Source organism: Odocoileus virginianus, chromosome 6 (assembly GCF_023699985.2).
Source record: "Odocoileus virginianus isolate 20LAN1187 ecotype Illinois chromosome 6, Ovbor_1.2, whole genome shotgun sequence".
In the NCBI taxonomy this organism is placed as follows: domain Eukaryota; kingdom Metazoa; phylum Chordata; class Mammalia; order Artiodactyla; family Cervidae; genus Odocoileus; species Odocoileus virginianus.
This window is the reverse complement of record NC_069679.1, coordinates 4,491,783-4,735,575: the sequence shown is the minus strand read 5'-3', so window position 1 is coordinate 4,735,575 and position 243,793 is coordinate 4,491,783. Positions and strand designations below refer to the sequence as shown.

At 44.3% G+C, this 243,793-nt stretch overlaps 2 protein-coding genes, 1 long non-coding RNA gene and 1 pseudogene across 4 annotated transcripts; 1 reads left to right on the top strand and 3 right to left on the bottom strand.

Moving 5' to 3' along the window:
* Positions 1 to 1,156: 1,156 nt before the first annotated feature.
* LOC139035550 (uncharacterized) lies at positions 1,157 to 35,737 on the bottom strand. The gene is made up of 2 exons (XR_011488131.1): positions 29,001 to 35,737; positions 1,157 to 2,217 (listed from the first exon to the last, which is right to left on the bottom strand). It is a non-coding gene; the product is annotated as an uncharacterized lncRNA (long non-coding RNA).
* Positions 35,738 to 35,865: 128 nt separating this feature from the next.
* Positions 35,866 to 137,914, top strand: SERINC5 (serine incorporator 5). The gene is made up of 12 exons (XM_020870008.2): positions 35,866 to 36,056; positions 86,151 to 86,312; positions 107,504 to 107,682; positions 108,155 to 108,237; positions 109,730 to 109,823; positions 116,794 to 117,005; positions 118,539 to 118,634; positions 121,011 to 121,137; positions 127,352 to 127,418; positions 130,495 to 130,534; positions 131,184 to 131,328; positions 133,386 to 137,914. The coding sequence occupies exons 1-12, from the start codon at positions 36,030 to 36,032 to the stop codon at positions 133,531 to 133,533; spliced, it is 1,380 nt and encodes a 459-aa protein (XP_020725667.2). The 5' UTR covers positions 35,866 to 36,029; the 3' UTR covers positions 133,534 to 137,914.
* LOC110122508 (peptidyl-prolyl cis-trans isomerase A pseudogene) lies at positions 59,051 to 59,644 on the bottom strand (annotated as a pseudogene).
* A 48,531-nt stretch (positions 137,915 to 186,445) lies between the features above and the next one.
* Positions 186,446 to 238,606, bottom strand: THBS4 (thrombospondin 4). 2 transcript variants are annotated; one of them, XM_070468613.1, is made up of 22 exons: positions 238,492 to 238,606; positions 228,764 to 228,967; positions 214,254 to 214,501; positions 211,877 to 211,985; positions 211,426 to 211,508; positions 211,029 to 211,080; positions 210,605 to 210,807; positions 208,825 to 208,962; positions 206,523 to 206,591; positions 203,866 to 204,018; positions 200,805 to 200,909; positions 200,122 to 200,229; positions 199,648 to 199,807; positions 198,114 to 198,232; positions 197,184 to 197,236; positions 194,409 to 194,602; positions 193,346 to 193,524; positions 191,165 to 191,213; positions 190,871 to 191,067; positions 190,103 to 190,275; positions 187,222 to 187,361; positions 186,446 to 186,670 (listed from the first exon to the last, which is right to left on the bottom strand). In XM_070468613.1, exons 2-22 carry the CDS (start codon positions 228,780 to 228,782, stop codon positions 186,609 to 186,611), a joined length of 2,613 nt encoding a protein of 870 aa, XP_070324714.1. In that variant the 5' UTR covers positions 228,783 to 228,967; positions 238,492 to 238,606; the 3' UTR covers positions 186,446 to 186,608. The 2 variants fall into 2 exon arrangements, with proteins under 2 accessions (XP_070324714.1, XP_070324713.1); XM_070468612.1 differs by lacking the exon at positions 238,492 to 238,606 and adding an exon at positions 237,884 to 237,991.
* Positions 238,607 to 243,793: the final 5,187 nt, after the last annotated feature.

Genomic DNA, 243,793 nt, shown 5'->3' with positions numbered 1-243,793 from the left:
GACTTAACACACACACACACACACACACACACACACACACAGGTGAAGGATATAGCTTACTTAACAGGTTGGTCTTCTGAAAAGAAGGAAACTTAATTATCAGTGCAGACTAGATCAGGAACAGTTAAAGGAGACAAGGACTCAAAAGGCAAAAGAGAAAAAGAAAACTATTTTTTAATTTCACTGCAACACTTATAAACACTTAATATTCACAAAGACTGCTGGGCTCTAAATGGGTGCCTTAAAAAATGCTGCTGGCACTTTAAAAACTTCCATGGGTAACTAACTGAAAATAAATAAAAACTGGGCAGAAGAAAATTTCCACAGTCAACTCCACATGCACTAGTAGTCACAATCAAAGCCCATGAAAATGTGCTGCACATCAGGAATTGTTAGAGACATGCAAATCAAAACCACAGCGAGGGAACACTGCACCTGTTTGGAAGGCCAGCCTTGGTCTACAAAGGTAAATGGTGGAGAAGACATGGAGGAAAGAGAACGCATATGGTGCTGATGAGGTATAAATGCTAAGAATCACTGTTGAGAGGAGTATGGGACTGCTTTTAATTTTTAGTCAAGCTGAGCTTCCCTGATAGCTCAGTTGGTAAAGAATCCACGTGCAGGAGACCCTGGTTCAACTCCTGGGTCGGGAAGATCCCCTGGAGAAGGGATAGGCTATGCACACCAGTATTTTTGGGCTTCCCTTGTGGCTCAGCTGGTAAAGAAGCCACCTGCAAATGCGGGAGACCTGGGTTCAATCCCTGGGTTGGGAAGATCCCTTGGAGAAGGGAAAGATTACCCACTCCAGTATTCTGGCCTGGAGAATTCCATAGACTGTATAGTCCATGGGGGTCGCAGAGTCAGACACAAGTGAGCAACTTTCACTTTCACCAAGACAAACACGGATTCCAGCCCAGGTCACAAGAGGACTTAAAACATGTCCTGCTCAGCATTCCCCCATTGTCAGCACCAACAAGGGCAGAAGGTGCCTGAACAGCGGCCCTGCCTGAAGCCGGCAGACAGCCTAGGTGAGGGACACAAAATCAGTCACGTCTCTTCATCGTCAGGTGGTTAACGAGGCTCCCTCCTCATAGCAAAGGGCTCCTTAACTCCAAATTCATTTTGCACAGAGAAGAGGAAAGAATCAGACATAAGCTATAAACTAAATCAAGTATCTTTATTTTTAAATATAAAATATAAAAAGTGAAGGATAAAAGCAGCAAAAATCATACTTTAAGTGAATAAATTATAAACTAAATCAACTATATATTCTGACATATTAAAAAAGAGGAGGAAGATGGAAGCAACACAAATTTCTATAAGTGACTAAGTGGGTACCACTCAAGTTCTAGTCTACTCCACCGCTAGACTCGGCTGCACACACCATCTGGGAACCAGAGTTGCTCTTTCCATCACACCAGGGGGAGGCTTCTTTGTCACCGGGGCACGGACAGAACACAAGTCTGTGCCTTCAGGCACCTCTTCTGCCAGGCTCCAAGCAGAAGAATCCACTTGATTTGTGTGCTTCATCTTTTCCTGCAGGTTAATGGTGGTAAGATGAGGCAAAGGAAGCGCCTAGAACTTGGGCACCTCCCCTTTCTGCAGTTGTTTTATTTTCTTCTCTTTCTGTAAGTGACTTTTTTGAATCAAAAGAGAAAGGGTGTATTTCCACAGTTCTCCTCACTGGGATTTTGGGCTTCAAAGGTATTCCACCAAGGGACAGTTATTGAGCTCTTATCACTACTGACTGCTCCTCATCCTCATCTTCTTGGGTAGGTTTTGGGGTTCTCTTCTTCCGAACAAAGGCAGGAGTCCTGGGGACAGTGAGTGGAATTTCTTTCTTCTCAGGAACACCCACAACATCTAACAAGATGCGAAAAGGGCAAGGCTTCACATAAATTTCAAGTGTTTATCCTCCAATACACTCTGCTTCTCGCTGTTTGATTCTTTTCTCCGTTTCAAAATCAAAGCCAATAGGCACGGTGGGTGGCTGGCTTCTCTGGCAGTTTCTTAGGGAGAATGTCCCCACTGTAAAGAATTCCAGAATCCAGTTTCCGTGCTTTTAATATGTAGAGCCCTGCTTCTACAGGATTACATTTCTTAGATTTTGCATTTATTTCCAACACCTCCACCACGTCTTGCTGCATTTTTTTTTTCTCTTCTCTGACTCTTACTTCTCAGTACTTTTTAGGATCTTTTGTATATGGGAAAAAGAACCTGAAAAAGAATAGATACGCGTTTATGCACGACTGAATTAAGTTCCTCTACACCTTACACAAACACTGTTATTGCCATGCTCTCCGGGAAACAAACTCACTCAGAGGGACAATGCAGATAGTGGAGTGCAGTTTATTACACCGGCGGGCCCAAGGCAGAGTCTCCTCTTAGCCAAGGACCCTGACCAGCATTTGTGAAAATCTTTTATACCCCATGTGTACGTGTCCAAACCCACCAGCCCAAATCCCTTGAGACTTACATAAACAAAGGTAGGGTAAATACAACTACAATAACCCCATCATTCACGTGTTATGTGTTCAAACAGTCAATAATCAATAAGCCCGCAGTTACATTCCAAACAGTTAATAATCAATAAGCTTGTGGTCACGTTCCAACCAGTTAATAATCGATAAGCCTGTGATTACATCCCGATAGATATGGAAAAAATTTATGACCTGTCCGGAGACAGGGGTGATTACGGTATGTTTCCTCTTAGGCAATGAGTAACCTGGATGTGATCTTCAAGATTCCCCTGTCTGGAGGGGGTCTTATCCTTCCGTATCGTTCCCGCAGGCACTAAAGCAGAGAGTTCAGAGTCCACTGGAGAGGCAACCAAGCACAGTCAGCACAGATAGGCCTGAGATGGAGTCCTGGCCCTATGAATTCCTTCTTCAACACAACATCGGAAATCAACTTTTTTATTCCAATATAAGATCAAAATGAAATTGCACAGAAAGAAAGAAGAAAGGGGCATGAAAAAATGCTGCTGGCACTTTTCATGACAACAACGTGTAAAGCTGTGCTGATGGGTACTTAATATTCAGAAGGCCCATGGGTTTGTGAGTAAACAACACCTGCCTTCAGGGACTGTTCTAGGAGTGTTCGTCAAAACACAGGGCAACGTTCAAAAGCCAATTGCTAGATGTTTCACTCATACCCTTTAAAAAAACAAATCACAGAATATGATGTTAACCTTGCTAAATATTAGAGACATCCAAATCAAAACTACAATGAGGTATCACCTCACACTGGTCAGAATAGCCAACGTCAAACACTCGACAAAGAACCAAGGCAGAAGAGGGTGTGGAGAAACGAGAACCCTCCTCCATCGATGCTGGAATGCCAACTGGGAACAGCCACGATGCAGACAGTGTGCATGCCTGCTAGGGCATTCCAGTCGTGTCTGACTCTTTTTGACCTTATGGACTGTAACCCGCCAGGCTCCTCTGTCCATGGGATTCTCCAGGCAAGAAACACCGGAGTGGGTTGCCTCCAGGGGATCTTCCCCACCCAGGGATCGAACCCACGTCTGTTTACTGTGTTGGCAAGTGGGTTCTTTACCACTAGCGTCACCTGGGAAGCCCATGGAAACAGCGTGGAGCTTCCTTAAACAATGAAAATGGGAACGAAATTACAATATTCTTGTTGACTTAAAAAATATTCACAACCTAAAAGTTGAGAGTTATGTTTTATTCAGTGGGAATTTTTAGGACTTCAAGCTAAGGAGACACCATCTCAAGCAACCCTGAGAGAACTGCTCCTGGGAGGGGAGGGGAGGAGCCAGCTTACACAGAGATTTGTAACAAAGGGAAGGTAGTCTGAATATCAGAAGATTACTGTTAAAGAAAACCAGACATCTTGAGTCAAGGAATTTAGTGCTTTTCTGTGTATGGGAAGATGCAAGAGTCAGGGCTCACTGAAATCATTCCTTTCATATGCACCTCACCTATTTGGGCCAGCATCCTGTTTCACATCCTGAACTTCCTTTCCTCAGGGCTCACCTTAGGGAGTGTCTGCAGTCTGATGCCTGCTAAAGAGCAGATATTCTTCTCGTTCCTGAGTTCCTGAGGTCTCACCGGCTCATACTGGAGAGTTGCAATTGCTGCTGTATATTGCCACCCTGCTTATTTAACTTATATGCAGAGTACATCATGAGAAACGCTGGGCTGGATGAAGCACAAGCTGGAATCAAGATTGCCGGGAGAAATATCAGTAACCTCAGATATGCAGATGACATCACCCTTATGGCAGAGAGTGAAGAAGAGCTAAAGAACCTCTTGGTCAAAGTGAAAGAGGAGAGGGGGAAAGTTGGCTTAAAGCTCAACATTCAGAAAACTAAGATCATGGTATCTGGTCCCATCACTTCATGGCAAATAGATGGGGAAACAGTGGAAACAGTCACTGACTTTATTTTGGGGGGCTCCAAAATCACTGCAGGTGGTGATTGCAGCCATGAAATTAAAACGCTTACTCCTTGGAAGGAAAGTTATGACCAACCTAGACAGCATATTAAAAAGCAGAGACATTACTTTGTCAAGAAAGGTCCGTCTAGTCAAGGCTATGGTTTTTCCAGTGGTCATGTATGGATGTGAGAGTTGGACTATAAAGAAAGCTGAGTGCAGAAGAATTGATGCTTTTGGACTTTGGTGTTGGAGAAGACTCTTGAGAGTCCCTTGGACTGCAAGCAGATCCGACCAGCCCATCCTAAAGGAGATCCGGCCTGGGTGTTCATTGGAAGGACTGATGTTGAAGCTGAAACTCCAATACTTTGGCCACCTGATGCAAAGGGCTGACTCATTGGAAAAGACCCTGATGCTGGGAAAGATTGAGGACAGGAGGAGAAGGGGATGACAGAGGATGAGATGGTTGGATGGCATCACCTACTTGATGGACATGAGTTTGAGCAAGCTCTGGGAGATAGTGATGGACAGGGAAGCCTGGTGTGCTGCAGTCCATGGGGTCGAAGTGAGTCAGACGTGACTGAGTGACTGAACTGAACTGAACTGAATCAGCTCTGAATATTCACAAGGCAGGCAGGGCTGGAAAGGACACCTGCCCTCAAGTGAAGTCCTTGGGGTAAATCACAAAAAAATGAATTTAAAACAGGGTTGACGTTCAAGAAGCCAATTTCAACAGGCAAACTGTACTCACACTGTATAGGATCAAAAAGCACATGGAAACGTAGTCCACATGACTAATTATCAAATCAACGCAAATCAAAGCAACCCTGAGGAATCACCTCACCGTGGTCAGAATGGCCACCGTCAGAAAGACCCACACAGAATAAACGCTGCAGAGTTCAGAGACAAAAGGGGATCTTCCTTCTTTCTTGGTGGGGGTGTAAATGGGCGCAGCCACGGTAGAAAACAGCACGGAGGTTCCTTAAAAAACTCAACACACAGGAACCATATGATCCCACTCCTGGGTTGAGATACAGAGAAAATCATAATTTGAAATGACTCGTGCACCCCTATATTCAGAGAAGCACTGTTTATTAGAGCCGAGATGGAGAATCAACAAACATGGCCAGAGACCAAAAATGGAAGGCTGAATGAGACAGCTAGACACTAGAATACTCCTCACTCTCACTCTTAAAATAGAATTAAATAATGCCATTGGCAGCAGCAAAGATGGACCAAGACATTACCATGTGCAGTGAAGTAAATCAGAGAGAGAGAGAAATATCATCAGATATCACCTACAGGAGGAATCTATCAATTTATACCAATGAACTACTGTACAAAACAGAAAAAGACTTACAAACTTTGAAAACCAACTTACAATTACCAAAAAAAAAAAAAAAAAAATTAGGGAGAAGGGTAAAGTAAGACTTTTGCATTATCACATACACACGTATATATATCCAATAGATACTCATAAAGAACATAGTGAGTTGCACAGAGAACCCTACTGAACACACTGTTCAGAGCAAGAATAGATATACATCTAGATACATTCAAATCAGGTTCCTGGACACCTAAAACAGCATAGTAGAAATCTGCACTATTCCAATATATAATAAAGAAAGTCAATACCAAAGAATGTTCAAACTACCATACAATTGCACTCATTTCATTGCAAGGTAATGCTCAAAATCCTTCAAGTTATCCTTCAACAGGATGTGAACAGTGAAATTCAAGATGTTCAAGCTGGATTTAGAAAAGGCAGAGGAACCAGAGATCAAATTGCCAACATCCACTAGATCGTAGAAAAAGAAAGGGAATTTCAGAAAAACATCTAGTTCTGCTTCACTGATTACACTAAAGCCTTTGACTGTGTTCAGTTCAGTTCAGTCGCTCAGTCGTGTCCAACTCTTTGCGACCCCATGAGCTGCAGCATGCCAGGCCTCCCTGTCCATCAACAACTCCTGGAGCCTACCCAAACTCATGTTCATTGAGTTGGTGATGCCATTCAACCACCTCATCCTCTGTCGTCCCCCTTTCCTCCTGCCCTCAATCTTTCCCAGCATCAGGATCTTTTCCAATGAGTCAACTCTTCGCATCAGGTAGACAAAGTATTGGAGTTTCAGCTTCAACATCAGTCCTTCCAATGAACACCCAGGACTGATCTCCTTTAGGATGGGCTGGTTGGCTCTCCTTGCAGTCCAAGGGATTCTCAAGAGTCTTCTCCAACACCAAAGTCCAAAAGCATCAATTCTTCTGTGCTCAGTTTTCTTTATAGTCCAACTCTCACATCCATACATGACCACTGGAAAAACCATAGCCTTGACTAGACGGACCTTTCTTGACAAAGTAATGTCTCTGCTTTTTAATATGCTGTCTAGGTTGGTCAGAACTTTCCTTCCAAGCAGTAAGCATTTTAATTTCATGGCTGCAATCACCACCTGCAGTGATTTTGAAGCCCCCCCAAAATAAAGTCAGTGACTGTTTCCACTGTTTCCCCATCTATTTTCCATGAAGGCTTGAGAGTCCCTTGGACTGCAAGGAGATCCAACCAGTCCATCCTAAAGGAGATCAGTCCTGGGTGTTCATTGGAAGGACTGATGCTGAAGCTGAAACTCCAGTACTTTGGCCACCTGATGTGAAGAGCTGACTCATTGGAAAAGACCCTGCTGCTGGGAAAGATTGAGGGCAGGAGGAGAAGGGGACAACAGAGGATAAGATGGTTGGATGGCATCACCGACTCAATGGACATGAGTTTGGGTAGGCTCTGGGAGTTGGTGATGGACAGGGAAGCCTGGCGTGCTGCGGTTCATGGGGTCGCAAAGAGTCGGACATGACTGAGTGACTGAACTGAACTGAACTGAGCTGATGGGACCGGATGCCATGATCTTAGTTTTCTGAATGTTGAACTTTAAGCCAACTTTTTCACTCTCCTTTTTCACCTTCATCAAGAGGCTCTTTAGTTTTTCTTCACTTTCTGCCATAAGGGTGGTGTCATTTGAATATCTGAGGTTACTGATATTTCTCCCGGCAATCTTGATTCCAGTTTGTGCTTCATCCAGCCCAGCATTTCTCATGATGCACTCTGCATATAAGTTAAATAAACAGGGTGACAATATACAGCCTTGACGTACTCCTTTTCCTATTTGGAACCAGTCTGTTGTTCCATATCCAGTTCTAACTGTTGCTTCCTGACCTGCATACAGATTTCTCAAGAGGCAGGTCAGGTGGTCTGGTTTTCCCATCTCTTTAAGAATTTTCCACAGTTTGTTGTGATCCACACAGTCAAAGGCTTTGGTGTAGTCAGTAAAGCAGAAGTAGATGTTTTTCTGGAACTCTCTTGCTTTTCAATGACCCAATGGATATTGGCAATTTGTGCCGGGAGCCAACACACGAAATCCCACCCATGACAAGGTCATGAGGAGAAGACCTGACGGGCGAGGTGGATCAGGTTTTCAGGGATTCCGAAAAGCTGCCCCCGGCGCTCACCTTAAAGATGATATCTGTTTTTCTGATGCTTGCTTCAATAGACTACTCCCTAATTTTTGTGATACAGGCAGAAGGCCTTCCCTGATCTCTTTTCAAATAAGAATCAATTTAGGACTTCAATCAATAAGTTTTTTGGGTGGTGGTATTTTATGAGATTATCCAGGGTGAAAGGAGTGTTTTAATTTAAACTCCTTTGCTGGTATTTTAGTTTGTTTGGCAAATGAGTTTATGCCCTTGGTGCTAATATGCATGATTGCTTATATTATTTTAATTAGCATAAAGAACCTGATCATATAAAGGCCCTAATAGATACAGAGCCCTTTGGGGGGTGAAGGAGCCCTATTAGAAAATATAAGAAAAAACTATTATAAAAGTGGTTATTGGCTTAACGTTTGCTTGCTGTGTTTTTGCTTTTAGTGTGCTAAGGCTGTGCTATGGAAACCATTGTTAATATAGTTGTAGATCTAGAAAAATAAGAGCTTAGCCCTAGTGTTGTAACAATGAAATAGTTGTTAATTATTAGCCAGGAGTGCTAGGCAGACGCTGCCTCATTAAAGCCGCAGAGTCTGTATGGGGTAAACTTTTAGATAAATTTAACTGACAACTTTTGCAGAAGAATTGATGTTGGTATTAACAGGGTCATATTTTTACTATGTTGTGACATGGTGTACTGTTGCCCTATGAGACTGTAACTCTTCTGTTAAGATCACCACAGAAACAGAAAACAGGTTTACATTCACCTGACTTACATAAAATGTTAATAAGCCCCAAGGCCAAAAGATAATGTGTAAAGATTTATTATAGAAACAAAATGCAGAAAGCATCTTGTTCTTCCATAAGGACAAACTGATGTAATGTAAACTAACCCTGTATAAACATGAGTAAGCATCTTGTATCTTGGATACATTCTGAGTGAGGGTATATAAACTGTTGTCAAAAAATAAAAGACAGACTTGGCCCTATCAAGACTGATCTTATGTGTCTTCTATCTCTCGCCAAAGCCGTTCATCCTGAGGGTACCCCCTGGATCCTGCCGAGGCTGGACACCAGCAAATTTGATCTCTGGTTCCTCTGTCTTTTCTTAATCCAGCTTGAACACCTGGAAGTTCATGGTTCATGTACTATTGAAGCCTGGCTTGGAGAATTTTGAGCATTACTTTACTAGCGTGTGAGATGAGTGCAATTGTGTGGTAGTTTGAACATTCTTTAACAATGCCTTTCTTTGGGATTGGAACAAAAACTGGCCTTTTCCAGTCCTGTGGCCACGGCTGAGTTTTCCAAATTTGCTGGCATATTGAATGCAGCACTTTAGCATCATCATCTTTTAGGATTTGAAATAGCCCAACTGGAATTCCATCACCTCCACTAGCTTTGTTCATAGTGATGCTTTCTAAGGCCCACTTGACTTTGCATTCCAGGACGTCTGGCTCTAGGTGAGTGATCACACCATCGTGGTCATGAAAATCTTTTTTGTATAGTTCTTCTGGGTATTCTTGCCACCTCTTCTTAGTATCTTCTGCTTCTGTTAGGTCCATACCATTTCTGTCCTTTATCAAACCCATCTTTACATGAAATGTTCTCTTGGTATCTCTAATTTTCTTGAAGAGATCTCTAGTCTTTCCCATTCTATCATTTTCCTCTATCTCTTTGCATTAATCACTGATGAAGGCTTTCTATCTCTCCTAGGTATTCTTTGAAACTCTGCATTCAAATGGGTATATCTTTCCTTTTCTCCTTTGCCTTTAGCTTCTCTTCTTTTCTCAGTTATTTGTAAGGCTTCCTCAGACAACCATTTTGTCTTTTTGCATTTCTTTTTCTTAGGGATAGTCTTGATCACTGCCTCCCATAGAATGTCATGAACTTCTGTCCACAGTTCTTCAGGTACTCTATCAACCTTTGAATCTATTTTGAACAGTACAAAAAGGCAAAAAGATATGACACTGAAAGATGAACTCCCCAGGTCGGTACTTGCCCAATATGCTACTGGAGAGGCATGGAGTAATAACTCCAGAAAGAATGAAAAGATGGAGCCCAAGTGAAAACAACACCCAGATGTGTATGTGACTGGTGATGGTAGTAAAATCTGATGCTGTAAAGAATAATAATGCATAGGAACCTAGAATGTTAGGTCTACGAATCAAGGCAAATTGAAAGTGGTCAAACAGGAGATGGCAAGAGTGAACATCAACATTTTGGGAATCAGTGAACTCAAATGGACTGGAATGGTTAAATTTAATTCAGATGACCACTATATCTACTATTGGGCAAGAATCCCTTAGAAGAAATGGAGTAGCCCCCATAATCAACAAAAGAGTCCAAAGTGCAGTGCTTGGGTGCAATCTCCAAAACAACAAAATGATCTCTGTTCATTTCCAAGGCAAACCATTCAATATCACAGTAATCCAAGTCTATGCCCCAAACAGTAATGCTGAAGAAGCTGAAGTTGAATGGTTCTATGAAGACCTACAAGAACTTCTAGAACTAACACCCAAGAAAGATGTCCTTTTCATCATAGGGGACTTGAATGCAAAAGTAGGAAGTCAAGAGATACTTGGAGTAACAGGCAAGTTTGGCTTTGGAGAACAAAATGAATCAGGGCAAAGGCTAACAAACTTTTGCCAAGAAAAAGCCCTGCTCATAGCAAACACCCTCTTCCATCAACACAAGAGATGAATCCACACATGGACATCACCAGATGTTCAATACTGAAATAAAATTGATTATATTTTTTGCAGCCAAAGAATGAGAAGCTCTATACAGTCAGCAAAAACAGTACTGGAATATGACTGTGGCTCAGATCATGAACTCCTATATGAAACATGCATATTTATTGAAGAAGAGAAAATAAACCTCAACAGTCAATAATGAGTTAATGTTGAAATTTACTGAGGGAATAAGCTCTGTAAAGGGGCACAGGATCAGACAAGCTTTGTTGGGGTTGGGTGCCAAGCAGAAGGTCAAATCAGTGGCAGGAGCTAGGACACAAAATCCAGAGGATGCACAACTCTCTAAATAGGCCTCCATCAATGTCTTTAGAGCTAGAGTGTTTTCCAGCCAAATCAAGACAAGGAGTTCATGACCAGGTTATAATCTATGTTAGAGAGTATGGGGATCCATCTTGTGCCTGCTATTTTGATAAGCACAGCTTCAGCAATATAGTATACATCCTGCTCTCTCTCATTTTCTTTTTCCCTCTCACTCTTAGACTCTTGCTCTGTGTTCACTAAATAATTTGCAATAAGGTATACTAACTACTTCAGTTGCCCTTTGTTTTCAAAGTCAATCACTACCCTGCTGGCCTTTCAGGTAAATAGGACTTACCTAAAACACTTAGCAAAGCATTAAGATTTACATAGTTAGAGGAGAATCAGGCTTGTCCTCTATCAGTTGTAAAATTTCTATTGTTTGTAAGCATGATATTAAAAGATGTTTGCTCTTTGGAAGAAAAGCCATGACAAACCTAGATAGCATATTAAAAAGCAGAGAGATTACTTTGCAAGCAGAGGTCCATATAGTCAAACTATGGTTTTTCCAGTAGTCATGTATGGAGTGAGAGTTGGACCATAAAGAAGGCAGAATGCCAAAGAATTGATGCTTTTGAACTGTGGTACTGGAGAAGACTGTTGAGAGTCCCTTGGATTGTAAGGAAATCAAACCAGTCAATCCTAAAAGAAATAAATTCTGAAAATTCATTGGAAGAACTGATGCTAAAGCTGAAACTCCAATACTTTGGCCATCTGATGCGAAGAACTGACTCATTGGAAAAGACCCTGATGCTGGGAAAGAGTGAAGGTGGGAGGAGAAGGGGATGACAGAGGATGACGTGGATGGATGGCATCCCCAACTCGATGGACATGAGTTTGAGCAAGCTCTGGGAGATGGTGAAGGACAGGGAATCCTGGTGAGCCCCATGGGGTCACAAAGTGTCAGACGTGGCTGAGCTACTGAACAGCAACAATAAAGCATGAGAGGCTATTCTCAATGTGCAAGGGTGAGAGCGGATTTCTTCCTATGGTTTAGCAGTTATTTCAATAAAATACTTAAGCATTGTTTCAGGAATAGTGAAGAAACAAATGTTGACCAATATTCACTTGTCCCTTTAAAATGCACCCATAAAAATTTGAATCATCAGCCATTCTGACTGATTCTGAACCAGGTGGAACGATCTTATGCCCTAGCATAACTATTCTCATTTCCGGGGATAAGTGGGCATAGGTAATCCCCCCAAACCATAGCTTTTGCTCTCAACGAAAGATTATCATCAAGAAAATATAATTATCAACAGATCAGATGTCTTACTTCTGTTAGAATATGTAACATAGTGGGAGCTATTCAGGAAGTCTTACAAGGACCAAACAAATTTAATTGGCTTTGCTGAATGCCATCTTGCTTTTTTATTTCTTCTTTCTCCCTTTCTCCTCTCCTTTCCTCCCTTCTCCTTTCTTCAGACATTCATACTGAGCACACTTGTTTCTAAGCTTACTTTAAAACTGAAGCATAGTTGATTTCCAAAGCTGTGTTAGTTTTCAGATGTATAGCAAAGTGATTCAGTTTTGCATACATATATATCTGTATCTTTTTTCAGATTTTCCTCTTAGAGGTTATTACAAAATATTGAGTATAGGTCCCCATACTACATAATAGGTCTTTGTTGATTATCTATTTTATATATGGCAGTATATATATATGTTAATCCCAAACTCCTAACTTTTTCCCCCTCCTTCCCCTTTGGTAAAACTGTTTGTTTTCCATGTCTGTGGAGCCATATCTGTTTTGTATATATTAATTTGTATAATTTTATTAGATTCCACATATAAGTGCTGTCATATGATATTTATATTTTTCTGTCTGGTTTACTTCACTTAGCATGAAAATAGGTCCATCCATGCTGCTGCCAGTGGCATTATTTCATTCATTTTGATGGCCAGTAACACTCATTGCATATATATATATATATATATATATATATATATATATGGGCTTCCTTGGTGGCTCAGACTGTAAAGAAGCTGCCTGCAGAGAAAGAGACCCAGGTTTGATCAATGGGTCAGGAAGATGCCCTGGAGAAGGAAATGGCAACCCACTCCAATACTCTTGCCTGGAAAATTCCATGGACAGAGCAGCGTGGCAGGCTACAGGGTCATGGGATCTCAAGGAGTCACTCACGGCCAAGTAACTTCACTTCTCAAGAATCAGACTGCTTGCCCCTTCTTGCTGCGAGGTCATCTGACAGTATGTTTCGCCTGATCAGGGTAAACACAGGCATGGCCATCCACATTCCCAGAACACTCTCCACCGATATTTTTGTTCAGAATCGGTGCACTGTGTGTATGCTACGAGTGTTTTTACACAGCTCTAAATGAGGAGGGAAAAGTGTTATCTTCAAGCTGGAAATCCAGGCAGTAAGGAAAATCACTATATTCTTCCTGTGAAAGCAGGATTGTTGCAGCGCTCCTTGCCACTTCTTAGTGGGAAGTCATCACCCAGGCACTTTCATCAAATTCAGCTGAGAACAGGTGTGCAAGTCAGCACCCACAGAACACTCCCCACTGAACTTGTTAATCAGCAAATGGTGCAATCTGTCCTTGGGCTCCCTTACACAGCTTTCTAACTACAGGGACATTTGCTTTTCTTAACACGGGATTTAGAGCCTAATTGTAGAAGCAGCATTTCTTAGTGCAGCTGCAATTCCTTGCCGCTGGATCATTTCCAGTGGAATGTAAACTCCTTTGGTAACAAAACTAGATGGCGCTCAGCACTCTCAGACACACAGCCTGTTTCCTCATGGGCAGTCCCAGTATGACCTCAGTATGGGTTCATAAGGCTCGGAAATACAAGGAAACATACTGGTTGTGACTTTGGAAATTAGGGGCTCTGTGCAAACCTGGGGTTCTCACATCTTAAAATCTAGACAGTTGCTGATTGACAGATTCCTGAAAAACACTCTTTTTTGCCTTCATTCATCAAAGGAACATAGATTTCACAGCATTCTGTTTGCTGAGAGCAACAGACTGCTCAGAAACCCTTGCCTGGAAGTCATTTTTAAGTAAAAATTTCCCCTCACATGTGTTACAGTAGGGAAGGCTCCCACACTTACAGGGAAAAGCAAGAAAACATCAAAATGTCTCTTCCATCAATTTTTCTCTGTCGGAAGGATCCAATGGTCCCAGGTCTCTCTGGAAAATTCTTGGATACTGCAGGGACACATACTGAGTGTGAACCTGCATACTGGACCTTCTTGGCAAAATTAGCATTTTCTTTCTGTTGGCTCTAAAAAGGTGCCGCCTAGCAGTTACCTAAAAATCCATCCAATTGCTATTTTCTTACTTGTGACAGCAATATCTTTGGTCAACCTTTAGAGATTTGTGAAGCAGAAGACGGCTTGCGACTCCTAGCCGCTGGCCCATTTCCAGTGGAATGTCAACTAATCTAGGTAACAAGAGTACGGCACCGCACTCTCAGACACAATCCTGCAGCCTGTTTCCTCATGGCCAGTCCCGGTATGACCTAGGAATGCGTTTACAAGGATCGGAAAGCGCAGGGAAACATACTGCCTTGACCCTGGAAATTAGGGCCTCTGGGCAAACCTGGAGTTCTCACATCTTAGAATCTAGACAGTTGCTGATAGATAGATGCCTGAAAAGTGCTATTTTCTTGCCTTTTATTCTTTGAAGGAATGTACGTTTCCCAGCATTCTGTTTGCTGAGAGTAACACTCCTTGCAAATCCTTGCTTGGAGCTCATTTTTAAGTAACAATTTCCCCTCACAGGTGTCATAGTAGGGAAGGATCGCATAACTATAGGTAGAAACAAACAAAGAAAAAAACCCATGTTTCATCAATTTTTCTCTGTAGGAGAGCTCTAGTGAGCGTAAGTCTGTCTGGAAAATTCTTGGATAGTGCTTGGACACATGCTCAGTGTGAACCTGGATTCTGGACCTTGTTGGCAAATTAGAATTTTCTCTCTGCTGGCCCTAAAAGGTTGTGGGCTAGCAGCTGCCTAATAATCCATTCAATTGATGTTTTCCTACTTATGACATCACTAGGTTTGGTCAAACCTTTGGGACTTCTGAAGCAAGCAGGCAGCTTGCAACTCCTTGAGGCAGGATTATTTCCATTAGAATGTCAACTAACCACTTACCATCATTTCCTCTGGGACATTCTCATCGTTCTCATTACAACCTTTCTCGTTTAGGATGATAAGCTTGCCTGCGCTGAGTTCCTCTAGCTGCATATCTAGAGGCTTTAGAACAGCAGCAGGGCCAACATTCCCACAAGCAGTGATTTCTCCTACAGCTCCATCTGTGTTCGTCTCACTTCTAGCTTTATTGCTTTCATTTCTCCTGTGCACTTTCATCTCTACTGGCCAAATCTGGTTATCCACTTTGTAAAACATCACATGGTTAACCAGGAGACAGCACAACGATGTGCTCTGCCCTCTGAGGGAACTAACAGATGGGCGGTGACCAATCCCTAGCAGGATTTGAGAGAAGTAAGGTGAATACTGGTCCCTGATCTTGCAGCACATGTGTTACATAGGGACGGATCTGCGGACCTAACTACTTACAACTAATATACCATAGTAACTGAAACTTGAACTGCGCTGTTAGGGAACTGGTTTATTTAACTAAGTCAATGTCAGTGAAATTGATGGGCCTGGGAATTATATGAATTCGAGGACTGCCGATACACTGCTTGTTTACATTGATCCAGTCAGGCTTGAAGCTGGCTGGCTGCTGAGTAAATAAATGATTACATTGGGCCTGCCTAAATAATCCAGGATAATCTCCCATCTCCAAGTCAGCTGATTAGCAGCTTTAACACTACCTGCAAACTTAATTCCCCTTTGCTATTTAACCTCATATATTCTCAGGATCCTGGGATTTGGCCGTAGACATCTCTGAAGGGCCATTACTCTGCTGACAGTAACTCTCGACTCAGTAGGATTAAGGCCCCTACCTTCCCTTTAACTCCCTCAAAACTCCCATCTTCTAATTTCTCTCACTTTGACATCCCCAAGCTTCCTGTCATTTATATACTGTTTTGTACCCATAATTAAACCATTTGTATTACATTCATGGATTCATTCTAAAATCTGAAAAAATCAGTAACTTACTTAATTTTACTATATCATTCGAGGCTCAAAGTAATTTTCCCCTCAGAATTTTGAAGGTGTTGCTCCATTGTGTTACTAACATCCAGTGTTTCAAATGAGATGTCTGATGCTAATCTGATTTTATCTGGGGGAGTAGGGGTAGGAGGAACTCTGTTCCCAAGTATTCTATCCACAGGAGGTTGGGTAGGGGTGATGATGGGTATTACTTACTATTTAAGAATCTCTGTTAATACTCCTGCTTTTTTGCGGAGTTTCACCCTGGCCCTCTCCTGTCTCTAGAGGGCCTCTCCATGGTCCTTTTGTTGGACTAGGTCCCTCCCTGGGAGCATTTCCCTGACTTGTGGCTTCTATTTTAAGTAGCAGCTTCCCCACCCAGCCTTATGCACCACCATTTTCCTCTTCCAGTTTTCTATTTTTCAGAAACTGTCCATATCTGTCATCTACCCTCATTTGCTTTAATGTAAGGAACTTGTTCCTGTTATGCCTTTGAAAGTGAAAGTGTTAGTAGTTCAGTTGTGTCCGACTCTTTGTGATCCCCTGGGCTGTAGCCAGCCAGGCCCCTTTGTCCATGGAATTCTCCAGGCAAGTATATTGGAGTGGGTAACCATTCCCTTCTCCAGAGGATCTTCCTGACCCAGGGATCAAGCCTGGGTCTCCTGCATTGCAGGCAGACTCTTAAAGATCTGAGCCACCAGGGAACTATCATTTTAAATGAATGAATGTAAGATCCCTATCTTATACCACTAAAATAACTCAAAATTAAAGACATAAATATAAGATCTGAAATCATAAAACTCCTAGAAGAAAACATAGGGAAAAAGCTCCTTGACTTTGGTCTTGACAATGGTTTCTTGGATATGACACTTAAAGCACAAACAACAAAGGCAAACAAATGAACAAACAAAAAAAGTGGGGCTATATTAAACTAAAAAGCTCTGCATAATTTTAAGTCAACAAAACCTATGGACAGGAAGAAAATATTTGCAAAGCACACATCTAATAAGGGGTTAGTATCTGAAATATGCAAGCAACCCAAATTCAATAGTAAAAAAATCAATCTGATTAAAAATTGGGCAATGGACTGGAATAGGTACAGGTACAAGAAAACAAATGTGCTGATCATCAGGGAACTGCAAATTGAAACTACAATGAGATATCCCACCATACTTGTTATGAAGGCGACAATAGATAAGACAAGCAAGACAAATGCTTGCAAGGATGTGGAGAAAAGAGAACCCAAGAACACTGTTAGTGAGAATGTAAATTGTACAATCACTGTGGAAAACATTATGGTGGTTCCTCAAAAAATTAAAAATAGATCTACCATATGATTCAGCAATTCTACTTCTCAGTATATATCTGAAAGAAGTGAAATCACTATCTGGAAGAGACACCAGTGCACCTTCATATTCATTGCAGCATTATTTACAATAGTAGAGGCATGGAAAAACTCTGAGTGCGTATCAATGAATGAATGGATAACAGAGCTGTGAGATATATAATAGAATATTATTCAGGCATAAAAAGAAATCCTGCCATTTCTGACAACATGAATGGAACTTGAGAGTGTTATACTATGTGAAATAATCTGACAGAAGAAGACAAATTATGCATGATCTCACTTATAAGTGGAATCCAATAAAAGTGAATTTACAGAAAAAATAAATGTAGATATTGAGAAAAATGGGTGATAAATGCTATCATTAAATCTGCCATTTTTAACCCCAAACCTCTTCCCTTGTGTTTTAAAATTCTTTCACCAGAATGGAAATATAAGACAAGCCTCATCATATGAGCTATCCTCATCCTGAGGTGCCCTGGTAACCCCTTGTCCTGATTTGGGCATAAGAGCTCAAAATGGGACATGATGGGGTTCCCTTGCCCCTGCCTCCCATCACCTAAGAGCTTGTAGTTCTTGGCTCACTCACTTCCCTGAAACCCAGGGACTCCAGCGTTAACTATGGTAAAACTGAATCCCAAGAGTTCATATCTTAACAATTTGATTCTATTAATCTGAACTAACAGCTATTCAAAGGCCTGTCTGCCCTCTGTGTAACTCCCTGTAAAACTCCTGTGTGTTTCCTGTATAGTAACCCTGTACAGTTCCCTGTATAACTGACTCATAGATAACTCTGATTAGGTGGTCAATGGGAAAATGTTCCTTGCCATATCAGTAAATACATGATGTTGCAGCCATCAAGACATCACATTATAGGCCCCCAAAGTGAGCCCCGAGGGAACTCAGGATAGAAAGAGAATGCCTGCCATCTAGCAGTCAACTGCTGCAGTCACCCTGATGGTGCGCCTTGCGGAGACTCAGGATGAGAAAGTACGGGATACTGGCCCCAGACAGCTGAGGAGTGATTTCAGTGAGCCCAGACTCTTGCATCTTCCCATACATAGAGAAGTACTAAATGTCTTAACCAGATACCTGGTTTTCTATAATTAAGAGTAATCTTTTTGCTATTCTGACTTCCTGGTCTTTGTTGCAAAAATATTTGCATATCCTAGCTCCTCCCTTACCTTTTCAGCGTAGTCCCTTAGAGCTATCTGAGAGACTGTGTCCCAGGCTTAAGTCCTCCACTTTGTCTGCCAAGTAAAACATAATTTTCAACTTTCAAGCTGTGCATTTTTTTTTTCAGTCAGCAAGGTAAGATATTGTGTCCTCTTGGAGATTTCCATGGAGCAGGGCTTGAGGAAAGATGCTAACAGGCATTACCTATTGACCAGGGTCCAGGCTGATCGCCCCCTGCATCTGGTTACAGTGGACATACAGGGGGGATCAGCATAAATTTGGCATTCTTAGAGACATAAAAGCCGAAAGACTTTACATTTACTGGTATTTCTTTCTCCTAAGCCCTGAACGTCACACCTACTCTTAGGGTAGAAGCTAAAACATTCTACTCTGTCTAATCCTTTTCCAAAAGTCTCTGTGTTCCAGAGGAACTTAAAAGAAATAGCAGCAGGAAATCTAGTACTTCTAAAAGGGAAATCTCCCCAGGTTATCTCAGGATGAAAGTATGAAGTCATTACTGTTAACTTGTCAGGGGCTGGAAGGTGAATCTGGAGACTATGCACAGCACAGGCCCTTCACAAATTGGTATCTAAGGTTTTCCTTGGGGACGATTTTTTTTTTTAATTAACTTATTTATCATTTTTTGGCTGTGGTGGGTCTTCGTTACTGCACACAGGCGTTCTGTAGCTGTGGGACCACCACAACTAGAACCGGGGGCTACCGTTCATGGAGGTGTGCAGGCTTCTCATTGCAGTGGCTTCTTCTGTTGCAGAGCACAGGCTCTACGTATGTGAGCTTCAGTAGTTTCAGCTCTTGGGCTCAGCAGCTGTGGGACAGAGGTGTGCTCAGAGGCAAATTGGATTGTCCCAGACCAGGGAAAGAATCGGGGTCGCCTGCATTGCAAGGCAGATTCTTAACCATCGGACCACCAGGAAGTGCCCTTGGGGGCGATTTCAGTCGAGACTTTTCTCTGCTGCTTGGGCAGTCCTCTGCTTTCCTCCTCCTCTTGTCTCTACCTCCACACCTTTAAGTCTACAGCGTGGCCTTAACTCTGCATTTTTTACTAAGTGCCCTTACACTCCAGCAGAGAAACTAGACAGAACAAATCACTGGTGCCTGTTCCCTTCCTCAGTTACCTGTGACTCAAGCCATGTGCCCCATCTTGGATTTTATACTTTGAGGGGTGGGTCAGAAACGACTGTGCCTAAGGTTCCACTGATTTCTCCAAATGATGTAGTCCAATTATGGACCGGGAGCCCCCTGCTTTTAAATAAAGTGAAGGAACAGGAGTGTTTAGTCTTGTTTTCAGTGCTGGAATCAGCATAGGAAAAAAAAAAAAACACAGAGAAAAATATAAAAAATTGTTGACTCATGATGTCAATTCAATAAATGCATCCTTTCTCCCCCCGCTTAAAGCACCTGTGTTTTTTGTTTGTTTGTTTTGTTTTTTAACTTTTCATTTGGGTTTCAGAGTTATTAACTTTCATTGTTGGGGCCAGTGTGAGGCAAGAAGGAGAGACTCCATCTTGAAGCCTGTCATCCGTCTTTAAGGCAGGATGCAAACGGGGCCTGAACCCTGCCCAAGGGTGAGGAGACCACTGCTAATGAAAACCAGGTCTCCTGGAGACTTCTCTCCCTACCGATGGCAAATGGAGACTGTAGCTGAGGCCAGGTTGCTCCTGTTAGATTAGCCATGGAGACATTCCCCCCTTGATGTATAATCATTGTTCTCCCCCTTCAACCTTAATTGCTTGTCCTCCTATCACCTACTTGTTGTAAAACTCAATCACATACAACAAAGAGGTTGCTATCATGTAACCAGTCACCTAGCTGGGGTGGGGGGGTGGGTAAAAAACCAGGCCTCTCAGAAACATCAGGGTCCTTGTTGGGAACTGATTCCCCTTGGACCCGCTGGCGTAATAAACTGTACTCCACTGTCTTGAGTGTCCTCTGAGGTGTGTTTTGCGACTCCGGATTCCACAACATTTCTGGTATGTTGGCTGGGAAGCCCCCGGAGATACAGGCCCATTGAGCCTCTGCCTGCAGCTCGCGGGGATGAGAGCCTCTGGGAGGGGAAGGCGCCTCCCTCTGTGGATCGGCTCTTGTTTTAGCGATTTGTCCTTCCAGGTGGACTTCACAACTCTTGTCGACAGAAGGGAAGCGTGCAGATAGATTCCACTGTAACAGTGGAAGAAGGGGCCTGAGCAACCCCTTGGGGCTGGGTGAGTGTTTGGCGGCTGTGTCCTCGTAGGCGTGGTAGGGAATTGTTTACTGAAGTAAGTGGTACTCTGTTAACTAAGCCTGTACTGGTTGTTTGTCAACAAATCTTTTGGTTCCCAAGGGACTGTCCCCTTTCCCGAGACACCCCCCGTTTTCCTTAGGGACTCTGGGATACCCCAAAGCATTGTTTGGGGTCGGATTGGGAACTGGGGCTTTGGACGCACGTTTGCCTGCACCAACCAGTGATAAGACGGTCTTGGATTTAGCAAGGATCAGACTTGTGCAGAGAAGAGTATGTGGAAGCCTTAGTTGATTGGATCTGGCTGGCTACCGAGAGAAGAGCACAGAGGTAATACAGAAGGAAAGTAAGATGGGTAGTGGAGAACCCAAGCCGATCGTTCTTGGATGCATGATTAAAAACTTCAGAAAGGGCTTTGGAGGAGACTATGGTGGAAAGCTAACCCAGAATAAGCTTAGAAGCTTTTGTGAGATAGACTGGCCATCCTTTGGGGTAGGACGGCCCTCAGAGGGAACCCTAAAATTGGACAAAGTTCGGGCTGTGTACTCTGTGGTAACCAGGTAGCCAGGCCACCCACATCAGTTTCCATACCTTGACTCATGGCTACTAATTGCACAAAACCCACCCCTCAGGCCCGGGTACGTTAACTTGACAAATGAGAAAGCAAGATTTTGCTGGCGCAGGCAGAACCCAGGTAAGAAAAGTCGAAAAAAAGAATATATCAAGATCCAGAGGAAGAGGGGCTTCCATTTCCTCCACCACACTGGGAACACATGCAGACTCCCAGAGCAGGAGGAGAAAGTAGGAAGACAGAGAGATTTTCCTCCCCCACCTCCCCCGGTACAGGTAGCTCCTTTCCCTCCTGCTGCACCACCGAGTACGATGGGAGAAACTGTGCCAGCATTATACCCCCCTCCCTGGTTCAGAGGAAGGAAAAAGGGAGAGCCGAGTGTTCAGAGACGGATGAGGTCTACAAAGAAGTCTCAAGAGAGAGAGGTTTTGCAGATGCCTCTTAGGGAAGTCCAGGCAGCACCGCAGGTGGGGTCAGTTCAGCTCATTTCAGCTGCTCAGTCGTGTCTGACTCTTTGCGACGCCACGAACTGCAGCACGCCAGGCCTCCCTGTCCATCACCAACTCCCAGAGTTTACTCAAATTCATGTCCATGGAGTCGGTGATGCCAGCAAACCATCTCATCCTCTGTTGTCCCCTTTTCCTCCCGCCTTCTATCTTTCCCAGCATCAGGGTCTTTTCAAATGAGTCAGTTCTTCACATAAGGTGGCTAAAGTATTGGAGTTTCAGCTTCAGCATCAGTCCTTCCAGCGAATATTCAGGACTGATTTCCTTTAGGATGGACTGGTTGGATCTCCTTGCAGTCCAAGGGATTCTCAAGAGTCTCCTCCAATACCACAGTTCAAGAGCATCAACTCTTCAGCACTCAGCTTTCTCTATAGTCCAACTCTCACATCCATACATGACCACTGGAAAAACCACGGCCTTGACTAGACAGACCTTTGTTGGCAAAGTAATGTCTCTGCTTTTTAATATGCTGTCTAGGTTAGTCATAACTTTTCTTCCAAGGAGCAAGCATCTTTTAATTTCATGGCTGCAGTCACCATCTGCAGTGACTTTGGAGCCCCCCCAAAATAAAGTCTGCCACTGTTTCCACTGTTTCCCCATCTATTTGCCATGAAGTGATGGGACCAGATACCATGATCATAGCTTTCCGAATGTTGAGTTTTAAGGTGGGGTCAGATTGGCACATTCATCCTGGCCCCACTGCTCTTTACTACCAGCCATTCTCCATATATAAGGAAAGGGGACTATTAACTGCAACTGACAGAGAGATAAAAAACAAAGAGGAAATTTCGCTGCTGTTGGAAGCACCGTGGGAGCCCGCTGCAGCGGCAGTAATGCACTGTAGAGGCTGCCAGAGGGTGGACACACCTCAGGTGGAAGGGAGCTGTCTGGCCGACCGAAGGGCAAAAAGCACCGCCAGGACAACATAGCAGCCAAACTTATGGTGATGCCTGTGGTGTCGAGCCTACTAACCACCCAGGTGGCCCCAGTCTATGATGAGGATAAAACCACCTGGGCACGAACTGAGCAAGATTTCAGCTTGGTACTTTGTCATACCATGTCTAATAGCCGTTTGTGTGCACCCCAATGTTCATCGCAGCACTGTTTATAATAGCCAGGACATGGAAGCAACCTAGGTGCCCATCAGAAGACGAATGGATGAGGAAGCTGTGGTACATATACACCATGGAATATTACTCAGCCATTAAAAAGAATTCATTTGAATCAGTTCTAATGAGATGGATGAAACTGGAACCCATTATACAGAGCAAAGTAAGCCAGAAAGATAAAGACCATTACAGTATACTAACACATATATATGGAATTTAGAAAGATGATAACGATAACCCTATATGCAAAACAGAAAAAGAGACTCAGATGTATAGAACAGACTTGTGGACCCTGGGAGAAGGCGAGGGTGGGATGTTTCAAGAGAACAGCATCGAAACATGTATATTATCTAGGGTGAAACAGATCACCAGCCCAGGTTGGGTGCATGAGACAAATGCTCGGGCCTGGTGCACTGGGAAGACCCAGAGGGATCGGGTGGAGAGGGAGGTGGGAGGGGGGACTGGGATGGGGAGTACATGTAAATCCATGGCTAATTCATATCAATGTATAACAAAAACTACTGTAATGATGTAAAGTAATTAGCCTCCAACTAATAAAAATAAATGGAAAAAAATTTATAGCCGTTTGTGCAGATGCAAGCCGCGCATGTGTAACCTGTGCCAAGAATAAGGGGACGCTCCTTTTAAACATCTAGAAGTGGACTTCACTGAGGTAAAGCCATGCCGAGGACACAAATATCTGCTGGTGATGGTATGTACTTTTACGGGATGGGTAGAAGCTTACCCCACCAAGACTGAAAAAGCAAAGAAGTGGCCCGATTCTTGCTGAGACACATTATTCCTAGGTTTGGGTTCCCTCTGAGTGTTGAATCAGATAATGGGCCTGCATTTGTGGCTGAATTACTCCAACTGGTCTGCAAAGCAGTAAATATTAAATGGAAACTACATGCAGCGTATAGGCCACAAAGGTCAGGAACAGTTGAGAGAATGAACCTTACCATCAGGGCGACTTTGGCAAAATGGCTGCAAGAAACTGGTGCCCCCTGGATGGACATGCTGCCCTTGGTGTTAATGAGGATCAGGATGACCCCCTGGTCCCACGGGTATTCCCCCTATGAGATAATGTTCGGGAGGCCTTCTCCACTTATTCGGGAAGTAAAGGGAAATTTATTACCAAGAGGAGGGATGAGGTGTCACTGAAACTGGAACAGTTGGGGGAGGAAATCCATGGTATCAGCCCTTATGTTCAAGAAAGGATTCCACTTTCCTTAGATACTACTACACACCCATACTCACCAGGAGATTTAGCAAAGGATTGGAAACAGCAGACGCTATCCCCCACCTGGAGAGGGCCGTACACTATTGTACTAACCACTCCCACTGCAGTTAAAGTTGCAGGCATCACTCCCTGGACTCACCACACTTGGCTCAAGACAGCAGTGGAGGGAAAGGGATACTGAACCGCCCACACTAACCCAGGGGAACCCCTGAAGACCCGACTCATCTTCCATCGACGACCACAGACCCAGGATGGAGCTGCTACAGATGACTCTGCTATTCCTTTTCAGAATGACAACCCTACTGGGACTGCAAACTCGGGATGAAGTGTTCCTGTCCTGGGCCCAGTTGTATGCAAACTTCCATAACACCTCTAACTGTTGTGTTTGTGGGGCCATGCCTTTGTCAGTGACCGATGGACTTCCTTGGTGGGTGTCTCCCTTTCACAGAGGGGACTTTAGCCCACTCTGTTCCTCTTTTGAGACAATAACGGGAAACATTTCTTTCTTTGGTAACTCACAACCTGTCGCTTCTTTCTTGGTGTAAACTGGACTCTAATCAGATTGATCAAGGCCATGGGATGACATTTAAAGTAAATGCAAGCTTTCCAGAAGTAGCAAAAGCCTACACTTTTTACTTAAAAAATTAAAAAAGATAAAAACTCTATGGCCAGTAAAAAGGGCCAATCCATCTGGTACTTTGAACAATTTTACCAGATATGGGATAAATATATTTGAACGACTCCAGAAAAAGGCCAACCTATTGTCCCTGCCCCTATCTGTTGGGAGCAAAGGGAACAAAAGATTGGATTTGGTGACTGTCCCATGGATCCAAAAGAATGAAAATATGTGGTATATTTGTCCTCTGAGCAATGCGAACAAACATAAGAGGTCACTTATCGCCCAGATTTACCAGCTTGCTGGCCTGGCTCAGACTGGAAGTGCAACCCTGGGATCTGGTGGGTGGCCCCAAATGGCACCCAATGACTGTATGGATAGAACTTAGGGCCTTGGCTTCCAGTCGGTTGTGTTGGCTGCTACACTTTAGGATTTGCCTTTGCTCGTGGAAGTATTAAGCCATCCTTACAACAAGCCCCAGTAAATTTGCCTTATTTACATGCAGTGGGCAAGGTCTGTATTTCAATGGTATGATTACATAGCTGCCTTGTTTGTACCGTCTATAGAAACAACAGATATTATGATTAAAGTAGAAGCTCTAACTTCATGAAACAGGCCCTCCTGGACAACACAAAGGCAATCCAAGTTTTAAATGAAGAACAAATACAAATGAGAAAGACAGTGATTCAAAATTTGATGACTTTTGACATACTTGGGCTTCACTGGTGGCTCAGAGGTTAAAGTGTCTGCCTGCAATGCGGGAGACCTCGGTTCAATCCCTGGGTAGGGAAGATCCCCTGGAGAAGGAAAAGGCAACCCACTCCAGTATTCCTGCCTGGAGAACCCCATGGACGGAGGAGCCTGGTGGGCTACAGTCCATGGGGTTGCAAAGGGTGGGACATGACTGAGCGACTTAACTTTGTAACTTTCACTTTCTTTGACATACTTATAGCCATCCAAGGAGGGACCTCTGCTATAATTAAAGTTAAATGTTGTGTATATATCTCTGATTTATCTGGCAATGTATCAGCTGCTCTAGACAAGATGAAAAACCAGGTAAAAGCTATGTCAAACGATAATCCTCCTTTTTGGATGCTGGTATTTTCTTGGATCAAAGGTGATTGGTGGAAAAAGCTTTTTGTAATTATTTTGTTAATCATTGTATTACTAATTTGGGGGCCTTGTATTCTCCAGTGTATACCTTGATGTGTAGCCTCCAGACTGACAGCCCAGCCGCAGTTACATAGTCCCCGTGTACAGTGCCGACCCATGACTGGTGCCCATCGTTAAAGATAAGATGGGCATCAAGAGGGGGTAATGTTGGGGCCAGTGTGAGGCAAGCAGGAGAGACTCCATCTTGAAGCCTGTCATCCGTCTTAAAGGCAGGATGTAAACGGGGCCTGAGCCCCACCCAAGAGTGAGGAAACCATTGCTAATAAAAACCAGGTCTCCTGGAGACTTTCGTCCCTACCGATGGCAAATGGAGACTGTAGTTGAGGTCAGGCTGCCCCGTTAGATTAACCATGAAATATCCCGCCTTGATGTATAATCATTGTTCTCCCCCTTCAACCTTAATTGCTTGTCCTCCTATCACCTACTTGTAAAACTCAGTCATACACAACAAAGAGGTTGCTAACGTGTAACCAGTCATGTAGTGGGGAGTATAAAACCAGGCCTCTCAGAAACATCAGGGTCCTTGCTGGGAACGGATTCCCCTTGGACCTGCTGGCGAAATAAACTGTACTCCACTGTCTGCAGTGTCCTCCGAGGTGTGTTTTGCGGCTCCGGATTCCACAACAATAATAAGATTGAATAGTGATTTTATAATGATTATTTGCCTGATTTACCCGAATATTTATTTCTAAGAGAAGAAATTGGAAACTTTCAAAAATCTACTCAAACCCTGCTACATATTTTAATTAGGAAGGCAAAGCCTCTCTATACTCTTCCACTGAATTTTCTTAATGTAACTCAAATCTGAGTATACATTACACATCTCAGAGACGGTGGGCTAGGGTGGGGAACATATACATATTATATGTGAAGAATACACATACATATTTGTCAAGTTAAAAAATCGTCACAACCTAAAAGTTCAGAGTCATGTTTTACTAGGTGGGCATTTTTAGGACTTCAAGCCTGGAACACCAGCATCTCAAGGAATCCTGAGAGAACTGTTCTGGGGAGGTGTGGGGAGGGGCCAGGTTATACACAAGTTTTGAAAACAAAGGGCCGGTAGCCTGAACGTCAAAAGACTGTTATTAATTAAGGAAAACCAGACATCTCAAGTTAAGGCATTTAGTGCTTTTCTGTGTATGGGAAGATGCCGAGAGTCTGGGCGCACTGAAACCTTCCCTCTCGTGTGCATCTCACCTACCTGGGGCCAGTGTCCTGTGTTTTTTCACATCCAGAGCTCCCTTTAGGGACTGGGAGTCCTGTTGGCTGCCAGTTACCATGTATGTTTCTCCTCCCAGAGTGCCCGTTGGGCTCAGGGGCTCATCGCTAATGACTATGACATCCCTATTTACTGAAAAGGCAGGAATACTCCGTTTCTCAGAGTTTTTCCACTGATAGGAAGACTGGGCCCTTAGTCCAAGGGAACTTTGAAAACATTTATTTGTTCCCAGAAGGGTTGAGCAACGCTGAGAAGTCTGTTGAACAATGCTCTGCCCTCTTCATTAACTTGGAATTTGTTTTCCCTGGGGTGTTACACAGCGGTATTTTCCTTTGTATTATTTATACTCGAAGGGCTCATCAAGCAAATTAATAATGTGACATGGACTAAAGGTAAAAATCTTTAAAATACCGAGGGAAAACTTTTAAAGCACCCATTTGAGGCTTGAAAATAATCATTAGTTTTCTTTTTTTTTTTTCCATTTATTTTTATTAGTTGGAGGCTAATTACTTTACAACATTGCAGTGGTTTTTGTCATACATTGAAATGAATTAGCCATGGTTTTACATGTATTCCCCATCCCGGTCCCCCCTCCCACCTCCCTCTCCACCCGATTCCTCTGGGTCTTCCCAGTGCACCAGGCCCAAGCACTTGTCTCATGCATCCAACCTGGGCTGGTGATCTGTTTCACCCTAGATATACATGTTTCGATGCTGTTCTCTTGAAACATCCCACCCTCGCCTTCTCCCACAGAGTCCACAAGTCTGTTCTATACATCTGAGTCTCTTTTTCTTTTTTTGCATATAGGGTTTATTTTCATTATAATCATTAGTTTTCTCTAGGCACAAAATAACAGGATGATTACAAAAGATTTCCTCAGTTTCCCAAACCATCTACCCTAAAAATCTTGACCAGGTAATATATGGTTAGCTTATTTGTTGTCATTACCTGAATTTGGAAAAATAAAACCACTTTTCTTTAAAAATTCCTCTAAACGGGAATTAGTGGAGAGATTAATAAAGACAATGATTTTAAGGTGTTAAGGCAAACAGGAGGAGAAACTGGGGGCTCCAGTGACCTCAGAAGCTGCAGCTTCAGTGGCCTGGAAGGACAGAAGCCCCACCAGAGAGGGTTCAGGAGAGTGAAGCACCAAACTCTGTTTTCTAGAAGTTTTAAGACAAAGAAAAGAGCAATGGGTGGTACTGGGTTAAAATGAGGTTGCTTGTTGTTTAAGAAAAATCTGACTATGTTTGTAGCTTGAGAATGATTCAATAGAAAGGAAAGACTTAAAATGCTTGAAAGAGAGAAAACTGAGGAGACAGGAAGTAATAGAACTAAAGGTGGGATGAGGGTACAATGGAGTGATTAGAGTTAAAAAAAAAAGCTGAATAATTTTTATTTTAAGTTGGGCAGGTCAAGGAAGGTCAATACAGGGTTAAGGAAAGTCGGTGGGTGGGGGGTTTGGAGTCCTAAGGCTGCTAATGTGCTCACCAAAGCGAGGGAATAAACCAAGAAAGAGGACTCCAGAAGGCCAGACGTCCACGAAGAGAGCGGCAAGGTCAAGTGACTAAATTGTTAGGTAGTCAGTGTAGGGTTGAGAGCCTCAAGCTTTTTCTAATTTCAACTTAATTTCAACTTATTCCCTCACATAGATGTTTCGCTCCATTAGCCCAAAGCTCCAGTTTCTTGGCATTCAGAGGAATGCCTCGCTGGTCTGGAGGGTCATAAAACTTTCAGACCCAGGACAAGACAATCTTTAACTGCTGTCTAGTATATCAAGGAAAAGAACTGCAGGTGAATCATTACCTTTTGAACATGCATCTGGTTCCCAAATAATGGTCTGGGGTCTTGAGACAGGGTTGAGGGATGGCGTCTCAATGTCTCGGAAACTGAGAAACCGTGAACCAAAAGAAAGCCATAAAAATGACAACATTCAATTGCAACATTCAGACTGATTGGTCAGAAATGACATATATTAAAGTCACAAACCAACCAAAAGTATACAGATCAATACTAGTAAAGATATAAGAACTGCTGTTATCTCCTCCTTTTTGGGTCTCTTCACCCCCTCTCAGGGTCTATGCTGAGAAGTTTATATCTCTATCCTTTAAAATAAACTTTGCCTGTGTGTTTGCGAGTTTGAAGAATTCATTCTTTGGCTCCATGAACAGAACTTGGTTTTCACATCTCAAGGGTAATGCCAGGAGGGCAATGTCAGTAGCAGCCTGGAGGGGTCCAGGTTGCAATAGTTTGGAGAGCTCTCAGGGAAAGAAAGGGCTCTTGGAGAAAACGGAATTGATAGATTACCTGATATTGTTGATTATCTGGGAGAAAAGAACTATGACAGATCAGATGGGCAGATGGAAAAAAGTCAAGATTAGGTACCAAGAAAAGCAGGTAAGTCAAACATACCTTCAGACATCTAATACATGCTGGATGCTATTGAAGTACTTTAATATGTATACTTTTATTAATCCTCCTCATTTAAAGAGGAAGAAACTGAAGGACAGGGAGATGAAATCAGTTGCTTAAAACCACAGATCTAATAAGTGACAAAAGCAAAGGTCTAATCCCAAGGTCTGGCTCCCGAGTCTCTAACTGTAACCACTAGAATATACTGCCTCTCCAGGGAAGGAGAATGAGAATGAAAAATAGAAAGAGACAAGAAAGAAATGCTATCATTATACACTCTGTGGCTATGCAATGAATAATTTTTACTAGCCATAACTACATATTAATTTCCTATTAATTTATAAAATTATGTGAAATTAAATTAATTTCATTAATTATTTTATGAAAAATGTGATGTGATTAGATTGTCAAGATAGCAGATAGAAGTGCTCAATGGGCTAAGCTTTCAGCCTACATGCAACATAAAAGATAATACATAACAAATATAGTCAACAGGTCAGGAAATAAAAGCATAAAATATTATTTAAAAATATGGAGTTGGGACTTCCCTGGCAGCATAATGGTTAAGACACTGCTTCCACTGCAAAGGGCATGGGTTCAATCCTGGTGGGGAAACTGAGATTCCACATGCTGTGCAGTGTGGAAAAAAAAAAAAATAAATGTTTAAAAAATATGGAGGTAATAAGGAAAAATCGCTTGAATAATTGAAAGTGATCACCTCTGGGGAGGGGACTGAAAGGAAGGATGTGAGAGAGATGCTACTTCTTTTTATTTTATATTTTATAATATTTTCAACATTTAAAAAACATTGTATAGAAATCCCCTGGCAGTTCAGTGGTTAGTGCTTCACACTCTCACTGCTGAGGGCCTGGGTTTGATCCCTTATGGGGGAACTAAAACCCCACAAGCCAAGTGGTGTGGCAAAAAAACACAAACAAACAAAAACCATTGTACCTATTTTAATTTAATAGAAATGAAGGAGAATGCAATCACCATAAGGACTGAGGTGGGGACACTATAGCACTTGGGATTACTTTTTGCCTGAGTTGCAAAATTTATAGCTTTTTCTAAATGAATACTTCCTTGTTTACCTGTAACTGAAATTAATTAAACTTTCACTATCAGATTGAGGTCCTGCGAGCTTTATAAGTGAAGACTGGAGACATTTCTTCTTTTATATTTAAATACCAACAGAATGCATTACTAGGTTTTCTTTACAAAGTTGAGAAAATTTTAGGGAATTAGAATAATTAATTTTGTTGGCTTTTAAGCCATTCTTGAACTGGAAATTAAAATTTATAATGAAGTTTTCTAAAATCAAAAGTTAAAAAACAGCAAGTGCATGACTATTTTTTTCTTTAATAACATATGTATATCAATATTGTTTTCAGTTCAGTGAGTGTTTTTATACTCAACATTGCCTTCTCCTTCCTAAAAGGAAAAAAAATAACAAAAAAACCCTTCAAATTCACAAGGAGAAAAAAGCAAATTATAAGCTTGTTATTTATAGTATGTTATACATATATGCATGTATAATTAAACTGCATAAAAGGAGCTAATTTAGTTAATTTAAGAACATTTTTGTGGGGGGAATATTTCAAATGGTCTGCCAAGAGCTAGTTTTATTAAAACAGGCCTTTTATTGCTTATTCCTGAGAAAATCCACATCAAACGGGACAGACTGTAAAATTACCTACATGTTAAGAACACTGTACAACTCTCTTTCTTGAAAAGGCCTGCAGAGTACTTAAAATAAAATTAAGGTGCCACTGTTTTCTGTCATGTCTGCTGACATTACCTCTATTCTTTTTGACTGACAACAGATGCAAAGGATGTTACCAGCCAGACCATAAATAGTAACTGCAAAACCCTCAGAACCAGGAAAGGAGGTCAGACTTGGCATGAAGAAATAAAGAGTTGCCAGCCAGTCCATTTCTCCAGATATCAAGCCATTAGCCACTGTCCCCCACCAACAGTGCACCCAGAAGGGACTTCAGGATGGAGAAAGCCAAGAAGCATTCTGCATCTTACCCCAAAGATAGTTAAGATGCATCTCTAAGGTAAAACATCCTGGCCCCTATATAATTAAGAAGCATATCTATGAAAAAATTTCAAGAATCCCAGATTCTTACATCTTCCCATTCATAGAAAAGTATTAAAATAATTACCTTGAGATTAGTAGTTAGCTTTTTATGTTTGATCATGTGTTTCTCCCCCAGCTAAAAATTTATTATTTATTTATTATTTACATTTATCTTGGCTTTCCCCTTATTTCTCTGAAGCCAATTTCTCAATTTGGTGTTATCTGAGAGGCCATCTCCTGGGCTGTGATTCACAGGAAGGTCCCTGAATACAACTGAATTCACTTTACATTGTATATTTTTCTTTCAGTTGACAGTAGCCATATTCCTTTGAGATCTTCCAGCACAGAGGAAGAATCAGCCTGCATAGATTATGTAACATTTTTAAACTGGTTTAGTAATACCAGTCATGTCCAACTATTTGCAACCTCATGGACTGTAGCTGGACAGGCTCCTCTGTTTATGGGATTTCCCAAAGAAGAATACTGGAGTTGATTGCCATTTCCTGCTCCAGGGGATCTTCCCTACCAAGGGATTGAACCCTCGTCTCTTGCGTCTCCTGCATTGGCAGGTGGATTCTTTATCAATTTAATTTAATTTAATGCATGGTTAGTCCCCATTTTGCAGATGATAAAACTGAGGCTCTGAGGTCATCCAGCCAGTTTTTGGTGAAGCTAAACTTTACAACTTTATAACTTCAGAAGCTCAGGCTTCCAGTATATTTTTCAGGTACCTTGGGCACAGTCTACAAATTCTCTGGTCATTAAATTGTGTTGTCTCTTTGCCAGCTGATGTTAATATCATCATAGAATCCTTCCAAGTTGACACAGATTAAAAAAAAAAAAAAAAGCTGAGGATTCAAGAGGCCTGGATCTACTACCAGCTCTGCCTGTAACCCAGGGGTGTGCTCCAGTTTCCCTAAAAGGTGAGGAGACTTCATAGCCCCAGCAGGTTCAAACTGAAGTAGATTTCACACCTTCCCCTCCCCACAAGCTGCCTGGCTCTTCCCAGGGGAACAGAAACTCCTGGTACCCAAGTAGTCTCCCAGGGTGAGAAGTGGGGCAATGTTAAAAAAAAGAAGTGGGGCCAGAATGACCATCCCAAACAACAGTGAACCTAACTAGACAGTCTCAGTAAGATCCTTGGCTTCTGATGAGTCATAGACAGCCACCAAGCAGGTGGCTGCACCGGTCTGATGCTGTTGAGGCTGTTTTTTGTTGTTGTTGTTTTAAATTACTATTTAAAAAATTTTAGGTGGAGCCATTTCTCATTACTTTCCATGGCTCTGAGTAGGGTCTGCTCCATTATTTCTCTTCCTCTAAATGCTGGCACCTGAGATTCTAGGAGATTCTGTTACTGACCACCACCCTTGGACCCTTTTAATCAACAGAAATTGATAAGGAGCCAGAGGAGAAGTTCAGGCAAGAAACTCCAGCCCCAATCAGCTTCAGCCCAATAAAGGCTGAGAAACATCAACAACCTCAGATATGCAGATGATACCGCTCTAATGGCAGAAAGCAAAGAGGAACTAAAGAGCCTCTTGATGAGGGTGAAGGAGAAGAGTGAAAGAGCTGCCTTAAAACTAAATATTAAAAAAAAAAAACAACTAAGTACATGGGTTTTGGCTCCATTACTTCATGGCAAATAAAGGGGGAAAAGGTAGAAGTAGTGACATATTTCCTCTTCTTGGACTCTATTTTAGAGTCACTGCGGATAGTGACTGCAGCCATGAAATCAGAAGATGTTTGCTTCTTAGAAGAAAAGCTAAGACAAACCTAGAGAGTGTGTTGAAAAGCAGAGACATTACTCTGCCCACCAAGGTCCGTATAATCAAGGCTCTGGTCTTCCCAGTGGCCATGTATGGTTGGGAGAGCTGGACCGTAAAGGAGGCAGAGCACCAAAGAATTGATGCCTTTCAACTGTGGTGCTGGAGAAGACTCCTCAAAGTCCCTTGGAGGTCAAACCAGTTAATCTTAAAGGAAATCAACCCTGAATATTCATTGAAAACACTGATGCTGGAGCTGAAGCTCCAGTATTTTGGTCATCTGATGCGAACAGCTGACTCATTGGAAAAGTCCCCCATGCTGGGAAAGTTTAAGGGTAGAAGGAGAAAAGGGCGTGAGAGGATGAGACAGATGGATGGCATCACCAATCCAATGGACACGAACTTGGGCAAACTTTGGGAGATGGTGAGGGACAGGGGTCCTGGCGTGCTGCAGTCCATGGGGTCGCAAAGAATCAGACGTGGCTGGGTGACTGAACAACAACAGTTGCGTCACCAGGGAATAAAAGCAAGAAACCGGTACGCTTGCGAGCTCTTGGAGGGAAGCTGCATGGGTCCTTGACTGGTGTAACAGTAGGGATGGATGAGTGGGTGTGGCAAAAGGTGTACTTTATTACCGGATTCCCAGGTGGCACTAGTGGTAAAGAACCCGCCTGCCAATGCAGGGGATGTAAGAGATATGGGTTCAATCCCTGGATTGGGAAGATCCTCTGGCAAAGGGCATGGCGCCCCACTCCAGTGTTCTCGCCTGGAGAATCCCATGGACAGAGTTTGGTGGGCTACAGTCCATAGGGGTGCACAGGGCCGGACAGGCCTGAAGCGACTGAGCACGCACACAGGTACCTTACCATGTCTGTCTTTGGTGGTGCAGTGTACAGGGATCATGCATAGCACCCTGCTTGTCTTTGGTGGTGCAGTGTACAGGGATCATGCGTAGCATCCTGCTTTAGCTCCTGGCACCTCAAAAACTTGTAGTCTGTGGCTTTTTTGTACCCTCTTGCTCAAGGTTATCTCAGCTGTGCAGTTATTTTTAAGTCACTTCTAATTTCTTTGTATCCTACTGCTCAAGAAGGTTGTCCACGTGCAAGCACTCTGGAAGCCTCTCTCAATTCTAGAAGAGTCTGTGCTGCTCATAATCCAAGCATTGGTTCCCATGGACTTTTCTCTTAGTTTCCATCTCCTCAACTGCCAACAGACACTACTTTGCTAAAGGCGAAGGTCGAATTCGTGTCATGCCCCAGGGGATCAGACACGTGCATTCCAGTCCCTGTATTGCTTTTTCAGCTTTACTGTTAAACTTTGGGCAAGTTATTTAAACTGTCTGAGCTTCAGTCGCCCCATTTCTAAAATATAGAGAATAATCTTTATTTTAAGGAATAAAAGGAATCTGGCGCAAAGTTTGCACTAACAGAAATTCCTCTTCTTGGGGAAGTGGCCATGAGGAGAGCAGATTTATGTAGGGAGAACTCTTTCTGCATGTAACAAATATCCGTGCTCATTGGCATCCGACTCTTTGTGACCCCATGGGCTGGAGCCCTCCAGGCTGCTTTATTCATGGGGTTTTTCCCAGGCAAGAATACTGGAGTGGGTTGCCATTTCCTCCTCCAGGGGGTCTTCCTTCACCCAGGGACTGAACCGACGCCCCCCGTGTCTCCTACATTAGCAGGTGGATTCATTACCTCTGAACCACCTGGGAAGCCAGAGAGGAAGGAGGCATGCAAACTAAGTCCCTGGGCTAGGGTGCGCTCTCCTGCGAGTGGTGGAGAGACCGGAAAACACGGAAGCACATAAAGCGTTCTCCCTGGATCCCTTAAGGTGCCATGGTAACGTGCCAAGACAGCTAAGTGACAAGGGATTCGTAGCTTGGGCAGAGGGAATCTTACCAAAGTTTGAGAAATTTTCTTGGGAGATGAAAAAGATAAAGCGACTTCTGCAACAGGGGTCCCGGGCATACACCAGTTCGGCGCGAGGCCGAGCATAGACTAGCACCCGGCCATCCCTACCTCGCCGGTTCAGTGCAGGGCACTCGGAATCGCTCATTAAAGGCTCCGAGCTTTATTGGAGTCAGCAACCAGCTCTTCCACCGGAGCCGCGGACTAGGGGCGCTGCTCCCTGCAGGGCCGGAGACAGAGAGTGGCCAGGCCGGCGCAGGAGCGCGCTAGTGCCGGGCCAGCCTGTCGGCGGTCGGACTTCACAGTCCAGCGCAGCACCAAGAAGTGATGACAACTGCCTGCTGCCTGACGCCAGCGGAAGTGCGAGCCCGGGCAGAGCCGGTTCGGAAGCGGGGCCGCGGGAAGGGGCGGGAACAGGGAGGGGCTGAGGGCGGTGGCGGCCTGACGGGGCGGGGCCTGGGGCTGCTGGGCGGGGCCTGCAGCGGAGGGGCGGGGCTTCGCGGCGGCTGTTTTCACCCAGGCCTAGGTCCCCCAAGCTCAGCTGGGGCTGCGCGGCGTGGCGGCGTGAGCGGTCCGCGGACTGACGCTTGAGGCCGGAGCTAGCCAGGAGTGCCGGAGGAAAGCTGCGAGCGGGCGAGCGCGCGGGTGGTGGTGGTCGGCCGCCGCTATGTCAGCACGGTGCTGTGCGGGCCAGGTGAGCAGAGGGAGGCGGATCGGTGGAGACCTGGCCAGGAGCCCGAGGCACCACGGGGTTCCCCGGGTGTGTGCCCCGGCTCCGCCGCCGAAAGTGGGGCGAGTGACCCCGCGCCGCCTGGGTGAGTGCCCCGGGCCGGAGCGCGGCGCTCAGCTGTCGGGGAGACCCTTTGCCTCGGCGGGCGGACCAGAGGCACACGGGGGCAGCTCGAGAGGCGACCCCGAGGTCTTCTAGTTGGGCGTTAGGTAGGAACTTGGCTTAGGGCGGGGCAGGCAGGGTTCGGGCGGAAGGTGCCAAATGTTTCTGGAGCGTGTCGCGTACTCCCTAGGGTACGAGTGTGTGGGGCCGAGCTCCGTAGGCCAGCGGGCTCTGCCAGCCCCGTGAACCCAGGAGAAGACGTGGGTTTGGGCAACCACTCCTCTCCCATGCCCTGAACGAAACTCGGCTCGTTTGGCCCAGGCGGATTGCGCTTGACATCTCCCAAGGCTCCAGAGCTCTGGCTCTGTTCATCCGAGAACAGAGAAGCCTGCTTCCCAAACCGCAGGGCTCAGGTCTGGACGCAGGGAAGAGTCAGCCCTGCTTGTTGAATTTCCCGACCCAACCCTGGCTGGACACGAACGCGCCGCCTGGGTAGGAACCTTGAGCCTTCTCATCCCCCTTTCAGCTGTGAACTTGCCCGAGCCTGTTTGTAACTCTCGCCTATTAAACTCTCGAGATCTTAAAACACCTGTGCTCGCTTGGGATCGGCTTCTACCGTTTGGCAGTGAGTCAGGGCAGAATTGGTAGTAGGTTTCAACCTTTAACGCTGCTTTCATTCCTTCTTGCAGAGTTAGGAAGAAGTAGGTAAAGCCTGCCAGACGTTGCGCTCCCACCTTCCCAGGCTTGTTGATTATCAGCATTTCCTTACAGAGTTTTAATGGTTCGTTTTTTCCGGTGAGTCTAGCCCGGCTGTCGCTGCTTGCTGGTACGTTCAGCCTTGCGACAATCAGGCCAGCCCGTAAGCGATGCAGGGGTTAAGCTGTGGGTGTCTGTATAGCCGCCGATTAGACTGGTAGATAATCCGACCTCTTTCCATGGCCCTGTGAAGTTATCGCTTGGTTTTTGAGGTCTAATACTGTCCTTGGCATGCATTCAAGCTGGTCTTTTCAGAGATGAGGAAATTGAGGTTTTTAACTTAAAGTGGAATGACTTGCCGTCAGTCAGGCACAGCGACAAGAGAGGGTACTTAACGCCTCTCAGGGCTCTGGAGACCAAAGTGGACCTCAGAAGGCGGCTTTCAGAATATTCCAGATCTCGAGAAGGCTTTGCAAATCGTTCATTGTGGTTGTTTTGAGGGAGTTCCGTTTTAACGTGACTAGGTTACGGGTATCGAGGTACCTGTCCTCCAGTCGCTTGAAAGCCCCTTGAGGCTTTCTGTGGCTCCCAGTGGGTAATTTAGAGCTCAGAAAATTATTGCCAGTACTCAAGTGGGTCTTGTAAAAGAATTATTGGTATGGTTGATATTTTGGCAGGGTTTTATGACTTGTTTCTAAAATCCCCCTCTCAGGACTTTGGAAAGAACCAAATCCTGGCTGTTCATCACAGGGAAGTTAACTTCTGCTTTCTTGGGACTACTTGAGGCTTCACTGTGGTGGGTCTCAATGCTGGGAGGCGGATGATGACGATATTATTTCATATGAATGAAACTGTGAAGTTTACATTAAAACACACACAGCATCGTCAGAAAGTATCTAAGTCTAGACATCCTTAAACTTTTTTGAGCACATGTGTATTATTATTTTTACTTACATCACTTCTGACATCAATGTACGGACTCCCCTCTCCCCTACTCCATACCAATCAGTTCCCCAACTCCCCGGATAATAACTGGATGTACAACAATACAGTTTAATTCTGACATTACCTGGATGTCAGATATCCCCCAGGCTAGGGGCCTAATCCCACAACACCACCCTCCTCCCTGTCTGGCTCCCCACACACTTCAGCTGCCAATATCAAGTCTTCTGGGCCTCCCATCCCCAAGTAGAAGACCAAATAAATATTCCTGATTATATCACAATATCACAGCACCTACTGTGTGTCGAGAGCTGGAGATAAGGCAGTGAGCCAGACAGACATCATCTCTGCCCTCAGTGACTGGTCCTGCTGGGGCAGGGACAGGGTGGCGTTATATAAGCGTTGGAGCAATGAAACAATAATATACTGTAATCAGTAAACAATACTGATACTGTAACAGGTCCTGGTGGGCAAAGCGGCTTCTGTAGGGTTCTTGGGGAAGTCTGCTGAGAAGATGCCCTTGGAATTGAGACTGATGGAGAGGCACCCATGTGAGGGTCTGGGTAGCGAGCCTTCCAGGCTGTTCGAGGAACAGTGAGGTGTTGGAAGAGTCCAGGAGGCTGGAGTGTCGTAGGTGAGGTAAGGAGGCAGGTGGGGCCAGGTGGGGCCGATCACCGATGGAGTTTGGGTCTTATTTCTCTTACAGGGAAAGGTGGTTGGGGGATTTTGAGCAGGTGAGAACTGTGGCTTGATTTACACTTAGAAGATGATTTTGGGCACCATGAAGAGTTGAATGTGTCAGGGACTAGTGTGGAGGTGAGAGTAGTCAGAACCTTTCATTCAATGATGCTTTTAAACCGCCTCCTCCTGGCTGTGAGCAGTGTTCTAGGCTTCTGCAGTGAGCCAGAATCCTTCCTGGTGGAGCTTGAATCCTGGCAGTCTGCTGTTACTGTAGGCCAAGGAGAGAGTGCACTCCCTTAATTTAGGGTGTAGTAGTGCTGACGGTGGGATGGTATTGGCTTCTGGGCATATTTCAGAGGTAGAGCTGGACTTTTGCATGGGTTAGAAGTGGGATATGGAAATAAGAGATTCTGTTTGTGACCCGGGCAACTGAATAGATGATAGTGCCTCACTGAGTTGAGGAAGAAGGATATTTGGCAAGGAAAACCCATTGTTTTCTTCTGTCTTTGCTACATTTGAAATGCCTATTAGAGTTAAATAGAGATGACCAGTCATCAGTTGGATTTTTAAGTTGGGAGAAGTTTGAGGTTGGAGATAGAAATTCGGGGGACCTTAACTGAAACAATGTGTAACCCAGAAAATAGCCTTTGACTCAGGTCTGGGTTTGAATTGGGAAATTTGGACACTGAGGGCTGGTGTGACTGTGCGTATTATTTACCCTCAGCTTACCTCAGCTGTTGAATGGGTATGATAATATCTCCCAGGGTTATTGGGAGGATTACATGCAATAATGTCTCTAGTACAGGATTTGGTACAGAGTAAGGGACCCCACAGATCTTGGTGGCCACTACCCAGTTGCACCTGGACTGTTTCCAGGTCATTTTATTTTTGCTTTGACTCTGATACACTTAGGTTTTGCTTGGGCTGTTGGCTTCTAGTGTGTTAGTTGTTCCGTCGTGTCTGACTCTGTGACTCCATGGACGGTAGCCCGCCAGGCTCCTCTTCCATGGAATTCTCCAGGCAAGAATACTGGAGTGGGTAGCCATTCTCTTTTCCAGGGGACCTTCTTGACCCAGGGATCAAACCCATGTCTCCTGCATTGTAGGCAGATTCTTTACCATCTGAGCCACCAGGGAAATCCCAGTGGATGCTAATGGAAGCAGAAATCACAGGAGGGTGGTCACTCTACACCTTTTTTCTGGGTACCCAGCCCTGTGCTAAGGCCTCTGGTCAGTGAACAAAGTGCATCCTTGCTGTCTTGGAACTTAAGGGGTAGTTGGGGCTGGAAGCGTGAGGTAGGCTCACTACTGAAAAATGACAAGACGCCCTTTCAGAGGTGAAATATGTAGTTGGAAAATCTAGGTAACCGCTATCAGGGCAATTTGAGAGTAAGGCTTGGCAGGTTTTACTCCAGGCAAGTATAAGCATTAATGATAATAGTAACAATAGCGGAAGCTTATTTCATGTCCACAAGTGTGCTGTTTTTACCTACATTATATCACTCACGCTTCGCAGGAACCCTGTGGGGTCCAGGAACGTCCTTTTGCAGGTGAGGCAACTGAAGTGCAAGACATGGATTAGCTTGACTGATGTTTACGTGGTGGTGGAGCCAGGCCTTCAACACTGTTCCACCTGACTCCAGTCGGACCTTTTAACTGGGAGATTGCTATTCCTTATTATTCTAAATACAATATGAATAAATCATGAGGAACTGCTGCAGATTGTTGTTGCTCATAATGGCCCTAATAGCTCAGTTGGTAAAGAGCTATAATGCTTCCCTGATAGCTCAGTTGATAAAAAAATCCACCTGCAATGTGAGAGAGCCCAGTTCAATTCCTGGGTCAGGAAGATCTGCTGGAGAAGGGATAGGCTACCCACTCCAGTATTCTTGGGCTTCCGTTGTGGTTTAGCTGGTTTCTTTAATCTGCCTGCAGTGTGGGAGACCTGGGTTCGATCCCTGGGTTGGGAAGATCCCCTAGAGAAGGGAAAGGCTACCCACTCCAGTATTCTGGCCTGGAGAATTCCATGGACTGTATAGTCCATGGGGTCTCAAAGAGTCGGACACGATTGAGCCACTTTCACTTTCATAGTGACCCTAAGGCAGTGTTAAATACATCGGTATGTGGCTATCTTGGTAGTTATTGGCAATTGTCAAGAGTTTGGCGAGGTTTAGCTGCTTTCTCACAGTGGTCCAGGTTATAAAGACAGTAAGTCTCAGACCACATTCTGCCACCAGTGCAGATAGTTTTCAGCAGGCAGGCACAGAACAGGTACACAGCCTGACCTGTGGCTTCTCAAAGTTGCAGCTCTTTGTCCTTCTTGGTGAACCAACATGCAGCTTGCATGTTCACCTGTGGCAGATGTGATAACCTTCTCGAAGGAAGAACTTGCCCAGTACTGCCGAAGCATAGGACCTCTTGGATAGATCAAACCCATGGTGCCCCTCTCAGGCAGAAGACTCACTTTGTCCTTGTAACCAGTTCATATAAGGGCAGGAATGCCAAAGTATTTCCAGCCAGATCATATTACTTGATTCCTGAGATTTTCCCCAACAAATTCTGTTTCTAACGTCTGTTAATTGTCAAAAGTCAAGCAGGGACTCCCCATTGTCAAAGATAAATAAAGTTGGACGTTAGTTAAAGCAATGAAAACAGATTTTATTTAGCAATCACTCATTGATGCAAAGAGTTGAGCTGCATTCTGATTTACAGGTGCCTGGACCTTTTAAAGGGAGGAGTGAGTGGGGGCCCAAGCAGAATTAGGAAAGTGAGACGTATTTGTTCATATGGGTGGGGGGATGAGGCCAGCAGGGTCTCCTAGCTAGCAAGTTAGATTCCACCGAGACTGGGAGATAGGCCCTATCTTTCCAGAGGACTACATTTTAAAGGAAAGGAGTTTGAGTCCTTGAGAAAGACATTCCACATTTGTTAGGAAGTGTGTCTGCCTCTTCCTATCCGCAGGAGCAGAGGAAGGACTCACAATTGTATAATGCTCTTAAGAAAGGGAAGTCAGGGCTTATCTTAACTGTATATATAAATTTCTTTTCCCAGCCCTGAACCTTTCTGCACAAGGACTCAGAAGGCAGCTGGGTCATCCCAGGCAATGCAGCCTTAGGCGGCTAGAAGGCCTGTTAAAGTTTGCTCAAGGTCTTCATGCAGGGGTTTGGGCAGAGTTGCTGTGTATTGAGAGTTTTTACAGTTTTCACCACTTCTCATCATTCCGCTGGTTAACAAAACCTGGGGTCATGGGAGTTAGAGGTAATGAAGTCCCCGCAGGAGGTTTTAGAGGGTGGCCTCTGATAAGGGTTAACTGGAATTGGTCGATCTTCCTTATCAGGGCATCTTTTCACCTCTGGATTGTAGCTTAAAACAGATGAGCATACACACAATCAATCCAAGAAGACTTCTTTAAAGAGTAAATTATGTACCAGATAAAGGTACTGATTTCCCTGAGGTGTCTCTCCTTTTTCTCTGTAAAACCCAAATCTCTGCATTTAAGTCCAAGCTCAAGAAACCTTTCCCTCAGAAACGACCTTTCCCTTACTTTTCGAGTTCCCTCAGAACTTGCACCCAGAACCTGTCCATACCACCTAGAACATGGTCGTCTGACACTCTGGAGTTGTTCCCTGGTTACTGCGTGGGTACACTTCCTCTCCCCTCCTAGACCGAGCGTGTGCTGCAGACTAGCTGAACCCTCTGTTGTGTGTTTTTGGTCACACAACTCTCTTTCTCTACAGCTGTTTGTTTACAGTGATCGGAAATGTTAGGTCCACATTATATCACGTGTTGCTTCCACACTTGGAAGGGATCCAAGTGCAAAAGTTCATGCTTTTCACAACTGATGCTCTTTTGAACAGTGAGGGGTATTTATGAAGTACATATCCTCACACAGAGAGAACTGTATTTGATATTTTGACTCAGATTTAACATATAATTTTACTTTGCAGAGTTGGGATTAAATTGTAGGTACTATGTTTGATTTCAACTCTTTGCTGAATTACGGGGTGACCAAGGCAGTTTTTTAAATGCACCAGCCACTCATTTGCAGCCACGCTTTTTATGCTTATACCCGGAAAATAGTGTAGTAGTCCTCTACATTCAACTATGGAAATTTTTCCAAAAGTATTAAGTAAATGTACATATGTGAAAGTCAGCCAATAGGCTTATGTATTAATAGAAGTGTGTATGTATGGGTGTTTCAATTCCTAAAAGACTAAAAATAATGAAGAAAATCCCAATTTTGCCCTTTTTAGATAGCATTGACAATATGGTGCAACCATTTTCTTCCTCTTTTTTTTTTTTTTAAATAGTCTTTGTTGAATTTGTTGTCATATTGCTTCTGTTGTGTATGTTTTGGTTTTTTTGGCTACAGCGAGGCATGTGGGATGTTAGCTCCCTGACTAGGGATCGAACCTGCACCCCTTGCATTGGAAGGTGAAGTCTTAACCACTGGACCGCCAGGAAAGCCCCCTGGTTCAGCCATTTTTAACATCATCTTTAACTTTGGTCTTTTTCTTAACAGCTGCTTATGCAGATACCATCTGTCTAGATGGTGTTTGGATCCCTGTTTTCTTGCTGTGTGAAGGATTCTGTTTTAGTTGCATTAAGTTTGAGTGCTGTGCTTATCACTAGTGTTGGCAGTTTTTTTCTATTCATTTCATAAAATGCAGTCCAGATGCAGTAAAAAGGCTATATAGTTGCTCTACCTTACTGAGAAAGGTGGTGATTTGACTGAAGTTAAACTGTTGCTAATACAGAAAGAGTGGTTTGGAGATGTCTCTGTGTAGTTAGCCAAGTTCAAGTTGTTGGAAAGAAGTCTGTCACTGACCTTAAACAGTAAAGAGAGAAGATTACTGTTGTAGGTGGAAAGTCAGCGTGAAAGTTGCTCACTCAGATTTGTTTTCTTGGGCAGCTTTAATAGAGCTGACCTGGCGAGCTGACAAATGGCTTAGGGCTGAGGCAAGCTGAGTGGGCTTACTTTGCTGGGATCGGGCTGATCTTTTGGGAGTAGAAGGCAGCCTCCAAATCATCTCCCTGCTAATGAGGTAAAGGGAAAAACATCTTGCCCAGTGCTTGCTTCCCACCTCTGTTTTCTCTGTCAATATCACCTGTAAATTTCCCAAAGATATATAGTATCTGCAAGTGTGTTAAATGTGAGACTCACAAGCTTTTCAGTTTCCCAGGTGTTTTCATGTAAGTCACCATGTAGAAACCTTAGAAAGGACAGAACAATAAGGAAGGCACCGTCTACTTGTATTTGAGAGCAGGACAAGTGATATGTGGCCTGTTCATCTATGATAATTTGACATTAAAAAGGAAGTCCTTGTATAATGTGGTATGTCTGCAGAGCTAGCCATTGGACACAGCTCCATTTTATCCTTTGACTAAGCTGCTTTCTGTGTCTTTAATTATAATGGCAATTATAGATAAAGATCTTGTTTTCTTTCCTTGTCCTAAGTCAAGCAGCATTGTAAGTGAATTGTCATTACATATTGCTGCTGTTAGTTGGATTTATGGCTGAGATTGGGTGCTGAGAGCAATGTGAATCAAGTACTCATCTAAAACACCTTGATTGTCCTTAACGATCAGGTTTTTCAGGTAGTCCAAAGTGAACATTTGCAGCCCTCATTAAAATGAATGTTACAACACTTCCAGTGGGGACATCCTCTTATTTTCTAGTTAGTGTTTTAAAGATTTTAGAACATAACCTGGAAGTCAGTGTAATGTGTATACAGGAGATTCAAACAGTGGATTGTTTTGATTACACAAAACATCTGTTTGAATTATGAAGAAAACAAGACTTTTGGCTTTTCTTGTGTAGTTTGCCTTGTGAGGTTAAAGTTCAGCTGATATTTAAAGAAAGCAGCTGTTATGGAAAAACTTAGGGTAGGTTTTTATCACAGAATAAACTTTGAAACAATTTGTGGGTTTGAAGTAAGGTTACAGTATATAGTGATTAGACAGCATGTTCCCCCTCATGAAAACTGTCTAGTCAAGACAAAAGTAGGAAAAACGCATACACACAACCCCTTAAATCTTATTTTTGCAAAGATAACTAGAAAAGATGGAAAATCAGCCTAATGTTTGTTTAAGTATCATTTTTTTATAAACTGGCCAACTGCTCTTTGAAACAAAGCCCGTGAGGTCTTTATGAGATTTATTTTCCAGTGCTTTGTATATCAGTAATTTAACCGAGGGCTGAGTCGCCTGATGTTCTGATCCTTAGTGTGTGTGGCTCACCAAAACTGGGGAAGAGTTCATTCTTTTGTTCCTGTCTCCCTGCTCACTGAACTCCCCCAGTGTCGCTCTCAGAAATAATGTCATTATTTTGTAACCATAGTAATGAAACTGTTCCCTATAATAAGATAGTCTGTTATCATGAATTTTCTTCAGCTTTCATAGCATTATTCCTACGAATCCTAGGACATTGTTGACTTATTCCATTTGCTATTTTTCCCTTTTAAATAAAGGCTAACAACCCCTAAAGCTATATGTCAATTGATAAATGTTCATTGGGTACCTAGCATAATGTAAATCAGTGGACTGCCGTTCATGCTTAGGAGCAACTGGTGAATTGATGCTGGATGAACTTGAGTATAAGATTCCTTCTGCACATCTGATAGAGGTTTGTGTACCTCACCTGTTTTCTTTTATGCTCGGGAAAGGGAAGGCAGCAATCAGGGGGATGCGGGAGATGAGCCTACCCAGGGGAGCACGTGGAAAGCTGGGTCCCTGAGAATGGGCACTGGGGGTTCCATGTGGCCCTGTGGTCACATACATATGTCTGTGTATGTTCTAAACACTTTTCCTAGAAGAGGATCCTTAGCATTTCTCAGCTTCTCAAAATCATCTTCTGACCTGGGAAAACCCCAATATAGCCTGAGATTGGAAAGACCAGCCCTGAAGAGGCTTGGGTACTTCCTCTTTCCAAATTGCAGGATGCTGAAGCTTATTTACTGTACGTTTTCCAGTAAGCTGCCAAAATTTAATGTAGAGGTGACTCCCATCCCTTTGATTTTTCTCTGCTTCCTTCTCCCTCTACTCTTTTCCCCTGGCTCCTCTGTTTTTGTTTTTCTTGTTTGTGTATTGAATCTAATCTACAGGGATTTTATTCTTCTTTGGAAAATTCTGGGGAGGCATGTCTAGTTCTGGAGAGATCCAGATTGGGCTGTTTGTATGATGATTGATGAGGTAAACTGTGAAATTGGAAATTTTTGGAAGAGACTTTGAAAGGCATCCCTTTTAATTCCCCATTGAAGCTTAGAGATCTTTTAAAAATGCCTCTGCCAAGTTACATCTGGGGTGTTTGAACCTCTCCAGTGTTGGGGGGCTCACTACTGTTCCCAGTTTTTAAGTTTTCTGAGCCTTGGTTTCTTTGTTCATCAAATGGGGGAAATTTGTGTGTTCTGTATCCCTTATATGATTGTAGAAAGGGATGAAAACAAGTCAATATTAAACTGTCATCTGTAAACTGGTGATGCAGGTGTGTGAGGGTTCAGTGCAGAAAACTGAGACCACTCTGAGTAATTTAAGCAGAAGAGGATTTAATGTAGGTAATTAGCTGCTTAAGAAATAAAAGAACTAGAGGAGCAAGAGTCAGGGGGCCACCCTTTGAACTCTTGGCTTTAAGAGCACACAACTGCAGCAGTAATCCAAAAGCCTGGACACCCAGGCTGCTGCCATCACCATGACTGCCTCTCGACACCCGCACAGAGGGTGGCTTAACAGCGGAGCCCCATGTCTGTCTATTGCAACTGCCTGTCCTGTCCTAGAATCTTGCCTGCAACAGGCCTTGCAACAGGGGGTGGCCCCCACCATATTTTCATCTTCCGAATATTGTGAGTGTTGCTAATTGTCAGGTCCTGAGCAGCAAAGGAGTCCGCGAAAAGTTTCATATTCCAGATTCTTCAATACTGGAAGACCCATAGGAGAAGGTGGGAATGGAGATGGAATGAGATAACTATCCATGTGGAGCATAAGCTCGGAAGAACTAGTGTAGTAACTACCCCCGTGTGCTCTGCGCTAACCGCATCATGGCTTGACCGAATGGCAGCCGCTCAAGTAGGGCCAGAGGGTTAAGGGGGTTGATTTAGAGGCAGGAAGGTGAAACATGTGTCATGTAAACTGGTTTTCCTCCCCTAGCCTCTTCGTTGCCTGCTAATTTTCCCATGTAGTCAGCTTGTTGATCCTTCTACCTAAGTATAGTCCCAATCATGCCATCCCTTGCTGATTTTTCAACCCCATTGGGGTTAATATAATGGATTTTCTAAATGCAAGTCTTTGATAGGACTCTGTTAGTGGTTTGTATCATATTCCAAATAACATTCCTGATATTAGTAATTTGTGTTCTTTTTTCTTTTAGTGCCTCCAAGAGTTTATCAGTTTGATCAATGTTGTAAAAGAAACTTTTTAAATTGTTGTTTTCTGTTTCATTGATTTCTGCTCTTTATTTCCCTCTTTTTACTTACTTTGAGCTTAATCTGTTATTATTTATTTTAGGTTATTTTATTGACTATTTTAAGATAATTAGATCCTTATTTTAAATCTTTTTTTCCTCTAAAATGAGTATTTAAAGTCATTTTATGTCCCACACATTTGGATATGCTATATTTTCATTATCATTCAATTCAAAATATTTTCTCATTTCCCCTGTGATTTCTACTTTGATCTCTGAGTTATTTGGAAGTGTGTTGTTATTTTACAAATATTTGAGAATTTTCCAGAAGTATTTTTGCTGTTGATTTCTAGTTTACTCCTGTGGTGGGCTTCCCTGATAGCTCAGTTGCTAAAGAATCTGCCTGCAATGCAGGAGACCCCGGTTTGATCCCTGGGTTGGGAAGATCCCCTGGAGAAGGGAAAGGCTACCCACTCCCGTATTCTTGGGCTTCTCTTGTGGCTTAGCTGGCAAAGAACCCACCTGAAGTGTGGGAGACCTGGGTTTGATCCCTGGGTTAGGAAGATCCCCTGGTGAAGGGAAAGGCTACCCACTCCAGTATTCTGGCCTGGAGAATTCCATGGACTGTATAGTCCATGGGGTTGCAAAGTCGGACCTGAGCGACTTTCACTTTCTTACTCTTGTGATCAGGGAACATACTCTGTATGTATTTTTCTTTTTAATATCACAGAGTGTGATACATCTTGGCGAATGTTCTATGTGCTTTTGAAAAGAACTTATTTTCTACAGTTATTGAATATGGGGTTCAGGTTGGTTGGTATAGTGCTGTGTTCATCATCTTATCTTACTGAGAAAGGGGCTCATTCTGTCAATTACCGGGAGAAGGGTGTTACATTTTTTTAAACATGATTGTATTTTTGTCTCTTTCTCCCATTAGTTATGTCAGTTTTTGTTTAATATATTTTGAAACTCTTTTAGGTATATATACACATTTGGGATTGATATGTCTCCTTAAGGAATTGATCCTTTTGTAAAATGATCCTTTTTATCTCTGGTAATGCTCTTTATCTTCAAGTCTTTGATGACCATACTACTCCCGCTCCCTTTTTAAATCACATTTTTTTTTAATTTATTTTTTTTTGGTCGTGCTGGATCTTTGCTGCTGCGTGGGCTTTTCTGTAGTTGTGCCTAGCAGGGGCTTCTCTCTAGTTGCACGCTTCTCTTGTTGCGGAGCATGGCCTCTAGAGCACAGGCTCAGGAGTTGCGGCTCATGTGCTTAGTTGCTTCCACAGCATATGGGATCATCCCAGACCAGGGATGGAACCTATGTCTCCTGCATTGGCAGGTAGATTCTTTACCGCTGAGCCTCTAGGGAAGCCCCAGGCTACCCTTTTAACTCATTTGTGTTCTATATTTTAAAATGTGTCTCATAAACAAATGTAGTTGGGACTTGTTTTTTGATCCATTCTGACAGTCTGTACCTTTTAATTGGGTGTTTCAATCATTTACATTTATATAATTATTCATGCTTGAACTTCAGGCTATATATTGGTGGTTGTTTCCATTTCCGCTTCTTTGTTCTTCATTACCTTTTTAGGGGGAGGTAGGGTGGACATTAGGGTTTTCCTGGTGGCTCAGAGGTTAAAGCACCTGCCTGCAATACAGGAGACCTGGGTTCAATCCCTGGGTTGGGAAGATCCCCTGGAGAAGGAAATGGCAACCCACTCCAGTACTCTTGCCTGGAAAATCCCATGGATGGAGAAGCCTGGTAGGCTACGGTCCATGTGGTCGCAAAGAGTCAGACACGACTGAGCGACTTCACTTCAGGGTGGACCTTAAATTTTTTTCAGTATTCTATTTTCTTTATGGCCTTACATTATTTTATTATTTTTTGAAGTTTTTTAGGCTGTACCTTACAGACATGTGACATCCCTAGCCATGAGATCAAACCCGTGCCCCACTATGGTGAAAGTGTGGAGTCCTACCCACTGGACCACCAGAGAATCCCCTTTTATTGCCTTTTCCTTAAAACGCTGCAAAGATCATCATATGTAATACTTTAAAGGATGAGAGTGGGTCAGTTTGCTAGCCTCTAATTCAATTTTTTAAGCAAATGATGAATTAACTGTATTTTCTGCTTTATAAAAGTAATATATAGTTATCATAGAAAATTTGGGAAATACAGAAGAGTACAAGGAAGAAAATGAGTATCATTTATATTCCCACAGAGAACAAACCCTGATAGTTTTTTGTTTTATTTCATTCTAGTATTAAAAAAAAAAGTAAATTAGACTGGGAGTTTCCTGGCTGTTCAGTGGTTAGGGCTCTGCACTCTCACTGTTGAGGGTCTGGGTTCCACCCCTGGTTGGGGAACTACAGATACCACAAACTGCATGGCTAAAAGCTAACTAAATAAATAAAAGAGACAAGATAAATTAGACTAGACTATGCTTTGTGTACTGTTTTATATCCTATTTTCAAACATTATGGACATTTCCACATATGGTAATAATGAGAACATTTTACATCACATTTCATTGATTATGTTGACATTTATTTCACGAATTATCCTTTAGTAAATGTTCAGTATATTAAAAAAATCTTCTTTGTTTTTAGCTACATACCTCTTACTTTAGCATAGAGCCGTGGAAATAGTCCTTCCATAGTACAACATGAATATGCATTCCTAAAAATCACACTCTGCAAAATGGAACGGTAAAAACCACAGGTCTTGTGGGGAAGCTGGGGTTGGGGCACAGCAGCGAATGTTTTGTCAGTGACACATTAAGAATGATATTACAGTTTCACAAATGTTAAATGTTTAAGAGATATATAAATACTATGAAAATTTGGCACTTGATCTTGAAAAGGACCTGAAATTTGCTTGTGGAAGCAGGTGTTGGAAAAGTTGCAGCTTGTGAGTTGTTATGAAGTGGTGGCTGGAGGGTTATCTGAAGTTGGATAGGAAGTTGTAATACCAGATGTGCTTCAGAGTGACTCATCACACACGCCGAGCGGAGGGGTGTGCATCTCATGGTTTCTGTGCAGCTCAGCTGCTGGGCATGGTGTTCTGGGTTAGTGTATGTTTCTCACAAACAAAACTGCACATCCTGTTATGCTCACATTGTTCCTTAACAAGGCAGGAAAAGAAAAAGTTTTCCTTGACCCTCTTAGGGTCTCTTGGCTGGATCTGAAAATTAAATTAACAAGGACAGATTATCACGTGAAAGGCGTACACATTTATTTTATATACAAATTTTGTGTGACTTGGGAGCCCTTATAGGGCTTTCCTGATAGCTCAGTTGGTAAAGAATCCGCCTGCAATGCCAGAGACCCCGGTTCAATTCCTGGTTTGGGAAGGTCGCTAGAGAAGGGATAGACTACCCACTCCAGTATTCTTGGGCTTCTCTTGTGGCTTAGCTGGTAAAGAATGTGCCTGCAATGCAGGAGATCTGGGTTTGATCCCTGGGTTGGGAAGATCCCCTGGAGCAGGGAAAGGCTACCCACTCCAGTATTCTGGCCTAGAGAATTCTATACAGTCCATGGGGTCACAGAGAGTCGGTCATGACTGAGCAACTTTCACTTGGGAGCCCTCATAAGGAAATGAAGATCTCAGAAATAGTGAGACCTACTTTTATATTAGATTGAACCAGGAGAGGCAGTTGTGGAAAAATGACTCAGCTGTGTGGGGAGGTAAAAGGAAGATAAAAATTATTTTAACAAGGTCTCTTTGTAGAGAATTCTATCTGTCTCAGCTTCTTGTTCTTGATGAGAATGTCTTCCTCCTGGTACAGGGAGGGTGTTTCTTGTGTAGGAAGTACATCTCCTCCTTTCAGGAAGAAACATGAAGGTCAGAGTGCCCTCCTTGCACCTGCTCTTTCTCGTGAATCTTAACTCAGAATAATCAGTATGCCAAACTGATCTGGGGGGAGATGCTCTGAACTCCTTCCATATTAATCCTGGTAGAACAAATCTCTATTTTCAGGGCAAGTATAGCAGAACCAAGTATGAAATGCATAGCTCAGAAGCCCTGGATGTGGCAGACCTCCTTCAGGAAGGCCGACCAATTCACATGCCTGTTAGCAGCCTGAGGGAGGAGCTGGCCCCCCGGCTCTCTTTGGACCAACTCCCAGAAAACTGGTGCTGGAAGGGTCTGCTGCTCCTCCTACCCGATTGTGCTCAGATTTCTTGTGCTGTCGTAAGCGGACAACTCTAGAGACGGGAACTTCCTCTCTTCGGAAACAGCTCTGCTTCATTTTAGGGAGCTCTGGTCCAATTCCTCTTCCTGCCAGCCTCCCCAGGCTGAAATGACCCGCTGGCCCAGATCATGGAGAGAGTTGCCGTGGTTTTGTAGAACAGAAGAGTCAGCACTGAAGGCGGCGACGGGCCCTGGTTCCCGGGCGTGGAGGACCGCAGTTGGGTATATGCAGTGCTCCTGGTTATGGAAATCCTCACTGTCCACCCAAACGTTAAACTGAAAATGGGGACATGCTGACAAAGGGGAATTGTACCTCTGGGTATGAGCAGTTTCCGTCAGAAGCCAAATTACTGGAACTTCTGGCATACCCAAATCATTTTTAAGGGTAATGGGCAGGCAATTTGAGATTAGAACCATCCTGGGGAGTTTTGGGTTGCCAGCAAGCCAGAGGAAGTCTCACTGCTGACTGTGAGATTCTGATTGGAGTAATGCCCATCCCTCCTTTGGGAGGTTACCATTCTCAGACACCTTTCGTACTCTGAGTATCTGGTCACTTACACAGTCACCTTCTGGACTTAGATGATCCTTAGGAATCAAAGGAGAGACAGGCCCAGAGCTCAGATCCTCTTCCAACTGCACACAGCTCTTCAGCACGCAGCAGGGGCTGCCGCCGTGGCCTTGCTCAGCCCAGTGCCTTGTACACCGGGTAAATGATGAGAGAGAGAATGGGTGGGTATTGGGCTTTTTTGCTGTCTTTGCAGAGCAGTTCAATGAAGAGCGCTTCCCTTGTGGCTCAACTGGTAAAGAATCCATCTGCAATGCAGGAGACCTGGGTTTGACCCCTTGGTTGGGAAGATCCTCTGGAGAAGGGAAAGGCTACCCACTCTAGTATTCTGACCTGGAGAATTCCATAGACTGTATGGTCCATGGGGTCACAAAGAGTCGAACACAACGGAGCGACTTTCACTTTCCAATGAAGAGTTCCTGGATATAGATTGTTTTTAATTTATTAATTGATTTTATTATTTATTTTTGGCTGTGCTGGGTCTTTGGTGGCGCACGGGCTTTTCTCTAGCTGTGGCAGGCGGGGGCTGCTCTCTCGCTGTGGTGCACCGGACTTCTCAGCGTGGCGGCTTCTCCATCGTGGGGCACAGGCTCGAGGGTGCATGGACGGCAGTAGCTGCCGCAGATGGGCTCAGGAGTCGTGGCACACAGGCTTAGTTGCTCTGTGGCATGTGGGATCTCCCTGGACCAGGGACTGAACCCATGGCCTCTGCATTGACAGGTGGATTCTTTACCACTGAGCCACCAGGGAGGCCCATGGATACAGATTTTAAATATAATCTTATAGCTGACGTTGCACTTTTCTCCCCCACTGCATTTTGCTGCAGTAAAATCAGTTTAAACCTTTTGTCCCCTCTCTTCTCTTAAACTCCCAAGCAGTCATTTGAGTTATTTTTCCATGAAGTTCGGCTCTGTGGATCATGTGCTTTAACAGAAAGCAGTTTTAAGAATGTACTTTCTTATTTCTTACTAAGCCATATAGTTTGTGAAAGTTGCAGGTTGCTGAGTAAGGGGTATTATGCTATTTAGATTGAGCTGGTTAACCAACAAGGCCCTCTATGCAAATTGTTATACCCAGCAGTGGCTTCTGGCTGCAGGCTTTGAAAAGCGTGAAGCAGTAAATTATTTCCTTATGATGGGGTGGGAGGGGGCGGGGAGCAGAGGGATGTGGGTTGTCATGGGATTGTATTTTCTTGGAAGCCAGAGGCCCAGCAGAGCTAAGGCTCTGACTTCACTTTCCTGCTGTGGCGTGGCAGAAAGGAAGCAGGGTGCCGAGTGCTGGAAGGGGATGTTTCTCCCATCCGCCCTTCATTGTGAGACCAGCCATATTTCCAGGTTTTAGATGCCCCACTTCTCCTCCTCCCAGCACTGTCCTGCCATTCCCCCTTCCCAGTCTTTCTAAGACTGAGAGTAGTATAGATGCTTGAGTTACTATAAGCAAAATCGGGAGCTCCTCATCAAAAACAGTTATCAATTCTATAAGGCAATTATTGGAAGAGTTGAAGAAAAACCTGTGAATGATTGAGTTGCACCTTTTGGGAGGAATGATCTTAACTAGTGGGTCCTAGGGGCAGTGCTGTTTGTATTTTGGGTGAAGCAGTTCTTTCTCTTGAGGGAGTCCTGAGCTGGTGTTTATTAATAGTATGCCTGGTAACATGCAGTGTCTAAGCTGAGCCAGTCAGATGTCAATAACACTCAACAGTCTATGTAAAAACACTGCCGCCCCCTTTATTAACAACAACCCACGAAGCCACAGAAGGGTGGGATGGTGCTGCCCAGATAAGAACCATTCAGTGCTTTGACCTTGATCATTTTTTCGTATAGTTTAAAACTGCAGCATGGGCTGGCTCCTCCTTCCTGCAGTGCATATGCAGATAGAAGAAGGGCACAGCAATGTAGATAATTCGACCATCACACCACCTTGGCTCCCGTAATATGTGTTCAAAACTTGACATACACATGGCAGGTTGTATTTTGAGCATAGTTTACTTTAAATGTTGCTTGGAAGTATTGTATGAAAGTTGAGTGTTTAAGCTAGTTAGATAAAGTGTGTTTGATAGGAGAAGGAAAAGCATGTTTTATGGTGAGAGGGTTCATTTAGACATTTTTCCAGTGTGCATTTAGTTGCTTTTTTGTGTAGATAGTCCAGAGGCTGTACAGTTGAGTAGTTAAGAGCCAGTTCTGGTGATTGGCAGCCTGAGTCCAAGGAGACAGGAAACTGAGATTAGTTTGGTTCCACAACAGTTGGTAAAGGATGTAATTTATTTTTATCTGCCCCCACCCACAGTTTCCATATGTAAATGAGGCTTTTCTTAACTAAAATGTACTGAGGTGAATAGAACTAGGAAAAAAAAGTGTGCCACTCATAAAAGTGGATGCCAAGATTATAGTTAAGCTGTCAAATCAGTCTTTGTCAGAGTGCTGCAGCAGGCTGTGGGTTACTAGGAAGTATTGAAAGGGCTCTTTTTGGTACAAGAAAATTGTTAGAGGAAGGGGAGCTCCATTGCTAAGAATCAGCCATTTCCAAACTGTGCAGTCTCAAGAAAACTCAGTGTTGAAAGATCCATGAAACACTTAATGTAAACTTGACAAAGCGTTTGACAGCTGACCAATATTTTAAGAATCACAGGGAACAATTTCAGCTCCAAAGTGCTGGGAATTTGCCCTTGGGGACGCTTTATTCCTGTTTAAATTAACAGGTGTTCAAAAAACCTCATGGTTTTATTTTTATTCTTAAAGTGGAATTGGAGCAGTGCCCAAGCGTTTACTTCTCTGGTGAGCAGAAATATCCAACCTTTTAAAATTATTTGAGGTTTCCTTTTTTCTTTTTTGGGGGGGATACTTGCTTTATTGTTGTTTTTTAGTCTCTCAGTCATGTCCGAATCTTTGCAACCCCATGGACTGTAGCCCGCCAGGGTTCCTCTGTCCATGGGATTTCACAGGCAAGAATACTGGAGTGGGTTGCCATTTCCTCCTCCAGGAGATCTCCCCAACCCAGCGACTGAACCCACATCTCCTGCCTTGGCAGGCGGATTATTTACCACTGAGCCACCAGGGAAGTTCAAATACTTTCTTATTTGCCTAAATATGACTATATTAGATTATTTTTTATTTAAAGAAATTCCTTATAAAAATTAAAAAAAATAATTTTGAGATGTAGTTCACATATATAGCTCATCCATTTAAAATGTTAAAAATTCAGTGTTTTTTAGTATATTCACAGTTTTATAGCCATCACTACAGCCTAATATTAGGACATTTTTATCACCTCTGTGATCATTAACAGTTGTTTCCAGTTTCTGCTCAGACCTCTTCAGAGCCCTGACAACCACTAATTCACTTGCTGATTCGAACGATTTACCTCTCCTGGATATTGTATGTGAATGGAACTGTAAACTTTTACGTGACTTTTATGACAGGTTTCTTTCACTTAACTTGTTTTCCAGATTCATCTGAGCAGTAGTATGTGTCAATACTTCATTCCTTTCTATGCAGTATACTACATTTTACTCACCTATTTTTTCAGTTGGTAGCTGTTTAGATTGTTTCCACTTTATGGCTGTTTCAAATAAGTAGTTTTCCAAAGAGGCTGCTATATCTTATATTCCCACCAGCAGTGTATGTGGGTTCTAATTTATCCATATCCTCACCAACACTTTTTCCTCTTTTTTAAAAAATTTGGATTCTATTCATTCTAGTGTGTGAAGTGTTATCTTATTAGGTTTTGATTTCCCTAATAACTGATGCTGTTGAGCATCTTTTCAGGTGCTTATTGTCCATTCATATTCTTCTTTGGAGAAATGTCGATTCAAATCCTTTATGGTGCTCAATTGCTCAGTCATGTCTGACTCTTTGTAGCTCCACGAACTATAGCCCGCCAGGCTCCTCTGTCCATGGAATTTTCCAGACAAGATGAGTGCAGTGGGATGCCATTCACTTTCCAGGGGGTCTTCCCATCCCAGTGATTGAACTGGGTTCTTTGCTCATTTCTAAATTGGTTTTTTTAAATTTAAGAGTTCTTTTTATATTCTAGATACCAGCTCTATAAGACGTGTGATTTGCATGTGTTTCCTCTCATTCTGTGAGTTATCTTTTCACTTTCTTAATGGTATCACTTGCAGCTTAAAAGTTTTTGATTTTGATGTAGTCTAATGTATCTTTTTTTCTTTTCTTGCTTATGCTCTCTTCTTTCCTCTAAAAAAGCTTTGCCCAACCCAAGGTTATGAAGATCTAGTCCTGTGTTTTCTTCTAAGAGTTTCATAGTTTTAGCTCACAGGTTTAGGTCTTTGGTCCACTTTTCGAGTTCATTTTTTTTGTGTATGGTATAATGAAGAGGTCCAACTTTATTCTTTTGCATTTGGATATCCAGTTCTAGCACCACTTATTGAAAATATTGTTTTTTTCCAACCTAAGTGTCCATCAACAGATAAAGAGATAAGATGTACAACAACACAGATAGACCTTGAAGCATTATGTTAAGTAAGTTAGAAGCAGAAGGCAAATATTGCATGGTATCACTTATACTTGGAATCTAAATAAAATGTCAAACTCACAAAAACAATAGAAAAGTAGTTGCTAGGGGTTGGGGGAAATAAGCAAATGTTGGTTATAGGGTACAGACTTTCAGCTACAAGGTGAATAAGACCTGAGGATCTAATATTAATATATAACATGGTGACTATAGTTGATAACACTCTTATATAACACTATTATATAATTGAAATTTGCTAAGAGAGGAGAACTGAAATGTTCTCACACACAAAAAGATAAATATGTGAGGCAATGGATGTGGTAATTAATTAGATGGACAGAATCCTTTCAATGTATATCACAATGTGCATTTTAAGTATCTTTACAGTTTTGTCAAGTTTATCACAATAAAGCTGAAAAAAAGAAAAGAGTGTCTTTTTCCTTCGTGAATTAACTCAGCCCACTTGGCAGAAATTAATTAACCATAAATTTGGTTTATTTTTAGGTTCTCAGTTCTGTTTTTGAAATTGACCCTATGTTGGAGCAATTACTCATCTGGGGTTTGGACACAGTGGGACTGTTGATCAGTGGGCTGGAGGTTGCAGTTTGGGGACTGATGACCAGTCATTCTTAGAGAGTTGACTCATTTCTTCATGTGATCATGAGATTAAGTATTTACAGAGGTCTAATTATAAGTTACACAGAGTTGTAGTAGATGTTGTTGGAGGCATGAGTGATGGTTTTGTTTGTACAAATCACAAAGTATAAATATTGTGGCAGTAGAAACTGGAGTCATCCCTATATCACAGTTAAACTGTGCTCCTGAGTCATGGAGTTGTCTAGACTGACTGAAGTACCCTTCCTTGCTCTATGAAGCACTAGCCAGTTCTTCATGTAATATTGCCATTTATTAAGCAATAGCTTAATTGGAAAATAAATTTTGATTGGATTTTTCAAAACAATTATTGTTTTTAAAAGTGCCAGTTCCTCTTTTTTCTTTTCCACGTTTAGTGTGGTGAGGCAGTTAAGAGTGCTGACTTTAAATCACACCTGCTTTTAGGGCCCGTCCTCACCCTTAATAAGCTATGAACATGGGCAGCTTATTTCCTTGAGCTAAGCTTCTCATTGCTATGGCGGGAGTAGTAACAAAAGTAAGTGTCTCACAGGCTGGGAGAAGTCCACGTGTGAGAGAGTCCATCCTAGCATTGGGACATGAATGCTGCAGAAGTGGGAGCAGTTCCCTTTGTTGTTGTTTGTTGTTTAGGTAGTTATGAAACGTGCCCTCCCACCCTTCACCAAACACCTTGAGGGATACTGAAATGCAAGGGGGAATAACTTTTTGGTTAGATGTGAGGTTTGGGTGATGGCACTGAGGATGCTGAAGTTGCAAGTTACTGGAGCAGGTTGAGATGCCAAGAAGAGAACCTTACGTTCCCTGTCCTCTGGTCCCTTGTGCAGTGGGAAGGGAGCTGGCAGCCAGGAAAATCTTCCTAAGCATCAGCTCCAGGTTTGAGTTGGAGGATATGAGATGCCAGCTACTTTCTCCAACTAGGTTGAGATCCCAGTCCTATAAGCCTCTGAGCTTCCTTTTTGAGGGCAAGAAGAATAATGTTGGTACCTACAATAATGTTGTTCTAAGTGTTTTACTACATTTTCTGTCCTATGGTGTTGGAACTACTATTATTTCTATTTTGTAGATGAAGTGATGGAGGTGCAGAGATGTTAAGTGACCTTGTATTAGATGGAATGAGCATTTAGTACAAGCTAATGTTGAACACTTTTATATGCCAGGAATGTGGGCTGAGGACTTGGGTCTCATGTCATTCTTACAGATGTCATCATTATTGCTTTGATATGGAGTAATAAGTCTGCATTATTCCACCAGCCAAGAGATTCCTACCTACATTAGGGAGCAAGTTTCTGAACTTTGTTTACTTTTACCCTTGCCTAGTGTTCACTTAAACTATGAATGTTTAATGTGGTGAGTTCAAATTCTTGTTTGTTTATATTGATCACTTTTCAGTTATTTGATAACTTCAAAGGTTAGTCAGAAAACTATTTTGTTTCATGCAGTCTCTGAAGAGATGACCCCTAGTAATTAAATTAGAAGCAAATTTTTTCTTCTATGTATGTGAAGTATTGAGGTTGTATTTTGAAGGAGAGAGGGTCTTCTGAACTTACGAAATTTGCTTTAAATCTAATTTTTGTTTTCTATCTTTTGCTTTTGTATCTTGTTGTGTAATTCATTTGGAAGAGTTTTTTTTTTTTTATTAGAAAGCGTGGGAGGTATTCTAATGTCAACAGCAGGAAAAATGTGAATCATGGAACAGTTTAGAAATGGACATTTTGTGCAGAATCATTGATTGAGTATGCAGGCAACTTAATTTTTTTTTTTTTTAACTTAATGTAATTGTTGAAAGAAGATGGCTAATGATAAAAGGTTTGGATTTTAGTTCAGATTTTAGGCTTGCTGCAAGTGCTGAATTCAGTTTCATTCTATTTTATGCTTAGTGTCTGTTTTTAAAACTAGAGTCCAAAATAATTGATAGAAAATTTTAAACATCAACCCTCTCTGTAGAATATCATTGTATCGTGACTGCGTCTCAGCACTCTTGATGGCCACTCCATCTTACAGATGGCACCACAAAGGTTTGGGTTTGAGTGTTAGGACCTGGCTGGTTGAGTTCACATCTCAGCACCTCTAGTTGCAGCCAGGAAGCCATCGAGAGGACCCAAGACACGGAGGCTGCTAATGGACTCTTCCCACAGTGCTGCTTCATACCATGTGAACTCCCGCGAGGACAACGAGCGTCGCAACTTCCCTTGAACTTGATCTGGTTTTTGTTTGGAATGTTACTGAGTTTCTCCAGTCATTTGGACAACCTTGGTGGATTTATTTATTTTTTGGACAGATAATTGTTTAGTTTTTATTTCATAATCATAAATTTAACTTTGCAGTCCAGCTAAACTTGGAGGGAGATAAGGAAAATATGGAACCCAAAGAACTGTAGCGAGAGCACAAAGATTATGGGATATTTCGAGCATATGGGGGTGAAGGGGTGCTCTCCTGGGCTACAGAAGGAATGGTCTGGTGGCTAAGTAAAACACAAGTCAAATTTATTAGATTTGTCCACAGTCAGCAATGGTGATCTTCTTGCTGGTCTTGCCATTTCTGGACCCAAAGCGCTCCATGGCTTCCGCAATATTCATGCCCTCCTTCACCTTGCCGAAGACGACATGCTTGCCATCCAACCACTCAGTCTTGGCAGTGCAGATGAAAAACTGGGAACCGTTTGTGTTGGGGCCAGCATTTGCCATGGACAAGATGCCAGGACCTTTATGCTTCAGGATGAAATTCTCATCATCAAATTTCTCACCATAGATGGACTTACCACCAGTACCATTATGGCGTGTGAAGTCACCACCCTGGCACATAAATCCCAGAATTATTCTGTGAAAGCAGGAGCCTTTATAACCAAATCCTTTCTCCCCAGTGCTCAGAGCACGAAAGTTCTCTGCTGCCTTTGGAACTTTGTCTGCAAACAGCTCAAAAGAGACGCGGCCCAAGGGCTCGCCGTCGACAGCGATGTCGAAGAAGACGGTGGGGTTGACCGTGGCTAGACAGCAAGGAAGGCTCCGGGGTGGCGGCGTCTGCAAGGCCACCTTGGTGGATTTAAAGCAGACAAGATGGGAGCTAACAATTCCAGCCTCACTCCTTTGAACTGTATCCTGAAAAACTGGGATAGACTTGATCCCCAGAGCTTAAAGAAGACACCCCCTGATCTTCCTAGGGATACTGCATGGCCATGACAGTTTAAAACAGCAACAGGAGAATCTAGTAAGGATTTCATAGAGCCTGAGAGACTTTTAACTGCTATATATTGTCCTAAAGAAGTAGCTGTCATGCATTGCAAAGGGCACAACAGGGACTGGAGTAAAGTAGCCAAGGGTAATCAGTGGGCTGACTGTCAACCGGAAAGGCAGCGCTTTATGAAACCCTTTCACTACAGACACCTTTGATCTGGACAGGTCCTATGAAACAGGAAAAACCACAACATACTGAGAAAGAATTAGAAAGATATGAGAAAAGAGGAGCAAAGATTACTGATAAAGGATGGTTAGAGTTTGAGGACATGGACCACAAACCTTGTCTAACTCAATGAAACTATGAGCCATGCCATGTAGGGCCACCCAAGATGGACATGTCATGGTGGAGAGTTCTGACAAAACATGGTCCACTGGAGTAGGGAATGGCAAACCACTTCAGTATTCTTGCCTTGAGAACCCCATGAACAGTATGAAAAGGCAAAAAGATAGGACACTGAAAGATGAACTCCCAGGTTGGTAGGTGCCCAATATGATATTGGAGATCAGTGGAGAAATAACTCCAGAAAGAATGAAGAGATGGAGCCAAAGCAAAAACACCACCCAGTTGTGGATGTGACTGGTGACGAAAGTAAAGTCTGATGCTGTAAAGAGCAATATTGCATAGGAACCTGGAATGTTAGCTCCATGAATCAGGGCAAATTGAAAGTGGTCAAACAGGAGATGGCAAGAGTGAATATCAATATTTTAGGACTCAGCGAACTAAAATGGACTGGAATGATTGAATTTAATTCAGATGACCTTTATATCTCCTACTGTGGGCAAGAACCCTTAGAAGAAATGGAGTAGCCATCATAAGCAACAAGAGAATCTGAAATGCAGTACTCGGATGCAATCTCAAAAATGACAGAATGATCTCTATTCTTTTCCAAGGCAAACCATTCAATATCACAGTAATCCAAGTCTATGCCCCAAACAGTAATGCTGAAGAAGCTGAAGTTGAATGGTTTTATGAAGACCTACAAGACCTTCTAGAACTAACACCCCAAAAAGATGTCCTTTTCATTATAGGGGACTGGAATGCAAAAGTAGGAAGTCAAGAAATACATGGAATAACAGGCTAATTTGGCCTTGAAGTACAGAATGAAGCAGGGCAAAGGCTAATAGAGTTTTGCCAAGAGAACACACTGGTCATAGCAAACACCCTCTTCCAACAACACAAGAGAAAACTCTGCACATGAACACCACCAGATAGTCAGTAGTGAAATCAAATTGACTATATTCTTTGCAGCCAAAGATGGAGAAGCTCTATATAGTTGGCAAAAACAAGACCAGGAGCTAACTGTGGCTCAGATCATGAACTCCTTATTGCCAAATTCAGACTTAAATTGAAGAAAGTAGGGAAAACCACTGACCATTCAGATATGACTTAAATCAAATCCCTTATGATTATACAGTGGAAGTGACAAATAGACTCAAGGAATTAGATCTGATAGAGTACCTGAAGAACTATGGACGGAGATTTGTGACATTGTACAGGAGGCAATGATCAAGATCAAGAAGGCAAAATGGTTGTCTGAGGAGGCCTTACAAATAGCTGTGAAAAGAAGAGAAGCAAAAGGCAAAGGAGAAAAGGAAAGATATTCCCATTTGAATGCAGAGTTCCAAAGAATACCTATGAGAGATAAGAAAGCCTTCCTCTGTGATCAATGCAAAGAAATAGAGGAAAACAATAGAATGGGAAAGACTAGAGATGTCTTCAAGAAAATTAGAGATAACAAGGGAACATTTCATGCAAAGATGGGCACAATAAAAGACAGAAATGGTATGGACCTAACAGAAGCAGAAGATATTAAGAAGAGGTGGCAAGAATACACAGAAGAACTATACAAAAAAGATCTTCACGACCCAGATAATCCCAATAGTGTGATCACTCACCTAGAGCCAGACATCCTGGAATGTGAAGTCAAGTGGGCCTTAGGAAGCATCACTGTGAACAAAGCTAGAGGAGGTGATAGAATTCCAGTTGAGCTATTTCAAATCCTGAAAGATGATGCTGTGAAAGTGCTGCACTCAATATGCCAGCAAATTTGGAAAACTCAGCAGTGGCCATGGGACTGGAAAAGGCCACTTTTCATTCTAATCCCAAAGAAAGGCAATGCCAAAGAATGCTCAAACTACTGCACAATTGCACTCATCTCAGGCACTAGTAAATAATGCTCAAAATTCTCCAACCCAGGCTTCAACAGTACGTGAACCATGAACTTCCAGATGTCCAAGCTGGATTTAGAAAAGGCAGAGGAACCAGAGATCAAATTGCCAACATCCGTTGGATCATCAAAAAAGCAGGAGAGTTCCAGAAAAACATCTATTTCTGCTTTATTGACTACGCCATAACCTTTGACTGTGTGGATCACAAGAAACAGTGGAAAATTCTTAAAGAGATGGGAATACCAGACCACCTTACCTGCCTCCTGAAAAAACCTGTATGCAGGTCAGGAAGCAACAGATAGAACTGGACATGGAACAACAGTTTGTCAAGGCTGTATATTGTCACCCTGCTTATTTAACTTATATGCAGAGTACATCATGAGAAATGCTGAGCTGGATGAGCACAAGCTGGAATCAAGGTTGCTGGGAAAAATATCAGTAACCTCAGATATGCAGATGACACCCCCCTTATGGCAGAAAGTGAAGAAGAATTAAAGAGCCTTTCGATGAAAGTGAAAGAGGAGAGTGAAAGAGTTGGCTTAAAACTCAGCATTCAAAAAACTAAGATCATGGCATCTGGTCCCATCACTTCATGGCAAACAGATGGGGAAACAATGGAAACAGTGACAGACTTTATTTTCTTGGGCTCCAAAATCACTGCAGATGGTAACTGCAGCCATGAAATTAAAAGACGCTTGCTCCTTGGAAGAGAAGTTATGACCAACCTAGACAGCATATTAAAAAGCAGAGACATTACTTTGCCATGAAGGTCCGTCTAGTCTAGGATATGGTTTTTTCAGTAGTCATGTATGGATGTGAGAGTTGGAATATAAAGAAAGCTGAGTGCCGAAGAATTGATTTTTTTGACTTGTGGTGTTGGAGGAGACTCTTGAGAGTCCCATGGACTGCAAGGAGATCCAACCAATCCACCCTAAAGGAAATAAGTCCTGAATATTCATTGGAAGGACTGATGCTGAAGCTGAAACTCCAATACTTTGGCCACCTGATGCAAAGGGCTGACTCATTGGAAAAGACCCTGATACCAGTAAAGGTTGAAGGGGGTGACAGAGGAGGAGATGGTTAGATGGCATCACCAACTCAATGGACATGGGTTTGAGTGGACTCTGGGAATTGGTGATGGACAGGGAGGCCTGGCGTGCTGTAGCCCATGAGGTTACAAAGAGTTGGACTTGACTGAGCAACTGAACTAACTAACTCAGCACCTCCTGATGTGTGCTCCATCTTACTGATGGTGCCATAAAGTTTGGGTTTGAGTGTTAGGACCTGGCTGGTTGAGTTCACATCTCAGGACCTCTTGATGCCCACTCTGTCTTACAGGTGGTACCATAAAGGTTTGGGTTTCACTGTTAGGACCTGGCTGGTTGAGTTCAGTTCTCGGGACCTTTGGAAAGTTGCTTCACTTCTGCTGACCTGTTTTTTCATTTGTGAAAGAGAGAAAAACTGGAATCAACATTTTTTTTTTAACGTTTTCTCTTTCCATCACTCATTCAAAGTCAGGATAGTTTCTAAATTTTTTTCTGATTCTTAATGTAGTACATTTTCATGCCAAAAGGTTCGGTAGTACTTTCTCATTTGTGAAAAGATGGCAAAAATACCATTGAAAAACTGGTAAATTGTATCGGCATCACAGGATTTGAGGAAGAAATGAATCTATGTTAAGAATTTAGGACCTCACCTGGCACCTACAATACACAATACGATTTTCTACTATAAAAAAAAATTATTACTACCGCTGCCACAACTTACAAGAAAAGTAAACAATACCAACTGCTTTTAGAATGAAGAGGTGTGTGCCCGTCCCCCAGGCAAATGTCCACTGTCTGCTTCATCTGAACAGCTGCCCAGACCCCCAGTGCACTTTATTAGAAGCCCACCTACCCTCTTCTGAACCAGGGCCTCAGGACAGGGTGGCAGGGTTTGTCACGACGCCTTGGTTTGGGGACAGGGCGTCTCGATGGCATCGGACCACACAGAACTCTCCCAACACGTGCAACCCCCCCGGCCCCAACCTGAACTTCCTGTTCTTAAAATACATCTGTAAAAGGAACCACAGCCATACATGAGGGAGCTCATGAATCATGTTTCCCTATCAAAATATCACAGAAATGAAAATGTTCTCATACAAGGCCCTCCTCCCCCACCCCAACCTTCACCTTCATATTTTTCATCCATCAGAGCACTGACTGTGCCAGCAAGTAGGGCAGAAGGGAATCCGAGGGCAGTTCTCCCGGGGGGCATTCTTTTTAATGAAAGAAGTCACTCATGTTGGGGGTGATGTGCCCTCTGCCACAGAATGATACTTTGATGCTGGAGACCGTGGCTGTACTTTCATGTAACAGGCCTCTGGTATGGTGCCGAGTGAGGGTTGGTGAGGAAGATGCAGATCTGATGGGCCTAGATCTTGTGTGCATGACGGTGCTTTAGAGGCTCTCTTGATTTTATGTCTCTGTATGGATGCAGGTGGAAGAGGCTTCAAAACAGTGTACTCCAAGTCTCCTGGGGGTGAGGGGATGTGAAAACAGTTTTTGGAATTCTGATGGGCTTTGCAATCAGAGGCTGAGGTTTCCTCATCTATAAAATGGGGATCGTGATATCTCATAGTGCTCTTGAAGATTGAATCAGGGGATTCCTGGTGGTTCTGTGGTTAGGACTGTGCACTGCCACTGCAGGGAGCGTGGGTTCAATTCCTGGTTGGGGAACTAAGATCCCACAGGCCTTGGTACCCCCTCCCCGCAAAAGGTTAAATCAAAAAATGTCTTGAAAACACCTTAGTATAGTGCCTTGATACAGAGGAAATGTTTAAGAAATTGTTTGTAGCTATTATTTATAATGAGTACCTGATGCGAAGAGCTGACTCCTTAGAAAAGACCCTGATGCTGGGAAAGATTGAAGGCAGAAGGAGAAGGGGACGACAGAGGACGAGATGGCTGGATGGCATCACCGATTCAATGGACATGAGTTTGAGCAAGCTCTGGGAGTTGGTGATGGACAGGGAAGCCCAGCGTGCTGCAGTCTATGGGGTCGCAGAATTGAACACGAGTGAGTGACTAAACTAAACTGGGTAGAACGATCTCCCTGGTTGTGTTTAAGACACTCCCAGGTTTCTTTCTTTCTTTTTTTGAAGACACTCATAGCTTTAATTTCCAGTGTTTTAATGGCAGAACTGCATATAATTCTTTGCATTCTTAACTTGTGGAACTTGCTGCAAAGTTTGATGCTTTGAAGTAGGGCTGGGGCTTTGTTCTGTCCCTAGAGTTTAATTTGCTCTTCTTAGGTGCACCTGCGTATGTGCAGACACACACGTGTATGTGTAGGTGCTTGTCACACATGCACACAAACCCACCCTGTGCTTCCAAGGCACTATTGAGGTGGCAAAGCTGCTGTCTTTATCTTTCCTATGTTAAAAGTCTCCTGTCCTTGCACCTTCAGGGTTTTCCTGCTCACTGCTCTCGTCCTTGAGGATGCTGTCTTAGAAGGAACAAGGATGAGTTCAAGGCTTTACGTTCATCTCTGTAGTGGGAATAAAGTTACACTCCATGTTTGCCGCAGAGGATGGTTATCAGGATAGAATGGGAGGAAGTTTCTGAAGGTATGATTAAAATGTTACGCTGATAATTAAACCTTGGTACATTAAATAAAGATGGAGATGGGTGACACCCAACTGAGGCAGAAATCCCAGTTCTTCCACCTGCTAGATATACCTCTATTATTTGATCAACTTTTCCATCTGTAGTAGAGGTTGATGATGACAACAGGGTTATGATGAACATTAAATTCTATAGTGTAAATGAAGAATCTAGTGAGGTATTGTTGTTAGTCGCTAAGTCATATCCGACTCTGCGATCCCATGGACTGCAGCACACCAGGCTTAGGTCTATGTTTTACTTAATAGGTGCTCAATGAATTGTTTTTGTATACACTTGTCAGTAGTTGTTGCTTATGTTAATTTTATTTTTGCTTCTTATCTTACCCTATTTTTTCTAGTTATCCCCAGTTTCTCCCTTGCCTTCTTTGGGAAAACTGGATGTTGGCTAAAATGCCTGGCAGTCAGGCCCTTCTTGCTGTCTAGTTGGTGAGTGGGACACATTTTATCATCAAAGGTTAAATGGATTTCTGTTTGTTCCTGGTAGCTTCTTCTTTTTGTTTTGTTTTTCTTGCTTTGGAATGCTTCAAGTTATTCTAGGAACCAAAGGGTACCAAGAATTTACTCTCTGAGATGAGTTTTAATTTGATTAGAACACTGAATCGCAAACTTGTCCTTGGGGTGAGATACTCTCTGTAAAGCGTGGAGTTTCTTACTGAGCACTATGAGAAAGTTAGTGATATGAACTAGATATGATTATATAGCAGAATGTAATTATTATATGTATGTCCTATAAAATCACAAGCATTTATTCTTGGAAAAGCAAGCTAAATGTCATCTTCTAATTCCTAGCTTTTTATTAATATTTATGATGTGTTCTTTCTGTTTGCCATCTGTCCATATATAATTGAGAGCATGTGGTGAAGGCTTAAGGAAAAATATATGGAATTAAGAAATGAAAATTGAGAAAATAAGGCCATTTGGGGGTATGTTTTAAAATGTAGGTTTAATTGTCTTTTGAGTGTGGTGAAGCCAACAGATCAAGAGATGACTGCCATTGAAAAGATAGTTTGTTATAGGGGTCCCCATGGCATACAGGGCCTCACGGGGAAGCAGCAGGGTCAGGAGGCAAGAGGAGTGAGGGAGTCATGGGCAGGAGTCTTTATTGTGGCTTCCTTGGGAAGGCAGGGCAGGGTGAGCACGTTTAGGGTTGGCTGGTTTGGGTAATGTCAGTGGGCTGTGGGGCATAGAGGAGGTGGTGTCTACGTCCAGTATGTGATGCTGCGATGGTCAGGGCAGAGAAATATTACTTCCTGGAGCCTAAGAGCCAGATAGTAGGGGTGATCTAGAATATGACCCTGGGCTGACTAGTTTACATGTGAAAGGTTTACTTATAGAGGATTTATTTGCTACATCTAGGGATTAGCTAGGGGACTTCCCTGATAGCTCCATTGGTAAAGAATCTGCCTGCAATGTAGGAGACCTGGGTTCGATCCCTGGGTTGGGAAGATCCCCTGGAGGAGGGAAAGGCTACCCACTCCAGTATTGTGGCCTGGAGAGTTCCATGGACTGTATTCCACGGAGTCGCAAAATGGTGGACACAACTGAGCAACTTGCAGTTTCGTTCAGGAATTAGCTAGCCCTGAAAGGAGCAGTCCCTTTTAGGTCAGTTAGGCCCCAGATACCAGAGCAGCAAGAATATAGAAATTAAAAAAAAAAATCCAAAAACTATATTACATTTTGTTCCTACAAGTTAGGGAGAAAACTCCAGTGATTTAATTTCAGTAACAGACCCCTTGGCCCAGCGTGTGACCCAGGAGTGGGAGAAGGAACACAGCCTAAGACTCTGGGGATGGAATAGATGAGGCCACAGTTTCAGGTCTAGCTCCATGTGGCCCAGTTTTGTTCTTATAGAGTAAATGTATGTTCACGGACCACCGTGTCACGAATTCTCAAGTTGTAGACCTTGAACTTGCCTGTGATGGTGAGAAATAATGGCTGCAGACAGTGGGCCAGCAGAATTTTGCCATGCCATGAGAAACGACCTCAGAACAGTGGTCCCTCCCTGGTTGCGGGGTGGGGTGACTCTTCTGCAGGGAGGATGGTACAGCAGGATGCTCGCCATGTCAAAGCAGCGTCTCCGGGCTTACTCCAGAGGGTGAGGTTGGGGCCGTTGTAAATAAAGCGATCCTTGAGACTCATTGTATGGTATTTCTTCCCTTCTGATATTTTTGATTTTGCCAAGGTTGTCTTGTTCGATAACATACCCCAAGGGAATGAATTTTGGAAATAAAATAGCAAGGCATAGCCTATGTGGAAGGTAGCAAATTAAGTGGGCTTTGTACGTTTTTCCTGGGTCAGAAGATTTCTATTCTTTTATTCTTCACCTGTTAAGATTTTGCATACTTTTCTTTTTTAAATCCTTCCTAATGTTGAAAATCTGGAAAAACAGGGACAAGGTAAAGAAGATAAACATGATTTAAAACCACAGCTCCGGTTAATACTTTAGTCTGTTTTCTCTGTCTTTTCCTAGAGATGTGTCCATGAGCATCTTCTCGTATTAAATTATTTAATGACATCTTTTTCAGGGACTGTTCACTTGTCTGTCGCCATCCCCTTGGCATACTGAAACAGTGCTCCATCCCCCTGGAGATGTGTGTTCCCCATCTGCCATTCCTGAAGAGTCCTCCTGAGTGGAGACTGAGGAACTTGCCGTGAGGGGAATGGAATGTCTTCCTTAAACACACGGCCGCGCCTGCCTTTGGCTTGTTCCATATCCACGGAACTGGAGGCCCTGCCGCTGCAGAAGAGAAGCCCTCCCCGGGTTCCCTGAGCTTGGGCACAGCTTTGAAGGAGCCACAAATCACCTGGGGAGCTTATTAAATGCAGGTTCTGAGACCTGACGGGCGCCCAGTGATGCCCACGCTGCGGCCCACACTAGGCACCACGGAGCTCGGGTACCTAGGAATTTGCCAGTCGTGTTCTGCTCTGGGCTAGTCTGTTTGGGGGCCTTCCTGCACTTCCTTTGACTATCCACTGGTCCAGGCTCTTGTCCGTGGTCCTGTGCTCACGCCACACCCCCACCAGACCTGCTTTTCTCCTCACTCCAGCAGCTCTTAGTGTCCCAGGCCTCCCCCTCCCGCCTCTACCACCAAGGCAAGGTCCAGGGAGGTACGCTAAGCGCTTTGACTTCATTGCTGCCCCCATCCTCCCCGCTTCCTGCACGGGTGCTCAGGCCTCCTGCTGGCTGATTGCTCTCTCTCCATAGAGGGTGGGGGCTCCCCACTTCAGAGACTCCATCCCTCAGCCCCTACCACGGCCTCATCCTGCCAACCCCCAAGCTTGGGCTCTCTGAACCAGGCCTTGGATTTCCCTGGTGGGGGGCGGGGGAGGGAGGGGCCAGGCAGACCCAGACTCTTCCCTGGAGCCCTCTGCTCCATCCACCCTCTGTCCACTCCGCCCAGTTGGCTTGAGAAATGCTAGGTTTGACTGAACAAATAACAGTAATTAAGGCCCATTTCCTGAACTGCCCACCCCTTGGGCCTGTTTACCTTGCAGCCCAATAATAGTTCATTGAGTGTGTTTGTCTGCCTAGCTCTGTCGTCCCTCTGTTTGATTAAGGCTGAAGTACTGTTGTTCACAGTCTAGGCCTGATAGAAGGGCTCTATCTCTGTGGTTTTAAGCAGGAGAGGGAATACCACCCCCAACATGATTGACTGCTTTTGTTAAAAAGAATGCCCTCGGGAGAACCACCCTCAGATTCCCCTCTGCCCTACTTGCTGGCACAGTCAGTGCTCTGATGGATGAAAAATATGAAGGTGAAGGTTGGGGTGGGGGAGGAGGGCCTTGTATGAGAACATTTTCATTTCTGTGATATTTTGATAGGAAAACATGATTCATGAGCTCCCTCGTGTGTGGCCGTGGTTCCTTTCGCAGATGTGTTTTAAGAACAGTAACAAGAAGTTTCTCAGGTTGATGCTGGGGGGTTGCATGTGTCGGAGAGTTCTGTGCGGTCCGATGCCGTCGAGACGTCCTGTCCCCGAACCAAAGCGTCCTGACAAACCCTGTCCTGAGGCCCTGGTTCAGAAGAGGGTAGGCGGGCTGCTGATAAAGCGCACTGGGGGTCTGGGCAGCTCTTCAGATGAAGCAGTGGACATTTGCCTGGGGGACGGGCACACACATATGCATTCCTTCCCCTTCAAGCTAGAATTGGGAGGGAGAGAGAAACTTCGAGGAGAGCTGAAAAGAAGGCTTTCTGAAGCTTTGAGGGGCTGAGGAATGGAGAAATTAACTGTGAGAAAGTGTTTTCTCAGCTGTAGGAAAACAGTGAAGCTGTTACTTCAGCTCTGAGAAAGGCTGTGCCACCAGGCCCTTTCATGTGGCCCCAGGATTTCCCACAGAGAGATGACTAAGGGTGACGCTGTAGGAGGGTCCCTGTGAGAACCAGGAGCTGCCATGGGCCTTTGTCTCTCCCCCCGCCCCACCCCTGCCTCTGAGGGCCATCTGGTTGCAGCTCTGGGTTTTCCAAACCAGAGTCCATTTTCTGACATTTCTGTTTTCAGTTTTTTTATTCAGTTATGTGAAAACAGGTTTGAAATGTCACCTTTTATCAGGCATTTGGGAATCCTGAAGAACAGAATTATATGAAATCCTGCTGGAAAATCTAGGACAGGGGGCGTGCGTGAGCTGGTCCTTGCACAGAGCCATTGCAGCTAGTCCCATCTTCAGAGAGCCAGCTTGGCACGGCCATGGGTTGGAGGTGTCTTGAGTAAGTGGCCTCTTCCTTCGATGGGGAGGGAGAGTGGCCAGCAGTTGACTAGGCATGTGGGTTGTGTGGGGGATGCAGGGAGGGACTTACTTGCATTTCAGAGGTGGGGAGTGGGCACATCAGGGGGCCTGGGCACTTGGCAGCCATAGCCTGCAAATTCAAGAGCTTCAGCTTTGTGGCCACCCCAGGGTTTGACTCACCATAAGCCATAAAATGCCATCACTTGAACTATGCTGTGATGGAAACCTTTCACACTGTATTAGACACTTAGACATTTACTGCCTTCCTATTAAGAGTCAACAGACCGTCGTTTACTCAAGGTGCCATGTTTTGCATGTCTGTGAATTGATTGCACTATGGATTCAGAACTGTGGGACCCATGCCTGAGTTATTAGCTCATCCTGCTTCCAGACTGCTGAGTTGTCTCAACTGATGTGTTTTTTGCTGGTCCACTGATGCCCTTCATTAGATTCGTCCTCAGATTTCCAATCAGGAAAATAAGGGGACTGGACTGGATCAGAGGCTTTCAACCTAGCTGCTGTGACATGTCCCAGCTTGAGTAGAATTTTGGGGTTGCTAAGTTTGATATAGATCCCCTAGAGCTTCAGAGGGCAGTGACTGTACTGCTCGCTCTGAGAGTGGTGCCTGCTCACTCAGAAGCACTTGGTAAGCATGTGTTGTATGAATCTGTAAGAACATTTATAGTGTTGTGCATCCATGTTCTGTGCATTGGAGCTGTGGATGGGATTTCATTTGGTGAGAAAGGAGTGCATTGCTAACCCCTTGAAACTGCTGGCCCACCTCAGCTCTGAGGTCATGGCCGCTGGGATTGTTGAAACGAGATCATTTCTGTTCTCCTTCTCAGAGCATATTTGGCTCTGTGGCTTCCATCATTGTGCTTGGCAGGGTCTGGGGTTGGGCTGGAGAAAAGTACTTCTTAGAAAGGACTTGACAGATTCTTCACTGCAGCAATCTCCATAACACAATCAGGCAAATTTTGGGTTTTGTGGTTCATTAACTGCTTGTTGATAAGCTATTATGAAGTAGAACAAGCAGGATTTCCCCCCCACACACCCCCACCTCTCCTTTTGATGAGACTTAAAACTAACTTTTAAAAATGGTTTAAACCTAATGAGCACTTTCCTTCCCATCATCCTACACATTTCCATTTTGAATTTCAAGGTTTTGTTTTCTTATACCATTTATCCCCCCGCTGCTGCTGCTAAGTCGCTTCAGTCGTGTCCGACTCTGTGCGACCCCATAGACGGCAGCCCACCAGGCTCCCCCGTCCCTGGGATTCTCCAAGGCAAGAACGCTGGAGTGGGTTGCCATTTCCTTCTCCAGTGCATGAAAGTGAAAAGTGAAAGTGAAGTCGCTCAGTCGTGTCCGACTCTTAGCGACCCCATGGTCTGCAGCCCACCAGGCTCCTCCATCCATGGGGTTTTCCAGGCACGAGTACTGGAGTGGGGTAGATTGCCTTCTCCAGTTTATCCCCCTAGAACTTGTTGAACTCGTCTTTCACAGCCCTGTTCTGCTGCGGGTATTTTTGGCTTCAGTGGGTGCAGATGAATGTTCTGATTGCCTCCTTTGTTCTTTAGTGGCAATAGAGAGGGCTTGAGCGGGGTGCCTCCACGCACATGAGACCACTTTTTCCCAAGTCAGTGGGATGCTTTCCTGGGCTCACATCTCAGGAATTTTTATTTATAAAAGTATTTACCTTCAACAGGTGCAGTTACCATCCACATTAGAGCAGAAAATGAAAATATTATAAACGAGGTATCATGATTTGCTCGCATCCCCCTCCCATCTTTACCTTTCTCCACATCTCCCTGATGGACTGAGGGGAAGGGGTGTCTCTGAGGAGGAAGGACGTGACTATGATGACATAGATGATACGTATAGGTGGCTTTCTTGGGAAGGGGTACCTTGTGGTACCCTGTGCCAGGGTCTGTGCTAAGAACTTTCCCTGAACTGATTCATTTAATCCTCAAAATAGCCCTGTGAAGGAGGTACTTTTATACCCATTGAACAATGAGGTCATTGAAACGTGGAGAGGTAAATAATTGACTCAAGAGCCCATAACCAGGCTGCAGTGGAGCTTGGGTGTGAACCCAGACAGTCTGGCTCCATTGAGAAGGGGGAGGGCAGTTGTCTGAGGCATTTCTGATTATCTCCACTTGTGTGTGTTGTGGGGTGGAGTGGTTGCTCCTGGCATGTAGTACATAAAGGCCAAGGATGCTGCTGCTATACAACCCATAGCTCACAGGATACCCCCCCACCCCTGCCATGAAGAATTATGTGGCCCCCAATGGTGCTGAGTTTGATAAACTCTTCTCTAGATGATCTGTCTCCCAGGAGAGTTTGTTTTCTATTGAACTGCCACAAAGCAGAGTTTACCTTTTAACTTAAACTTTATAGATTCTCTCCACCAACCTACTAAAATTTATCAATTGTGGTGTTTTTTTAGAAGATACATAAGCGGAGAGTGGTGTCAGGGAATGATTCAAAGAATCCGACTGCTGTCTGAGAGCAGAAAACTTGATTGGCATGCTTTTGGTGCTGAAAATAACACTAACCTTGCGAGAAGGAGACTCCCAACAAGGGGAACGGTTTTGTCCAGATTCACTGTAACCCAAAAGCCAGTGCTGGCTTGGCAGGTGTTGATGGCCTGTCTCTGGCTGTCTCAGATTGGGTCCCAGAGGCTGTGGGGACTCTGTGCTCTTGAAACAAGGACACTGACCCTTGACAGTTTTCATGGGATGCTGTTAAAACCAGCAAATTCTAGAATGTTGAAACCCGTGTCAGAAACCCTTGTCCCAAATTCCTTTCTGACAAGCCTAGAGTCCTGTCCCTATAGTTATGGAAGAGATTGTAAAACCCTTGGAGCTTTAAGGAATTCTCTGAACTCAAAAGAGAAAAACTTAAGAATCTGAAATGAAGGGAAGCACAAGAGCCAATTTCAGGTTCAGGCAAATATACATCTTTTAATTCAACTCCCTGAATTCTTAGTAGCCATTAATTTTTCCCATTTAATTTTTATTTGCTTCATAGTCTACCAAGCAGAGGTTTATTCATAGCAATTGAACTAAAAAATGTTACAAGGGTTAAAGTAATTTTAAGTTGAGGTAAAAAAATTTACCATCTTAACCATATTTAAAGATACAGCCCAGTAGGAATTTTCTACTTTTATGACTCAGTTACAGTGATAGTTAACTCTGTTTTCTACCAATTACATAGCTGAAGTAGATCTCATTTACTCACTGGCTGATTCATTTAGCAAATATTTGAGTGTTTACCACCTGTAAGGTAGAACAGGAATGTCATTTTGTTTTCTTCCAAAACAGAAACTTGAAGTGTTTTTCTAATTATAAGATATGTGCCTTTAAAATGTATTTTTTAAGAAAAGGTATGTGCTTGTTGCAGAGAGTTCAGAAAATATGGAAAAGCATAGTCACTCATCATCCGGCCACTGTTAACTGCTGTTGATGCCCTGGGGTGCCCTTCTAGATCGCTTTTTGTTGCTGTTATGGCGGCTCTATGTCTTGTTATCATTTTACTCCAAGTGCTCTCATGCCTTGTGTTTCTGTGTTATGAACTGTCTTCAGTTAATGCAGTGTGGACATCTTTCCATGGGCTTCCCAGGTGGCTCAGTGACAAAGAATCCGCCTGCCAGTGCAGAAGATGCAAGAGACACGGGTTCGATTCCTGGGTCGGGAAGATCTCCTGGTGTAGGAAGTGTCAACCAACTCCAGTACTCTTGCCTGGGATGGAGAGAACTTGGCGGGCTGCAGTCCACAGGGTCACAAAAAGTTGGACATGACTAGGCTAGCGCGCGCACGTGCATGCACACACACACCTTTCCATGATGGCAATTTTTTTCTGTATAATCAATGGGTACGTTGGATTCAGTAGTATGAATGCACCATAATTTCAGTGATCAGTACTCCTCCCAGTACAGAAAGGAACATCCAGGTTTCCTTTCTTTTAAACAAAATGTTGTGTTAGTGTAAGTTCATGTGCCAAACTCATAGTGAGGCCAGACAAACCAAAACATCAGAGTTTGGAGCAGAGAAAGGTTTATTGCAGGGCCATTCAAGGAGGCGGGTGGTTTATGCCCAAATTCCCTGAAGGGTTCCAGCAAAGCATTTTTTTTTTTTTCCATTTATTTTTATTAGTTGGAGGCTAATTACTTTACATCATTACAGTAGATTTTGTCATACATTGAAATGAATTAGCCATGGATTTACATGTATTCCCCATCCCGGTCCCCCCTCCCACCTCCCTCTCCACCTGATCCCTCTGGGTCTTCCCAGTGCACCAGGCCCGAGCACTTGTCTCATGCACCCAACCTGGGCTGGTGATCTGTTTCACCCTAGATAATATACATGTTTCAATGCTGTTCTCTTGAAACATCCCACCCTCGCCTTCTCCCAGAGTCCACAAGTCTGTTCTATACATCTGAGTCTCTTTTTCTGTTTTGCATATAGGGTTATCGTTACCATCTTTCTAAATTCCATATATATGTGTTAGTATACTGTAATGGTCTTTATCTTTCTGGCTTACTTCACTCTGTATAATGGGCTCCAGTTTCATCCATCTCATTAGAACTGATTCAAATGAATTCTTTTTAATGGCTGAGTAATATTCCATGGTGTCAGCAAAGCGTTTTTAAGGTGATCATCTTGTGCACAGTTCTCTGAATGGCTGATGGTGAGGTGACAGGGTGATGTCATAGGGGTTAACATTATCAAGCCTTAGGCAGCAGTAGGTCCAGGGGCTAGGTGCTCATGGTCATCAAGTAGTTAGTGTCTTCCACTTGGTGGGGTTTTCACATCTGTAAGACAACTCAGGAATGTCCATTAGACAGTGTTATCTAAGCACTTCAGAGAGGAGCAAAAGCAGAGGGTTTAGAGGAAGGTCCCATGGGGCCTATTGCTGCGTTTCCAGGAAGTAACATTGCACAGGAGGTGTGTAGTATTGATATAGTCACCATTAGTTGAGTGAATGAATCCCTTGGTTATTTCCACAGGATTAAGGATAGGGCTTTAAAAATGGGGTAGGACTCGGTGGTGAGGTGGGGGCTTGGTGATGGGAGGGGCTGAGCTGCTTGGGCAGGTCTCTGATAGAGGTCCTCCAGGTCCACTGAAGCCAGAGGTTACCTGGAGAGAGGAGGGGCGCACAAAGGAAGACCGCTTCTTCAGATACTTGCTGAATGCTTTCTGTACCCCTGGGGACAGGAGAGTGGAAGAGCTTCCTCACTTGCCACTTCCTCCCCACACAGCCAGTTTCCCTTCTGTAGGAAACCAAGGTTTCAGGCCAGTGTTTTCTGTTGTGCATCCTCTTTATATACCAGCAGTGAGGGGAGCAGGTTTGCAAAGGGCCTACAGATTCAAATCCTGACTCTGTCATTTGCCAGTTGCATAAGTGGGGGCGATATAACAGCTAGTGATAAAAGTTGTTGTACGTTACAAGGGGCACAGTGTTAGCTCTGGTTAGCTAAAGTTGTTATGGATTAAATAAGCTTTACTAGGTTGCCATACATTCTGTTCCTATTTATTTATTTGTGGCTGCACTGATTCTTTTTTACTGCTGTGCTGCCACTATCTTGAGTTGCAGCAAGTGGCGGCTGCTTTCTGGTGGTGGTGCGCAAGCTTCTCATTGTGGTGGCTCCTCCTGGCTCTAGGCACACAGGCTTCAGTAGTTACAGCAGAAGGGCTCAGTGGTTGTGATGCCTGGGCTTAGTTTCCCAGAAGCAGGTGGGAACTTCCCCGACCAGGGGTTGAACCTGTGTCCCCTGCGTTGACAGGTGGATTCTTCACCACTGTTCCTCCAGGCAAGTCCCTGCGCTATACTCTTTTGAGTGGGAGAGATCCAATAAGCCCTAAACAAACTGACTTATTAACATATACGTAGGATGTGTTGAGTTTTCCAAAACACAGTCATCTTGTGAATTAGCGACTACCTGCCACCTGTATTTCTTATGTAGTAAGATGCTTCTTTATTGAGCTGAGTAGTTGAATGTTCTTACTCTAGCTTTCAAGGCACATCATTCCCACGCAAAGCTACCGGGAACAGGTAGCACATGGCACCATGTTGGCAAGAGTTGCCATTTCCCACTCCCTCTGCCTCCTGGTTGTAGTGAGGGAAAAGGTCTGTGTAAACTCAATGGGAAGATGTTTCTGAGCATAGAGTAAGGAGAATGAGCTGCAGAAGGTTGGTTGTGGAGACCCAGATTTAAATAAATACTGCCGTCAAAGTAGAGTCAGTTCTTCCTTACCTGTGCTGACCGCTGGTGATTCACAGAAAGTCCTGAAACCTCAAAGGAGAAGGAAGGCAAGTGGGCTGTGACATGGCATGAGTAATATATTGTGTGTCGCCAAAAGATGTGGAGATCAAAATTAAAAGAGAGCACAATTTACTTTTATAAAATATTCTGAACCTACCTTTATGTCTCAGGTGTTTTTCTTCTATTTTCTTGGTGTTCCATGCCCCCAGCTTGCACAGGAACACCTGGGTTCTGCTTCCACCAGCTTCAACATCTTCAGTTTTTTAGGAACTTCTACTGCTGCTCCATCCCCTCACTATTTATTAAGGGACAATATAATAATTATTGTAGTTAACAAAAATCTCTGTGAAGTCTTTCCTCAATTCTGCTGCGCTCCTGCATTTCCAAGTCAGGAAAAGGACTGATTGAAGGTCCATGTCAGATTCGAAGCGTTCTTTCCTTTTGAAGTTTGAACTTAGTTTAGATGCACTAAAGCCAACCAGGCTGTCCAGAGCTCTCATGGAATAAGTCTGAATAAATGCTGGGAATCCCTGGTGGTCCAGTGGTTAGGGCTCTGGGCTTCCACTGCAGGGGGCATGGGTTCGATCCCTGATTGGAGAACTAAGATATCTGGCAGGCTGTGAGGTATGTCAAAAGAGAAAAGTGAATGTTTCCTATGTTGCTGAGGGGCTTACAACTCCCCCATACTAAAGCACTGGAACTAAAAATGTGTCCTGAGTTTGGGGTGATTCTTGTAACAGAAGCGTCCTACGCAGCTTGTTTGCCTTCCTAAGAGGAAGGAAGGGAACCCGAGATAATGGGATGCCTGAGCCATGATGATGAACGTGAGTTTTGGCACGGCCTCGGGAGCTGAACATTGCAGACGTAGTATGGAAAGCAGTGCTGCAGGGATGCTCATAGAACCCACGGCTACGCGAAGAGGCTTTGGCTGCTCCACTTTTTAATTTTTCTCTTTCTGATTGTTCTTTCTGCCTTCATGCTTTGGGCTCATTAACCCAGGGTGTTTGCCTCTTGCAGGTCATTTCAATGTCTGTGAGTTTATGGATGGGAGAGGTCAGGTCACCTCTGGCAGGGATGACCAGACTCTGGCAGGGGTGCCTCCATGCCTCTGGCACCTGGTGCTCATTGGTGCTTGCATTTCCCCTGTGGAGTGAGACATTCAGCTTAGAACCCACCTCAGGACTGCCATTGCCAGCTGAGCACGGGATGAAACCTCTTTACCTATCCTCCGCTAGGCTTCTTCAGTGTGCAGATGAGGAAAGCCACGTCCCAGAGCTGCAGAGTTAGAGTCCAGGCCCTCTGTTTGTCAGACCTGTACTCTTCCACCAGTGGGCTTACGCAAGCCCACTGGAATTGTGCAGACCAGACTTGAGGGAAGGAGAAGGCAACTCTTACAGGATACATGTGTGTTTATTTACATGGATTTTATGATTCTGTGGCATCTCTTTTGACTTTCTTCCTGATTTCTTGCTATTTCCAATTGGTGGTGGTGTCAGCAGGGAATTCTAGGTAATATAGGCATTGTGCTTTTTAATTTAACAAAAGAAGAGCCTGGAAGTTACTACCAGTCCTAACTCACGTTTCACTTCTGTGATCATTTCCTCATGTGCCTGGCATCAGTCCTTAGAGGAACTCTCAACCTGTTGACTTAAAAAAAAAAGCACAATGTGAAGAGTTGTGAGTCAAGTACTAGTTAGGGCAAAGTGAGGACTGCATCCCAGGAGAGAGCACCTCAGATAGCTCTGAGAAACTGCTTGAAAGAGGTAGGGGAGAAGGACAGTATATATGTGATTTTGGAAAGGGGGAGTACGTACAATCAAGCACGTTTACTTTTAGGAGGTTTCTACTAGTCTTGTGAAGCTTCTGTTAGTCACAAGAAACGGTCATCACCGTGAAGGATTTTAGTGCTTCTCGAGACATGAGGACATATAAGAATTGGGCTCATAAAATCAGCTCCTGAGAATATGTAACTATCTGAAGACCTGTCCTGCCAGTTTTCCCGGCTCAAAATGCCTCACTTCTGCTCTCCACCCTGAACTCCTTCAAGGGGAGTTGAGGTCAGCCGCTACAGCAGCATGTGATTTAATCCTTGCAGAGGTGGACGGCAAGCAAGCATCCACGGCAAGTGCCAATTTATGGTTGACAAGCCCAAGGCCAGTGGGGAGGACAGGGAGGGAGACTGGTATTTATTACTGCGGGGAGTGTGTGTGTGTGTGTGCGTGCTCCTTAGATAAGAGAGGAAAACTCACACTGGGGGGAAGGCCCAGCTCCAGGAAGCAGCAAGAGGCTGGCTTCTCCTTTCATGTGTACTGTGCTCACCCTCCTCCTTGGACAAAGCACCTTCTATTTAGAAAAGCCTTTACTCTTCATGCTGTGGTTATTTCAAAGGAAGTTAGATATAGGGTGTGAACAGCTCTTTGAAATTTTTTCTTTTTCACTATGTTTGAGGGAGGGGGAGTTCTTCAGAAAGAGAAATCACGCAAGTCAATGCCACATTGCAAATACTTCTATATCAATATCTCAAAGCATAGTTACTTTTCTTAAATAGTGTACTTTCTTTTTTTAACCACAAGGGTGATACACGCACATGGTTAAAAACCCAAACAGGAGAGCAGAACTGTGAGACATAGCTCTCTTACTTTCCTCCCACATCGAGGCCCAGCCTCCTAGGCCCACCCTCCAGCTGACTGATGTTAGTGGTCTTTGTAGCCACACACCCCACTTATAGACATGCATAATCGTAAAGTATCTGGCTCTGCTGACTGTGTTAGTTTACTGTCATAACCAAGTACCACAGACCGGGTGGTGTAAATAAACAACCGACATTTAATTGTTCACAGATCTGGGGCTAGAAGTCCAAGATCACGAGAGGCTTCTCTCCTTGGCTCGTGGATGGCTGACTGCCCCCTGTGGCCTCACATGGTTTTCCTTCTGAGTGTGTCCGTGTCCTAATCTCTTCTTCTTATAAGGACCCCAGTCATACTGGATTCGGGCCCACCCGATGACCTTGTTTCATCTTAACTACCTCTCTCAGGGCCCTCTGTCCAGATAGTCACGTGCAGAGATGCAGGGCATTAGGACTTCAGCACGTGACGAGAGGAATGAGGTTAAGGACACAATTCTTCCCGTAACGCTGCCTTCTTCTTTTAAACTGTGTCCTGTTGTGTGGAGAGTCCATAATTAATTTATTCAGTCCCTGTGCAGCTGGAGAATAAGACTGTTTCTATGCTTTTAATGAGCAAACTTATACTTAAATCTCTCTGCACTTGTGTAATCATACCTGCAGGATGAACTTCTGGAAGAATTGTAAACATGGTCCTCACAAAGGATTGTCTTGGGTCGCTCTTGAATGTATGCTGATTTCTTGAGGAGAAAGATTGTGTGCAGTATCTACAAACTCAAGGCCTGAATAATGAGCTCTCTGTGATACAGTGTGGGCGTGAGAGATTCAGAGTACGGCATGTGACATGTGCCCTTGGCCCTGTGGAGTGGGGTTGTGAGCCCTTTCGTTTGAGGAGTGTTGCTGTTAGGAATTTATCATATGTTATTCATTTAGCATCCGTTTATTGAGCCATTGATGGGCACTGTTTTGTTCATATGTTGTTTGTTTTTCGATACATTTTATTTTTAAGATGTTTGGGGTTCCAGCAAAATGGAAAGGCAGAGACAGAGACTTCAAACATAATCCATTCTTCTTCACACCACCACAGCTCTCCCATTATTCACACCCCCCACTAGAGTGGTACATTCATTACACACACAGCTCTCCCACTATTCCCATCCCCTGCCAGAGTGGTATATTCATTACACACACAACTCTCCCATTATTCACACCCCCCACCAGAGTGGTCCCTTCATTACACACACAGCTCTCCCACTATTCACAACCCCCGCCAGAGTGGTACATTCATTACACACACAGCTCTCCCACTATTCCCATCCCCTGCCAGAGTGGTATATTCATTACACACACAACTCTCCCATTATTCACACCCCCCACCAGAGTGGTCCCTTCATTACACACACAGCTCTCCCACTATTCACAACCCCCGCCAGAGTGGTACATTCATTACACACACAGCTCTCCCACTATTCCCATCCCCTGCCAGAGTGGTATATTCATTACACACACAACTCTCCCATTATTCACACCCCCCACCAGAGTGGTCCCTTCATTACACACACAGCTCTCCCACTATTCACAACCCCCGCCAGAGTGGTACGTTCTGACACACACAGCTCTCCCACTATTCACACCCCTGCCAGAGTGGTACATTCATTACACACACAGCTCTCCCATTATTCACACCCCTGCTGGAGTGGTACATTCATTACACACAAAGCTCTCCCACTATTCCCACCCCCCGCCAGAGTGGTACATTCATCACACACACAGCTCTCCCACTATTCCCACCTCCTGCTAGAGTGATACATTCATTATGTACACCACTCTCCCACTATTCACACCCCCCACTGGAGTGGTACATTCATTACACACACAGCTCTCCCATTATTCACTCCCTCTGCCAGAGTGGTACATTCATTACACACACAGCTCTCCCACTATTCACACCCCTGCCAGAGTGGTATATTCATTATGCACACCACTCTCCCACTATTCACACCCCCCACTGGAGTGGTCCATTCATTACAGACACAGCTCTCCCATTATTCACTCCCTCTGCCAGAGTGGTATATTCATTACACACACAGCTCTTCCATTATTCACACCCCCCACCATGGTGGTATGTTCATTACAACCAGTGATCTATCATCTAAAGTCCACCGTTTATGTTAGGTTTCACTCTGGGTGTTGCACATTCTACCTTTGCTTTTTCTACCTTTTCAGTAGAAAGTTTAGGTCCTTGGGAATCAGGAGTAACAAGACACAGACATTCGTCTCCAAACTTGTGACAGCCCCAGAAGTTAGGCTGGCTAGGAGTTGGTTTCTCCAGTTTTGAAGTTGTAGGTTTGGGGAGTGCCATGTATTCAGGTCAAGAAGTAACAGTTAGAACTGGACATGGAACAACAGACTGGTTCCAATTGGGAAAGGAGTACGTCAAGGCTGTATATTGTCACCCTGCTTATTTAACTTATATGCAGAGTACATCATGTGAAATGCCAGGCTGGGTGAAGCACAAGCTGGAATCAAGAATGCTGGGAGAAATATCTATAACCACAGGTTTGCAGGTGACACCACCCTTAGACAAAAAGTGAAGAGGAACTAAAGAGCCTCTTGAAGGTGAAAAAAGAGAGTGAAAAAGCTGGCTTAAAATTCAACATTCAAAAAATGAAGATCATGGTATCTGGTCCCATCACTTCATGGCAATATGGTGGGGAAACAATGGAAACAGTGACAGACTTTATTTTCATGTGTTTCAAAATCACTGCAGATGGTGATTGCAGCCATGAAATTAAGACATTTGCTCTTTGGAAGAAAAGCTATGACAAACCTAGACAGTGTATTAAAAAGCAGAGACATTACTTTGCCAACAAAGGTCCGTCTAGTCAAAGCTATGGTTTTTCCAGTACTCATGTTTGGATATGAGAGTTGAACCATAAAGAAGTCTGAGCACCGAAGAATTGATGCAGTGCTGGAGAAGACTCTTGAGAATCCCTTGGACTGCAAAGAGATCAAACCAGTCAATTCTAAAGGAAATCAGTTCTGAATATTCATTGGAAGGACTGATGCTGAAGCTACAACACTTTGGCCACGTGATGCGAAGAATGGACTCATTGGAAAAGACCCTGATGCTGGGAAAGATTGAAGGCCGGAGGAGAAGGGGACAACAGAGGACAAGATGGTTGGACTGCATCACCGACTCAATGGACATGAGTTTGAGCAAGCTCTGGGAGAAGGTGAAAGACAAGGAAGCCTGGCATGCTGAAGTCTATGAGGTCACAAAGAGTCAGACATGACTGAGCAACTGAACAACAAATGCCCAGAGTAATAAAGCTGTAAATGTCAGGGAATAAAAGATAAACCCATTTTATAAATTATACTCTTCCAGAAAGAAGGGGTGAGTCAGCAGGGCTGTGAGATTTTCCTTGATGCTAACATAACATTACTTTTATGGATGCTGTTTTGAATTTCCACTTCCATATCAATGATAGCTTAAGATAATGAGACGTAAGAGATGTGGTTTTGTTCTCTGGGTCAAGAAGATCTCCTGGAGGAAGGCATGACAACACACTCCAGTGTTCTTGCATGGAGAGTCCCATGGACAGAGGAGCCCGGCAGACCACAGTCCATGGGGCCGCAAAGAGCCGGACATAACTGAAGTGACTTAGCACACACATGGTACACTTCTACTGTTTGTGATTGGCCTAGTTTTCTTTGATAAATAACTTTTAGGCTAGTAGAGCTCTGCTATTTGATTCTAATATTAGGCATGTGTATGTATATATGAGCACACATCTATATCTGTCTATCTATATGTGTATGTGTATGTGGTGATGGTTTAGTTGCTAAGTCATGTCTGACTCTTTTGTGACCCGATGGACTATAGCCCGCTGGCTGCTCTGTCCATAGGATTTCCCAGGCAAGAATACTGGAGTGGGTTGCCATTTCCTCCTCTAGGGCACCCAGGGATCAAACCCGCATCTCCTGCATTGCAGGTGGATTCTTTATCACTGAGCCACCAGGGAAACTCATATGTATATACGCATAAATACCATATATAGAGTGAAAGTGAAAAATGAGAATTTTGTTGACTTGAGTTGCAAGTTAAGTTTTCTTTGGGGGCAAAATGAGGACTGTGGCCTGGGAGACAGCGTTTCAGATAGCTCTGAGAACCTGCTCTGAGGAGGTGAGGGGGAGCTCGGATATACAGGAGCTTTGCAACAGAGGGCAGGCATTCTGAATATCAGAAGATTACTATCCCAAGAAGTTTGGCACCTTGCTATGTATGGGGAGATGCAAGAGTTGGGTCTCATTGAAATTATTCCTTTGATATATATCTCAGCTATTTGGGGCATGTATCTTGTGTTTTCACATCCTGAGTTTCCATAGAGCTCCTGGCTGACATTGGAGACTGCAATTGCTGATGACTGTCAGATATTTGTTTACTGATATGGCCGGAAATACTTCCATTTTCCAACTAAAAAATTAGGTCTATACAATGATACATGACTTTAAAAATGATAGGATTAAATCAATATGATTTTCTCTTCACTTTTCATAATCATATTCCTCTGTTACTGTTTGTCTTTAAATGATTAATTAGGCTCACAGTATATCTGCATCTGTTCATTTTTCTCTCTGTGGAGATAGTAAGTATAAAGGTTGATTCTGCTGTGGGTAAGTTTTATCATGGTATGTATCACCTGCTTCTAAATATTTCTTTTTCCATGTAGGATAAATATTTGATCACATTTGAATTTGAAATACAGTAAAACTGGTTATCTAAGACCATGGAGCATAAAGAGTTAGCAACCAGCAAATGAGGCAGTTGGGAAGGAATTTGGAAGGCAGAGGAGGAGGGAGGCAGGGCTGGGAGAGGAGCCAGCTAAGCCAGTGGGAGGAGCAGAGAGGGGGCTGCAAGGGAGAGAAAAGAAAAATTGGGGCACGTGAGTGGAAAGGGATCGGGAAATCAAAGACCGAGACTGTGGCTGAGCGAACTGTGGCGGAGGGTGGCCTGTAAGAACACCACAAAGGCAGCGGTGTTAGGGCTCCACTGTGCCATCTGTTAGCTCAGCCCGATAGAGTAGCTGATCTTGCAAAGCAGTGGCCCGGCCTTACGAGGCCAGAAGAGTCTTGAGGAAAGTGGCTTAGAAAACTGCATGTAAGATGGAAAGAGTGCATTAAGAAATTTCAAGTAATGAAATAGTGCAGAATGACAAAGGGCTTAAACAACAACGATTTCCTTAAGTATATTAAATAATTTGGGAAATGTGTATGTTTCCAAGATCTGTCCTAATGATTACAGTCTATTGTCATCTTACACCTATGATCTCTTCTTACCGTAAGTGATGTTTACAGTATAGCCTTCTAATTGATGCTTGTTTTGAAGCCGAGCAAAACTCTGAGCTTCCTGCTAAATCATGATCAAAAGATTGTATTATTAGGTTTTTATATATAGTGTTAAAACACATAGGTTTGGTGGTTATTTGTAGTTTATGGTAATCTCTTTTGTATTTCTCCCTATCTACTAAAGAGCAATTTCTCCCTAAAACCAGGTATGTCTGATTAGGTTATCCAAGAGACCACCAGTACATTAAGTACTGTTACCACCCTTACTCTAATACATGAGGAGTCTGAGTCTTGAAAAGTAAGGAAACTTGCTCAGGGCTCATAGCTAATAGGTTACAGAGCCAGGTCCCAAATCCAGGCTGGCTGAATACTTTGATCTTTTAACAACACTGTTTTCTTGCCTGGTGCTTACTAAAGAATAGTTTCCATTTAGGGCAGTGAAAATACTCTAGTACTATAATGATGGATAGATATCATTGGACATTTATCTAAACCCATTACATTCAGGACACCAAGAATGGACCCTTACGTAAACCATGGACTTGGTGTGATTATGAGGTGCCAGTGCAAGTTCATCCTTGGTAAAATTATTTAAAAAATGTATCATTCTGGTCAATGATATTGATAGTGGGAGAGACTATACATGTGTGGGAATAGGGAGCATGTGGAACATCTCTATGCTTTCCCCTTAATTTTGTTGTAAAACCTAAAACTACTCTTAAAAAAAAACAAACTGAAAAACTCTTCAAGGAAAAAAAAAATTAACACCAGACCCAAACCTGAAAACTTAGTCCCTGTTTTATTTAATATTCTCAAGTCAAATCATGTCCAGTTGCATTGACCAGTAAAGCCCTGTCTAGCCGCACTCTTGAGCCAAATCTCTGATAGGTGCCTGTGTCTTCTGTGCTTCCTGTTTGTGGTAATCGGCCCCCTCCGGCCCCCGCCCCAATCCCCACCATGCCATGCAGTTCGTTCTTTGGCTGTGGATTTTGACAGGGTCTCTCTTGGGCTCAGCTTCTCGGTTTTCCCGCCCTTCCCACTTCACTTGGTTCTTCTAGGTCTCGGCTCCTTGTGCTGTTCCCTGTTGTTTTTGTCTGAGTGATCACAGTGCTTCGGGTGAAGGGTGCCTTTTCTCTTTGGCTATTGGGCATCTCCCAAGCCTCACCGTGTTTATCAAAGACAACGTCAGACCAATCCTGGCCACAGCTTTGTTCACACACTCAGATGTTCACACATGTCCTGTGGGTAGGGCACTTCGGAAGGGTGGTGGCTCACCCGCGGAGGCCTGGGCTCAGCAGGTCTGTAAAGGAGAGGCTCTGAGAAGACGCTCTGTGTTCTTTCCTAGTTGGCCTGCTGCTGTGGGAACGCTGGCTGCTCCTACTGCTGTGGCCCCAAGGTCCGTCAGTCCCGGAGTACCCGCTTCATGTACGCGCTCTACTTCATCCTGGTCGTCATCATCTGCTGCATCATGATGTCCAACACCGTGGCTAACGAGATGCGGGAGCATGTAAGTCAGCCCCTTCCGCTCGGCCCGTCACCGGCGATGGCTGATGAGGCGGTGTGGGAAGTATTCGGTGTAGAACAAGGGGCGCAGCCACCCAGGGTGGTTTGGGGTTACACCTGCTCTTCCTGAACCTTGCTGACGCCTCTTCAACGCTTTCTTTCTAAGCAGGGCAAACCTTTCACCATCTTGATCTTTAGTGGTAGGTCAGATGCCTTCCGATGTCTTAGCTTTGTTGATGGCTGTTCCTGATTAGATGTGTAGTCTTTCCTTGTAGACTTTTGTACTTTTCCCTGGTCCTAAGGATGATGGCCAGTGTCTCCAGTCACAGCTATTATACAAACACTTAACGTGGCCAATGTGGTAAAGCCTAGACCATCCCACAGAAAATGAGGAGTGGGCTAAGGGAGGGTTTTACTTTTCTGGACATGTCACGTGTAGGGTGGGTGTTTCCAGGGGGTGAAGGATGGATTTTCTTCCAGTCATTGCCTGGGCAGTGTCTGCAAAGGTATCCCTGGTACATGATGCTGAGAGGGACACATATAGGACCTGTTTCTGGAATTTGCTCATAATGGGCCTGATGATGGGGGGATGGATTGGGGATTCTGAGGGAGCCCAATAAATAATGCCATCCTTCCCTTCTCAGGTTCTGAATAAATTGACAAAAAAATACTACAATGTCAGCATGTAGATACAAACATCACGTTTATCCCTCCAAAAGCTGGTATAAGGTAGCGTGACTCATATTTGCAAGGAAGTGCGCTTCCTACTACTGATCCCCAAAATGAGTCAGACTTGACCCACCTGGGGACCCCAGCTGAACCAGGGAACTCTTCCTTTGCAGGGGCACATTTGCTGCCGGCGTGTTCTCTGGGGACAGCTCTCCTCGGAGGGAATGGGGGAGAAAAAGGCTGACCAGCCAGACCCCATTTGCCCCACAGACTTAGCGCTTAGCGCTGCATCTTCCAGGAGCCCAGACCCATCTTCCCTTGCCCAGAGTGGCAAGGTCAGACAGTGTCCTGCTGGAGCCATGGAGATGGTGCCATCAGGAGCAGCTCCCAAGGAAGTGTTTGTTCCCTCCAACTTTAGGCTGCAAGTGCAGACTATTTTAAATGTACTCAAGGGCTTCAGAAAAACTATTTTCTTAGAAGTACTTGTTACAGTCTTACCCATTAGCTAAGGTAGGCCCTTGGAAGTTTTCTGTTGGGTAAGGCTCTTATCACTGGGGTTGTATGGTCTGGAATATATTGGAACTAATGTCAAAATTTGTGAAATTTAGATTCTCCTCTGATTGCTTTAAACAACAGATCTCTGCTCAGTAAGGCCCTGCGTTGGGAGCTGTGGGGCCTTCAAAGTTGAGAGAAAAAAAGCTTGTAACTCAGAAGACTGGTATAAAGTCTCCTGAGGCTTAAAACCAGGTAGAAATTGTGCCTTATGAGAGGATGCATGAAGTGCTGTGAAGTTTGGCGGCAGGGAGAGCAAGGGCCAAAGCTGCTTTGTTCGACTACACCAGGTCCTACTGTGTCTCAGTTGTGTTTGCCACTCCTGTCTTCCTCTTACCATGGTTTACTCTTGAATGTTTGTGACAAGAAGTTTGAGAGGAGGAATATTTGAAAGAGTAGATTTAACTCTTAACTTTGATTACTTCAGCTTTTCAGGTAACTTAATGTTCTCTTTTTAAATGAACCAACATTGGTTTAGGGACCCAGCGTGTCCATGGGACTCTTAAGAAACTTTCAGGCTCTGGAGATTAGGTTTTGGATCTCAGATACACGGTCTCCTTAGAGATAAACCCATCAGAAATGTTACTGGAGGTAAAGCTAATTTGGGAATGACAGGACATATTTTAGGATGTGAGTTTAATAATAATAATTTGTAACATTTGATTGTCATCCAAGTAACCTACCTCATGGAACAATCCCCAACAACTCCAGCCAGTATTTATGGTTTCTGGCTGTTTGCAGAGCATTTAGGAAACAGAAGATTTGGTTTTTTGTTTTTTGGTTTTTTTTTAAGAAAAAAAAATGGGGGGGCGGGGAGAAACAGAAGGTGCTGACCAATGTTGCTAGAGAAGCTTCATGAAAGAGGGACTCATGTGATGATAATGAGTATCTCAGTTGCTGATATCTGTTGGGTGATACCATGTGCCAGGTTTTATTTTAAGCATTTTACTTGAATCATTTCAGTTCATCACTGCTGTACTCAGCCTGAGCAATAGGTCCTGCCGCTGGCCCTGCTCTACAGATGAAGAAACCGAGGCTCAGCGTCGCTTACATACCTTGCCCAAGGTCTCTCGCTGCAGGTGGGGGAGTTGGGATTTGAACCTAGGCTGACTGAGTTCTTAGTGACTCGGCTCTGTGGGGAGAACAAGGACAGGCATGTGTAGAAGGACAGGGAGGAGACGTGGGCAGGAATTTCAGGGCTCAGGTGAGGCATTTGGCTATGGTCTCATGGCAAATGGGAAGCCATTATAGATTCTTGAGTTAGGAGGCCGTTGTCATAGAAACAGGCTGGGATACTTAGGGGGGTGAGGGCAGCAGTGATGTGTGTGCAGAGCGGAGGGAGGGAAGGGGCAACCCTCACAGAGGCTCTTGTGAATGTTTCTGTGCCTGCCCCCTGAATGTACTTATTTGAAAATGGTTTGGCTGGGCTTTCTGCATAGGGAATGAGGCTCCTGTGGGTGAAACCAACCTTTTTCCATCTCTGAGGTCTTACAGGGTTGGGCGGCCAGCTGGTCACAAAGTCAGTTTGTTTCTTGGCCTATGGAATAGAGGCTGACTTCATCCTCAGGCCTTGCTGGAGGGCCGGCGCTGAAAGGTCCCCTTGTGGGGACACACACTGGGCTTCGCTGCAGCCCTTGCCTGCTCTTTGCTGGCCCGTGGAGATGTCGGAGGATGTGGGAGAAGGAGGGGAAAGCACGTATCCTTTCCCCAGTCTGGGTGGGAGTGTGTAATTGCTCCTCAGCAGCCTTGCCTTCGTGCGCGGCGGCCAGGGCTCCGTGCAGAGCCTCGCAGGCCTCTGGTGTGAGGGTGAAGGGCACGAGGCAGCGTCTTTTCAGTGGTTTTCAGTTTGCGCCTTGGCTGCAGAACGTGGCGGGTGTTGAAGTCTGAGCAAGAGGGAGCTGCCAGGAGCTGCTGGGCCAGACTTCGTCCTGCCTCTTCTCACTGTTTCTGCAGACCTGTGGAAGTTTTGTAATCGAATCCCACTGACCCTCAAAGTCAGATTCCCGGGGGGTCCTCAGGCCCTTTGCTGGATCCCCAGGTTGGGAAGTCTGCTGTGGGGTCTAGAACTTTTGCAACAGTGCAAGAACTTCTCGGGTATAATTGTTCTCCAGTTTGTGGAGGACCCACCCGGCGACCTCCTCCCCGAGGACGCATGCCACGTGCCGCGCCTCCCAGGAGCGCTGCTGCCCGTGGCCCATCCCTGCGGCAGGCCACTGCTGACCTGAGCCTCTGCAAAAGGCCCTCAGACCCAGGCAGGGCTGGCGCAGCTCTTGCGGGGTCACTGCCCCTTTCCCTGGGTCCTGGTGCACACAGGTTTGGTGTGTGCCCTCCTGGAGTCTCTGGTGGATCTGCAGTTTGATTTTGAACGTCATTGTGCCCCTCCTACCGTCTCGTTGGGGCTTCTCCTTTGTCCTTGGTCGTGCAGTGTTGTTTTGGTGGGTTGCCACATTCTCCTGTCAATGGCTGTTCAGCAGCGAGTTGCGATCTTGGTGTTCTCCCAGGAGAAGATGAGCGCGCGTCCTCCCTTCTCCCCCTCAGGAACCTCCTGTTTCTCATGAGCACTCTGATTCTGCTGTGCTGGTTGACCTGGGGGTGATTTGTCTTCTCCTGTGAGCATTTTTCCCATCTCAAAACATACTATCCATTTTATTGCAAGTCATTGTCGTCAGTAACTGTGTAAATTCACTCAGAAATAGTCTTGAGATATTTGATGCCTGTGGGGGTTAAAAATCCACTATAGAACGGAGGAGAACAACTAGAAAATGGGTGAGAGATGTAAGCCTTCTGCCCAGCACCAGCGAATCAAGATGTAACTTCTGGGTGGAGGGATGCTGACGCTGAGGTTTGGGCATCCTGGGTGTGCGAGGGAAGGCTCTTCTTGTTTCCTGTGGGATAGGAGCTCTGAAGTCTAAGCCAGTGCTGGAGAAGGGAGGACAGGGCATATGTGGCCCTTGGGGCTGCCTCCCTATGAGCTGTGTGCCAGGTCCAGGTAGGAAGAGCCCGCAGGCCCCTGCACTGGAGCATCTCAGATCCGTCTCCTGCATCCTGTGTTCACCTGGTCCCCAGGCTGACTCATTGATGGGGTGGTAGGTGGTGCCTGAGATAGCTGAATCTTTGTGTCTTACTTTTTTTCAGAACCAAAACACATATTCCCTATTGTGGAAGACCAGTGTTTGTGGTGGTGGTGTAGTGTGTGTGGGTTCGCTTGAAATTTAAAATTTGAAGGATCATCACCAGCCCAGGTTGGATGCATGAGACAAGTGCTCGGGCCTGGTGCACTGGGAAGACCCAGAGGGATCGGGTGGAGAGGGAGGTGGGAGGGGGGACCGGGATGGGGAATACATGTAAATCCATGGCTAATTCATTTCAATGTATGACAAAAACCACTGCAATGTTGTAAAGTAATTAGCCTCCAACTAATAAAAATAAATAGAAAAAAAAATAAAATAAAATTTGAAGGATCATACCTTGTATTGAGAGGAGAAGCTACTATGATCTTTGGTTTTGATAGCAGTAGTTTTTTTGGTTCCTTCATTTGTTGTAAAAAGTGTTACGTTTTATAGTCTTACTTGATCTCTTTTGGAAGCATGTTTTGCTTTATATACATGACTTCCTGCTGGTGAGTTTAGGTCATTTTCTTCTGAGTGAGTAGGAATGTGAAATTGCATCCTTCCTATGATTGGATGAAAAGAGCATTTTGGTTCTTTACAGCACAGGATGATAATGTAGGCAGAAAACAAAGGCTGGATGAGATCCCAGAGGTGAGGGGCTGCCTCCTGCTGCAGTTCCTCAGTGTCTTAAAAGCAGCTTCTGAATTCCATTCTTTCCCTGGACTTGATAAAAGCCAGCCCCAGCCCCACCCATTAGCCAGGACCACACCCAGAGATTTCAGGTGCCCCTGGAAACCTCCTAGCCCAGGAATTGTTTGTTGGTTTACAAGCTCTTCTTGTTTGGCCTGCAGATTTTTTTTGTAATATGCAGTTGGCTGCCTTTAGAGGGCCAAGCGTGCTAGTTCACCGTAGGCCCCATCCCTGGATGCTTACCTCTATCCTTACTTCTTGCTTCCCAAGAAAGGCATTTGGATGTGCATCTCCTGAAACAGCTTAAACTCCGCGTGTACAAGTTTCTGAAAAGGCTTGTACGTATCAGAATGGACCCCAGGCTCGTTGCCCAGCCTGATGAGGAGGGAGGTTGCTGAGTGTGCTCAGTGGTCTGTGTGGTTCCGTGCGCACAGGCCCAGGCTGGACCCGAGAAGCCCCTTCCTGCCGTGGCTGGTCTGCCCTTGGCTTGCTGGAACCGGGTGTTTTTATCCAAGCAGCCGTTTAGAAATCATCCTGGTCACTTTGGTCCAGTGGACCCAGTGGACTGCTCAGTCCCAGGACCAGTGTGGGTTGGAAGTGGGACACTGATGGGATCTGAGTCTGGCCCCCTTTGCAGTTACACTCCCAGGTTACAGTCATCACCTCCCCCACCTTAAAAAAATTTTAAGTATATATTCTAATCACAATTTCTACAGTTATTATGAAGTCCAAATTTGCTAGGGAAGGGGGACAGGGATGGATGTTGAGGCTGCCAGCTATGATTTAGGCCCTTGGAATGGAGGTAGCAGGATGGGCTTAAAGGATTTTTCTCTATTTATTCAGAAAATCCAGTCTCTCTCAACACATCCCCTAGAGCTGATGTATAAATTATCTTTGGCCTGTATCTCCCAGTCATTTTCACTGTTCATTAGAAGGAGAAGAAGATGTGTTAATGGGAAATTCTTGTATATTAGCTGTATTAGCATAAGATTATTTGGAAGTAGATGGATGAAAATGAAATAAAGAAGTACTATTTATAGCCAGGCTTGTTCCAAGCCACATCTGTATCTGGTGATTCCCCCCACCCCCGGCAGTGAAGAGGTCACGTCCTGGCCTGATCCTTTCCTGAGGCGGTGCTTTCATTTCTGGCCTTGCTTATTCACATCCTAATGTGTCTGCTGGTTGAGGCACGCCTTTCTCAGGACAGGCCCGGGATCCTGACAGGTGATCCTCCCCACGTTTTCCAGGTCCGGTGCTGACCACACACTTCCCCACAAAGTTCGTAAAGTGCTGGGTTTCCACGTAGCTGTCAGGCAGTTCTGCTTCAGCGCCCGCAGGCTTCCTGATGTCACATACCGGGTCTCATGTTTAGACTCGGATTGTTCTCCTGTCCCCGGCTTCACACGTTTACTTCCCTCAGACTTCTTTCTCTAGATAACTATCCCCATGGGTGACCTGAGGATGTTGTTGGAACTTGTATTTCTCCCAGATGGTACCCCATTTTCAAATTCCGGAGTCCCCACAGACTGTCGAACTCAGGAGCTACTTGCCTCAGAGAAAAACTTAGATTTCAGAATGCTCTCCCAAGTACACCTGTGGTCAGTTCAGTGACGTTTAGCCAGCTTTGGTGGTTCCTAGAGTTGACAGAGCTTTGATCCACTATGTTAGAGATGCTGAAATTCAGTAATGAGCTGTTCTACTTTTTATGTATAACCTGCAACATTAGGAATATGAAAGCATTAGGGACAGTATTGTTTTGGGGAAAACCCTCCTGTTCCCAGTCCCTTGCTAGTCACAGGGGATTTAAAAACAAACAGACAAACATGAAACACAGTTACTAGTTAAAGAATCTAGTTAAAAAGATAATAAATAGGGAGAAAAAAAAAAGGATGCGGCTTCTATTTATGTCTTCTCCCCAGTGAAGAGACAGCAGATACTATGTGGTATTACATGTTATGCAGAGAAAATATTGCCCTCTTTTTACAGTATAATTTGAGTAAAACATTGTTTCACAGTGGCAGAATCTTCCGTTATAATCCTAACCAGTCTCCTCTTTGACAGATGAGAGGGGTGGCCCAGGGCAGTGAGGGGGCTTGCCCAAGGCGTGACGCCAGGTAGCGCTGGACGAGGGCCCGGGACCGCTGGACCCCCGCCAGGGGCACCTCTCTGGCCTGTTCAGCTGGGTCCGGCTGTTGCTGAGACGTTCACCGAAGCAGCAGGAGAAACCTTAGCAAACACCCTTCCTCACGATTCCTGACCTTTCCTTCTGGACTTACGGCGAGGGAGAAGCATTTCCTCTGGAAAACCTGGGCCTCAGCAGCTTCCCCACCAGCCTCCCTCCCTCCTGAGAGCCAGAAGCTGGGCTCCAGGGACGACAGCTAGTCTGAAGTAGAAAATAGGGGCAACCACAAATCTAGTGTTGACTTACACGGTGGCTTTGCGTGTGAAATAGAACCTGCCTTCAAGTTGTGTTTGGTGTGACGACCTTTTCAAGGTAAACAGCAGCAATGAAAAATACTCTGCTTTCGTCACAAACACCATGTAATTTGTCACAGCACAGGATGACAGGTATTCATGCTCAAACTGGAAAGTCTGGCTCTTCGTTTGATTTTGGTCTTTACTGGTTGAATGTTAAGAGAACCTTGTACCTGAGACCTTGCAACAGGTGTTGCTGTAGCGTATTCAAGTTATAGGGAGCAGAACTCTATAGTCTCAGCTGGTATTTTCTGTCTTGTGTTAGAACAAGTGTTGAATTAGTGCCCACCGGCCCACCCCCCCCCCCCCCCCAAAAAAAAGAATTGCTGACCCAGTTATCTGACTCTGGAGTTTTTTTATTTTTTAAAATTCAGCTGAGACAGAATGCTTTTCAAAAGTCCTCCTTCTAAACAGCTGCTGAGTTCGTTGTACTGCTCTTGTTCCTTATGTCTGTCCAGCGGATCAGTGAGCAATTCTGAGGTTAAAGGTTGGTCTGGGCCATTGAACTTCAAGTTCTCTGTAGAATACAGAGGGGGAATTCTCACTGTGGCCTGATCAGAGTTAGCCAGGGCTGTGCCGGCAGTGAGATCCATCTCTTAAATCTCCTGGGTCCCCTCCGCTCTCAGTTGGGTGACTCTGGGGACACATGTTTCCCAACAGTTTTATCTTAGGTCCACATTGCATCTAGACGTAACACCACCTGGAGACGACCATCCCTGTGCCCGCCCTACCGTCCGTCGCCTCTTTCACGGCTCAGGCCCCAGCTTTCCGTACTCAGTGAGTGCAGGGAAGTGACGGTGGGAAGCAGGTTGATTCTGCAGGCAGTGATCTGAACTAATGCGAAACCCTGCTGAGAGCCTTTTTGAGTCTGAACCAAAGACAAAGAGGTTTGACCCTTGTCCAGTCATAATGAGCTTCCCAGAAGCCAGAAAACAAGAAACAATAGTTATTGTCCTTTGTCTGGAGGATCCATTATCCAGAAGCTTTTGGGGAGCATCGGAAGTTAGTAGGATCTCCGTTTCAGGATGCATCTCACTGTGGGCGAGGGACGATAAGATGTGAGAACTGAAGTTTTCCTAACCCTTTTTTCTGTCATCATCAAAAGCGTCTGTTAGGCAACAATCTGTAGAGACCTTGACGCTCTCTACAGATAAACGGGACAGACACAGGCTCACGGCTGGGAACGGCTCTGTTGTGACAACAGTGGCCTCAGATTGCTGCGAGCAGCAAACATAAGTACTGTGAATAGCTGAGTCTTAATAACAGGGTTTAAAAGACTGATTGTGTTACTTGGTTAAACTGTAATCTGAGTTCTTGTTTTTTTAAAAAAAATCTTTTAAGTCACGTAACTGATTCCTTCCTCCGTCCATTCCTTCCTCTTTCCCTTCCTCCCTCCCTTCTTTGCTGCCTACGTGAGTGCCAAGCACTGTCAGGTGCATCGGATGTGGGCGTGAGAACTGGGCCTCCTGATACACTTTCTGTGTGTAAGGCAGGCGCCCCTAGCATCAGGCCACATGTGCACGTGGTTGTTTTTGAAAGTTTAAAGTATCTGAATTCCGTTAGTGATTATTGGAGATGGTGGTGTCAGCTTAGCAGTCCCTTCTTTTGACCTCTTGGGTCACATCAGAACTCAGGAGTGCTTTTTCCCCATCCTTATGTGGGGGAACTAGGAGTCCAGGTGAGGTGGGAGGTTTGTAAAAGGGCTTAGAGTGTTGTTGCCCTCTAAAGCAGGGTTGAGCTTAATCACAAAGAGAGGTTGGGTATTTGCAGGGGTGGGGGGCGGAAGGCGAGGTTGTGGTTTTTAAATTTCAGTGAGGCTGTTTCTACAGTCTTAAAATTAAGTCTAAAATTATATCTCGCAACACGCCGGCTTTCATCAGTGTGGGTTTTATTTTTGGCTCCACAAGTCGTGTTTATATAACAGATGTGAGGGTTCTTTTTTTCTTACTATGTGGGCTTCTGACCCACAGAAAAAAAGCACTGTCCTCCACCACCCCCTCCACAAGGCTTTTTTTTTTTTTTTTTTTGTAGACAGACAAATTAAACCCTTAAGCTGTAGCCCTGAAAATAACATATGGCAGATGAACAATTTAATTCACTTAAAGCACCAAGTTCCATCTGGGGGGCAGCAGGGCATGCTCTGGAGAAGGCAGGACACTCGGGGACGACCACAGCCAATTGATCACAGCCAGCTGAGCTGGTTGCCTGTCTGCTGTTCCTTTGACTGTTGATCTATAGAATAAGTCATCACCAGTTGTCATTTGCCTTTGAGATGCTAATTTACACTTCAGCAGTTAGCACAGCTCCTCAGCTCTACTTCCTGGCCCTGGGCTGGGCAAACCTTTCCTGTAAAGAGCCAGCTAGTAAACATTTCAGTTATGAGGGCCCTGTGGTCCTTAGCAACTACTCAACTTTACAGCCAAAACAAAATACCAGCAAATAAGTGTGGCTGTGTTCCAATAAAACTTTATTTACATGAACAGGAGCTGGCTGGTTCTGACCCACAGACTTTCCTTTGCTTTGCTGGCCCATGGTTGACCTCAGTGGCTCGGTTTGTGTCAGACGCAGTTGTTCTCCCCTTTCCCTAGAGGGGAGACCTAAATGGGCTAAACTTTGTGCTGAGGCTCCTGGAGCTCCTGATTAAGTTGCAGATACCAGGTTGTAGCCACGTTCTAGGTTGACTAGGCAGGAACAGCACAGCTGTAAATTTAGTGAGACACATTTAACAGCATGATGTTTTTACTTGTGATGAATTTACTCATCCTGGCCTTTTGAGATACACAGTAAATCATTCACAGGTTAAAAAAAACTCATCAGCCCTTCTTTCTGTTTAGCCAAACCAAGCATTTTGGTGATTGGGAAGAAGTAGGGAGGGAGAAAATGAGAATGTGGGTACCCCAGTTCTCCTGGGGGCCTCCAGTTCCTGGTCCAGTGTAAAATGAGAAGGATGCTGGGCCAGACATCGAACTGTGTGTGTGATTGGGTTCTTAGCCCTAACAGTGGGGACCAAGTGACCAGGGGCTCTCAGAATCTGGAGGGTGTAGGTTTGGTAGTGTCAACTGGAAAAACATGCACAACCTTTAAGTTGAGTGTTAGGTTTTATTCAGTGGGAATGTTAGGACTCGAGCCCAGGAACAGCATCTCAGGGCAGTCCTGAAAGAGCTGACTCTGAAGAGGCAGGGGAGGAGCCAGGCTATGTACAAGTCTGCAGCAAGGAGGCAGGTAATCTGAATATTGAAAGATTACTCTGTGGCTCAGCTGGTAAAGAATCCGCCTGCAATGTGGGAGACCTGGGTTCGAGCCCTGAGTTGGGAAGACTCCCTGGAGAAGGGAAATGCTACCCACCCCAGGATTCTGGCCTGGAGAATTCCATGGACTGTATAGTCCATGGGGTCGCAAAGAGTCGGACACAACTGAGCGACTTTCACACTTCCAGGTGGCTCAGTGGGTAAATAATCCACCTGCAGTACAGAGACTTGGGAGATGAGGGTTCAATTCCTGGGTCAGGAAGATCCCCTGGAGAAGGACATGACGACCCACTCCAGTATTCTTGCCTAGAAAATCCCATGGACAGAGGACCCTGGTGGCTACAGTCCATGGTAGAGGACTGAAGAGGAGTCTTCAGTCGCAAAGAGGACTGAAGGAACGGAGTAAGCACACACTAAAGAAAAGCCAGATCTGTCACATGAAGAGATTTAGCCATCTTTTACGTATAGGAAGATGCAAGTCTCCGGGTTTGCTGAAATCATTTCTTTCATGTGCATCTAACTATCTGGGGCCAGTCCTGCTTTCTTTATAGTTCACTTCCTAATTCCTGTTTTCTGTAAGGGGTGTCCGATGAGGCCACCTCTCACAGTCCACCAGCTCCTCAGCTTAATGGGGAGGAAGTAGGTGATGTCTTCCAAATAGCTGGCTTTGTTTCAGGCTCAGATATTTGCATTTGAAAGAGACTTGAGTGTAGAGCAGGAAATATTTCATTTCACAGTAGAGTTCCATCTTTTGGAGAACATTAGGTTTCTGTGTCCTACCTAAGGCAAAATCATGGATTGTTGTTGTTCAGTTCCTAAGTCGTGTCTGATTCTTTGTGACTCCATGAACTGCAGCACTCCGGGCTTCCCTGTTCTTCACTACCTCCCAGAGTTTGCTCAAGCTCAGGTCCATTGAGTCAGGGATACCATCCAACCATCTCATCCTGTCGCCCCCTTCTCCTCCTGCCTCCAATCTTTCCCAGCATCAGAGTCTTCTCCAGTGAGTAGGCTCTTCACATCAGGTGGCCAAAGGATTAGAGCTTCAGCTTCAGCCTCAGTCCTTCCAGTGAATATTCAGGGTCAGTTTCCTTTAGGATTGACTGACTAACATGGATAGTCAAAATTAAAACATGAAAATGCTTGAAATATCCGTCAAGTAGAGCACATGTGGCTAGCATTTCTCTAGAAAGTTAGCTCCTTGTTAGCTTGGATTTTTTTAAAAAAATATCTCTTTATTCATTCATTCATTTTTGGCTGTGCTGGGTCTTCATTGCTGTGCTTGGTCTTCCTCCAGTTGCGGAGAGCAAGGGCTGCTCTCGAGTTACAATGCGTGGGCTTCTCATTGCAGTGGCATCTCTGTGGAGCATGGGCTCTAGGGTGCTGGCCCAGTAGTTGTGGTGTGTGTTGCTCCGTGGCATGTGGGGTACTCCCGACCAAACCTGTGTACCCTGCACTGGCAGCGAATTCTTAACCCCTAGACCACCAGGGAAGCCCTAGCTTGGATTTTTAATCCATTTTATTTGCTGCTTGAATCTCCATAACCTAGAAGAGTACCTGTACATAGTAGATATGAATGAGTCAGGGAAGGATCAAGCCCTGTGCTATGATATCTAGGTATATTTACATAACATAGTATGGGATGAAGAGTACACCTGTAAACTCCCATTTCATTGGACTTTCAGTAGCTGTTTACAGAAAACCAAATCACCACGCTATTCCTGTTCAGATGTTCAATGGGAAGTTAGCTGATTTGGCGCTGCTCACGTATGCTATAAGCACATCCTCGCACTGAGAAGCTGTCTGACTAGAAAGCCCTGTTTAGGGCTGCCTGTTTAGACACTTGGTCCTTTTCAAAGAAACCCCAGCATCTGAGTGTTCAAGAGAGAGCTGTCAGTGGGCCTTGTTCGTCTCAGTGGGCCTTGTTCGTCTCAGGGGGCACAGACTCCTCTATGAGACCCTGCATCCTGTGGGACAGAGTGTGGGTCAGTCACTGTGTCTCCCATCTAAAACAAAGTCCAGGCCTCCGCAGCTGCAGCTTATCCCTGGGTTTATGTGTGGATTTGTTTTCTGGACTCAGGGCCCTGGCCCACCCTTTCCCCTTGATTATGGGGGCCGTGCTTGCTGGGAAGCTGGCCCGTAGGAGCAGCAGAGACCCTCCTGGCTCTGAGACGGGGTGGGGAGCTCTGTTGGCTCCTCTCTTCGTCTTGTCTGTTCTCCTGTCACCCATCACCCTAGCGTCTTCAACCCTCCCTGGGGAGAGTTTGTCAGCGTCTGTTAAAATTTAACCTCCTTCATGATCCAGCATTCGTCTTCTGGGTGTCAGTCTTCCTCAACGCCTCTACCTGTGCAGAGAGAGAGGCATGCGATACCCACAATACGGGCACTATCGATTATACCTTGTTCCTGAGGCTGAAAACTCAGAAACAGTGTGAGTGTCTGCCACGAGGCTCACAGAGACCAAATTACGATGGGTCTGGGCTGTGGACTTCTGTAGAGTAGTTTCAGTCAGTTCAGTCGCTCAGTTCGTGTCTTACTCTTCACGACCCTATGAACCGCAGCATGCCAGGCCTCCCTGTCCATCACCAACTCCCGGAGTCCACCCAAACCCATGTCCATTGAGTCAGTGATGCCATCCAACCATCTCATCCTCTGTCGTCCCCTTCTCCTCCTGCCTTCAATCTTTCCCAGCATCAGGGTCTTTTCAAATGAGTCAGCTCTTCGCATCAGGTGGCCAAAGCATTGGAGTTTCAGCTTCAACATCAGTCCTTCCAATGAACACTCAGGACTGATCTACTTTAGGATGGACTGGTTGGATCTCCTTGCAGTCCAAGGGACTCTCAAGAGTCTTCTCCAACACCACAGTTCAAAAGCATCAGTTCTTCAGCGGTGAGCTTTCTTTATAGAACAGTTTGAAAGGTTGCACATAGATTTGTGTGTTGAACATGCAGCAATCTGTGGGACATAATGAGTGGGGAGTAACAGAGCAAAGGGCCTACAAGGAAGTGTGACAGGGGTTCCTTCTGGAAGCAGTCAGGTTAGGGTTGGAGTCGTGATGGTTAGGGGGATTCAGTTACCGGTATCTGTTGTAATTTACATTTTCTTTGACAACAGTAATGTAAATATGTGTTGCCTGTGTGTATGCTCACTTGCTCAGTCATATCTGACTCTTTGCGACCCCATGGACTGTAACCCTCCAAGCTCCTCCGTCGAGGGGATTCTCCAGGCAGGAATACTGGAGTGGTTTGGCATTCTCTTCTCCAGATTGCTTGTATAGTGATAAATAAATATATTTTAGAATGATGCACTTTTAGGTTTGCAGTTAGATTTCTTGAAAGCAGGGGTGAAAGGCCTGTTGGGGTCACTTCCTGCCCAGTGTCCAGCCTGCTGGACTGTCTCTCCTCAGCCTCCAGTCTCTGCTCTGGAGAATATTCGGATTACTGCTCGGAATGACTCTTTGTTGCCAAATCCAATGTTACTTCTGGCATCTCATCAGCTGGTGGTATTTGACACACTCTGCTTCCTGAGAGCTGCTCAGCTTCTCTCTGGCTCTGTATCTTGTCAGTTCCTTTCTTGTTTTTTCCCCCCCTTCTTCCCAGTCCCTGAATGTTGGCATTCCTCAGCTCTCTGGGCTGTTCCCAGCTCTGTCTCCTTCATCCCCTGCTCCTCCACCTGGGTTCCTCTCCTGGTAAATTTGTGTATTCCATTGAGCGCCTCCTTTGCCATCTCTGCTGGTCCCTACCAGTCCTGCTCTCTCGCCATCTGCCCACATTTCCCCCTGATGCTGGCAGCCTGTGCTTAAGTGAACTACTGCCCCTGCACCCTGAAGCCGCCCCTCTGCTGTGCTTCCTATCCACTGCTGGCCCGCCACCCAAACCGCTGCCAAACTAGAAATGGGGACTCTTGGTCCTTGGTCCCTCTGCCTTCCCTCATAGGCCGCACCAGTCAGCACGTAGGACCCGTCTATTCCATGGCCCCGAGCCCCACTGCTGCTGCCTCATTGAAGATTTATGTGAGTCTTCGCTGGGATTAACTCTTATCCCTCCTTCAAGATTAGCCAGTGGTCTTTGTACATTCTGCCTTCATAAACCCTAATTCCCTGGGCAGACTGACGTTAGCTGCTCCCTGTTTCCCTTCTGAGGAGGAGCCCCTCGTGTCCTCATTATTGGTCAGTTCTCTGCAAGCCGTCTTGTTTCAATTGAAAGCTTATTATTTAAAGTTTGTGATTGGAGTTGTTTTCTAACTAACTAATCATATTTGTAGTGGTTTGATCCTGAAACTCCAATACTTTAGCCACCTCATGCGAAGAGCTGACTCATTGGAAAAGACCCTGATGCTGGGAAGGATTGGGGGCAGGAGGAGAAGGGGATGCCAGAGGATGAGATGGTTGGATGGCATCACTGACTCGATGGACATAGGTTTGCGTGGACTCCGGGAGTTGGTGATGGACAGGGAGGCCTGGCGTTCTGTGGTTCATGGGGTCGCAAAGAGTCGGACACGACTGAGTGACTGAATTGAACTGAACTGAACTGATCCTGAAAGGCTCATGGCGGAGGGGGAGCTGTGAACTCTAGCATCGTCTCTGTCTTGCATGCTTCTGAGATTCTGGGGAGTTACTATTGGGGACATTAAGTTCCTGACTGTAGAGGTGACTGGGTCAAATATAACCAGGCTCAGTGGAATTTTAGTTCCCCTTGTAACTTTTAATGAACTTCCCATGTGGCTCAGTGGTAAACAGTCTGCCTGCCAATGCAAGAAATGCAGGAGACACAGGTTTGATCCCTGGGTCAAGAAGATCCCCTTGAGTAGGAAATAGCAACCCACTCCGGTATTCTTGCCTGGGAAATCCATGGACAGAGGAGCCTGGCAGGCTACAGTCCATGAAGGTACAAAGAGTCAGACACGACTGAGCAACTGAGCACCCACATATGACTTTTAATAATGACACGTTGCAAACTTTTCTCTTAAAAAATATTTAGAAATCTGAACAAGAGAGAGGTGAGTCCTGATGGTTACTTTTTTTTTGTTTGGCTGCGCTGCATTACATGTGCGATCTTGGTTCCCTAACCAGGGATGGAACCTGCGCCTCCTGCCTTAGAAGTGCAGAGTCTTAACCACTGGACCACCAGGGAAGTCCCTGGTGGTCACTGTTTTTAAAAATAGGCCCCACAATCCAGAAAGGGCCTCAAAGGTAATAATTTACAGAGAAATGACCCTTGATTGTTAGAAGCTGTCAAGGGGAGGATGGAAGCTGATTTTAGCCTTCCCCGTTTTGCAACTCCTGTCCATGGGTGGGTAACATACATGGGTGGGTCCACTGTCATGGACACTGGAATTTTTCCACAGAGAAAACTAAACTGTCCTAAAAAGTTTACAAATAATTGGAATGTCAGAAAGGGGAGATAGTCTTGGTTCTGAAGTTTATTTCAAGTAAGATACTAAACAGAACCTGTAGATCTAGTTCTTCTAGGTTTTGTGATATCACTCCTGCTCAGCTCTCCCAAAGCTTTCTTTGCAGCTTGGTTTCATTCAATGTCCTAAAAATTTGATATAATGGAAGGTAAGACTCATTAGCTTTGCTAATGTGCCGTTTACTCATCTCTCTAAAATAATGTTATGGGGACATGATGCTCCTTTTCCTCTTCATTTCTGTAAGAACCACTCCCAAATTCTATTCTTTATTTCTAAGCTTGCATCATGTGGGTCCCTGGCCAACTAGACCTATAGGCCTTTCTAACCCTGCCATTATTTCTTCACATTTATTTGCCTGAGACTGAAATTGTTTTAAGGGCATAGCCAGCATCTCCGCTCAGTAGACAAGCCATGGGGATTTTCTAGCTAACATCTCTAGCCTTAATACTTGGATTGATGTTTTGAAATGTCTTCCCTGATTTGGAAGTTCAGATACATGTATTTTTCGAGTGTGACTAGGTCTCTGAAAGGCAAGTAGTGAGTCCTGTTTTTTAGAGCTCAGTTCTTGCACAGGAATACCTTGTCTTATTGCGCTTTACTTTATTGCGTTTCATGGACGCTGCGTTATTTACAAACTGAAGGTTTGCGGGAACCCTGCCTCGAGCAAGTGAATCACCGTGCCACTTTCTGAACGGCATTTGCTCGCTCTGTGTCACACTTGGGTAATTCTTGTGATATTTCAAACTTTTTCATTACTGTTGTTACATGTTCAGTGATCTTTGATGTTATTGCCATGACTCACCAAAGGCTTAGTTGATTGGTATTCTTTAGCAATAAAATATTTTCAAATCTTATATTATCAAATTTTTAAGCACTGCTTTAAAAAAAAACACATAATGCTATTGCACACTTGATAGACTGCAGTATAGTGTAAACTTAACTTTTATGTGCCCTGGGAAACCAAAAAGTCATGTGGCTTGCTTTACTGTGCTGTTTGCTTTGTTGCAGTGGTCTGGAACCGAACCCGCAGTATCTCTGACTTATGCCTACATAGATGTGCTAGGGAAAGGTTCACCTTATTGAAAGTTGCCAGTACGGTTGTTCCTTGGTATCCTTTGGGGGTTGGTCCCAGGACCCTCTTGGATATCAAAATCCACTGATGCTCAAGTCCCTTATATAAAATGGACTTGCATATAACTTAGGCACATCCTCTTAAATACTTTAAATCATTGCTAGATTATTTAAAGTGTCTAATACTATGTAAATAGTTCCAGATACATGGCAAATTCAACTTTTGTGTTTTGATACTTTCTGGGGAAAAAAAAAATTTTTTTTTATTTCTTTTTTTGGTTAGTTAAATCCATAGATGCAGAACTGGCAGTTATACAGAAGTTCAACTGTATCTTTCACTATTAAAACTTTGGTAAAGTGAATAGCGCGTCTACTGAGTTCTAAGATGTTTATCTCCCCTCTTGTTTAAATCAGAATGCATCAGCCAGTCAGGGGTCCAGGTAGTGTGCCTGACTCCCTCCCCATTATTATAAAATAGATGATGACTTAGAATTAAGTACGTTTGCTTAATGGCTGCTATGGATCAAGAACTGTTTACAAGGATTCTTGTAAATGAGTCCTGTTTACAAGGATTCACTGATTTCATTCTCAGAGCAGCTTCACGAGGTGGAAGGCAGTATTATTTCATTGTACAGATAGGGAAACTGAGGCTCAACTAGGGTGAGTAATTTCCCAAAGTTATTAGTGGAGTTAGGGTTGGAAGTCCACATGAGCTCTTTATTCTCACTGATACTTGTGAGTTTGAGCTTGGTTGCTCAGTGGTTGGGAGGATACTCCTTGCCCTCGGGTCTGTACAGAACCAACTACAGATGCAATGTCCCTGGATGCCCAGAGTCAGACATAAGAGGCAACATCCTTAGCAGGCCCGCCCCCTCCATCCCACAGTGTGGAATCTGTGTGTGATCTATGTTTTCTTTTTCTAAAACTGGGATGGAGCTCAGAACAGCAAATATTTAATCAGGGCAAATTCCCGTTACTAAATCCTGCCAGCCTGTTCTACTCGGAGGTTCTTTACCTAAAAATATTCACCACATGCTGAAGGCTAGACGACTTGAGTCACCCACAGAGCATAAGGCAGGTCTTAGTATTTAGAGCAGGGGATTGTTTGCCTACTTTTATTGTGGATGAGATATGCAGTGCCACGTGCTCACACCCTTTGATGAGCCTAAGGGCCTCTGGCGGTAAGTAAGGGTTTGGGGGAGGGGAGTTTGCGGGGGATGACAGGGTAGGTGCTCATGTCTGCTGGCAGGAGCATTCTTGAACTGATCTGAGAAGAGAGAATTGGGTGTGGGTAGGGAGGTGGAGAAGAGCCTGCCTGGGAAAGATGGACTGGGTAGGTTAAAGGAGCGCTGACAGGCATGTGTTATGGCAGGAGTGTGGAGGTGCTGTGCAAAAAGGATTAGCTTTGCTGACAGAGAGAACAGAGAAGGTGGGGGAAGAGTTGAATGGATATTATAGAGCAGTAAATCCCATATGAATAAAACAAATAAGGTGGAGGCATGGTGCCTCCTTTCACAGATTTAAAGCAACATTACCTCCTTATTCCCAGTACCACTCATAGGGTGCAGCTTTTGTTTCCTGCTATAGGCTCTGAAACATTCACTTGTATGGGGTCCCCCATGACTTCAACAGATGAAGATTTTAACCATGTGAATTTGCTCACTCACTGTGAAACAGCTGAAAATTCGGACTCCTTCAGAAAGCCCTTGCTAAGGTCTCTCATGACCTGGTTGGGGTGCATCCTGCATCTTAATCACTGTTTTCAAGCCGTTTACAGACCCACCTTCTCACTGGTGCTTCCAACCCTGTATGTTAAAAACAAACTCCCAGAGCTCTTTTCAGTTCCTAGGGCTTCCCTGGTGGCTTAGAGGGTAAAGTGTCCGCCTGCAATGTGGGAGACCCGGGTTCAATCCCTGAGTCGGGAAGATCCCCTGGAGAAGGGAATGGCAACCCACTCCAGTACTCTTGCCTGGAAAATCCCATGGACGGAGGCGCCTGGGAGGCTGCAGTCCATGGGGTCACAAAGAGTCAGACACGACTGAGCGACTTTCCTTTCCTTTTTTCCTTTAACCCTATTCCCTCTCTACCCTAAATACTTTAAAAAGGCAGAAGAGAACCCTCCCCCATCCTTCAGTCCTGCCAACTATGACTTCTACCCATAGACTTTGTATTTTTTCTGCTACTAGTTGACCTTCTTCGCTGTTATCTGGACTGTTAGCTCAGTGGCCTTCTAATCCTTCTGCCTCAAACTCGTCCCTTTTGTCACATGTTCTTCACTTTGCAGCCAAAGGCATTCCAGTTTAAATAGCTGTTTCCCCTTCCTTACAGTATGGGAGCCAGTCTTCTTGGCATGGCATATACCTGGCCCTTCCCACCAAGATCATGCCTTCTTTTGAGCTTTATCTCTTGCCAAGGAATACTTTTTTAGTATAAGTATGCCCCCCATGCAATATTTAGTCTAAGTATATCCCCAAATATTGTTATATTAAAAATTAGTTGTTATTTATACAACATTTAAATTTAACTGGACAATCTGTGTTTTATCTGGCTTAATATTTTACCTGGCTTAGTCAAAAATAATAGTGATGTCTCTCTTTGTGGATTTATATCTTGCTGTGATCTAAAAACATTGGAGTTACAGGAACTTGCTGACCACAAAATGTTTGGTATTTCTTTATGAAATCTTTTATAGCTATGCATGAAAGTGAAACTATTATAATAGGATCTCAGTAACAATGCATTTTTGCCTAAGACACTAATTTTTTTTTAAAAAATCATATTTAATAGTAATGATTGCAGATCTTTTCTGAGGGAGAGAATACTCAGGAAGGAAGATGAACTTCAATTACATTTAGTCTTCCTTCCATTTATGGAAATCTTTTATTTTAAAACTTATTGAATTTTTATTTTTTTGGCTGCACCAGGTGACTTTTGGGACCTTAGGTCTCGGATAGATATTTTAATAACCTTATTGTTACTGTTTCTTTAGGATCTTTTCTGTAGAAGAAATGAAATTATCATGCTTCAGTTTTACCTTTAGTGTTTTGTCCTATTTTCCCCTGGTTTTAGTTTTTGTTTTGTGAGTAAAGGCTATAATGTGATTTTTCAAATTATTTTCTGTTCTGAAGAGTGTTCAGCTTTCATGTTGGTAAGAAGCAAGTTTCTCTTTTTTTTTTTTAACACTAAATCTTTATTTTCTGACATTAATAGAAATATGCTGCTTGTTCTCATAATGTAAGTTTTTAATTATTCTGATAATGTAAGTGGGTTTTATATAAAACCTTCTAATTATACTGGACTAAACCATTGTTGACATTTATCAGATTAAGGCCCATAAATAAAGAACTCCAGTGGATCAAGTAAAAATCCTATTAACCACCAATTCATAGAAAAATATATTAAATTTAAAAAAAAGATGTGAACTTTACTAGTAATGAGGTCTATGGATATTGAAACAAGATAGTGGTTTTTAGCCCTTAAATGTGGTGCTCAGGCTGGGAATGTGAGCAGTCTCAAGTATTGCTACTGGGATATAAACACAGCCTTTGAAAGAGTGATTTGACTTTATTGCTTGAAATTTTAAAATGTAGCTACTGCCTGACCCACTGATTTCATTTCTAGGTTAGGAGCTTATCCTATGTAAATAATGGCATATGTGCACTTAATCTCTATATTTACACATTTTAAGAAAAAATACCCGTGTATTATAAGTATAATTTTTTAAAATTCTGATGCTGGATTTCAGAATTCATTAGGGGTAAGTGAAGGCTGAGTGGTACATTGTGAGCGCTATATCTCTAAAAAGGATTCAGAGAAAATGAAGGAAAAGGTCTTTGGAAGAGAGACTTTCTTCTCAGTCTTAATTTCTCTCGGTAATTAATTTCACATTGAATTTTGACTTGCAGGCTGAAAGAACCGCACCAACTCTTCCTTACGTGGTTTTAACAAAGACGTTTTCTCTTTTTCTTCAGATCCCTTATTTTGAAGATATCTGTAAAGGCATTAAAGCCGGTGACACCTGTGAGAAGCTGGTGGGGTATTCTGCAGTGTACAGAGTCTGTTTTGGAATGGCCTGTTTCTTCTTCCTATTCTGCCTCCTGACCTTGAACGTCAACAACAGTAAAAGCTGCAGAGCCTACATTCACAACGGGTGAGTCTTCGTGGGGATCGCTCTCCTTTCCCTGAACTCAGAGCAGCATTCCAGGGCATCTCTACTCGTCACACCCTCTGACTGCTTTCCTCTAGTTGAAGTTGTTGACAGTGATTTGAGAAAATTACACTTTTCACCACACAGTGGACTAAGGACTGAATTCCTGTTTGTAACACCTGATGCCACAATGAGCAACGCAGTGGAGATAAGAGCTTATTTCCTGTACCAAGACCTTCCCCCAGGTCATTTCCACCCTGCAACAAAATGTTTTGCACAATCAGAGGCCAAACATTGAGTCTGTCTAATTATGGGAGGAGGCAGTCCCCAGTCACTTAATTTCTTCCCCTCCATTTGAAGTGAACAGAATCACCGATCGACACACTTACCTTCTAAGACTAAGAGGGCTTTTGTCCTTCCTTGAATATCATTTGAATACATTTCCTCTGTGTTTTTTTTCTTTTTTCCCCTCCAGCTTTTGGTTCTTTAAACTTCTGCTGTTGGGAGCCATGTGCTCAGGAGCCTTCTTCATTCCAGATCAGGAGACCTTTCTGAATGGTAGGAATGGAGGGTTGGGGGTATCTATTTATTGTGTTTTTACCCACTTTGTAAAATTGTTCCAAAGCATAGTCCAGGGTGCCTTTGATATTTTAGGTTACTAACTTTCTTGTAGCTTAAAAAAAAACCCTGCCTCACCTGCCCACACCTCATTCATCCTTCTACTTCCTGTCTCCCCTTCAACAACCTCCCACCCCACCCCCATCTCCCCGGATGGGTGACAGAACCTCTAGTTACTCTGCTGGCTGAAGAATTGAAGTTAAGGTTATTGGCCTGAAGGGAAAATGAGGCACTTGGAAAACTTGTTTGAAAACTAGTTTAGCAAGTCAGCAGCGTGAGCAGGGAGACCCTGTTCTTTCTTCCTTGCCCACAAACCCAGGGTTTGTTAGCAGCTTTAAATCTGCTGCAGCGATAGTGGGCTATAGAAAGGCTGTGTCTAAGATATAGCTGCGTCTAAGACAGTGGGGTCCTCTAGGCTATGTCTAAACCTGACTGGTGTGAAACTGTGTAACACTGAATGCTATTCAGTCAATTACATTCAATTCAGTTGTATGTCCTTACTGACGGAATCTACCAGAAATACTTAATATGAAGCATTCAATCATAAGTGAAACAAGGGGCCCTTCTTTATTTCAGCTAGGGAGGGGAAAAATAAAGCCTGCGTTTCAGAGGTTCAAAGAACTGTTCAAACCCAGTGGATTCACCTTCCTAATTAAGATAGTGATAAGTATTCACATTATGAATGAGGAACAGCCATAGGTCCTCAAATAACCACATGCCAGGTCCAGCGAGTTTCTTAGAGTCACACTGCTTTTATGCATTCCTTAAGGAAGTTGTATCCAAGTTGTCTTTTTACCTAAAATACTGGTAACTAGTTTTCTAGTCCCCACAGAGGTCCTTGTGTATATTAGAATAATATACTTAGAATGGATGGGACCTAGCAGTTAGTCCACTAGCTCAGCTCAGTTGGTTTATAGATAACCAGAGATGTGAGGTGCTCATCCAAGGTTTGAGCTGCTTTGTGGCTGAGCTGGAAGTAGAACCCTAGTTTGAACCTCATTTCTTCACTGAACCTTGATGGGTCTCTCCCCAGTAAAATTCAAATCCTTGCTTTTTCTGGCAATATGTGATTTTACTTTTAAATGGGGGGGGGGGGGTTGTTGTTGCTTTTATGAATTAACTACACCTGTTAGGGTATCTGGCATTTATTTATAGCATGGAGGTGAAGCTAGGATGCTGTGGTGCCAGACTGCCTGTGCTCACATCCCAGCCACATCCTTTATGGGCTGCAGGACCTGGTCAGCTTATGTAGACTCTATTTTTCTCATCTGTAAAGTGGGTATAATAGTAGTACCCATCTTGTACAATTGTATGGGAATTCAGTGTGTTAGCAGTACAGGGAGTCTGAGGTAAGAATTAACCACAGTCATTACTTTTTTGAGTTAGACACTTGGGACCGTCATCTCATCTTTCAAACGGTCTTCTTTTGCAGCCTGGCGCTACGTGGGAGCTGTTGGAGGCTTCCTCTTCATAGTCATCCAGCTCCTCTTGCTTGTGGAGTTTGCACATAAATGGAACAAGAACTGGTATGTGCCTTTGCGGAAAGCTTCCACGTGAACGCACTCTCTAGCTCGGAGAAAGTGCCCAGTGTCGACAGAGGCCCTCCCCTGAGTGGGATTGCCAGGGCTTAGCAGCCTGCTTACACCAAAACTGATTTTTGCAGGTTCTCTCCCTTCCCTCTGCTTTTTGAACCTCTTGCTTTACTCCTCTCCCATACTGATTTTCTCTCATTCCTACCTTTCTTTTTCCCACGTCAGTTCTTTTTACTTTTTTCTCCCTTTTTCCCCACACCCTCTCGTTTGGACTCTGAGACTTAGCCATGGGCAACCCCCCTGCTGACGCCTCACAGCCCAGCTCTGTGCTGTGTCACTGGCTAAAAACATTGAGAGAGCTTTATCTTGGGCCCCCATCCTTGGCAGATTAAAAAGAAAAAAGTAGTTTGGAGTGGAAAGTTCACTTTCAGCAGAGACTATTTGATGGACTAGTTCTTTCCTCTTTAAAAATAATTTTGTTGCTTCTCAACTGCCTAAGAGAGGAAGGGTGCCTTCATAGGATTTTTTGTTGTGCTCACTTAGAAAGCCATCCTGACTTTTAAAAATTAGACTCTAAGTGCCTTAAAAATAGGATTCACGTCCCAAGATGTGTGGCAAATGCCAAACTTTTAGTGGCTCCTTTTAATCCTTGCTGAGCTACATTGAGGAAATGACTAGACAAGGGTCTGGCTTCTTCAGTGCTAAGGCCAAGTTGACTCTGTTACTCAGGGCAAAGTTCTATCTGATTTAACTGTTCTGTCTGACTTTATAAAATATGAGTGAAAATAACTGCCTGCTGTATCTAGTAAGGCTCTTGTTATTTTGTAGATTTTTGTAGGCATCATGTTATTTTATACTCTTTTGGGGTAGGGGAAATCTGAAAGTTCTATATGCATGTGAATTTATTTTTTTAATTTTGGATAACATAAAATATACTGTCCACATTCTCTCCAAACACTTTTCATTCTGATTATATTCTGCAGCTTGGTAGTTGTTCTGTTTGGGGTTTGTTTTGTTTTTTAAAGATCAAATCATGAGATGCATGAATGAAAAGATACTGTTAGTCATTTTATTATTTGGTAAATACTAGAGTATGCACCCAAATGCCAATGTTAAAAATGTTTATAGCACATCAGATCATCTTCCAAGTAATACTAGTCGTATTTTGATATTTTCCAAGTCTTAATCAACTAGAAAATGCAGATTTCTAGGTCTGAATTGTGCTCATATGTGAATTTTCTTTTCAGTGTATTCATTTTTGCTTGTGCTGGGTCTTCCCTGCTGCTCAGGCTTTTCTGTAGTTGCGGAGAGCAGGGGCTGCTCTTCATTGTGGTGCCTGGGCTTCTCTCGTTGCAGAGCTCAGGCTCTAGGGAGCACAGGCTCAGTAGTGTGGTGCACGGGCTTTAGTTGTTCTGCGGCATGTGGAATCTTCCCAGACCAGGGATTGAACCCGTGTCCCCTGCACTGGCAGATTCTTATCCACTGTACCACCAGGGAAGTCCAAAATATAAGTTTATTATTGCATGCTGTCCCACATTTTGAGTCATCCCGGATACCTAGTATGTTTGTGGTTTCTACTAGATCTTGTTTTGAGGCTGCAGAGTTTTCCTGAAGATAAGTCTAATGGGTGACTATAGTTTCATGTGACCCTGTTTTCTCAGTTGTACAGAAGAAAGGTGCACAGTAAGTCAGAAATGCATTTTAGTTGATGAAATATCACACTTTCCATTAATTCTTAATATACTTTCACTCTGAATTTTTTGTAAGACAAAATGTAATATGTCACCCCCAATTTTTTCTAAGATTTTCACAAATTTCGAGTTAGGAACTTGGTAGTAAAATATTAATATCTTTGATTCTGAGGGCCTGATTTGCCCATTAAATAGTATGTTCTCTCAAGAATGCTTGTGCTGCTTTATTCTGACTTTTAATGTTTTGATTGATTCTGAAGCCATTTTCTAGGACTGATTATCGATGCCAAGTTTTAACAGGCATTTTGGAAGAGTTTGATCACTTTAAAAACTTTTCAGAAGCCACCTAATAGGAATGGCTTGAGAGTTTTGCAGCAATTGATGTTGCTGGTGTACTGGCTGTGGGGCCAGTATCCCAACAAAATCCCTTTTGTCCACATGCTTGTGGTTTCTTGATCTGCCTAAAATTAAGATTGAGCTAGGAAATGTACAAATATTGTTATTTTTATGTAAATTCATTTAATTTAGCAGTTTTTTTTTTTTTTAATGGAGATTCTTGCTTTCAAGGTTAGTCTAGAAAATATAATACTTGTATCTCTCTTCATGGATGGAACAACCAAAGTTTTTCTTCCCTTTTCTTTTTTCTCCTTTTGTAAAGATCTTGGGAAAGAGATAATCTCAAAGGCGGTAGAAGAGAAAAGGCCATGGGCCTGGATACCAGGCAGCAGATTTTAATGACCCTGACTGTCTGGCTGTTTTACTTGAGGCATGTGTGTGTGTTCAGTTGCTCAATTGTGTCTGACTCTTTGTGATCACGTGGACTATAGCCCACCAGGCTCCTCTGTCCATGGGATTCTCCAGGCAAGAATACTGGAGTGGGTTGCCATTCCCTTTTCCAGGGGAGCTTCCTGACCCAGGGATTGGACCTGGGTCTCCTGCATTGCAGGTGGATTCTTTACCATCTTTGAATTTTAAGGCATATGACTTGACTGGTCTGACCTCAGTTTTTATACCTGTAAAGTGATAAGTTTTGTTCTTTTGTTAAAAGATAAGCTAGGACATTTAACAATGTTTGTGTGAAAATTGATTCAAATTTAGCACTCTCCAATCTAGCAAGTAGAAAGGAGCTCTGAGGAGTTGTACAAAATAAAAGGACTTTTATAGGCAAAAGGGAGCAGAGACAAGGAAGTTACATTAAGCAGAAAAGCAGTTTAGTTATTATGAGGTAACTTTCCTATAGGGGATGGCAGGTCCTACCAGTCAGACTACCTAACTAGTTAACTAGACTGTCTAATTAGTGCTGAATAGCCGATTTCTGATTGGCTGGTTTAAGATTCTGTTTCTGGGAGAGCTGATACTCTGTGGCATTGGTTTGGCGACATGGGGCTTAGCATTAGTGACTTCATTTTAAGTCTTTCATCTTGTTTTTAACACTTTCTAGGCCAATTTTTGTGGTTTGAAGTGTCAGTTCTATATCAAAACTGAAATCACAAAAAACAGATGGTACAGTCAGGTGTTTCTAATGAAGACCCATTTTCTAGACTTTCTAGATTTAAAAATTCACTTTGTTGTTGGCTTTTGTTTTCCCGTAGTGCTCATCCCACGCCTGAGCCCAGCCACCTCTTCTAACCTGATAACCTTCTTGCTTCTGTATCTATGCACTTCATCCTACCATTTGGTCCTTTTCTAATCTTCACCTAAGTGCTTGCATTGACCATTGATTCAAAATTTTTGGAGTGCTAACTCTGTGCCAGGCACCAAGAGTACAGTCATGGCATTATTTGGCGTGTCTACAGAAGTTGTCTCGGGAGGACCAGCAGGGGCTGGAGCAACAGGGAGCGACCACTCAGTCGTCATTGCTGCATCAAGCTGTCCTCTGACAGTTGGCAGTCCTGGCACCGATATTCTTTAAGCACCTGTTGCTTGCCAGGCACTTGACAGTAGGCAGTGAATGCAACTGTGCCCTGCTCTGTGGAGTGTATATTCTCCTAGAGAGGAGACGGGGTAGCTAATAAGTCTAATCAAGCAAATAAGTAATAGGTTCAATGGTGGAGAGTGTGCTGTGGGTGTGAGAGTTGGGGCGAGCAGGGCCGGGAAAGGGTTTCCTTATAAGGTATGAGGGAGATGAAGGAAGTTGGGAAGAGCCTGGGGCAGGGCTGCGCTGGCTTGTCTAAGGAGTGAGGAAACATCCACTGTGGCTGGACCCCAGTGGCGTGAGGGGAAGGCGCAAGAGAGAAAGTCATTCATCAGAGATGGCCCTGTAACAGATCGTGAAAGGTTTCTGGGGTCATCATGGCAGATGGCAGGGCACTAGAGGTACAGAATCTAATGCACATTTTAAGTTAAGAAAAGATGAGAGGAGGTCATAGGTGGAAGTAAGGAGACTAGTGGGAGGTGATCCAGGGGAGGGATGACGTAGCTTGGTGCTAGATGGTAGCAGCAGTCAGATGCTGATAGAGTCTGAAGTGGGAACCAAGGGAGTTTGCTGCTGGAGTTGGCATGATGTTGGGGAGAGGGGAGGAGCAGGGAGTGAAAGACAGTGGCCAAGAGCACCTGCAGTTCTTTATCTACCCCCACCCCCAATGGAATTGCCATATTCTGAGATTGGGAAGATCACAGGAGAGCAGGTTTGGGGATGGAGGTTTGGATACTGGCAAATTAACCTGGACCTCCTAAGATCCACAAGCCAGTTAGACCTCCAAGTGGAGACATTAACAGGGATAATAAGAGCCTGGAGTAGAGGGGAGAGGTTAGGGTTGAAGATTTAACCTTGGGGATCCAAGCAAAATTAGCTGTTAAGAAAGTCCTTCTTACACTAATAAAATAGCCCAAAAGACTGGTGGGGACACAGCTGGATCCCCCACTTACACACTGGTCAGCAGTGTTCACCTTTTTCTTCATAATCCATTTTCTCTCCCTGTCAACAGGTAGCATTTGACTCTTTCCTTTCTCTAAGTCTCACTTTATCTTCATGTGATTTGTGTGCCTTCTCTATTACAATAACTCCACAGTCATCAGACTCCCTGGCTTGGTTTCAGGAGTATGATGGTCATTATCATTTTGGCCTTTCCTCTTTGTTTCCTTTGTCTCTGGCCGCAGTAACTTCTCCATCATTCAAACATTTCAGCTGGGCTCCTTGAACACTTCCCAACTCTGTGAAGACATGAAGCAAGCTGCCTGCTCTCGAAGTTTTGTGAGATGTGGTTACAAAGGGCAGTTGACCCCTAAGGCAGACGAGGTGATTCGGACGACCCCCTGCTGTAGTCCTGTCCTCTTCTTTTAGCATCACCAAGCCTCTTCTTTGTTCTGAACAAGCTCTATAGGTTGTTAAGCCACCACATACTTCTCCCATCCCTTTAATAATGTTTATACAAAATAATATAATCTTTACACCAGTCTCCTCTTCTAGATTCTTTATTATAAATCCCATTAAAAATTTTTCCTCTTTTTTCTGCTAATTTTATTCTTCACTTTTTTTTTTGGAGGAGGTGGCTGTGCTCCAAGGCATGTGGGTTCTTAGTTCTTCAACCAGGAATCAAACCGAGGCCCCTGGCAGTGAGAACACTGAGACCTAACCACTAGACAACCAGGGAATTCCTGCCTTCACTTTGCTTTAATGTCAAGCTCTTCCTTAATCATATCTGGCATTGTTTGGGAGAAGCAGTACTGGTATAGAGTCTTCTTTTCAGTGCAAGGACAAAAGAGATGAGGTCAGCCAGTCTTTCTCTGGGTGAAGTTCAATTACTTCTCTCTCCCTAAAGAGAAGATGGGCATCAGCAGGAGCTGCTGGCAGCACTTGGAGAAAGAGACTGGCACCTCCGGGCTCTGTATTTCTGGGAAAACTCGGAGAGAACTCCAGCACACAGCCCACTTTATAATACTGCCAGAACTTGTCCTGGGGTAGTTGGCATCCAGAATGGGGAAGCTAAAGTCGGTGAATATTCATTTTAGTTACTGAATACACTTGAGTCAAGACTGAAGTTTTTCAGGGTTAAGAAAAAATTCTATGCTTGAGCCAAGAATTTTTTGCATATTCAGCTGTACCTTCTAGTTTTTAGTTGGTAAAACAATTGTTTGCTGTTGTTCATACACTAAGTCATGTCTGACTCTTTGTGACCCTGTAGACTGCAGCACCTTAGGCTCCTTTGTCCTTCACTATCTCCTGAAGTTTGCTCACATTCATGTGCATTGAGCTGATGATTCTGTCTCACCATCTCATCCTCTGCTGCCCCTTTCTCCTGCCCTCAGTCTTTCCCAGCATCACAGTCTTTTCCAATGAGTAGGCCCTTTGAATCACATGGCCAAAGTGTTTGGGCTTCAGCTTCAGTCCTTCCATTGACTGTTCAGGGTTGATTGCCTTCAGAATTCACTGGTTTGATTTCCTTGTGGTCCAAAGAACTCTCAAGAGTCTTCCCTAGCACCATAATTCACAAGCATCAATTCTTCAGCACTCAACCTTCTTTATGGTCTAACTCTCACATCCATACATGACTATTGGAAAAACCATAGCTTTGACTAGATGGACCTTTGTTGGCAAAGAAATGTCTCTGCTTTTGCATATGCTGTCTAGGTTTGTCATTGCTTTCCTTCCAAGGAGCAAGCATCTTTTAATTTCATGGCTGCAGTCGCCATCCACAGTGATTTTGGAGCCCAAGAAGATAAAATCTCTCACTGCTTCCACTTTTTCCCCTTCTGTTTGCCGTGAAGTGATGGCATAGGGTACCATGGTCTTAGTTTCTTGAATGTTGAGTTTCAGGCCAGCTTTTCCACTCTCTCCTGATGAAGAGTCTATTTAGTTCCTCTTTGTTTTCTGCCATTAGAGTGGTATCATCTGCATATTTGAGGTTGTTGATAATTCTCCTGGCAGTCTTGATTCCAGCTTGTGATTCATCCAGCCTGGGCTTTCGCATGATGTACCCTACATAGAAGTTAAACAAGCAGGGTAACAATATACAGCCTTCTCATACTCCTTTCCCAATTTGGAACCAGTCTGTTGTTCCATGTCCAGTTCTGACTGTTGCTTCTTGACCTGCATACAGGTTTCTCAGGAGGCAGGTCAGGTGGTCTGGTATTCCCATCTCTTAAGAATTTACCACAGTTTGTTGTGATCCACAAAAACTGATAAAATAATAGGTCTTCTGAATATCTCCTTACGATGGTCTGGGACCTGACAGCATTAGCTAATAATGCTTGAAGGGTGGTAGATATTGTTGGAGAATCAACTGACCTGTCTTCCCCGCACCCCTCCCTCTTCTCTACTTCTGGAGAAACAGGACTGCAGGCACAGCTACCAACAAGCTGTGGTACGCCTCTCTGTCCCTGGTGACCCTCGTCGCGTACTCCATCACCACGGGAGGTTTGATTTGGATGGCAGTGTTTTATACCCAGAAAGATGGCTGCTTGGAAAATAAAATTCTCCTGGGAGTAAATGGAGGCCTGTGTCTGCTTATGTCAGTGGTATCCATCTCACCTTCTGTCCGAGATCGTAAGCAGTTTTTTTTCCTTCCATACTTCCTTGTTCATATTATAAATGTCTTTGACCCTAATTTTGGAAATTATGGTCAGTTCTTATTTTACCACAGGTGGGTCAGCATAGGAAAGGTGGGATTCCAGTGTCCTCTTCGTTCCCTGCACTGGGCTGAAGGTGATAGTCAATCATGCCTCTGTCAAAGATTTGAGTATAATGAAGTCAATGAATAAGAAGATAGATGTTACAATTGTTAAATAATGTACTACAAGCAGCATTTCAAAGGAAAATGCCTTTAGTGGATATTTAACTCTTCCCTATAATCTTTTTGTAAAATTTGAATGAATGAGAAGGCTCCCAAAGGAGCTGTTTTGGGGCTTATCTTTGACTTAAGACCCCTGTGGACCACAAAAAGTACAGCGTGGTCCCAGAATCAGGAAACAGGAAATCCAGTCCTGGCTCAGCCATCCGCTGGCCCCAGGAGCTGACCTTTCTCAGATCCAAGTCCTTCCTCAGCAAAGCCGATAGAAACCTGTGAGCCTGATCTTGCTCATGGTTGTTTCAAAGCCAAAAGAAATGACTGAAGTTCATTATTGAAATTGAGATTGTTATTACTCACCCAGTTCCTTTATCAGTTAAGGATTTCCTAAAACATTATTACTATTCAGATCAAAATATTCTTTGGGTTAAATTATACCCTTTGAAATAGTTATAATTTGGTTTAGTGCCATTAATTGTTAAAGGTAGTCTCATCCCCATGCCAAAGAGCACCATTGAAAAGGGCCTATTTTTTACCTTTATTGGTCCTTATAATTTGAAAACTAAAATTCTGGACATAAATTTAATCAGAGGGAAGACTAGGTAAAACTAAATCTTTTTATGTCTGTGGATGGTTGAAAATTTCACCAAAAAAAACGATGAATCTCTTTTATTGCATCTTGGTTACTCTTAGCCATCTGAACAGTTTAATTTAAATATTGTAACATAAAAGGCCTTTTCCCAATAAATGCTGAGTCCCATAGCCTCATTCTTTGGCTTGGACCAATTCTAGTATTCCCAAAGGTTTTCTGTCCATTGACAGATAAGAACTCTTCCCTACGGGCATGGATTCTGAGTATCTGATGGCTTTGTGAGTCTGGAATCCAAGTCCTCCCTATAAAACCCATCATTTACCCCCCTAAGCTATGTGATCTCACAAATTAACAGTGGTAAATTTTTTCTGGAGACCTTGTGATTTAAGAACTAATGTTAACGAACCTCAGGGAGACCAGGCAGTATGTTTCAGTACAGCTGTAGTTATTATCAAAATAAGGTGTTGGGCGAGAACTCGTCAGAACTTGGCATCTCTGAAACAGCATTTAGGTTCAGTGTGTGACCCCCTCCCCCCCAAATATTTTAGTGTTATATGAGAAATACATTACGTACCTCTTCTTACCTTCACGTGTGGGGCTCCAAGTTTGAGGGATATTGTTTGGGGCAGACCTTTTTTTTGTGGGGGTGCACATGCTTTCTCACCGTTGATTTATGACATGGTCCCTTGTCGTTCTCCAGGACAGCCACACTCTGGGATACTGCAGTCGGGTCTCATCAGCTGCTATGTCACGTATCTCACGTTCTCAGCCCTCTCGAGCAAACCTGCAGAAGTAGGTAAGCTGGCCTTGTAGGGAGACTGAGCTTGCAGGGTGAATATTGTCATTTGTGGGGTGAGGACCGTGCCTCCTCGAACTATCGTTTAAGTGTCAGAGATGCAATCCATCAAAGTAGAGAGGTGATCTAGACTTCTTCGCTAAATAGTGTCCTCAGCATGGGACATGAACCTGGACCTTCCTTCTCCCGAGTCTTCCTGCTCGGCAGGAAAGACATGAACTCACGGGGGCTCATGAGTTTGCTTGTAAGCCTAATCTGCATGTTCCTGCTCAGAAATAGTCAAATAATCAAGAAATTATCAGAAATATTCATGATATTTCCTTTTGCTCTTTTTATTATTGTTATTGTTTTTTAGATGGTTATTAATTTACTTCAGTGATCATTTCTCTGACTCTAACAGAGAAAGAATGTTGGGGAGTGTTCTGCCACTTCAGTAACTTATATAAAGTGACTTACTTTTCTCTTCCTAGACATCTCACCTTTAAAATAAGAATTTTAATTATTATTTTAAGAAGATAATTAAGATTCCTCTTTTATAGGGTGGTTTTTAAGACTTCAGTTGAGTACGTGTGTATCTGTATACGTACAGTTTCTGGCATGTCAGAGGTGCTATGTAAAGGTTACCTATTATTTTTGTGGAGTAATTGCAGTGGACATTTGAGAACTATCAAACACCATTATAGGTTGTTACTGGATGAGCCCTTGAACTTTCCCAGTGAAGGACCATATTTTCTTGTTTTGATCTCCAAACTCCTTATATTTCATCATTTTTTTTTCACTTTTGTGATATATAGATGTATATATACACGTATACTCATATATACATAATATATATAAATGTGTGTATGTCTGGGTATATTTTATATCAATCAAGTTAAATACATATACTCTTTTTTCTAGAGTAGAAAATTGATGTTTTCCTTTTTTAAATTTAGAAAGTAAATGCAAAGATGTTTTTGAAAATTTTAGCATATACGTGTAGTATGTAGGGTCTTGCCTTTATAGCTATTTATAGTACAATGTGAATATAATTGTAGGTTTTTGTTAAGTATAGTTTATCCTGGGTGTAATTTTTTTAGGAAAAAAAGCTCTATAAATTTGACTTCAAGTTTATTTAAATCTAGTCTATTTAAAACTTTTATGAGTGTTTTGACTATTTACATATTAATCTCTGGCTTTAACTTAATGGGGTTTTTTGGTTACAGTGTTTTTCTTCTCAATGGCCAGTGTCACTTAAATACAGAAAAAAACTTTATTTTTAATTTTGGGTGGTAGTATTTAAATAGCAAAGTTCATATTTTGGTCAGGTTTGTAAAGAAAATTTTCATTGGCCTAAGAATAAAGATTCCTTAAGCCACAGCACACAGTTAAGCTTACAGTTTCAAGTGGGAGTACAAGTAATAATTTTAGTGCAACTTCAAGCCCTTAGAATGTGCATATTTGTAAAATGGTTTGTAGTCTGTTATTTTATGTTTATGTTCCTCATTTTTGGGCAGAGCAAATAGAGCCAGCTTGGGCATTCAGAATTGAAGACTCTGTTAGATAAAAAGTAAACAACTAATGGTGGTAATATGATAGGAATCTTTGTTATATAGCCTCTACAATTTTATAAGATTCTAGCCACTTGAGAAGTTTCCCAGGTTACAGCCTAAAAGATGTCATGACCGTCCTGTTCCTGACAATAGAATGACTTCTTATCTGGGTGGTGGCTGTTGGCCAGACAGCAGTTCCTGCGAGTTCTGTTTGATTGTTGGTTAGTCTCAACATGCCTCCATGTCTCTCCAAGGAAGATAGACATGGAGGATGCTCTCAGTTACCTGTATGCTACCTGCTGCCCAGTCAGCCAATTTATTGTTATCATTTAGTCCCTAAGTTGTATCTGACCCTTTTGTGACCCCATGGACTGTAGCCCACCAGGCTCCTCTGCCCATGGAATCCTGCGGGCAAGAATACTGGAGTGGGTAGCCATTTCCTTCTCCAGGGGATCTTTCCAACCCAGGGATTGAACCTGTGTCTCCTATTGGCAGGCAGATTCTTTGCCAATGAGCCATGAAGGAAGACCCATGAGCCAATACTTTTGACTATTGCTCCAACAGTACTGAAAAAGAACATGACTCTTAGAAACCCCTGGTACCAAAGACCCCTTGAGCACTAAGCTGACACCCAAGGGTCTTACACGGAGAGGCTGCCTAGGTGGAAGAGGGTGCTTTACAGAGCATGATCTAGTCTGAGTTGAGCTGGATGGTAGAGGAAACCTTTCCAGCACTGAGTGTTCACTGTTCTCTACTGCATGAATTTTCCCAGAGTGAATGCATCCCTGAGTCACAGAGGGCTTTTCTAATATGGCAATGATTCCTTTTTTCTTTTGTTCACAAGTCCTAGATGAACACGGGAAGAACGTCACCATCTGTGTGCCTAACTTTGGTCAGGACCTATACAGGGACAAGACCTTGGTTGCTGGTCTGGGTACTGCCATCTTGTGCGTGTGCATCTTGTATTCATGGTAAGTTCTAGAAGTTACCTGAGGCCATCTTTGCAGACTTTAAAAGTACAAAAGGAGAATTTACATAAGTTTTAGCAGTATGAGGCAGTCAAACAAATACCATCTGAGGAAGAGGGGAAATGAAGCCTGAAGTAAGAAGGTGGTATTACAGCATGAAATTCAGCTGTTTGGACTTCATTTTACATAGCTTGTACTTCTTTGGGGGAAATAAAATAAATATATATGGTATGTTGCGATCCTTTAAAAGATGGCTGAGTATTGCTTGCTAAAGCCCTTTTGGAGAGTAAGGGAGCACAAAGTGAGGAAGAGACGGTATGTGCCAGAATGTTTTGGCAACTTTCTACTCCAACAGAAAAAACGTTTGTTCTCTTGTTGATGGAAAGAGTACAAAGTACTCCATACACAGACATTTTGTGCTTGGTCCAGGAAAGACAGGAAACATTTCTTTTATGCTAAAACTCACATTGCTTTTAAGGAGCAAAGTCATTCCTCCAAAAGTAGGTGTGATACATAAGCAGGCTGTGTTTTAGGTGCTTGGGGTGGGGTTTGTTATTTTAAAATCTATATAAAAAAATATCAGAGGGAGAAGAGTAAAGGATAGGAATCATAAGTTTCTTACTCCATTTACATGTTTCACTGATGATCACGCTTTCCCTTGACAGTCACCCTTTCATGTTTAAGTTTTACTCCTGTGTTTTACATTTCAGTATATTTCAGTATCTAAAAATTTCAACCAGTCACAGGCACATTATAGTGATCCTTTGGCCAAAACTGAACTACCCTTGGTGGCTTGTATAAGTAGAATGTGTCTCTGTGCACGCTGGCATTTTCTCTTACAGCTTCTCACACCCCTTCATGCTGTAGAGAGGGACCAACAGACATGGACCTGGACAACAGACATAGGCAGGAGAACTGAGTGTTATGAAGCATGTGTTCACAGTCATGCATCAAGTGTGCAAAGGCATGCAGTGTCGACTCTCAGCCTGTTTGTGACACAGCAGCAGCCTCACCACACAGCAGAAGCGACCGTGGCGAACACTTTCTGGCCTTCTGTTATTATTAATTCCATACGTGTTCACTGATTCAGGCCCACATCAATGCATGTTTTCAGGAAAACAATTAAGGCACCCACATTTTAATCCTGATTCTCAGTCCTTCCTTTCTTAAGTTTTTCCTTCCTGAGTCTATTGTTTTTGGGCTTTGGGGGAGAAATGTCAGCAACATGGCTAATTTTATGATCTGTCACTCACTTTTTTTCCATATTGGCAGGTAAAAAATATTGGTGAGTCCAGCAAGGAGAAAGGTTACTAAACTATAAATGTAGAATATTTCAGTTTTAGAATAAAATGTAGTTGTATTTACATATGAAGAAAAAGTCCCGGAAAGAGATAAACCAAGCTTGTAATGGTGCCAGTATTATGTATATAATTTTTTTGTTTTTTTCTTTAAAAAAAAATGTTTTCTTTTAACATGAGCTATTGCTTCTTTTGTTTGTATTATCAGGGAAAAAAAGCTGTAAATATATTTGATAGACTAAAATCAGGAGTTTTTGTGAGTTGCTGAATGCCTAATCCCACATGATTAAAAATGTTTGCTCCCTTAGATAAAATAGGGCCTAGGTTTGCTATCAGTGGAAAAGATGCAAAAACGCTATTTAATATGGTGATAGAACTGCCACCAGTGGTTTTGTTTTGTGGTGTGTAATTTCCACCCTCTATGTCGCTTTTGAAATTTAGCGGCACCTTAGCAGAGGTTGGCAAGGTCTAGTCTGAGATTCCCAAAAGAACTTTTGAAGCTGACAGCTGCTATGTAAAATCTGTCTAAATGCCAATAGCAAACATTATTGAATGCTGGTAATCAATCTGCAAAACCATAGTGCTCGAAGGATGAGGAGTCAGAAAACAGCAGCCACACCAAGTGGAGCTGAGGAGTAACCAGGCAGCTCCGTGGCGCTGATGCAGCACATGTAGCATGTAGCATGTAGCACATGGCATGAATGTCCCACCTGGTGATGGCAGTTGATTGCTGGGGGTTCAGTGCAGTCTGCACAGTGAGGGGGCCCTGGGTGACTGGTGTTTGCTCTAATTACCCACCGCAGCTCCAGGAGGAGTGGGCTTTGAGAACTTTATACCAAGCAGCCTGGAGTTCAAGGGGGCTTTGAGTGCAGCCCTAGGAGGGCCTTGAAAAGGGGAAGTATGGGAGGTGGTACAACTTGGAGGATTTCAAAGCTTGACTTCCTCGACTCGAAAAGGATTAAGAAGTTGGAAGATGTTACAACAGGAGGCTGCATTGCCTGGGTGAAAACTGTCATTTGAAGATTGCAAGAATGTCTAGATTTCTCGATAGAATCTGTAGGAAGACTAGTGCATTGCAGAGAGAAGAATTCACCCATTTTCTTTCTTTTTTTAAAAAAAATTTATTCTTATTTATTTTTGGTCCTGTTGCTATGAGTGTGCTTTCTCTAGCTGTGGCGAGCGGGAGCTCTTTGCTGTGGAGCTGGGACTTCTCATTGCAGTGGCTTCTCTTGTTCAGAGCACAGGCGCTAGGGTGCACAGGCTTCAGTAGTTGTGGCTCACGGGCTTAACTGCCCCAGCACATGTGGAATCTTCCCCGACCAGGGATTGAATCTGTGCCCCCTGCATTGGCAGACAGATTCCCAACCTTGGACCCGGGAAGTCTGAAATCGCCCATTTCAACAGAAGTCCAAGACTGCTTGAGACTTCGGTAAGATCTTAGAGGCTCACTATGCTATGTTCTCTCCTAGCTGGAGAATCCCCCACCCCGCAGCCCCCACCACAGACACACAGACACTCTCTCTCTCTCTAATGCCTCTTTAGGAGGCTCTCACAATGAACTCCAGTTTTGCTTTTTGGCTTTCTGCCCCAAGTCCTGCTTCTGTGGCACTCACTATGAGGAGGTTTTACTCTTGGCTGTCTTAGCTTGGAAGGAGGGTTCAGCCAAAACCCACACCCTGGCTTTCCAGCTGAGGCCGCCCCTTCCCCTGTACCCAGGCATCATGCTGTAAAGAAATGTCACAGACAGGACCCGTCAGGAGTTCCCTGGTGCTCTCTCTGTATGTCTGTGCCCCTGTGCCCTCGTAGGCTGGCACCTGCCCTGTCCTCCCCTAGCTACTCCTCAAGTCCCTCCTTGGTCTCTAGGTTTTTACTGAAATTGTTAGTCTGTTGGCTTTAAAGTCACGAACTGTCAAATGAGACAGGATTATGGAGTCCATCAAGTTGAGTTCCCTCATGGAGTAGAATTTCCTGGAGGTCCAGTGGTTAGGACTCTGTGCTCTCACTGCCAAGGGCCTGGGGTTCGATTCCTTGTTGGAGAACTAAGATCCCACAAGCTGTGCATCGCCCTCCACTCCACAAAATTCAGTTCCCTCCATGTACTTAGAAGGAAACTGAGATGTGGAGCCTGCTCCTATATGTCTCACCCAGTTACGGAAACCTTGCCTTCCACCTCCTTTGCTGAAGTATTGGGAGAGACATGTTCATAGTCATTTTTCTTTCCCCTGGGATGACTTGGAATCAGGTCTTTTACTTAGGTGGACCAATCAGCTGGGCGACTTACATAGTTGCATTATTAGGAGGCATTTGTGCGATAAAATGTTTCTGGTTATTTTAGTTTTAGCTATACTTAAGAGAAAAGAAAATAAGTATTTTTTCAGCTGTCTAGGAATTTGAGTACAAAATTGGAAAAATTCAGAATCTTTACTAAGGGTCAAACAACTTGCTAGTTCAAATGGGACATTCATAGCAATATGGAAATAATTGGAAGATTATTTGGGAATAATTTGGAAATAATTGCAAGATTAGTAAGATGGCATTGGAGGGACTAATTTAAACTGAGAAGAGTTGGCACATCAAGGAGAGTTACCTATACTGTTGGTGTGGGATGGACCTGCTGCTTTCTTTCTTTTTTTTTTTTAAGAATCGGGGGGGTGTATTTTTGGGAATCCCGTTACTCCGGAACCTGCCAGGTAGAAATCTTCATGTCTCTGCATCAGGGGTTTGTTGAGGGCCTCTTCCTACAAACTCTGGTTTCTCTTTGGAGCTGAGTCTCCAGCTCTGTCTTATACTGGGAAGGTAATTGAACGTGATTACACCAAGGCTGAGAACAGTCACGTGATCTCTCAAGGGCCCTGTAAGTTGGTCAGGGGCAGAATCTGTGGTCTCCAGCAGGAAAGTTTGGACGTGTTGGCTGGAGATTTTCTGCGACCTAGTGGAGTTTGGCCAGTTCCAAAAGCAACTGAAGCAGATGTGGAGGGGCATCTGCATTACAAATCTTTCTTCCAGTGTGCAAGAGCTTCAGGGCTCAACCGAGGCTGGGAGGGCTTGGGGGTAGCGGGAGGTTTGTTTTTCCATCGGCACAGCAATGGGAAGATGCTACTGGCTGTGAGTGAGTGAGGGCTCAGGGTATTAATCAGATAAGGTTACTAGACATTTCTGTGTCCAGTGAAGCTCTGCCCCAACCAAATACTGTCAGGCTCCTCCCACCCCCACAGGAAGCACAGGGTTAAAGTCACTCAGGCCTGAGCCCTGGAAGGGAAGAGGTTATGGATAATCCGGGAATTGTCTTGTGCGGACCAGATGGTGCTAGTAATAGCCAGAGTGCAGACAGTAAGAATTTCTCAGGCTTTTAAAGAGTTTGTAAAAAAAAAAAAACAAACACAACAGTATTTTCTCAGTAATTCTAAGGAGAACGTTTTGTGGATAAAGGCTATGACTGAATAAAGACCTTATTTTGTAGTTACGTTTACTTATAGAAGTCCATATATATGATGAACAGATTATAGGTATTTTTAGAAGTAAGAACAAAAGCTCCCCCCTTTGTGTCCTCCGATGATGAAAGTAAAGTGACAGAGGTGCCAGGACCAAAATCTGGCTTTTCTGAAACCATCTTATTCCCAAGAAGTTAGGAAATGGAATATTTAGTCAAACTCTTATAAAGAATAAACGTCATCTTTCAGATGAAAATTCCAGATATTGATCTCTTCCTGAAGTTAAGTCACATGTGCCCCCATGGAAACGACAGACTGTATTAACTCATAATTCATATGCGCAAAATATAGCACCTTGAGTGCAGGAGCCAGGCATGTGTGTTTCTTGGGCACACAGCCATGGAATTATTTCTGTCATTCCTCAGACCAGGCTCAAGCCAGGACGTGGTAGTGGAGTGGGCCTCTATTAACATCCATCTGCTCAAAGCAGAATTGAAAGTGATGCTGTTGGGCTGAGTGGACCACAGAAGAAACAATGATCTTGCGTCCCAGAGGGCCTTTTTAGGAGGAAAGCTTTTTATTGTTTATTTGCATCTCATTGATCTCTTCTCTCCTTGGGGAAGAGGATGAGAATGAGTCGAGAAGACAGTGTTCCCTTTGTGGTTTATTTGGTTGAAATGAGTCTGGAATTCCTGCCTCTGCACTAACAGCTCCCACTGTCCCACCCTCTCCCCTATCCCTGGAGTGGCAGGAGGAAAGGGATTGTTCTCTGTCTCCCTGAGTTCCCAGTGCTTAGAACAGGGCACACCTTCAGTAAGCGTTTGCTAAATGAATCTGTATGGGTTATTCATGTACACTGTATAGTTACACGTAGAAATGTGCTTAAAATGATCCCCACCCCAGGAAAAAATAAATGCCTTTTTGTACCTCTGTAAGCCAGATTTTACAACATTTTACCTCTCTAGGCAGGAGGAAAGTGTCAGGAAGAATTTTTTTAAATAACATTGATAGCTACAATATACTGAATTTCTAAATAGAAAAACTTGTCTGTCCAAGGCTGATTATCCCAGAAAATTGTGATGACCTTCGCTTTTCATGCCTTTGAGTTCTCTTCTAAGTGAGACTAGTCAAAAGGAGGGGAAAGATAACAGTGAAATTTGAAAAGTTTGTTGGCATTTGAAGGAGGAGAGGCAAAAAACCAAAGTGAAAACCAAAGTAACAAGACCAAAAGACAACTTTTTTTTTTTTTTAAGCTTCTGCTTGCATAAAATGATCTAATGCCATCCATGGAAGAAGACATCGGCTGTTGAGTTAGTCAGCCAGTTTTGGAATAAAGTGGGATATTAAAATAGACAACTTTTATTTAAGCAGAACTGTAGGTTAGAGTGAGCCTCCTTAGAGTCCTGGCCAGGCAGTTCTGCCCTCCTTTGACTTGTTATATGACATGTTACCACACGTTAACTCAGCTGACCTTTCTGTTTGTCTTAGTTTGACATCCACGACAAGATCAAGTTCCGATGCTCTGCAGGGCCGGTACACAGCTCCCGAGCTGGAAGTAAGTTCATTTCCTTTTCTTGGCCCTGCTTCATCCCGGAAGACCCATTTCCCAAGAAGGCTTTTTATGTATTTACTTGCATCTTTAATGGTCTGCATCCCATGATCCCATTTTTCTACTCAGGAAGGAACACGATACCTGTACAGAAAAAGAAATGTCCTCAATATACTATAGGATTAAAATAAAATTTGTTGATTTTTCTCCAACAAATTCAGCCTCTGGTGTGGCATCCAGCCACCTCGCTCCCACCAAAGCCCTGGGTAGCTTGTCAGTCTGCTCTCTGCTTTTCTCCTCTGTCGTAACAGAATGCATGTGGGTGGTTTTAACTTCTGGTCCCTTCCCCTAGTGTGTACCTGCCTGTGTCCTGCATACATGGCACAACTGTGAGGTCAGACGGCGGCTGTTGGAAGGAGAAGGGGAGGGACACCCTGTCCGTGCCCTCCTGGACCCCGTCTGTCTGTGAGCTTATTCCCTGCTGCAGCTCCAGCAGGTGGGCAATTCATGGGGCGAAGAATAGCAAACGGTGAACAGAGGCCTGCCGGTCAGCAGAATATCTTTTTCTTTCTGATGCAAAAGTCCTCTCCTGAGGCCCTCAGTGGAACATCCACTGAGGTCACAAAAGGTCTAATCAGATGGAAGCAGCCAGAAAGAAACTCCGCCCTGACTCCAAGAATGGAAAAAAGAGGCGTTTCCAGGGACGGCTAGGACTTGCTGTGTTCTAACCACTGCATCTGTGATTTCATCTTCAAAGAAACCCAAGGAGGCTCTTATCTCCATTTTCCAGCAGGGTGGGGGACAAACAGAAAAGTTAAGTCCGTTAAACGTGGGATTCACCAGCATGTAAACTATGTACTCTGGCTCGAGTCGGTGCTGTGTTCCCAACCACCGATTGCCCAAGATCCGGATGCTGTCTGCCAGCTCTGCTGCTGACCCTGCCTGACCTCTGACCCCTGGCTGCCTTTCCCTGCCTGGAGGAAGGGCCCTGGGGTCTGTCCAGATCGGGCGCTTTGCTCTGGGCATGGGCCTCCCTCCACCTGACCTGGAGATAGTGGACCGTTATGAGGGGTTGTCAGTCTGCCAGCCGCGTTCCCCGGCTCTTTCTGTCACTCGGAAGAAGGAGCAGACTGTAGTGAGTCTGAATGGGTTGCTGCCTATTCTTCAGAAGAGAATGGCTCTAGAAGGCAGGCGGTCCAGCTCACCGCTGACTGGGTGACCCCTGCTGAGGCTCCACCGCTCTGGCTTCAATATCCCTATTGTGTACTGAGTTAAAGTGCAAAGAACAGCAAGTCTCCGCATTAGATTTAAGAGAATGTTTTTCTTCTCATTCCGAGGAAAGAGCCCCAGAGTTTCCCTCTGAACGGGAGCGCACACAGGATGGAAGTTGGTTCACCAACTCCTTGCATCACATTTCACAGGATAGACCTTTGAAAGAGAGAGTCAGTCATTTCTTGTCGTAACTTAAGCTTCAAAAGAACTGGGACCCCAGCATAACTTGTCTTGGGCCCACTGAATGAATTAATGAATCTTAGACTGTATCCCTTGATCCAAGATTCTGTCAAGACCAGTGCCTCTATGACAAGTTTCCTTGACACAGGAAAGAAAAAGGGCTTGGCTTTGAGGGGTATAAATGGGACAAGGGCTTGGATTCCCACGTCCTTGCCCCCAGCTCTCTGTTCTTTATCATAAAACTATTACCAGCTAAGAGGCGTTGAGTACCCAGCACTTCCTAGACTGTTCTGGTATGTGTTGTTTCTTATTCTGCTTACCAGAGTCTTTCTGGAATCGGTGTAGTAATTTTTCATAAACCAAATTTTTTAAAAATTGCATTTGTTGTTTTGAATAGGTCAGAAACCTGGTACAACGTTTGGAAACAGTCACCCCATGCGTTGCCGTCCCTGGTACCCCTGCTCCCCTCAGGCGGCCAGTTCAGAGCCTGATTCTAGTAGGAATGTAGGTGGACCCTCCTGGTTCCAGATCCCTTAAGTTTTCCCCTTTCTGAGTCTGTCGGCTCCACCATCAAGATTATCACATGCTGTCTGTTTCCCCTTGTGAAGCACAGACCTGGGGGTTCCCACCCACCCAAGTTCCTGGCCCAGCTCTGTCACTAAGCTTGTTTAGTGACTTAAGGCCAGGTCTTCAACCTGGCTGACCCCAGTTTCCCTCACCCGAAAGCAGGATAATGACCTCACTCCCTGGTGCCAAAGAGGATTGCATGGAGCAGCAAGTAGAGCCGAGCGCCAGGAGGGAGCTCCCAGACGGAGGGGACCTTCTCTCATTCACTTCATGCTCCAGGCTGAGTTTTCCAGAAGTGGCCCCAGGGCAGAGCCTGATGTGCAGGATATTTATTAGGGAGGCTTCCCCGGGTGGCTCAGAAGACTGTAAAGAATGTGCCTACAATGCAGGAGACCCGGGTTCAATCCATGGGTCAGGAAGATCCTCTGGAGAAGGGAATGGCAACCCACTCTAGTATTCTTGCCTGGAGAATCCTGGACAGAGGAGCCTGGCAGGCTACAGTCCATGGGGTGTCAGACATGACGGAGCAACTAACACTTTGACTTTTCAGCACATGCGGAGAAGGGAAGGGGAGTTGAAGGGCACTGCAGGCTGGGCAGAGCCTCTGCTCATCCCACAGGGGCTCGGAGCAGATATGACCCATCAGAGCTGTCCCCCAGGGGTTGTGGCCGCACCTTGACACCCCTGCTAGGAGCTCTTATCCTGCGTGGGTTGCCCAGGAAGGGCTTGCTTGAGCGTGGGGCGACTCCCAGCTAGGGCAGAACCTGGAGCTGCCGGGCAGAGGCTGGCGGGGGTTGAGCAGGCACTAGGAAGGCCCCCTGGAAGGGGCTTGGGGTGGCTCACCTCCATGTCCTCGTGTTTCCCATCTCACCAGCCCCCAGACCATCAGGGAAGAACAGACACTTAGTAGAACCTTTCGAAGGGATGAAGTGTGCAGTTCTGGATTTGGGGTGTAGTTCAGATGGGGAAGATTTGGCACATAGGTGGCCTTTAGTTCTTAACCGATGTGGCGCTGGAAAAGCAGAAAGCAAGCCTCCTGACTTGGTTGGTTTTGCCCTCACAGGTAGCCCGGTGTTGCTTTTGCTTCGGCTCTGGGGGAGAGGGTAAGTGGACAACATTCCATCTGGGCCTCCGTGATGCCCTGCAGACCTGTACCATTCGTCTGTAGGCGTTTGGTATTTAGGCACAAATAACTTGAGTGGTAAGAGGAATTCCTTTATTCCAGAGCTGGTTTTTTGTTTATATACTTCACACGTTGTTCCCAAAGGGCCTTTGGGATTTGTGTTGGTATTCTGGCAGATGAGGAAAAGTTGATATTTTTGGCTCGTATTTATAAGTTAAATTACACAGTACATTTTTGAGGAGCAAGAAGTTATATTTTTTTAAAGGAATGCAAATTTGGAAAATTTCTTTCATTCAGCTTACTCTTGAATTGGAGCATTCCAGGGGCTTGAGAACTCTTGCTCTGCTGTTACTTTCTTCTGAGTTTATAATAAGTTTTCTGTGTTTAAGAGCTCTCTTCGGTTAAAATAAATGCACCAGTAGGTAACTCATCCTATTACAGAAGGTTCTGGGTTGAGGTGGGAGCTTGGGGCTTATGGCATAGATGAGATTGCCTGAGGGTACAATTGGTGTTTGACAGCTTTCCTTCTCAACAGCCTCTGGGTTGGAAATTAGCAAGTTTGGCTTTGCGAAAGTGGTAAGCATTCTTGTGTTCACTCATGGAGCTTGTGCTCACTTTGTGATTCACAGACACTGAAGAGAAGCGGAATATGAAAGAGGGCCCACGGGTCATTTATGATGAGAAGAAAAGCACCGTCTACAGCTATGCCTATTTCCACTTCATGTTCTTCTTGGCTTCCCTCTATGTGATGATGACCGTCACCAACTGGTTCAAGTGAGTGGTCCCTCGTCTTAGATGTTTTAGAAGTTGTTTTTTAAAAACATCCTCTTCTTGACAGCCTGGAAATCAGATCTCTCGAAGTCAGTTAACCATTTCTCCAAGACCTGCTGCACTCGTCTTCCCAGAAACAGTCCGAGTTCCTGACAGTCTTTTGGCATACTTTGAACCCTGGAAATTGGTGATGCTTACTGCAGCCTTAAGAAAATAGGAGGTTAATAGCATATGGGCAGTCTATAGGACATAGTAACAGTAATGGAGGAAGAACTTAGAATTACTCTTCTTTTCTACTTTGTCTTTTTTTTTTTTTTTTTACTTTCATTACAAAAGTTTGAAACATCTCAAAAAAAAAAAACCACTAATATGTAAGTATGAAAAGTAGCATGGGCCCTCCACCCCAACTCCATAACCACTGCTAATCATATGATATATTTCCTTTTATTTCTTTTCTGTGCATTTATAAGCCTATATAATTGTTTAAAACATAAATATGATTACACATATTTTCTCCCTTGAGGGTTGGGTTTTTTTTTTTTTTTTTAACATACATAATGTGTCTGACTTTCCTGTTACTACGTGAAGATTCTTTTTGATTCCTTTTGTATCTTTCTTTGATCCAGAGTTTCTGTTGGATTGTAATTTGGTGTACATTAGGATATACCTAAGGTAGACATTAGAATAACTTAGGATATATTTGGGCTTCCCTGATAGCTCAGTTGGTAAAGAATCTTCCTGCAATGCAGGAGGCCCCAGTTCGATTCCTGGGTTGGGAAGATCACTGGAGAAGGGATAGGCTACCCACTCCAGTATTATTGGGCTTCCCTTGTGGCTCAGCTGGTAAAGAATCCGCCTGCAATGTGGGAGACCTGGGTTTGATCCCTGGGTTGGAAAGACCCCCTGAAGAAGGGAAAGGCTACCCACTCCAGTATTCTGGCCTGGAGAATTTATTTAGACTCATTGTACAACAAACATATGAGTGGCTTCTCCGGGCCGCACTGCTGTGAGTGGCAGGGCCTGTATTCTAATGGGGGAGGAGGATAGTGGTCCACATAGTATGTCAGACATTGATGACTACTGGAGAGAAAAATGAGGATGAAGAACAAGGAGTGGGGCGGGGATGGTGGGGGCAGAGGTTGCGAACAGAGGGACGGGGAAGGCTTCCCTGAGGAGATCTTCCCAGACATCCTGAGGGAGAAGAGGGCACTGGAGCCTCTCGTGCTTCCCAGAGATACTTGGGAATTCCTGGAACATTTTGGCTTGGGAAGCTTAAGAAAGGTTGGAGGCAGAAAATAACAGACATCAAGGATGTGTTAAAACTGGAGCCCTCTCTCACTCCTGGTAGGTAAGAATGGTGCAGGCACTTTGCAAAATAGTTCCTCAAAGTGTTGAACACAGAGTTGTTATGTGATCCTGCAACTGTACTCCTAATTATATAGTCCAGAGGAGGAAAAAACACGTCCGTGCAAAAGCTTATACACAAATGTTCATGGCAGCATTGTTCATAATAGCTAAGTGGAAGCAACCAAATGCCCATCAGCTGACAACTGGATAAACAAAAGGTGCTATATCCACACAATGGAATATTCCTCCACGACAGAAAGGAATAAAGTACTGTTACATACTACAGCATGGACACACCCCAAAAGAAATAGGCTGAGAAAAGCCAGTCACAGGAGGCCGCTCGATTCCATGCCTCGTGACATGTCCAGAACGGGCAAAGCCATACAGATAGAAAGTAATTAAGTCATGCCAGGGGCCACATGGAGGAGGAAATGGGAGGGCAACTGAAGGGCGCAGGGTTTCTTTATGGGGTGATGAGCATGTTCTAGAATTGACTGTGGTGGTGGTCCCCCACGTCTATGAATATAATAAAAATCGTGTACTTTAAGTGGGTGTGAATTATATTAATATCTGAATTGAGTTGCTAGGGAAAAAAGAAAGGCTGGTGGGGGCTGCGGGGTGGGAGCAGGGAGGGACACTCTTGGTGGGAAGAGACCTTTTCACCTCCTGTCCTCTTCCTGCTCTGACCACAGCTGGGTCTCTTGTTTCTACAGCTACGAAAGTGCCAACATCGAGACCTTCTTCAGCGGGAGCTGGTCCATCTTTTGGGTTAAGATGGCTTCTTGCTGGATATGTGTTCTCCTGTACCTGGGTACGCTGGTCGCCCCACTCTGTCGACCCTCTCCGCAGTACTCCGTGTGAGGATATGAGCAATCTCCTTGGTTCTGCAGCGGGAAGTGATGCCCTTGAACAAATATCCCAGGAGTCAGGCAGTGACTGGTACTTTGTGACAAGTTGGCATTCCCCTGGCTGGCTTCAGTGGGTCTGAAAACCCTTCGGGGGGGGAAGAAAAATCACTTGATTTGCTTTTTTTACTTCTGAAATTCAAAAAGAAGCTACCAGTTTGCCCCCAAAGAATTCAAAATTTCACCTAAATTGATGCTGAGTGTTTATAGATTTTCTATGTGTTTTACCCCTAAATATTGGGACAGTGGTCAGGCTAGTATTTTCCTTCTACGTGTTTTTTACCAAAACAGAGTTTGGGGAATGACATCTTATCACAGGGATAAAAGCTTACTTTGTGTGGCCTATTACCTATCCCTGAAATAGACATGACAAAATCTGGAGCCCTTCGCCTCCAACAGAAGGCAGACCCCTCAGAAGGCTCCACAGGTCAGCCTGCAGAACTCCTGCTCACGGTCCCCGGGTATTTATTGGCTCCAAGAGGAAGCATCGGCTTTTCACTCCACCCCTGTGCAGTCTCCTCCCAGCCCCGACACGTTTCCCTTTGAAGTTGTGATGCTGGGAATCACAGGCTTCGCTCTGCCCTTCCCAGAGGCGCCCTCATCCCTTCGGGTTCAGCATCTTCCTTATAATGTGAAAAAGCACAATTTGCCATCACGGCCCATGTGATTCCCCCTCCAGACTGTCACCGCCTGATCTGAGTCACGGCCTTAGTAACTCGTTTTGTAACTCAGGTCAGGCGGTGATGGAGTAATTCGACCCTTACTCATGGTGTTGTTCACGTGATGATAGAACAATGTTCGTGTTGTTTTCTTTGCTGTAGTTCTTGTTTGTGGATTGATAGTCATGACACTTTAGGACCTAACCTGGGAAGTTGCTTCTTGACTGAAGCCTGCTGTGCCCCTCTTTTCATTACTGAGGTCAACCAGTTTCTCTTCCACTCGAGGCCTTTGAAACTGTGAAAGCAAAAGGGCTTTTGTTTTCCGGATCTGTAATGTGACCACACCATTAATGTCCCTTATGATTTTGGGGGTAGATTTGCTGAGGTGAGAATCATAGGCAGCACCTCAAACAGGGCTGACCAGGTAAGGCCTCCAATTATACAAGTTGTAGAAGTGACCAGATATACTTAGAAGAAACGGTGGGTGGGGTGGGGAGTTCTTTAATTAAGCCATGAGCAAAAGCCACAGGAATTTCCAAAGTTCATACTCCTAAGGTGACACTTAAGAGAGATTGAGTCTAGGCAGCTGCGTAAGAAGATTTCCGTTTTCAGTGTTGATACTCTCGTCCAGGGAGGAGTTTACACAGTGGAAAGTCCACCGGAGACCCCGGTGGAGACACAGTGGGGGCCCGCCTCTTAGTATTTTATGCAGGATGGAAAGAGTCCTTCAGGCACCTGGGCAGAGAGTCAGAATGAAAAGATTCGGCCTTTACCTTCCGTGCCCTGCTGTGTGCGTTGGGTCCCCCATAAGCTGGGCTCCGGAGTGCCAAATGCTGACCTGGGAGATTAGTCCCACCCTTCATTTCCACTCACTCCTTCTCCCTCCTCTCAAGAAAGTGGGGGAGCTAGGTGGAGGCAAGGGGCATCCAGTGGATGAATTCCTCCAGAAACTTGCCTTAGTTACAGTCTTGGAGATTCACTTTTTAAAGGCACTCGTGTGTGTGTGAGAGAGCCTTGTTTTGTACACTCGATCAAGTTCTTTCTTTCCCCGCCCAAGATCAGGAACTCTTCATACTCGGTCCAGCGATCTTCCGTAGGCACAAAAGGCGTGGTTGCCACGCGTGGCCCACAGTGACGCCCGTGGGGTGGGAGCTCCATGGTCAGACAGGTGGCGGCAGTGGGCTGTGTGGCTCAGCACCCTGGCAGGGGCCCCTGCAGTGGCTGGCGCAGTGACAGGCTCGGGTAAGCGAGATGGCTTTACAAAGATCAAGAGGACAGGCAGGTCAAGAGCTGGTGTGCTGTCAGTGGCTGGTTTTGTTGGGTTTTCTTCCTGCTAGGGTCTAGCATCCAACTCTGTGGCTTTGAGCTGGCCCTTCCTGTGCAGAAAAAAGCTCGGGAGACACAGAGGAAAGGACATTGCCAGTGGCCAGGCTTCCTTCCTTAGCCCCCCTCCCCCGCAGCCAACCCACACTTTCCAGCTGCTTCAGACTTGGTTCGTGCCTGATAATGTTCCTTTCTGAAGGTCGGTCTGACATAAGAAGAGTTACAGTCACTCTTTTATTCTCAGTTGAACATTTAAGCAGTTTTATCCGAATGATCAAGAGCGATGTGGATGTTCTCTGAGGACTAAGGGTGTATAAATAAGATGTTGACTTTAATGATTATAATTGTAGAAAATAATCCTCAGGTGGTAAGTCAACATCCATGGCTTTAAAGAGTCTATGTTTCTGTGCTATTATGTTTTACGAAACTGGAAACACAGTGCCAATTGCTTTGCGTAGCTGTTAAGGATGATGTTCATTTGATAAATTCACTGGTAATGTTTTCAGAACAATAGACTTTGCTTCCTACAACTTTTTATACATGATTTTAAAAGTGCATTCTCAGAAGCTGCTGGTCAGATTCCTTTAGCAATGAGAGCTGAAGATTTTTTAAAACTATGTGTAAGCTTCCTCAGTGCTGTTCATCCGATGTGGAAATTTTTTCACTTCTCATTTTCACGAGTAAATACACATAAATAGAGGAAGGGATTCTTTTGGGAATGTGGCTGTTTATGTCTAGATGTGTCACCTGATTGAAGACCAGAGACTCTCTCACCAAAGGCTTTCGGAAACCCTACTTGGTCCTTACTGGGTTGATTTTTGTTTTTTCTTTTTTGTTTTTAATACTGGTTAGTTAGTTTTGTTTTTGTCCTCACAATTTCTTGGGAAATGGCTTGAAAGAATTGTTTGCCAGAAGTCTTTGGAGCTCCTTTGTAGAGTAGATGGGCTGTGTGCATGCGGGCTGATGGAAGATACTGGGGCTTTGGGATTCTGGTGGCCAGCAAGGGTGCTCCCACACCCCTTTGTTTATTTCCAGTTGCTCAGAGATGCCTTCACTATGGTTGACCTCTGTGCAGTGCTAATTCCCCCCACATTGTCTCCTTCTGCCTTTTTAAGATTATTTGCTTATTTATAATAATTTTGGCCAGAAGTTTACTACCATTGGTGCTTCCTGTTACCCTGCAATGGGAATTCCAGAGCCTGTATGCATTTAAGCTGCCTAGGTCTTTTTCTCCTTTGATTGCCTTTCTAAAGAGCAACTCGTTTCGGCGTACTGCCCCTCTTGAAAATTAAAGGGGGTTTTAGATATAACTGAGAAGGATGTGATCTTGGGCCAAGATCCACATGTCCAGAGAGCACCCTGGGCTCTCCTTCATTGAGGACGGTGCCGATACCCCTGGGTTCATGACGTTCTCTATCGGGTATTCTCCTTGATTTACTAAATCCCTCTGGCTTCATTCTTAACTGTGTTTCCTGCCATCCTTAATATATTTGTAAAGCCTCAGACATTTTAATCCAGTTTTGTATTTTAGGCAGAGATGTGCTCTCTAATATACTTGCTTAGCAGGATACAGATCTTTTGAATTAATGCTAACCATTCTAAAGATTTCTCTGTCTCTCTCTTTTCTCCCTTCCTCAGTAAATCATTTACAGAAGTGTTCATTTTGAGAGGATGAAGTATTTGGCTTTTACCAAAGAGGTTTTCTTTTTTTAAAAGCAAAATCCTTTCAGCAAAAACTTAACTTGGGGAATGGTGGATTAAGAATGCACATGTCCACATCCACTTCCGTAGGTGTTAATCATGTTTATGTGAGTAAAATGTTGGAAAGAACTCTTTAAGGTAATCCTTTGTGGTGAAGGATCCTGGGAAATTCTCTCAGGTAAAGAAAGCTTGCAGCAGATGGGTAATATATGTCTTGAGAGCTATTTATAAGAAATTTAAGGATTGTTTTTTTTTTCCTTTATTAAAGATTTAAGGTTATTTTACTTTGAAAAAAAAAACTACAGAAGTTTTATAATCATAACTTTGTTACTTTTTAAAACAAAACTTGTCTGAAATAGTTAGATACAGCCAAATTATGTGGTTATGTTTTGCTGTTAGAATTTTAAAATGTAGTATGTGTGGTAATCTACTGTTTGAAATTTATAATGGTCTCAGATATGTTTGAGTTTTGGTAACTTTTAAAACTAGTTATTTTTTTGTTTTAAGTCACAAAGGCACCTATGGATTTATAATTGGGGTTTTTTTGAGTGCTAATTTTTCTATAAAGCAGCCGAAGTTGACCAGTCTTTTCCTAGGTAGAAAACTCAAAACTTGTTAACTCTGTACTTTAATAAAATTAAAAATTGAAAACTATGGGTTTTTTTTCTTCTTCTTTCTGTTGAATATATTTATAAATGAAGTCTGCCACGTACCATCTTCCAAAAATGTCTTCAAATGTTAATTCAACCTCTCTCAAGTTTCACAGAGTCTGTTCTGCTTCTAAAAGATACAAACAGGAAAACCCAAGTTTTTTGCCTTCTTCCTTGCTGAAAGCCTCTACAGCTTGCTTGCTTTCTTTCTTTTTTTTTTTACCTTTGCTCTGAAGGGTCTTCACTGCAGCGCTCAGAATCTTTAGTCATGGCATGCAACTCTTAGTTGCTGGACCAAGGATCAAAGCTGGGCCTCCTGCATTGGAGTATGCTATGTGACAATACTCATATTTTGGCAGAAGCCCTCTTATCTAACTAACTGAGATTAGGAGACACTTAAGAGTCTTAGAAATCTTCTGTTTAGCCAGAGGATTTGGCACTTCCTTAAATCTTTGAGATCTTAAAAAGAGGCTTTATCTTGACCTTGAGGCTACATTTTTACTTGTGGCATCTTAGAAATGATAAGTAGTTAATAAAACAGTGTGGTTGGAAGGATGTTTCATTGAGTGTGTTTCAGTGTGTTGTTAAATGAAAAAGATTGTTCAGTGTGATCCAAATCCTGCATGTATGAACTCTTAAAAAAAAAAATTAATTCTGGTGCTTGTTAAAACAGTAAGACTTAGGAATTTCCTGGTGGTCTAGTGGTTAGGACTCAGCATGTTCACTGTGCGGGACGGGGCGGGGAGGTGGCGGGACTTGGGGCAGTGAGGGCGGAGAAATCAACTCAATACAAGGATAAGTGGGGATTGACAGCCAACAAGCAGAGGGGTGAGATGGTTGGATGGTATGACTGACTGATTGGACATGAGTTTGAGCAAGCTCTGGGAGACAGTGAAGGACAGGGTATCCTGGCATGCTGCGATCCATGGGGTTTCAAAGAGTTAGACATGACTGAGCGACTGAACAACAAGAAAGCAGAGGGAGGGGATCCAGTAGATGGAAAATTAAAAGAGGAAACCTCAGGTAGAGAGATTCTTTCTCAAGATAAACAGGCCAAGTGTAGGCAGACAGGGTTGCGGCCCCCAGAGAAAGAACCAGACAGAACTTTAGTAACAGAAGCTGTTTTAGGCCCGAGCTATTTTGTGGTCTAAGCCTGGCCACAGTGCGTGCCCTTTCAGAGGGATAGGTCTCAGTAGCTAATGATATTAAAGGAACAGAAGGAGGTAAGAACTAGTAACTGCCAGGACAAGGAGATAACCTAACTTCATCAAAGACAACATGTCAGTTGTAAGGACTCCCAGTTCTGTTTCAAAAGTCAAGATTAATCCAAAGCACATTCTTGAGTTGTTTTGCAGAATTCAACTCCACAGGAGTCCTCAACCATCAGAGTAACTGGAACCTAAGAGATGATGGGCTTCCCAGGTGGCGCGGTGGTAAAGAATCTGCCTGCCAATGCAGGAGACGCAGAAGAAGCACGTTTGCTCCCTGGGATGAGAAGATCCCCTGGAGTAGGAAATGGCCACCCACTCCAATATTTTTTGCCTGGAAAAGTCCGTGGACAGAGGAGCCTGGTGGGCTGCAGTCCATGGGGTCTCAAAGAGTTGGACACGACTGAAAACAGGATACACACAAGGGATGATGATGATTTTTTCTGATCCTCATGACTCCTACCAACTACAGCCTGGACTCTGTCAATTGTTGCCCCGATTCTGTGCTGTATTCTTTGCTTACACACCTTTGTGAATATGCATGTCCCCTTAGCTTAAAACTTACCAAGTTTTGTTGTTCAGGGAGACGCTGCTTTGGGAAAGATCCCCGGTGTTTTCCTTACTTGCTGCAAGTAATAATAAATCCTTCCTTCTCGCAGTCTTTGGCTTGTTTGTATCTTTTGGCTGTGAAACCCAGCAAGAGCCAAACCCAGTTCCTGGGTAACAAAAGGACTTTACACCAAAGGTGGGGGAAATGAAGAACCTCAGATATCAAGGGTGGTGAGTCTTGCTAAGCCTAAGTTGTGCTGCCCTCACAAGGCAGAATGGATGTGGAAGGCTAAGGTTGAGGTCTGGTCAGGAGGAGAGCTCAGAGGAGCCTGGTTTGGTCAAGGAGACGGACGTGGTCAGAACACACATGTTGTGCTCGCACGCTCGGAGAAGACGCACCCCAAGTGTACACCTATTGTTTTGTCCCCACCCTCCATTTCCTTCATATTTTGGGAACTGTTCGCGTGGTTGTAGCAGGACCAGTCATTTTCTTTCTGTATAATTGTCATAGCTACAGTTAGTTGATTCAGGATTGGACTTTTCATTTAAGTTGGATGATCAGCCTCTCTGGAAATTGGACTTGAAGTGAGGAGTTGGGAAGCTTAAAAGATGTTGTTAGTGTCTGGTTTAGGTATTACGGACACAGGGAGAAAGCCAATTTGTGAGGATCTGGGATTAAAATGGATGTATGAGGGGCAGGTATGAAAGAGGGAAGGGGTGGGACAGAGAAAATGGGTTTCCGGGTTTTCAGGGTGTTCTTAATGTTCCCCACTCAAATCCCATTCTGGAGCCTCTGTTTGAAATAGCAACGATAGCAATTGTTCATTGAACACTTGATGTATGCTTTGTAAAATTCTCATAATGACCCTGTGGAAATTACTGTTCTAATTTTCATTTTAAATTTGGAGGGGGAAGGCAAACTTTTCTTAAAATCCTCCCTACAGTTATTTTTTTAAACAGAGGTGGCCAAATCTTACCTCTTCCCACCCATCTTCCCCATCTCCTTTTCTTTACCATTTTCCATCCCTCAAGGTTTTCCCTTTTAGGTAGTTTTTGCTTTTAATACACAGAACTTCCTCTTGGTTTCTATGTTTACATAGGTATTATATCAGTAAGGAATTGCCTCTGAGTTTTAACAGAGTGAACCTCAGTGTCTTAAACACATGGGATTTTGGTTCAACATCCCAAGGATGTCAGGCCAAAGGTTACTGTGAATTTCTGGCTCTTCTTTTGTGAACTCCAGGGGCTACTTTGCAGATTTATCTTATTTACACTCCAAGCAGAAGACCAAGGAAGAGCTCAGGGCTCCCTGAAGAGAAAAGCACTTTGCACATTTCAGCACAGGAAGCATAAAGGTCTGAAATATCTTGTTATTGCCAGAAAACAGGAAGAATTTTAAAGACCCTCTGATGACAAGCTAAATTATGTCCAGTAATAACTATTACCTAGAAATAAGTCTTGTAATCATTATTGTATGTTTATGTGTGTTTTTCTGCCTTTTAAGGGGAGAAAGTGAGTGAAAAGACTTGAGTTAGAATTACAATATTAATAAAAATTCAAAAGAAGATGCAGGTAATTAAATTTAAAGTCAATGTTTAAATGCTTAAGTTACTAAGTTTATAAGGTTAAACGTTTTAGGTTTCATGTGTTTTAAATGTTTAGCAAGTTTTGTTTATGCTAATGTGAGTCATTGTTGGGTTTTTGAAAGGTTTGAGAAAATCAAATGTATTAAATTGTACTTTGAAATTTCTAAGACTTTTTAAAAAAATATGAACATTTTATCACATCACATTTTTAAGCCAAAGTATTCATCACATTTATAAACCAAATGTATTTATCACATTGATAGGCCAAAGAGATGTTAATCAAAAACAAACATAAAATTAATCAATTTGCAAATAAAATGACATGAGTTTAAAAGGCTTTAAATTATTTTAAAATATATATATACACATAAAATTTAATATATGAAATGGAAGTTGAAACATTTCAGTACATTAAAGCTGTCTTCAAACATAAGAAAAAATTTTCAAACATAAGAAAAATTTAGATTCCTTGGGTGTGTCAGTCAGTATAGGCTAAGATATGCTGTGGTAACAAACAAGTCTGAAAATCTCAGTGTTTACAATGACTAAAGTTCAGTTCTCACTCACAATGCATTTCAATTATGGGCTGTCTGCAGCTGTGGTCCAAGTTTTCTTCTTTCTGAGAGCCAGACTGACTGATACAGCAGCCCCTATTTGGGACATTGCTGATGAAGGTGGCTGAATTCGCAGCTCCAAAATATGCTACTTTGGAAAAAGGCAATTGAGAATATATAAGAAAAGTTCTTTGCCCACCCCTATTTGTCTGAAAGCAGAACATAAATTTAGAAAAGCATCCCTCCTCCCCCCTCTATCTGGAAGGACAAGCATTAATCCCTGGAGAGGACTTTGGGCCCCTATCCGTGGAGAAGACATTGACTTAAACCTGCATGATAAACCTTCTAATTTGCCATGCTTTTCCTGGTCACCTCTTCATCCTTGGCTTGCTCCACACCTTTTCTTTGCCTTTACCTAAAGATGGTATTTAAATCTGAGTTCTAAACTCCTTTGAGAGTTAGTAGTTTTTCCTGTATATTTCCCATGTATACATGATGTATAAAATAAAGGGTAGCAAAACATCCCACCCCAAAATATGCCACTTGTGTGTATTGATTATTTTGATTTATAGCAAGTAAGGAGCAATGAAGGGAGAGGCTTTCTCTGAATGCCCCTTGCCTGCTTATAGACAGATCTCCCAAAGGGACTCAATAGTCATAGACTCTTTTGACTAAAAAGATGCACAGTGTGAAAGTTTTGAGGTAAGTGTTATCTGGGGTAAAATGAGGATTTTCGCCCAGGAAACAATACCTCAGATGGCTCTGAGAAACTGCTCCAGAGAAGGAGTGGGGGAAATGAAGTGAAGTCAAAGTCGCTCAGTCGTGTCCAACTCTTCGCGACCCCATGGGTAGTCCGTGGGATTCTCCAGGCCAGAATACTGGAGTGGGTAGCCTTTCCCTTCTCCAGGGGATCTTTCCCAGTTCAGGGGTTGAACTCAGGTCTCCCGCATTACTAGCTGAGCCACAAGGGAAGCCCAGCCCCTATATAGGTTAAGAAGCATATCTGTGAAAAACTTTCAAGGTCAATATGTGTGATTTTGGTGAATGGGGAATTCACACAATCATGAACCTATCTTACAGAAGATTTTCTGCTAGTCACAAGGAGCTGATGTCACTATGAAGGGATTTAGTGTGTTTCTAGATTTGAGGATTGGGATCTTAGAATCAGTTCCTGAAAATATCTAACTATCTAAAGTCCTCTTCCACCAGTTTTCCTGGACCACAAAGTGCCTCACTCTTCACCCTGAACTCCCTCGGGGTGTTGAAGGTCCCCAGCTGCGGCAGCACGGGGTTCAATCTCCAAAGAGGCAGATGGCAAAGGCCCTTGGTGTGTGCCCATTTGTAGTTGACAATCCCTTCCCTGGGGAATGTCATCAGCCAGAGGGGACTAGAAGTTGCCCCCACACCCAGATTTCAACATAAACCCCCATCTGTTCTTCTAAGGGTCCATTTACTTATCTTTCTTAAAAATCATTTACTCTTCCCTAAGATGCCTATTGGAGAAGGCAATGGCACCCCAGTCCAGTACTCTTGCCTGGAAAATCCCATGGATGGAGGAGCCTGGTGGGATGCAGTCCACGGGGTCGCTGAGAGTCGGATACGACTGAGCGGCTTCCCTTTCACTTTTCACTTTCATGCATTGGAGAAGGAAATGGCAACCCACTCCAGTGTTCTTGCCTGGAGAATCCCAGGGGTGGGGTCGCACAGAGTAGGACATGACTGAAGCGACTTAGCAGCAGCAGCAAGATGCCTATATTCCCTTTCTCCTTTCCCTATTAAGATGGTATGTACGTGAATTGTAAGCCACTTTGGGGAGCCATTTATCCCTTGAGTATCTTTCATGTATGTATGAGGTATGCATGTTAATAAATGTGTCTGTTTTTCTTTTGTTAATCTGTTATATTACAGAGGTCTCAGAAGAATGGAGGGAGAATTTTTTTTCTCATATACATTGGGCTCAAGAAAGAACACAGGCACAATCACAAAGTGACTCCCAAAGCTTCTTCCTCAAGGTGGTATACATCACTTCTGTCATCACTTCATTGATCAAAGCACATCCTATGGCCACTCTTGAGGTCAACAGGGTGGGGAAATATAATCTTCCCACAAGGAGAGGTGTCTCAAATCACATAATCAAGGCTGGTGCAATGAGGCAGGCAAGTGTTACCCTCCCCCAGAGTGGGGAAGCTGATATTTTGAACAATAATACAATCTACTATAATGAGGATTAAGATTTTTAAAAATTCTTACAATTTACTTTTTTCTCCCTGTTATACATGAGGTCAGTGTGTCTTAACTTACAGACGTGATCGTTCCTGGGTATTGGAATTAGGGTGATTTTTAATTTTCTCCTTTGAAAACTTCTATAGTGAATATATGTTTCCTTTGAGATTAAAATTTCAATTTAAAAGTTTTTATTAAAAATTACTTTCGAATGTAAACAAAAAAGTGAAAAACTTAAGATAAAAATTTCTTTCATAACCAGATTAAAATTTATAAATTTTATTTGAACAAAAAAGGCAGTTATCCACATAACTAATGTTATTTTTAATATAGGAAGGGTGATAGGTCCAAAAATTCTAATATCTCACAACATAGAAGGAAAAAATAAGCTGTATAGCTTGTGTTTTAGGTATCTATCCAACCTGTCAGCTTAGAGTGTGGTTATGAAATGGAATGTGTTTGTTAAATAAATACCTCAATACATGATGAATGTTGGTTAGTTGGCTGGGGAAAGCATAGTCTCATGATGACTTAGAGGCATTTTGTATTACAAGATACATTCTTTTGTGGTTATCTGGCTGATGTCATGAAATTCTGACTTTTGCCACCAGGGAAGATGATATTTCTCCTTGGCAGGAAACTTAAATACTTAGTACAGTTTGGATCTCATTGCATGTTATCAGAGTGAAACTTTGGTGCTTAATTGGCTCTCCTTTGCATCTGATTTTACAGTCAGCACTGGTCTTACTGATGAACTAGCTTTTTGTAATCCAAGTTGGATTTCTGCCTAATTGGTTGTTTCTGTCCCAATTCTACATGGTGGTTTAGACAAAATCAGATTTTCAGTTCTCCCCCCTACCCCACCACTTTGGTTTTTCAGTATATTTGAATGAATTTTCAGAATGATAATCCTAAAATGTTCTTCTCTTCTTCTTTGTCTCTTGGAGACAAGAAAGCTCACAAGATCACATTGATAGGTGACTGACTAATAAGCTCCTCCTTGCTCAGATATAATCTCTGAACTGAGCAAGCTTTAGATGAGGCTTGCAAGAAGGCTCATGATTCAGCCTGTGATCCCGCCAATAAATGGTGATAGAATCAATCTCTTTCAGTCTTTCTTCCATTATTTCAAGTAATAACTTATCTATATATCTTCCTCCCACCACTCCACCCACGGCATGACCTTTTTTTGGATCCATGTGATAACATCTCTTGAATCAATTTGCTCTTCTCTATCTCCAGGTCTTTTTAGTTCACCTTAGAACCCCAAGATGAGTAAAAAGAACTTGCCCAACTGGCTCTCTCTACTTTCAGGTATGCCCAATTCTTTACTAGCGTCGGTGACCTTTCAAGAATGTAAATCTAGTAATCTGGATCACTCCTGTGTAAGGAGTCCTAGCCTTCATCATATATTTATGGCTTTCAAGTCCCAGGGACCTGGCCTCTGCCCCCTCTCTAGTCTACCTCCCAGTGCTCTGACCCTGACACTTCTTGTGTCAACTTTACAATACTATTCAATCCTTTGGTATCCCTAAATGGATCATGAATTTGATTCTGCCTGGAGCATTCCTCTGTCCTTCATTTCTACCAACCTCCCTAAATTTCAAGCTTCCTTTCAGATACCTGTTCTTTAAGGACACACTTCTTAAAACAGTTCCTCCTCAGCCCCACCCCTGATCAGATCTGGGTTATAGAATGAGCATAATACTTTTCACAGTATTGTAATTTTCCAGTTTTGTGGTGGCATCCTCTTCTCCATGAGGGCAGAGATGATGGGTTTTTTCACCACGGTATACCTAGCACCTAGGATAATGCTAGGATGTGCAATTGCTGTTTGTTAAATGGATGGATGGATGGATGGATGGATGGATGGATGTCTTCCCAAGGAAAATCAGTAACTAGACCATGTTGGTTAGTGATACTGGGAGGCACAGAATCTAGTACCACACAAATACCATCTCCCTGTGCCATCAGGAACGGAGGGAACCCCAGTAGGTTGTCTGCCTCTGTCCACTTATTTTGCAAACTGCCCCAGCCCTCCCTCCCCCGCAAAGGGTTACAGGGATGGACTTCTGGTTGCTGTGGTCATAACCAAGGCTGCCCACAGCCATCCCCAACTGGGTTCGGGGTTGGGGACTATTCTAGGATGAATTATTTTGTCCTAGAATATAGAATTGTAATAGTTGGTGAATTATTTTAAGATAGACCCTGTGTCCCTTCCCCTGGAGACTAGACAGAGATCAAGAGAAGAAAAAAGAAGGGGAAAGGGGAATTATCTCTGAAAATAACTCCCCCTTGTCTAGACAAGCACCATTTGACATAGGCCCTGTTCATGGTCATATTTTCTGCCCTGTGGACCAGAAAGCTAGACATTTCTGTTGGGAACAAGATAAGGTAGAGAAAACTCTGAGATAAGAGGCAAGATTGTGAGAGAGCTCTGGTAAGTATTCCAGACTCTGGTTTTAGGAACTTCACGTGGCCCAGATGCTGTCTTGACTCTGAATTTCCATGAAACACTCCTGTAGCTAGCCTAATAAGAAATTTTTCTTTTATTATTGTAATTAGTGTGGATAACTTAACATTACTAAAAACAGGATGTCACTTTATGTCTTAGAGCCCCAAATCTGCTTGAAAAATAAGTACAGAAATGAAGACCAGCTAAAGGAGAGCAAGCAAAAGATCTCCAGATCTTGCAGGGGTGTCAGCCACCGTCTCGGGTGTTTGGCAGACTCAAAGGCAGGCAAAGGAATAGAAGAGCTTGACAGTGGGGGTTATGTTCTGATTGGAAGCTGCTGCCATGAAGAAACCCACTTGCAGGCTAACAGGCTAGCTAGATGCAGGCATCCCTTGTGGTTGGTATAGGTAGAGATTTAGCTTTCTCTGCTTAGTCCTAAATTGGAAGTGGGGGCAAAAATTAGGGAAGCTATCAGTTATTAATCAAATTCTGGCCATTTTGAGTCAATCACCACAAAGGTTGTTTGGATTCCTGGGCTGGTTGCTTCATGTTGTAGGTCAGAGTTCTTTTATTTTGTGTGTTTTTGGTTGTCGGTTTGTTTTTTTTTTTAAACTGTACTGAGCGGCTTGTAGGATTTTAGTTGCCTGACCCAGGAGGGATTGAATCCAGGACGCTGACAGTGAGAGTGCCAAGTCCTAACTGGACTGCCAGGAAATTCCCCAGCATTCTATTTTCATATATATAATCTGGCCATTGTCCATTTATTTCAGTATCTCATGATGATACTTGTATGTATCTACCTCCTTTACTTTTTAAAAAAAAATTGAAACTTCTTGAATTCATCTCAGTTAAGGGCATAATGTGCGCAGAAACATGTTCTGCTTTTGGAAGGTGTTTTAGCATAAGAGACACAGAAATAAGTATATGCATCAGGCTGGGGGTTCCAGGAGATGTGATCAGAAGAAGCCATCTTCCTGGAGAATAGTGGGAAATGCCAGATCCTCCACGTTCATCAGGCTTGGAAATCTACTGGGAGATTAAACTCAGCACAGCGTCTTTGGAATCACTTTGCCAAACATTGTTTTCTTTGACAGCAGTGCCACTTCTAAGGCTTGGATTTGAGGACTGGTGAAACGGGAAGTGGATTGTCTGCTCATATAGCTGCAACTAATACCCAGACTGTTCCATGTTCCCATCAGATTCCAAGTGCCACAGGGCTCCCTAAAATACAGTGGAGACACAGAATGGATGTCTCCACTAAAAGAATGCTTGGGTATCACCTAACCTGCTTTCTACCACCTCCTCGTAGAATTCTTTAAAAAAAAAAAAAAAAAAATTTAGAAAATGTATTGGTTTTCTGTGGCAGCTGTAACAAATTATCACAAACTTAGTGGTTTAAGCAACACAATTGAATTTGTTCACAGTTCTGGAGGTCAGAAGTCTGGGTGGGCTTGGTGAGGTTTTTTTCTCAGGGTATCACAGGGCCAGAAAGCAAGCATTGGCTAGCTGGAGCTCGTCTCTGCAACCTCTGGGAAGAATCTGCTTCCAAAGTCTTTCAAGTTATTGGCAGAATTCAGTTCTTCGCAGCTGTAGGTCTGAGGTTCCGATTTCCTTCCTGGCTGCTAGCCAGGGGCCACCCTGGGTTTCTTCTCAAATGGCCCTCTATCTCCAGCGCAGCAAGAGCATGTGGAACCTTCTCACACTCCAGTCTCTCCGACTTCCCCTTCTGGGCTCTAAAGGACCCATGTGACTGGATCAGGTCCACCCAGATAATCTCCTTATGTTAAGGCCAATTGGCTTGGAGCTTTAGTTATATTTGAAGAATTCCTTCACAGAAATCTGAAGATTAGTGTTTAATTGAATGAATAACCAGGGGACAGGAATCTCAGAGAGGCCATCTTAAGATTTGCTTACTACATGTTTTATATTACAAAGAAATTCTGAGCAGAGATAGACTCTTAAACCAGTTCTAGGTAATGTGTAATTATTATGTGAAGGTGGAGAAAAAAGATGAGCATTTTTCTGACCATCTATATATTCATTGTTTAAAAAAAAATTCCTGAAGGTATAGGGACTTTGTTCTCATTTGCAAAAAAAAAAAAAAATCCAAAGCAGATATTCTGATTGGTGGGTGGCCTTCCTCTACCCAGTGATTCAGAGACCCCCAGGTTGCATCCTTGTTGTAGCTCCCCACTTCCCTAGGGCCGCTGCCTGCATCCAATTGGTGCAAGATGAAAGAACAGGAAAGACATGCATCTCCTCTTCAAGCCTCTGTCTAGTGGAATCACTCATTACTTAGAATTATTCCCTTGGTGTCAACTAGTCACATTACTGTGCCAAACTGTCAGGATGCATGAAATATAATCTAGCTGTGTATTAATGAAGAAGAAGAAATGGGTTGGTGAATAGTAGTAGTCTCTGCCTCAACCTACTGTGTGCTGGCACCTTACATAATTCTCGTTTAATTAATACCACAGCTCTGAGAGGTATATTGGTCTGCTCAACAGAACTGGGAACGGAGAGCCAGAAATAGAATTTCCCCACGGTTCCACAGCTGTTATGTGAAGGACCTAAGCTAGGATCTGTATCCTCTTTGACTCCCAAGCTCTGTTTCCAGTTGACATATTCGTTCTTCTATAGAGTGTTTGGAGATTAAGCTCTTGTTAGGGATGGATTGGTTGAATTGTAATTTGATTATCATGGCTGGTTTTCTCCAAGTGAATCAGAGTTACCTAAGTGGGTTGTTTGAAATCATTAGTTTCTAATCCCACCCACTAAAGTTTCATTCAGCCAGTCTGGGAGTGGGAGGGGAAGCACGAATCTGCATAAAGTGAGCTTCTTGAGTTATTCAGATGTGTTGAAATGTTTGTAATATGCCAGTGCAGCCAGCCCTTCTGGTATAGGGAACATGAGGAGGTGAATTCCCGCTTGTGGTCTGGTAAAGTGCCCCTTGCTAGGATTGGGGTTATGATCTGTTTATGAAATTCTGGGGCTTCTCCAGAGTGGCTTTCCCTGCCCCACTCCAAGGAATGAGGTCACTGGGAGGAATTTTTTTTTTTAATGGTAACAACATGACTGAGTGAGGCCAATTGCATGCCTATCTAATTATCCTATTCTCTGCCCAAAGCCCACCCATCTGAGCCCTGCAATGCTCAAGTTAGGGTCACTGTTGGATTCCTCTAACAGCCTCCTTCAGATGTATAGAACTTGAATCCAACTTCCTATCATCTGTGAAATCTCGTGTCATTGGTGGTGTTTCTTGCCTGCGTAGCTTGTTGAGCTGATGTCTCACCCTGTGTTCGCTGAGGATGAAATGCTTGTAGGCTTGTGTTAGAAGGACCTGAGAAGGAAGAAAAGCAAGATGCTGTCTGCTGTTGGGAGCTTGCAGCCTAGTAATGGTAGGGTAAACCTACCATTAATGAGAGGAGTACTATTTACAGAAGGAGTTTACATATTAGCTTATTTACTTCTCACAAATAACCCTGAGGAACGGGCAAAAACCGAGGCTCAAAGATGTTAAGTAAATTAGTGAAGATGACTCAACTAACTAGTGGTGGTGAAGCTGGTATTTGAATCCAGGTCAGTTTGATTCTACAGCTCATGTTCTTAGTTACTTTGAGCAGTAGATTGAAGGAATAGGTCCATACCCTAATCCCCCAGAACCCATGAATGTGACCTCTGAAGTAATGAAGGTACAGATCTTGAGATGACGAGATCATCCTGGACCATCCAGATGGGTAACACGTGTCCTTATAAGGGATACACAGAGGGGAACATACACAGAAGAGATGTGACAACTAGGCAGAGATCGGGGTGGTGATACAGCTATAAGCAAAGGAATGCTAATAGTCACCAGAAGCTGGAAGATGTAAGGAATGTTTTGTCCCCTAGAGTGTGGAGGGCCCTACGACACCTTGATTTCCGATTTCTGTACTCCAAAACTGCAAGAAAACAAATTTCTGTGTTCTAAGCCACTGGTTTGTGGCTGGCTTTTGTTTTTAACAGTAGTCACAGGAAACTAATACACTCTATTTAATTTCATCAAAATCCTCAGGGAACATATAATTCAAGGATGAATTATGTTGTGTGCTGAAAGATTAAAAAATGTTTGAAAATCAGAGCAAGAGATCCCTGAAATTGGGGGTCAGTTGGCCCTATGTAATTATCTGTTAGTACCTCTCCCTGTGTCAGGCTTCCGTCATCATCACCTTCATCATTTCTGTACTGTTGATTGCTTAATATGTGCTGGGCACCAGACTAAGTGCTTTTCCTGCATCACCTCCATTAAAACACCTGTCAGTTCTATGAGGTAGGTACTAGTGTTATAGCTATTTTTCAGATGAGAAGCCTGAGGCTCGGAAAGGTAATTTCCCACCTGTGTTTGTACACGGAATAAGTGCCCGTGGGAGGCGGGAACTCAGGTCTGTCTTGCTCCTGAGTCTCTGCTTAAGCAGTTTCCTGCACCATCTTCCCTTTTAGTAAATTCTTACACATGCTTAGCTGTTGTGATTAGGGGCTCCACCATTTTGGGAGGCCGGGGCCAGAAGGGTGGGCTGACCGGGGTCTCTGCGAGCCCGAGTCCTCTAGGCTATGGCGTGCCTCTCCAGGCCACGGCAGGCATGACTCCGCAGATGTTTGTTAATGATGGGACAGGATGACAGCTGAGCTCGGGCTGCGTCACAGCCATTGGAGACGCATATGACATCCTTTCGGAGGTAAGTCACTGGTTTCTGTATTGTGATATTGGGCTGCTACACAGAGTGTGAGAGAAAGCAGGTGAGCACTGCCTCTCATCCCTGCCTCACCCCTGCCTCACCCGGGCATGGGTATGGCATGTAGATCCCCGTGAAGGGAATGGGGAATCTGGACTGAAGTTCCCTCTGGGCTGGTGGTGATCTGGACTGACTGACCCTGTCCCACTCTCTGTTCAGCTAGAGGAAGGGGACATGAGTCTAGATTTTCATTTCTGTTCCTTTTTTAGAAGCTGTCAATGTTATGGATTAAGACCCAGGTAAACTATGCACAGTGCAAGAGAGAATGGAAAATCCTTGGCCCTGATTCTGACAGAAAGCCTGGTTTTAGAATTTGAGAAGGTGATTGGATCTCGTTTGCTTTTCTCCAAGTACGGGAGAGACAAGACAGAGTGCCAAGCTGAGGGGCTAAACGTAAGACAGCTGCTTTTGCATTTTGTTGCAGCCAAGAGGTGTGGTTTTCACTCTGTCCCCACTCCCCACCTCCTTCGGCAGCATAGGGTTACATGAGGCCGGCCTGTTGATTTCTTTTACATGCATATGGCATTGACATCTTCTATCCCTTCCAGTACCTCAGATATACAGATGACACCACCCTTATGGCAGAAAGTGAAGAAGAACTAAAAAGTCTCTTGATGAAGGTGAAAGAGGAGAGTGAAAAAGTTGACTTAAAGCTCAACATTCAGAAAACTAAGATCATGGCATCTGGTTCCATCACTTCATGGCAAATAGATAGGAAAATAGTGGAAGCGGTGTCAGACTTTATTTTTGGGGGCTCAAAAATCACTGCAGATGGTGATTGCAGCCATGAAATTATAAGATGCTTACTCCTTGGAAGGAAAGTCATGACCAACCTAGACAGCACGTTAAAAAGCAGAGACATTACTTTGCCAACAAAGGTCCATCTGGTCAAGGCTATGGTTTTTCCAGTGGTCATGTATGGATGAGAGAGTTGGACTGTGAAGATAGCTGAGCATCAAAAAATTGATGCTTTTGAACTGTGGTGTTGGAGAAGACTCTTGAGAGTCCCTTGGACTGCAAGGAGATCCAACCAGTCCATCCTAAAGGAGATCAGTCCTGGGTGTTCTTTGGAAGGACTGATGCTGAAGCTGAAACTCCAATACTTTGGCCACCTCATGCAAAGAGTTGACTCATTGGTAAAGACCCTGATGCTGGGAGGGATTGGGGGCAGGAGGAGAAGGGGACGACAGAGGATGAGATGGCTGGATGGCATCACCGACTCGATGGGCATGAGTCTGAGTAAACTCCGGGAGTTGGTGATGGACAGGGAGGCCTGGGGTGCTGTGGTTCATGGGGTCGCAAAGAGTCGGAACACGACTGAGTGACTGAACTGAACTGAACTGATCCCTTCCAGTGTGGAATTAACTTTGTGAATAATCTGTGAAGCAGCCCAATCAAAAAGATTTCCTTCATTTATAGGGTTTTCTTTATTTGTCAGCAGAGGTAGGAACCCCACTGAAGGTTTGTTAAAGAGCCATAGACGAGTTCTAGATGGCCCTACTTTCAGAGGCTAAGTGCGCTTGACTTCTATATTTTTCTTTGTAATACTCTTTCCTAGTCTTCAGAGATTCAAGTAGGATTGAAATTATATTTACCAAGTTTAAGCATACTGATACCTTGAAAGAAGTAAATGTAAGACAACAAAAATATATAGACTTTTATACAGTAAACTTAGACTCAGGAAAGTTGCATTTATTCAACAAAATTTTTTTTTCCAACAAAATTTTGTCACACCCCTACTGTTTATCAAATTCTAGGAATATGGAAAAGAATGAGTTTGACTTCAACTTGCTCCATCTGTTTGGGGAAACCATTGTGCAGCTGTTGAAAATCATACTTTCTGGTGAGATTACTTAATGGTTTCTCCAAAGTGGAGAAAAGTTAATAAAAGAATGACAGTAATAAAAGTGAGGAAGGTAGAAAGTAGCTGGATTTACTACATGATATGCTATAGCCAATATTATTTTGAACTAAATTCCAAGAGAACAGTGCAATAACAAAAGTGATACGAAATGTCCATGAAAATACTGTGGAATAAGCCCAGGAAGGATGGACAGTGTTCCAGTGGGTCCTTCTCTAAGTAAAAACAGAGCACAGACATGAAATTGTCAAAGTGGGATGGGAAGCCTTCATCAAGTCACAGTCAACAGAAAGTTAAAAATCTGTCTTAGTGATTTATTCAGTGCCACCTCTTGCCATCTTTTTTTTCTTTTTGCTGGCTGCTTGGAGTTTATTGTCCACTTGGTACAAGGCACAGGGTTATGGGGTGTGAGGAAGGCTTTCAATATGGCTTGGATATTAAAGAGTGGAATTCTCTCAACTTCCTTATTGGTGTTTTGCTGTTGTGATGTGTTAGTCGACTGAGTTGTGTTCAGCTCTTTGTGACCCCATGGCCTGTAGCATGCCAAGCTCCTCTGTCTAAGGGGATTCTCCAGGCAAGAATACTGGAGTGGGTTGCCACACCCTTCTCCAGGAAATCTTCCCAACCCAGGAATTGAACCTGAGTCTCGAATGGCAAGCGGGTTCTTCACCCCTAGAGTCACCTGGGAAGCTGTTTCGATATTAAAAACCAAACTGCTTCTGTTGGCAGCAGCCTGCTTAGTCTTGTGGTGGGGAGGGGGGCTCCGACGAGCCCTTGGAAGGCACCTTGGAAGGAAGCCTAGCCACTGGCAGTAGGCACTCAGGATGGGGGCTTGCCATTGGTTTTCCAGGCTGGCCACCAGGCTGCGCTTTCCCACAGCTTCCTGAGCCAGGTCACAGGTGATCATGTGGGTTGGGGCCTGGGAAATCGCCGAGTGCTCAGCGGACTCCACCACTGTGGTCGTGAATAGGAGAGCAGCCTTTTAGGAAAAGAAGCTAGCTCACCTGTGTTCTAGGTCTGCTATGGAGAGACCTGGGTCTTGGGAGATGGTTTCCCCAGGTTACTCTACTTCCACAGGAGCTGTTAGGGAAGTAGAGCCCAGGAAGTGCTGCTAGGAGTCATGAGTGGCCACAAGCAAGCTGCCGGAGGGCATGGTTGGCATGCTCTTGGCTTGCAGATTGGTGGAAACATCGGCCACAACACTTTGCTGGCCTTGGGGTGTGATTGTGGATGGCAGCGGGGATGGGTGTGGGTGGGGTAGAGGGGGAATAAGCCATGGAGCCCATCTGGCTAGGAGAAAGCAGGCGCTGCTCCATGAACCAGATGCTTGGGGGTTGCCATCATTTTGAAATTGATAAATTGGGCATCAGTTCAGTCACTCAGTCATGTCCAACTCTTTGCAGCCTAATGGACTGCAGCAGGCCAGGCTTCCTTGTCCAACACCAACTCCTGGAGCTTGCTCAGACTCATGTCCATCAAGTCAGTGATGCCTCCAACCATCTCATCCTCTGTCGTCCCCTTCTACTCTTGCCTTCAATCTTTCCCAGCATCAGGATCTTTTCAAATGAGTCAGTTCTTCGCATCAGGTGGCCAAAAGATTGGAGTTTCAGCTTCAGCATCAGTCCTTCCAAAGACTATTCAGGACTGATTTCCTTTAGGATGGACTGGTTCAATCTCCTTGCTGTCCAAGGGACTCTTCAAGAGTCTTCTCCAACACCACAGTTCAAAAGCATCAATTCTTCAGCGCTCAGCTTTCTTTATGGTCCAACTCTCACATCCATACATGACAACTGGAAAACCACAGCTTTGATTAGATGGACCTTTGTTGACAAACTAATGTCCCTGCTTTTTAATATGCTGTCTAGGTTGGTCATAACATTTCTTCCAAGGAGTAAGTGTCTTTTAATTTCATGGCTGCAGTCACCATCTGCAGTGATTTTGGAGCCCAAGAAAATAAAGCCTGTCACTGTTTCCCCATCTATTTGCCCTGACGTGATGGGACCAGATGCCATGATCTTAGTTCAGAAAGTAAACCTGATGCTTCTATGGGAGATGGGGCCACTTTCGTGCTCTGGATAGGATCACCTCTGCGGGAGAATGTTACATTTTTTTCTTAAAGGCAAAATGTTTGTAGGTATTACCTCTTAACTTTGTATTTACTTTTAAAGTTGCACTTGTTCACCTATCAGTATTATGAAATCAGATATTTGGGATACTTTTTCTATAATAAAATGTTCTCTTTTGAAAAAAGAATCATACTTTCAAAGAATTTGGGGAGCCTAATCTGTAACTCTATACTGATGACACTTAAGCACATAAAAAACTGGAAGGACATTTTTCAAAATGTTAAAATGGATTGTTTTTGAATTATGGAATTGCAGGATTATTCCGCCTTTTTTTCAACATTTTTTAGATTTTCTAAAGCAAGTCGCATGATTTTGATAATTAGAGAAAAATGTCATTAAAAAAATGATTGCAGCTGATTAGCTGCAGCCTATGCTCTCTGTTGCCAGCTGATCCTCTGCCTTTGGCAAGAGATGAATTTCACAGGCCTGCAAGCCCTGCCAGAAAAAGTGCAATTACCCAGAACAAAGCCACCCTGGGGCCTGGCCAGCACCCGCTGGAGAGAGGGACTATGCAGAGAAGCCCATCTGGAGAGGGGCTGCATTGTATCTCAGGGACACCCCAAAACTGAGCTGTGCCCACCTATAGATTCCTAGATGGCATCCTAACTTAAAGATGAATTGCTGGTACTGGACTGCCAGTTGGTTAAACGCTGCCTTGACTGGGGGGCTGTGTGCCCGCCGTGAAATGCAAGGAAACATGGCTGGGCAGAAGCTCAGCTGGGTCTGTACCTGCCTCAGGGCTGCCAGAGAGTGTCACGCTTCCCTCCTAACAAGGATTAAGCTGCCTGATTGGAAGTTCAGGCTTCCAACAGAACGTGTTGGAGACTAGGATTCCCTCCTGCTGTGTAGTCTAGTGCTGTTCCACTCTGACCAGTGACATCTGCAAGACCAAGAGGAAAGGCAGGAGCTCGGGGTCTTGAGCGGATTTGCTAAATCAGACTCCACGTTCTAAGAAATCCCCAGGTGCCTGCTGAGCACAGCTGCCTTCGCATAGCTCTGCCAGAGTTACCTCTCAGGTGGGTAAGCCTCAGCTGGTCTGCAGGGCGAGGGGATCAGGGCAGGAAGAGGATGTCCTGAGGGTCCTGAGGAGCCCATGGGAAGCCTCACCTTTCATCAGGTGGGCTGAAAGCAGAAGCAGCTTTGGAGGCCAGGCCCGGACTACTAGACAGATCCCTGATAAGCGTCTGCTTCTGTGATTTAGGGCAAAGGAGGCTGGGCAAGAGCCCGTTCCAGGGCAACCTTCTCTAGGAATGTGCGGGGCTTACTGGATCATCTCTCCCTGTCTCTCGCGGGGTCTCTGGAGTCTGGTAGGAAGCAGAGGCATTATCTTCATTTTCCAGATGGTTTTGGGGGGATGGGGAGGAGGCAAGCTGGGATGCTCCCAGCTACTGAGAAAGCTAGAGCTCTTGGAGTAATGGGGCCAGCTGGCTCTTGGGCCAGATAGGAAGGCTGTGTCCAGACACACCATCCCTCCAGATCTCCAGACATTTGCCACTGGGCTGCTAGAATCTCTCAGGGGCTGCTGAGAGTTACAGACTCCTGGGCCACTTTCATTTTTTTAAGGGGTGGTGGTGGTAGTTTCCAATACATTAAAAGTACTGGGGAAAAAATCTTAAATGCGATAGTATTTTAAGAAGTATTTACATTTTAAAACTTAATATTTAAAAACACAGACAATGTGAATATGGATTTAACACTGTATTAGTTTGCAAGGGCTGCCATAGCAAAGTACTACAAAGTTGGTGGCTTAAACAGCAGAAATTGTCTCACCGTTTGGAGGCTGGAAGTTTAGGATCAAGGTGTCTAAAGGGCTGCCTTCTTTGAGGCCTCTCTGTTCGGTTTGTAGCTGGCCATCTGCTCCCTGTGTTATTGTCACATGATCCTCTGTGTTTGTGTCCATTTGTTTTTTTCTTTTTAAACTACTTCTTTACCTGAATGCACCAGGTCTTAGTTGCGGCACAGGGATCTTTGATCTTGGTTGTGTGCAGGATCTTTAGTTCAGCATGTGAACTCTTAGTTGCAGCATGCGGGGTCTAGTTCCCTGGCCAGGGTTTGAATGCAGGCCCCCTGCAGTGAGAATGCGTAGTCTTGGCCCCTGGACCACCAAGGAAGTCCCCAGCTGTTCTTTTCTTATAAGGACACCCGTCATATTGGATTAGGGCCCACCCTAGTAGCCTCATTTTAACTTTACTTCTTTAAAAACTCTATTTCAAAATACATTATATCCTGAAGCCCTGGGGGTTCGGAATTTTTGGAGAATACAAGTCAGCTTGTAACAAATGTTTGGAAATAACATCAAAAGGCTAAAATAAAGCCCTTTTGTGAATGTAAGACCCAGGCCCATGGCCCTCCTTCCCCCACCCTGTCTTGTACTCTACCCATAAGCCAACCAAGTAGGCAGCCTAAGGTATCTGATATTTCCTGTGTGTGTTGTATGTGGGGGTGGAAATGGAGAAAAGTTCTCTCCCCCACTCTGCGCCCCCCTACCCCACACACACCTTTAGCCTACTCTGGCTGCTTTCTGCCCTCTAAACCAGTCTCGGCTATCGTCCTCATGTGGATCCCAGAAGTTTTTCCCTTTTGGTGGGAAAATCTGAGGGCTTGGCTTCAGCCAGTGCCCGTGACTGTGGCCAGGATTCTGTTGCCCCCATGTTCAGGACATGCATAATGAGTGCCTGCCCAACACACTATCTTCTGGCCCTGAAGATGTTCCACATACTGAAAGTGGTTTCCTGGGGCATTATTCAGTAATCACAAAATGCCCATCTGTGCCGGGAGAACTGATCTTCAGACAGGCACAGGTTCCAAGTGTTTTAAATCCTGTCTGAAGCCTCTTATTATAGGTTGAACTATTACGGGTGTCCTCTAAAGACATATTGGAGTCCTAACCTCAAATATATCACAATGTTGATCCTATTAGAGATAAGACTCTTTACAAAGGTAATCAAGTTAAAATGAAGTAACTGGTATCCTTATACAAAGGGGAAATTTGGGTACAGGTATGCAGAGAGGGAAGCTGGCCATCAACAGGCTGGGGAGAGAGGCCTGGGACAGATCCTTCCCTCTTGGCGCTCAGAAGGATTCTTGATTTCCGAGATGGATTCCCCAGAACTGGGGGACATCGATTGTCTGTTGTGTAAGTGGCCAGTTGACAGTTCTTTGTTACAGGGGTCCTGACAAACCGATTTGCTCCCTGATGACTCCTGCCTGCCACCTCTTCTCTCCGCTCAGCGCTCTTTCCCATACAGACTTGCCTTGTGCCAGGCCTTGTTCCATCCCTGGCAGTGGTGCCCTGCTGAATTAGGTGACAGTCTTGGATCTCTTCAATGGCCCTGAGCCTCCTGAGGGCAAAGACCAAGCTTATGTTCCTTTAAAAAATTCCACCAACCCTTGCCCAGTGCTGGCCAGAACACCAATAAAGCCACGTTGATCTGAAGCACCTTCCTCCCTGTTTACCACTGCCGTAGACTTTCTGGCATGGTTAGATTGAGATGCTGAGCCTAATGATGGTGAATGATGGAATTCCAACTGAGCTATTTCAAATCCTAAAAGATGATGCTGTTAAAGTGCTGCACTCAATATGGCAGCAAATTTGGAAAACAGCAGTGGCCACAGGACTGGAAACAGTCAGTTTTCATTTCAATCCCAAAGAAAGGCAATGCCAAAGAATGTTCAGACTACTGCACAGTTGCACTCATCTCACACACTAACGAAGTAATGCTCAAAAATCTCCAAGCAAGGCTTCAACAGTATGGGAACCGAGAACTTTCAGATATTCAAGCTGGATTTAGAAAAGTCAGAGGAACCAGAGATCAAATTGCCAACATCCGTTGGATCATTGAAAAAACAAGAGAGTTCCGGAAAAACATCTACTTCTGCTTTATTGACTACACTAAAGCCTTTGACTATGTGGATCACAACAAACTGGAAAATTCTTCAAGAGATGGGAATACCAGACCACATACAACAATACCAGTACCTGCCTCCTGAGAAATCTGTATACAGGTCAAGAAGCAACAGTTAGAACCAGACATGGAACAACAAACTAGTTCCAAATAGGAAAAGGAGTACATCAAGTCTGTATATTGTCACCCTGCTCATTTAACTTAGAGTACATCATGAGAAACACTGGGCTGGATGAAGCACAAGCTGGAATCAAGATTTCTGGGAGAAATATCAATTACCTCCGATATGCAGATGACACCACCCTTATGGCAGAAAGTGAAGAGGCACTAAAGAGCCTCTTGAGGAGAGTGAAAGTTGGCTTAAAACTCAACATTCAAAAAACTAAGATTATGGCATCCAGTCCCATCACTTCATGGCAAATAGATGGAGAAACAATGGAAACAGTGACAGGCTTTATTTTCTGGGGCTCCAAAATCACTGCAGATGATGAAATTAAAAGACATTTGCTCCTTGGAAGAAAAGCTATGACCAGCCTAGACAGCATATTAAAAAGCAGAGACATTACTTTGCCAACAAAGGTCCATCTAGTCAAAGCTATGGTTTTTCCAGTAGTCATGTATGGATGTGAGTTAGACCATAAAGAAAGCGTATCACTGAAGAATTGATGCTTTGGAACTGTGGTGTTGGAAAAGACTCTTGAGAGTCCCTTGGACTGCAAGAAGATCAGTACTACAACCAGTCCATCCTAAAGGAAATCGGTCCTGAATATCCATTGAAAGAGTGATGCTGAAGCTCCAATACTTCAGCCACCTGATACACAGAACTGACTGACTGGAAAAGACCCTGATGCTGGGAAAGACTGAAGGTGGGAGGAGAAGGGGACGACAGAGGATGAGATGGTTGGATGGCATCACCAACTCAATGGAAGTGAGTTTGAGCAAGCTCCAGGAGTTGGTGATGGACAGGGAGGCCTGGCGTGCTGTAGTCCATGGGGTCGCAGAGTCGGACACGACTGAGCGACTGAACAACAGTGTGGTCCTTCTGAGTGGGCTTGGGCACAGCACTGCGTCCGTTCAGGCCGCGGGTTCTTGTGACCTGGCCTCTCTGCCCTTCCAGTCTGATTCTGAGAACAAGCCCTCTTGGGAGTGGAGTGTGTCCCTGTGAGCTTGAAAGAACATCCAGGAAGCCCTGGTCTCTGGAGAAGGCCTCTGTGATTGTGAAGTGGAGCTGGGGAAAGGGGAGGCCCGGTTGGGTTCCCGAGCCTTTGCTGCCCCCTCCTGGAAGCCTCACCTAGGTCCCGGAGCGTAAGCGGTCACAGAAACCCAGCTCCTCCAGAGTGGCCCTTCTCGGGGTGTATGTGGTTTGAACTTTGACAGTGGCACCCTCAAAGTCTGGAGCACCAGCCGTCCTGAGGGGCAGCCCGCGCAGCTGTGGGCTGTGTTGGAGGGAGCTGAGGAGCAAGGACCCTGGGAGAAAGATGCTGAGGGGCCCGAGAGAGCGAGAGGAGCTTGGGCAGGAGTGGCTGTCCCGGCGGCAGGGAGAGGCTGAGAGTCGTGACCCCTGTGGAGGGGGTCTGCTCTGAGGGTCCTGGCTGGACTTGACTTAACCCAGGCCCGGCCCCCTGGCTGGTGACCAGTCAAAGTGTTCTGGGCATCCAGGGTGGGGAGTGATCACGCTGACCTGAAGGGAAGGAGAGGCAGCGTACAGAAGGGACCTCTGAGTTACTAATAGGCTCTGAAGAGTGAGCAGAGAAACAAGAAGGTGCAGGCCTCGAAGCCGCTCACAGCCTCTTGGCCCTCCCACAGCCTGGGGCTGGGGAGGCGCTGGCTGGGCTTAGTCACTGAGGATGGGCTCCAGGGAGGCGCCACGGGCCAAGGGCATTTTAGAGAACAGGCCAGGTCAGGAGAGCGGCAGGAAAACATCTGAAATGTTAACTCAAGTATTTCCCCCGACTGCTGTCTCCTTCCTTCCCTGCGTGCCACCCTCCCCGCCCCATACTTGAGCTTTCAGCAGCCATCCTCCAGCCCCTCGGCCCCAGCTGAGGAATGTAACAGAGGAGAGCAGGGCTGGCTCTCGGGTTCTAAAAGCCTAAAGCCACTCCTGAGTGGACAGGATTCTGGATGCAGCCCAAGCGTTTGGGGCCTGGTGAGAGCATTTCACCTGGGTGTGAGAAAAGATCTCTCTGGGGTGGGGGGAGGGAGGAAGGAGGAAAGCAGTGATGGTACAGAAATGGGGGCCCCAACGGTGAGGAGGGAGTGTCCTGTGAACTGGAAAGAGGCCTGGGAGGCCCCAAAGCGGAAGTGAGTTGTGTGGTGTGGTTCAGGCACAAGTGATGCCTTGGCCCTCAGAGCTTCCCGTTGCAGCGTGGTTCAGAGAGGAGCACGCTTCTTGCTGAGACAGCCGCGACGGAGGCCATGGGGCTTCAGCCTCAGGGGGAACACGACCTTGAAAGGAGGGCTTGTGTTCTAGAGGCTGTGGGCTGAGGCGGCAAGTGATGTCTCAGGGGGCGAGTGGGCGGCCGCACTGCCTCCTCACTGGGTGCCTTCACAGGGTCGGTGCGGTCGGTGGGATGGCAGAGCTCCTTTCCCCTTCCTGAGCCTTTCTCCTATCCCCTGGCTAGTCAGCCAAGCACTAATCCAATACAGCTGGGAGGCGGCTCGGCCAGGGGAAGTAAAGGCATCAGCCTGGATTACCCAGGTGGGCCCGATGGAGTCAAGCAGAAGTGGAAGGCAGAGTCCATGAGAGAGAAGCAGCAGACGCCAAGTCAGAGATGGGGGATTTGCTGTCTCTTTGCTGGTGCAAAAGAGCCCGGATGCAAGGCTCAGAGAGAGGCCTTTAGGAGCTGGAGGTGACCCTGGTGGACGGCCAGCAAGGCAGTGGGGAGCTCAGTCCCTTGACTGAATTGGGCCAAAAACTTGATGCACTTGGGAGACAATTCTTCCCTAAGATCTCCGATAATAGTGCCGCTTGGCCAACACCTGATTTTAGGCCCAGGAAACCCGTGTTGGACTTCTGACCCACCCAAACCGTGAGTTAATGTATTTGTGTTGTTTTAAGGCACAAAGTTAGTGGCAGTTTGTTCTAAGAGCAGTAGGAAATGTTTGGATGGTGAGCCTGTATTTGAGCAGGCCACAGAGTAAGTGACAACATGCGACCACGTCCACACACACAGGCAACCAGACTCGCAGAGGACCCCGGCCCTCAAAGCTCAGGGGAACTTGGACGAAATCCCAGGTTCAAGAGGTGGGTAAATTCCGAGTGGAGATTATATTTCTGCCACATTGGTGGGATGGGGGTGAAAACAAGTTAAATTCAGTGGTAGGAAAAATGTGTGTGTTCTGCACGCCTGTGGCCTGGAGAGTTTGACGGAGTTAGAATACATGTTTCCTGAGTGGCAGAGCTTCTCTGTCTGGGTCAGCATTTTCAAGGAAAGGAGCCAGGAAGAGAGAGGCAGAAAGAGGTGGCCGCTCCGAGGCAGGTCTGCAACCCACCCACAGCCTGCACCCACGGAACCTTCCAGGGCCCAGACAAGAACGTCAGTGGGCTCCTTGAATGGCTGGGCTCTTGCTGGTGAAGCACTGGGGCCTTGTCACTGCGTGGGAGGAAGTGCCAGCTGTCTGGGGTTCTCAAAACTGCCCAAGTTCCCACCTTGTCTGGCTTCTCAGCTGGGAAACAGCAGGTGTTCCTGGTCCCCTGTCTGAGCAAACCCGCAGGCAGCCCTGCAAGCAAGAAACTGCAGTGGGTTGCCATTTCCTTTTCCAATGCATCTTCCCAACCCGGAGATTGAACCTGCATCTCCTGCATTGGCAGGTGGATTCTCTACCACTGAGCCAACTTCCAGTTAAATAAGTCACAGGGGTGTGAGTACAGCATAGTAACTATAGTGCTTGCTTTTTTCTTCTAGTTTTATTGAGATATAATTGACATACAGCACTATATAAGTTTGGGCCTCCCAGGTCCTAATGGTAAAGAACCTGCCTGCCAATACAGGAGACTTAAGAGATGTGGGCTCAGTCCCTGGGTCGGGAAGATTCCCTGGAGGAGGGCATGGCAACCCACTCCAGTCTTCTTGCCTGGAGAATTCCTTGAACAGAAGAGCGTGACGGGCTATAATCCATAAGGTCACAAAGAGTCAGACACAACTGAAGCGACTTAGCACACACACACCATATAAATTTAAGGTATACAGCATGATTGGAACCGCATACATCAGGAAATGATTATCACAGTACATTTAGTGGAACATCCATCATCTTATATAGATCCAAAGATCTAGAAGAAAATTTTTTCTTGTGCTTGACAACTTAAGATTTACTCTCTTAACAACCTTCATATGTAACATGTTGTTGTTCTGTCACCAAGTTGTGTCTGACTATTTTGTGATCCCATGGACTATAGCCCACCAGGCTGATCTGTCCATAGGATTTCTCAGGTAAGAATACTGGAGTGAGTTGCCATTTCCTTCTCCAGGGGATCTTCCTGACCCAGGGATTGAACCTGCATCTCCTGCATTGGCAGGCAGATTCTTTACCAGGGAGCCACCTGGAAGCCCTCTTATGTAACATACAGCAGTGTCAATGATATTTTATCATGTAGTACATTTTATCCCTAGTACTTACTTTATAACTGGAAGTTCATACCTTTTGACCACCTTCATCCAATTCATCTCTCCAACCCCACCTCTAACCACAAATCCAATCTCTTTTTCCTATTTGTTCATCTGTGTGTGTATCTGAAGTATAATTGACCTACAGTACTATGTTAGTTCCTGTTATACAACATAGTGATTTGATATTTCTCTATGTTTCAAACTGATCACCTTAAGTCTAAGTACTCTATGTTATCATGCAAAGATATTACATAATTATTGACTGTATTACCCCCACTATGCATTCCCTTCCTGCGTCTCATCCGCTCTGAAACCGGAAGTTCATTCCTGTTCATTTCTTTACCTATTTCCTTCCTCCCTCTCACCCCAGCAACCTCCTGTGTGGGCTCTGTATCTTTGACTCTGTTTCTGTTTTGTTACATTTGTTTTTAGATTCCATATATAAGTGAAATCATATAATATTTGTCTTTCTCTGTTTGACTTATTTCACTTAGCATGATATCTTCTAGATCCAGCCATGTTGTCACAAATGGCAAGATTTAATTTTTAATGGCTGAGTAATATTCCTATATATATGTATATATATATACACACACCACATCTTCTTTATTCATTCACTTACCATTAGGCACTTACGTTGCTTGCATACTTGGGTTATTATAAATAAGGCTGCATTGAACATATGGATGCATGTATTTTTTTCTAATTAGTGTTTTTGTTTTCTTTGGATAAATATCCAGGAGTGAAATTGCTGGATCATGTGGTAGTCCTATTTTTAACTTTCTGAGCAATCTCCATACTGTTTTCCCTAGTGGCTGCACCAATTTACATTTTTACCAACAGTGTATCAGGTTCCTTTTTCTCCACTTTTTTTGGCCAACACTTGTTATTTGTTGTCTTTTTTAATAATAGCCATTTTGACAGATGTGAGGTGATATCACATTGTGGTTTTGATTTGCATTTCCCTGATGATTAGTGATGATGAGCATCTTTTCATGTGCCTGTTGGCTGTCTGTATGTCTCGGAAAACGTCTGCTTAGATTGCATGCCCATTTTTAAAATTGGATTTATTTTTTGTATTGAGTTGTATGAGTGCTTTTTATATTTTGGATATTAACCAGTTGTTGTATTTATTACTTGAAAATTTCTTCTCCCATTCAGCAGGTGGCTTGTCATTTTGTTAATAGTTTTGTTCACTGTGCAAAAGTTTGTTTGTTTGATGTAGTCTCATTTGCTAATTTTTGTTTTTGTTTCCCTTTCTTGAAGAGACATCCAAAAAGACATCCAAAACCCACTAAGACTGCTGTCAAAAAACATACTGCCTATGTTTTCTTCTAGAAGTTTTATTGTTTCACATCTTATGTTCAAGTCCTTTAGCCCATTCTGAATTAATTTTTGTGCATAGTATGAGAGTAGTCCAGTGTGATTCTTTTGCATGTAGCTGTCCAATTTTCCCAACATCATTTACTGAGGAGCTGTCCCCTCCCCATTTTATGTTCTTATCTCCTTTATTGTCAATTAATTTGGCTCATATCTGAACTCTACATTCTGATTCATCTGTATGTTTAGATCATATGTATGATCTGTATGTTTTTGCCAGTACTTACTGTTTGGGTGACTTTGGGCTTCTCTGGTGGCTCAGTGATAAAGAATCCTGCAAATGTGGGAAACATGGTTTTAATCCTTGGGTCGAGCAGATCCCCTGAAGAAGGAAATGGCAACCCACTGTAGTATTCTTGCCTGGGAAATTTGATGGACAGAGGAGACTGGCAGGCTACAGTCCATGGGGTTGCAAGAGTCAGACCCGACTTTGCAACTAAACAACAACTGTTTGGATGACTTAAGCTTTGTAGTGTAGCTTGAAGTCAGGGAGTGTGGTAACTTCAGCTCTGTTCTTCTTTCTCAAGATTATTTTGGCTATTTGGGGGGTCTTTTGTGTTTCTATACAAATTTTAGAATTATTTGCTCTAGTTTCATGAAAAATGCCATTGATATTTTGATAGGGATTGTACTGAATCTGTAGATTGCCTTGAGTAGCATGCTCATTTTAACAATATTAGTTGTTGCAAACCATGAGCATGGTGTATCTTTTCATCGGATTGTATAGCCTTTGGTTCCTTCTGTCAGTATCTTAGAGTTTTCTGAGTATGCATCTTTTCCCTCCTTAGTTAGAATTATTTATGTTTTAACGTCTATTTATTTGACTGCCTCGAGTCTTAGCTGTGGCATGAGGGACCTTTGTTGCATCACATGGAGTCTTTTGTTACAGCGCACAGACTCTTTAGCTGTGGTGCAAGGCCTCAGTAGTTGCAGTGTACAGACTTAGTTGCTCCAAGGCTTGTGGGATCTTAGTTCCCCAAGCAGGACTCAAATCCAAGTCCCTTGCATTGCAAGGTGGATTCTTAACTATTGGACCTCCAGGGAAGTCCCTGTTCTTTTTGATGTAATTGTAAATGGGATGATTTTCTCAGTTCTTCTTTCTGATAGTTAGATGTTTGTCAGGGAGTGTTTAACAGGAGGATTCCTATGTGCTGTTTCTCACAAGTCCTTTGTTTCTTTTCAAGCAGAGCAGCATGCTACTCCCAGGAACTGAGGTCATTGTGTGAGACAGGCTTGGGTCTCCTTTAGTAAATATTCTCTTTATGACAAAACTGCTTAGTCTCGCCCCTTTTCTAGAGATATGGGTTGTCTCCTGACCTTGTGACCATTATTAATTCCTTGTTCCCTTGGTAACAGTTGTATGTTTGGTTTTCTGATCTTTATCATTGTCATAAGAAACTTCTTGTACCACAGCCTTAATATACCCACAGAAAAATCATCAAAGCACCTTTGCTCCATCAGAGCTTAGGTCCCCGTGTCGATTTTGTCCCCCCGCCCCCAGGCTGATTCTCTGGAGCGTGGAGACCCATCGTGCCCACTCTCCTGCCTGGGCTTCTAAGACCCTCTCGAGAAGACGCTCTGTGCCTACACCCCATCGAGAGGGCACCTAGTGCCTTCATGAGCGATGCAAGCTGTGTCAAGAGCTTGATTGGTTTTCTGCATAAACCAGGGAATATCAGCCTCTTTCTCTCTTTCACTTTTTTATCGTTGACTCTGGACCACCAGGTTCCGCTCCATTAAAGGACTCCAACAGATGTTAGTGTATAACAATGAAACAGATTTCAGTACATTAATTTTGTATCCTGTGAGCTTACTGACTTCATTGATCAGTTCTAGTAGTTTCTTACTGATATTTTCAGCATTTCCTACATATAGTATCATGTCATCTGTAAACAGTGATGGTTTTACTTCTTCCTTTCCAATTTAGATGCCTTTAATTCTTATCTGATTGCCATGGCTAGGACTTTGAATACTGGGGATGGTATTGGAATGTTGAATAAAAGTGGTGAGATTAAGCATTCTTGTCTTGTTCCTGATCTCACAAGAAATACTTTCAGATTTTCACTGTTGAGTATGACATTAGCTGTGGATATTTGGCCTTTGTTATGTTGAGGTATGTTCCTTTTGTGCCTACTTCATTGAAAGTTTTAATCATAAATGGATGTTGAATCTTGTCAAAATATTTTTTTTGCATCTGTCATATGATTATATGATTTTTTTTTTCTTCAATTTGTTAATGCAGTATGTTCCATTGACTGATTTGTAGATTTTGAACCATTCTTGTATCCCTGGGATAAATCTCACTTGATCATGTTGTTTGATCCTTTTAATGTATGGTTGGATTTTGTTGAGGATTTTTGCATCTATGCTTTTCAGTAATGTTGTCCTGTAATTTTCTTTATTTGTGATATATTTGTTTGGTATTGATATCAGGGTGATACTGGCCTTGTAGAATGAACTGGGAAGCAGTCCTTCCTCTGTAATTTTTTGGAATAGTTTGAGAAGTATAGGTGTTGACTCTTTTCTAAATGTTTGCTGAACATTTAGAACCTATGAAGCCATCTGATCCTGTGTCAGGGAATGTTTAACAGTAAGATTCCTGTGTGCTGCTTCCTATCTCTCTTGAGCCCTCTGCTCCTTATCAGTCCCTGTCAGGGGCGAGAGGAGCAGGCAAGCCTCTCCCAGGACAGAGATCAGAGAGATGGGATGCTTGCATAGGATTTCCTTCATTAGCTTTTCCATTTGGTGAAAGGGGTGATTTACGACCCTCTTTTGATATGGATCACTTTTGGCCTGATGGTCTTCATTGCTCCTTGCTTCCTTGGTAACTTGTAAAGTCTGGTCTCTTGATCTTTATCTGAAGAAGCTACCGGTATATATACTCTTAAAGAATTCAATAGTGAAGTCACTCAGTCGTGTCCTGACTCTTTGCGACCTCATGGACTGTAGCCTACCAGGCTTCTCCATCCATGGGATTTTCCAGGCAAGAATACTGAAGTGGATTGCCATTTCCTTCTCCAGGAGATCTTCCCGACCCAAGGACTGAACCCGGGTCTCCCTCATTGTAGGCAGATGCTTTACCATCTGAGCCACCAGGGAAGTCCTTAATTCAATAAAGCACCCTTATTCCATCCGGGCTTGGGTCTCCATGTCTTTCTTTCTTTCTTTCTTTCTTTCTCTCTCGCTCTCTCTCTCTCTATATATATATTTCTGGCTGATTCCCTGGAACGCGAAAGCCAGCTATGTAACCCAGGGAATATTAGGCTCTTTCCTTCTTTCACTTTCTCATCGTCAACTCTGGACCACCAGGTTCCAGTCCATTAAAGGACCCCAACAATCCTGGACTTCTGCTTTCTGGGAATTTTTTTTTTTCCTTTCTTTTACAGATTCAGTTTCATTACCAATAATTTGTTTGTTTTTGTTTTCTATTTCTTCCTGGTTCAGTCTTAGAACATTATACATTTCTAGGCATTTATTAATTTATTCTAAGTTGTCCATTTTATTGGCGTGTAGTTAATTGTTCATGGTAATCTCTTATGGTCCTCTACATATCTATGATATTTGTTGTAACTTCTTTTTTTATCTGATGTTATTGATTTGAGCTCTCTTTTTCCTTGATGAGTCTAGCTAGATTATCTTTTCTTTTTTTTTTTTAAGCTTTTAAAGAAATAGCTCTTAGTTTCATGTGTTTTATCTGTTTCCGCTCTGATCTTTGTGATTTATTTTCTTTTACTAACTTTGGGGGTTTTTTGCTCTTCTTTTTCTAGTTCCTTTAGGTGTAAGGTTAGATTGTTTATTTGAGATTTTTCTCGCTTTGTGAGATAGGCTTGTTTTGCTATAAACTTCCCTCTTAGAACTGTCTTGCTACATTCCATTGGTTTTGGATTGCTGTATTTCCATTTGTCCCCAGATATTTATTTCATTTTTGATTTCTTCAGTAACCTGTTAAATGTTTAGCAGTATATTGGTTAGCTTCCATGTGTTTATGTTTTGCTTTGCACAATTTTTTTCTTACGTTTATTTCCAGTCTCATAGCATTGTGCTTGTAAAAGAAGCTTGATATGATTTCTATTTTCTTAAATTTACTGAGACTTGTTTTGTAGCCTAGAGTGTGAAATATCCTGGAAAGTGTTTCCTGACTATAGTTAATAATACTGTATTGCATACTGACAGTTGCTTAGAGAGTAAATCATAAAGTTTCTCATCACATGAAGAAAATGTTTGTCGCTGTGTGTGGTGATGGAGGTAACTAGGCTTTGTATGGTGATCATTTTTCAATGTGTACCGATATCAATTGAATCACTATGCTGTACAACTAAAACTGACATAATGTTATATGTCAGTTAGAAAAAAAGTGTCTGGAAAAAGCTTATGGCACTCCTGTGGGTGACCAGGGATGCCAAGGGCTTGCTGAGAAATATGCTCCTGGTACACGGCTCTACTGAGCCTCTGGGCTATGTAATGAGCCACCTTACATTCTTTTTGGAGTCCTGAGTAAGGCAGGGTTTCTGCTTCTTTGGGAGCCCTGGGAAGGCTTTCAGGAGAAGCTTATCAAGTCCTATGGTATATGGGTAAGGGGATAAACTCCACAATCAGATGAATTCAGTCCAAATCCTGACTTTCCTTCTTATCAGATGGGTAAACTTGCTTCTTAACCTCTCTGGGTAGTTCTTTCCTCATTTCTAAAATAGGGATATTAAGAGTATTTTTTTCTTTTTTTCTTTTTTGCTTTGTTGTAAGTCTCTAACGAGATAACCTATATGAAGTGACTGTTAAGTAAGACACACACAAGAAATCTGCCTGTGGTCATACATGAAATGTCTAGACTGGGAGATCGTACATCTGCTAGGACTCAGAAGTGTTCTATCAGGAGTTAGGGAAGAATGTTTGTTTACTAGGAGTCAGTGTGTGTTCCTGTGTAGTGACATTTGTAATTTTTGGCTGTCCATTATCTAAACCTCACTTCCTAATAGCACCTATTACTTTCTCTCTTGGAGACCATACTCCTGGATATAGTTGTGGTAGAGGCAGTGCGCTTTTGCTAAAGAACCGAAAGGGGCCAGATCCTCCCCTCCCTGCCCAGCTGTGGGTAGGGACCTTGCCTTTGATTTGGCTGGTTAAACCCCCTGTCCTGGAAACTGTCTCTGTCTCTCTCTCTGGACTCCTATTAAATAGATATAGAGCCTTCCAGATTAATCAGCTTTTCTCTCCCATTTTCTATCCCATTCCCTTTAGTGTCTAGTTCTTCTATGTTATCTTCCAGAGTTTCTGTTGAATTTATTGCTTTAGCTATTATAATTCTAACTCCCAAGAGTTCTTTTCTGTTTTCTGATTATCCCTTCCCCTCCCTAAAGATAGCAGTCTGTCCTTGTTTCATGGATGTATATTGTCTTAGTTTGTTCAGGCAGCTCCAACAAAAAACCAATGACTGGACGGCTATAGCACATAGAAATTTGCTGCCCACACTTCTGAAGGCTGGAAAGCCCAAGATCAGCCTGGTTGCCTTCTGGTGATGGCCCTCTTCCTGGTTCATACCAGCATCTTTCTGCTCTCTCTTCACATGGTAGTGTGAGACTGTCAAGATTAGCGCCACGACAGGCGCCCTGAGCTAGGAGTGGACCTAAGGGTGGGGTGATTCTCCTCCTCCTCCAACGGGCCACCAGAGGCTAGCCAATCAGCACGTGCCCAGTCAGCCTCTGGAAGAGTCCCCTGGAGAGTCCCGCGCGCTCAAAAGTTTTAAAGTGTGTTTGACCAATGAAATTGCTCCGCAAACATGTAACCAATCCGCTTGCGCCCACTACCCACTGCTTATGTTTGAAATGAGCACCCTATAAATGTGCGTGGAAACTGGGGCTCAGGGTTCTCTGACTTTGCACCACTGCGTTGGTTGCAGCAGGGGCCCTGACTCGAGTCAGCAATAAATTTCCCTTCCTTTGCATGTTGCGTTGTCATGGAGGTCTTCTCTTTTCCCGCTGGGGGATTTGGACAGCGAGCATAACAGGTAGAAGAGCCTCTGCTCTCTTGAGCTGGTTTTTTTTGTTTGTTTGTTTGTTTGTTATTTTTGAGCTGTTTTTTAAATGAGGCACTGATATTGTTGATGAAGCCTCCACTCTCATAAACATCTTCCAAAGGCCCAGTCCCCAATACTATCATCTTTGGAGGTTAAGATTTCAGCATACGAATTTAGAGAGGACATAAATACAAATATTTGGACCATAGTACATACCTTCTCATATTTCAAGGACGGTAATATTTATAGTTTTGTTTTGTTTTTTCCAAAGTGTTCCTCTGATCCCTTTATGGCCTCTTTCTCACCCTGCTTGAGCTGATTTTATTCTCATTGTTTGGTCTTTCACCTTTTAGAGTGAGACACTATAAAGTTAATTAAAATCTCCCTGGGCATTCCAGCCCTATCACTCCATAATTAACAATAATCCTAATATTATTTCTCTGTTGCATGTTTTTTCTCTGCATTTTATTATAATGCTTTCTGTTGTTTGATATGTTCCATTTTGTAATGACTATACTTAAAATTATCCCATTGTTTTACTGGGCATTAAGTTTTTCCTTTTTTCTCTTTTTGCTTTTAGAGATAAGTTTGCTATATTTTGGGGGGGCTCCAAAATCACTGCAGATGGTAACTGCAGTCATGAAATTAAAAGACGCTGCTCCTTGGAAGAAAAGTTATGACCAGCCTAGACAGCATATTGAAAAGCAGAGACATTACTTCGCCAACAAAGCTCTGTCTAGTCAAAGCTATGGTTTTTCCAGTAGTCATGTATGGATGTGAGAGTTGGACTATAAAGAAAGCTGAGTGCCAAAGAATTGATGCTTTTGAAATGTGGTGTTGGAGAAGACTCTTGAGAGTCCCTTGGACTGCAAGGAGATTGAACCAGTCAATCCTAAATAAAATCAGTCCTGAATAATCATTGGAAAGACTGATGCTGAAGCTGAAACTCCAATACTTCGGCCACCTGATACAAAGTACTGACTCACTGGAAAAGACCCTGATGCTGGGAAAGATTGAAGGCAGGAGGAGAAGGAGACAACAAAGGATGAGATGGTTGGATGGCATCATTGACTCAATGGGCATGAGTCTGAGTAGTCTCTGGGAGTTGGTGATGGACAGGGAAGCCTGGTGTGCTGCAGTCCATGGGGTTGCAAAGAGTTGGACACGACCGAGTGACTGAACTGACTACATTTGGCTTTTATTTTCACATGAAGCATTGTCTTGAAATAGGTTATGGGAGTTGAATTGTCAGGTCGTAAGTTTGTGGGCACTTTCATCTCTCCTTTCCGTGTGTTGCCAAATTTCTTTCTGGAGGTAGTGAACACAGGTCTAACGTCAGCAGCAACAAATAAGTACAACCCTCAAGCATATGATTTTCAAGTCTTTCTTTATTTTACCTTATTTTCAGAGTACATAATCGCACTCATTATTGTTTAAATTAGTCTTTCTTTGGTTACTGGGAGGTGAGGGGTGGGGGTTGAAGATTCTTTCATATGGAACTGGAGAAATTTAGCTTGGAGACACAAGAGGAAGCCCATTGGATACAGAAAAGCTCCTCAGATGACTTTCAAATAGATGCAAATCCAAAATATCAGTGTTGGTGTGTTGGCAGTGGTTCTTAACCCAAGTGCCTTGGGCTGGGGTGGTGGACTCCCTGACATCATGTGCAAAGTGTTGTGTCCACATGCACGTTAGCAAAGGGAGTGGGGAGGGTCCTTGGCTTTCATCACAAGGCCCTAAAAAGGCTTAGTTGTATGGCGGGAGATTTCTACCCTGAGTGAACAAAAGGCAATACATACAGAGAAGATTCTACGGTGAGACTACCTTGGTCTGAAATCTTGTTCTGCCAACTGCTAGCTCTGTGATTGTGGGCAAGCTATTAACTTCTCTGTGCTGTGAAGTGGAAATGATAACAATAGCACCTGTTTCATAGGGTTGCTGTGGTGAGTCAATGAGTTCACACAGGTAAAGCACTTTTATATATACATAAAGATTCATTATGGCTGTACTGGGTCTTCATTGCTGGGCATGGACTTTCTCTAGTTGCAGTGAATGGGAGCTACTCTTCATTGCAGTGGCTCCTTTTATTGGGATTGCTTCTCTTGTTGGGGAGCACAGGCCCTAAGGTGCATGGGCTTAGGGTGCCTTGTGGCACGTGGGATCTTCCTGGAGCAAGGATCAAATCTGTGTCGCCTGCATTGGCAGCTGGATTCTTAACACTGAGCCATCAGGGAAGTCCCAGTAAAGTACTTTCAGTAGTACCTGGTATATAGTAAATATATAATAAGTGTCTATTATTCAAAACTATTAGACTCTTCCCACAAAAGGATAGTCTACCTCATGTATCCCTATCAGGTTGAAAGCTTGTAGCTAGTGAGTTCCCATGGTCGCTTGAGGTACTCACGAAATAGCTAGAAGACAATGGTCAGGGAGGCTCTTGGGAGGACCCCTGAATTGAGAGATACTCTAAGTTTCTGGGAACTAAAATTCCCCTCTGGGCAGGTGGCAGGGCGAGAGTAGCAGGCCCCCAGCATGAGCGATAGCTGCACTGGCTAAAATGGAAACATACTTATGAACACGCCGGCTGTTTCAAGAGCATGTCCCTGGCACATGCTTTTGAAGGTGCAGAAGAACAGTTTGGAAAACCCAAGTGCCGTTTCTGCCCTGTCGGGTGTGGAGAGAGGAGGGGTGAGCGATGATACAGTGGGGGGTTTGGGGGTGCGGTGTGTGTACCAGAGGCTGCCCACTTCCAGATGCTTCTCTGATTAACAGATATTTAGTGAGCATTCTCCAAGGTCTGTGCGCTGGATATGATGTGGCTGAAGGGTGGGGTTCAAGAGGTGAATGAGATGCAGTGCCACCATGCCCTCATTGTTCCAGCTCCCTTTTATTCACTGATCTCTGGGCTATTCACGGAGGACAGAGGAGCCCAGCTAAGTGGCTGAGCTGCATGGGTGTCTTTGGTTGGACTGATCCAGGGGGAAGCTGGGCATTTCTACATATGAATGTGTGCACATGCTCATGAGCACTGGGGATCCATTCAAGCCTCAGATTCACTAACTCTGGATCAAATGAAATCTGAATGGGCTAGTGTGGAAGGAGGTTTACTTTTACTTCTGGTTGGTTTATCCAGAAGCAGATGCTGAACTGAGGATTTGAGTATCATTCTTTATTTGGAGGTGAAGGAACCCCAGGTAGGGGAATGGAGAGTGAGTCAGGGGTGGGAAGGTGACTACTGTTGAGGCAACTGTGGCTTCATCGTGTGGGGTTGGCAGAGAATCCACACCTCATGGGCATCCCCCCAAGGTAAGGGACTGGTTGGAGCTTGTTCCTGCGGCTCTTAATTCCCCTGCACTCCCAGGCTACCACATGGGTAGAAAAAGTGGTCTTAACACCAGAGAACGCTCTGAAACAACAAGCTGCATGTGCTGGCAGTTTGACGTGGTTGAGTGAGGGATCCTAAGAGAAGTGGATGCTAAACGTACCTGCCTCAGTGTGTTTCAGTCAGAATATAAGTTCCCCTGATGTCATCAAGGCCAAGAGTGCTTTGGGAAGCAAGATGGATCCCAGGGAGCTCCTTCTGAAGCCTGAGGTTGACCAGGACTTCTGTACAGTTGACTTGGAACAACATGGGGGTTGGCAAAGCAGACCCTCTTGCATGGTGGGAAATCCAGTATTACTTTACAGTCAACCTTACGTGTTGTGTGGTTCTTATCTGTGGATCCAACCAACCACAGATTGTGTAGTACTGTAGTACATGTTGATAAAAAAAATAATACATGTGTAAGTGGACATGCACAGTTTAAACATGTGTTTTTCAAGGGTCAGCTGTATAGAAGTGCTGGTTTTGTGAGCTTCATAAAGGCAGCTGGCTAAGGTGGCACAGGGGGGCTCCAGTCCAGTCTGGGCCTCCCTCGACATGCACCGTACGGGTCAGAGGCCCTCCTAGTGCCTCGGGTTCAAACTCCAAGGACAGATGCAGGCATGGAGCCTGCTGAGGGTGGAGAAGAAAAGCCGGAGCCTTCAAAGTCCCAGGACGTGCCCGCCTTCCACTGCTGGGTCGTTACCGTCAAAACAGGAGGTGGGGAGGCCTCCCAGGGGACCCCTGGGATTTTTGTGGTGTAAATCCTATTCACACTTTCTGTTGGAGTGCTCTAGAAGAGAGCAACTGTTCAGACTTGAGGTCTGGTGTAGCTGAGGCGGTTCTCACAGCAGGAGAAGTCTGAGCCTGTGGGTATTCACACGTAGGAACTAGTTCCGGCTCTGGGCCTAATTAGCCATAGGACCCAAATCAGCGGTGACTGGGCCTCAGTTTCTCCAACTGTAAAATGAGGAGGTTGAAAAAGATGGTCCCCAATGACCACTAAGATATAAAATCTGGTGATTTTATAGTTTTGGATATATAACTTTATAAACACTTGCCCATCCTGAATATCTTCTGAATTAAGGAGAATTAAATTCAATGAGAGTAACAGAAAAGCCTCAAACAGATTACAAAAATTCTAATTTTCAAAAAGCCCAGATGTAGAAACTTTAGGGCAAGTGTTTGACTTCACAGTGTCAATCCTATCTTGTTCTCTGCTATGACACTTTCATTCCCAAAGTTTTCTCCTCAGTTGAAGATGGCTTCTGGAGCTCTGGCTGTTACATCCACATTCCAGAGGAGGAGGGAGCAAAGGATAAAGAGGGAACATCAGCTGTCCGGCTACCATAATTCTTTGCTTACATGCCATTAGCCAGAACTTAGTCATATGACCACACCCAACTGTAAGGAAATCTGGGAGATGTAGTCTTATTCTGGGCATTGATGTTCGGGGTAAAATTGTGGGCTCTGTGCCTAGGAAAGAAAGACAGAGCAGATATTGGGAGTTGTAGCCTAAACCTTAAAGTTCTCTGGATGCAGAACTAGTCAAATAAGTCACACCATTTAGTCTCTGCCCCTTGCCATGTGTGCTTAATCTTAGTGGTCTGCATTTGAGTCTGCTCCAAATTTGGTCTCCAGGCAATTTGTGGTTATTATTTATTTTAATATTTATTTATTTGTTTGTGCCCAGTCTTAGCTGCAGCATGCAGGATCTTTAGTTGTGGCATGTGGGATCTAGTTCCCCCATCAGGGTTTGAGCTTGGACACCTGCATTGGGCGCATGGAAACTTAACCACCTGGGAAGTCCCCAGTTTTTACCTTTGGGTGTCTCTTTCGTGTTATTTGCTCACAAATGAGGCAGATCTAGCACTTCCTTAAACCTGTGCACTTTACAAAGCCCCACGGCGTCCCTCAGCCGCTGGTGAGGGGTAACCCCTAACCCTAACCCTTTCCCCGCCCCAAACTTTCGCTCTCCCTCCTCCTCCCTTGCAGGCTGTTGTCAGGATTAGAGATCATGTGTACAAGGTGTCTCGAATACTCTCTAAGTCGAGCTACTACTGTTATCCTTAGTCTTTTTCCTCCCTATCTTTACTGGAGTGTGATATTTTGGACTGATGCCTGGGGTGGACAGCAGTGTGGTAAGGAGCTGAATGAAGGTGAGGTAAGAGTAGGGGGTCTTCACATTGTCCTGGGACAAAGCGGGGCCCATTCCCCAACTGCTCTTTCTCTGCTCTCTGCCTGGAGGGGCTGGCATGAGCACTCTGCATCCGTGGACCCCCTGGCACATCGGCTCTGGTCAAGTCAGAGTAGTTGGGGCGGTAGGGGAGATGGAGGGTGGGCTGCTTATTTCCTTGGCTCCCGTGTGGGGTTTTGCAGGATGGCCGTGCCCTTCTACCCCAGGTCCTGCTGGCTGGCATTCACTGTGCCCCACCCTCTCTGGAAGCGGTGACCGCTCTTCCCATTTGCTCTGTCAAGGGTCGTGGGAACAGCACCCCTCTCTTGCTTGGTGGGTGGGGGGAGGCAGGGAGCAGAGGAAGGGATGGGATACCCTCTTTTGGTTTCCTGGCCGCTATCTTCTTTGAAAGAGCTCTTTTATTAATTTCTTCTCAATTATGAATTTGAGCACCTTTTGTGTCTCGAGGAGCAGTGCTGGAACAAGGAGTTAGGACCCCTGGATGAGAGGCCAGGCCGGGCCATTCAGTAGCTATGGGACTGGGAACGGGCCAGTCAGAGGGCTGGAGTCTAACCCTCCTCTGTAATCCCAGCCAGCCTCGAAGACTGCCTTGGACATCGCAAGTTGAGGGTCTCAGACTGGGTCACCTTTAGGGGCCAGGCAGGAGCCTAATGAGGGAAGAGGGTTGAATGGGGTCCAGGGGTGCCTGGAGGACATGGCCCTCGCTGAGGTTCCTGGGCAGGGATGTAGATGGTGTGGCCAGAGCTTTTGAATTTTTTGAGGGAAGCTGGAAATATGAATTTTTCTGTGAACTCTTCCTTGTTTTAAATGTTTGCTCAGGTTAACAAAACCAGCAACCAACCAAACAATAGTGTAAACACTGCAGGCTGAATAGTTATTTACTCCCTTTCTGTCAAGCCACCTGTCCTGGCTTGGGATACTGCCTTCTGCTCCCTGGAAAATTCTTCCTGGAACAATTTAGGACATTTAGGACAAGGCTCTTTTGACCCAGCTAAGAACTCTCAGGATTGAGTAAATACAGGTTCTTCCAATAGCCAAATAATGTTATAGATTGTCTAAGAGGAAGGGAATCTAGAGATTGGCTTTAAAGTTTATCTAATCTTAAATTGTTTTTGCAATCACGATCAGTACTAGAATGAAAATGGCTTTCACTCATACAGAGGCCTGGACTGAAGCCAACTGGATTTGTGTACTTTTTTTGTAGCCCTCACACTGCCTGGCACGTGGTAATTGCTCACTGGGTGTTTGGTGAATGAATGAATAAGTGAATGAATGTATAATGAACAGATGGAGAATGGCTCTTTGCTTGACTCACAGAAAGCTGTCCTGTGAACTTAGGTTGAGGGACATGGAAAAAGCCTTCTTCAGGCAATTCGTGAAAGAAACAAAAGATAATGAGGCTTCAGCGTTCATTCAGAGCCTAATTGCAAAAATTCAAATTTAGGTTGTTTTATGTCTGGTGCTTGTTTTTTGCTGAGTTGCATGTTTTGGTAAATGAGAGTTCTTAGGCACTGAACTAATCTCAGATAACGTAGTGCTATGGGTAGAGCACTATTTGTAATTTTTTAATAAACTGCAGTGGTTGTTATTTTACTTTTTTGTTATTGCTGTTGTTATTTTACTTTTAACGAACTTTAGGCGATGTCTCTTATTAATAGGTTACATTTTTAAAAGCAGTTTTTTTCTGAATTTTTAGAGGATTTCTGCCACCTCGTGGATTCTTTGGGGAAAGACAGGAATTTGAAGCAGATAGCTATTGGATTTGATGTCGCAGGCTTTTCCAATTCAGCAAACACTTTAGGAGGTGGTAGGGAGAGTATGGAGAGGAATATTACACCGTCCTCATTCTCCCCGGAGCTCTCAGTAGCCACGGGGTGAGAAGGGACTTTCGAGATGTTCTCAAACCCTGATCCTCAGAATTGTGGTGGGAGATGGGTGGGAATGGTATGGCCTGTGAAGATAACTCATTGCTGTGCTAAGTTGCTCAGTTGTGTCTGACTCTTTGTGGCCTTATGGACTGAAGCCCGTCAGGCTCCTCTGTCCATGGGATTCTCCAGGCAAGAATACTGGAGTAGGTTCCCATGCCCTCCTCCAGAGGATCTTCCTGACCCAGGTATCAAACCCCCATCTCTCACATCTCCTGCATTGACAGGTGGGTTCTTTACCACTAGTGCCACCATACATTAATGGAGAAATTTTCCATGAGAATTTTTGTTCTATAAATTTTTCTTAGATTTTAGGTATCTGCTACTGTTTACTCTAGTCAATGCTATAAAATAAGCATTAATGGAGATTTCCCTCTGGTCCAGTGGTTAAGACACTGTGCTTCCAATGCAGGGGTTGCAGGTTCCATCCCTGGTTGGGGAACTAAGATCCCACATGCCATGAGATAAGGCCGAAAATAAAATAAAATTTTTAAAAATAAGCATTACTGAACAAATATTTAGATAAAAACCCAAAACATGGCAACAGTGGTTCACACTTAGTTGGACAAGTCTTTTTTGGTGGACACATACGCTCACAACAGTGATTCCTGTTGTATTTTATTGTTTATCAATTTGATAGTACTTAACAAGTTAAACTTCATGGGGAAGAACTTGTGTGCCAGTTCACAGCTTGGATCAAGCACTGAAATGAATCCTTTTTTCAGAGTATCTTGAGGTAAAGCTGTGACTTCTGTCACACACAGCCACCCACCTGGAGCATTCGGCTCAGGAGCTATTTTGTGAAATTTCTAAGGTGAAGGATGTGGCCTGGTCTAAACCCAGGCATCTTATAATTTTAAGAAAAAATTTAATCAGTAGGAGCTGAATAATTCAAGACTGATTTGTAGTGGCTTAAGAAACTAAGTTGGGGTCCAGCCTTGGAGGTATGAATTAGGAATTAAAATCAAGGCTGTTTGTTTTGTTTCTATTTTAATTGCTCTCATTTATATCCTTTAATCATCTATACTTCTCTTAGATAATATTCTGCTGAACCCATTTAAACTGCTCATTGGTTTGTTTGACACTTAAAATTTGTATTCTATTCCTTCTTATAGAAATAATGCATATGCAGCAGTGTTATTTTAGATTAGTACATATGCTTTGCAGGTTCCCCATTTCTGCATGTGGCTCTGGGGTTGCCTGCTTCTGCCTCTGGTGGAGCTGGATGGACAGGGTCACCAGAAGCACCTTCTGGAGTTGGGAGTAGGGGTTGTCGAGGTGGTCCTGCTTGCCCTGTGGCCCACTTCTCTCCTCTGAGTGCAGATCGCTTTGGCCCTGCCCCTCGTGTCCTTCCTGCTTTGACGCTTCTGTCTGCTCCTCTCTGTTGGGACTGAGCAGATGCCCCTGGTCTCACTCTACCCCTCTGCCCTCTCACCCAGCTGACCTCCAATATCAATTCTTCCTGGGGCTCCTTCCTCACCCCTGCCCCCTACACAGCATCCCTGGGCGTACATGGCTCCAGGATGTGAGACTTGGGGCTTTATCTTAGGTGGTCACCAGCTCCACCATTGCCCTTTAGCCACTGGATGTGCCTGTGGGGATCTGGTCCTCCACCGCATGGGGGCGCTATTTCTCGGTGGCCGCAGTCATGCTCCTTACAATAGATCTGTCTGTCCCTGGGCTTCCCTGGTGATTCAGTTGGTTAAGAATCTGCCTGCAATGCAGGAGACCTGGGTTCAATCCCTAGATTGGGAAGATCCCTTGGAGAAGGGAATGGCTACCCACTCCAGTATTCTTGCCTGGAGAATCCCATGAACAGAGGAATCTGGCGGGCTACAGGCCACGGGGTCGCAAGGAGTTGGATACAACTGAGAGACTAACAATTTTACATACCTTCACTGCCCCTGGCTTGGCTACCCAGAGGCCTCACCTCTGATCTCAGGGTGTGGGCTAAGTCCAGTCCTCGTCACAACAAGTGCCCCATCAGAGGCTCCTCCCCCTCCTCATGGGAGTGGGCAGACCCCACCACCCCAGAGATCACCTCCCCATACCCCACTACGCCTCTGCTTGACCAAACTTGAGGAATCCCTTTCTTTTCCTGGCCACCCTGCTCTGTCCCTAGAGCAACTTGTTTCATTCCTTAAGTCAGACTTTTCCAAACAGTATCGCTGGAGGCTGTTTTGTTTTTTCAGGTGTGCCCCAGACATCCAAAGGTGATCGTACCCTTTAGATCACCAACATTTGAGGTCATTCAGAATGTGGTGGGGTAGCATCTGATCTATCTCCTGCTCTTATTTCTCTTTCCCTCAGTCCTTTTGTTCAGGAAGAGGGTGCACCCTGATCCTATTATCTCAGAGAGGCTGTGGAGGGTCGCCTGGTGATGCCCCTTCTGTGTGGTGACGGCGCCGGAGCCAGGGAGAGCTGCACCAAGGTAGTGATAGTCCCCTCTGTAGAAACGGGCTGTGCTCTGGAACACTTGTCAGCTGCTTACTGGCACTGAGGATGCATTTCCCAGACTCCTCCAAAATTAAAGAAAAAATCTAAGTGTTGTCATTGGCCTGTTTTTGTTGGTCTTGTTTTTTCCTTATAAGGGAAGGCTTTGTACACAGAAAACACAATTTATGGCTTCTTTAGGTTCTTGCAACAACAAAAAAGAATCTGGTCTAGAGGTGAGGAGACTTAAGAACTAGGTCATTTATATATGAATCTAGGGGAATGGGATATAAGGCACTCCTGTCTGGAGAGCATACACTTGGGGTCCCTAATAACACTGGAACTATAGGAGGGCTCAATTTCCCCTGCAGGGTCATGAAAAACATCTCCTTTGGAGAATTCCCTGGCTTTCACTGCTGAGGGTCTGGGTTCAATCCCTGGTCAGGGAACTAAGATCCTGCAAGCCTTGTGGTGTGGCCACACCCCACCCCCCCAAAAAACCCACATAGCCCTCCCCAAAAGTACAACCCCCACCCCCCAAAAAATGAAAAAGAAAAATCCACTTTGGTGTCCAGAGCTCCAAATCTTCAGCTTATAAACAACCTCGGTCCACTGAGATCACCCCAAAGTTCTTGAAACAGTATAGTTTCATTAGTGTGTAAGGGTCTTTTATTCCTGAGAAATCTTAAAATTAAATACAGAGATGCTGAACCCATTGTCTTGATACTTTTGTGTGGTGTTTGGGAATTATCTTTGACTATGTGGTATTTAAAGTACTTGAAATATTTAAGAGAATTTGGTATATTAGAAAACCTAACAAATTGAACTTATGATTCCAATGAAAAATGTATAATTGAGTGTTTGATTTTAGCCTTGTAATTTTAAGCCAAAAGGTATAGAAGAATTTGGTTGAATATATAAAAAAAATATAAATAATGTTAAGATGACTTATGGTACACAATATTCATATAATGAGTTAATTAGATAGGTTTTGTAAAATGACAGAAAAATTTATAATTAAAATTGTAGACACTGTAGATTTATAGTATATTAAAAATATAGTATTACAGATTAATGTATGTATAAAATTTATAAGTGCAATTTTAAATGCTCAAGGAAATGTAATTAAGTTTGCAAATGGGACTAAACAATGAAGCTTAAAGGTGACTATGAATTTTGCTATAGAGGACTAAGTAGATTTGCATATTTATAGACTATAGAAGAGTAGTATTTTTTTTAAAAACTGAAGTGTAGCTGATTTACGATGTGGTGTTAGTTTCAGGTATATAGCACAGCGACTCAGTTACACATGTATTCTTTTTCAGATTCTTTTCTCTCGTAGGTTATTACAGAACAGGACCTACTGTGCTATACAGTAGGTCCTTGTTGGTCATCTATTTTATACATAGCAGTGTATGTTAATTCAATCTCCTAATTTATCTCTCCTCTCTTTTTCCCGAGTAGTAAGATTTTTACATTGAACTTAGAAGTTTAAGATTTTGGAATTTGCATCTTTCATTTATTCTAAGATACAGGAATAATAACGTGGGGGGAGGAGCTTCCGTTCTTTCTTGGGTGGAGATTGAATGTGCTCCCCTCCCTCTCTGCCCTTGCCCCCAAACCTGGGGCTGTCTCCCAGCTCTTCATGACCTTCCTCTGCCCCAGGAAGTCTCCCCGCTCTGGTGGGAGTCTGCCTAGGGACAGTCTTTTTCCCACAGTGACTCACCTTTTCTCTCTCCCAGTCATACCTCCCATGGCGCAGGACCTTTGATCTCAGTCAGAAGTCAGGAGGTGGACAAGCAGTGGAATGAATGTTATCCTCATTGAGTGAGTGATAGCTGCTCAGACTCCTAGGGTTGTTAATGAAATTCAGAGGACCTTACTAAGTGGAACTCTAATAGGAATTTGAGGCACTGTACTATCAACTGAACTGTCAGGGAAGCCTAAAGTTGAGTATAAACATTCAAAAGTCCCAGGTTGCAACTTGTGGAAGAGGCACCCGCTAGTCTGTTCCTATGGTTTGTATCTGGCATTTGACTAGCCTCTCTCAAGTGCTTCCTGATTTTCACAACTTTTGCACTTCTTTGCTGTTTTAAATTGAATCTATTTGACATGTAACGTGTGAATTTAAGGTGTACAATGTGTTAATTTGATACATTTGTATGTTGTAATTGCTGTTACAGTGGTATTTGCACCTCTATCATATTATGTTATTATCATTTCTTTTTAGCGGTTCGGATAATTAAGTTTTAGTCTCAGTTGGTTTGATGATTGGAGTACAATATTTTCGTGTATATTTACTGTACCATGCATTGGATCTCTATGACTTATTTACTTCTCACTGAAAATTTGTATCCTTAAACAACAGCAGTCTTATCCCCTCATTCCCCATCCACTGGTAACTACCATTTTACTCTGTTTTTCAAAAGTTTAGCTTTTTTAGATTGACATATAAGTGATACCACAGTGTTTGTCTTTCTGTGTCTGACTTTGCATAATGCTCAAAGTCCATCCACGTTGTTACAAATAGCAGGAGATCCTTTCTTGTGCCTGAATAATAGTCCATTGTCTATATACCACATCTATTTTATCCATTCATCCACTGGACATTTAAGTTCTTTCCATACCTTGGCTATTGTGAATAATGCTGCAGTAAACATGGGAGTGCATATATTGCTTTGACATACTATTTTCATTCTTCTTGATATATATATACTGAGAGCTGGAATTGGTGAATCTTATGGTAGATCTATTTTTATTTTTTTGAGGCAATTCCATACTGTTTTCCACAGTGGCTGGACCAATTTACATTCAAACAGTGTATAAGGGTTCTCTTTTCACCACATCCTTGCCAGCATCTCTTGTGTTTTTGATGACAGCCATTCTAATAGATGGGATGAATCTCACTGTGGTTTTGATTTGCATTTCTCTCATGCTTGCTGATGTTGAGCATCTTTTCATGTGTCTGTTGGCCATCTTGATGTCTTTTGGAAAACTGTCTATTTAGTTCTCTGCTCATTTAAAAACTGTATTGCTTTCATTGTTATTGAGTTGTATGGTTTTTCAATATATATATTTTTGGATATTAATCCCTTACCCAATATACAGTTTACAAAATTTTTCTCCCATTCTCCCAAAGGTTGTCTTTTTCATTTTGTTCATTCTTTTCTGGTGCAGAACTTTTTAATTTGATATAGTCCCATGTGTTGGTTTTTGCTTTTGCTGTTTGTGCTTTTGGTATCATACCCCCCAAAAAATCATTGCCAAGATCAATGTCAAGGAGCTTCTTCCCTAAGTTTTCTTTTAGGAGTACTTTTCTAATTTCTTAAACAAGAAGTTTTCTGAACATTTCAAGCTTTCTACACCAGCTTCCAATGATGAAGAATGACTAGGAATAAGGTAAGAGTAATCAGTCGTGTGTTGGTGAATGCTTGGCAGTCAGCAATCTGGAAATCTAATTTGTAGTGTTTGCCAATTTCTGTGGTGTAAATACTATGATGGCTAATTTCAAATTTTCAACAGAATTAACAGCTGGCTCACAAAATTCCCAAGACCAGCTCTCAAGAACTGGCATGCTCTGGTTTAAGCCCACCACTGCGGCCACCTGTTCTATTTTGCCCTCTAATTGGTGGGAAGACAAAAGTTACATATACAGTGTAACAGGCTTCTGAGGTATGGAATTATGTCCTAAATGTCCTGTGAGCCCATGGCACTGTCATGTTCATAGACACAGAAGTGCTGATTAGCTAGAGATTTTCCTGTGGACTACTGCTTTTAGAGAGGAATGCCCAGCTAATAGCAGGGAGGCTGCCTCCTCTTTCCGCCAGCCTCAGGGAGGCAGTGTAGGGGAAATACAGAAGCACAGGACACATCTAAGTATACCAGTGTCACTGAAAGTCAGATCAAGATACCGTAACTTCAGCTCACATTAACATCCATATCTGATCAACTAACACATTTTCCTCTTATAAATGAGTGTACTAATATTTCAGGTAGAGGGTTTGGCATGCAATTCAGTGATTAGAATGAAATCCCCTGAAAGTCTGTGGCCTTCATCACATATCGCCTGGTGAAGTGCCAAGGCCTCCAGAGAAAGGGCACTAAAATGTTATAAAATAGCTTTTATACCCATAAAGGTGTACTCTATAGCATAGACTGGGTGGAGAGCCAGGAGGGCCAGAGGGTTCCTGAAGGCCTTAAGGCCTCAGGAAATAACCTTTCAGTGAGATGCAAAAAGCAAGGACAAGGGGGCGGGATTGAGAGGTGACATTCTCCAACCACATGAATTTACTGCTCCTTCCTGGGCCCTTTTGAATTGGGATAGATGTGCAGATGTGTCACGATGGCAGTGTGGCCCTAGACCCTGGGAGGCGGCTCCTGGAGCAGGATCTGCTGCAAGATTAGACAGTGTCAACAAGCAGGTGACTGGTGGACAGGCCGAAGCTCTGTCCCCTCACTGAAGACCCTGACTGAGGATCCTAGTCCTGACTTGAAGCAACCTATGCCTGGAGGCTTTACAAATCCTCCACATCTTGTATCGGTCATGCATATACCACTGTAGTTTCTACTGAATCATACTAAAATGATTGTGACAGTGTTTATCCTTTATTTATGATTTAAGGTACTTCCAGGAATTCTGGAATAGGAGAATATATTGCTGCCCAGCAGTATTCCTTGAAACAGAAATCTAAGGGAATTTATTTTAAAAATTGGCCTGGATTATTTGCCTTACAAATGCAATGGGAGAAAAACTAGTGCAAAAACCAGGCAAGTTTCTGTCCTGAACATACAGTGAGGCTGCTGATACCACCATAGACAGTGTATGTTGTGAGCAGCTTTCTGAGTTGAAGGAGGGCTCATATCCATGTATATTACTGTCCTTATTACTTAAGAATCAACCATCTAGCAAAAAATGGACTGGAAATCTCCATACCAGGTATTCAGATTATATAGGTTATAGGAAGACATGGTCCTTTAATTCTCAATTAGCTGACATTCCACTAGGGGGAGCCAAATATATAAAAAAGCACAATTGTTGAAAGTGCTGGTAGAGGTCCGGGTGGAAGGTGTGTGGGGTGGAGAGGGTATCAGAAAGAACTGGACGACCTTGCCTCAGGATCAGTCAGGAAAAGTCTTCATAGGAAAATGTCCCTGAGCAGTGTTTCTGAGGTTCCCTACCCCAAATAAGGAGGCTGCTGAGGTGAGCATGGAACTGTCGGGCTTCGGTGAGACCTCTGGCCTGAGCCTTCTGACTGATGTACAAGGTCAACCTCACGACTGAAGAAAAAAGATCCCCTGGCAATTGTCTGCAGACTCCGCAGAGAACAGCAGAGTCCCTGTCAAAGCCTGAGCCACGTGGAAGTGACGTCTGGGTAACATGTTTTTTAGAAATTATCTCTTCTTTATTGCCACATTCATATAAGAAGTTTGGTATATCTGGGTGGGCAAAAAGAAAGCCACACTGTATACAAAGAAAGTTGTAAGAAGTTAAAAAATATATGACTTTAGTGTTTGGAAAAGCAGTTACGGATTGCGTCCTCCGTTTATTTATCCAGGCGATCAAAATTCTGGGTCTGAAATTCTTGGAAGTCCTCTGGGATGGTGTCTGCAAAGGGCAGGTACAGGGGTGTTAGGAGGCTCCCTCCAGCCCGAGCGCACCTCGAGCTGGGGGGCATCCTGCAGGGGTCGCTGTCAGCCCGCCCGACAAGCCCCCAGAGAGCCACCCCCACCCCCCAACCCCGCAGCCATTTCTACCTCAGGCTGCTTTGTGAGCTGTTGGCTTAAAGCCCAGGAGCGTCATTCACAGGCCAAAAGAAAATGAGCAGGCAGAATGGGTTTTGAGTTTATGATTATGTTTGAGCTATATAAAAATGAAGGCTGCCTCTCAATTAAATCTGCCTCCATCTTTCACAGAACCCTATGTCTCAAGCCAAGCAATTTAATAGTTTAATTCTCTAGGGTTCCATCTCCTCATCTATCAAATAGGAAATGTGAGATCTGCCTTTTGCTTGGATCACAGAGGGACCCTCAGATTTCAGGAATATATGTGGCGTGACCTTCGGCTTCTGGGAGAGATGTGTGCTATACAATAAGCTGGCATTGTTTGATTTTTTTTTTCTAGTAGTAATAATATTCAGTAACAAGTATGTACATTACCATTGCAGCGATATTTGAGGTTAGACCAAATGATGTTTTCCTGGGAGAAGCAGAACACGCCGAGCCGGCCTCCACGCATGGTGGTGTCTATGGTGACCCCAGAATCAGCCACCAACTCAGAGCCTTCATAAAATCGCACCCTGTGGACAACACAGACGGAGTGGGTTTCAAACCAAGGGCAGGGGGAACCACCCATCAGAAGACTTAGGGGGTCCCACTTCCTGGCCACCTACGTCCTTGCTCTGTTTCATCTTCCACTTTTCTCAGACCTGGACTGTGCTTCCCCTGCTCTTTTCCTCTTTCCCTGCTAGACTGGGAGATCCGTGAGGTCAGGGACCACCTGTCCACATCTGCCCTTCTTGTCTCTCGAAAGGCCCAGATGAGGTTGGGCACCGAGTCCAACTCAATGGGTCCTCGCCGGTGGGTCAGAAAGCACAACACGACCCAGGACCAAGAGGCTTTGTGACTTCACTGCGCAGTGAGTTGCCTTGTCCAGACGTCATGCTTAAAAACCACTGCTCTTCCCTAGGTCTGACTGATGTCGCTCAACTGATGGGATCCAGGAGGGAGGGACTGCATTCCCTAAGCAGGATTTTAGAAATGTGGGGGGGCGTTCTGGGCTGTCACCATGGCATTCAGTGGCAGAAGGCAGGGGTGCTGGGTGGCTTACAGGGCCCTGGAGAGAACAATGAAAACCTGTCCTGCATCCAGACACCTTTGGGGTGCTCCTCCAGATCCGTGGGCAGGAACAGACCCCTGGCCTGCTTCTAGTTATCTGGGCTTAAAACCCAACTCAGTTGTGAATATCAAGTATTTCTGCACTAATATCAACTGATTTTTTCCAAGGTAAACTGATAAACTGTTGAGTATACTTGACTCTTAAACAATGTAGGTTTGCATGGGCCCGCTAATACGTTGGGTTTTTTTCCCCCATAAATACTACCTCACTACATGATCTGCGGGTAGTTGAATCTGCAGGTATGAACCACAGATACAGAAGGCTGACCATGGGACTTGAACATCTGTGGATTTTTGTCCATTGTAGGTCTGGGAACCACCCCCCGAATTGTTCAAGTCAACTGTACTTCACTGTCTTGTTTAAAAATTAAGCGGTTCACTATTTATCTTATTGGACTATGGTTGATTTACAATGTTGTCTTACTTTCTGCTGCATAGCAAAGTAGATCAGTTATACATATATCCACTCTTTTTAGATTCTCTTTCCACAAAGGACATGACAGAGTACGGAGTAGAGTTCGCTGTGCTGTACGCTAGGTCCTTATCATCTATTCTATAAACAGTGATGTGCACGTGTCAGCTCTGACCTCCCAATCTATCCCTGTCCCCCCGGTAACTGTAAGGTTGTTTTCTACATCTACTGCTTCTGTTTTGTAAAGAAGTTCATTTGTACCCTTTTATTAGATTCCACACATAAGAGGTATCATACGATATTTGTCCTTCTCTGTAGCTGTCTGTTATTTTAGAAATTCACAACACTGCTGGCAATACCACGTTGTGTCCACAACACACGATCTGTAGCAGGACATCACCTCTGCAGTGACTCTAGGTACACGGGCCAGCGGCAACCTCACTGTGTGTTCTGCTATGGTTGTGTCCAAGCACTTACATGATTTTGTTATAAACCTTATTTCTCCATTAGGGATCATATTGATCCTTAAAATCATGCAGATAGGTAATATTTTCTATGACTTCATTTGGGATGGAAGAGGCAGCATTTCAAAATATCTGTTATAAAAATAGGGGCATGCAGCTTAATAGGGCTGAGCATATGACAGCTTCCCTCTAGACAGACATCACATTTGGTGTAAAGTCTCAAAGAAAGACAAAGTATGAATTAGCTTTCATGATTTCCTTTTTTCCACTTGGCAGCTTTCCTGCCCCGGTCAGGAAAATGCAATCAGCACCCCTTCCTAAAGACATACTACATAAGCTGGGGTGGATCTGTAAGTCTGAGGAATGAGAAAGTAAGTACATTGCTGCTGCTGCTGCTGCGTTACTTCAGTCGTGTCCAACTCTGTGCGACCCCATAGACGGAAGCCCACTAGGCTCCTCTGTCCCTGGGATTCTCCAGGCAAGAACACTGGAGTGGGTTGCCATTTCTTTCTCCAAAGTACACTGACTACATGTCAAAGATGTGGTTCTAAGACATCCTAGCTTCTGAGAATAGGTGTTTGTTTTTTTTAAATAGTCCTACAGGGAAGTTCCAAGGGCTTCCCTTGTGACTCAGATGGTAAAGAATCTACCTGCAATGTGGGAGACCCACGTTCGATCCCTGGGTGGGGAAGATTCACTGGGGGAGGGCATGGCAACCCACTCCAGCATTCTTGCCTGGAGAACCCCATGGACAGAGGGGTCCAGTGGGCTACAGCCCATGGGGCTGCAAAGAGGCGGACTTGACTGAGCAACTAACACTTTTTCACAGGGAAATAAGGCAGAACATGGGCTCAGTTCATGCCCAGGGTAGTATGTGTCGTTGCCATGTCAGGCGCAGGGGAGACCAAGATAAAATGAGACATGGGTGCTGCTCTCGTGGAGTTTATCAGACCATGAGGGACTCACTGCAGCATGAAATGTTGAAGTAAGTGGTGATACAAGGTCCAGAGGGACCACACAGGAGGGCGGATGAGAGAGTCAGTCTTGCCTCACACGGGTCAGGGGGCAGACTGTTCTGGTGCCCAGGCCTCCCCCACAGAAGGTCCTTCCACCCCCGGTGTGGCCCTACCATCCGGTGGTCAGTCTGAGTGGATTGTCCTCCTCCTACCTCTTTCCTGGGAGCCTGAGGTCCTGGCTCGCCCTCGGGGGCTGTCTGCTCAGGGGAGCGAAGGCTCTGAGAAGTGGGAGGAGGGGGTGCAGCGCCTACCTGATGTAGCCCACCTGGGGCCGGTGCTGCAGGAACCAGCGGTAGGACACCTTGTCCTTCCAGCCCACGTTCCTGGAGTCCTTCCACAGCAGCCGGACCTGGTCACTGGTGTCCCCCGTGTGCCATAGCGAGTTGCGGAGATGCTCCCCTGGACCCGTCTTGGACTTCACGGCCTGGACAACGACACGAGCAAGGTCTTAGATGCACAGACCGCACCTGCATCCCACATCCCTGGGGTGGGATGGGGTCGGGATTCATGGGTGCAACCTGGCGGCCTTGAATGTGGACACAAGGCGTAAACACTTAAATGCCATTTCTACTGTGGTCATCCCCAACCTTCAGTAATCAGCACTGGCCGGTATTCCACTAATTTGGTCCATGCTTTCCCTGCTGTAAGTCCCATCACTCCCCACATTTGGCCAAGGAGGGCTCTGAGCCCTGCCTTTCCTCCCAGCAGGAGTGACGGACATAGCTTCCCAGCCCTCCTGTACAAAGCTGGCCACCCCGAGGAAACACATTAGTCAGTTTCCAAGGGGAGTGTGCCTGAAGATGTACCCCTAAATCTTCCCTACCTCTGGGGTTGGATGTTCTCACCCAGAGGGGAGCATGCACCTCCTATGGAGAAGCGGAGGCATGGCCCCCTGGATGGGCTCCAGAGTTCCCAGATTTGAGCACAAATGCATCCATTTCTTAATGAATAAATGCCATGTGGGAGAACACAGAATTTAAAAGGAGGGTGAAGGGCTCAGAAGAAAGGGAGATGAGTACCTTGAGCTGAATGCCAGGTTCCGCGACAGCTCGGAACGGGGTGGCCTGCCAGTATGTCTGCTCTGTCTGCTTCCACATGACCACATAGAAGCTGGAGCTGTCCTGGTAACCAAAGATGAAGCCAGCATAGTCATCGTCTGTCTGGGTGTTGACGTGGAAGGTCCCTTCGAAGTCAACTCCGTTAAAAGCCGTGTACCCTGTAAAGATCAAAACAGATGAGAAAAAAAGACAAGCTATGCGGGTAGCTGGAAAGAGTGAATTCCACACAAGCTGTGACCGAGGCCCTGGACATACCCACTGCCAGGCCGGGATCGCTGTTCATGGTCTGCACGATCTCCATGCCCTGCAGAGAGAAATGCAGGAGTTAAGGTTAACCTCAGAGGGGGTGGAATAAGCTCCAGGAAGCTCAGATTCTCAGGCATCACCGGTGAGGAGTCAGTGATATCTGAGCTCCATGTAAAGATTTCACTATCTGAAGAACTGCCCTATCTTGTTATGTGCTCAAAGAAAGCATATACTTTTCTGTCAGGGAATGTTTGACCGGAGGACTCCTACGTGCTGTCTCTCATGAGTCGTTTGTCCTTCTTCAAGCGGAAGAGCACGCTGCTCCCAGGGACTGAGGTCATTGTGTGAGGCAGGCTTGGGTCTCCTTTAGTAAACATTCTCTTTAAGACAAAACTGCTTAGTCCCCTTCCCCTTTCTTGAGATATGGATTGTCTCCTGACCTTGTGACTAACATTACTCCTTGTTTCCTTGGGAACCGTTGCAGTTTGTTTGGTTTGCTGAATTCTGTCATTCCCAAAAGAAGTTTCTTGTACTGCAGCCTGTATATACTCATAGAAAAATCATTAAAGCACCTTTGCTCCATTAGAGCTTAGGTCCCCGGGTCTTTTTTTCTCTCTCTCTCTTTTTCTGGCTGACTCTCTGGAGCATGGAGACCCGTCGTGCTCACTTTTCTGCCCGGGCTTCTAAGACCCCCTCGAGAGGGCGCCTGGTACCTTGGTGAGTGATGCAAGCCCTGTGTCAAGGACAATATTGGTCCTCTGTGTAAACCAAGGGATATCAGCCTCCTTCTCTCTCTCTCACTTTCTTATCGTCGACGCCGTACCACAAGGTTCCGGTCCATTAAAGGACCCCAACACTTTCCAACAAAACAAAACCTCAATGCTGACTAGAAACAGTTTTGCTAAAACTCACTTAAGTTGACTCAATAGACTCTTAATTAGAGAACATACGCTTTACATTTTTTTTTAAGTTTTAATTGGAGAATAATTGCTTTACAACACTGTGCTGGTTTCTGCCATATTGTTGCTGTTCAGTCGCTAAGTCGTGTCCGACTCTTTGGACCCCATGGACTGCAGCCCGCCACCCTCCTCTGTCCATGAGATCTTCCAGGCGAGAATACTGGAGTGGGTTGCCACTTCCTTCTCCAGGTTTCTGCCATACAGCAACATGAATCAGCTGTAAGTATACATATGTCCCCTCCCTCTCGAACCTCCCATCCCAGACCCCTCCTCCCACCCCTCGGCTGCCAGAACATGGGGTTGAGCTGTGTCACACAGCAACTTCCCCTAGCTAGCTATTTTACTCATGGCAATATGTGTTTCAGGGCCATTCTGTTTGTCCCACCGTCTTCCCTCGCTGTGTCCACAAGTCTATTCTCTATGTCTGTGTCTCTACTCCCGCCCTGCAAATAGGTTCAGCAGTAACCATTTTTCTAGCCACAAAAAGGGACAAATTTGAGTCAGTTGAACTAAGGTAGATGAACTTAGAGCCCGTTATACAGAGTGAAGTAAGTCAGAAAGAGAAAAATGAATGTCGTATATTAATGCATACACATGCTTTTAATGAAAGTGACCCGCTGGGTGACAATGGAAAATCTACTAAGCCTCTCTGTGCCTGCCTTTTTTAGTTCTACAAGGAGGCGAACACACAGGAGCCCCTGCTGCAGAGACTTGGGGCATGGGCATGGGTCAAGGGTCAGACTGCCTAGGTCCCAAATCCAGCAATCTTAGCTTCTGACCTGACGTGCTAGCGTGAGGAATCAGTCCAGCTTTGTAAGACTCGAGGTCAACATCTGTAAAACAAGTCTAATTAAAGTGCTCCGTCAACAGGACTGTTGTGGGGAATAAATGCGACGTGGGAGAGTGCCTGGCTCACGGTCGGCACCCTCTGAATAACCCACTTCTCTCCCTGTGCTGGGGGAGGAACTGGGAGACTGGGTTTGACACCTACACAGCACTGGTACTGCATATGAACCGGAGAACTGGCGAGAACCCGCTCAGGGAACTCTACTCACAGCTGCCTGGGAAGGAGGGCCAGAGGGAGGGGATGTGTGTGCCTGGGTGACCTGCTTCGCTCTACAGCGGCAACTAACACGACATTATAAAGCAACCACTCTCCAATAAAAACCAGTTTTTAAAAAGCCTGTGTTGAGAGGCAAAGCGGAGCCATCGCCAGCCCCGTGGCACTCACCTGGTTCAGGACCACCCAGTTGGGGTCGATCTGGGCATCCCCTTCAGGGTCCAGGACCACGGTCTGATAGGCCCTGAAGTCGGTCAGGGTAACCTCTGCGTTCTCTGGGCACACGTCTATCCGATCAATGACCTGGTCCTGGTCAAAGTCGGCCTCACAGATGTCTCCCACTCCGTCACCTGAGGGAATGGAGGAGGGGAGCTGGGTAATGCCCACCATCCCCACGCCACCCCCTTTGTGGCAGGAGCCAAAGAGAGCCCAGCGCTAGGGCGAGGTCCTCAGCCTGTGTGGAGAGAGAAGTCCTGGAGTCAGCTGTGGCTGAGCCGGCCCCGGGGTCCTCATGGTGGGTGGGTGAACCCCGCTGCAGGTGGTCAGAAGGACGTCCCAGGGGCAGCGTGAGGGTAACTGTTCAAAGCTGACCTGACAAGAAACCCTGGGTGGCCTCTAGGACACGCATCTCACTGACGGGTGAGTCTTAAGTCTGACCTTACGTAAGCAAATGTCTGCAGTACTGTCTGGACTATGACACAGAAAAAGCTGGGAAATCACGGCCACCAGACACTCTCTCAGAATAATTTACAGTGACCCTTAGGCTGAATCTAGCCCAGAGTGTCTTTTGTCCAGCTAACAGGATGGTATTAGTATTAAAACTTGAATTTGCATACTTGGCATGGGCATGCCCTTGCCAGCTCACCACCACGCTTACCACCGTGTTCACAACTCTGCTATCTCCCTTCCGGCTCTGTGCACACCTCTCCCCTGAGGGTATCGGAGCCTGTGAACCCCACCCCGGCCTGTGCTGCTCTGGCCTCCTCTCCCTCCTGCTCCCGCTGGGACCCTGGTGAAAGGTGTGGGCAAGCCCCAAGGGGGAGCGCCTGGTGGCTTCCTAGCCCCGTGTGGTCTCAGCCCAGGGCTGTGCCCTTCGCTGACAGCTGGAGGCGGGTGACCTGGACCCAGGGCTCTCCTGGCCACATGAGCAGTGGCTGCCCAGAGACGCAGGGCCCGGACAGAGGTGGGCTACCGCGAGCCTGGCTGAAGGGAGCCCCAGGCCGAGCCCGCTCACTGTTCCTGTCCTCCTGGGCGGGGTTGGGGACCAGCCGGCAGTTGTCGGGCCCGGGGGGGACCAGGTCTGGGATGCCGTCGTTGTCGTCATCATCGTCACACTCGTCTCCTATCCCATCCTTGTCCGTGTCCAGCTGGGCGCTGTTGATGACAGTGGGACAGTTGTCTGTGCTGTCCTGGTGCCCGTCTCCGTCGCTGCGGGAGAAAGGAGGGAGGGTCTAGGTCACGGCTTGGCAGGGGACAGGTGGAGGCCGGTTTTTAGGGGGGAGTTTGGGCTTGGTCTTTTATCAAGCTTCCCTGGCGGCTCAGATGGGAGAGAATCTGCCTGCAACGCAAGAAACCCAGGTTCGATCCCTGGGTCGGGAAGATCTCCCGGAGGGCATGGTAACCCACTCCAGTACTCTTGCCTGGAGGATTCCATGGACAGAGGAGCCTGGCAGGCTGCAGTCCTTGGGGTCACAGAGTCGGACACAACTGAGCGACTTTCACAGGTCCTTAGATAAGGCTGCCTTATGGGCCTCAGAGACCGTTTCCTACTTCCCCGACCTGTTGAAAACAAGATCTTTTCTATTCAAAATAAGGGTCAATTTCTGTGATTCTGTGACCAGATGCTCCTTTAGTCCCTGGCACAACTACGATTCCTGGCAGAGACTCTGGGAGGGGAAGCGAGGGAGGGGCGGGGGTGCCAAAGTGCTGGCTGAGAGCCCTGGCTCAGCCGTGCACCTGCCCGTGGCCCCAGCACGACACGTGGTGCTCCGTGGCTTGGCATCCCCCTCTGTATCATGCGGACAGTTAACAGCCTGCCTCGCAGGCTTGAAGACTGAAGCTGATTACGATAGTGCATATTACATATTTATACATGAAAAACCACTTCCAGGGGCCTGGCCCTTGGGAGGCCCTGGGGTGTCTCCTTTTCTAATACTCTTCACCATGCCTGGCCAGTAGATCCGAGAAGCTTCAGCTGTGAATGCACAAGAAGTGGACATCAACATACTTCTCAGTCTCTGAGTCTCAATTTCTTCCCAGGCATGCTGGCCACCAGGGGAAGAGTGTGCCCTGTCCCCAGGCTTCCCTGAGTGGATAGTGGCCTCCTATGGCTACTTGGGATTAGAGCAGATATTCCTTTCACCAGTTCTACCCATGGCCCATCCTGGGCTAGCAACTACCCCCACGATGGGGTAGGAAAAGGAGGCCAGGGACCAGTGCATGCCCTTCAGACCAAGTTTCCCAGATGGGACCCAGGGAAAGTGAGGTCAGCTCCAACAGCGGGATTCCTGGGCCTGTGGCAGGGCTGTTTTCCAAAACATAAGCCTGAGCTATTGCCGTCAGCAGCCATGCCATATAGCCCCGAACATTTTTATGCAAAACCAAGCAGTTTCTGTCCTCAAGTCTGTGGGAATTAAAATGTAGCAAATGAGTCATTTATTTTAGGCAAATTCTAGAGGGTGGTGGGACAGGATATTTTAGAAAGCACTCAGATGGCAATCAGAGTGCAGGATGACCTGCAACAGGGAACATTCGTGATGTTCATCACCGAGGGAAGTTGTCAGGGTACCAGTCCCACCTTCCACTCAACAACGGAGATGTCCTGTGTCAGCCTGTCACGGACTTGCCTCTCCTCATGCTGTGGGAACAATAATACCTCACTTACCATTTTCTGCAGGTCACCCAGGGGCCAGTACTGTGCTGCGAGCTTTACCTACATTATCTTTCATTTGCACCATCACTTTTAAGATGCATGCAATTATCTCTACTTTGCAGATGAAGAAGTTGAGACTCAGACTGAGAAGTAAGCTGAAATTCACTTAGCCAGCATGTACTCTGCAGCACGTGGATGGAGATGGGGCTTGACAGGGTCAATCCGTGAGCAAAGCTGGGCTTCAGCGCTGCTGGCTGTAGGGCAGCCTCTTAGGAGAGGCTGAGGAGGGAAGCCACCTTGTTCCCTTTGCCTTTCAGACCCTTTCCCTCCCTCATCCCTGTCCTGCTGCCCCTATGATTCCCTACGGAGATGACAGGGTCCCGAGTCTCGGACTGCAGGTGCCTCGAGCAGAGCTGCCCATGTCTATGTTTTTGATGTTCTTATGGCATCTGATCTAGCTCTTTGTCCTAATGTAGGCCTCCATCTATTTGGGACTAGAAGGGCTGACAACATTCATTTGCATAGAACAATTCCACCCAAGAAAAGAAAACTGAATGAAAAAATTCCAGAGACAATGAAATCACAAAGATCTCTCAGCAAACTGGCAGCTCTCTATTTGGGGATGATGGTGAAGCTTCCCTGAGCTGAAAGAATATGTAAAAGCAAAAGAGCTAATATCCATGCAACAGAAACTGTGATATGTACTTTCCATAAAATTAACTCAACCTTCACAATAGTCCTAAGAGCTACATTCCATTTTTAGCCCCATTTTACAGATGAGGAAATGGAGGCACAGAGAGATAGGCAGCTGCTGTGTTAAGGTTAGCTGATGTGTAAGTGGAGAACTGGGATTTCCATCCAGGTGTGTTGCTCCAGAGCCCATCTCTAACGAGGGATGCCACACTGCCTCTCCTGTGATGGGGTCTCAGTTGCTTGATAGCCTCGTGGCCCCTCCTGATACAGTCACCTCCCCCATCCACAGAGGTGCAGTGACCCTGATCAAAGACAGAGCTATTGTTCCTCTGGCAACTCAATCTACCCAGAGAGCCCCCAAAGCATGGCAGCAGCAGAAAGCTCTGAGAGAGAAACTCTCTGAATTTTTCATCTGGTCCTATGCAGTTGGGAGATGTGCCATACCTGTCCTGATTGGTGTCACAGGAGTCCCCAACCAGATCGTTATCCACGTCAGACTGCAAAGGGAACAGAATGTGTTATTTATCCCTAGGCCTGCACAGAATGTTCCGGAGAAGGCAGACCTGGCCCATCATCACTGGATCTCAGGAATTATTTCTTTGAAATTGAGGTGGTGCAAACTGCAAAAGGACAACACCATATTGGTGTAGGCACAATGCTGAATTTTCAAAAAAGTCTTCCAAAATATCAAGCTCCAAGGATGAGCTGCCTACACACCAGATGAGCTGACTGGAAAAGGGCGCTGGGGCAGTGTGGTGGCAGGTGCAGACGCGGCCCTCTGGCACGGGTCGGAAGGGAGCCAACCACAGACACGAGGATAAGGCAAGCAGCTTTTGCTTTGTGTCTGCATTTTGGAGTGGAGCCAGAATGGGAGTGAGTCAGAGGGCAACAATGACGACCCTTTCCCAGGGCTTTCAAAATACGTGATACATCAGACCCAAGGATCCAGACAGGAAGGAGGAGAGAGAAGAGAAACTATACATCACTGACTGAACCTAATCTGAAATGTTCACACACAGGGGTTTGGGGATGAAAAACGGACATGAGGCTCCCCATGGTTAATTTCCATTACATTTTCCTTTCAGCAGAAAAAAAAAAAAAACTTGTTCTGGGCATCCTTAGACTCCTATGACTGACCTCAGAGGGACTCTACAGCCTGTGAGATGAGTCAGTGGGCCCCAGATGTCCTGCAGTTTCCTTCCCATCACCTCCAGGCCTACGTATCCAACAGTGTCACCTCTGCTGTTAGGAGGAAGGCAGCAGCAGCAAACGGGGCTGGTGGGCTCTGCGGGGTTCTTCCAGACGCTGGTCTTACTGTGCATCTTTGCACGGGGCGCTCAGCCTGGGGTTCGGCTTCACCTGGGTCCTACTAACCTGGTTCGGGTTGCTGACCTCAGGACAGCTGTCACAGGCATCCCCCACACCATCACCGTCTCTGTCTTCTTGGTCACGATTGGGAACTTTCTGGCAGTTGTCCAGGATGTTTTTTATTCCTGCAAGAGAGGAATGCTTCCCTGAGTCAGGCGAACATCACAGAAAGGTCTGGAGCACAGACTCTCAGGGGCTGTCGCCATCAGGCCAGCATGCGGGGAGTGGCATCCGCCCAGGCCACCCCCGGGGAGCACCACCTCTTCCAGCAGTTATCTGCTGTGTGTGCATGCTCAGTCATGTCTAATTCTCTGTGACCCCCATGGGCTGTAGCCCCCCAGGCTCCTCTGTCCATGGGATGTTCCAGGCAAGAATACTGGAGTGGGTAGCCATTCCCTGCTCCAGGGGTGCAGTTATCTTGAAGTAACATTAAAGGATGGATTCTGGGAGGCTCAAAAACGAACAGTGACTTGAGGCATTTATCCAGTGAGTTAGAATCTGTCCAAGGTGTCGAGGGCTATCACTGTGACCAAACGAGGCATCAAGAGGGCCAACCCTGGGGAGGGAGGAGCTTGTGGGTCTGTTACTACCAGGGCCCCAGGGCTTGGGCGGTGGTGGGCTGGAGCCAGGCCCCTCATACCATTTCTCCCCAGCTTCCTGTTCAATTGTGTCATCTCCTCTTGGTACCTTGGAACCAGGGATGGTGGGAGTGGTATTTACATCATGGAAATGCAAATGCTACAACTCAGGGCCTTTTCTGTTCATTTTGCTGAGCTGGTTTACCAGCTGTCAGGCTTATGGAAGGTAAGGTTGCATTTTAGAGAGGTGTGGATTTTCTGGAGTAGGGTGTTGGTGGGTATAGTGTATTTCTAAAAGGATATTCCTTCAAGGTCCTGTGATGTGATATGTTTTTCAGAAATGATCGGATCCAGCCTATACTTTGATGACAGTCATCTATGTTTTATGGGAGCTATACAGAAACAAATGTCCTTCCCCATGGCCTGTGGAGCTCTAGAACTGTCCTCCAGGGGTGCTACTCACACAGACCAAAGTATGAGGTCCTTCAGTGGACCCTGGAGCTGGCTGATGGCAGCCACCTCCCTTTCCACTCTGGGAAAAGACCTGATTCTCTGCGTGAGGAGCCTGACCTGCGGCTGCAGCGCTTGACCCTGCTCTGCCCCTCTCCCTCAATCTTCTACTTCTCAGGCTCTTGAGCTTGAGAAGGACGGTGGGAGGGAGGAAGCTGTAGTCTGAGAAGACAGATGTCCTCCAAAGACACAGCCTTGACAAGACATTGCTTGAAGGGATTCCTACAGCTTCTGGCAATGATGTCGAGTTCCTGGAGCATGAAGGTTATTAAACATGGGAGAAATAAGTAGACAAAAATTAGTGGACCTGGGGTCCCCCAGGCTCAGGCTGTGTAGAACCACCCAGAGCAGGAAGGCCTTCAGAATCAGTCATTCTATTCCTGCTCCTAAGAGAGAACAAGGAGAAAAGCACAGATAGGTCCCAAGGAAAAGACGGAGCGAGGCAAACCCACCGTCCCCATCCATGTCGTCATCACAGGCATCGCCTTTCCCATCCCCGTCGGTGTCTTTCTGGTCGTTATTCAGCACGTTCCGGCAGTTATCACAGGCATCCCCGAAGATGTCTTTGTCACTGTTCCTCTGGTCCACGTTGTGGGTCAGGACACAGTTATCCTAGAGGATCCCGAAACCGACATTTACTGAGACCCCCCCATGTGCCTGGTCCTGTGGTGGATGCCAGTCAACCTCCTCCCACCCCACCCCCCTGCCACGGGCATAAGATGTGAGACCTCAGGTGGGCAAAGCTCCTCAGTTTTGTATTTTAAACATTTCGGAATCTCAGAATAAAAAGTTACAGTGCTGTGGAAACACAGGCGTGGAAATGGACATTTGGGATGATTCACATAAACAGTGAACTTCACGGACTTTCCTCCACCACCTCTGGCACGTGGCCATTCCCAGGCCCTCCCAGCAAAGCAGGTGCCTACCTGCTCATTCAGGATCCCGTCCCCATCAGCATCCTCGTCGCAGGCATCTCCAATGCCATCCCTGTCTGCATCCTCTTGGCCAGAATTTGGCACATACTTGCAGTTGTCCTAAGTTGGAGAAACACAGCTCAAGGGGACATCGACGTTTGTCTTTTTTTCAGCTTTATTGAGGTATTTTAACTGACAAAAGTGCAAGACATTTAAAATGTATAATGTGATGATTTGATACATGTATCTATTGTGAAGTGATTCCTCCACTGAGTTCATTAACATATCTGTCACCTCACATATTTATCCCCATCTTTATTTTGCTGAGAACATGTAAGTTCTACCCTTAGCAAATTTCAAGCATACAATACAGTGTTAACTACATTAGATCCACAGATGTTATTCACCTCATAATGGACAGTTTGTACCCATTTACCAACTTCTCCCCATTTCCCCACCCCATCTCCATCTAAGTCAAAAACTATTTCTCACCTCAACACACTCTGTACCTATCTGACTTTATTGTCAATAGCCATTTTGCTACATTTGAGATGCAGCTACTTTAAAAATACAGTTCTGAATGGAACCCACAGAACCTCTCCCCCATATAAGATGTGGCTTTGAAAAGCCACAGAGCGAGTCTGCATATGTGCTTGCGTGTGTGTGAACGTGTTTCTCCTGCTCGTCCCCCTCACCTTTTTGCAGTTTCTGGCAGAGCACGGCAGTTCTTCATCAGGGTAACTGTCAATGTCCACATCCTTTCCACAGATGTAGCCGTCCCCAGCCCAGCCGACCCCACACTGGGAAGACAAAAGCCTGTCAAGAGCCCAGGCGCTGAGCCTGGTGGGAAGCTAGGGTTTACAAGGGCCTCTGCACAGGCCCAGAGGGAGGGCCCAGAGCCAGGAGGCTTTGCTGGTAGGATTTTAAAACTATCAAGCTGTGTTTTGAATATTGTAGTCTAATGGTTCAAAATTCAAAAGATACAAAGGCAGAGTGAAAGTTCCTTCCTGCTCCTGGGCTCAGGAATCCAGGCAATCCACTCTTATGAATCCTTTCAGAGACACGCTGGGGCAGAGACCAGCAAACACATATTCTTTTCCTTTTTTTTTGTCTTTTAGCACAACTGGTAGCACACACATATACTATTACTACTTACATCTTGGGACTCTTTCAATATCACTGTATGCAGATGTATTATACATAAATTGGAATACATGCACCTTAATTCAACCAGTCCCCTACTGGTGGCTGTCAAGTTGTTAAAAACTTTTTCTATTGCAAACAATGCTGCCACAAAGAATTCTAGTAAATTTGTCCTTCTGCACATTTGACAAATTCCAGTATATTTGACCTTCTGGTTTCTTAGTGTGAAATTCCTGGTTCAAAGGGTATTTATTTGTATTAATATTTATAATTCAGGATTATTGTCAAAATATTCTCTACAGGAAATAAATGCACACATGGGGAGAGAGGCTGTTGAGGCACTTTGCTTATCATCCTGGTGCCATATCTCTGTATCTAATGGTCTTCTAGATCATCTTCCACCACTCGGGGAACCTTTCAAGGTGCTTAACCTCTATTCATATCCCCTAACAGGAGAAGGTTCCCACAGGTGTATTGCTGGGTCTGTGCATTCTTTATTTTTCTGAAAAAGTCTACCCAAGTTCTCTGCCACCACCAGCTGCTGAGAAGCCTTCATTGCTAGTAGAATAAGCATTAAAGTAACAGTTATTCCAGACCACACTCTATAGGCATTTTCTCCAGTCCTTACAGTGATGGTGCAAGGTCATCATTACCCAATTTTGAGTCAACTTAGAGCAGCGAAGTCCCTTACCCAAGGTCTCAGGGCTGGGACTTGAACTCAAGACTGTCCCAGTCCAATGTCTTCTGCCATATGTATTTGGTTAACATGAGTTATCCCCCTCATATCCATATCCTAGTGGGCCTGCTTAAAAGATGAAAAGAGAAAGGCAATCCTTCCGTAAGGGTGTCCGGGGTGTGAGGTGGTAGCTGGGAGCTCAGCCCAAGAGCAGGATAGGGACCGGAAGGGACAGGTAGAACAGAAGAAGAAACAAGGGACAAGGGGGCCTGGCAAGTGACAAGGAACCAGTGAGGTGGGGGCCAGAGGTGGGGTGAGAGTCTGGAGAACAGAGTCAGGGCCAAGGGAAAAGAAACTTGACATGAGCTAATGTTAAATTTCCTGCCCTCGTTAATCAAAATAAGGCGATGTAAGACCAGTGACCTCCTAGGCTGCAGCCTGCCTCTTCTCAATCACGTGCACTCCTCTTCTGCAACCAGAGGCACGGAAGGCAGGGTTCCAAGGACACCCCTCCCGTAACTACCCCTATTTCTGCTCAGTTGTTTCAGCAGGGCCTTTAGAAGGCCTGGAAAGCACAGCCACGGGGGTATCGTCCTTGACTCATTTTAATGAAGAAAAAATTTCCTCTAGGAACAAATACGTTTTTAATGAGCCAGTTTCTGACAGATTAAATTATTTTAGTAGTCACTCCAAGTGTATTAATCCTTCACCATCTGTCGCTGTGCCTTATTACAAATTCAAAAACACATTAAGAGCCCCATCACCCACCATCCCAGGGGAATCGTTAATTTGTTCACAAAAGATGAAGATTTGAACATAGATATATGCTTGCCTCTCAATGGGAATAAACATGCCCCATTGATAGGAATTAAAGAAATCGTTGGTTTTTACTCCCCCTTCAACCCAGCTTGTTCCCTCGTAGGTACCTTGTACAAATTACTTGTACCACTGGAGAGAGGGGATGGCATTACAGTTATCTCTTTAACTTGGTTTTGCTTCTCCTCATTCGTCCTATTTGAAAGCCGTGTGCTCACAGTAGAAAATTTTGAGAACAAAACGGTAAAGAAGTCCGAGGTATGAAGAAGAGAGAAGTCTCCCAGAATCCATCCTGCTGTTCAGGCTGACTGCCACACCAGACTCTAAGGAGCCTGATCCCCAGGGAGGAAGGAGGAAGTGAACAGCTGAAGATGGATTATTTAGCCATGTCTAGAACTGAACTGAACTGAGAAGCCTCCCACTCCCGTCCCAGGACTCCGGGGCTAGGGGTTTGGGGACAGATGGCAGTAACAAGCTCCATCCCTTACCAAGGGCCCACTCCACACCTGAGTGGTGGGAGACCCTCGCGAGGCTGAAGGACTCTGCCCTCTTCCCTGGCCTCCCCTCCACAGGCGGTTCCTGGGCCAGGAGATGCAAGGGAAGGAGGAGCAGCTCCTCCCGAGCCTGGCAGAGACGGGCAGAGAACAGCGGGTGCTGGGGCAGGTGGAGGCTTCACTCCCAGGGCAGTTCATCTCCTGGAGTGTGAGGCCAGACTTGGAAACTGGACGTCCTCGGGGCGAGGACAAGGAGGAAGGGCAGTGTGCTCATGAAAACCAGCAGCTTACTGAGGGACTAATCGAGGGAAGGCATTTCCCCCGGTCCTGGGGCTCACCTCCTGGGCCTCCCACAGAGGGTGTATGGGAGCTGGGGCTCCACCACCAACATGCCCAAAAAGATGGTGTTGACCCACGGCCAAGAGAGCAAAGGTAGCTGATGGTTAGGTGATTTCAGATTGCTTCCCCAAAACTTCAGCTGACTCTGTTACGACCACATCCTTTGTTTGTTTTGATGGAATTGCTTTAGTTTGTGAGTGCTCTTACTCTGAAGCAAGCAGAAACCAGAGAGGGGTGGTGGTTCAAAGGGAATTTGGAAAACGACAAAGCAAGTAGCAGATGACTTACCACACAGGTCACATCCCCCTGCCTCTCTTCGATGCACTGGGCGTTCACACTGCAAGGATTCAGTTCTGGATCTCTGCAGTTTCTTTCCATTTTGCATCCCCTCATCTGATCACCGATGTACCCTGGTTTGCAAGGCCCACAGCGATAAGATCCCTGCAAGGAGCAGAGCGAGACGATGAGCCAGGGGCTCGGCCCTGGGAGCAAAGGGCCCATGATGGAGTCTATTTGCATATGGACTTGATGATGCCAGGACTAAGTGAGCCCCATGCCAGCCTCTGTTGTGTGTGTCTTATAACATCGTGTGAATGTTGAGGGAAACACTAGCAGACTGGAAGCCACAGCCAGCCACAGAGACATGAGAGGATAGAACCAAAGGCAGAAGAAGGCTAGCCAGGCGAGCCACTTGGTCTTGCCAGCTCCACTGTAGAGGGCCAGGAGGAAAGGGGTGGAAAACCTTAATGAAGTCCTGGGAGGTGGACAGAGAGAATTTACTTTGGGGACAAAGGATATGGCTTGGTTAAAAGGCAAGTTAGAAAAAAATTTTTAATTTTCATTTAAAAAAAAAACACTCAAGTGATGAACAGAGAAATGTCGGTGGCCTAGCACTGAGGATTTTTGATGAGGTGGGCTGGTGTGGAAGAAACCTGGCAGATGAGCTGTCAGGCCCGCTGGGAGAGCACTTCCAAGGCAAGTCTGACTTTTTTTAAAGACAACTTTACTGAGACAGAATTTACATACCGTGAAAGACACCCATGTAAAGTATACAATTCAGCGATTTTAGTCACTCACAACTCCTTAATCACTAAGTGCAGAAGATGCTCTCCGGTGATTTTTTTAAACATGTATTTGGCTGTGCAGGGACTTAGCTGTGGCATACATGATCTTTAGTTGTGGCATGTGGGATCCAGTCCTCTGACCAGATATAGAACCCAGGCCCTCTGCACTGGGAACATGGAGTCTTAGCCACTGGACCACCAAGGAAGTTCCTTTTTTTTTTTTTGCTGCACCACAGGGCTTGTGGGATCTTAGTTCCTTAACCAGGGACTGAACCCAGGTCCTGGAAGAGACCTAACCATTGGACTGCCAGGAAATTCCTCCAGTGATATTTCTTGGTCTGTTAGTCTCTCTGGACCATGGCCTTTGGTCACTTCTCTCCTTTTCTTTGCTCCTCTGCTCATCTTCCTTTGCCTACTTGTTCATTTTTGAGGTTCTCTAGAGTTCTACTCTCTAGACAATTCCACTGTCTACTTTTGTTCTCCTGGGGTGGCTTTAGTTATTACCTTCATGTCAGTGTCTCCCAGATCTATTTCTGCAGACTAGCTTTCTCCTGGTAAAAAGCTAAGCAGCAGTAAGTCCCAGTATATTAGCAGGCAGTGTCGTGAATAAAAACGGTTCTGCAGGCGAACTGGACATGTGTGGTCTTGGCCTAATTATTTCACTTTACTGTGCCTCAGTTCCTTCAGCTGTAAAGTGGGAATAATGATAGTGCCTATTGACAGATTGTTGTAAGGATTAAAATAAATGGCAATATTTATAAAATGCTTTGACATATAAGGAAACTAGGAACCTAGAGATTACAAACCTTTCCTAGGAACATACTCTAAGTGAGAAGCAGTGATATTGTTGTTTGGTTCCTCAGTCATGTCTGACTCTTCCCACCCCATGGACTGTAGCCCACCAGGCTCCTCGGTCCATGGGATTTCTGAGGCAAGAGTATGTGGAGTGGGTTGCTATTTCCTCCTCCGGGGGATCTTCTGACCCAGGGATTGAACCCACATCTCCTTCACTGGCAGGTGGATTTTTTTTAACCGCTAAACCGCCAGGGAAGCAAGAAGCAGCAGTAGCTGAAGCCACTAGTTCTTTCCTGACAGTCTACTCGGCTACACCTATCACCTTGGAAAGAGTCAACAGGAACTTCCAGAAATAAAACCCTTTTCCAAAGAGTTAAAATTTAGACCCCTAAGTGTTAAACAGTTTAATACAAATGACTTTTGAGAAGTTCTGTAAAAACAATGAATACCATTTGGGAATTGTCACCAGTAAAGTGCCTATTCTGGAATACTGAACTATTAATACAAACTAAGAACCTCTTCCTATTTAAAAAAACATGAGAATGATAGTATTTTATTAAACAAACATTCATCCAGAAGCCCAACACTGCAACTTTGAGAGATGATAAAGAACAAGTTTGGCATGTTGAAAATTATTATTTTGGACATGCTACTACTCTTGCTTGTGAGATCTTAGTCACCAGACCACGGACTGAACCTGTGCCCTCAACATTGAAAGCACACAGTCCTAACCACTGGACTGTCAGGGAATTCCATTATAAAGTTATTCCTATATAAAAAATTACTTATCAATTACTCTTACAGTAAAAACTTTTTCAGTACAAAACTTTTTATCTTTTGGCCATGCTGCACAGCATGTGGGATCTTAGTTCCTCAACCATGGATTGAACCTGCACCCCTGCATTGAAAGTGTCGAGCCTCAACCACTGGACCACCAGAGAAGCCCTCAGCACAAACTTTTGTCCTCATTTGCAAATCAAATATATTACGCCCATATGTTCTCTACTGCCCTGGGGTTATGATTTATAGATACACACTTGTTTTAATCACTGGTCATCAATAACAAGAGCCATGAAACATACTTACCAAAGTGTTAACACAGATAGAATTGAGAACACATGCTCCGTTTCGACACTCATCAATATCAGTGCAAACCTAGTGTGGAAGAGTTCAAAGAGGCACACTGTTTAAGTAGACAGGCAAATACATTTTGCTTTGTTTTGACATCTTTGGTTGAAGCGACAACATGGACTTTCAGAGTGGCTGGTCATCAGAGCACTGTTTCAGCCATCTCCCTGTGTTTGCATTGGTCTAGGCTCAACCTAATGCGAAGGGATACTTGACTCCCTGGTATTTAAAGCTGTTCAGAAACTTAACATGATTAGTCTGCTCCACAACCTCAGGAAGGTTCTGCTTTACCCTGCCTGGGACTCATGCTCTTCTACCCAAGGATTCCTATCTTTACTCAGTTCTGAAAAACCCTTAGTTCCCCTCTGCTCCTGTTCCTTCTATTCCTTCTTTGTAACTACACTTAAACAAATATCAGACTTTCTTAATCTCTTTTGACTCTTAACCTCTCATCCCTGTTTTCCATATTTTTCTTTCTCTGTGCTATATTCCAGATGATTTCCTTAGATATACCTTGTAGACAATAAATCCCCTGCTAGCTGTTTTGCTCATCTATTTTATTTTTTATGTCAGTTATTATATTTTTCACTGAATAAATTTTAGTTATTTTTTCAAACCTGACTACATGTATTTTTTCCACATTGCCCTATCCCTTAACTATGGTATCTATTTTTTCCTTTTTCTCCTTCTGAACTCATTTTATATTTGTCATATCCCCTCAGGGTAGCTTCTTTATATAAATTACATTTTTGTTTATAAGTATATTCTTAGTGGCCTTGATTTTGCTTGAGGGTGTCCCACGGGCCCTGAGTTTTGGAGTCTCTTCACAAAATGGTATCAACCAGGGCCCTGGGGATTTTACTGCTCTAAGGCTAGTTTTTATGTCAATTTGGGGGCTTGTTTCTTCATTCTATCTGTAACACAGATTCAGAGCTCACGACTTTATGTTGTACAAGCTTGGAGCTTTGATTTGCTGTGGGGAACCATGATTTGCTGTCAACCATGTCCCAAAACTGACATCAAACTTCCTGTTGCTTTGCAGGGGGATGACTAGGGAAGTTTTTTTCATCTCCTTTTAAGGAGGAGAGTAGCTCTCTGAGGCTTCTGGCTTTCTTCAGGGGTACCAGGTCTTTCCAAAAGTATCTGCTATACCCACATAGTGCATGAACCCCAGTGTCCCATTTGGGGGGCCTATACCCATCTCCCATTCCCCCATGAGCTGCTGTGGCATCAGCTTCCATCCACAGCTCTGAGTCTGAGTTCCCACTTTGCTTCTAGAACCTGCACATTTCCTTGTATTTCTTTTGATATTGCTCATGCATTAAAATTTGTTGTTAAATGTTAGCAAGTTGGCTCCCTTCGACTTGAGTTCCTTCTGCCATACTGGAAATCCACTGGAAGGGCTCCTTCTTAGCTGACCATAAGGTACCTTCTATTTCTTTTTGTCTGTTTCCCTTGGCTTAGTCTTGACAATTCTGTCTTTACAGAAGAGGAAGTAAAGCTTTAGGTCATTACTCTAATGACTTCTTGCCATCCCTGTGTGTCTAGCTTGGTTCCTTTTTCCAGCCTAAAAAATGATGCCCTCTAGAATTCTTTGATAGGCAGCTAGGAAATAATGAACCTCTGTCCTCTTCAAAGCTAATAATTTCCCTAAGGTAGTAAAATATATTTATAGACCAACCATTTTTAAGTGCTGAATACATCAGAAAGAATTTCATAGTCAGTTAGTTAAATAATGACCAGGATATAGTAGAACATTGGGAAATAAATGGAGACTGTCACAAACTGCTCAAGAGATTTTTGGCAATTTATGGCTGGTATAAGAAGGAAGGGGGGTTTCCCCGGGGGATTATTTCTACTCTTGAAATCCTCTCATCTCTAAAACAGCTTCTGATCAGCAACAATGACTCTATAGAAGTGACCTAATTTTTCAAAGCTTTTATTTGTTTCCCCAGTTCTTAAGTTATTGTGTCACTAATCGTTCAAATGGCTACCAACAAAATAAGCCTGGATCCAGCCACATATCCAGTTTTACCGCCTTCACTGCTTTTCTAAAGATACTCGATGATCCCAGTTGACTACCTGGCTCCTCACCAGCCTTTATGGACACGTATATTCAGAAATGAGTTGGAAAAGCCTGCTAATGTGCCCATAGTGCCTGAGGACATTCCACATGCCCTTGTGGAATGGAAAGAGATGGGAACCAACCAAAGGTTTCCTGTTGGCAATTAAAGATCAAAAGACCACCACTTCAGCCCACCTGCTTGTTTGTCTTGGCGAAATTGATCCCAACGCCCTGCATCATGGGCCCCGTGAAGCCCACCGGGCAGGCATCACATCTGAAGCCAGGAGCCAGGTTTACACAGCGCACGCCAGGGTAGCAGGGGTGGTATTTGCACTAGAGAGAAACAAAAATTTAGTCTGTAGCCACAGAGAGAACACACGCTCAAATGTCCATTCGTCTCTTTGCACAAACTTGTGGAATCACTTAACTATCCATTTTTTGGTGGCTGAAATGATCAAAGGCAATAAAGGCTTCCAATTTCATAGTGACTCACAGAATCTCTGACCCACATGGCCTGGAGGTTGCCTTGTTGTGATCTTCACTATAGTACAGAATGAAGCACAGCTGAGTGGAAAGGGTCCTAATGTTAACCAGTCTACCTCTCAGGGCAAACTCCCTGACATTCTAACTTGGAATTTTAAAATGTCTGGGAGAGAAAAATGCGGACCACTTGTCAGGTGGGCATTGAGTCCAAAGGCATTATTAAAGCAACTACTCAAAGAAAAAGACCTTGAGAAGATCAAGCCAGGGCAGTTGTCATTTCTTCAGTAAGATATGATTCATCAGGGGCTGTTCCTGACTTTGTACCCTATGAAGCCCATGGCTATTCCAAGGCTCTCAGTCTAGGAGATTCATTCTTCTGACTTTTTTTTTTTAAACCACTTCGACTAATGTAAAAAACATGACCAATTCCTGCCCTTTCAAAAGAAGGAAAATTCCAGTTCACAGATAAGATCCACATGCAGTTCTGTGAAACATGTGCAGATGCTCTTCCAAAGGAGGGATAACTAGAAATCATAATTGCTTACTACCTGGGGAGGTAATCGGCTACTACAAGGCTGTAGGATGCCTGTACAAAAGCTAAGCTCCTTCCAGCCTTCCTCTGGCCCGAAAGTGTGAAAGTGGTAGTTGCTCAGTTGTGACCGACTCTTTGCGACCCCGTGGACTATAATCTGCCAGGCTCCTCTGTCCACGGGATTCTCCAGGCAAGAATACTGCAGTGGGTGGCCATTCCCTTGCCCAGGGGATCTTCCTGACCCAGTGATTGAATCCTGTGCATTGAATCCCCTGCACTGCCGATAGATTCTTTATCATCTGAGCCACCAGGGAAGCCCTCCTCTGCCCTGATGAAAGGACAAAGGCACACGCTGGGTCAGCCTTGCCACGGGTTACGAACACTGCGTTGAGACTGGACCAGTGACTGGATAACTATAGTCCTGAAACAATCTCTGTCAGAGGCTTTGCCAGTTGGCCAAAACAGCCTGTATTTGCCGTATGTGTCTTTCTGTCTCTGTCTCTGGGCACTTTTGGTTACTCACAGATTATGGGGCCTCCTCAAAAGGTCTTGTTGGTTTGAGATTCCTCTCACTCCTCCATTGAGGAAGCCTGAAGAAATCAGTTGCAACCCCTAAAGTATATACCCTTACCCAGATGGCTCCCTTTCCACATTCACAAGTGTACAAAAAACATCACAGTAGTCCCAGAGACTGCTTAGAATCAGCGGTAGAGTGGAAGGCTGAAATCTCAGCATTGCAGCCAACACGCACCATCGCGGGGGAGGTACAAAGATGGCGGCCACAACCGCAGGTCGCGTCTCCGCCTCCCCACCACCCACGGGTCTCTTTAGATTCCCGAGGGAGTCGTTTGTATGTGGCCTGGAGGACAACCCAAGTCAGCCCTCAGTCATGGACCCGGCTTCTCTTCGCGTAAGCCGTAGGAGGGAGGCGACAAGGAGGCTGCCGAGCTGAGTGCTTACCTCATCCACGTCGGAACAGGCGACCCCGTTTCCGGTGTAGCCCTCGGGGCAGGGTCCGCACTGAAAGCCGTCCCTGGTGTCTGTGCAGCGCACGCCGCGGAAGCACGGGCTGGAGTCACAGCGGCGCGGTGCGGGTGTCGGGGATGCCGCGGGCGCCGCGGGCACCAGGGTGTTGGGGGTTGGAGACTGAAAGCTGAGCGGGCCTAGACAAAAACCATCATCGGCAGGTTTCTAAACCACCAGGAAAACAGAGCTGACACAGGAGGCGGTTCAGCTTCCCGCTGACTTTCTTTTCCCTTGCCTCCAGCTCGGTGCCAAACCTCCACCAACCGCAGCCGGCGGAGCCTCACCCACCCAGGCCCTTCAGCAGGCCGCATGGGCCTGTCCAGCTCAGAAGCATGCCAGTTACTAGAAAAGCACTTACCGCAAGCCTGGCATTCGGCTATGGTGTTTCGCAAAAATGATGTTTCCTTGACCTTTAGAAATGGGAAGGGGGGAAAAAAAAGATGGAAAAGGAGTACCTAATGTATAATCCAGGAATGAAAGAATCCACGAGTGGCAAACTATTAAACAGAACCTAAAGGAATGTTAACACGGCCCTGGGTGGCTCCCATTCTGCCTGGAGCCCTGGTGTGTTTATCACCCTGTGGCCCCCCATTCTCAGGGCCCTCCCAGCAGAGCCCCAGGGCGGGAGGCTGCATGGGGCCACCTGAGGTCTGGCCCCAGGCCCTTCCCTGCCTCTGCAGGCCTGCAGCGCTATCAGCTCCAACAGAGAGCGTCTCTGCTAGAGGGCTTTTCTGAAGGTCCATCCAGCTTGTTACCTGCTGTCTCAGAAGATCCTTCACCTCTCCCAGTAGCTGGTTTAGCTGTGACATCTGCCCCAAGAACTGCCGATTAAAGTCTCCTATAGGAACACCAGAAGGAAAGGAGCTATTTCTATAGGGACTCAAAAACAAATTATTTCCCAGAGAATTATCATGATGAAAAGCTCAGGGTATGAGAATTTAACATGGGGTAACATTCACGTAATTCGCCTAAAAAATAGTGATAATTATGCTGCTGCTCTAGTTAGTCCAAATTCCTATGAGTTATACAAATACAAGTGTGATGAAGATACCTCTTGCCCTGGACTTTGGCACAAAAGCCTGATTTCTGTAGACACACCCTATAGGACTGCCCTGCTGACAGCCCACCCTTCGGGGACAGGACCCAGCCCATGACGGGCCTGGGAGTTTACTGATGGAGGTGAGCAAACGGCCCGAGCACACACACCTGCGTTTGTGGTGGCCAGTGGCTCGCTCTGCTGCAGGAAGCAGTCTTGCAGGCTGGCCACCTGGATCAGCGAGCCTCTCACCACCAGCTTCAGCTCTTCCAAAGAGTCCTGGAAGAAATTGGATTCATACCACACATTGCTGATGCCACTCAAAAGCCAGTGGGCATGCAGACTCACAATTTTCATAACACAGTATGCCTGAATACTTGGACTCTGACATCTTACATAATTTTGTGGGTTTGCATTTTTTCCTGAAGCCCGCGAGCCCTGCCCTTCTGACTGAAGCAAATATGGAAGCAGCCAGCAGCTTAGGAGAGTGCTGGCATCCAGTGTGGTCTGAGAGTTCATCAAGGTGACTTGGAGAAAAGAAAAGGCCCTTTTCCTTCATGGTAAACAAGTTCTTTTGTGGTAGGAGCCTCTTAAGAATTGTGTGTTTATGGAGTTTAGATTGGAATGAGTAAGACATTGATCCCAATTTTAAACACTATTATTTTTAGGATGTCTTGGCTCCAGGTTTTAGCAAAGTCTCTTGTTTCTCAAAATTCGGTTTCCGGATTATGAGAAAGAATACATAGTATATTCTATGATGTACATTTTTGTACGTTTTCATGTATTTTCACATTACTGGATGATAGCAATCATTCATTGTTAGTCAAGTTAATTTTCTCACCCCTTAATTTTGTAGCTTTTACCTGTACCCATTATTTTATACACAGATGATAGAAAACGTTTATGTTAACTGCTGATGTGAGGTCTTCATCCTTATTTTAGAAATGAGCATGCTGACAATTTTCAGAGGGACTCTGCTTTTCAACTTAGTTAAGATGTATGCAACACGTTTTATGTATATTGTGTTGGAACCAGACCATAAATTCTATGGAGGCCATGACTATTTTGCCAACTATGGGATACCTAATGCCTAGAATGTGCATATTGACTGACTGACTGAGTAAATGAGAAGATGAATATGAACATAGAGCATTGTGGTCCTTGCTGACAATCAAAGGAAGTAGAGTCGGGGGGAGGGGAAACCCAAAAAATTCCATCTATTTCTGATGTCCTTGGCTTTTAGAAATTGACTTATTTGGTGGTGGATACTAATTTCTGAAATAGTGACATAATTTCTTACTGTCATTCTGACTATCTGGGATACTTTGGGGACTCAGAAATAAAATTTAGCATATCTCTTTTTTTTTCTCTTTCCATAAATCTACACTAAATATATATATATATCTTTCGCTCACTCTCTAAATGCAGATTTCAGTCTTGAAATTTCTGCTTGAAAATGCTCTCTATATTTTAAGCACAAATTCTAGTATCTGATTCATAGTTTTTATATTATTATCTAAAGTTTCTCAGCATTCCTAGTTATAACTGAAATTGCTGTTTATAACCTGCTTCTTTGTACAAAGGGCTCAGAACACCTTGGTTCTGGGTTGGCCAAAAAGCTCGTTCAGATTTTACCCATAACATTGTGCAGAAAAACCCAAATCAACTTTTTGGCCAACACTATACAAGCATATATAAATAAGTTAAAGCACATATAATAAAGTAATGAAACAGAAATGGAAAATTGTGATTGTGATAAATAAGACAACAACAATATGGGCCACAGTGGATGAACATGGTTATTGATTTTGGCACTGACTTCCATATCAGATGAAATTCAGGAACTGTGACCAATTATAGTAATTATTGGAAAAGACAAAGAATACTAATTATTTATAGGAAATGGAGTATTTCCTCCATTTCCTATAAATAATAAAATTATATTTTGTTTTTTAACAAAATTATAGAAGGAATATATGTGGCAATTTCTATAGCAGGTGCAAGGACATAATGGAAAAAATACCACCAACTAAAACAGAAGACAGAAGTGATGTGATATGTAAGGCCTCGTGGAAGTAAGTTGGCAATAAGGTTCTTTTTGTTAGAGATGCTCTAGTAAGACCTATGGAAAATGTTGTTCCAGGTGTTTGGCAAGTTCCAGTCATTCTTTTTTACTTCTATTAAAAAATCATACTTTTATGAAAGATTAAAAATAGATCATCTTACAGCCCTAAGATAGTTTTAAAAGTTTTTGCTATTCCTTTTCTACTTTATAATTCTATGCCCAAAGTCTCCACTTATCTAAAGGAGTAGTAGCTCTCAATTTTGACTTCACATTAGAATCAGTATTTTTAAAAGGACTGATGCTGAGGCATCACCTCCATAGATGGATTTGTCTGGAGTGTGAGTCATCTAGCAGTTGGTTTTTATGTGTAGTAAGTGGTTCTAATATGCAGTCAGAATTAGACCCATTCTTAACCTCAGCCCACTCTTCTGCATTCTCAGAAACCATCCTTCCACTTTGGAGAATGGTCTGTGGGTTCTTACGTGTGCCTTCCTCTGGAAAGTCCTCAGTTCCACAGCCTCGGGACTCTGGGCGAGGCCGGAGAAGGCTCTGGGGAGGTTGTGGATGGAGTCCACTCGGGTACAGTCCAGGAACAGCTCCACAGAGCCGGCACCCCGGTGCAGGTTGGTCAGTCTCAGCAGCAGCCTGTGCCTCCTGCCGTCAGCCAGCTGCAGGTTGTTGAAAACCACCAAGTGAATCCTCCCGTCGTTCTTCAGGTAACGGAGGACGGCTGGAACCAAGCACCGACCAGTGAATGATGAGAGAAGGGAAGAGGGGGTGGCTCTGTGCCGAACAGCCTCCAGGTGACAATGACAAGGCCAGGTCATCGGAAAGATGCACGCAAGTCAGAATCATAAATGTTCAACCTTTTGTGTGCACTGGCCACCCACTGTTGCTGGGGATGTTTCGTGCTCATGAAAAGAGATGATAAGTAGTAAATTTGAAAACAAACAATATAATTTCAGATAATGAAGAATACACTGAACAAGCAGAACACAGTGAAAGTCAATTAACATCCAAGTAAGCTCCTGAGGGCATGAATTCATTAATTCTCCAACACTTCCTGAGCACTACTATGGGGATGGGTGCTGCCCTTCGTTGTTTTAAACATTTATATTCTATTCATTGCAACCCTATGAAACTGAAATTAACTACAGGTGAGGAAAGTGAAGCTCAGATAAGTGAAGTAACTTGCTCAAGGATATAGTAAGTGACAGGACTAGAATTTAAAGCCGAGTGTGGTTTATTCCATGGCTAAAGAATGCTAGGCCTGGATGGGGTTTTGTGAGCATATGTTGGATCAGGTGTAATCCGTTGTATTATCCCTCAGTAAAACCTATTTTCAAATTTTAACAATGCTCAGTTAGAAAACCAAAGGTATCCATGGATGCAAAAGAAAGACTCCATGGGAGATCCACTGCCTTACATAAAAAGATATTCTCAGTATCATGTTGAGTGAAAAAAAGTTACGGGTCAATATAGGTTCACTCCAAAAAAAACTATGTATGCATGTACATACAGTATACACACAGATACAGAAAATTAGAAAATATTTGTATGGTCATTTCTGGGTGCTTGGTGATATGTGTTTCTTTTTTCTTCATTTTCATTGTCTGATTTTTCTATACAAGAAACTTATGCATTACTTATATGATACAAAAAAAGTTAAAAAAAAAAAAAGAATTCCACATGTAAACCCAGAGTGTGCTACAATCAATCTGTATGATTCACAGCAAGCAACTGGGACCATCTCTCTTCGGGCGCCTCTTCTGTGAGGTGTAAATGCCAACTTGGTGCTGCCCAGGCAGGAATACCTGTTTATGCTGCAGAATTGCCAGAGAAAACAATCACCACTATGAAATTTAAGGGTGTTTTTGAAGACTTCCTCCAAATACACTCGACTTTCTAGGTTGATTTCCCCACCCTCCTACAATCTGACTAGACTTGCTTTTCCATTTGACCATGGCTGGAGTGGGGCCAGTTGGCATCTGGGCCCGTGGTATAGAGAAAAGCCAGGAGGCGTCAGGAGATCTTCCCTCGTGCCCATGGGACCACCACCACTTGCTTACTGAGAGAGAAGAGCTGGTGAGACCCAGCAGGACAGACTGCCTAGAAAGCCTTTCTATGACTATAGGACAACACTATGCTTCTGAAGCAAAGGATTGGTAAGACTGAAATGTGGAATGAGGAGGAAGAAAATGATGTGGGTAGACATTCTTGAGGTATTTTAAATATGGGATACAACAGTATTTTTACCCCTTTTTTAATATTGTTGAGAATTTATAATAGTAACAGCATGGCTTGAAATTTGAGGCATAAAGTACACAAAAGAGGGGGTAAATTGAGCCCAAACATATGCATTAACTCAATATTTTAAAACCTCCACTCCTTTACTTTTGAAATAGTTTTGTAAATCCCCAGCATTTTTACAGGCCAATGAAAACACCACTCAGACCACCAGATCTCAACCCGGTCACAAACACATACATACTCAGGATCTCCTTATTTTCCTTTCGGCCACAACCTCTGTTCCTCATATCAACGGTTTAAGAGGATACGTAAAAGTAGCTTAAAACAAATACTCGTGGTTTTTCTCCCCCAGCTGAGATTTCTGGTGGAATTCAAAGGAGACATATTTTAGCGGACCTCTTCCCTGTTTTTAGCAGGCCTTCCAGGCCATGTGGTTCATGATTTGTTTTCATAACTGAATTGCTAAGTTTAATTTTACAAATACTACCTAGTGGAGTAATTTCTGCCTAACAGGTGCACATTAAATGTTGTGAATATGAACTTTCAATGAATAATTAGATGACTGCATTGAAAGCTTTTCACATATAAATCGCAAAGTTTAGAGTGGCAATTTAACATCTACTGCAGACAGCCAAACCTGCTATTGTGTTCACGCTGTCTTTTAAGGGCATTCCACACTTCTGCCTTGCTTGGTGTTGCAGTGCAATGCTGAATTAGGTTCCTCCCGCTCCCAGATCTTGCAACAAGAGCAAGAGGGGGAGAAAAAAAGGAAAAGAATTATGGAAACTACCCTCTTTGCAAGGTCTGTTAGCAGAAAAATTATCAAGTGCTTCGACATTTACTATTCTTCACACTTGATCCAATAATTCTCATTTTGCTTATGGCTTTCATTTTTCTTTTTTATTGCAAGTTCCTTACTTCAGTGCTTCTGTACTTATTTTAGCTTCAGAGCAGTAACATTTCCCAGAGGGTCGACAGGCACCTGCTCAAAAAACACATGTCCCCCCAGTCATACTGAGGCTAGAGACAGACTCAGCAAGCCAGGAGGCCGCAGCCTGGGACCAAGCTGCTTCAGCAGCAGCACCACCAGGAGGGAGAGAGATTTTGCTCTCCATCCCATCTTTGCTCTCCATCCCCTCCATACATACACACACAGGGGAGCAATGCAGAGGGGAGAACACCAGTCGCCCAGCAGGACATCACGTTGCCTCCAGAAGGAATGCAGTCAGGCCTGGAGCTGGGAGGAGCAGTCTTCCTTCGCTGCATCCCACCCCTGCCCCTCGGCACCCCAGGGAGCACTGCACTCAGGAAAGCACCCGTCACTGGGGACAGCTCTGCTTCTTCAGCTGAGGCACATTCCGTTCTGCTTGTTTCTCATGGAAACAAGTTAGCCTGGTGATTCCAACCTACTTCTCTCTCAGGGTGAGCACCAAGAACCCGTCTGATTAGATCCAAAGGCTGTGGGTCTTCAAACACGTTGCTGTCTCTACGCTGTTCCATCTCTGGGTTTCTCTGCCAGATTCCTGACTCATCTTCCTGCTCAGGGTCTTTTCCTGTGCAGTTTTTCTGGACGGACAGCTTGAGATGCCTACACGACTGTTCTGATCAAACGACTACCTTCTCAGTGCAACACACAAGCGAGGCAATGGAATCCTTCGCCAGCTCCCGAGTGGTTCCCAATTAATGTGTAACTTATCCCAGGACTGGCCTAACCTTCTCGCCACCTTCCATTCTGCTGATGACTGCCAAGCTGAACAACCTGTTTTAACAACCTGTTTTCACGCCTCTCTAGCTTTCTTCAGCCTCTCTCATCCTTTTCTTTCTGCGCAGAACGTTCTCTGCTTCCTCCCTCTCCTTCCTGCTCCATCACTGCTACAAATCGAAAGCCAGGATCCAGCTCAAATGCACCTGACTCCCTCTAGTCTTCCATCTTCCTCATGACTGGAAGTTATCTGCCTCATCATATTCCCTTAGCACTTTCTCGGTGCTTTGCTAGGTGTACTTTTCCAGCCAAAACTCAGAGACTTCAATCCCTGTGTCACCCTGAGCCCAGTTTTTAAACTATTAAAAGGATTTAATAAAAGCTGTCCTTCCTGCTTCATTTTCTGTTCAGTGGTGGTCAAATAAGAAAATGCAAAACTATAAGCTGCTATACACATGTAGGTACTTGTATATTTGCTTATTTCTTATCTTCTCTACTAGAGCATAAACTCTTGGGACAAGGAGTCTATTTCTTACTAATTTTCCCATACACCACAGCATCTGAGAACACCAAATACAACTGTTTGTTGAATGAAAAATAGATAAAATATAGTGTTCTTATGTTTACTCTGACTTTTTAAAATCCACAGTCTTTAAAAAACAAGAGCAGTTTCTATTGGTTTACTTACATAAATCCTTCCCTTCTAAACTTAGCATCTTTGCGTACTTGAGAATCTGAAGCCTGATTTTATGACTACATTTCCATGTCCAGGTACTAGCCTGACAGAGGAACCACGTAACCTAGCCTGATTAAATGCCATCGCAGTGACTGGAAGGAGATGAAGCAGCAAACCCAAGCAATGATTTGAAATATTGCTATCATCTTGAGAAAGAATTTTCAAAAGGTGCTTTTTGAAAAGTGGATGGACATGGTAGTCAAAAATATTATGATGTGTTGAATGTCAAAGCTATGAAGTAGGCTGCCAGCTTTAAAGAACTGGAAATGATAATATTTTGCCTGCTTGGGCTAAGGAGTTCAGAGTGACGTGGCCTGCTGGGGCAGCGAACTCGGCAAGGTAGTCCAGGGCTTTCTGCTTTGCTTGGCAAATGGCTTTGCTCTTTGGCACTTTTAAAGATATGATGAAAGCCGCTGCTGTCAACCTTTCCTCTTCTTCTTAAATAATTGTATATTAAAAGAGCCTTCTTGCCATTAACGTCTCTTGTGATGGATGTTCTTGTTTGCCTTGACTCATTTGTCTTTATGCCCTATACACTGGATCTTTGTAACTTTAGTGCTTTGGAAATACATATAAAAGGGAAACGATCAAATTGCTTTTCCTGAAAGTACTGTGTGTGACTCCCAGGTGTGATAAATGCAGTATGTGTGTTTGGAAATTCTTTTCATAGCAGTTTCAACCAATGTAAAGTTTACAGAATGCATACGGAGCAAAGAAACCATCCAGTGAAAGGAAGCACAGCAAATATAATGAACTTCTGCAGGGGGCTCTATGCGTGGATAAGTCACGAGGCATCACTACACAACTGCCTGGTGGGGAGACAGTTGTAAGTGTGCACAGAATCCCGAGGTCACCTTAGAGAAGACAGTTGTAAGTGTGCACAGAATCCCGAGGTCACCTTAGAGGAGAAAATTACAAAGCAACTTTGATGCCCATGGAACTCTCTCTAGCCTTAGCAGAGCCACAGAATATTAGCATTATAAGTCATGCAGCTTAATATCTCACTCCACAAATCCCTTCAATAAAAATGTAGCCTCTACCAGCACATTTCCAGTAACAGAGAACTCATTACTTTGCAGAAAAACCCATTTCACTTCTGGATTGCTCCCCAAGATTTTCCTAGTTCAGAGCCAGTATCTGCTTCTTCTGCCTCCACCAGTGTGTCCTAATTTTACTCTTCACGACTATAGACAGATTTAATCTTATCCCCAATCAAAGTGATCTTCTTCAAATATTTTTAAGGCAACTTTCATCTCTCTCATGTCTTCTGTTTGATTCCTTGATTTCTCCAGTTCCTTTACCTTTTTGACTTGTGGTATTAAAAAAAAAAAACAACTAGGACTCAGAAAGGTGCCAGTTTAGTGACTCTCTTCAAAGTAATCTCTGACTTGACAATGTCCCTGTGAAATGTGCTCACAACCGAACACAGTATACTAGATGTGGCTGGATAATTAAGAATCCAGGGGGACTACCAGCTTCCACAAATCGGTCACATGTATATATTAATGTACAATTAACAGAGGAAAACAATAGAATGGGAAAGACCAGAGATCTCTTCAAGAAAATTAGTTTTACCAAGAGAACATTTCATGCAAAGATGGGCACAATAAAGGACAGAAATGGTAGGGACCTAACAGAAGCAGAAGATGTTAAAAAGAGGTGGCAAGAATACACAGAAGAACTATATATACAAAAAAGATCTTCATGACCCAGATAACCACGATGGTGTGATCACTCACCTAGAGCTAGACATCCTGGAATGTGAAGTCAAGTGGGCCTTAGGAAGTATCACTATGAATAAAGCTAATGGAGGTGATGGAATTCCAGTTGAGCTATTTCAAATTCTAAAAGATGATGCTGTGAAAGTGCTACACTCAAGACGATAGCAAATTTGGAAAACTCAGCAGTGGCCACAGGACTGGGAAAGGTCAATTTTCATTCCAATTCCAAAGAAAGTTCAAACTACTGTGCAATTTCACTCGTCTCACACACTAGCAAAGTAATGCTCAAAATTCTCCAAGCCAGGCTTCAACAGTATGTGAACTGTGACCTTCCAGATGTTCAAGCTGGATTTAGAAAAGGCAGAGAAGCCAGAGATCAAATTGCCAACACCCGTTGGATCATCAAAAAAGCAAGAGTTCCAGAAAAACATCAACTTCTGCTTTATTGACTATGCCAAAGACTGTGTGGATCACAACAAACTGTGGAAAATTCTTAAAGAGATAGGAATACCAGACCACCTTACCTGCCTCCTGAGAAATCTGTATGCAGGTCAAGAAGCAACAGTTAGAACTGGACATGGAACAACAGACCTATTCCAAATCAGGAAAGGAGTATGTCAAGGTTGTATATTGTCACCCCATTTATTTAACTTATATTCAGAGTATATCATGCAAAATGCCAGGCTGGATGAAGCACAAGCTGGAATCAAGATTGCCGGGAGAAATATCAATAACCTCACACATGCAGATGACACCACCCTTATGGCAGAAAGTGAAGAAGAACTAAAGAGCCTCTTGATGAAAGTGAAAGAGGAGAGTGAAAAAGTTGGCTTAAAACTCAATATTCAGAAAACTAAGATCAAGGCATCTGGTCCTATCACTTCATGGCAAATGGATGGGGAAACAATGGAAACAGTGAGAGACTTTGTTTTCTTAGGCTCCAAAATGACTGCAGGTGGTGACTACAGCCATGAAATTAAAAGACGCCTGCTTCTCGGAAGAAAAACTATGACAAACCTAGACAGCATATTAAAAAGCAGAGACATTACTTTGCCAACAAAGGTATGTCTAGTCAAAGCTATGGTTTTTCCAGTAATAATGTATGGATGTGAGAGTTGGACTATAAAGAAAGCTGAGTGCCGAAGAATTGATACTTTTGAACTGTGGTGTTGGAGAAGGCTCTTGAGAGTCCCTTGGATGGCAAGATCAAAACAGTCCATCCTAAAGGACATCAGTCCTGAATATTCATTGGAAGGACTGATGCTGAAGCTGAAACGCCAATACTTTGGCCACCTGATGCAAAGAACTGACTCACTGGAAGAGATCCTGATGCTGGGAAAGATTGAAGGCAGGAGTAGAAGGGGATGACAGAGGATGAGATAGTTGGAAGGCATCACCGATGTGATGGACATGAGTTTGAGCAAGCTCTAGAAGTTGGTGATGGACAGGGAAGCCTGGTGTGCTGTAGTCCATGGGGTTGCAAAGAGTCAGACATGACTGAGCAACTGAACTGAACTGACTGAACTGAAAATTTAAGAAACTTTAAAAAAAGTTGCATCACCCTATCTGTTCATTCATTCAGCAAACATTTTTGAGCAACTAGTAAGTGCGAGGCTCAACACTGGGTGAGCCTCAACGCTGTGAGCTCAACACTGGGTGGTTCGTAATGCTGTTGATTAGAATGCTCAGGGTGGTGTTGTTGCTGTTGTCGTTTAGTCGCTCAGTCATGTCCGACTCTCTGCGACCCCATGGACTGCAGCATGCCAGGCTTCTGTGTCCTTCGCTATCTCCCAGAGCTTGCTCAAACTCGTGTGCCATTGGTGATGCCATCCAACCATCTCATCCTCTGTCTCTCTTCCTGCCTTCAATCTTTCTTAGCATCAGGGTTTTTTCCAATGACTTGGCTCTTCGCATCAGGTGGCCAAAGTATTAGGGTTTCAGCTTCAGCACCAGTCCTTCCAAAGACTATTCAGGACTGATTTCCTGTCCATCTCTCACATCCATACTGACTACTGGAAAAAAATCATAGCTTTGACTAGATGGACCTTTGTCAGCAATGTGATGTCTCTGCTTCTTAATATGCTATCTAGGTTTGTCATAGTTTTTCTTCCAAGGAGCAAGCATTTTTAAATCTCATGGCTGCAGTCACCATCTGCAGTGACTCTGGAGCCCAAGAAAATAAGTCTCTCACTGTTTCCATTGTTTCCCCATCTATTTGCCATGAAGTGTGGTACTAGATACTACGATCTTAGTTTTTGGATCTCCCACAACCTGTATATCTGCAATTTACTTTTCACTGCTAGAGAAAGCATTTACAATTATTACTGTTAAATTTCATCTGATTGTGGCTTGTTCTGTCAGCTTGGTAAGACCTTGGAAATCTTGATGATGGCATCCTATATGTTCAACTGTCTTTTCCAGCTTTGTGCCAGCTGCAAACATGATAATATACTGTCTATGTTTTCACCCAAGTCACCGATTCATTGAAAAGTTCAATGCCGAAGACAAAGCCTTGCCTGAAAACACTACATACTTTGCTACAAGGCAACTTACCAATCCCCAATAGTATTATTTATGTAGCTCATTCTTTTTTTACATTATTCAGAAAGGTATACTAAGTGACTTCATAAAACTGATTTAAAAGTTTAGGACTTATTTTTAGTAAATCTGTCTGTCTTCAAATAACCCTAGCCTTCTTTTCCAGGAAATCCCCAAATGTATGAATAATAATACAACCCTCTGGGAGTTTGTCTGAAAGTTCACGAAAATTCTTTGCACTTTCTGCATATGACCACTTTAGCTCATTCAATGGTACCTAGTATGAATGTGGTGAAAGTTAAAAGGGAAAATGAGCACAGCCTTCAGTACAGCCTTGCTTCACTGGAATGGCTCCATAAATAAATATTATTATAAAGTGTCTCATTTTTCCGCTTCAGTGTTTGGTTCAGAATTCTAACTATTTTTTTGGCTGCACAACGTGGTTTGCAAGATCTTAGTTCCCTGGCCAGGGACTAAACCTGGGCCCTTGGTAGTGAATGCTCAGACTCCTAACCACTGGACTGACAAGGAATTCCAGAATTCTAACTTTTAAACTCTTTCATCTCTTTCAAGTTGTATCTCTCATTAGCCTGCAGGCTTCAGAACAACCACTCTGAACTATTTGACTTCTCCTATCACAGGCTGAGGAGCTGGGCTGACTCTGTCCAGTCATTACCACTAGTTCTTGGAGTTCCCTTCATTTCCACAGCACCAAGTTGTTTTTCTGTGGCTGTCAAATTTAAGCTAAAGAAGCAGTCCTCATGCTTTTTCTGAGAGGTGAGGTTTTCGCTAAGGCAAGCCAAGAGTTCACCATCTCATCAGTTTTGGAAGACAGTTTCTTAAATAGTAGAGAGATGTCTCTGTCCATCTATCTATCAAATATAGGAATCTGAAATTTTTATTGAGCTTCACAGCCTAAAAAAGGTATTATACTTTATATAAGTCAGTTTCTGCAATCACCCTGAAAGGTAGCTATTATCACCCTCGCTTTAGAGATAGTAAATTGAGGTTAAGAGCGATTCAAAGATGTTTTCATGGTGACACAGTTGTTAAGACTTTTAACTGTGACTCAAACTCAGGATACTACCTGCAAAGTTGTCTGTATGCCAGATTCAAGAAAATCAATCATATCTTCTACCCAGCCCAGGTGGTTTCTACAGAATGCTCATTTCTATCAAGATTATATCACCTGTGTTACTAATAATCTGATAGATCATTTCTATCAGAGACACTACCTGCATTTCTTTTACATCTGCATCCAAATGGTCTTCAACACTCATTCATTCAAAGGTGATTCTGAGCCAGACCTGCTAAGTGACAGACATTGTGTGCATCTAGAATTCCCACAAGTGTTTTCCTAGCAGAGCTGCTCTTCTCAGCCTCCATTTGTTCTACGCAGGCTCTTCATGAGACACTGCCTGTACCGGGCACTGCGCTATGTGCCGCAGCAGACACGAAGGGGGTTAGGGATGTTCAGTCCCGCCTGAAGGGGGCTTATAACCTGCTGGAGGAAAGGCATATACGTCATTCAAAGCCAAGGCAGATTAAGAGTGGTGCCTTCTGTGGAGGCGCAAAGTTATAAGGAAAGGTGTCAGGAGGAGTCTGAGATGTGCCTTGCATGCGGAAGATTTCAGTATCTGGAGACGGTGCAGGGCAGGCAAGGCGGGCAAGCAGAGGGCAAGAGCAAAAGGACAGAAGAGGAGAGACAGCGCGCGTGGGTCCAGGGAACCGTAGTTAAATCCATCCCATGGAAACACGGGCTGCGTGGACGGCTGGAAGGGCGGATAAACTGGAAAGGCTGGTTGGAAATCAGGCAGCGGAAAGCCCTGAATGCCCAGCAGGGATGTGTCTGTCTTACTCAGTTGGGGATGGGAAGTCTCTCTAGGTCTCCGGGGTCAGATATAACTAGATCCAAGTTACGCCTTGTGGACAGTAATGAGGCAGCCGTGATAAGATGACTTGGAGAGTGAGAAACAGAGAGTTCAGTTCAGTTGCTCAGTTGGGTCCAACTCTGCGACCCCATGGACTGCAGCACGCCAGGCTTCCCTATCACCAACTCCCAGAGCTTGCTCAAACTCATGTCCACTGAGTCGGTGATGCCATCCAACCATCTCATCCTCTGTCGTCCCCTTCTCCTCCCACCTTCAATCTTTCCCAGCATCAGGGTTTTTTCCAATGAGTCAGTTCTTTGCATCAGGTGGCCAAAGTATTGGTGTTTCAGCTTCAGCATCAGTCCTTCCAATGACATCTCCTTTAGAAATCAGACTGGTTGGATCTCCTTGCAGTCCAAGGGACTCTCAAGAGGCTTTGCCAACACCACAGTTCAAAAGCATCAGTGCTCAGCTTTCTTTATACTCCAACTCTCACATCCATACGTGACTACTGAAAAAAACCATAGCTTTGACTAGATGGACCTTTGTCAGCAATGTGATGTCTCTGCTACTTAATATGCTGTCTAGGTTTGTCATAGTTTTTCTTCCAAGCAGCAAGCGTCTTTTAATTTCATGGCTGCAGTCACCATCTGCAGTGATTTTGGAGCCCAAAAAACATAGTTAGAGAGAATCAGAGAGCCCAGGGGCAAACTCCTTTCTTTGCAGCTCTCATGGGAAATGCTTGAGTTTCTCATAGGAGCTCATCTAGGGCCCAGATGACCAAACCTTGCTCTTTGATACCATCTGTGCAGTCGCCCTCTCCCAAACCATAGGGGGAAAGATGTGTCCTATTTCCTACTCCAGCGTTTCTAGTCACAAGAGATATATCTTGACTTCTGTTTCACTATTCTCCATGAAGATCAGCTGAGCTGAGTCAGCTGAATGATGACTGGGGTTCACCTTTCAGGAAGGTGATTCTTCCCCACCCTCCACAAATCACAGCAGGGGTGCATGGCCACCTGAAGGGTCAGGCCACCGAAGACGTCCTGCTGCTCTTTGTGATCCCTTGCTCGCCTGGTGCCTGCTTCACCTACTCCCTACTCAGATGATGTGCTCACCCCTTGCCCCAACTAGTAACTGTTCTAATCCTCGGGCAACTCCACCAGCTGGTTTACTAAATGTATTACTGTAACAGGGAAGAGTCAATTCTGACTCTTGTTGGATCTGTTTCTTTGACTTTAACCTTTGCTTTCTGTTGCTTTTGTTAATATAACCATAGATAACAGCCTGCCTCAGGGAACACTGTCCCTCTGCCTGAATGTTCAAGTGGCTGTGTTCAGCTCACAGAAAGACAATCTGACTCCACCCACCTGTGCCTGGCTGCAGAAAAGAAGTTAACACATCCTCTCCTGCTCTGCAAAATAAGTGGCCTTTTTACTTTACTTCCTCACCTCCTTTCCCACTCTGTTCCATAAAACAAACTGGCATCCAGACCCTGAAAAGATGATTTTTTGGAGACACTACTCTGTCATCCTCTCCGTCTGCCAGCTTTCTGAATAAAGTCTTATTCCTTGCCTGGACACCTGTCTCACGATTCACTGGCCTGTCATGTGGCGAACAGAGTGAACTTGGACTCAGTAACATTACATCTGCCTTTAATTAATCTGAGGTCATTAATCTGAGGGGGCTGTGAGAGATGTGTCCCAGCTGCGGGTTTCCCTGGTAACTGACAGTCAACCTGATGTCAGCTCCCCCTACAAATGGTCGCCTCCGTATCCCCTGAACAGCCAAGATTGCTGCCGTGTCCTGCCTGCTGTCTGCCAGATACAGTGGGATGTCTCTCCAGGACCTTTGGCTGCGGACTTGTAAGAGCCCCTTCCCCGTAAACCAGCGATGTCTGGTGCCATTTCTGGGCTCTTTGTTCAGCCTTGAGGTTGGGCAACAAGACGTACAGGTGTCCAGGATGCAACCCAACACCGCCTCTGAACACCTCCACAGGGCGTTACAACCACACGCCACATCTTTTTCTTGGACCTGATGGACCCACTGACTTCTCTTTCTTGCTCCAGTCAGAATGCGCTGTTGCTCCTTTGGAGACCTTCCAGTGATGGCAAATCTCGGCATTTTCTCCTACTGCTCCAGGGAAACTTGTATGTCAAATTCTGCAACTCTCCCAACTCTAATTTCGGTATAAATTCCTCTTCGTTTTCTGAGAATTGTCATAGGACTCCTTTTAAAAATATATTTTTTTCTAAGAGCTATTTATCTTTTCTAGTAGGCTGGCAGGTGGAGAGGTATGCACAATCATTTCCTCTTTTTTCTCCTTTAACATGGAAATCAGCTGGTAATAACAGTTGACTCACTGATGACTCTTTAAAGGAAAAACATCTACCTGCCCAAGCATCGAGCATTCCCCCAGCCTCTACGGAGCAAATAGAAAGAAATCAGTTCAGGCGGAGGGGGGAAGTTTCTTCCTGTTTTTCCACTATGGCAGATTTAGAAGTAGAGTGAGATTCAGTGAGAGTGAAAACCTAGAGGCAGAGTTTTTCACTCTATCGAGCGAGGGCCTTTTAGCCGCTAAGCTGAGTGAGCTAAAAGAGAAACCTTCCAGAGCATGTAAAATAGTTTAGATAGCTTCCTAAAAGGGAAGCTCCTCCTCTAAAGAGCAGGGTGGTTTTTATATAAACTGAGTAGCTTGGGTTCTCAGAAGACAAGCTAGTCCTTCGGTAGATCCGAGGCAAAATGGGGTTATCAGAAGCAAGGTAGAGAGATGGGGGGATTGACCTCCCAACACGGCTTCAGGTGGGGCAAAGGGAGCAGGAATGGTTGAACCATCGGCTAAATCACGAACCAGGTCCCCAACTCCTTCCATGATCTGAAATCGCACCCTGGCCCCTGAGAAACTGACATAAAAGAAGGCACTAAAAGCCCATTCCTTCTGGCTTTTAACTCTATTGTCCCACCAATGCTAAGAATTAGGAGTTTCTTTCAGTTCCTAACACCTGCAGCTTTAAGTGTTCAATCACAATTAGAGTCTGAGAGAGTCTGAAGTGCTCCAAGGATCTCCTTTGTAAAGCAAACTGAAATAAATAAAAAATCTCTGCAGGAAGGACCAATCCTCCTCTTTTTTTTTTTATTAAAAACATCAGGCAGCACAGACACGTATCTGTCACATTCCTCAATAAGCAGGAACAGGTGCTGTCCCCAGGGCACGGGTAGAAGAGGAGGAGATGGAAAAACAGTGACCTTCTTCGGGAGTCATTCTTAGTATACCGCAGTAACTCACTTTGACAGCGAAACATTTGACAGCAGGGGGAACAACCAAGTGACAGATCTGTGTAAATTGGCACAAAACAGGTAGAAAAGAGAGCCGTTCATTTGGTTCCACCTGTGAGATGTATTGTCTCCATCAAGTCCCGGCGCAGCTTGCAGAGCTAGGAGTTAAGGCTACCACATGCCTCCACCGGAGCACAAAGGATGGGGTGAGTGGCTATTACAGGCTCAAATATTGCCCTCAAATTCACATGTTGAAGCCCTGGTCCTCAGCGTGACGGTATTAGGAAGTGGACCTCTGGGAGGTAGTTGGGTTTAGATGAGGTCATGAGGGTGGGGCCCTCCTGATGGCATCAGTGTCCGTATCAGAAAAGGAAGACAGAGCTTTCTCTTTCTCTCTCCTCACCAGCACACACCGAGGGAAGGCCACGTGAGGACACAGTGAGAAGGTGGCCATTTACAAGCCAGCACACAGGCTCTCACCAGGCACCCAATCTGCTGGCAGCTTGACCTTGGACTTACCAGTCTCCGGTACTATGGGAAATTACAGTCTATTGCTTAAGCCACAAACTTTATGGGGTTTATGGTATGTGTCACAGCAGATCGAACTAATATAGTGACTTAATTGCCCTGGGTCCTGTCCCTTCAGGAACTGGATCCAGAATAACATGAGGATGGGGAAATCCCAAAGCGCATTTTGGCCATAAGCAAGTCTTGCTTCTTTCTCCAGATATCAACTCACCCTCCCTGTACAGGTAAATGTACAGTTAGAAGAATTTGGTATTGAAAGTTGAAATGAATGGTGGATGGAACCACCTAAAGGAAAGAAGATCCCCCCCACCCAAATTCTGGAAGAGGCAGAGAGGATTTTTAAGAAAATGATTTCTACAAACTTGCTTACCTTTGTTTAAGCGTCCCATGACAGTAAATTCAAAATATTTGCTGTGGTCAGCTGAAGAGTAAAGGCCGAAGATGGTGGCTGAGCTTTTCGACTGTAGCTTGAAGGTGGAGATCACATAGAGCTCGTTCAGAGTAGGGTCTGTCAGGATTGGCTGCAGAACACTTGGGTTCAGCCTCTGGCTGGCAGATGGGAGAAGGTCAAAGACTGGGGAGAATGGGAAGACAAGGACAATCAGTGAAAGGTTTAACTTAGGGACAAATGTGGTTTCTTTGGGTTGTTTTTGAGGGGGAATAATTTTCACAGTAAGCAATAAATTAAACTGATATTATAATCATTTTTCCACATTGTCAAACTCGCCAGTTCTCTCTTATCACTCTACAGTGACTGGATATTTGAGCCAGAAGAAATATAGCACAATATTCATCACCAAGTTATAGACACCAAGAGAAGACAAAATTTGCAAACCCATTTTGCCTGAAGAAGTGACTCTGAAAATGCCCATCAGGAAAAACACTAAATGTTTAGTATGTGGGGAATCGGGAAAGAACATGGGCTTCCCAGGTGGGGCTAGTGGTAAAGAACCCACCTGCCAACATAGGAGACAGAAGAGACATCCCTTGGATCAGGATGATCCCCTGGAGGAGGGCATGACAACCCACTCCAGTATTCCTGCCTGGAGAATCCCATGGACAGAGGAGCCTGGCAGGCTGCAGTCCATGGGATCACAGAGAGTTGGACACGACTGAAGCAACCTTAGCATGCATGCATGCATACAGGTAGGAGTATCCAAGTCATTGTTTTCCTTATGTCCCTTAGTAGTGAATTTCTGCCTTGGGATCCCTCATGTGCCTCCTGGACCAAATCCAACTGTCTATTCTTGGTCAGTAATAAATGACAACGGGGGAATGCCACATAAAGCATGGGTGTGGTGGGATATACAGTGTCAACAAAACAATTTGCTATCTTTGTAGGATCTAAGTGTGCCTTTGTGCATTTACAGTTCTCCAATATTTCTCTGCTAAGACATTGTGACTCTGACAATGTGGGAACAAAATGGAAACAAAACAGTACAACCTACTTTCTATTTCTTGATTGTAACCCAACAGAGTTGGTCTACAAAATCTAGAATCTAAATTTATATTGTACAGGTTGCTTTTGATACAAGCCAGATGCTCTTTTAAACTTTATGAAAGGTATAAAGAAAAGTGTGTCCAGTTAATTTCAAAGGCAAAGGCCAAATTTGGGTAACTCTTGCTAGACTGTTACCTAGTATTTCTTTTGGTTTATGCAAAATTGTTTGAACAATTCCACAGCCTGCAAGAACTCCAGGCTCCAGAGCTGTTTGCTGGATATAATAATCCGGTTACTAAAGACGGTCATAGTATTCGTAATTTATAAAGAGTTCTTACAAATCAATGAAATAAGCACCCTAACAGAAAAAAATGGGCATATAACATGAAAAAACAATTTACAGAAAAGGTATTACAAAAGTGAATAAGTACATAAATAACGTGTTCACATGTTTAACTAACGATGAAGGAATTAAACCTGAAGGCAGGGCTTCCCTGGTGGTCCAGTTAAGAATATACCTGCCAATGCAGGGGACCCTGGTTCGATCCCTGCTCTGAGAAGATCCCACATGCTGCAGGGCAACTAAATGCGCATGCCACAACTGCTTAGAGCTCGCAAGGCAGAACTAAGGAGCCCACACACCGCAACGACTGAAGCCTGTGTGCCAAGAGCTTGTGCTCAACAAGAGAAGCCTCCACAGGGCAAGGAAGGGGAGCCCTGCTCCCCGCAACCAGAGACAGCCCTTGCCCAGCAAAGAAGACAGAGCACGGCCATACATAAATAAACAAACGTCAAAAAACACATTAAGGTATTGTTTCCCTCATCAAACTGAAAAAACAATAAATACAACAAGAGCCAACTGTCGGTGAGAATTCGGGGAACTGGGTACTCACATACCGGTGGGTAAAAATTTACACTAGAATAAACACTTTGAAGCCAGTTTAAAAAACAGTATCAAAGACCCTAGGACACACATTTAGTGATTTAGTGACTCTACTAAAGGAATTTATCTTAAGACAATAATGGATAACACAGTAATGTATTTATGTACAAGGAGATTCACCACCAGTATTAATTCTAAAGCTTCTATATATGAATGAGTTACGTGAAAATCTAATTGGAAGAGGTGGGAACCTTGGATCTTTGCTGGCATAGCATTTTACCTCTCTTTACCAGAGATAGTAGGGTTTGACAGAGATTACAAGGGTTCAGCCATCCTAAGTCATCCTGTGGCACTGCAAATGTTCAATAAATTATTTACAATTTCAAAACACTGGAAACAATCAAGTGTCCTACCCTAGAGCCCTGGCTAAATATATTTTATGCTGTGCTTAGTCTCATCCAACTCTTTGCGACCCCACGGACTGTAGCCAGACAGGCTTCCCTGTCCATGACAATTCTCCAGGCTAACATCCTGGTGTAGGTTGCCATGCCCTCCTCCAGGGGATCTTCCCAACCCAGGAATCAAACCAGGGTCTCCTGCATTGCAGGCAGATTCTTTACCAGCTGAGCTACCCAGGAAATTTTGGTCCACCCCAAAAGAGGAATACTATCTATTAAAAAGGGTAACACAGCTGAATACTTACAAGGGAAAGATGCTCATGACATATTAAAGGGAGAAAGATTATCACAGTAATCCAAGTCTATGTCCCAACTAGTAATGCTGAAGAAGCTGAACGGTTCTATGAAGACCTACAAGACCTTCTAGAACACACACCCAAAAAAGAAGTCCTTTTCATTTTAGGGGACTGGAATGCAAAAGTAGGAAGTCAAGAGATATCTGGAGTAACAGGCAAACTTGGCCCTGGAGTACAGAATGAAGCAGGGTAAAGGCTAACAGAGTTTTGCCAAGAGAACACACTAGTCATAGTAAACACCCTCTTCCAACAACACAAGAGAAAACTCTACACATGGACATCACCAGATAGTCAGGAGTGAAATCAAATTGACTATATTCTTTGCAGCCAAAGATGGAAAAGCTGTAAATAGTCAGCAAAAACAAGACCAGGAGCTGACTGTGGCTCAGATCATGAACTCCTTATTGCTAAATTCAGACTTAAATTGAAGAAAGTAGGGAAAACCACTAGACCATTCAGGTAAGACCTAAATCAAATCCCTTACAATTATACAGTGGAAGTGAGAAATAGATTAGATCTGATAGGCAGAGTGCCTGAAGAACTATGGATGGATGTTCGTGACACTGTACAGGAGGAAGAGATCAAGACCATCCCCAAGAAAAAGAAGTGCAAAAAGGCAAAATGGTTGTCTGAGGAGGCCTTACAAATATCTGAGAAAAGAACAGAGGCTAAAGGCAAAGGAGAAAAGGAAAGATATACCCATTTGAATGCAGGGTTCCAAAGAATAGCAAGGAGAGATAGGAAAGCCTTCCTCAGAGATCAATGCAAATAAATAGAGGAAAACAATAGAATGGGAAAAATGAGAGATCTCTTCAAGAAAATTAGAGTTACCAAGGGAACATTTCATGCAAAGATGGGCATAATAAAGGACAGAAATGGTATGAACTTAACAGAAGCAGAAGATGTTAAGAAGAGGTGGCAAGAATACACAGAAGAACTGTACAAAAAAGATCTTCACGACCCAGATAATCACCATGGTGTGATCACTCACCTAGAGCCAGATATCTTGGAATGCGAAGTCAAGTGGGCCTTAGGAAGCATCACTATGAACAAAGCTAGTGGAGGTGATGGAATTCCAGTTGAGCTATTTCAAATCCTAAAAGATGATGCTGTGAAAGTGCTACACTCAAGATGATAGCAAATTTGGAAAACTCAGCAGTGGCCACAAGACTGGAAAAGGTCAGTTTTCATTCTAATCCCAAAGAAAGGCAATGCCAAAGAATGCTCAAACTACCACACAATTGTACTCATCTCACACGCTAGTAAAGTAATGCTCAAAATTCTCCAAGCAAGGCTTCCACAGTAATATGAACCGTGACCTTCCAGATGTTCAAGCTGGATTTAGAAAAGGCAGAGGAACCAGAGATCAAACTGCCAACATCTTCTGGGTCATCGAAAAAGCAAGAGAGTTCCAGAAAAACATCTACTTCTGCTTTATTGGCTGTGCCAAAGCCTTTGACTGTGTGGATCACAACAAACTGTGGAAAATTCTTAAAGAGATGGGAATACCAGACCACCTGACCTGCCTCTTGAGAAATCTATATGCAGGTCAGGAAGGAACAGTTAGAACTGGACATGGAACAGACTGGTTTGAAATTGGGAAAGGAGTACATCAAGGCTGTATACTGTCACCCTACTTATTTAACTTATATGCAGAGTACATCATGAGAAACGCTGGACTGGATGAAGCACAAGCTGGGATCAAGATTGCCAGGAGAAATATCAATAACCTCAGATATACAGATGATACCACCCTTATGGCAGAAAGCGAAGAACTAAAAAGCCTCTTGATGAAAGTGAAAGAAGAGAGTGAAAAAGCTGGCTTAAAGCTCAACATTCAAAAACTAAGATCTTGGTATCTGGTCCCATCACTTCACGGCAAATAGGTGGGGAAACAATGGTAACAGTGACAGACTTTATTTTCTTGGGCTCCAAAATCACTGCAGATGGTGACTGCAGCCATGAAATTAAAAGACGCTTGTTCCTTGGAAGAAAAGCTATGACCAACCTAGACAGCATATTAAAAAGCAGAGACATTACTCTGCCAACAAAGGTCCATCTAGTCAAAGCTATGGTTTTTCCAGTAATAATGTATGGATGTGAGAGTTAGACTATAAAGAAAGTTGAGCACTGAAAAATTGATGCTTTTGAACTGTGGCATTGGAGGAGACTCTTGAGAGTCCCTTGAACTACAAGGAGATCCAACCAGTCCATCCTAAAGGAAATCGGTCCTGAATATTCACTGGAAGGACTGATGCTGAAGCTAAAACTCCAATACTTTGGCCACCTGATGGGAAGAACTGATTCACTGAAAAGACCCTGATCCTGGGAAAGATTGAAGGTAGGAGGAGAAGGGGATGACAGAGGATGAGATGGTTGGATGGCATCACCGACTCGATGGACATGAGTTTGAGTAAACTCTGGGATTTGGTGATGGACAAGGAAGCCTGGCGTGCTGCAGTCCATGGGGTCGCAAAGAGTCGGACACGACTGAGTGACTGAACTGAACTACAAAAAGAACTGAAAAGCAATATGACAAAATGCTAACATGAATAGTACCTATCTCTGGGCTGTATGATTATATTTATGTTTTAAACTTCCTTTTCTTTTGTTTATCCAATTTTCTGTTGTTGTTTTTTTTTTTTTTTACAATTAAGATGTATTACTTTTGTAAGAAAAAATAGTTATAAAAGAAATAGGTAAAAGCCTAGTTACTTAGGAATGTCTACTCTTTTTATAAGATGATCTGTCTTCAGGTTGAATCTGTATGCTTTCATGTATACTGCGAACCTTTCACAATAATGAAATTAGCACCAGCAGTGTTGGAAAGCAGATTATCTATTATGTTCTTTCTTGTGTCCCACATTCCCCAAACGTAAGGATTGCTGCCCAGTATACTTCAAGAGGGGGTGGAGAATTTTTACACTTACAGAGAACTGGAAACTTTATATTTTCACCAGTGAAAGAGAAGGGAAATAAGATAACATTTAAAAGTTCCCTCTAGGACAAAACATCTTCAGGAAAGAGATGTGTGTTTCAAGGACGGGAACTGCATGCAGAACTAAACTCTTGGTATTCCTGATTCTTGCTTTGACCATGATTACTTCATAATTCACCTCAAACTAAATCACCACATTTCAATCTGTATGGTTCTTCTAATCCACTGTTTCTCTCTCAAGAGGCAGAGTTGGGATTAGTTCGTAATGAGGTTGGAGAGCATTCTGAAAAGGAAATGAGGCACTCCAAGTTTCTATTAATGTTATTACACTTCAGTAATAGTGCCAAGATCCAAGCACAATCTTCTAGTGTTACAGGTGAAATTACTGCTACCAATAAGCCCAACCACCATGTCATGAAGATCAAATACTTACTAATAAGACTAGTAAGGCAGCTCAGAGGAAAAAGGAAACGAGAAAATTTTTCAGCTGAGCTGATAACTGCAAGACTAATCAATTCAATTAAGGAATCTATCAGAAATTTGACTTAATCAGATCATCTACAGCAATTAAATTAACCAGATAATGTAGGTAAAGCCTGATTTCAAGTCTTCACAAAACAGGCAGCTCTGTCTCAGGAGAAGCAAAATCCAGAGCTGCACACCATGAAGTTGCGTGTTCAAATGTCAAGAAATTGAGTAACACAAAATATTAGACCCATGAATTCAAACCTGTTAAATAATGTCTGCAATAAGAAAGTTTTTGAATTGTGTTAAAAAGCTTCCTTCTGACACCAAAAGCAAAGGCAACAAAGAAAAGTAAACAAGTGAGACTACATCAAACTAAAAGGCGTCTACACAGCAAGGGAAACCAGTGAAATGAAAAGGCAACCTATAGAGTGGTAGAAAATATCTGCACATCACAGTTCTGCTGTAAGGGGTTAATATCCAAAACACATAATGAATTCATACAACTCAACAGAAAAGACAAGCAAAACAACAAAGAACTACAACCAAACATATTTAAAATTGGGCAGAAAATCCAAACAAACTTTTCCCCAAAGCAGACAGACAGCCAGCGTATACATGAACAGATGCCCAACATCACTAATAACCAGAGAAATGCAAATCAAAACCATAGTGACATGTTACCTTACACCTGTTAGAATGGCTATTATTAAAAAGACAAGAAACAGCAAGTGTTGGTGAGAATGTGGGTAACAGGGAACACTTGTACACCACTGGTGGGAATGCAAGTTGGTGCAGTCACTATGGAAAACAGTATGAAGGTTTCTCAAAAAATGAAAAATAGAACTACCATCAGTTCAGTTCAGTTGCTCAGTCGTGTCCGACTCTTTACGACCCCATGAATCGCAGCACACCAGGCCTCCCTGTCCATCACCAACTCCCAGAGTTTACTCAAACTCATGCCCATCAAGTCGGTGATGCCATCCAGCCATCTCATCCTCTGTCGTCCCCTTCTCCTCCTGCCCCGAATCCCTCCCAGCATCAGGGTCTTTTCCAAATGAGTCAACTCTTAGCATGAGGTGGCCAAAGTATTGGAATTTCAGCCTCAGCATCAGTCCTTCTAATGAACACCCAGGACTTATCTCCTTTAGGATGGACTGGTTGGATCTCTTTGCAGTCCAAGGGACTCTCAAGAGTCTTCTCCAACACCACAGTTCAAAAGCATCAATGATCCAGCAATTCTACCCCTGGGTATTTATCCAAAGAAAATGAAACCATTAACTCCAAAAGATACATGGAGTTATTCATCACAGCACTATTTATAATAGCCAAGATATGAAAACAACCTGTGTCTATCAATGGATGAATGGATAAAGAAAATGACATATATATGTGTATAGACACATATATGATAGAGTATTATCCAATCATAAAAAAGGAATGAAATCTTGCCATTTATAACAACATGGATGGACTTCATGGGTATTATGCTAAGTGCAATTAAGTCAGGTGGGGGAAAAACAAATTACGTACGATCTCACATGTGGAATCTTAAAAACAAACAAACAAGAAGAATCTCATAGAATGCAGAGAACAGACTAATGGTTGCCAGAAGTGGGAGTGGTGGTTGTGGGGGTGAAATAGATGGAGAAAGCCAAAAGGGACAAACTTCTAGTTATAAAATAAGCCGTGGGGATGTAACGTACAGCCTGGCGACTACAGTTAATAGTACTGTATTGCATATTTGAGAGTTGCTAAGAGAGTAGATCTTAAAGTCCTCATCACAAGGAAAAAAATTGCAGCCATGTGTGGCCACAGATATTAACTAGACTTGTGGTGAATGTTTTGCAATGTATACAATCATCAAATCATTATGTTATACACTTGAAACTAACATAACATTATATGCCAATTATACATTAAATTTTTTTTAAAGGTTTCCTTTCTTATCTTCCCAGAAGCAAGGTTACAATGAATAAACTACACCGTTTTAAACATTTCAACTCAAACTAAAAGTAGTTCAGTACCCCCTGACAATACAATTCTGGTCTCCCAGTCTGGAATCAGAATGAGCTACTCGGTGAAATGCAAAGTTTAAACGGGTAATTACTGCAGTGGGAGGGGAAGGGGCCAGGACAAGCAATCTCCATTCTGGCTTCCTAGAAATAGCAATTTTTACTTTAAGTTTTATTTCCTTAGCCGGAAAGAAATTAACCCCAGGCATCAATTTCAAACAGATGAAGGCTATCACTGGCTAGCCAATTAGAGCCCTAAGATCTTTTCTTGGTTAAATAACTTCTTCCTTTCGGTCTTCCCAAAATTCTATTTAAGCTTAAGTGCTTTCTGCACAACGGTTCTTTTCACAAAGGGGTTTGAAGATTGATTATCCAAGTGCTTTTCAAGTTATTTATCGAATTTTTAACCTCTGTAGAGAAAGACCCATTTCTTAGCCTTCCTGTTCAATTAACCTCCAGAATCAAGAGATCAAGGCCAACTCCCAAAGCCCCAGCAGAGCTGGAGCAGAAAAAGGTTAGTGGCAGGGCAACAGAGTAAAATACTGCACCTTTCTTGGGTATGTGGCCTCAGACGAGGCTAACGTCGAAGGCTTTAGGGTGTCATCGCTGTGGGGAGGCGGGCCACAGTGCCGGGAACCCAGATTTCCCCGTACTCCAGACGCGACGTGCTCGAGGTCTAGGGCCGCGCTACAAGCTTGGAAGTGAACCCCACCTCTTTGCCTAGATTGAAAATAAATTTTACACCCCACCCCCCAACTATTGTACAGGGAGCTGATCTCACCGCCGGTTAATCGAACCTCCGAAAATTCTAATCTCTAATGACCTATTCCAAGCACAATACTCTTTGCCTCGGGCCCGAGAGGCACAGAGAGGTGCCCAGAGGGACCCAGGAGCCAAGGGCGGAGCAGCGCGCGGGGCTGGTCCCTCCGTTCGCCCCAGCGGAGCTGCGGGACGGCGGGCTCGGTGGCCCGGAGCCCGGCCCGCACCCACTTACCCTGCGGGGTGGCCTGGGCGCCGGCCCCCAGCCAGGGCTGCAAGGCCAGGTGCAGCAGGAGGACGGTGGCTCCGCGCGGGGCCAGCATGTTTGCTCTCCGCGCTCCCCGCGGGCGCGCGGGAGTCTCGGCAGCGGGGGCCCCGCCTGGGCGTGCGGGCGGCGCGCGGCCCCGAGTCGGGCTTCCCGCGGGCGGCGCAGGTGAGACGAGCGCGGCGGCGTCCGGGCAGCCGTCGGGGGCCGCGCTCGCGTCCTGGCTCCGCGGTGCTGGGTGCGCTGGCGGCAGGGCTGCGCGCTTTATGGTCCGGCCGGCCGGGGCGGGGAAGGGCCGAGGCCGGGGCGGCCCTCTTGGCCAGGATCCCCTTTGGCCGGGAAGTGTGGGGGTGGCCGGAGCGGCGGAGAGAAAGGCGTGAGCGTGGGGACCGGGGACAAGAAGGGGCCCCCCTCCGCCCGACTCGGTTCTGGGGAGGTGGGCGTGGTCGCCGGCCCGGGACGGACGAGGAAGTTAGGAGGGTGGGAAGAGCGAGGATGGGGCTGGCAAGAAAGTGAGGACACGCAGGACAGCGAAGAAGGAGAAGAGGGGGGCAAAGGAAGCAGAAAATGACACTGACCCGCTAGCTTTGGGCACCGTCCTTCCCCACCTCTTCTTTTCTGACCGGAACATTGTTTGGACAAGCTTTTAACACCCGTCTTGGGCCCTGCGCGAACTTCTGCCTCCCAAGGTGGTCCGGTGAACAATTCGTCTCTTTTATTTCTTCAAGCTTGTCTTGAATACTTCAGATGATGAATATTTTCCCCATCAGGCTTTGGGATGTGAACAGTGAATGTTTCAAACATTTTGAGTTTTTAATGGAAATAAAACACATCTCAAGGAATCTATCCAGACAGAACCATTTATAGGATGGTAGAGTTTTATGGAGAATTTATTTTCCAAATACTTGTCTGCCCACTTCTGTTTCACCCTCCCAAAAGATTCCAAGTGACAGTTTAAAGCTATCGGAGTAGGACCTAAAAGAGAGGGAAGTAACATAGGGAATTAGCCTTCCTTCTAGGCAAAGCCCCCTAAAAATAATGTGGATTAACTAGAGGAAAAAATATTTCAGAACAATGGTAAACTTTCCCCTCATAAACAATCTTGACTAATGGAGAAAATCCAGCAATGTATTTATATCCCTTTCTTTATGTCTCAAAGAATTCCATTTCAAAGTTTAAGAATAAGCCACACACTGCCACAAGCTGGAAGATTAACTCATCATCTTATTCCCAAACTGTATTAGAGTAACTCCAGTTGTGATTCCATTTACAGCTAATGACCTGGAAATTCGTGAGCTATAGTCAGAGTTCATTTCTATTATATATATTCGAGGTCTACCATATTCTAGTTCGGGCTTCATTTAATGCCATGTTACACTAAGTTTCTGTATGGAGTGGGTCACCGTATGTCTACATATGGGAGAGACTGAAGAGACAAGGGCACATGTTTCCGCAGTGTGACCGCAGTGAGATGGCTTAGACTTGGGCTTCCCAGGTGGCCCCAGTAGTAAAGAATCCATCTGCCAATGCAGGAGGTGCAAGTTCGATCCCTGGGTTGGGAAGGTGCCCTGGAAAAGGAAATGGCAATCCACCCCAGTATTCTTGCCTGGGAAATCTCATGGACAGAGGAGCCTGGAGGGCTACAGCCCATGGGTCACAAAGAATCAGACACGACCGAGCATGCATGCAGAGTCTTCAAGCCTCCAGACAGTGTCCTCAGGAGTGGCCTGGGATACAGGGGGCTCCAGACTCCCAACTTCTACTTTAAGCCCAACAGCTTTGCTTGTATATGTTTTATACAATGGACTTCAGAGTAAGTAGGACTAAGCTGGAAGTTATTTGAAGGCAGATACCATATTTTTAAATCATCTTTGTTTAGTCCTCTTTCCCAGGCCTCCCCAAATCCCAGCAGATTCCCAGAAAAATAGCTTGCACAGGTAGGCATACAATAAATTTTGGTTGAAACTGGATGAGAACTAAGTGTAATTGAGCAACAAAAGAATCAAATGCCTTTCTGCTAGCCTGATAGAACTTACAGTTTAGTTTTGTTTTTAAAGAGGATTTTTATGTAATTTTATGAGGCTATTCTTTGGGGAATCACAGTCAGCTTTTTCTTCATGTCGTCAGAATCAGGAGGAAATTTAATTTCCATAAAAATCTATTAAATTGGCTGTGAAATATATGGTAAAGGAGGCAAAAGAGTTAATCGGTGTCTTTTCTGTGCCACTTCATTAAACTATCTGGTGTTATACTTACCACACTGAATTTTATCTTAATAATGTGCTAATTTATTTAATTTCCTCCAAGTAACAAACAACAAACTCTTTAGTAGTATCTCATTTATTTTTTATAGTCCCAATTTCAAGGACAGTTCTGGCACTTGATAGTGAGTAGCTCATTGAACTGACTTTCTCTTAGTAAAGTAGGAGGTTGTGATACGTTAGTAATATATTTGTTACTATAGATTGCAAAAATGGCCCCAGTGCTTCACTCTTTCTGTCCATACAGCTTTTGTTTTCCTGCTGTAGCTCTCCGCTTAGATATGTAGCTTTTTTGGTCAATACAAATGTAGCAAAACTCCTACAAACAGAAGTTTAAACCATAACTGGACTGGCTTACTATGCTACTTTTGCCTTTGCCTCAATAGTGTGGCTGCACTAGCTTGTTGGAGGTTAAGACATGGAGCAGAGCTGAGTTACAAGTCATCCTAGGCAAAGCCAGCTGAGATCCACTTACAGCTGACTTACCCAGGTGAATATGTTCTGGCAAGATCAGCAGAGCTGTCTTGTTGATTCCAGCCATGAGAACAACTTTTTTTTTTTTTTTTGGCATGCCTTTAAGATTTTGTTGTTCAGTTGCTAAGTTGTGTCTGACTCTCTGCTACCTCTTGGACTGTAGCATGCTAAGCTTCCTTGTCCTTCAGTATCTCCCAGAGTTTGCTCAAACTCATGTTCATTGAGTGGTAATGCTATCCAACCATCTCATCCTCTATCGCCCCCTTCTCCTTTTGCTTTCAATCTTTCCCAGAATTAGGGTCTTTTGCAATGAGTCAGCTCTTCAAATCAGGTGGCCAAAGTATTGGAACTTCAGCATTAGTCCTTCTAATGAATATTCATAGTAGGACTGACTGGTTTGATCTCCTTGCTGTCCAAGGGGCTCTCAAGAGTCTTCTCCAACACCACAGTTCAAAAACATCAATTCTTCAGTGCTCAGTTTTCTTTATAGTCCAACTCTCACATCCATACATGACTACTGGAAAAACCATAGCTTTGACTATAAAGACCTTTGTCAGCAGAGTGATGGCTCTGCTTCTTAATATGCCATCTAGGTTTGTCATAGCTTTCCTTCCAAGGAGCAAGTGTCTTTTAATTTCAAGACCACAGTCATCATCTGCAATGATTTTGGAGCCCAAGAAAATAAAATCTGTCACTGTTTTTATTTTTTTCCCCTTCTATTTGCCATTAAGTGATGGGACAGGATGCCATGATCTTACTTTTTTGAATGCTGAGTTTTAAGCCAGCTTTTTCACTCTCCTTGTTAACCCTCATCAAGAGGCTCTTCAGTTCGTCTTCACTTTCTGTCATTACAGTGGTGTCATCTGCATATCTGCTGCTGCTAAGTCACTTCAGTCATGTCCAACTCTGTGTGACCCCATAGAGGGCACCAGGCTCCCCCGTCCCTGGGATTCTCCAGGCAAGAACACTGGAGTGGGTTGCCATTTCCTTCTCCAATGCCTGAAAGTGAAGCCTCTCAGTCGTGTCTGACTCTTTAGTGACCCCATGGACTGCAGCCTACCAGCCTTCTCCGTCCATGGGATTTTCCAGGCAAGAGGACTGGAGTGGGGTTCCATTGTCTTCTACCCTGCATATCTGAGGTTGTTGATATTTCTCGGGGCAATCTTGATTCCAGCTTGTAATTCATCCAGCCTGGCATTTCACATGATGTACTCTACTTATTCGTAAAATAAACAGAGTGACAATTTATAGCCTTGTCTTACTCCTTTCCCAGTTTTGAACATGTTGTTCCATGTCCAATTCTAACTGTTGCTTCTTGACCTGCATACAGGTTTCTCATGAGACAGGTAAGATGTTCTGATATTCTCATCTCATTCAGAATTTTCCACAGTTTGCTGTGATCCACACAGTCAAGGCTTTAGAATAGTCAATGAAGCAGAAGTAATGTTTTTCTGTAATTTCCTTGCTTTTTCTATGACCCAATGAATGTTGGCAGTTTGATCGCTGGTTCCTCTGCCTTTTCTAAACCTATCTTGTACATCTGTAAGTGTTCAGTTCACATACTGCTGAAGCCTAGTCTGAAGGATTTTGAGTATAACCTTGCTAGCATGTGAAATGAGCACAATTATACAGTAGTTTGAACATTCTTTGGCATTGCCCTTCTTTGGGATTAGAATAAAAACTGACATTTACCAGTCCTGTGGCCACTCCTGAGTCTTCCAAATTTGCTGACATACCAAGTACAGCACTTTAACAGCCTCATCTTTTAGGATTTCAAACAGAACAGCTAATAAGATTTGGGGATTGTTTATTATGTAACATTATTATAACATCACAATCTTATTGTAGCAACTGATACACTAGGCTTCCTTCCATTTCTAACTATTGTATCATAGAGTTAGAAATAACTCTCTGCCATATCATGACTCTAATAACATAGAGCTATTGCTCCATTTTTTATGTTTGCTGACAGATTTCAAACTTCAATGCTCCCCTTCCTTTTGGTTCCATCTCTGAGCAAGCTGATGAGAAAGCCTGGGTGCTCCTTCCTTGGGTGCTAGGCAAGCCCTAGATCATGCATGGGAACCCCCTCCTGGCCCACCCCTCAACCATAATGCAACCCCAGAGCCAGCCTCCTTTCCCCACTTCCACAAGCCATCCATAGACGGCTTGGGGGGCCACCCTGCTCTCCCCAGAAAGCGTCCCTGCACGAGTCATGAACCTTTTCAAAGCCTCTCGCAGCTGGGCATGGGGATACCCATCTTGCTTCTGCTCCTGTTCTTCAGAAGGGGGAGAAGTTACTCATATTACACACTGTTATTTGACACAGCTAAATGGAAGCTTTATAACATATGTATTCATTGATATTTGAATAAAGTTATGACTACTAATGTCAAGTTTTCCACTTGAATTCTTGAAGGGAATAGAAATGGAAAATAATTGGTAACCTTTAAAGATGGTTTGAGGGTCTTCACTGGTGGTCCAGTGGTTAAGAATCTGCCTGCCGATGCAGAGGACAGGAGTTCAGTCCCTGGTCCAGGAAGATTCAACAGGTTGCAGAGCAACTAAATCCTTCTGCCACGACTAATTAGCCGGTGCTTTAGAGGCCATGCTCCGCAAGAGACGCCACCACAAGGAGAAGCCTGACCCAGCACGGCCAAAAATCAATAAGTAAATCCTAAAAAAAAGATAGTCTCAAGGGAGTACGGTTTATACTCTAACGTGTGATGACATTTATGCTGCAGTTCTGGACAATGTAGACTTTGGGCTCTTGTTTAGTTTAATATTAGTAACAAAGGAAGGTTCTTGATTAAGTAACAGGAAAATAGCTTCTCTAGAAACTAGTTAACATGAGTAAGGGCTCAGTAAATGAAGCAGGGGGCTTTTGGTTGGTGTACAATTTGAAGTAAAAAACTTTGTAGAACTCAAAAAAGATATGTTGTCTTAGCAATTAGGGTCTGAAGATTAGTGAAGCAAGAAAACACTTTATTTTCAATCTCTATAAAGATCTAAGTAGACTATTAAAATTATCATTAAGTTTCTTTAATATACTTTACTAAATACTGTGGAAATTTTCCTTAGAAAAATAGCCAGAAATGCAACTCTGAGGACATTTATTACTAACTATGTCTACCCAGCTTGAAGT

What these genes read in the sequence shown, in the direction of transcription:
- SERINC5 (XM_020870008.2), top strand. Translation starts at nt 36,030, where the DNA reads ATGTCAGCACGGTGCTGTGCGGGCCAG. An exon ending in CACGGTGCTGTGCGGGCCAG is followed by an intron (nt 36,057 to 86,150) that starts GTGAGCAGAGGG and finishes GTTCTTTCCTAG; the next exon opens with TTGGCCTGCTGCTGTGGGAA. An exon ending in TCAGGAGACCTTTCTGAATG is followed by an intron (nt 108,238 to 109,729) that starts GTAGGAATGGAG and finishes CTTCTTTTGCAG; the next exon opens with CCTGGCGCTACGTGGGAGCT.
- THBS4 (XM_070468612.1), bottom strand. Translation starts at nt 237,971, where the DNA reads ATGCTGGCCCCGCGCGGAGCCACCGTCCTCCTGCTGCACCTGGCCTTG. An exon ending in TGACGACATGGATGGGGACG is followed by an intron (nt 198,233 to 199,647) that starts GTGGGTTTGCCT and finishes CCTCTCTTGCAG; the next exon opens with GAATAAAAAACATCCTGGAC. An exon ending in TGTGACACCAATCAGGACAG is followed by an intron (nt 194,603 to 197,183) that starts GTATGGCACATC and finishes TTTCTCCCGCAG; the next exon opens with CGACGGAGACGGGCACCAGG.